Source organism: Melanerpes formicivorus, unplaced genomic scaffold, assembly GCF_026170545.1.
Source record: "Melanerpes formicivorus ecotype bairdi unplaced genomic scaffold, bMelFor1.0.p_v2 SCAF_18, whole genome shotgun sequence".
Classification (NCBI taxonomy): Eukaryota; Metazoa; Chordata; class Aves; order Piciformes; family Picidae; genus Melanerpes; species Melanerpes formicivorus.
In genome coordinates this window covers 2695483-2908196 of record NW_027142370.1, presented here as the reverse complement: position 1 = coordinate 2908196, position 212714 = coordinate 2695483, and the positions used below count along the sequence as shown (strand labels likewise).

General features: G+C 50.9%; 12 protein-coding genes and 1 long non-coding RNA gene across 20 annotated transcripts; 3 read left to right on the top strand and 10 right to left on the bottom strand.

The window, feature by feature from the left end:
• Positions 1-1130: 1130 nt before the first annotated feature.
• Positions 1131-5863, bottom strand: PCGF1 (polycomb group ring finger 1). 3 transcript variants are annotated; one of them, XM_068149335.1, is made up of 9 exons: positions 5702-5863; positions 4505-4610; positions 4149-4301; positions 2847-2918; positions 2577-2685; positions 2085-2118; positions 1837-1923; positions 1684-1764; positions 1131-1310 (listed from the first exon to the last, which is right to left on the bottom strand). In XM_068149335.1, the coding sequence occupies exons 1-9, from the start codon at positions 5795-5797 to the stop codon at positions 1263-1265; spliced, it is 786 nt and encodes a 261-aa protein (XP_068005436.1). In that variant the 5' UTR covers positions 5798-5863; the 3' UTR covers positions 1131-1262. The 3 variants fall into 3 exon arrangements, with proteins under 3 accessions (XP_068005436.1, XP_068005434.1, XP_068005435.1); XM_068149333.1 differs by having other exon boundaries at positions 2801-2918; positions 5702-5857; XM_068149334.1 differs by lacking the exon at positions 5702-5863 and adding an exon at positions 5480-5674.
• An 8957-nt stretch (positions 5864-14820) lies between these two features.
• On the top strand, positions 14821-18979 carry TLX2 (T cell leukemia homeobox 2). Its single transcript, XM_068149336.1, has 3 exons — positions 14821-15288; positions 17674-17911; positions 18715-18979. The coding sequence occupies exons 1-3, from the start codon at positions 14904-14906 to the stop codon at positions 18929-18931; spliced, it is 840 nt and encodes a 279-aa protein (XP_068005437.1). The 5' UTR covers positions 14821-14903; the 3' UTR covers positions 18932-18979.
• Positions 18980-19687: 708 nt separating this feature from the next.
• Positions 19688-21839, top strand: LOC137446583 (alpha-internexin-like). The gene is made up of 3 exons (XM_068149337.1): positions 19688-20522; positions 21271-21395; positions 21496-21839. The coding sequence occupies exons 1-3, from the start codon at positions 20130-20132 to the stop codon at positions 21545-21547; spliced, it is 570 nt and encodes a 189-aa protein (XP_068005438.1). The 5' UTR covers positions 19688-20129; the 3' UTR covers positions 21548-21839.
• An 824-nt stretch (positions 21840-22663) lies between these two features.
• On the bottom strand, positions 22664-24796 carry LOC137446579 (interleukin-12 subunit beta-like). Its single transcript, XM_068149331.1, has 6 exons — positions 24713-24796; positions 24090-24311; positions 23706-23814; positions 23452-23633; positions 23194-23342; positions 22664-22861 (listed from the first exon to the last, which is right to left on the bottom strand). The coding sequence occupies exons 1-6, from the start codon at positions 24780-24782 to the stop codon at positions 22700-22702; spliced, it is 894 nt and encodes a 297-aa protein (XP_068005432.1). The 5' UTR covers positions 24783-24796; the 3' UTR covers positions 22664-22699.
• A 1772-nt stretch (positions 24797-26568) lies between these two features.
• Positions 26569-35471, bottom strand: DQX1 (DEAQ-box RNA dependent ATPase 1). 2 transcript variants are annotated; one of them, XM_068149329.1, is made up of 12 exons: positions 35408-35471; positions 34529-34826; positions 31923-32116; positions 31233-31608; positions 30575-30808; positions 30298-30397; positions 29988-30146; positions 29609-29800; positions 29356-29481; positions 28262-28452; positions 27914-28104; positions 26569-27160 (listed from the first exon to the last, which is right to left on the bottom strand). In XM_068149329.1, exons 2-12 carry the CDS (start codon positions 34808-34810, stop codon positions 26980-26982), a joined length of 2226 nt encoding a protein of 741 aa, XP_068005430.1. In that variant the 5' UTR covers positions 34811-34826; positions 35408-35471; the 3' UTR covers positions 26569-26979. The 2 variants fall into 2 exon arrangements, with proteins under 2 accessions (XP_068005430.1, XP_068005431.1); XM_068149330.1 differs by lacking the exon at positions 35408-35471 and adding an exon at positions 35253-35305.
• An 11183-nt stretch (positions 35472-46654) lies between these two features.
• LOC137446736 (INSYN2B protein-like) lies at positions 46655-52939 on the bottom strand. Its single transcript, XM_068149691.1, has 3 exons — positions 51401-52939; positions 49023-49097; positions 46655-47067 (listed from the first exon to the last, which is right to left on the bottom strand). Exons 1-3 carry the CDS (start codon positions 52909-52911, stop codon positions 46857-46859), a joined length of 1797 nt encoding a protein of 598 aa, XP_068005792.1. The 5' UTR covers positions 52912-52939; the 3' UTR covers positions 46655-46856.
• Positions 52940-64052: 11113 nt separating this feature from the next.
• On the bottom strand, positions 64053-68868 carry SMIM20 (small integral membrane protein 20). The gene is made up of 3 exons (XM_068149328.1): positions 68703-68868; positions 65815-65871; positions 64053-64482 (listed from the first exon to the last, which is right to left on the bottom strand). Exons 1-3 carry the CDS (start codon positions 68809-68811, stop codon positions 64445-64447), a joined length of 204 nt encoding a protein of 67 aa, XP_068005429.1. The 5' UTR covers positions 68812-68868; the 3' UTR covers positions 64053-64444.
• A 673-nt stretch (positions 68869-69541) lies between these two features.
• Positions 69542-102518, top strand: SEL1L3 (SEL1L family member 3). The gene is made up of 24 exons (XM_068149327.1): positions 69542-69662; positions 72767-73334; positions 74924-75050; positions 77946-78067; positions 78880-78995; positions 79289-79344; positions 80972-81104; positions 81728-81860; positions 83267-83413; positions 84137-84348; positions 85833-86012; positions 87990-88109; positions 88765-88905; positions 90541-90603; positions 91214-91390; positions 92281-92408; positions 93699-93782; positions 94806-94896; positions 95012-95096; positions 96243-96352; positions 97187-97314; positions 99988-100090; positions 100188-100260; positions 101240-102518. Exons 1-24 carry the CDS (start codon positions 69597-69599, stop codon positions 101404-101406), a joined length of 3330 nt encoding a protein of 1109 aa, XP_068005428.1. The 5' UTR covers positions 69542-69596; the 3' UTR covers positions 101407-102518.
• Positions 99115-107881, bottom strand: LOC137446577 (uncharacterized). The gene is made up of 3 exons (XR_010988681.1): positions 107824-107881; positions 106718-106816; positions 99115-99186 (listed from the first exon to the last, which is right to left on the bottom strand). It is a non-coding gene; the product is annotated as an uncharacterized lncRNA (long non-coding RNA).
• A 3689-nt stretch (positions 107882-111570) lies between these two features.
• Positions 111571-140807, bottom strand: SLC34A2 (solute carrier family 34 member 2). 2 transcript variants are annotated; one of them, XM_068149325.1, is made up of 15 exons: positions 140734-140807; positions 139098-139265; positions 133608-133663; positions 127595-127709; positions 127358-127495; positions 126649-126777; positions 125632-125775; positions 124619-124730; positions 123061-123256; positions 122169-122264; positions 119495-119615; positions 118644-118811; positions 117159-117275; positions 116947-117071; positions 111571-115365 (listed from the first exon to the last, which is right to left on the bottom strand). In XM_068149325.1, exons 4-15 carry the CDS (start codon positions 127698-127700, stop codon positions 114790-114792), a joined length of 2028 nt encoding a protein of 675 aa, XP_068005426.1. In that variant the 5' UTR covers positions 127701-127709; positions 133608-133663; positions 139098-139265; positions 140734-140807; the 3' UTR covers positions 111571-114789. The 2 variants fall into 2 exon arrangements, with proteins under 2 accessions (XP_068005426.1, XP_068005427.1); XM_068149326.1 differs by having other exon boundaries at positions 139102-139265.
• Positions 140808-163661: 22854 nt separating this feature from the next.
• Positions 163662-183071, bottom strand: ANAPC4 (anaphase promoting complex subunit 4). The gene is made up of 28 exons (XM_068149324.1): positions 182857-183071; positions 182005-182110; positions 180732-180864; positions 178859-178933; positions 178705-178731; positions 178565-178609; positions 177655-177739; positions 177168-177278; positions 176183-176266; positions 175220-175306; positions 174507-174571; positions 174371-174413; positions 174189-174265; positions 173646-173746; positions 173515-173566; positions 173150-173205; positions 171936-171982; positions 170982-171038; positions 170769-170825; positions 170139-170232; positions 168526-168623; positions 167973-168034; positions 167845-167883; positions 167656-167757; positions 166417-166494; positions 165516-165686; positions 164781-164904; positions 163662-164171 (listed from the first exon to the last, which is right to left on the bottom strand). The coding sequence occupies exons 1-28, from the start codon at positions 182962-182964 to the stop codon at positions 163956-163958; spliced, it is 2400 nt and encodes a 799-aa protein (XP_068005425.1). The 5' UTR covers positions 182965-183071; the 3' UTR covers positions 163662-163955.
• A 579-nt stretch (positions 183072-183650) lies between these two features.
• ZCCHC4 (zinc finger CCHC-type containing 4) lies at positions 183651-193019 on the bottom strand. Of its 3 annotated transcripts, none has more exons than XM_068149322.1 (13): positions 192955-193019; positions 192485-192603; positions 191587-191669; positions 190275-190550; positions 189649-189729; positions 189291-189363; positions 188704-188854; positions 187912-188012; positions 186676-186797; positions 186085-186160; positions 185315-185366; positions 184395-184539; positions 183651-184224 (listed from the first exon to the last, which is right to left on the bottom strand). In XM_068149322.1, exons 1-13 carry the CDS (start codon positions 192998-193000, stop codon positions 184098-184100), a joined length of 1452 nt encoding a protein of 483 aa, XP_068005423.1. In that variant the 5' UTR covers positions 193001-193019; the 3' UTR covers positions 183651-184097. The 3 variants fall into 3 exon arrangements, with proteins under 3 accessions (XP_068005423.1, XP_068005422.1, XP_068005424.1); XM_068149321.1 differs by having other exon boundaries at positions 192898-193014; XM_068149323.1 differs by lacking the exon at positions 185315-185366 and having other exon boundaries at positions 184090-184224; positions 192898-193014.
• A 165-nt stretch (positions 193020-193184) lies between these two features.
• Positions 193185-212327, bottom strand: PI4K2B (phosphatidylinositol 4-kinase type 2 beta). 2 transcript variants are annotated; one of them, XM_068149319.1, is made up of 10 exons: positions 211923-212327; positions 207243-207400; positions 201953-202153; positions 200866-200997; positions 199303-199456; positions 198532-198599; positions 197926-198025; positions 196700-196833; positions 195596-195655; positions 193185-194929 (listed from the first exon to the last, which is right to left on the bottom strand). In XM_068149319.1, exons 1-10 carry the CDS (start codon positions 212215-212217, stop codon positions 194756-194758), a joined length of 1476 nt encoding a protein of 491 aa, XP_068005420.1. In that variant the 5' UTR covers positions 212218-212327; the 3' UTR covers positions 193185-194755. The 2 variants fall into 2 exon arrangements, with proteins under 2 accessions (XP_068005420.1, XP_068005421.1); XM_068149320.1 differs by having other exon boundaries at positions 212052-212326.
• Positions 212328-212714: the final 387 nt, after the last annotated feature.

The following is a 212714-nucleotide window of genomic DNA, read 5'->3' as shown; positions in this document are numbered from 1 at the left end:
CCAGGCCTGGATCGTGCTGGCAGCAATGGGGCGAGGGGAACGGGACCCAGCCCCACGCTGGGGACCCCGAGCCACCCCGCACCGGCAGCTGGGCCCCACGGCCGTCATAGCCACGACCCCGCTGCGCTCCAGCAGTGCCCCAGATGGCTGCGAGATGGTCCCTACAATAACTGGCTAATTAGGGAGGCACTGGGGAGCAGGGGGGACACCCTCCGTCACTCTGCCCCCCCCAGCTCAGGCAATCACAGGGCCTGTGACTTTATTATGGCTCATTATGCGCTAGAGATGTCGGGAGGGGGGGAGGGAGGGGAAGAGCAGGCGGGAGACACCCCCCCCCCCCCCCCCCCAAGTTGATCCTCATTGGGATTCTGGCACCGGGGCGGGGGGAGGGCGCAGAGGGGGCCGGGCCATGCGCCAGGCAGCCCTGACGGTGATTAATCTGCCAAGCACCCGCACAGCCGCGCTAGGGCTGGGGGCTGCCAGCCGCCCCTCCACACTGCGGAGGAACGGGGGGACCACCCCCTCCTCTGCACCCCACAGCCCAGCGCCCCCGGCTCCCTCCCACCAGGACACCCTTCAGCACGGCAAATCCTCCCTCCTCCAAGTTCCACAGCTCAGCCTCCCACTCCACAGCCCCACACTGCACCCCACAATCCAGTGACACCCCTCTCATTCCCCCCAAATGTTGCACCCACCCTCCAGGGCCCTCTCCAGCACCACACACCCCTCTTAGCCCTGCCCTGCACATCCCACAGTGCACCTCACAGCTCAGTTACCCCCTGCTCACCCCAAACACTGCATCTTTGGCCCAGAGCCCCCCTCCCCAGCACCACACCCTCTCCAACCCTCTCCAACCCTTCCTAGCCCAGCCCTACACTCCCCAGCACTGCCCCCCTCTACATCCCTAGTGCACCCAGTCCTGCCCCCAGGATTCCCCCCAGCACTGCACCCCACGTGCAGCCCCTGTGTGCATCTCCTCATCCCCCAAAACCCTACAGCTGCACCCCCCAGACTACAGCCCTGCTCCTGGAGATGCTTTGTGGCTGAGGGGGGGTGCTCAGCACAGCCTTCAGCCACGCACCTGGGAGTCCCCAGGAACAAGCCCAGCCCCAGCAGGAACCCACTGCAGGGATTTTCCAGAGTTTTATTCAAAAAATAAACTTGAGCAGGGCAAGGGACATTAAGTTAGGGGGAGGGGGATGAGGTGCACAGGAGCAGGGCGGTGCTCCAGGGGCTGGGGGGGCAGCACCCGCCCCCAGCCCCTACCTCCTCTTGTCCTTGATGCTGTAGTGCAGCAGGAGCGGTGCAGGCTGCGGGGCAAATAAAGGGAAGTCAGACACCCTGTACCCCTTACCCTCACCCCCTCACAGGCCCCCTCAATACCTCCCCTCCCAAGCCCTTGGGTGAGCAGAAGCAACCTTTCCCTGCAGGGGAGTCCCCCAGGCTGTGCCATGAACTTGTCCAACCCCATCTGGGCTCTGTCCCCACCCCACATGGGGACACTGAGCCAGCGGTGGGTGTCCCAGGCACTGCATCGGCAGATGGCGTGAACCAGCCTCAAACCGCCGGCTCCCCACTCCTGCAGGTACTCCTCAGTAGGAACCCCCCCTGGACAGACCCTGCTGAGCACCCCCAGCCTGGGAGGGGCCGCAGCAGGTGCCCACCCCACCGGCTGATGCCCACCTTGCCAAACCACCGTGATAGCCAGAGCTGCTTCATCGTCATGTGATCGGGGAGGGGCTCGTTGTTGAACAGGATCTGCACCTGCGGATGGGGGATGCTGAGCCGGGGGGCACAGGATGCCCACCCGGGCACACCCCCAGCCCCCACACTCACGTGCTGCAGGGGCAGCCCCAGCCGGTGGCACAGGACCCTCCGCAGGTGCCGGATCTGCGCCCGCACGGAGCACCTCACGTACTTCTGCTGCAAGGGGCAGAGCAGGGGCAGGGGTTGCAGGCACCACGGCCCTGCGGGACCAGCGCGAGGCCCCAGCTGCCCCCTGCCCACGCTGCTGGGGACCCCTCCCCGGCAACGCAGGCTGTGGGCAGAGCCAGGGGGCTGGCAGCCCACGGACCCCAACTCACCTGCAGCACGGCCTTGCTCTTGTCCTTGCTGGAGCTGCAGAGGGGAAAGAAGGGGCAGCCGGACAGCTCTGGTGTGGGGGGCTGCCCACTGAGCACCTTGCTGGGCACAGCCTGGTGCAGAGGTGCCCCCTGCCTGCCCACCACACACACACAGAGCTGGTGACAGCTAGGTGACAAAGGCTGAGGCAGCCATCGATTGGTCCCAGCCCCAGGGCTGCTGTGTATTGACTGCTGTCAGAGCCGGCAGGCATCAGTCCAGCCCCTGCTGTGACACCTACCATCACTGGCAGCTGCTGGGCACAGCTGCAGCAGCTCCGGGGGGGTGGAGTGAGAGACCCCCCAGCTCAGCTGGGTCCCCCTTCTCCCAGGAACACAGTGTTAGGAGTACAGGATGCTGCAATGCCCTGAGCAGAACTCCTGGTGCTGCCCTGGACCCCCAAGGGTTATTGGCAACGCTGGCATCCCACAGGGCTGGCAGGGCCTGGCACTCACCTCTGCTTCTCCAGGCAGAGCGAGACGTGCTCGTCGTAGCGGAAGTAGTGTGCCCGGGAGTGGTCGAAGGTGCTGTAGGGGAGCCCCATGGGGTCGCCCCCAACTGTGTCTGGGAAGATGGGAAGGCAGGAGTCAGCCCACCCCTGCCCCACCAGCACCGCTCCAGATGGCTCCTGGAGACCCTCAACCCTGGATCTGACTCCTCTCTCCCTCCAGCTGGTTACCCCCAGTCCCGCGGTGCCCCCCGCCGGCCGCCCCAGGCGTGCCCACCCTCGCTGCTGGGCTGTGTCACCCGGTCGAGGCCACGAGATTGGTAGAACTCCCGGATCCTCTTCTCTTCACCTGCAGGTGAGAAGCAGGAGCTGCTCAGGGACCCTGTCTCGTCTCACAGCTCCCCCCATCACGGCACCCAGAGCTGGTGGTCCCTGGGCTGCCCTCAGCCCACCCTATTGCTCCTACCCTTGGCTTGGCAGATGGCACAAGGCACACAGATCTCACCCTCCCCCCAAACATTTGCCTGCGCTGGGGGTCTACACCACACCCCTGCTGTGAGCCCAGGGACCCTGTCCCCACCCCTGTCTCTGTCACCTCCCATATCTTTCTTCACTTTCCCCTCCCCACTGTGGGGGTCCATGGCCCACACTGGGTGTTCACTGTGCCCCCTCCCACTCTGGCCCAGACCCTCTAGGGGTGACACTTCCACAGAGATGTCCCCAGTGCTGCCCCATCCTCAGTGACAGAGGCTACTTTGGAGCCCTCCCTGTGCACTGCTTTGCACCCACTCCCAGCACTCCCCAACAGGTCACAGTGATGTCACACAGTGCCTGGCCTCCCTGACACGGCTGGAGGCAGCCCTGGTCACACAGGTCTTGTCCCCACCAACCCAGTCAGGCTCCAGCAGCTGCTACAGACACAGTCAGCAGTGTTTTGACAGCCCTGACCCATGGACAGTCTCCCCCACCCAATAAGGAAGTGTCCCCTCAAAATGTCCAGATCTTAGAATCATGGAATTGTTTTGGTTGGAACAGACCTTTAAGATCATTAAGTCCAACCCTTAGCCCAGCACTGCCAGGGCACCACTGAATCATGGCCCTCAGCACCACATCTACACAGCTTTGTAAACCCTCCAAGGATGAGGACACTACCACTGCCCTGGGCAGCCTTGGCCAGGGCTTGACAACCCTCTAGGGGAAGAAATTGTTCCTCATGTCCAACCTAAGCCTCCCCTGGTACACTTGAGGCTGTTCCCTCTTGTCCTATCACTTGTTCCTTGGGAGAAGAGACCAACCCCCACCTGGCTCCAACCTCTTTTCAGGGAGTTGTAGAGAGCCAGAAGGTCTTCCCTCAGGCTCCTTTTCTCCAGGCTGAACAAGCCCAATTCTCTCAGCTGCTCCTCACCAGACTTGTCCTTTAGGCATGGCTGCCCTTCTTTAGGCATGCCCCAGCACCCCAATGTCCTTCTTGCAGCGAGGGGCAACTTCCTTGTGACTCTCCCAGCTCCTCCCCACATGGCTCCACAGGACACTGGTGCCACCAGGCCCTGCTCCCCCACCCCATGCTAAGGACACTCACTCTCCTGCAGGCCAGGCACCAGCTTGTAGACGATGTCCTGCATGACTCGGTCCAGCTTGAGGTTGAGCAGCGGCTGAGTCTCGTGGATCTTGGTGTTGCACATGGGGCAGTACTTGCTGGTCTGCAGGTACTTGACGATGCAGCTCTTGCAGACTGCAGCCAGAGGGAGTGGGTGTCAGGGAGGCCGGGGCGGTGACACAGCCCCACCCCCCAGCACCTCCTGCTCTCTGGGGGAAACGTTACCCCGGGCCCTTTGGGCCGAAGCCGCAGTTCCCGGGGCAGTGGGCTCTGCCATCCCCAGCCTGGTGGGACCCCCAGGACTCCAGGGCTGCCACCACCCCCCTGCTGGGACTCACATGTGTGCAGGCACTCAGTGATGGTGGTGGCGTCGATGAAGTAGCCGGCGCACAGGCAGCACACGATGTGCTCATTCAGCTCCTTCATCTTCACTTTCACTTCCTCCTGCTCAGATGCCTCACCGTCACCCACTCCCTGCCTGCCAGGCTGGCACCCTGCCGGGCACCCTGCACACCCCAGGCTCGCACCCTCTGCAGCAGCTCCTGCCCACCCCACCGTCAGCAGGAATCCCCAGGGGCAGCATAGCAGGGGGAACATAGGTCTGGGGGTAGCTCCCCACCCAACACTGATGGAGGGTTCCCCAGGGTGGTGCAAGGGGATCTGGCCTTGCCCTGTGCCCTGCCACACTCTGGGTCCCAGCTTGCCCATGGCCTCATGACGTAGTCTGGCCTCAGGGACCTCTGTGGAGCTGCCACTGTGACAGAATGAAGGGACAGGGCTGGCGATGGCCTCTCCCAACCGTGAGGGATCTGCAGGGATGGGGCTGCCTGGACCCTACAGCCCCAGAGAGCCCAGCCCAGCCTCAAAGAACTCAACACAAGTCCAGAGAGCCCAGTCCCACAGAGCCCTGCCCAGCCCTACACAGCCCCACAGAGACCAGTGCAACAGAGTGACCTCAGAGTCAGCCAACCCAGCCCTACACTGCCCAACTCAGCCCCATGGCCCTAAGCCCCAAAAAGCCCAGCAGAACCCCAGAGCCCAGCAGAACCCCAGAGCCCAGCCTCATCCCAGAGAGCCCAGCAGAACCCCAGAGCTCAGCAGAACCCCCCAGAGAGCCCAGCCTCACCCCAGAGAGCCCAGCCTCACCCCAGAGAGCCCAGCAGAACCCCAGAGCTCAGCAGAACCCCCCAGAGCCCAGCCTCACCCCAGAGAGCCCAGCCTCACCCCAGAGCCCAGCCTCACGGAGCCCTGCCCAGCCCCAGAGCCCAACTCAGCCGCACGCAGGGCACCGGACAGGGCAGGTCCTGACCCACCTGCGCCACACCCCAGTGCCTGACTCCGCCCCCGTAGCATTCGCCCCGCCCCGCTCCCTTGGCCCCGCCTCCCGCGGCGTGGGCCGGTCCCGGCACATGCGCGGAGCGTCCGCGCGACGCTTGCGCGTCCCCCCTCGCCCCCCTGGCGGCGCGCGGCGGCTTCTTCCGCCCACGCATGCGCCGCCCCGGTGCCGCCGCCCGCCGCCGCCCGCCGCCGCTCGCCTCGTTCCGGAGCGGGTCCATCTTGTAGACGGCCTGGAGCTGGTTCCGCAGCCGCATGGCGATCGCCATCGGGCCCCCCTGAGGAGGCGACGCCATCTTAGAACCTCCTCCGCCTCCACGCTCACTTCCGGGTTCGGGGCGGGGCCGCCGTTCCTGGCCGTCCGCGCCGCGACTACGGCTCCCGCCGGGCACCGCGCGCCGCGGGGAAGGATGGGAGTGGACGGGCCGGCGCGCGGCGTGGCCGCCCCCTGCTGGGCGCTGCGGGGAGCGCGGCCCCGCGAAGAGGCGCTGGCCCCGGTGCTGACCTTGGCCGCCATGCCGCGGCCTCACCCCGCCCCACAGGGAGATTCCAGAACCACGACAAGGGGTCCTCGACCTCCTCGGCCGTGACCTAGCGGTCACCGCCTGCCTCCCACGGGCCCCCCCTGGGCACAGCTGTTCCACCGCCCCCCCCCCCCCCCCCAGACTGTGCTGGCCAATAGCGGCGAGCGCTTCCTCTGACGGGCAGCGGCTGCTGCCGGTGGGAGAGGCACACGCGCTGTGCCGCGGGCCGCCACGAGAGGGCAGCGGAGCACCGCGGGGTTGCGGCGGAGCGCGGACTCTGCAGGGCCCCCCGGTGGTCCCGGACCGGCCCCTCCCTGCCACCGCCCCCTGTGGCTCCGCTGGCCCTGTGGGCCCGTCCCGCCCCTCGCAGGCCCCTCGCAGTACCCCGCTGTCCCGGTGGCACCGGTCCCAAAGCCTCGCTGTCCCCGGCAGGGCTCCCCTCTGCGAGGGCTCGGCAGGGCTGTCCGGGGGCGCTGATCCCCGTGGGCTCCGTGGGGCCGTGCCCTCGCCATGCCCCCACGCCGTGCAGGGCCGGCTGGGGCAGCGGAGGGTGCGGGGAGACACTGCGGGGGTAGCGGGGGGCTGGGGCGACACAGTGGGTCCGGGGCTGTACTGGAGACTGCGGGGCTGGTACTGGTGAGAGGGGGGCAGGGGCTGCTTTGCGGGGTGGGAGATGGAAGTGGCTGGGTGGAGGATGTAGGGGGCTCGGGGTGCAGGTCTCCGAGCTAGGGGAACGGCAGGTGGTGGGGACCGGGGTGCGAGGGCTGTGCGGGAGGCGGGAGTGGAGGCTCGGGCTGGGGTCAGCGGTGTCGGAGCTGCTGCTGGCACTGGTGGATCGAGGGGTATCAGATCGGGGGCTGCCAGGTGTCGGGGTGCTGGATAGGGGTCGAGAGGTGCCAGGGGACTGATGGTTCGGGCAGTTCCAGGGTGCTTGGGTGACAGCTTGCTGGGTGCCGGGGGGTTCTGGCGCTTTGGGGAGTGCCAGGGAGCTGGGTGCCCGGGTGCTGGCGAATCAGGGGGTGCCGAGGATTCCAGGTGCCAGGGGTGCTGAGTGCCAGGGTGCCGACGGGTCTGGGGCTACAACATCAGGGGGTGCCGAGTGCCGGGGGACTGCGTCGGGGGCTGCCGGGTGCCGGCGGGTCGAGCTCCCCGGCGCAGCGGCGGAGCCTGGAGCCACGCTAATGGAGGTGATTGGATCAGGGCTCTGGAGGGGAAGGAGCGGCCCCGCTAATGCAAAGCAGAGCCCGTTAAGGGCCGTAATGGCTCGTTATGGCCGCGGTTATTGCTCCAATCCCAGCAACAAGTGTCGTCTGGGGAGGCGGCGAGGGCAGCCGGCGGGCCAGGCTGCGGCACCCCTGGGACACCGGGTCGGGCGGGTTGGGGAGCAGGCTGCTACACCGGGACCCCCAGGCTGAGCGGGGGGTTGGGAGCGGGTGGGGAGTGCCACACCGAACCCCCGGGAAAATGCTGGGACCCCCGGACTGGGGCTGACGTCCATGCCGTATCACCCCGCTCTCCGCTTTCACCACCCTGTGCTCCCGGTGGGCTCTCATAAGCGATTAAACACCGGCAGAGCCCATATGATGCCACCTTCCCTGGCCCAGGCAAAGCCCTGTTATGGAGCTCCTTCACACGCAGCCATGCTGCCAGCCCTGCTCTGGTACCGGCACTGGCACCAGTACCACGCTGGCTACCATGGCTGGGGCTCAGCTGGGTGGAGGCAGATCTGATATGCTTCGACTTTTCCAACCTAACCTATTCTGTGATTCCATGACGGGGGGCTCCAGCCCAGCTGTGCCAGGGCTGTGACCTCTGTTCCCCTCAGTTGAGCATACAGGGCCAGGGTGCCTCCGGTGCAGCTGGGAGCAGTGGCGATGTGGCCCGTGGGTGGCCTGGCATTGTCCCTGCCACCACCAGCTTCCCTGGCAACCAGCTGGCTGCAGCCATCCTCTTGGCTTGAGTGCTCCTCCATGGAGCCAGATCCTGGTCCTAGTCCTTGTCCCAGTCCCAGTCAGCTCAGGTCCTCCTGGTTCAGGTCCCAGTCGTGGTCCTTGTCCTGGTCCTGGGGTTGCTCAGCTCATCTGAGCTCAGGTCCTCCTGGTCCTGATCCTAATACTGGTCCAAATCATCTCAGCTTGTCCTGGTCAGAGCATCTGTTTCCCAGCCCCTGTCACCTCAGTCACCTCACTGACCGCAGTGTGTCTTGGCTCCCCATGACCGACTGGATTTGTTCAGCCTGGTCCTATAAAGTACAGCGAGCACCAGTTGAGCCTCAGCGTTATCCATTGTGTCGCCGCAGTGTGTCCCCTCTGTCCCTGTCCTCTGCCGGAGGCTGAGTGCAGCGCGTGGCCGAGCCCCAGCACTCTCAGTCCTGAGTGCAGGGAAAGGAACGCACCGGGAGCTGCAGGACCCTCCCCGGTGCCGAGCCGCCCGCGGGTAGGGGCGGGCGGATCCAGCCCCCCCACCTCGGTGTGACCGCGGCATTCGACTCGCCCGCCCCCAGGCCTGTCCCCGCCGGGAAGGAGGAAGGAACGAGGCAGGGGCCGAGGTGACCCCTCGCCGGGGAGGGTCCGGCCCCGTCTGTACCTGCCCGGAGCTGTTCCTGGGAGGGGCGGCCGAGGGGTCTGCAGCAGGCGGCGGGGGTCACAGCCGGGCCAGCAGCCCTGGGGCAGGAAGGCGGCGCTCACCACCGGCACCGCACCCGGCGCTGGCACCGAGCCCGGCACCACACCCAGCACTGGCACTGCAGCGGCACCAGTACTGCACCCAGTACCGTGCCCAGCACCATTAGCGAACTTGGAAATGGCACTACACCCCCCACCCAGCACTGGCCTTGCAGGGGCACCAGCACCACACCTTACTGACTGTGTGGCCCTATCCTTGGCCTAGGGCACCAGGATGGGCTGGTCATTGTAGTGATGTCTCTGCCAGGAAGGAAGGGCCGACCCCTGGTGAAGGGGCACCAGGGCAGGGATGGGGATGTGCTGGCTAGCTCCTCCACCAGTAACCCTTGGCTGGTGCAGATTCCTACAGAATCCACGAATGATGGCAGAGGGCTTCTCATGCTGCAAGCACCCTCTTCACACCCCCCTTCATGCACAGGCCCAATGCAGGCAGCAGCAGGTCCCCCCACCTCACCACCCACAGTCCTCTGTGCTGACATCTCCTGTGTGCCCCCCACACTCACAAGAGCCTGACACCAGCAGTGCAAACCCTCGGGCTGGGTGAGGTGTGGGGTCTGCGGGGTGGCTCTGGCACTGCCTGAACTCTGGCTGGGAGTTCCTCAGCGCCAGAGCAGGATGCCCACCCATGCTCCCCGACAGTGCCGGAGCGCCCGGCAGCCCTTGTTCCTGGGGCCGTGCTCATCAGGCTGGCACACGTGAGGCCGCGCAGCTTCATCTCCCCGTGAATAATTGATGCCCGGGCGGCAGCCGGCTCTTCCCCCGGCCTCAACGCGGCTCCGGGGCCGGGCAGCCCGCGGCTTTTAGCAGAGACCTGCTCAAATATTCAGCTCCATTTCCGCTGCGCGGGGCCTGGGCGGCTCCTTCTGGTAAGCGCCTGCCGGGATGTTTTCCCGGCCGAGCCCCACGGCAGGGCCACGCGGGGCCGGGGCTGAGGTCGGACACACTCATGACTGCGGTGGGTGCAGGGCAGCAGCGTTCCGACCCCGCCAGTGCTGGGCTCCTGTCCTGGTGTCGCCTCGCCATGGCCGGAGCCGCTGTCCCAGCCCCACTCCGGCCCCACAGGCTGGGTGCTGGCCCTTCTCCAGAGCGGCAGGACCACGGCAGGTCGGTGCCAGCAGGTGCCAAGGCCGGGCAAGGCGGGCAGGGGGCCGCGGGGGGGCGGAACTGGGCGGTTATGGACTCAACTCCTGCCTAATGCACCTGATTGGATTTGCAGAATGCGATTACTTGCCCTCGGCCTTTGATAACGAGGTTCTGAGCGACGGTTTCTGTCAGCGGCACCGCGGCAGCCACAGCCGCTGGCACCTGCTGACACCCCGGCCCGCGGGGACGGGCAGCAGCGGCCCCCACAGCCCCTCATAGGACGGGACCCTACAGCAGGCCCCTGCCCAGCATGAGGAGGCAATGTGGATGGGGGTGCGGGCACCCGTACGACCACCCAGCAGAGCGCAGGAAGGAATTCCAGTTTGCCTGGCCGTGGCTTCCATACACCGACACCGGCCCCGCTGGGCCAGGGCAGAGGGGAGCATGGCACCCTGCTCTGGCACTGAGCCCAGGGAAATTAGTGCCACTCTGTCCCCTGTTTCCAGCCCAGGGGTAGATTTGCAGGGAGACCCTCACGCCGCGACCCCAGCCCGGGCTCCGAGCACCCACTGGGACAGGAGGACTGTCCGAACCTCCTGCTCCGCTATCCCCCACCTCGGGGGGCTGCAGCCCGGGGACGCCCATCGGGAAGCCACCCCATCAGCAGCTCGGGGCCAGCTTCACCCTGCAGCCACCCGCGTGTCCCCGTTGCATCCAGCTCCTCCCTGAGGACGTTGCGCAGACGCCGACGGCCACGGTGACGTCCGTCGGGGCCCCGGTAGCCGGCGGTCCGGCTGCGGCGGTGGTTTCTCGCCATGCGCGGTACTGCCCCGGCGGCCTCATTCCGTCCCCGTCTCGTCCCTCACGGTGGGTCGCGTCCGGGATCGTGCCCGCCGGCTGCCACCCGCCTCACCCCGCGCACCCCGGCCGGGTGCCGGCGCCCACCCCGGGGCGGGCGCGGGGGGCACCGGGAGTGTTTCATGCGGTTAAGAAGTGTCTGATTGAGGCAGGAGGCGCCAGCAGCTCCCCCGGGAGCCGCAAGCCAAGGACTGGAGGACCAAATGCAGGCTAAAGTAATCCAATCTGGGCTGGCTTCATCTAATTAGCCCAGAATTAACCCAGCAGCCAGAGAGGAGCTGACTGTCCCTACAGTTTGCCAGCGGGTTTGGGGGGAAGCGGGAGGAAGAAGGGGACGTCCAGCGGTAATGAGATTACTGGGGGGAGCGGGCGGGAGCGGGCGCTTGGCAGCATCTCGCCGGTGGTAACGTGGGGCCCTTCCAGGCCTTCGACACTTAATTGCCGTGCGCTGGCCGGTGCGCGGGGAGGCAGCTGCCGGTGGTGAGGGGCAAACAGCGACCCTTTTGAATGACCCCTGCCCCGGCAGCAGCACCTGAGCCCAGCAGGAGTGCCAGTGTGGAACAAGGATGCTGGCATGTCTGACATGCTGGGATGTGGCATCATGCAGCCCTGCAGCAGTGCTTGCTGCAAATGGCAGCCCCGGAGTGAGAGACTCGGTGAGAGACTGGTGACGAGGGGACTGGAGGACCCCAGGCACCTCTCAGGGTGGCTGAAGGGATGGTAAGTGCCACCCAAGAGACACCCCTTGTGGAGTGGGGCAGGGCAGACGGCGGTGTACTCACACCATTGCCTCCCAGGTCAGCAGTGACACTGATGGGACCCCCCACTGTGGAGCAGGGTGGGGGTCAGAACCTGGCGTGCCCATCTTGCTGCCTCCCAGGCTGGCTGTGCTGATGGTCAGGGGTCCTTAGGATAGTGTGAGGGATGTAGCAGTTGGATGCTGGCATGCATCTCTGGCTGCTGGCCCTTGAAGGAGCCAGTGCAGCTCCAGTAGTGGCAGGGCCCAGTGCCATGCTGGCCACAGGTAGAGCGCCGTGACTGAAGGCTGACCTGGAATTGAGCAAACACCCCTTCTTCTGCCATGTTCCAGACCTCCCTGACACCCAGGTGCCAGGTCACACTACCCCACTGCCATGGGAACATGTCCTCTGCATCCCACAGAGACAATCGGGTGCAGGGCAGGGGGCCACACACCAGGGGCTGTGGCAGTGCACATTCTGGCTGAGGAATGGGGAGTGGTTTTGACCTGGGGCACTGTGTGGTCCCAGACCCCTCAGTGTGTGGGTGTAGGTGCCTGAGGTCTTGCTGCCCACATGGTGCCAGGCTGGGGACAGAGCTACGGGGAGCTAGGGGCCAGGGTACTACCTGTCACCTGCTCCCCTCCCCCCACCCCCCCCGGACGCTATCTGTCGCCCCCACCTCAGGCTTCTTAGTGCCTTTGAGGATCCCAGGACAGGCAAGGGATCTCTAGTGGGCTGAGGGCAGACAGGGCCAGAGCCACAATGAGATGACAGCAAGAGGTCCTTAAAGAGTAGCTCCCTGCACCCACAGCCAGGGTGGCACAGTGCTCACCCGTTCCCCGGGCACCCTCAGCCTTTCCCTGATAGCCTTTGGGGTGTGAGTATTCAGTGCTGGGATCCCGCCTTGGGCGGGGGTCGGTCTGAGCACTCACTCAGCAGACTCCCGTGGGCACGGGGTGGACCGTGGGGCAGGCAGGCGCCGAGTGAGCCCGTGTCGCCCCCGGGCCCATCACCTGCCCCTCAATCCATCTCCCGGGACCGGCAGCATTCCAGCCCCTGGGCACGGCAAACATCTGCCTCTGTTCCAGGTTTAATTAACCTGATGCCGCCTCCCTCCCCCTGAACCCGGCATTTCCTCCCGGCCACCGCCACCGCGCCGGGCCCGGGCAGGCGCCGGCAGGGTTGCTAGCAGCACTGGTGTTGGTGATGGTGCTAGTGCCATGCCAGTTGCCGCGGTAGTGCTGGTGCGGCGAGAGCACCCGTGACAGCTGTGCCCCCTGGGACCACGGCAAGCCCCCCGCCATGGCAAGCCCCGATCCGGTGGCTTTTCCAGTTTGGGCAGCCACAGCCTCCCTTGTGAAGCAGGAGCACCGGGCAGGTTTTTCCTGGCACCTGCCAGGCTATGAGCAGGAAGCACTGGGAAATGTCCGGGGCTCAGCTTGGCACAGCTTGTGCTGAGGCACATGGAGACTCCCACCCTGGCACAGGACTCCAGGGAGGGGCAAGCTCCCGGCATGGCACAGTCGGCTTGGCACAGCATCAGAGTCACATCGTCACCCCATGCCGTCCAGCAACCGTGCCCCTGTACAGGTCCGGTGCCCATGACCGACTCCCCGGAGGAGCTGTGTGTGCGGGGACCGTCACTCCACACTGCAGCTGGTCCGCCCAGTGCCCCCAGTGCCTCCGGTGCGTGCAATGCCCCACGGGTGAGGCAGCTGCAGCTCCCGGTGCCGCCGTGATTTACAGGCGCAGGCCCCGGTAATGTCATTTGCCCCAGACCGGTGGCGCCAGGGTGACCGGGCGGTCGCCCCCTCCCTGCCGGCCCCTGCCCCGAAGCCGTGACCCTCTGCCCGCCCGGGAGCTGCAACCCCCAGCCCCGGTAGCCGCCGGGACCGATTTGCCGCCCCACGGGCCGGACCCATTGCGAGCAGTGCGGCTGTTGCGATAGTCGCCAGGAGGCCGTGCCCGGCCCGTGCCGACCTGTAGTGGCTGTTGCCGCCCCGGGTGGCACTGTCGCACCCCAGCCCCGATCCCTTGGTGGGGCAGCGGCCGGGCCCTCTCCCGTGAATCAGGTATGAGCGTCCCTACAAGACTGGGCTGGGCTCCGTGCTACCGGGAGCGGCGAGGAGGGACCGAGGTCCGTCACTCGGGACAGCGGTCTCAGTGGAACAGGGATCCATGTCTCAGGAACGGCAGGGACGGGGGACCAGGATCCGTGCCCCAGGAACGGCGGGATCTATCACCCGGGATCAGCGGGACAAGGGAACGAACCCTTGCACACCGGGAACAGCGGGGAGGGGAGACCGGGGTTTATCACTCAGGAACGGCGGCTTCGCAGAAAATGGGGTCGGCTCTACCGAGAATGGCGGGTCCGGGGGAAACGAGAGCCCCGGCCCGGGAACGGAAGGCCGGAGCGAATGTCTATGAATGTATGTTACATCGCTACTTCGAAACGGCGGGCTCCTGGGAACCGGGTATGTGATACCGGCAGCGGCAGGTCAAAGGAAGTAAGGTTCGTAACACCGGGAACGACGGGTGTGTCCGAGCCCCGGTAACGGTGTCCCCAGGAGCGCAGGTCCCGGCTACTGGTAACGGCGGTCAATGTCGTGGGAACGGAAGGTCGGGGAAAGCGGGGTTGGTACCACCGGGAGTGGCATATTTTCTGAGCCTCGGGAGCGGTGGCTCCGGGGCCGCGAGGTCCATTAGCTCAGCAGTTGGCGGGATCGGCGGGGTTGGGCTCGGTGCTTCCGGACAGCGGCGGCTCTGGGGAACTGCTCGCCCAGGCACGGGGCTGGTTCGTACTCCCTGTTATCGGTGCGCCCGGGAGGACGGGAGTAGGGCCCCGCCGGGCGCCCCGACGCCACCAGAGACTTCAACGGAGGGCGGAGTGCTGTCCGGTATCGCGGCGGCGGTTTCGGTGGTCCCCGCGTCGCTGCTTCGTTGCTGCGAGCCGTCCGGCGGGGAACGGGACCCGAGTGCGGCGGAGCCAGGGAGCGCCCCGGGGGCAGACGGGACTCCGCGCACTCGGAGCTCGACGGGCCCGTCTGTCCCGGGATCCGGTGCGAGTGCCTCAACAGGGCCGGGCGGTGGCGGAGCTGGGGGGGGAGGGGTGCCCGGTGTCGGGGCGTGGCCCCGGGATGCGCGAGCTCCCGCCCTCGGGGGGCGCGGGTCTGTCAATCACGGGTGGCGGCCGCCAATCAGGGAGCGGGCGGCCGGGATTTTGGCAGGTCCAGATGGAGCGGGGCAGAAAAGCATTCGCCACCGGGGCCCGCCGCGCACCCGCGCTCCCGCGCCGGGGCCGCCAGCAGACGCGGGCCATGCCCCGAGCCCGGCCACAGCCCCGGACCCTGTCCCGGCCCCTCTGGGACCACATCGGGCACCCTACACCAGCTGCCTCTGCTCCCGCCCCCGCCCGCTGCCGCCCGCCACCGCCACCGCTGCCGCCCGCAGCCGCCCCCCGCCGCCCCCTGGCCATGCCCGCGCCCCGGCAGCGGCTTTGAGCTTGTCCGGGCGATGGAGGCTGCGGTACTGGGTCGGGAGGGCGGCGGGCAGGGACCCCCGCACCACGAGCCCATCAGCTTTGGCATCGACCAAATCCTCGGCGGTGCCGAGCCCCCGGTATCGGCCCGAGCGTCGGGGGAGTCCGACTACGGACTCTACGGCGGCGGCTACGGTCCCGCTTGCTCGCTCGGTTCTTACAACCTCAACATGAGCATGAACGTGAGCGTCAACGTGACCCCCGCTCCCGCCGCACCGCCCGCCGGGGTCATCCGCGTCCCGGCGCACCGGCCTGCTCCCGCCGCTCCTCCCGCCGCGCCTCCGCCGGTGCCCGGTCTCTCGGGGCTCACCTTCCCCTGGATGGAGACGACGCGCCGCATCGCCAAGGACCGTCTCTCAGGTGAGCGAGACGGGCTTCCGATCGCTACTGACGGCTACCGACGTCTCTGGTGGCTCCGACGGTTCCTGTCGGCGCGGCGAGGCAGGAGCAAAACGGGGTCGGAGCTGGAGCGGGCCGGCCGGGGCTGGCGGAGACCGACCGCTTTTCGGCTCCCGCAGCGCGGGGTCCCCGCCCTGCTCCTCTGCGCCGGTCGCTGCCGAGCCCCGGTCCGGACTTCCACTGCCGCGGGAAGCGGCCACCGTCGCGGCCCGTGGAGAGTGGCTCGGGGCTGGCACAGGTACTGACAGCTCTGTCGCGGTCCCGCTCCGGCTCCCGGAGGCTCCGGCCGGGGGTCTGGCTGAGGTCTTGCTCCGGCCAGCAAGGAGTCCAGCCATGCTTTAGCCTCAGGTTCTGTCTGCTTCATGTCCAGTCGCATCCCCGGGCCCAAGGACACCCGTGATGGGAAGCTCCTGGGGCTGCGGGGTGCGTGCTCTGCCTAGAGCAGGGCGTGGGGTGGGGGTGGTAGCTGTGATGGGAGTGGGATGCAAAACCTAGATGGGTGTGGGGAGCCAGTGCCTCTGTCCCAGGAGACAGGGTCAGATGGGGTGCCTGTGGGGCCTGGTTGTGGGACACTGAAGGATGAGACTTGGAAACCCCATGTGCAAGGATGAGCACAGGACACGGTACCTGTGCTGTGGTAGAAGCTGGGGGTGGGTGCATGCTGGGGGGGGTGGGTGGTGATGCAGGTGTTGGGGAGGCGGTGAAGGGTTCCAGTGCTGCTGGTGGGGCCATTGGAGCAGCCAGTGCTGAGGTGAGGATGGTGGTCACTGCACCCCAGAGCAGAAGGTGCAGGGTGCTGAGGGTGGGGAATGCATGTCAGGCACAGATGAGCGCTGGGGGGCTCTGGCCTGGCTCAGCTCGGCTCAGCTCCTTTCCAAGATGGCGGCACTGCCACGTCTGCAGTGTGCAGCTCCATGTGGGGATGAGGCCGGGGGCTGCACGGAGCTGGGGGCTGAGCACCAAGCATTGCTTATGGGGGCTGCTGGGACTGTGCACGGGGACTGCCCAGGGGCAGTGGGAGCCCAGCCCCGTCACCAGCAGAGCCATGTTCACCTCCCGGCCCACCCTGGCATGCCGGCGGTGACGAAGCACCGCACCCGCGCAGGGGCGGCAGGTGACGTCCCCGTCTCCTGCCTGGCGCCAGCAGTGGGGTGGATGGGGAGGGCCCTCCCCGGCACGGGGTCTCCCAGCCGTGGCCATCACTCAGCACTGTGGCCTTGGGGTGGTCTGTAGGCTGTCAGCATCTGTTCCTAGCGAGGGGCCGCCCCGCATGGGGAGGGGGCTTGAGAGCCTCTGTCCCCCCTGGCTGTGCGGCTCCACCTGCATCAATCGCATTCGCCTCCTTTGGCAGTCAGCCTGGCCTCCCGCCTGGGCGCGGGCAGGAGGGAGGGTCTGCTGTGTGCCAGGAGTTCCTGAGGCTCTTACGGGGTCTGCCCTATGCTGCCGCCATTATGGCCTCATGGCCTAGCCATTTGCAGCCCTTCCTGCACGGTGCCAGTGGTGACGGTTCAGCCACAGGCCTGGCAGAGCGGGAGGCGAGTGGGAGCTGGGTGCTGTGCTTGGTCGAGCTCTTGCCTTCCTCCACACCCCTTCGCCTCCCTGACGCTGCTGGTGGTTCCAGCCTGCTGCTGTGTCCGGAGCTGGATGTGGCACACAGACCTTGCTGTCCCTGGCTCACAGCCTGGCTGTGCAAGGCCAGCCCCTGCCCTGGCCTCCATCCCTTGTATGCTGCCGGTGTGCCGAGTGAGATGTTGGCCACTTCCTTGAATGCTTCTGGGGTCTCATCCCCTCCCCGGGTGGGCTGGGGAGCCTGGCAGCACCAGGGAGGCTCATATGGGGCTGTGTCAGGGCTTAATGTGGGGAAGGGTTGGTTTGTGCTGCCAAAAGCCTCACTGGCACTGCACCAGCCCTTGGACTGGGTGTTCCAACCTGCCCCACCAGCCCTGGTCACTGTCCACTGGGCTGGGGGACTGATGTGGCTGTGTCTGTGGGGTGGGCATTGGCTCTTCTGCCATGCCTAGAGTTGCCTGGTGTGTCCCTGTCCCTGGACTGGGAGAGTTGGGGGACGACAATGCAGGATGTCCTACTCACCTCCTCTCTGCTAGGCATTGCTGGTGTCCCCCCCAGTGCTCCTTTTGCCCATGGCCCCTGGAGAGCTCCTCATTCTTACTGAGCCCCTGAAGCTTCCCATCCCCATCACCCCCCGGGAGTTCCCTGTCCCCACGACCCGGAGCATCTGAGCCTCCCCTCGGGCTATGCCCACTTCTACCCGTGCGGCAGCAGCGCTGGGCTGGGTGCTCTGCCCGTGACGCCCTCGGCCGCCCCTCACCCCCACTCTGCCCGCAGCGGCGCTGTCGCCCTTCACGGCGACCCGGCGCATCGGGCACCCCTACCAGAACCGCACGCCGCCCAAGCGCAAGAAGCCGCGCACGTCCTTCAGCCGGGTGCAGATCTGCGAGCTGGAGAAGCGCTTCCACCGCCAGAAGTACCTGGCCTCGGCTGAGAGAGCCACCCTGGCCAAGGCCCTCAAGATGACGGACGCCCAGGTCAAGACCTGGTTCCAGAACCGCCGCACCAAGTGGAGGTAATGGGGCCAGCCTCGCCGCAGCCTCCACTGTTCCCACACCCTGGCTCCTTTAAAGCAGCCTCCCCTCACCACAGCTCTGCCTCCTGGGAGAGGCTGGGCTGGGGTGCAATCGGGTGCCCATCCTCGTGGCATCCCTGTGCCCAGCTGTGTGAGCAACGGTGGTGCCAAGGGAGTGATGGATCTGCTGGGCTGGAGCTGTGGAGCAGTGCCACACTGGCACACAGTGATGCCAGCAGCAGGATGGGCAGCAGGCAGGGGCTACTGGGCACTGCCACATCAGCATCAAGAGAGGGATGAGGCTGTGGGACTGTGCCACGCTGGCACACAGTGGTGCTGGCAGTGGGACAGGGCTGCCAGACACTGCCAGATCAGTGCACAGTGATGCCAAGTGATGGACAGGGCTCTGTGGGGGAGAGGCTGTGGAGCATTGCGACCTCAGCACATGGGGGTGCCAAGAGAGGTGGGGTTGTGAGGCATTGCTGTACTGGCACATAGTGGTGCCAGCAGCGGGACAGGGCTGCAGGGTGCTGCCAGGCTGGAACACAGTGGTGCCAGAGGGGATGGGACTGTGGGACAGAGGCTGTGTGGCAGTGCCACCCGGGCACATGGCAGCACTGAGAGGTACAGGGTTGTGGGGCATTGATACCTTGGCATACAGCAGTGCCTTGGTAAGCAGGATGGGCTGTGGTGGGAGGATGTGGGGCCACGCTGCCCTGGCACACACAGTGGTGCCAGCAGTGTGCTGGGGTGCTCTCGGGCATGGGCAGAGGATGGGTGCTGAGGGGCCGTGTGTGGCACAGGCGGCAGACGGCGGAGGAGCGTGAGGCCGAGCGCCAGCAGGCCAACCGCCTGATGCTGCACCTGCAGCAGGAGGCTTTCCAGAAGAGCCTGAGCCAGCCGCTGCCCCAGGACCCGCTCTGCATGCACAACTCCTCCCTCTACGCCCTGCAGAACCTCCAGCCCTGGGCTGAGGACAACAAGGTCACCTCTGTCTCGGGGGTGGCCTCTGTGGTGTGAGGTCTCCATGGACGTCCTGGGAGTGGTGGAGGGAGCCCGGTGGGGTCTGATCCAGGCACCTCCAGCCTGCAGTAGGGAGGGGGCTGCTGCTTCCTGGAAGTATCTCTGTTGGCAGCCCACTCCCTACTGTGAGCTATCCCTCCTGGGCACCCCTCAGCCACCCCAAACAGCTCCAGGTGGGTGGATGAGCCCCTGAGGTTGGACCAACCCCTGCTTGGAGCAGCCTTTCGATTGAACCCCACTTGGAGAGCCCAGACTCAGGCCCCCACACTCTGTGGTTCTCTGCAAGTTCAGCCCCACTTCCCAGGGCCCCTGCTCTGGGGGCGTCTCCGCAGGGGCTCCCTGCTCAGGACCTGCTGCCCAGCCATCGGTGCCTCTCCCAGCCTAGCCAGACCCTGTTCCCTCCAGGGCAGCTGCAGCCCAGGACAGGCTGCGCAGGGTGTGGGGTGAACCCCACCATTCCCAGTGCTGGAAGCCCCCACCCATCCTTGTGGGTGGCCACGACAGTGTCTGTGCCACCCGTACACACTTGCCTTATCCTGGTTGGAGTTTGCCAGCTCCGGCCCCGGGGCTTGAAGAGGAACTTGTCCCAGTGGCCCCCTCTCAGCGTGGGACAGACTGATGAACTGGGCTCCTTTGCTGCCCTGGGCAGCCCCAGCTCCGCTGCTCCTGGCCCACCCCAGCTCTGCTGCTCCTGGCCCACCCCAGCTCTGCTGCTCCTGGCCCCTGCACCCACCAGTTTGCTGGCTCCCTATGACATGGGCCTGGACGTGCCCCCACAGTACCCTGAGATGGATTTGGGGTGCCCCCACATGCTCGAGGATTGCACCAGCCCTCCCTCTCCCCCCTGGCCTCTGCCCCCCAGAACCTGCTCATGTGTCCACACTCTGCTGGGGGCCAAATGGGACCTTGCTCTGCCATGACCCACAGCACATATGTAGGGAGGCAGAGGGCTTCAGAGAGAGGCTGATCCCCCCATTCTCCACCAAATACCTGCCCCTCTCCGTCCCTGGTGACCCTCTGAGTGTTTCCAGCTGGGGCTGGAGCATTGCTCCCTCCTTACTCTGCCAAGTGGTGCCTGGTCACCGGGATCCACCCCTGAGCCGGTTCTGGCCAGGGTGATAATGGAGAGGAGGTGGGGGCAATAGCAACGACCTTGACCCTAAGCTTGACCTTGACACCCACCCTACCTCTGTCCATGGTTCAGAGGGGGCCGATAGGGCCAAGCTCCCCCCCGCCCCCTTGCCGTTGCCATCGGGAGGAGGCGGGCAGCCGGTGCCGGTTCCCCATCGGCGGGATTGGCTGCAGTTCCGTGACGCGGCCCCGTTTTACCGGGGGAGGGGGGATGGGTGTGGTGGGATTGTGGAATCGTTGCGGTGGAGCTGCCGGGATGAGCGCGGCCGAGAGCCGGCCCCGGTGCCGGTGGAGCGGTGAGGCTGTGCTCCGGGCCCGGGCCGAAGCTGCCGGTTACCGTCGGCTGCTACGTGCCCGTGCTGCCGAGGTGGAAGCGTTGCGCGGGGCCGTGGGCGCGTTGCACCGGCAGCTGGAGGGGCTGCGGGACCGGCGGAGCGGAGAGCTCGCCAAGTACCAGGTGAGGGGCTGGGCTGGGGAGAAGGGGGGCTTGGGGGGGGGAGTTGGGAGCGGGCACATTGCTGGGGGTGGGGGGGATATTTGAGGGGTGGGGAAAGTCCAGGCACCGGTGCGGGGCCTGGACGGCCGGAGGGGTGGGGAGGAGTGGAAGGGCCGGGGAAGGGGGGAATGAAGATCCGGGGCCCGGGGAGGGGGGCGAGAGGGAGGGGGTCAGAATGGCGCTGGGGAGGAGGGTCCGTGTGAGCTTATAGGATGGGGGGGAGGGGGTGTTTGAGGTGCGACTGGGGAGGGGTGGGGTCCGGGAATCTGGATAGGTTTGAGGAGAGGTGGGTAAAAGTGGGGCTGGGAATGAGGGTTGGGATCGCTTTGGGGAAGGCTAACAGGGATGTGGGGGAGGGACGAGAGGAAGCGGGTCAGGATGGGGCTGGGGAGGGGCGGGAGTGCAGGTGGGGTTACAAGATGGGGATGAATCTGAGGATGGAGGAGAGTCCGGGTGGAGCTGGCAGCGGGGTGTGCAAGTGGGGGCTGGGACGAAGCACTGGGGTGGGTCTGGGGAGTGGAATCCTTGCGGGGCGAGGGTCTGTGCGAGGCGGGCTGAGGTCGGGGGTGAGAGGGCTCTTTTAGGGTCCGTGAGGGGCAGGGGTCGGGCCAGGGTCCGGGGGGGGCAGGGTTCGGGCCAGGGTCCGGGGGTGCGTGAGGGGCAGGGATAGGGGCGGGGGTCCCGGGTGCAGCTCACGACCCGGCGACAGGAGCGGGTGGCGGAGCTGGAAAGGGAGATCGGCGAGGCAGAGGCGGAGATGGCCCGGTGCCTGCGGGAGTACCCGGCGCTGCTGCGGCTGCGGATGGCGCTGGAGGCGGAGATCGCCGCGTACCGGTACGCGGGGGCGGGTTTGGGGGGGGACGGGGACGGAGGGTGGGGTGGGGCGCGGCGGGGCCAGCGGGCGCGGGGCTCAGCCCGGGCCTGTCCCTTGCAGGGAGATGCTAGAGAGCGAGGAGCTGCGTCTGGGCTGCCTGGCTCCACCGTGATGGGACCCCGCACCCAGGACCCCGCACCACCGCGCCTCGTGTTCCCCTGAGATCCCCTACTCTCCCCCCGAACGCCCAGGCCGTGGGATTCCCGGACACGTTGGACTTCTCCGGACTCCTGGAGCCCCGGTGCTGCTGTCCCCCCGTGCCATGGCTCCCCTCGGACTCATGGATCCCCGGACCCCCGCAGAGCAGGGCCCGTGGGCCGCCCACTCTCACCAGCCTCTCCGGAGCAGCAGCGGGGCGGGGGGCCCGTCCCACCGAAGCACCTCAATAAAGCCCCGTGGCATTACCCGGAGCCGGCCTGTTTGTGTAGCGGGGAGCAGCGACCCCCAGTCAGGTCCTGAGCCTGCGGCACTTCGGGGGCTGCGTCTCCGTAGGGACCTGGGTGCCGGGACCATGTCCCGCGGGGCTGCAAGGTCTTGGTTCCCCCGGCCTGGCTGCAGCCCCTCGGCTCCTCTCTGGGCCCCCTAGGGAGATGCCGAGTAGGGCATATAGCGAGGATCCGAGACATATGTTTGTTAGGGAAGCTGGTGCTGGCATGTGGACCCTGGGCTCCCCCATCATGACCATGCCCTGCCCCAGGACTAGGCAGGGATCCTCCACCCCTTGGTGCGGAGCAGCACATCTCTGGTGCTGCTTGTGGGAGAGCTAATAAGAACGGGGGGGGTCAGGGTGCCCATCTGCCAGAGCAGGGGGGTGGGGACCATCCAGGTACCACCGCTGATGGAGCACTGTGCACGTCTGTGTGACATTCCCATCCTCAGCCCTGTGTAAGGACTCCACTGCTGAGCCCCCTGCCAGCAGGGAGCAGGAACCCCTCGGGCAGTTGTGGCGTTGCAGGGATGTTGTGCAAGCCTGTGACCTGACATCAGGCAAGGGCCAGTCTGGGCACCTTGAGCAGAAAGTGCCCAGATGGAGCCCCTCAGAAGCCAGGGGATCCAGCACTCCCCAGCCCCCATGAGACCAACCGAGGTTTGTTGTAATAAACCCCAACCATTAACAGAGCTAAAAATCCTCTTTCAAACCATACAAGAGGTAGGCAAAGCATTGCATGGCACACCTGGGGGTGCCCCCCAGCCTCAAGCATCTCCAGAGGTGCACGGGGGTGGGGGATGGGTGCAAGGGGTCAGGGCATGTCTGTGGGTGGTGTCAGTGGGCTCGTAGCTGGCTCTGCTGGGTGGCATCAAGGTCCTGCCACGCAGTCCATGGGCTCCAGGCAGGGTTGGTGTAGGGATCCTGGCAGCTGATGCGCACCCGCTGCGTGCCCACCTGCAGCTGCGTTTCCTCCACGCCCTCCACATACTTGTCCACCTGCACAGTGGAGAGAGGCACAGCCTGGGGACCACCCTGGCACCAGGGCTGGGGACAGCTCAGATGGATGCTACTGGAGGGAAGTGAGGGAAAGCACGGGAGAAGGGCTGGGCACTGGGGACCCAGGAGTAGGAGACACCTGGGCAGCCAGGAATGACAATTAATCACCCCTGGGAGAGAAGCTGTGTCATGGGGCAGGGGCCATTGCTGAGCACCCAGCAAGTTCCTGCTCCTAATGGCACCTCTGGGCATAAGGCAGGGTGAGCACAACAGAGGGAGGATGTGGGGTGGCAGGTGCTGTGGCAAGGTGGGTACAGGGATCCTGCAGTTACCTGGGTGCCGTTGGGGAGCTCGTACTGCAGTCGGTAGAGCAGGGCAAAGTAGGACTTGGGGAGTGGCCAGGAAACTGGGGGGGCCCAGGTCAGGAGGAGCTGCTCCCCTTGCCACCACACAGTCAGGTTCTGCGGTGGGTCTGGACGCACTGTGGGCAGAGTGGGGCTCAGGACCAGGCAGGGTGCCCAGTCCTGGGGCTGAGTCCCCATCAGGGCAAGGACAGCCCCTGGCCCCCACGGCCACCAGTGTGAGCTCACCGATGTCGCGGATGAAGAAGTGGCTGGAGACGTTGAGGTAGGAGGTGTCTGAGAGCCCCTCCAGCTGCAGCTGCAGGGGCTGCAGCTCCTCAGCAAAGGGGCAGAAGGAGGGGTCCATGAAGCTGGCACCAAACTGTCCGTGGTGGCTGGATGCCAGCACCCACTCACCCACGGAGCCATCGCTGCAGGGGGAGGCAATTGTGAGGGCAGGGTGGCCACGGGGCTCTGATGGGGGAAGGTGCAGGGGGACTCACCTGTGGGTGAGGCGGGCACGGAAGACAGCAGAGTGGGGACCAGTCCAGGAGCAGCGGAAGGAGCCGTGGTAGGACTCAGTCTGGCAGGAGATGTTCATCCTCTCCTCACCTGGCAGGGCCAAGGACTGAGGGTCTGCACAGAGCTGGGAACAGTGCTCCATACCTGCATGGCATGGGCAAGGCTTCCCCACAGCTGGGCTCCCCTCAGCCCCACACAGCTCTACCTGATGCAGTCCCACCGAACATCAGCAGACCTTGAGCATCTCCTGGGCCCCATATTGCCCCCAACTCCCTGTATCCACCCCATCATCCCCTCCACCTCCTGCTCCCTCAGCCCTGGTGTCCCTTGGTCATGCCAGTCCCCTCATGCCCAGCCCCACATACGGCTGCTGCTGACCACCACGTAGGTGCTGTCCAGCAAGACGGTGCCAGCCCAGCAGCTGTAGTTGCCTGCAGCTGGCAGGTCCAAGCCGAGGATGGTGAGAGTCTGCCCCTCAGCCACGAGCTCAGCCATGGGCTCTGGGTCCCCGTTCTGAGTCCAGCTCACTTGCTGCTCCGAGGTGTTGCATTTCACCACTACGTCCCCATTCATCTGCCCCACTTGAACTGGAAATGAGAGACAGAGACTGGGCTCAGGCATGGGCTGTGGTGAGACCAGTCTGTCCTCCACCCTGCTCTGAGGGTCCCCCCTCATCCCAACATACCACACCATACCCATCCTTCCCCACCCTGCTCATTCACCCCACCTCTGTTCCCATCCTGCCACATTTCCCCACGTCTGTGCCCATCCCCACCCTGCTCCCACAGCCTACATCACTTCATGCCCACCCTCTAACCCCCAACCTACCAGAAGAGCTGCCTCAACCAGGGCTCACCGTCACCCAGTACCAGAGGGGTGCAGGTGTTCCCTACTCTCTTCAGCTGCTCTATGGGTTCTGCAATGCCCCTCTGCCCAGGGTCTCTCCTCTCCCAGGCTCCCCACAGTATCCAGAGGGGGCAGGACTCACACTTTGGGGGGAAGGTGGTCAGGGCATCCACAGAAGCAAGGCTCAGCACCAGCCCTACCAGCACCAGCATCTGGAAGGGGAAGAAAGGGCAGCCCTGTGCTGAAGCAGGGGCCAGGCATGGTGTCAGAGAAAGGGGAGCCAGGCAAGCTAGGAGGGAGCTGGCCAAGCTGGGATGGAGCTGGAAGGACCAGCAAAGGCAGAGCCCTAGGTCTTGGGGTAGCAGCAGGGTCAGGCAGGAGGCAGACAGGAATGGGGGACCCTGCCCAGGTCCAGCAGGCAATGTGTACCCTGATGCCTGGCAGTGCAGCCCCCCTGGATGTCCCCTGGCAAGCAGCAAGCCTCCCGGGGTTGCAGTGCCTGTGCCCCCACTGCACAAGCCCCCAGGATCAGCCTACCTCAGCTGTAGTCTGTGATGCTCCAGTGGGCTTGGTGAGGGCTGGGGGACGGTGACTGCATATATATTGAGCCAAGACCCCATGGGACTGCCCCAAGGTGAAACCAAACCACAGATCACAGCAGCTCTCAGAAGAGGAGAATGCTGTGCTGGGGATGTGTGGGAGGAGCCAGGACCCACTCTCAGCCCCTGGACTCGCCCAGGCTGGGGGAACCAGGGACTGCTGCCCTCCCCTGCCATGGGCATCACCAGGGTGATGCTGAGTCCCCTCCCAGGACCCACTGAACACCCAGGACAATGCCAGAGCTCCCAGGTGCTTGCTTGGAGTGGTCCTGAGCCCCCAGACTGGCTGAGTGTCCACACGTCACTAGGGCTCCCACAGCCCCATACCACTGGCTGCAGGGGCTGGGGCACAGCAAAGGGACCCCTGATGTCCAGCAGTGCCTGTGCCAGGGGTGCAGCGAGGGGCAGGCACAGTGCCTCCAAGGAGCAGGTCTCCAACGAGGGGCAGGGTGCTGAACCCAGCCAGGCATGGGCTCTCCCCCCTTACCAACCCTCCCAGGGCCATGCAGCTGCCCTGACCGCAGCATGCTGTGCCAGGGTGGGAACACAAGGGCAGCCACAGCCAACAGCATCCCCTCTGCCATCCCAGTGAGCATCAGCCCAGCCCCACTGCACAGCCCCTGTGCCCACCCCAGGAGAGGGAGGGTGGTGAGCTGCACACCCTGCTGCTCCTGCTTGTGTACATTCTGGGGTTCCTAGAAAGCAAAGGGGAAGTTTTGGATCTGAGGAGGCTGTGGGGAGGGGCCCAGCTCTCACCTTCTGCCTGACCTTCAAGATGTTTTGGTGGGAACAGGCCAGCAGAGCCTCCAGGCTCCTCCCCCAGAATGGTGGAACCCCCAGGTGTGGGCAGGCAGGGAAAGGAGGGAGATAGGGAAGGGCAGCTGCTGGAATAGAGCAGCCCCATGCCAAGGGGTCTGTCCTGGGACTCCAGGACACAAGGCAGCAGCTCAGCCCTTGGCTGTGGTGCTGAAGTGGGGAATTGCTGGAAAGCTGGAGGGGATCCCAAGGCAGGATGGGGGACCCCGAGGAGGTGGAGCATCCACATCCTGCCCTATGCTGGAGGCTGGCTGCAGCTCCCCACCCCACGCTAGCCACAGCTTCCCCAAAGCTTCTGCAGAAGAGAGGAGGCTGCGCTGGGGAAGACCCAGCAAAGGCCAGGGCTGCCCTCGGCGTGCTGGTGTGACCACGGCTGGTGGCACCCTACCCACGGCTGGGGGCGGGAGGTGAGCCACAGCAGGGATGGCTCATGTTAGAAAGCCCCGATGAGGGGACACTGGGGGTGGGCTGGAGAGCTGCCCCACAGGGCTGAGGGGAAGGGCGGGGCAGCAATCTGGGGCGGGAGGGAGCCCAACCTCCCTGGACCCCTCCTCAGCTGCAGTCACAGAAGCAAGGCTGTAAGTAAAGGTCACAAAACTTTATACATGAGGGACACACAAGTGGCTCCTCAGCCCCCACACTGCTCCCTGGGCACGGGAGGAGTGGGACACACAGGGCCAGCAGCCCCTCAGCCCCACAGCAGCCCCCCCAAGAAACACGGGGTGACAGAGTCCGAGTGGGGAGGGCCTGCACGACTCCCCAGCTCCAGGGCCAGTGCTCCTCCAACCTGGGCTCAGTCCCCTAGGGAGATAACCAGGGCTGGTCCCACGGCCGCTGGCACCGTGAGCACGGCACAGAGCTGCGGGAGTGCCAGGCTGTGCCTGCACCTCCCCAGGGAGCAGGTGAGCCCCCACAGTGGCACGGTTTCCCTGGGGCTCTCCCGTCCCTGGGGGTCACAGCCGAGTCCAGGTGTCCCCATGGCCGTGGCTCCAGCTCACTGCAGCAGGCAGACTTCCCTCTCCTCATCCTCGCTGCCAGCTGCCTCTCCCTGCGGCTCGGGCACCTCCGGCACGTCCTCGGCGGCCACCACCTTCTCTCGGAGCTCCATCAGCAGGTCCCGGCTCTCACTGGCTGGCAGGTTGCTCAGGTAGTACTGGGGTGCCAGCTCCACCAGCCTGTGGGGACAGGTAGAGGCAGCCAGCTCCAGGGGTGTTCCTGAAGCATCTCCTCGCTCGCTGGCATGGAGACAGAGCCCCAAACAGCCCAGGAGAGGAGGCTGAATCACAGACTGGTTTAGGGGAGAAGGGACCTTTAAAGGCCATCCAGTCCGACTCCACTGCAGTCAGCAGGGACATCTGCAGCCAGAGCCCCCAGACAACCTGACCTGCAAGGTTTCCAGCCGTGGGGCATCTACCACCTCTCTGGGCAACCTGGGCCAGGGTCTCACCACCCTCAGCACAGAAATTTCTGCCTTCTCTCCAGTCTTTCTTAGTGTCAAACCATCACCCCTTGTCCTGTCACAACAGGCCCTGCTAAAAGATTCTCCTCAGCTTTCTAACAAGCCACATCAAGCACTGAAAGACCACAAGAAGCATCCTGGAGCATCTTCTTCTCCAGGCTGAACAACACCAACTCTGTCAGCCTGGCCTCACAGCAGAGAGCTTCCACTCTCCCATGATTACTGTGGCCTCCTCTGCCCCTGCTCTAACAGGTCCTGTGCTGAGGACTCCATACCTGGATCCAGCCCTGCAGGTGGAGGTCTCAGCAGAGAGAAACAGAGGGGCAGAATCCCCTTCCTAGACCTGCTGGCCAAGCCACCTCCCCTTGATCTGGGCTGGACACGGCTGCCTAGGGCTCTGCAGCCCTGGAGCCAGGCACGGACACGGTCCTGGTGCAACCCACACCCTCCCAACCCGCTCAGAGCTCACATCTGGGGCTGGATCTCGGACACGATGCGGAGGCAGTTGTCCTGTGAGATGGTGAACTCGTGGTAGAGGACCCAGGGGGGCAGGCGCCGGGGGGGCTGCCGCAGGAGGTAGCAGCAGGAGGGCGGCAGGTGTGCCACGTGCTTGTGTGTCAGCATCACGTAGTTGCCAGAGCCATCGATGTCCCGGGCGACCTGCGGGGGCAGAGCGGGAGGAGGGCAGAGCGGGAGGAGGGCAGAGCGGGAGGAGGGCAGAGCGGGAGGAGGGCAGAGCGGGAGGAGGGCAGCGGCCCCGGCTAGCACAAACCCCACCCTGCGGCCCTTCCCTTGCAGCGCCCCACCCCTGGCCCACCTTGAGGAAGTAGCCGGAGATGAGGGCTCGCTGGATGTTGAGGAGGTTGGCGTCGGTGCCAAAGGCAGGGGGCGAGATGGGCAGCTCGATGCGCTGCATCACCTCCAGCAGCTCTGCCCGCACGATGCCAGCCAGCTGCAGAGCCTCGGCGCTCACCGCGTGCTTGCGGCACCAGCCCTCGTCTGCGTTGTCTGTGGGGACAGCAGGGGCTCAGCACCCTGGGCACTGGCTGCAGGAGCACAAAATGGGCAGGCTGCGGGCTGGGGGGGGCCACGGGCCGCGACACCAGGCACTGGTGGTCCCACAGACCACAGCCTCTCAACCAAGATGCTCTGTTGTGAGGACAGGCTGAGAGGGTTGGGGTTGTTCAGCCTGGAGAAGAGAAGGCTCTGGGGAGACCTTGCAGCCTTTCAGTGCTTAAAAAGGGCCTACAGGAAGGCCAGAGAGAGAGAGACCTTTTTCACAAGGGCACAGAGCAGTAGGATGAGGGGCAGGGGCTTTAAACTGAAAGAGGGGAGATTCAGCTTAGTTACAAGGAAGTTCTTCACTGTGAGGGATGGTGAGGCACTGGAACAGGTTGCCCAGAGAGGCTGCAAATCACAGAATCACTGGATTGTTTTCACTGAAAAAGACCCCTAAGATCATCAAGTCCAGCCACTAACCCAGCACTGCCAAAGCACCATGAATCCATGTCCCTCAGCACCACATCTCCATGACTTTTAAATCCCCCAGTGATGGGGACTCCATCACTGCCCTGGGCAGCCTGAGCCAGGCCTTGACAATCCTTTTGGAGAAGAAAAAACCCTTTTGTTCCTCGTGTCCCACATAAACCTGGCCCTAGCTCATACAAAGTGTTGAAGGCTGCATTGCTGGAGGTGTTCAAGGCCAGGCTGTCCCTGACCATGGCAGGGGGAATTGGAACTAGATGATCTTTAAGATCCCTTCTGACCCAAACCATTCTCTGATGGGGACCCTCACAGCCAGGCTATGATCACACATATGGCTGCAGTGCCTGCTCCTGGGAAAAGCAGGGGACACAGGAGGGAGCAGAGGACACCCATGGCATGTGCAGCTGCTGGCAGCCTGGCACTCACGCTGCTGGAAGGCATTGAAGATGTTGATGAGGGTGAAGTGATCTCCGTGTGGGTGGAGCAGGGTCCGCCGCCGCAGGGTCACAGCCTCCTCTGGGCGTGTGGATGGGGGCACAAAACAGGGGGAAACTGGGGATGGCAAAGAGACAAGGTGACCATGTGTGTCCCCTGCACCAGAACTGGTGCTGCCAGCTCTCAGGGGCTGTGCCAGGCCCCATGCCAGCAGCAGAGTGGGCTCCCACCCTCAGTGCAGTACCTGTGAGCATGGCAGCCAGGCTGACCATCTCCTCCACGCAGTCGAACTCGCAGGAGGCAATGAGGGCCTTGGCCAGCTGGGGGTCCAGGGGGAACTCTGACATGATGATCCCCACCTCTGACAGGTTCCCATCATCGTCCAGGGCAGCCAGGTAGTCCAGGTCCTCCAGTGCTTGCATCAGCGACTCTGGAGCTGTGGCAAGACATCAGCCAGCTGCCAGGACCAGGGAGCCCAGCCCACCCATCCCCTGCACCCACAAGACCCTCCAGCCCCTCTCCAGGGACAGCTTGAACTGCAGGGATGGCCACAGCCATAGCCAGCCCCCAGCTTCCCCCTGCTCTGGTCCCCTCAACGCTGTGCTTGGCCTGTCTGGCAGCACCTGGTCTGTCGAGGAAGTCGCACTGGCCCATGTCGGCGATGTCCAGGCGCTTCAGCAGCAGCACCAGGCGGCTGAGGCTGGTCTCACTGACCTGGGGCGCAGGGCTGGGGGGCAGGCGCTGCTCGTAGAAGGTCTCTGAGTAGAGCCGCAGGCAGGTACCTGCCAGAGAGGGCCTGTGAGCCGTGACTGAAGAGCCCAGGGATGGGGCAGCCAGCAGGGGTGTGGAAGCTGCCAGGGTTCCCAGTGGGGTGGGACAGGAGCCCTGTGCCGCTGGAGGGACGTGCAAGGACATCTGGGCAGAGGCTCTCACCTGGGGGGCTGCCTGCAGCTCGCTGCATGCGTGACTCAGCCTGGCTCCTGCTGATGGGCCGCAGCACCTGGGACTCAGCCCGGATGCGGGGGTTGTAGACCTGGAGACGAGGACACGAGATGAGACACTCCCAGGCCAGCCCCCGCCTCCGCCCAAGGCCTCTCTGCCCTGACACTCTCCTAGAATCATAGAATCGTTTGGGTGTGAAAAGACCTTCGAGCTCTAGTGCCACTGCCAGCTCAGCTCAGCTCCCCAGCCCAGCACTCCTGCCACTCACACTGCGCAGCTCCAGCCCCGAGTCGATGACGAAGCGCACGGTCCCCAGCGAGAAGGATGAGTCCCCAAGCCAGTGGGTGACGATCACTCGTCTCTCCCGGCTGCCCTCCTCCTCGTACACCTTCTGTGCCGTGCGGCCCACGCCAGGGTGCAGGGGCACAACCTGCAGCGGGCCCAGCCCTGGGTTCAGCGCCACAGCCTCGGTCTGGATGGCCTCACAGCACTCTGTGATCTCCTATTGGGAAGGACAGGGGCCATGATTGACTCCCAGAGCAGCCCTATCCCTGGGACAGGGCTCTGTGAAGCACCCTGCAGCTGCTTCATGCTGCCCTGGTGGGAAAGACCTCAGATCCCACACAGTGCCCCCACACAGAGGAGCCTCAGCTCCTGCAGCTTAGAATCATGGAACTGTTATGGCTGGAAGAGACCTCTGAGATCATCAAGCCCAAATGCTACCCCAGCACTGCCAGGCCACCACTAAACCACGCCCCTTGGCACCACATCTCCACAACTTTTAAACCCATCCAGGAATGGCAAACCCCAGCCCCAGCCATCCTCAGGGCTCCCTGCACAGAGCTGAGAAGGATGCCTCGAAACTTCCCCCTGCCCACAGCACAGTGAATCCTCAAGGACCCAGTCACAGGATGCCCACAGCCCACCTGCTCGCTGGCCAGGAAGACCAGGACGTGGCCAGGCTCCTGCCGCCGGTGGATGTCCAGCACGGCCTGGCAGGCAGCTGCGATGTGGCCGCGGGCTGGTGGCTCCCTGTAGAGCAGCTGGGGAGGGCTCCTGTGCTCCGGGACCCGCACCACAGGAGGGTCCCCGCAGAAGGCACGGAGCCGCTCCTCCATGGCGGGCGAGGTGACCACCACCACCTTGAGCGCGGGGCGCTGGCGCAGCACGTCCTTCAGCAGCCCCAGCAGCACGTCCGTGGGCACCGTCCGCTCCTGCGCCTCGTCCAGCACCACCACCCCGTACTGCCGCAGCAGAGGGTCCGACGTCATCTCCCGCAGCAGCATCTCATCCGAGCAGAACCTGGTGAGGACCAGCCCTGTCAGCCTGGGGCAGCCACGGGGACCCCTGGCACCGTGCATTCCATCCCTGAATCTGCCTCACTCCTTCCTCAATGGCAGGAGTCCCCATTACAGCCCTGGGTGGGGCCAAGGCATCCTGCAGCCCCCAGCACTGGCCCTGCAGCGTGCCCTCCCCACTCCTGCATCGAGGCCAGGCTGGATTAAGAGATTAGGGCGCAGCCGGGCGGCTCAGCGGGATTAGAGCGCGGTGCCACGGCGCTGCTGGCACAGGCAGCCCACAGGGCCCCCCCGTCCCATCCCCTCCCGTCCCCGTACCTGAGGATGGTCTCAGTGGTGCAGCAGTCCTCGTGGGGCACACAGTAGCCCACTTCATGACCCAGGTTGAGGTCCATCTCGTCAGCCACACGCAGGGAGAGGCTGAGGGCTGCCAGGCTGTAGGGCTGAGTGCAGGCCACCAGCCCATGGGCAAACTGCAGGGACAGGGCATACTCTGTGCACCACTGTGGGATCTGTGGGGACAAAGCCAGTGTTAGGGCCTGGGGACAGCATGGACCCTGCCAGGAGGACCGAGATGTGCCCCTCCCCATCATGGAGTGGTGCCTGGCCTTGCCCCAGAAGGGCAGAGAGACCCTCCCCATAGCAATCCCCAGAGACTGGCCGTGGGACCTCCCAGACCAGAAGCACTCGACAGCCCTGGCAGGATCTTCCCTCCCTACCTCCATCACTTCTGAGCCCCAGTGAGCTGTGACATGAGCCCCATATCCTTATCACCCTGTAGCTGCAGCCTGGCTGTGGGACACCACGACCCTTACTGTAAGGACACAGGACAACCTCCCCAGGAAAAACGGGGTTGGGGGATAAGAGCTGTGGTACCTTCACCCAAACTGCCAGCTCAGACAGCACAGTGCCCCAGGTCATCACTGCCAGGGCTTCAGAGGCACCTGGGCAATACCCTTAGTAATGTGCTTCATATTTTTTCAGCCCTGGGGTGGCTGGACTGGCTGCAGGTCTCCTCTGACAGAAGCCATCCTGCCACCAGCCCCCTGCAGGAAAGGCCGGGGCAGGTGCTGGGCAGGTCCAGCATGAGTCCACAAGCCCCAGACCTTGCAGCAGCTCCAGGTCTGAGGCAGGAGTTGGAGCATTCTTGAATGGGGCCAGAGGGCTCACCCACCACCCCAGGAAACTACACAGTGAGACACCAGGAAGGATGCACTGAGCAGCCGCTGCCCAAGTGCCTGGACAGGAGGTGTGGGATGGTCCTGGGGCCATGCGAATGACCCTTGGGCACTGGGGACTAGGAATCTGCTGTTTAACTGCTCCCACACACTGGCCCACCCTGCCTCCCAGCAGCGAGGGGACCCAGCTTGTGGATCAGCCTTTTCCACTTTGGGTGGCAGTGCTGCATCTGAAGGGTGCCGGGGCACCCAAGCACAGAGCCAGACACTGCTCATGAGCTGAGTCACATCACCTGCTCTGCTCAGGGCACAGCGGCCCCAGGGCTGGCAGGGTCAGCACACAGGGTGCCTGTGCCCGAAAGCAGCCCAGCCAAGGGAACAGATCATGCCAGTGCCCACACAAGGGCTTTATTCCCCAGCTCTGGTGCCTCATGGATCAGCTGCTGCCACGCAGAGACTCAGTGTCCAGCCTCAGAGAGGCCACAGCAGCCCCACAGCTTCCCAGTGACCCCTCCCTGGTCAAAGTCTGCCTGACGACGTCTGCGGCTGCCACACTGGGGATGCTGGCTGGGATTGGCTCCCCAGCGCAGACAGACAGGATCCTGGCACCGTGGACATGCCACCGCCCTGTGTGCCTGTGCCCAGCTCCAGGGAGGGGCTGTTTCCCACTCCCTGCACTGCCACCTGTGCCTGCCTGACACCCTGTGCTGCCGTGGCAGCTGCTCCCGGGGCGGCTGTGCCAGTGCTTCCTGGCTCGTGCCAAGGCTTTGCCCGGAGCCTCAGAACCTGTCTTGGCACATCCTGGCACACGAATGCCCAGCTCTGTACCAGGCTTACCACAGTGCCATGCTCCCAGGTCCCACATTGGAGCCAAAGCCCCACGGGGGGGCAGTCTCTGCCTCTGTCCCCACTCCAAGCTCAGACACTCCATGGGGTCAGACAGCTGCTGCCTGGGCACTGCATCTCCTCCGAGGCTTCTCTGTCCACAGCTGTTCTGGCTACTGCCTCCCTGCTCCACCACAGCTCGCCTGGGAGTGGGATCTGCATGCAGCCCCCCACGGCCTCAGGGCAGGATCCAGCTGCTGCCAACAGCTGCACTTCAAGTCTTTTGGGCAAGAATTATAGAGCTGTGCAATTGTTTGGGCTGAAAGAGGCCATTAAGATCACCCAGTCCAACCACTGCCCCAGAACTGCCAGGTCCCCACTAAACCATATCCCTCACCACATCTACTTGGCTTTTAAACATCTCCAGGAACAGGAACTCCAACACTGCCCTGTGCAGCCTGGGCCAGGCCTTTACAACCCTTCTGGTGAACAAACTGCTCCTCATGTCCAACCCAAACCTCTCCTGGTATAACTCAAAGCTGTTTCCTCTTGTCCTTCCACTTGGGAGAAGAGACCAACCCCCACTTGGCTGCAACCTGCTTTCAGGGCATTGCAGAGAGTGAGAAGGTCTGCAGACCTTCTTGGCTCCCTGGGCACATGCTGGGTCATCTTCAGCCACTGTCAACCAACAGCCCTCAGGTCCTTTTCCACCAGGCACTTTCCTCTCACTCTGCCCCAAAACAGGAACATTCCTGGGATTGTTGTGAACCTCGTTCCACTGGCCTTGGCCCATCAATCCAGCCCGGCCAGATTCTACCCCCAGAGTCCCTCTCTACCCTCCAGAAGACCACTGGCTTGGTACTGCAGCCATGTGCCAAGCTCTGCCTGACAGCAGCAGGTCTCTGCCCACCCTTCTCTCACCTGGGTGCTCTTGCCAGTGCCAGGGGCGCCTGACACTAGGACGATGCCACTGTTGCCCTCCAGGTGCTCCATGAAGCTGTACTTGGCAGTCCAGACAGGCAGCTCCCGGCGCTGCCGCAGCAGCTCATAGTAGCGGGAGGAGAAGGGCAGCCCATCGTAGGGGTTCACCTCCAGGTCGCCGTCGCTGCCCAGGGCCGGGTCATCCTCCTCCTCCTCCTCCTCTAGTGCCGAGCTGGGGCCGCTCTGCCGGGGCGGGGAGCCGGGGACCCTGCAGCCGGCCATGGTGGGGGCACCAGGGCTGCAAAGGCAGACGGGAGCTGGAGCGGGACCCGGAGAAGACCGGTGCTGACCCAACGTCACCCGCGAACCTGGAAGCAGCCCGGTGCGGTCCCGCGGGGCTAGGGGAACTCTGCGGGCATAGGGACAACAGCAGGCCGGAGGGTGCCACGGCCGGGGCGAGCAGGGACAGGCAGGGAATCGGGCTACAGTGTGGGGAACCAGGGTGATGGACGGGGCACCCAGGAGGGATCAGGCCGGGCAGAGCAGGACCGAGCCGGGTGCGGGGCCCGGGCTGGGCGCGGGACCCGGCCCGAGCACAGTGGTTGTGGGGCTGGGCAGACATCTCGGAGACTGACGGACAGCCCGGGGCCGGTCCCAGCGGGAGAACCCGAGTGGCAGAGGCTGAGCGAAGCCGGGAGGAGGGGGACACCAGGACGGGACGGACCGGATCAGACGCCTGTGCACCGGTGCTCATGGGACCGGGCAGGTCAGAGCCGAGTCCCCCGGCTCAGCCCCCCGCAAGCCGCAGCTGCAGCTGCAGCTCCGGTTCCGGTTCCGGTTCCGGTCTCGGTTCCGGCCCCGGTTCCGGTCACCGCTCACCTGCGCGCGCCGCCGCCACCTTGGGCCCTGCCTCGGGACAGCGTCAGGTGACCGCGACGCGTCACGTGGCCCTGCCTGTGGCAGCCAATCAGGGGCCAGGGGCGTTCCCCGCTCCCTCCGGTGTAGCGGGGACTGGAGTTGGGATGGGATTTACCGGCACCCGTGCTGTCCCGTCCCGCCGCCTGGTTTGTACGAGCAGCCGCCCCGGTCGCCACCCCAGAAAGTGGCACTCGCCGCGGCGCCACTCCCGGTTCCGGCCGCTGTTTGCTTCCCGGCCGGGACCGCGCTTCGCTGAGCATCCCCCGCTTCGGAGCCCCGCGCTGCCCAGCTCGCTTCAACGCCGCTGCCCCGTCGCTGCGAGTCCCGAGTGCGCAGTTCCGAGCTCGCCGGTATTCGGTACTGGCTCTGGGCGTCCTAGTGCCGGGCGTTCTGGTGCCGTGCATCGCTTACCTGTGCTGGGCATCCAGAGCCGAGCATCCCGTACTCGTGCCGGACATTCCCGTGCCGGGCATCCCGGCACCTCAGCCGGCGTGCGGCCGGTCGTACCGGCAGGTGGAGCTGCCAGACCGGCGGACGGCCTGGCCCAGCCCCTGCATCCTCTGAGCGGAGCAAGGTCGGGCTGGAGTGGGGTGAGCCCGGCGCGGGTCCCAGTGCTGGTCCCGGCTGGTTCAGGATCCCCATGTGGAGGGAAGGGTGGCAGGAGGGCCCCGTGGGACCTCATGGTTCCCAGTGCCGAAGCTGTACTCCAGATAGGGCTGTGTCAATGTTGTCCTGTGCAAGAGACAGGTGAGCCGCTATGGGGAGCACGAACAAGGCTTGACCGGCAGCCTCCTGCTGCCGGGCTGGGCCAGTCCGTGTGCCGCCACTGGGGACACTGCTTGGACAAGGGGTCCGTGCTGTGAGAACTGGCAGGGGCCCGGTCACACCAACCACTTCAGCCCACGCTGTGGTGTTCGCCCGTGGGCTGATGCCGATGTGTTCTGCCCCGTCTGACTGCGCTGCGCCGGGACGCACCGAGCCCCAGCTCCTGTCCTGGCACCTGGCACCAACCGTGGGCTCTTGAACCCCCCAGCTTTCCCCAGCAAGAGCTGCGTGATTTTCTGGGCCAGTACTGGCGTCCCCCAGGACATCGAGCTGCTCAACAACTTCCAGGCCATCTTCACGTTGAGTGCAGACCCCCGGGACCAGCGCTCCTGCTGCCTTCAGCCCTGCAGAGGTCCCCCCCGCCTCACTGCAGCGTTTTGGATGTGTCCAGCACCGTGCGGATCCACTAAACATCGTGCGTGGTCCGTGAATGCCCGCTGCAATGAACCCACCTGCTCCTCCACTTTGCCCGTTCCTCCCATGCTCCCCTGCCCTCCAGCTCCTGCCCAGACTGCAGTCCTGGCATCAGGAAGGTGGGCACCCTGGGACTGCCCCTCCCGACCTCTTTTCCCAGTGCAGGGCTGTGGGGGCTGCTGTGGTGCCCGTGTCTCCCGTGTCTCCCTCTCCACTTCATCCCTGGCTCACAGCCAGGCCGTGGGTGGTGGGAGGAGGCAGGGCAGCACCTGCTGACCCAGCGTTTTTCCAGCTGCACCAGCAGAGTTGAGCTGACCCTCAGGACGGCCAAGCGGAGCCATCGGTATGCAGATGAGCCAGGAAAAATCAATGCTAATGAGCAGCATCAGCACTTCCAGCCCCTGCGGTCCTGCTCCCCTGGCTCTCACCCACCTCCAGCCCCTGCCTGCTGTTGGCATCGGCCACGTGTCCCTGTGCTGTGGTATGACCCTGCCATGTGCCACAGCCTCATACTGCAGCCCTGCAGGAAGGTTCTTGTATCAGGGCAGCCCCGGAGGGACCCCAGCCCTCTAGAGTGCCCAGAGCTGGGGCACATGACCACCTCAGCAAGCCCTACACCATGTCAGACCCCTCTCAGGGCAGTGCTCATGATGCCCAGCTCATGTAACCCCTGCCCCCAGCCAGGACCTGGGCAGCAAAGACCAGAAGTGTGAGAGGCTTTTCTTAGTGTGCCAGATCATCTGGAGGGGACACATGGACCTCCAGGACACCTATGGCTGCAGGCTCAGCATGGGGCTTTGGTGACCCTTGGCAGTTTGGCTGAGAGCAGGATCTGCTGTGGGCACTGGGAAGAGATCCCCAGTCCTGCCCACGCCAGCATCCCCAGCACCCAGCTCTCAGCCACAGGGCTCCACGGGGCTTGCTGGCTGTGGGATGCAATGGTTTGGTGCAGCAACAGCTGCTCCTGCCTCTGTTCAGGCAGCTCCATCCCCATGTAGGGACCCCAGTCCTTGCATGCCCTGTCCCTGTGAGCTTGCCCTGTGTTCCACTCCCCATCTTGACCCACTACCCACCATGGTGTCACAGGGCCTGGTAGTGGGGTGTGAGGAGAGATCTGGCAGAGCAGGAAAGCTTTGGCTGCCTGCTCCTGTGACAGCCAGAGCCAAGTGCTGTCCCCCCAGCCACCCTTGGGTTCCCTCAGGGCTGGCCCTGCCCTACTGGGACTACAGCCAAGGGGTCCAAGGGGATGCCATGTACCCACCCCAGTGCTGGAGAGGGACTAGAGGGGCCCAGCTGTACCCCCTTGCTGTGGGGGAACTTCAGCCTGGCACTGCTAGAGGTGACAACCTGCCCTCACCCATGGCCCTGCTCTGATCCCATCAGATGGGATTGCTAGGAAATGATTGATTGCACTTGGCTAATTAGTGTGTGCCAGGACCTCAGCCACAGAGTAATTACCAGGTGAATTATGAACATGTCTGTGGCTAATTGCACTTTGAGCTGAGTGTGTCCCTGGGGAGGGACTGGATGGATCATCCTTGTGCCCTGTCTGTCCATCCTACACCAAAATCACCATCCACCCTGCACCAAACCCCTGTCCATCACACTCCATTTTCTGCTTGCCCCATTCCCTGCCAGCTCCATTCCCTCCCTGCTCCAGTTTTTGCCAGCCCCATTCTCTGCTTAACCCATTCCCTGCCTGTCCCAAGCCTCTCTCATTCCTTCAGAGGTGGCTCTCTGATAGCCACCTGTCCAGAACACATAGCCAGTGGCTCTTATGGGCATGCTTTGTCTTGTCTCTTCCCTCTCTCCCACTCCAAGGTTCCCAGCTAGCTCCAGCAGCTGCTTCTTCCCAGTGCCTAGGGCTCTCACTGCAGGTAGGCACTGACCGTGGCTCCAGGGAAAGGAATGGGATATCCTTGGCACCGCCTGACCTGACCCAACCGACTCTGGCTGCTCTACCCATTCCCTGCTGGTTCCCTGCCTGTGTGCCATGTTCTTGGGCCCCTCCTATGCTGGTGTCACCTCTCCCTGTGTTTCTCTCCCAACCAAAACCAAAGGCAAGTGATCCTCCGTGGCCTTTGTGAGGCTGATGTGAGTGGACAGCACCACACTGAGTGACAGGGAGCACGGTGTGGGTCTCTTCAAGGTACAGGGGGGCAGGTAGACCCCCTTCACAGTGGGATACCAGCTCTCCTGGTGCATGGGGCTGGGATCCCAGCACTGGTAGCATGGACTTAAAGTCCCCTGGGAGGTTTCCAGTCTCTCCCTCTTTCCTGTCCTCTTTGTCCTTGGTGGTGGGGGCGCCCAGCACGGCTCCCTGCACACGGCATCCTCATCCCCGCACTGCTCCCCTGCCGGTGACAGGTTTTGTTTGGGAGACGGGAACTTAATTGCATCTGACTGGGGAGGGAACATTCCTGGGAAGGCGTTCGCTGCACTTTACCTCATTTCACCAGCGCTTTCCTGCCTAAAACACTTCGGTTCTTCCGAGGGAGAACGTGGAGGGGGAAGTCACTGCTGGTTTGGAACGCTGCAGCCAGTTTTGGCACTGGGGTGTGAAAGACCCCCAGGAACACTCTGCTGTCTCCCCTCACCTTGGTGTCCCTGCTCTGGGCTTTGGCTGGAGGTGCAAGCTGGTCCCAGCTGCATGGGTGGGCTTAGGTCTCTTCCTCAGTGTGGTGATAGTGCTTTAGCCATTCCTCACCAGCATCAGAGCTTGAGGTGACCTTCCCTTCCCTTCCCATCCCACCCCCTGGGCTACTCTCACTTCTAATTTTTTCCTGCTGTTCTTGGTGGTGTGACAGCAGTTGCTGGAGGTTGACCCATCTTCCTTCCCAAGTCCTGCACCTTTCTGGCATGAGCAGGGCTGCCTACTACCTGCTGGCCTCAGCCAGTACTCCACATGAGCTTGGTGGAGAAGTTCCTCCTCTTCATAGAATCATGGAATCATGGAATCACAGGATGGTTTGAGTTGGAAGAGATCTGTAAAGGTCATCTAGTTCCAATCCCTCTGCAGTCAGCAGGGACATCTGCAACTAGATCAGGTCAGTCTATCAGAGCCCTGTCCAGCCTGACCTGGAATGTTTCCAGCCATGGGACAGCTACCACTTCTCTGGGCAACCTGGGCCAGGTCTCACCACTGTCAGCATAGAAATTTCTTCCTTGTAATTTAGTCTAAATCTCCCTCTTTTAGTCTTTGCTCAGGACTCTTCTACTGAGGTGAGAGGCTCTGTCCCAGCATTGCCATCACCATTCCTCCTCTTTTGCCTCTGGGGTGCCCACAGCCTGGTGACAGGGATTGAGCTATGCTCTTCTGCCCCAGCACAGTTAGATATTGTTATCATGTTCCTTCTCCCTATTCTCTTGGGGGAAACCATCCCAAGTTAAATGTCTGTGGAGCTGCACACAAGGCCCCCCGCTTCCCTGGGCACTGCCCCTCCTGCATCAGGTCACCAAGAGCTGTGCCAGTGGTGGCCACAGCAGGATCAGGCCCTGTGCATTTGCCACCTGGACACATTCTCTCTGTGAGGGGCTGTTGCTGCCCTCAATTAATCATTGTGTTCTTCAGCCTCTTCCACCCCTGAGCAAGTGACAGCCAGCAAACTCCGCTCTGGCTCTCCCCAGCTGACTCCTGCTCTTCCCAGCAAGCACCGGGGCTTCATTCTGGGAGTCAGAAGCTATTTCATCTTTTTGTCTCTGGTTGACAGAGGAATGTGAATTATGAGCTTTTAGTTCCTCAGACCTCTTGATCTCATGCTGGTTGAGCGACGTCTGAGATGAAGCCAGTTTACCCTGCGAGGGCTGAGATGTCCTCAGAAGATGAGCCATGCCTCTTCTGCGTCAGCTGCCACTGTGGCTCTGCTTGGTGCAGAGAAAAGCCAACAACAAACCATCCTGTGATCTCTAGCTGACCTTTTGCAGGAAGAATTTCTCATGCAGGGTTGCAGGCAGGGGAGGATAAAGGTTGCTGAGCCAAAAGGAAGCGCTGGTGAGCTGGTGGTGGCATGGCTGTGGTGCATCATCCTGAGGCCAGCCACAGTGTGCCAGCCTTGCAAATGAGCATGAAAGGATCATTTAGAGAGTCACCCCAGTGAGCCCTCCTAGATTACAGAACCCCAACAGGGTGGGGGTGTGAAAGGACCTCTGCTAAAGCAAGGTCACCCAGAGCAGGTTGTTCAGGACTGCAATGTCCAAGTGGGTTTGGAATCTCTCCAGAGAAGGAGACTCTGCAACCTCTCTGAGCAGCCTGCTCCAAGGCTCTGGCACCCTCATGTTCTGACAGAACCTTCTGGGTTCTGTTTTGTGTCCATTGCCCCTTGTCCTGTCACTGGGCACCACTAAAAAGAGCTATTCATCAGCACTGATTAAATCCCTCCCTCTCAGGCCGCTCTTCTGCAGGCTAAACAGCCCCAGGGCTCTCAGCCTTTCCTCCTCACAGAGATGCTCCAGGCCCCTCAATATCTCCATAGCCTCTGCTGGACTCTCCAGTAGTTCCCTGTCTTTCCTGAACTGGGCAGCCCAGAACTGGACCCAGTACTTCAGATGTGGCTTCCCTGGGGCAGAGTAGAGGGCGAGTAGAACCTTTCCCTCAAGAAGGGTTGGACCAGATGATATTTGAGTGACCCTTCTGCCCCAAACCATTCTGTTGCCCTATGGTAAGCTGTCCTTCAGCTGGCACCAGTGTCCTGGGGAGCAGTGTGGGACCCTGGGTCTGCCACCTCCATCCACCCCATGCCCTGAGCAATGTGCAAGAGGTGCCTGGATGTATGTCGGTGTCCCCAGGGGTGCTCTGTACCTTGCTCACGGTGTGGAGCTGTGTCATATTCTGGCATCCCCAGGGACCCTCTGACCTCACTTTGTCCACACTTTGGTGTCTTCACTGTCTTGCTTCTCTGTCTGCTGGCATTCCCTACATGGTCCCAAGCACTGGGTCTGCCAGTGTGCCCAGTCTATCCTTCCTTATTGCTCTCTCCATCCTCTTCCCTGTGCCAGTGTGCACATTCTGTCCTTCCTCACCACACTGGTGCATGTCTGCTCTGTCCCTCCTCATCACTTTCGCCCTTCAGCCCATCCCAGGGGCTTGTTCCTGGCCAGGCAACTGCTCCAGGCCTCTGGGGTGTTCCAGCATCAGGCTGAGGTTTCCACCTCCTTGTCAGATTTGAACATCCAGACCAAATTCCCTGGCTTATAGAACTTCTGGCGGGGAAAATTAATTATATGGAGGGTTTGCAAAGAGCCCTGTGAATTAGTTTGCATTGGAATGAAGACATCCCTGCAGACATGCCGTGTTTTTATTCATCTCCCCTTTATCTTGGCGATCTTACAGAGCAGGAACACGGACTCCTCAGATCTCCTAACTGCTTTAAACGGTGCCACGAGTTGTACACCGTCTGTAATTTGAAGGAATTAGGTTGTAATTAGAATCAGTTGCTGCAGATTGCTGCATCTGTTTGGTTATGTCTGCTGTGGCTGGAGTCGGGGGAGCAGCTCATGCAGCTTGCACCGGGACCCTGGGGTGCTGTGGTGGGGCTCGTGGTGGGGCTGGTTGGCATGGGGCAGGAGTACCACTTCCCCAGTGCCTTCAGCACCTCTGTGGCTGCTGTGTGGGGGAAAGGCTCCCCGTGTGGGCAGGAGCTGTGGAAGATGATAGGCTGTGAAGGGGCTGGGAGCTGCCACTGGCTGTGGAGATCTGTGCCCAAAATGGTCCTGCAGGAATGTGCCCCAGCCCTCCCTCTGCTGTGTCACCTCTCCAGCCATGATCCATCCCACACACCACACAAGGGCAGGTGCAGCCCCTGTGGCTTCCTGTGCCTTCTTGGGACCTCTACCGTACCCTACCATGGGAACCATGAAGCCCCTCGAATTCCTCCTGGTCCCCACACAGCTCTGTTGTCTTGGGGAGGGGACTGGGGCTTGGTGACAGTGTGGGGATGTGGTTCCTGCTTACTGCTTTGTCCTTGCTGGTTCCTTTGTTTGCTTTTTGGCTGCCATGGGGGTGGCATGGTTGTGTCCTTTACTGGCAGCTGGTATTGAGGTCCTCCAGCTGCTGGTGTATCAGTGCCAGGGTCAGAGCCCAAAGGAGAGGTGCTAAAAGCCAGAGCTGGTTTCTAGAAGAAATCTTTCCTGAGAGGTAGGTCATAGAATCATGGAATTGTTAGGGTTGGAAGGGACCTCAGGGATCATCCAGTCCCAACCCCCCTGCCATGGGCAGGGACACCTCACACTGCAGCAGGCTGCTCAGAGCCACATTCAGCCTGGCCTTAAAACCTCCAGGGATGAGGCTTCCACCACCTCCCTGGGCAACCTGTGCCAGTCTCTCACCACCCTCGTGGGGAAGAACTTCTTCCTAACACCCAATCTGAATCTACCCATTTCTAGTTTTGCTCCATCCCCCCCAATCCTATCCCTCCCTTACACCCTAAAAAGTCCCTCCCCAGCTTTCTTGTAGCCCCCTTCGGATACTGGAAGGCCACAATAAGGTCTCCCTGGAGCCTTCTCTTCTCCAGACTGAACAACTCTCTCAGTCTGTCCTCATAGCAGAGGAGCTCCAGCCCTCTGATCATCTTTGTGGCCCTTCTCTGAACACCTTCCACCATGCCCAGATCTTTCTTGTAACAGGGGCTCCAGAACTGGAGGCAGTGCTCCAGGTGGGGTCTCACCAGAGTGGAGTAGAGAGGGAGACTCCCCTCTCTTTACCTGCTGGCTCTGCTTCTCTTGCTGCAGCCCAGGCTCCGCTGGGCTCGCTGGGCTGCAAGTGCACACTGCTGGCTCCTGTTGAGCTTCTCAGCCACCAGCATGCCAGGGTTTAAAAAAGTTTTGTAACACTGGAAAAAATCCTGGAGGGATGGGAAAAATTCTGTATGAGGTGATTTTGCAGTGACCCAGCCGACCCTGCTGGCTGCAGAGCAAAGAGCCTGGCCATCGATCCCAGCTCAGCCACCGAGAGGGGGCAATCAATCCCGAGCCAGAGGGTGGAGTGTAATTAACGCTAATCAGCCCAGCTCCACGGAGCACAGGGGTTAATAGCAAAAAAAAATCACATTTGGCTGCTCCTTCATTGAAGTTCCAAATGTGGCAGACTTAAGATAACTGCCATAACAGGCGTGAGCAACAACTGGCTCGATCCGGACTCTGATGTGAAATCAGCATTGTGGAGCTTTATTAAAATCACTTTTAATCTCCTTAATACTCAGCTCAGCTCCAAAAAAAACCAACCCAAAAGTGGCTGCAAGTGGAGGTCTGTGGTGCTGGGGTGGGCATTTCTGCCGGGTCCCAGCGGATCAGCTCTTGGCTCAGACCTCTCTGAGTGTTTGCAAGTTTGCTGATTTGTGGTAGTGGCTGGTGCAGGGGTTGGGGACAGGGCTGGGAGCAGAGCTGCTGGCAGAGAGTAGCCAACAGTGACTGAGCAAAGAAATCTCTCTCCCAGGATTTCTATGCAGAGAGGTGTCAAACAGAAAGCTCTGGAGGGGCACACCATGCTGAGGTGGCCGTTGGTGGGTGCTGGGCCCAGCCTTGCTGCCTGCAGCGGGAACAGATACCCGAGGCTGGAGAAGGGCTCTCTGGAACAGGTACCTGAGCATCAGAGGGGGGCTCACAAGAAGTGCAGGAATGCCCCAGGGCTTGGTGTGTTTTGTAGGAACTAGCACTGTTTGGGTAAGCTGTAGAAGAGGAGAACTTGATTACAGGCTTTGCAAACCCAGAGGAGGAAGATGCTGGAGCATCACTTGGTGCTCCAGGCAAAGGCAGAGTGTGGTCCAGCACAGGGTGCTGGAGCTCACTGGAAACACAGTGCAGGAGGGTCACCTTGCTGCCCATGTGGCACCTGTCTGTCTGTCCTGCCACACGGCAAAACAGGGCTGACACAGGCAGCTCTCTTTCCAGGAAGCAGCCCCAAAGTACCTGTCCTCCATCCCTGGAGGTGCGTTTGGGTTAGGGTGACATCACCCCCAGTCCTTCTCTGGAGTGTGCTCATCACCAGCCACAGCCACCTCAGCCTCTGCTCCTGTCCCGTGGTGACTGCCCTGTCCTGGAGCTGACACACCAAGCCCAAGGGAAAGGCAGGAGGAGGGGGCTGGGTTTCCTGATGCCTGGAGATTTCCTCCTTATCCCCTTTTTCATCCCAGTTCCTGAGGGAATTTGGGTTGTTTAGGCCTGGAGAAAAGGAGGCTGAGAGGAGACCTTCTGGCTTTCTACAGCTCCCTGAAAGGAGCTTGGAGCCAGGTGGGGGTCAGTCCCCTTTCTATATCCTTGTGGGGTCTCCCCTCCAGCTCCTGGCTCAGCTGTCCATCCCCTGCCCCCTTGGCTGGTGCGGGCCCATGGTGACACTTCCCAACAGCAGCTCTGCTGTTCTGGGGTGGCCTTTCCTGGCCAACCTGGTGGCAAGGGCAGTGCCTGGCACGTGCCCAGGCACAAGTGGCCTCACGGCCGGGAAGTGCTGCTTCACCAGACGTGCCCCTGGCTCTGCTGCCGGGGCTGTGCTGGAGCCCAGCCCTGGAGCTCAGCACTGGAGCTCGGCACTGGAGCATGACTCACGTGTGACTCAGGCAGGAGATGCACACGAGGTTGCCTTTGGTATCATCTCCCTCCTAGCCTTTGTTCCCAGGCTGTGTGACTCAGTGCCAGAGAAAGCAGGAGTAGAAAGAGCTGCTGGGCTCTGCTGGGCTGGGTGAGGAGATGCTGGGTGCTGTGGCACGGACTCATGTGTGCTGTGGGTGAAGGGGAGGTTTCCTTTGGCTGTGCCTCACTCCCACCCACCTACCACTCCCCCTCCCGCACGCCAGCTCTGCTGGGCTCCAGAAACGGTGTCTGGCAGCTTCTCTGGTGCCATTTCTCATTTCCATGCTGCAGCTGCATCCTCTGCATTCAGCCTGGGGTCTGAGCACCTCAGCCCAGGCTGCTCCAGCAGCTCTGCTGCCAGGAAGGTCTGCTGGGTTCAGCTTTGAGCCACTCACTGCAAGAGGGACGTTGAAGTGCTGGAGCATGCCAAAAAGGGGCAGCAAAGGTGGTGAAGGGTCTAGAGCACAAGCCTTGTGAGGAGCAGCTGAGGGAACTGGGGCTGTTCAGCCTGAAGAAGAAGGCTCAGGGGAGATCTCACTCTCTACAACTCCCTGAAAGGAGGTTGGAACCAGGTGGGGGTTGGTGTTCTGAGGGACATGGTTGAGTGGTGACCTGGCAGTGCTGGGTAAAAGGGTTGGATCCCATGATCTTAAAGGTCTTTTCCAGTCAAAATGATTCTATGATTCCATGGTGGCAGAGGCTGCTCAGGGTATGGCACATCCCAGGGGGAATGTGTGGAGCACTCACTGCACCTCTCTCTGTGTACCCCTGCTGCCCACTGCTGTCACTGGCTGCTTTGAACCCCCAGCAAAGCACCTCTGAGTTTCTCCTCTCGTGGGCAGCCTGGCAGAGGCTGGCATATTTGATCTGCTAACTCTTTTGTCCCTGTAATTATCCAGTGCATCCTGCAGCCAGAGAGGCCCTGAAGTGGGGAGAGGATTTCCAGCCCCCACAGCCCTGAGCAGCCCTGGGCACAGGGAGCCTCTGTCAGGTTCAGCTCCTGCCCCTCCACCCCCCACCCCCTGAGATGCCTGCTGGCAGGTGATATGTGCCTCTCAGGACCCCCACCCAGCCAAGAGGTTTTGGGGACACGGCCAAATGGTCCCAGATTTTCCACCATCCCTGAGCAGCGCTGCAGGAGGAATTCTCAGTGCTCCTGGGTAGCCTGGTTGCTGCTGGAGGGCCAGGTGAGCAGCCCACGCAGCGATGGGCACTGCTTTCAGCCTGGAAGCACTGAGGCTGCAGCCAGCCCTCGGGGAGCCCCGAGGCAGAGGAGGGCTCAAGGCTACTCTGACTGAGGGCTTGTGGGCGCCTGGGACGGGGTGAGCAGGGGAACAGCTGCTGGCCCCCTCCTCATGTCGAACAGAAGTGCACAGGTGGGAGAGGATGTAAGAAAAATATTGTCTCCGTGGAATTTATTGAACTGTGAGCGAGTACAGCAGTCGTTGGGCTCGCCGCAGGTACCAGGGCTGCGGGTACCTCAAACGGAACGGTCCGAAGTAGAAAAGCTGGTGCTACCCAAACCCTGCCGTCGGAGGGAGGGAGAGGAGGAAGGAGACGTGGGCAGAGGGTCAGTGCTGGGACGGTGCCCCCGCGCTCCCGGCCTGCTGGCTCACAGGAACCAGAAGCATTTGCGCCTGGATTTCTTGGCGTCCAGCTTTGCCGGCAGCTTCGCCACCGGCGACGGCTCCTGCCTGGGCGATGAGACGGCTCCTGGCGCTGCCGCTGCCACCGCTGCTGGGGAGCCTGTGGCCGTGTCGCCCTCGATATGGCTCAGCACCTGCTGGAAGCGTCCCTCCTGCTGCCGGAAATCGTGCTCCACGCTGCGGAGAGCGGGCACAGGGCTCGGTGTTAGAGGGCATTGCCCACTGCAGCGCCCTGCGTGCCACGGCTCTGCACCCTGCTGCCCGCCTCCGCCTCTGTGCCCCACAACACGGTCCCGGGCTGCTCAGCTCCCTCCACATCCCCAGGGAGCTTCAGTCTCCTGTAAATCCCCAGAACACATCCCCAGGGAGGTTACTCCCTTCCCTGGTAACTGCAGGACACACCCCCAGGGAGCTCATACCCATCATAGCCCCAGGGCATCCTCAACAAGGTAAGCACGAAGGCTGTGGACCTGCTGGGTACCCTGTAGTCACTAGCCATGAGAAGCACGAGTCCCCTGATGACATTTCTGCACCACAGGACCACGAAGTGCTCTCCCAAATAGGACACAGTTTCTAGTGGTGCTGCTCTGTCCCCCCGGGCTTGCAGGGTCCCTGCCAGCCAAAGCAACAGCTGCAAAGACTTTGCCCATGACTGGGAGCTAGCACTGCTGTGGGAGGACGAGATGAGGGTCTTTTGGGTCCCAGTTAGCAATGAGACCCCAGGATCCCTTTGGATCCCACAGCAGTGGGAGAAACGTGCAGGGGCTGTGCTGCTGCCTGTCACACCCCTGGTGAGGTGAGCAGTCAGGGTGCTGTGGGTCTGGGGAGGTAAGGGGGGAGCTGTTCCCAGACCTCGGATTTCCTGCAAGTGCCAGAGCCCTTGGGTGACCCTGCAGCACTGCACAGCACACAGCCATGTGCTGTGATGCTTCCTCATGTGGAAAGCAATCCATCCCCTCACACCAGCCACGTCCCATCGGATCAGCCAGGTGCTCTGTGTGTGTGCCAGGACCACGCATCCCATTGGATCAGGGAGATGCTGTGTGTGTGACCCTGGACCACACATCCCATTGGATCAGGGAGCTGCTGCCATGTGTGCCAGGGCCATGCACACAGCACAGCTGCCCTGCACACGGGGAGCTCCTTGTGAGCCCCCATTCATCATGCCGACGCTTCCTGTCACCTCCTATCACCTCCTGTCACCTCTCCCTCTGAGGACACCGATTGTCCTCAGCTATTTCTAGGAGAATGGGTGAGCAGCAGCAGCCAGCCCTGTAGTGGAGACTGTGACTGCACAGCACAGGCACAGCTGAAGGGCTCAGGGACACTTCATGCATTGCCCTGGGACACAGGCAGCTCTGTTCCCTGCTCTGGGCCATCCCTGGGGCTGGTGCCAGGAGTTCTGTTCCAGTCTTGGCATCCTGTGCCACCCCTGTTCCCTACATCCCACCGAAGCTGCTTCCTATCTTGTGGACAGCACTGGAGCCCAGAGCAAGACCCCGATGGTTACTGGGAACTACCTCCCCAAGATGTGGCATCTTTCCCCACCTCGATGCCACGTGGAGAGGGACTCATCAGACCCAATTAGCACTGACAGCCCCTGTGAGCCACAGCAGGGGACCTGCTGGTGTAGATAAGTGGGGAGCAAGGGGGGCAGAAGCATCAGATGTTCCTGCCTGCACTGGGAGGGCAGGAGCCACCTCTCCCTGAAGATCCAGTGGGCTCTGAAGTGAGAAGGCAGCACGACAAATGGCTTCCATGCCCTCACCTACATCTGATGCTGGGGAAGCAGAGCCAAGGTCCCACGGTGCCAGCACCTGGCAAGGGGAGGAAACCCCTGTGTTGCCAGCAGCCCATTGGCAGCATCAGTGCAAAGCTGGCATAGGGACAAGCCTGGACTTGGAGTGAACAAACAGGACCACCCAGCAGCCACCAGTGAAGCTTTCCCCAGTAAGTGGCTTTTAGAGAAGATAAATGCTCTGCCATCAAGATGGAGCAGCTCTCCCTCCAGCTGCAGCCAGGATCCATGTCCATGAAAACCATCCCACCACCTCCTGGGAGCAGGAGCTGCTCCCTGCCTAGATAAAGGGACACCACGCTGGAAATGTGCCGGTGCCAGAGCTAGCTCTTACCTGTAGATGATGCAGGCACAGTCCCGGCAGGTCCCGCAGTTGGCAATGTCTTGCCCGGTCCGGTACGAGTGTCTCCTGTGGCAGAGAAGTGCTGTGAGCTTGGAGACCTGGCTTGGGGCTGTGCTGTGAGCCTGAAGACCCAGCTTAGGGCTGCCCGTGCCCCACCAGCTCCTCCTATACCCCTCAAATGCCACTTGAGCTCATACTCCAGCAGCCAGGACCTGGGACTTTCCTCCTTGGGACCCATCTCCTCTCCTCCTTGCCATTCAATCCTCTCTTTCCTGGGATCCAGCTCCTCTCCTCCTTCACATCCATCCCATCTCCTCCCTGGTCCCAGCTCCTCTCCTCCCCTATGATGCCTGCTTGATGCCAGGCCAAGAGTGGTGCCTCTGAGCTCTGCAGATTCCTCAGATGGGTGCAAACCAGAGACAGGCAAGGCAGGAGCCCCAAATCCTTTGTGCTGTGTCTGCCTCATTTCATCTCCACCCCAGAGCGATGCCCCATGCCCACAGCCACCCCTTGCTCGTCGTGGTGTACTTCCCCACACACGGTGCCACAGAGGGAGCAGGACCATGGGCAGCATGAGGTGGCAAGACAGACGGGCACAGGGAGATGCTCCAGACTAATGATCAGCCTATGCCAAACTTGGGATTTATCTCTTTTTGAAGCTTTGGCACAGAGCATCCTCCTCCTCCTGCAGAAAGGTGCACTGGACTCTGGGGAGAGCCAAAGTGCAGTCTCCTTCCCACTCTCCGTGGGAGGTCTCTGCACCCTGAGTGTTTCTGCTGCTGGTGCATGCCCAGGCCAGCTGCAGTGTGCAGGGGGCACACACCATGCTGCCAGTGCCAGCTGCTTGCCCTGCCACCTTCTGCCCAGAACTCTCTGGGGTGCCTGCTCCCCAGGACTGGCTCTGAGCTCTGGTCCCACCACACAGACTGAATGCCTCATGTCCCTGGTGTGCCTGCTGCCTGCCAGCAGCACATCACACTTGATGCCCTGTGAGCATAGGGTGTCCATGGCTGCAGCACCCCAGTGACACAGGGGATGGGCAGCCACGGGGTGCCAGGGACCAGCAGTGAACATCTTGCCTGGGCACAGTAGCAGCCTGGTACTCCCCTGAGCTTAGCCTCCACATGCCACCACTAGCCCCAGTTTCAGCTGCTGGAGGGGAGCCACCACCTCCCTAGAATATGGTCCCCAATGTCTCTCCTTGCTGAGCAGCTTCTTCTTATGTGCCTTTGGCTTTGCAGTCCCCCAAGCTCCCAGCGTGCCAGGACTGTGCCAGGGCTGTGCCAGGAAGCTGTTTGCAGACTCCTAGCACTGCTGGTGGATGCTCTCCACTGGTGCCCTGACTCCAGTCACCTTAAGAGGTGTAAGAAAAGAGCCCTGAGCAATACTTTTGGTCATCCTTGGAGCCCACCTCCACATCTCCATTCCCTCCTCAAGCAGAGCAGGTGGCAGCTTTTGGGGGACAGCTGAGAGGACATCCCCATGTCCCACATAACAGTCACATTTTCCTGCTGAAATCTTCCTCCTGCTACTTGACCTTGATCACGATTGTTCTCAGCCCTCAGAAAGTAGGTCTTTTAATGCACCAAATTCTGTCTTACAATTGGGATTATACTGTTGGCACATAAATGAGATCATGATGCCTTTTATATAGACATAAAGCACACAGATGTGTGTGTGGGGTGTGTGTGTGTGGGGATCCAATTGGGAACAACCTGTGCCTCTCCACTGGGATGAGAGCTCATCCCAGGACAGGTGTGAGGTGGTGGTGGACACCTGGACCCTGCGAGGACACATGACATAGAATCACAGAATTGTCAGGGCTGGAAGGGACCTCAGGGACCACCCAGTTCCAACCCCCACTGCAGCAGGTTGTTCAGAGCCACGTCCAGCCTGGCCTTAAAAACCTCCAGGCAGGAGGATCTCCCTGGGCAACCTGTGCCAGTGTCTCACCACCCTCATGGGGAAGAACTTCTTCCTAACATCCCATCTGAATCTCCCCACTTCTGCTTTTGTTCCATTCCCCCCAGTCCTATTCCAAGTCTCAGCTCCTGGTGACTGGTGGGCATGTCAGCTGTGCCAGCACCGGGCTGGGGACCCAGCTCTCCTTATCCCCCTGACCTGCAGCCCCTATTTCCTTTTTTCACCTTTTCCTTGGGCATGGGGAGGGCACTGCAAGCACAGTGAGGTATGGTGGGCAAGATATCATACCAAGACACAGTGCCATGGATGGCAGCTCTGAGCTTCTCAGAGGGAAACACATCTGGGAGGCAGCAGCACCCAAATCTCTGGCACAGACCCCCATCCTCCACCCATGTCCCCCTCCCCTGCTGGCTCATCAGCCCCCAGCTCCGTCCCTGCCCGCTCACCCGTCCCGCTGGGCCTCCTTCTTCTCCAGGTCCTGGATGACGTCCAGCAGCACCCGGATGGTTTGTTGGCTGGTCTCCAGCACCCCTTCCAGGGACTGCAGCTGGGATTGCAGGTCCCCCTGCTCCCCAGGCCCCCGTGGGCCCTCTCCCTGAGATGTCCGGCTGTCCTCGTCCCCTGCTGGTGGTCCCACTGGCCCCTTGGTCACCACCACCAGCTGCAGAAGGTCCTGGACATGGCGCAGTGTCTCTGACTGTTCAGCAGTGAGGCAGGTCTGCCCGTGTTGAGGGACCTCCAGTGCCTGCCCAGATGGCTGCATGCCCACACTGGAGCACTGTGGGGTTGGGTGCAGCAGCTCCCTGGGCCCATCTGGTCCTGCCCGGTTGTGCCCAGGCTCGGTGGTGTGTAGCCGGCTGCAGATGCCGTGGGGGTCCGGACGGCCGAGTGCAGCTGGTGTCTTCTCTGGTGCTGAGGTGGCAGAGCCATGCCAGTTTGGCAATGGCAGGACAGGGTTTGGCGAGGTGCAGCAGGGCCCCCCCCATGGCGAGTGGCAGAGCTGGTGCTGGGGTGGCGGGGGGTCCCGCAGGGGGTTGCCCTGAGCTGGCTGGCAGAGGCCGTGGGTGTCCGTGGGAGGGGTGCTCTGCTGGCAGCGTAGTGAGGGCTGGGCTGGTGGGTGCCCACGAAGCAAGCTCCGCTCTGAGTCGCTCCGGCCGAGCCCCCGCGGCTCCGCGGATGGCCAGGGCTGACTGCAGGGCACGGAGGCCGGGCGAGGGGGAGTCCCGCGGCTGCCTCCACGATTCCCACGGAGCTGGGTGCAGGCTGGGAGTGGCGGGCAGGGTTCGGGGGCACAGCTCTGCACCGTGGAAGTGCAGCGGGCAGCAGGGCACCCAGCCGTGCCTGGATAGGGGGGACAGGGATCCCTGGGCGGTGGTGGTGGTGGTGGGCCACGACATACTGTGGCATGCTGGGTGAGGACTGTGGCATGATCGCGCGTAGGGAGGCTGCCGGACACCCGCGGGGACACAGCCCGGCTGGCACCTGGGCACCGGGCACTCCCGGCGGCGGCAGCAGCGGCCAGTACCGTGTCGCCCGTCACATCGCAGACGCTCTTGCTGCGGGGCTGGGAGGCCGGGAAGGGCTTCTGGAGGCTGGGGGAGGTCTGGATGGCGGTGCTCATGCACGCCCTGCGGGGCATGGGCAGCGTCAGCGAGCCCGGCTGCGCCTGGGGCCAGCTGCGGCGGGAGGCACGGAGAGCCGCCGGCTCAGGGGCGTCCCTGGGGGGCGGCGAGGCACGGGGGGTGTTGGGGCCCGGGGGGGGGCTGGCCGCCCGCCCCACGCCGCCCTCCACTAGGTCCTTAAAGCGGACCTGCTGCGTGCGGTTGCGCCGGCGCTTGAGGCGGGTCTCGATGTCGGGCGAGTCGCGGTTGAGCAGCACCGAGCGCACCGTCATGGCTTTCTCCTGGCTGCCCTCGCCGCCCGCGGCCGGGCCGGGCACGGGCTCCCGGCTGACCATGGCTCAGGGTCCCGGGGCCGCTGCGGCGGGGCGCGGGGGGCCGAGCAGCGGTGGCCGGAGCCCTGAGCTGCAGCCGTCCCCGGAGCTCCCCGGGGCAGCGGGTGGCCTCATCCCGCGCCGCCACCGCCGAGAGGGGATGCTGGGCGGGAGGCGAGCGAGAGGCTCACCGGGCATGTCGCCTCGCCGCCCCGGCCCTGCAGCCCCTGCTCGCCTCCCTGCCCGCCCGCCGGAGCCGGCAGCCCATCGTCCCGCTGCCGTCAGCACTGCCAGCGGCGAGCTGCCCGCGGTGCCGGCTGCCGGCCGTGCCTCCCCATGGCTCCTGGGCTGCGGGACCTGCGGGAGCAGAGAGAGGTGGGTCAGCCTCGGTCCCACGGTCCCCCGAGGACTGAGCGTCCCCCGCGTGTGGCGGTGCCTGCGGAGCCGCTGTCCCCTGCGCGCTCCCCGCCATCAGCAAACGCGAAGAGACAGGCTTTGATCTGCGGCGCTGCCTCCTCAGCACAAAGCGAGGAGGGAAGAAAGAAACCCCTTTAGCATAAACACGTTATGAGTTCACAGCTCAAATCAAGCAGAAGCGGCCGTTAAAAATAGCTCCTGCTCGCTGGGGCTGGTGCCTTGTGTGCGGGGCGCTGGCGGCAGGAGGGCAGGCGTGGGGCAGGCACAGGGAGCTGCAGTGTGGGGGCAAGGGGTAGAGCCGGGCTGGGCAGCAGGGGCTCCTGCCTGGGATGGACAGGCACAGGGCACCACCTGGACACGGGGCACCGACTCTGTGTGGGGTGAGACAAGGTGTGGGGCACCCAACCTGTGTGGGGCATGGTTGGAATAGACATGGAACCCACCCCATCTGTGGGACAGGGTTGGACTGGGCATAGGAAACCTGTCAGGCACGATGCATGGCTGGACTGGGCACAGAGCACTTGTCATGTGTGGGGCACAGCTGGTCTGAGCACAGGGCAAGGCCACACTGGACATGGACCTGCCATGTGTGGGTCATGGCCATAGCAGACACAGGGGACCCATCATATGTGGGGTGTGGCTGGGTTGGTAATATGCAGTGCCAGGGTCAGGGCAGGAGAGATTGACATGCCAGCCCCAGATGGCAGCAGCAGAGCTTCACTTGGCAATTCGATCTCCCAGCATTCAAACTCTACAAACACCCAGAGGTACCTGTGGCATGGGCAAAGAGTGGATCAGTGTGGGTTCCCCAATGGCACAGACTCACGCCCTCACCCCTCAACAAGTCCTGCATCCCACATTCCTGTGCCCCCTGCCCCAGACCACAGCCCACTGCTCTGCCAGGGCCCCCACACCCTCTTTGGCACATTGAGGTGGGAGCTCTGCAGTCCCCCTGCTCTCACTGCAGATGAACACATGGCCCCAGCCAGCCCCCCCAGCCCCACTTATTGTCTTGCCTTGTTCCTGCTGAACCAAAGCTGCTGACTCAGCACAGTGGCCTGGAGTCACCATGTGCTGGTAGTGACCAAACTTCCCAAGTGCCAAGCATGCTGGTGCCTGGTGACTCCCCAGATGGCCCCAGCAGAGCAGGGGGCTCCTGCAGCCCTTCAGCCCCTGCCCAGGCCCCCTGTGTTCATCGGGATGCTGCTCCACACCCTACCCAGCCGCCTGGCACTTCTCTTCCTGAGCTTGGAGCTGTGCCCAGACACTGGGAGATGTTTGTAAGGCAAGACGCAACCAAGATGCAGCGAAGGGATGGGGCACCTTGTTAGTATGGGCAGCAACAGGCTGAGGAGAGAGCTGGTTTGGGGACAGAGCCAACATTGCGTGCCCTTGTGCTCGCTGCAGCCCCACGTTCACACCTGCCAGTCAGCACCTGACACGGGGCAGGGGCTGTGCCAGCACCCACGTGGCATCCCAGAGCCTACTGGGACAGATGGGGGCTGTGGGGCCCCCACCTTGAATACTGGGTTCAGTTATGAAGCACTCAATGCAAGAAGGACATTGAGGTGCTGGAGTGGGTCCAACGAATGACAATGAAGCTGAAGTGTCTAGAGCACCAGCACTGTGAAAAGCAGCTGAGGGAACTGGGGGTGTTCAAGCCTGGAGAGAAGGAGGCTGAGGGGAGACCTTCTGGCTCTCTACAGCTCCCTGAAAGGAGATTTGAGCCAGGTCAGTGCTGGCCTCTCCTACCGAGGAACAAGTGATGGGACAAGAGGAAATAGCCTCAAGTTGCACCAGAGGAACTTTAGGCTGGACACAAGGAACAATTTCTTCCTCAAAAGGGTTGTCAAGCCCTGGCCCAGGCTGCCAGGGCAGTGGCTCCTGGGTGTCCCCATCTCTGCAGGGGTTTCACAGCTGTGTAGATGTGGTGTTGAGGGACATGGTTTAGTGGAGAACTGGCAGTGTTGGGTTAAGGGTTGGATTTGATGATCTTTAAGGTCTTTCCAACCAAAACAATTCTGTGATTCCATGCTCCACTCCCCAAGGCCCTGCCACAGTCATAGAGTCATCTCTCCCTAGCTGGTACCTGGAGCTTGGTGCCCCCCCCAAACACAATTCCCACTTCAGCTTCTCTGGCTGTCCCTATGCCAGGTAAGGCAACGTGCTGGGTGGCAGAAGAGTCCAGCTGACACCTCTCCATGACGAACCAGCCTCCACAGCTGGGCTGAGCACCCCCGAAGGGCAGCCTGTGTGTGGCCAGCCTGCTCTGGAGGCTTCCTTAACGAAAGCACTAACGGACACGGGGCAGAGAGTGCCAGGAACTGTTCAGACAGCTGGGCACAGGGCAGGAGCACTTCTGGCACAGTTTGAGCACAGAGCAGGGACTTCAGCAAGCCATGGCTGACAGCAGAGCAATCCGAGGCCATCGCACTGCCTACGCAGCAGACGTGTGGCTGCCACTCAGCGGGGCCTCCGTGGAGGCACCCGAAGCACACCACTGAAGAGATCAGAGGCAAGGCACAAGGACAAAGAACAAGTCTATAAATTATACATGCACCAGCTCCACTTGGGAGAGGCTCTGAGCATGTCACAACCCAAAAGCTGGGACCCTCCCACTTGTCTCCCTGCATCTGCTCTACAGCATAGAATCACAGAATCAGAACTGTCAGGGTTGGAAGGGACCTCAAGGATCATCCAGTTCCAACCCCCCTGCCATGGGCAGGGACACCTCACACCAGGTCAGGCTGCTCATGGTCAAATGAAATCCAAGGAGACCTCACTTCAGCAAAGAGTGCCCTCAGGAGTACCCTTATCAGACAGAGCAGTGGTAAAATCCTGGTGTGGGGAGCCAGAGGGGCATGGGTGAGCTGGTACTGGCTGGGGCACACAACCAGCAGCCTCAGGCAGGCTGAGGGGAATGGGCTTGGAGCTTAAGTAATAACCACTGAAGGACGGCAGCATATACCAGCCATGCCAGTCACACAGGGCCACGGAGAACATGGCTCATCAAACTGATTTGCTGCCTGTTTTGGTGAGGTTCCAAGTTTGATCAGTGGAGGTAAAAGCCTCAACGGAGCAGCCTTGGATTTCTGTGAGGCATTTGACATTTTGACAAAGAAAGCAGAAAAACGTGAGAGCAATGTGGCACACATTAAATGGATTAAAACTGGCTAACCAGCATGTCTCAAGACATAATCATCCAGAGATCATTGCCAATTAGCTGTGCTCCTGCCCTGGTCCTGTGGAGGCACAGCCGGGCCCCGCGCAGGCGCTGCCTGTCACTGACCTCGCAGGAGAAGCTCAGCACGGAGCAAATGTGTGGATTGCACCAAAGCTGAGAGAAGGGCAAGGAAGGAAGGGACAAACAGAGAGCCACACGGGGAACAGGAAGCAGACACTGGGCAGGATGGGTCTCAGGCTCCTCTGGCTGAGCAGCAATAAACTAGGGGCTGGGAAAGTCCCAGGAGGAACTTTCTGAAAGGGTAAGGCTGGCTGGAGCTAGATCCATTCGGAAAGGATCTGCATGGGGATGGATCCTCCATCATAGCAGTTTTTTAAGGTCTGAAGGTTTTCTCCTCTAGTTCATACAGGTGTTATGAGAGCATGAATAAGGTGAGACAGCAGGTTGCATCAGAGGAGGTACAGGTAAAGTCAGATGTCACTATGCCACTCCTGTGATGCAGTAGACACCAGCACTTCAGTGGCCCCAGCTGCAATGACATCCCTTTTGCTGAGTGAGCCCAGAGCTGAGGAACTGTCAGGAACTGCCTCCCATGACCCAGCCACAGACACCAAATCAGGTGTCAGCTCCCATCCAGTCCCCAGGCTCTCCTCACTCCCCAAAAGCATCAAACACTCCTCAGAACAATGGGGATTTGTGACTCTGAATCACCAGCCCAGCTGCCATCCCCTGCCCCTTCAGATCCATGAACCTGCTGTAGTGGGACCCAAAAACCTGGTCCTGCATCACCAGCCTTTGTTTTGCCCATGCACTGTCACCTGCAGCCTGGAAAGGGCTTGTGACTCTCCCCTTGCAGAGCCAGTGGCCCCGGGGGACATTCTCCTTTGGCCAGTACTGGCTGATGGTGAGAGAGGGCACTAAATCTTCTGGTTTTGAGATTCATCTTGCATGGGCTGCAGGACTGATCTTGGAGGAACAGAGCTCTGTTTCACACTGTCCTGTCTGGAAAGTTACCTGCATCCACCAAAAATACTGCAGAGCAGAGGGAAAGCCTCTTCCTTCTCATCTCTTCCTCCTGATTCAATGGACATCGGTGTCCTGTGGGACAGACCAGCCTGGGACTGGTGAGGCTGCTGGGCAGACCCCTGCAGGACCGCAGGCATTGATGGAGAGTCGCCTGTCCCCCAGCCAGCTTTGTCCCTTTTCCCACCCATCCTCCACCTCTTCCTCCCAGTACTATCTGTGGCAGAGGGAAAACCAGAGCAGACACATAAATCTTCTCCTCAAGACGCAGGAAGCCAGGAGATTAGATTTATGAGAGAGGAAGTCATATTCTCCTGGAACTGCAGAAGAGAACAGCTAATTACCCAGCTCCACTCGCTGGGTACAACAGCTTCTCCTGGGACAAAACCTTTGCTTTTCCCAGTCTCTGGAAGGGTGAGGTGCTGCTGGTGACAGAGGATGGCACCGAGGATGAGGCATTTGCTCTCAGCAGGGAACCAGGCAAGAGCCAGGTCCACGACACATCACTCAGCAGCAGAGATTAATCCTGCCGTGGCTCCAGGAAGACTCAATGTGTCTGTACTCAGCTTGGAGCATCTGTGGGGCTCAAGGGTGGAGGACTAAGAGCATTTCTTTGGGCAGCTAGCAACCCCAAGATCTGGTTTCTTGCTGGGGGAGCGCCACCTTGACGCCAGCTCATGCCCTAACCTCATGGTTCTCTTGGAGGCTCTTCCAGAGCCAGCTGCTCAGAGGCTCACAGCCCTTCTTGTTTCCTGCAGACACTTAATCAGGGCCAGTTTAGCTCTGACTGTGCTCCTGCCAATATGGTGCTTCCGCTTGAGCAGCTCTTCTCCCTTCCCAGCGCTCAGCCTTTGTGCACTGGCAGTGAGGACACATCCAGCCACATCTTGCTGTGCTCAGCAGGCCCAGCCCCACTTATGTCCCCAAGGTCTGCTCTCCCCTGTCTCTGATGGTCCTTGCAGGCTCTCTCCAACCCACAGTGCTTCACCTCCTCCCTTCTGCACTGCGCTTGGTCTTTGGCTCTGCTCAAACCCCTCTGGGACTGCACAGAAACGCTGGGGTTGGCCCAGCTGAGGATGGTGGGCACAGTCCCCTGCAGCTCTGGCAATGTCCCAGGTGCCTGGTGCCCCATGGCATCCCCAGCCCCTGGGCTTCCAGGCAGTGCCACTGACCCTGGTTCTCCGCTGCGTCAGCTGGGGCCTGGTGCAAGTTGCATCTCACAGGAACTGGAGATCTGCTCATCTCTATTTAGGTCACTGGCTGAAGTGCTCTGCAGGAATATTAGTCACTCCTCCAGCCACAGGGCCCAGGAGAAGACTCTCATTGCCTGGCCAGAGCAGGGATCTCCTGTCACCCACCTTCCTGCAGCATCAGCACCCCTAGGGCACCCTATGGACACCTCCCAGGGCTGCCTAAGGTGCCTGGCCACCCTCGCCCCATGGCCCACGGCCAGTGCCCCGTGGAATGGGTCCTGTCAGTGAGGGAAGGAGAAACAACAGCCTCCTCCTGGCACACAGAGGTCATCAACTTCAAGCACATCACTTCTGTCTTTCAACTGCAGATACGCCAGTGCTGTCAGATGGAGACTCTCCACGGTCAGGAGACACAGTGAAGTACAAAGCCTTTGCACAAAGCTTTTGGAAGCCTGCAGAAGCCAAATTATTCCTCTGTCTCCCATGGATGCTAATACAGCTGTCACAGCAGTAGTGTCTCTGTTCTCCCTGTACCAGCTTGCTCTCCTGCCCCTCTCTGCCAGGCAGAGGAGCAGCAGTGCCAGTGGTTAAGAGAGACATGAAAAGGTAGGGTGACCTACCCAGAGGAGCACAGGCAGACTGAGGCAGACAGCCTGCTTTGGGTGAGGTCAGGAGGAGGTTGTTTCATGTCCCAAGACTTCCCTCAGCTGTTCCACAGCAGTGTCCGTGGCAGTCTGCAGCTGGGCACCACGGCTCAGCACTGTTCTCAGGGGCTACAGAAGAGATCACCACGGGGGGAAGAGAAACACCCTGCTGGATGCTTCCCTCCCAGTGAATGTGGTGTGGGCCACATCCTGTTCCTCTGAGTGCCAGAGATGTATGGCTGTATGGACATGGGAAATGCTTGATGCAGAGACCTGGCCTGGGTCTGTCAGCACCTCTGGCATGGGCTATTCCTGCAGCGACTACAGGACAAGGGAAGGAGGACAGACTCAAAGGCTTTTGGCCACAGGAGACATGGCTCATCACGAGAGCTCCCACAGCTCTGTGCTCTCCTGAGAGGAGCATCCTACCTCTTGGAGCTCAGCGCTTGGGCACCCACCAGGAGCGAGCAGAGCAGCCGGCCAGGCTGGGGAGCCCTGGCAGGCAGGGACTCTGTGCTCCTTTGCATGCCAGAAATCACAGTAAAGAGCCACAAGCTGTGCTCAAATCTCATTTCTGAAGAAAGCTAAAAAGGTTTCACCACTCAGCAGCCCACAGAGGTGGCTGCACTGCCCTGGTCACCCTGCACATGCCAGTCCAGGCTCCCAGGCTCAGCCCCAGGCACAGCTCCCCTGGCAACCCCATACCCTGCCACGGGGCAGCCCCCATCCCACCAGCATCAGCTGCAGTCCTGGCATCAGCACTGGAGGCTGCTGCGGCTGCAGCCTCCCAGCACAGAGAGGGAGAATGTGGTTTCAGAATACCAATTTCTGCCTTTAAGTGGATTTCCAAAGCCACGTAGCAGTCACAGCCCCCCCCCCCCCCCCCCCCCCCCCCTTTATCTTCATGCGCTTTAGACAACACTGGCTGCCAGGGGAACTGAGGAATTAGCAACTGTCTTTCTTTGCCGTGTGCCTTGGTTTCTGCACCCACCGAAGAGCTAGGACTATGAGGACCATCTGTGAGAGCAGCAAGAGAGCCCCTGTCCAAACGCACTGCTGGGGCTGAGGCGGTGTTGTTACTAGGGACGGGAGCAGACCCGCTCATCATTTGTGGCCTCTGGATGCTGCTGTGCTGTTAAACAGTTCCAACTCACAAAGAAGGCAACCTCAGCCTAGAGGAGCTGCTGCGGTTACAGCTGCTCCTCCAAACACACTGGAAGGGCTGAACCCTTCCCGCAGAGGGGGAGAGCTGGGAAGCGATGGCGGGTGCCAGCCTCAGCCCGGCTCTGCCCGGGAGCCACTTCCCGCGGCTCTGCAGCCGCAATCCTTGGGCAGCACCAGCAGGGAGGGAGCGCAGCCGGAGGTCCCCAGTGCCCCCTGTCACCTCAACTGTCCCAAGGGGCTCACTGCTGTCATCTCTGGGAGGTGCTGGGTGTGGAGGCCGCCAGGAGCTGCAAGCTAGTGTGGAATGCTCTGTGCCCCCGAGAGAGCTCTGTGCCTCTGAGAGCAGGCTGGCAGCCCAGTCAGCACCTGCCATCTCCAAGTGGGCATATGCTGGCAAAGCCCAGGTCCCGGTGACTACTCGTACGTGTCCACCTCGTGGTCTGAACACAGAAAGGGAGCCATGGAGACCTATTCTCCAAGCTCCCCCAAACATCCCTGTGCAGAGCTAGCTGCAGCTGTAACTGGGGTTCTGGTGTATTCCCACGGACCGGAGCAGCCCAGAGAGAGGCACCTTCCTATTTTCCAGGAAGCAGCTGGGGCTGTGCCCGGCTCTGCTCCTGCTTCAGCAGCTGCCAGAGCCCCACCGGCAGACACAAAGGCCTTGAACGCAGAGCACGGCGCTGGGAGCAACGTGGGCTGAATTCCTTCAGCGCCAGCAGCCGTTCCCTTGGCCGGCGTCACCACGGCGTGCGGTACAGAAAGTGACATCCCTGGGATCACGCGTGTGCATGTGTCAACCCCACACAGCCCCGCTGACGGACGCGTCTCCTGCCGAGGGGGAGCAGAGCTCTGCCTGCCAGCCAGGCTGGCGGCTCCTGGACCGCTGATCCCCCGCATCGCGTACCCGGAGCCGCTCGGCAAGCGGAGGTGCCGTGGGCCAGGGTGGCACAGCAGGCAGCGGGGTTGTGGCACAGGGCTCGGTCCTCGGGGGTCTTTGGCCCCTCTAACGCAGCAGCTCTCAGCACAGATTTATCTGCTTCAGCCACACGCACCACCGCCCCCAGCACGGCTGTGTGCCCCGGGGACCCTGACAGCGGTTTGCTAGCTGCAGGGTGCCAGTGGTCACCTCAGAACAGGGTGCCAAGCATCGGGTGCCCGGCATTAGGTTGCTTGGTGTGGGGTGCCACTGGCTAGCCGCCTCTGTGTCGAGCGCTCAGTGCAGGGAGCCTGGTAGGGTGAGCACTGTGGGGTGCCATCAGCCACCTCGGTGTGGCGTGCACAGCGTAGATTACTGAGTACCCAGTGTAGAGTGCCTGGCATAGAGTTCCGGGTGTGGGGTACCACCGGCCTCGTGCCTTTCGCTCTTCCCCGGGCATCTCCTGCTCGCTGTGGGGGACCGGGGAGCGCCGTGACCCGCGGCACCACAAGGCATTGGGGCTGCCGATGTCACCCGACCCCGGGCATCACGCACCGGCGGCGGGAGGCAAGGGGCACCGCAGACTTTCCCTGCTGCCCCCATCCCTATTCCTTGCCCGGATCCCGCCGGTCTCAGCGCATCCCGTCGCGGGTGTTCGAACCACCCCGGCGCCCCCAGGGTCCCCGCCCGCCGCGGTTCCTTCGTTTCGAGGCTCCCGTAATCTCCACGGTTCCCGGCCCCGGGTTCTTCCCCTCGCCCTGGCCGCACCGTCCCGGGTCCCGGTCCCCGCCCGGGTACTACCGCGGCTCTCCCGGTGCGGCGAGCGGTGGCCGCAGGGCCGCTGCCCGCAGATCCCGGCCCGGCAGCCGCCCAGCCCCGCCCTGCTCCGTTCTCCTGGCCGGTAGCGGCTCCGCTCCCCAGCCCGCCCGGTACCTGGTGCTCGACGGTGGCGCGGGTCCGGGAGCGGCAGGCGCTGAGCGGCGGGCTCGGGGCACGACGAGGCGGAGCCGCGCGGGCTCGCCGGTACCGGGGCGGAGTCGGCTGGGACAGGGCGGTACCGGGGCGGGGCCGCAGCAGAGGTGGGCGGGGTCGGGGGTGCCCGGGCGGAGCCCCGCGACGGCGTGCCGAGCCGAGCCTGCAGCCCCGGTACCGGCAGCGCTCTCCCGGGTCCTGCCCGAGCCAGCTTCCCAGGGAGGTGAGATGCCTGCACGCCCGGAGCAGCAGGTCCCCGGTCCCGCGGGCACCCAGCACGGCTTCACGAGGCCGAGCAGAGCTTCACCGACCTGGAGAAGGGCTCCGGGCAGCGGTCGCCCTGGGTGGGGCTGCAGGCGCCGTGGCCGGTCCGGTGCTTAGGGCCAGGCACAGCTCCTGTCTCCACATTACCCCGCAGCCAGAAGCAGCTCCATCGCCCGGGGAAGGACTCGTGAAGGCAGCCGCAGCCGGTGACCTGGGGTCCCTGTGGGACCTCTGTCGTGTGCAGGTACTGCTGGTTCTGCTGCCTGCCAGGTCTGTGGCTTCACTTTGATGTGTAAAGGACTAGGATCTCTTGGGCCCCATATTCCAAGGGGGATGCTGAGGCGCGGGAGTGTGCCAAAAGAAGGGCAGTGATGCTGGTGAAGGATCTAGAGCACAAATCTTCTAAGAACAGTTCAGGGAACTGGGGTTTGTAAGCCTGGAGAGGAGGCTGAGGGGAGACCTTCTGGTTCTCTACAACTCCCCGAAAGGAGGTTGTAGCACAGTGTGGGTTAGTCTCTTCTCTCAAGGAATAAGTGAGAGGACAAGAAGAAATAGCCTCAAATAGCCCCCAGGGAGGTTTAAGTTGAACATGAGGAACAATTTCTTCCCCAAAAGGATGGCCAAGCCCTGAACCAGGCTGCTAAAGGGAGTGGTGGAGTCCCCATCCCTGCAGGGGTTTCAAAGCCATGTGGGTGTGGTGCTGTGGGACATGGTTTAGTGGTGACCTGGCAGCAGCACACCTCTCATTTCACCAATCATGGAGCTGGGACAGCCTAAAGATCAAGCAGGGTCTTTGCCACTGTGCAGAGCCCAGAATCCTGGTCAGCCCATGCCATCACCAGAGCTTGTCCAGCAGCAAAGCTGTGAGCACCCAGAAGAGGACTGGAGTGAAGGACTGTTTGGCACCCTGCCTTAGCAGCAGCTCAGACATATTAACCTCCAGAAAGTAGCCAAAATGCACTTAATGCACTTACCTCCACATATTGCCTTAAATTACAAGTTACAGGTGTACACTACAGCAAGTGTGTCTGCATCCTCCACTCTGTCACAGCAGGTGTCAGAGCTGTCCCACCCCTGAGGTGGGATGTGTGGGATGGGGTGAGGAAGGGCTGGCTGCAGGGCAGGGGTTGGGTGGTGCAGGAGGAAAGGTCTGGAGGTCAGGGGAGGGAGATACCACAGCAGGTGAGGGGGGGCCCCGGGGCAGGTGGGTGAACCTGCCTGTGGCAGGTTAAACCTCCAACATCCACTTGCAAAGCAAACTTTAGAAGTCCACAGTGGTCTGAAAGGGAGCAATGTTAATGTGCAAATGTACACTCCTTGCACTGATCTCTCCAGTAGATCCTCATCAGATTTTCACAACAAACCCAGGAAAAAAAGTAATTCTCAAAGCAGGGAGGAAAGCTGCAGTGTTCTGCAGGATTTATTCTGCTCATGATTTATTCTACAGATGTTTACAGATTAACAAAGAAAACCCCACACCAAACCCAACAGTAGAATACTTTATCTTCCCTTTTCTCAAGGGAATTTGGATTTCACTTCTAAGCTCAGGAATCATTCAGCTCTCCATCAGTCTGTGCACTACACCCCAGCATCCTCTGTCAAAACGAGCATGCTTTTCTCTCTTGGGATTCCAGCCTGTAACCTTTGCTGCTTCTCATGTGCCCACAGAGCATGTCCAGAATTCTTCTCCAGCCACACCCAAAGACAGACTTCAGTGAAAGAGGAAACAGCTGAAGACTCCATCTCTAGATTTGCCTTCCAACACAACCAGCCAGCAACATCACTTTCTTCCAAAGGGATCAGACCACACTTTTAAGCCTACAAATCAGATATGAGAACAGCAGCAGTTCATAACCAGACTGTTGGGAGAAAAATAAGCCAAACACACACACACAAATTGGTCTGCTGCTCCTACCTTGTGTACAAAGCAACTCAAGAACCTAACAATTTCTGCACTGAACTCACAACTCTGCATAAGCTTGCAAAATAACTTTAGAAAGACAACCTCACCTTCATCTTAAGCTTCAGATAAGGGGGGGGGGGGGAAAATCTATCACACTCCATAGCCTCACAACCACCTAGAATTGCACCTTGCATTTGAATTTGTTTACATCTCACTTGCAGCAACTGGATCCTGTGACTTCCTGTCAGCAGCTGAATGCAGATGAAAAGGTTATACTGAGGAGAACTGTCCATCAAGTAGCTGTGTGTTGGATAAATGGGCCAGTGCAGCCCTCTCTAATGTGTGATAAAAAATAAAGGCAGGATTACCAGGCCTGTGTTTCCTAATACCCTCCCTAGTGCTCTTCAGCATTTCACCACTTTCCTGGAAAGTAGGTCCTGCACTGATGATTTAATTGGTATGTGTAGTAAGGACGTGGCATTAATCCCATCTGGTTTCCTCCTGCTGCTGATGTTAGGCTTTTCCACAGCTAGGAATACACAGCCTTCTAGCATGCTCAGATCTGAACTGTTTAATCTAGACAAGCACTCCCATGTCTTCAAACAAGAAGTGCCAGCCTTGCATAATGAACAGCCAGATCCATTACCTATGAGACAACACGCTGCCAAGGACAAGCCTGCCATACTTCAATTTCATTCCCCTCATCTGCTCTTCTATGCCTTCTACTGGCAACAGCAGGGATCAAAAAGCTATTAGCACTGCAATCCAAAATGTGTGTAGTGGATTTCTGCCCCTGCCCATGAGGCTAGAAGGTACTGACAAAGAGCTGATGAACTGTGTTCAGCTGAGTTGTGAGGCGGCGTTCCACAAACCCAGGGTGCAACTGGGCACTCTTAACAGCTAGAGCTCAGCCCATCCACGGCTCTTGCTTGCTGTGGGCTGCTTCTAAAGTGGATTTCAGGTGTGGAAACTGGCATCTGTTTACAAAAGTATGAAGGTAACAGAGTATCTGCATTTTATTTGGCCAGTTATGTCAATTTAAACCAAGTTTCATTAAACCCACGAATTTCAAGTGAAGAATTAGCCTGGGGAAAAAAAAAACCCACCCAAAATTTCCTGCTAAGTTTATTATGCATGCAACCTTGGAATATATTCTTCACTGAGTTATTTTAATCCATGGAAATATGCAGGTCATACTTCAAGAAGGGCTTGAAACCAGTCAGTGCAAACACAGGAATCAAGTATACCTGCAGGCTGAATATCCTCTTGAACAATACCAGCTCGGTTTATTCTCTGTTCTTTCTCTGGAAAACAGAACCAGAAGGACACTACTCAAAAAAAAACCCAACCCAAAACCCCAAAACCAACCAAACAAAACCAAACACCACCACCAAAAACCCAAAGAAAATACCAGACACCTTGGCTGAACCCAATAACATAACACTGAAATTTGTATTCACTCTGGGTGCTACGCAGTAGAACTGGTGAGTCTCCACCTCCACGATGTGAATGTAGGACTCCACTGAGAATCAAACAGCCAGTCTGCTTCGAGAGACTACAAACAATAAGATAATCATCTTCAAGTAATGGCTTTTGCCTTTAGCAAAAGATGCCAAAACACCTGCCATGATCCCATCACTTAAGCTGTGAGCGGTGCTTTTAAGAGCTATCACTCGTGCACTCAGCATAAAACTCTCCTCAAGGTTTGGAAGCTGGATTTAGACCAGACACCACCCCATGAGGGCGGTGAGGCTCTGAAACAGGTTGCCCAGAGAAGTTGTGAAGGTTTCAAGCCTGGAAGTGTTCAAAGGCAGGCTGGATGGAGCCTTCAGTAATTTGGTTTAGCAGGAGTAAGGAAGTAAAAGTTGTAACAAGGTTTCTGTAGGTGAACCTGCAGAAGGATCATTATTTTTTTTACTGCCCAGGGAGGTGGTGGAGTCACCGTCCCTGGAGGTGTTCAAGAGGGGATTGGACGTGGCACTTGGTGCCATGGTCTAGTCATGGGGTCTGTGTTGATAGGTTGGACTCGATGATCCTCGAGGTCATTTCCAACCTTAGTTATACTGTGATACTGTGAGATGCCCCTGCCCATGGCAGGGGGGGTTGGAACTAGATGATCTTTAAGGCCCCTTCCAACCCAAACAATTTGATGAGTCTATGACTTAGTCTTTCCAGAATCAGTGATCTCCATTTTCAGGCCCTGAAAGATCTTATCACAAGCAGACTTCATGACAGCATCTACAAACGTCCAGCTTCAGGCCCAGTGTCCCAAGATGCAGGAACACTGAGTATTCATCCACAGCTCAAGCCATGGGGCATGTGAGCTCCTCTGGAAGTTGACAGATAGTTTACTACACTTTACTCTGAAAAATCAAATCCTTTGTGCCCCAAAGGTTAAAACACTCCCACTAAAGCTCAACTGTGAAATTCCACCTTCTTGTCTAGAGTGTTAGGACAAGGAATTCTCTGTCTTCTCTCCCACTTCAGCAGTGATCATCAAGAGAAGAATACAGGAAATGATTGCAGGTGAGGTCAAAGGAGGGTTTGAGCCACCAGCAACAAAGAAAGTTTGGAGTCAGGTATTAAGTGGCAAGTTTCAGCACTTGCTAACTGTGCATCACACATCTTATCTGCTAAATGAAGAGTAAAAAAACCCCTAACCTGCTAGGGAATATTTGCTCACGTAACTCACAGGTACAGAAGAGGAAGCTGCCCACTAGTTGTGTCTTTCCCCTACTGCTGAATCACACTTCTAATGTCCTATTTTTAGAGAGTGCACCATAAGCAACAATGAGTTAAGAACAGGATTTAAAAATAGGAGCACGGGGCAGAAAAGAGTCTGTGAGAAATTTCCAGCTTCAGAAACGTAATTCCCTCAAATAATAACAGAAAAATTGCTCGCAAGTTACATTTTACTTCAGCTTCGATGCAAAGCTACAGTCTCTCTGAGATCAGTAACTGTGTCACCCTTTTCTGCTCTAAACCTCTGTGGTTGTCTCAGCAGTTTAACCACACGCATCTTCTGGCTCTCGCCAACAGCTTGCTTAACATGATAGAAGTGAAAGCAAGGGGATGAGGCTGGTTACAGCTGAACTCCTCCGCGCTTCCTTCGGCGCTGGTTAGGAGTGCCGAGTGCTCCCTCTACCTCTACCGCAGCACCGAGCGTCCGCCCGGAGCCTGCGAGGCATTGCACCCAATGCTTCAGGTACCTCCGGTTACAGAGCAAACCTCGGGCTTCAGCACTTTTCCTTTGTCTCTGGCAGGAAAGCGGAGCTTTCCTCAGCAGCCAGTTTCAGACAAAACCCTGCAGCCCGAGACCAGCTCTGGCAAATCGTGACAATTGATAAAGAATTTGTTCTCACATTTTAAGCTCAGCTTTTCAACTGCAGGTGGAAAACGTAACTCAAACTACTCCATAGAATCAGAGAACAGTTTGGGTCGAAAGGGACCTTTCACGGTCAAAAAGTTCAACATCCCTGCAGTCAGCAGGGACATTTGCAACTAGAGCAGCTTGGTCAGAGCCCCAGACGACCTGACCTGCAATGACTCTAAGGATGTGGCATCTACCACCCCTCTGGGCAACCTGGGTCAGGGTCTTGCCACCCTCATCACGAAAGATCTCTTCCTTCTACCTAGTCTGAATCTACCTTCTTTCAATTTAAAACATCACCTCTTGTCGTGCAACAGGCTCTGCTAAAAGGTCTGTTCCTATCTTTCTTATTGGTCCCCTTAAGTACTGAAAGGCCACCAGAAGGTCTCCCTACAGCCTTCTCTTCCCCAGGCTGAGCGACCTCAACTGTCAACCTGTCCTCACAGCAAAGGGGATCCAGCCCTCGCATCCTAACTTCTTTAACTGCATCCCAATCCTCCTCATCACTGCAGAGAACAGCTAAAGGATGTTCATAAGCACATGCTGGCAAACTACTTAAACCGAGAGTACTAGCAGTTGATTAGAAAAAATATATTATCTCAGGCGAGCAGAAAGCCTCTGGAGAGTTGCTGCCCCAGCGGCAGCCCCCAGCACAGCCCCAGCCCGGGCACGCCTGCCCTGCCCGCCGCCCCGCAGCCCTGCCGGGACACGATCGCGCTCACGGCCGGTCCCCGGCCGGCTTCCTCCCCCCGCCCAGGGACTCACTGTACTCCTCCGGCAGCAGCAGCGGCCGGAAGTAGATTGGGTAAAAGACCGCGGCCACCACGACCACGAAGCCACCGAAGATACCCACGGTGCGGGACAGCCCCGCCATCCCCGCCGGGCGCCGCCGCCCGGAAGCTCCCCGGGCTCCGCCTCCGGGGCGCACAGGAAGCGCAGTGGCAGCTGCGGACTTCGCCCCCTCGGTCCCGGCCCGGCAGTGCGCAGCGCCCCCCCGCGGGCCGGCGGGGCACAACGCGGTGCCGGCGCCCCCATCCTCGGTGAGGCGGAGATAGTACCGAGAACCCAGCCGCCGCGCTTTGTTGTGTTATGCCTGAGCCGGCGAGCGGTGACACTTCCCGGGCAGCCCCGGCCGCGCCACTCACGGTAGCAGGGAGGAGACCTTGCCCCGCCTTAGCCCTCGAAAGCCGCCCCGCGGCAGCACGTCGCTCGCCGGCGGGACCGGGGGGCTGCCCTGGGCGGGGGCCGCGCTGCCAGCGCAGAGCCGAGGCGTGACGGTGGGGACGAGAACGGGAGGAGCCCCCGTGGAGCCCCCGCGCCACGCTGCCGCCGGGAGGGAGGACGCGGCCCTGTGCCGGTGTCCCGCCCGGGACGCGCCGCTCCCGGGCCGCCGCCCGGTGCCTGTTGCGCTCGGGGTGAGCGGGGGACTTCGGGCTGCCTTACGGCGCGGCAGCCCCCTGAGTGTCGCCAGGTGTCGCCCGGCGCGGCTGCTCCGCTCCCCTCCGCACCTGCGGCGGCGGCGCGGGACCGGGCGCGGCTCGGCCGTGCCCTGCGAGCGGCCCCTCCTCCAGGAAGCCGGATCTGCCGCATCCTTCTCGGCGGGGCCGGCCGCGCAGTCCCGGCCGCGCTGGGCAGCGCCGCCGCAGCCTCCGCGCCAGGATGCGGCCCCCGGCTGAGCCCCACGCCGTGCCCCGCCGCTGCCCTCTGCTCCTTCTCCTTCTCACGGTGAGTGGCGGCCGGCCCCGCACCGGTCCCTGGCTGTTTTCTCCGCCGCCGGGGCGGTGGAAGATGGTGGCCGAGGCGAGGGCCCGGGCCGGGCGACGGCCCCCGAGTGAGCCCCGAGCCCCGCAGGCGGGGACTGCCCGGCACCCCGCAGCTGCACGGCGCTGCTCCGCGCTCGGCCGGGCCGGTGCGGGGCTGCGGGCTGCAGGCGGCTTGTCGGGAGGGACACAGCATTCGGTCAGGTGCCGGAGAGGGTGTCCGGGTGGTGCGCGGGGGGCCGCGGAGCCTGGGCTGTGCTCGGGGCTGGGGCCGCTTGTTGGAGCCAGCCCCGCGGTTGTCTGCCTTGGCCCGGCACCCTCTTCTGTAGCCGCCGGGAAACGGCCGGTCGGTGAAGTGCTAAGAAGCTTTCCGTCCTAGCGGGGTTAAATATCTGGGTTTGTAAGAAGGGGCAGCCTTTGACATCAGCGATAGATGCACTCATGGGTAGGGTGCACATGGAAGCAACGGCGATCCAGGGGCATCTACTGATCTCTTTCACGCTGCTAAGCACGAACTCCAGTTAGTCTTTGTGTGCCTGTGCCATATGGGTGCCATCTGGGAGCAGATCACCTTTCCTGGCATGTCCCCTTTTCACACATCTTGAAACCTAGCATGACGTGGCAGCAGGCACAGGCTGTGGTTATCTTCTGGCTGTGCAAACAGGTGCAGTTTGTGGAACTTCTGCAGGGGTGAACTTGGGGAGAGTCATGCTGGGATCTTACCCCAGCGAGAACTATTCCTGGTCATTTCTATGATGTTAGACTAAGTGACTGTCACTGTCTTGCCTGGTGTGATTGCTTCCCACAGTGATTTTTATCCCAACACCTGATGGGATGTCTTGGGCCAGCTCCTGCAGATTCAGCAGGTTTAAAGGAAAAGGTCAAGGACAAAACTTTTCCAGCATTTGTGGCTAGTTTGCTCCACCCAACAAAGCCTCTGTGTCTTTGTGTTGTTGAATTCTGCCTACACAACACTGTGTAGAAGCAGCCAAGTGGTGACAGAGCCTCAGCCATGGTCTGCAACAGTTTGTGGTCCATGATCTCTGCCATGAATGCATTGGTGTGGGGTTGCTCAGGAGTCTTTGCACCTTGCTTCTTACTGGAGAAGCTGCTATGTGCTTGTGTCTGCCTTGGTGCATGCACGTGTGTTTATGAGTGTTTGGCGTCACTGCACATCTGCCTTCCAGTCTCTTGTCAGACATGAGAAGATAGAAAGCACTAGGGTGTTCCTGTGGAATGTGTTTTTGAGTGACAAGTTCAGAAAGACTGAGGGGCACTGAAGCAATCCAGCTGGCTTGTTACCCAGCTGCTAGCAGTGATACCCAGCCTTCTCATCCAAAAGTTCCCTAGTTATGTCTTCCAATTGCTGCCTTAAAGTCAAGATCTTGGGGTAAATAATGTCCTCTGTGCACAGTTGGGTTCTGCTTGCAACCCTAGAGCTCTTCTGTGCCCTCAAGGCAGCAGAGATCCAGAGGAAAAATAGGATTTGATCACATACTTAAATCTAAAATCCTCTATAGAAGCAAGGAAGTTGTACAGATTCTGACTTCTCCTGACATTTATGCCTTCAGAGGTGTTGCTGGCTTGATGTTCTGATGTGTGGTTTTGTTTTCAGTGGAGCTCTGAAGGAGTGTCAACATACTCTTCAGAAATATAAAGCAAAGTAGTTTGTCATTGAAGGTTTGTATTTATCCCCAGATTGGATTGTGGGCAAGGTCTCGTCCTCCAGGCACGCAGCACATAGCTGTGATGGTTAGAAATGTCCTAATGACTCGGCCAAAGCTTTTAAGTGTTTTGAGAGTCGCAGTGGAAAGGCCATTAATCCAAGGGAGATGTACAAGATACATGTCAGTTCCATTTAGCAAAGCTTAGCGAAGCTAAAAGTCACCCAAAGACATTTCTCATTTCAAGCAGTCTTCACAGCCGGCTTCCATGGTCATCCTAAGTGTCAGTTTTGGATATTTCAGAGGAGCCAGGGGAGCTGGGAGAAGTGCCACACTGGTGGCTTGCTCTCTGAGCTGAGTAATCCTCAGTATCCTTGGCAGTGCATCAGGCTGGGCGCCGACTGCAGAGCAGAAAGAAAAGAAGCTGTTGGAAGCCTTGGAGACAAGAACTTGAGCATGTAGGATAATCCTGGTACACGTCCAAGCACTCACTCTCAAAGTGTATTATAAGGTGCAGAGCTGTGGAGAGCAGAAACTGGGCAAATGCTGGCTTGCTGGTCTTGCTGCCCAGGTTTGTAAGTCCATCTTCAGGATAGGACCGTTCCAGTAAGAAGCTCCTAAACATTTCATGAACGTGAATTAATTCTCAAGAAGCCATTGTGAGCTGCCTTGGTGTCATGCTGCCCTTCAGGTGCCTGCAGGAGAGGTAGGAAAAGGAGCTACCTTTTCCAGAAGATCTGGAAACATGAGGCTGTGGCAGTAGTGGCAAACAATGAGTAAATGCTGGTGCATTCTGCTGTGTACTCTTTAGAGCTGATCCGTGCAGCGTGTCAGTAGTATGACGTCTACGTCAGTATCGTGAACCGGATTCTGCTCGCAGGCAAGGCCAAAGGATACACCCTGTACATACACTTTGTTTGAAGAAGCATGTGTAACTTTGACAGCTTTGTGTAGGAGAGTTGTTACCATTGAAACCTTGATGGTAGCTCTCCAGGAATCCATGTCTAATTGCTGCCTGAGAGGCTTCTGGTATTTTGGAGTTGAAGGATGGTGGCTTAAAGGACATGAGGGAATGGATTTAAGCTTGAGGAGGGTAGATTCAGACTGGAGATCAGGCAGAAATTCTTTACAGTGAGGGTGGTGAGACACTGGAACAGGTTGTCCACTGAAGTTGTGTATGCCTCCTGCCTGGAGGTGTTCAAACCAGGCTGGATGAGGCCTTGAGCAGCCTGGGCTGGTGGGAGGTGTCCCTGCCTGTTGGAACTGGGTGATCTTTAAGGTCCCTTCTAACTCAAGCCATTCTACGGCTCTAAGCCTTCTGCTTGTGCAGGGGCAGTAATGCACATCAGTACAGCACTAATCCCCTGACCTTGGATTCTCTGGCTAACATGGGTTTTTCTTCCAGAATTTTGTGCCATCCTTTGGGAAGGAGACGATCCGGACCACGGCTGTCACTCCCCAGCATGAGCAAAACATGGATTATGTGGACTTCATTCATTTAAACGTTTTAGAAAGGAGAGTTCTTAACAACTCTGAGGTTTCAGTTCAGTATTTATGCTCTAAGCCTTGTATCATCACCTTGGAAGCAGTGGCTTCCTCTGAGTTCAGGACTGGCGTACCAGTGTACAGGAGGAGATGGGAGGATGAGAGGAACCTCTACGTTAGCAGAACTCGACAGGTACACTTGAAATTTCCAAGCATCATGGTTTACAGAGATGATTACATCATCAGAAACTCCATAATAGTGCACAGTGTGATATTGTACGCGTGGATTAGTCACAAATCAGTCGGCAGCTTTGGTGTTGAGCAGAGTGAAGATTACCAGGATGCGGTGGCCAAGAGCTACACTTTCTTAGAAGCAGTTCCACCTTTTGAACGCCCCTACAAGGACCACAAAGTCTGTCTCCAGTGGGGTGCTGACTATTTGTGGATGCTCCAGGCCAACAGGATACCTCAGTGCCCTCATGAGAGTGGTAGGTGTAATGTCACTTTTGGGTTGTTTTTTTTTCTCTGAAGAAACTAATGTGGCACAAATGACATCCTCGGTGAGCTGCAAAAAAGTGCATGCCTGGAGTGCGTGTTACACAGAATGGTTCACTTGGCAAACCTTGCAGGTGTGAGGTCCAGAGCTGTGGGGGGAGAGTTGCAAATCACTGAAGCCATCATGTCCCTTGGAGCTGGCTTGTCCTGTCCTGTGCTGTCCTGTCCTGTCCTATCCTATCCTATCCTATCCTATCCTATCCTGCCTGGAGATCTGTTAGCAGCATGGTGATCTAAGTGTATTCAAACAGCTGCATTTAAAATCCCCTGATCCCAGTGGACATCAGTCCTTCCTCTGCAGAGAAAGCTTTCTATTCAGCCTCCTCCTGTGTTATTTCCAGGTCAGTCCCACAGTTCTCACATGTAGAGCTCTCACATGGGTGGTCTGTTTTAACAAGATGGCCACACACTCAGAAAACTATTTTTAAGTCTTTATAGTGCAATAAACTTTATAGTACTTCCCCTCCTCTCCTCTCCCCCCATTATGGGCAAGCACTTTTGTTTTAAAAATAAGTATTTTCAAATGAAAACTTGTCTTGCCAACTGTATAAATCACTGAAATTCACAGCTCTGCTGTCTGGATTTCCTCCCAAGTCTGTCTCTGTAGCTGCTGACAATTCTTTTTTATCCCCACTGTACACTCAGTGCACCATCTAAAATGAAAAGAGGCTCTTGGCTCCCAAAGAGTTCTCTGCTAGAAAAAAATCCCATCCTGGTGTTAGTGTGTTGGGTGGTTTTGTCACTCTGCTGCCATGCAGGTGCTCTGAAGATGAGCAGGGAAGCATGGTGGAGATGGCATGTGATCTCTGACAGCAGTGTGAAACATCTTCTGTGTTACCTAATTGGCTTGTAAATGCAAGCAGTGTAACAAGGACTAGGAAGAAATAACCTTGCAGTTAGTTTATGGGTTTTTTTAGAACAAGTTTGTAGCAGATTGCTTGGGGGTTTGGTTTGGTTTGGTTGGTTTTTCGTTGGTTCTGGGGTTTTTCTGGGAAAGCTGGTGCTGTGCCATGACCTTGAAGAGCTTTTTGTGTTTCTTAGCAAGGGCAGCTTTATCAGATTTCTTACAGGATTATGCATCTCAGTTAGAGCAGAACTGATATCTGCACACACACTATCTATGCACACTGGTGTCTACACACAGCATCAGCTGCAGAGCTAAAAATGAAGAGCAAGTCCAAGAGCTGTGAAGTAATGCCCTGTAGACATAAGCAAAGAGAGGATGAGATTTAAGTGACTAACATCAATCATTTATTCCTTACTAAGTGGCTCTTTAAGTATCTTAGATTTAAATGACTCTGTTCTTTCCCTGCTTCTAACACCAGCTGCAAATGGACTCCACTTAGCTTTCTGTGGGTTATTCAATCCCACACTGATGAGCTTGTGCTTAAGGACTTACTGAAGGCTTCTGTTAATTTTTAATCTGTTGTGTGAGTCAAATGTTTGAGTGTATGAGTGTGAGCTAATGAAGTAGTTATCAATAGTTGTTGCCTGCCAGATTAAGAAAGATTGTGTCTTGCAGATGATGTCCAGATTCTCAACTTCATATATGCTTCCAGTGGGGACAAGACTGGAATAGTGAAGAAATTTGAACAGTTTGCAAACAGAGAACTTGAGGCAGTCAGACAACATCAGATTGATTATCCCATGTAAGTACAGGCAAATAATTTGAAACAAGTTGTGCTTGATTATCAGAGGCTATAGGATGGGCTTCAACTCTTGGGCTACACTACACACTAAAGCAGCACTGCCTTTAATTTGAGGAAAGGCTCAGAAGAAAACTAGTTAGCAATTCCTTCTGTCCTCTGATTTCAGTTTTGAGGAGGATTAAGCTGCACCTCAGAAAGATACTTAGAGTATGTGTTAGTGCAGTGCTGTGTCAGAGGTGCTGACAGCAGTTGTAACTGAACTGGTGAGGTGCAGTTAGAATCACAGAATTGTCAGGGTTGGAAGGGCTCTCGAGGATCATCCACTTCCAACCCCCCTGCCATGGACAGGGACACCTCACACTAGAGCAGGTTGCTCAGAGCTGCAAAAGCATCCAGGGATGGAGTTTTTAGGAGGGTGAGTTAGCTGTTGTGTGCTGCCATGACCACACTTCTGGTTTTTTGTTTTATTTACTGCATTACCAAGGGATCTGCATTTTGAACATTGCAGGCAAGTGCAGAGGAGGGTTTCTTGCAAGGGGAAGCAGGGTGGAGCAGCTTTTTTGCTATGAATTCACACTCTAGTTTATTTTGCAACTGTCAAGCCCTTAGTGATAGATTCCTCTGCCTAGATCAGTTTTCCAGTTTGAGCTTACACTGTTTTCCTTTCACCATCCCTGTGCAAACTCTCCCAGTTGGACAGGAGTAAAAGTGCTTAGCCCTTGCCCACTCCTCATTCCCAGTGGAATCACTCTGGGAAGATCACCTTTCTTTACTCCCCTTTCCCAAAGCTGTCACAACTTTTCTGTTGTATTTTGCCATTTTAGAGGAAAAAAAAACACAGAGAGATAAATATATCTCCCTTCCACCAGATGCTGTCATCCTGACAACATTATTACAGAAATAGGAAATGATGACAGGGGCTGGAGCTGGCCTGCTGGTTTGTGTCTGGCCTGTGACCACAGTAAGGGTGCCAAAGAAGACTTGCCAGATAGCACAGGTTGCATGAAATTTGCCAGCCCTCAAACTACAGCTCTGAAATCATATGGACAGAGCAATTTTTAGCTCCCAGGCCTCTTCAGGATGGGTAACAGCCTAATTTGCACAGCCCATTGCTTGCTGGCATGCTTGCATTCTGCTACCAGTACTGGGGTGCTCAAGCTCTGGTTGAGAATTTATCACTTGAATTTTGCAGCTCTTAACCTGCCCCACACAGTTCCAACCCTCTCTTGCTTTTGGGTGGTGTCTCCAGTGTTCAACACAAAGCATTGCCTGTGTGTTGTGGTTGTGTGGCAGCCTGAGGTAGCTCTGTTGTGAAGAGGAAGAGGGTTTTGCTCCAGCTCTCTGTGTGTGAACAGTGGCTCCCTGGTGGACCAAAAGGTCAGCAGGAGCAGATGGATCTCACTGAAGTCATTGATTTCACTTTATTCTGGGATCTCTAAAGAAGGAGGAGGTAGCTACCAGTGGACAGCCTGCAGCAAGGATAGGCTGAGACTGTGAGGGACTACTCACATGGCAGGGCATTCTGCAGCAATGGGGGATGTGAAATGAGTCAGCATTGTCCCAAACTCTGTCCCAGGAAATTTGTCCAGAAGAAGGCTGTGTGCTCAGACTGGCAATCAAGGATTAAATGGAGACTGGGGCATTTAAGTTTGCTATATTGCCTGAGATGAAAGATGATAAGAGTCATATGTAAGCACAAGCTCTATTTCTGGAAGCACAGTATTTGTCTGGAAGACATAACAATCAATATACAAATGATACTGATTTACAAACCCTTCTGCCTCACCCATGCACCATCTCTGGAGGATATGGAGTTATTAGCTGTTTAGGTGTAGGCTCTTGGGGTGAATTTCACCACTCTTGTGGCCTTTCTCTTTTTTTTTAAGCAGGGGAGCAGCTCTCAGACATATATTGGTTTAGTTTGGGAGAAGATTCAGTGTACTCTGTGCTCAGCAACTTCTTGAGAGAGAAGCAAGGCAAGCTGACTGGCTAATTTATTTCCCCCACCCCCCCTAATTACAGAAATACAAAACCCAAATGCTATCTCCTTCCAAAAGTCACTAGGAGAACTTCTTTATCAGAGGTTATAATAATCATAATGCTTTGCTGGCTTGTACATTGGAGGTGTGGCTTTCAAAGGTGCTCAGCATTGGCCTAACCGATATGGAAAGGTTAAGGAAATCACTGGGCAAGTTTCTCTTGAGGGCACTGAAGAGCAGAGAGCAACTCCATAAAATCAGATACTGTAGTATTTCACTTTGAATGCCACAGCCAGCTTTGTCTGGAAGTTTCCAAGCAGTGTCGTGGAGTCTCAGGGGTTTTCTTTTGCACTGCTCCACAGTTTGCACAAGCTCCACCTTTATTTAAGCTGTGATAGCTCTGTGGCAGCTATTCATAGCTATCAGTACTGCACAGAGCCAGAATTCATGTTCAACCACTTCTCCCAAGCACATTTTCACAGCTGGCAGTTAGCACAGAAGACACAGCTTGGTTTTTACTGCTTCCACAATCAAGATGACAAGAGCATGCATTTGGGGATTTTCTGCTGAAGCCTGTATGCAAGAGGTTGGCTCCAAGTTGTCTCAGTTGTGTTTTCAGTTCCCTCTTGATGTGGGATCTGGCAGGAGTTCTGACCCAGCATTCTGGAAGTGATTCAGATAACACTCCCCTACTCTCCTCTTGTATCCTCACCACAAAAGTGCACAATAAAAAGGAGATCACAGATCCAAGAGTCTCAAGCACTGCTGCTCTGGAGGTTTTCAGTGCAGAGGATGTTCTGTGCTGTGTTCTGAAGATTACATGTGTGAAACAGGTCTCTTAAAATGCATGATTTTCACATTGTATGAGGAGATTTCTCACCAGGAGTGGATATTTTGTCTGTTTTTGCTGATGCAGGTTCACTGTTTCGATCTGGCTGTATTTACTCCATCACTGTGAGAAGGATCTGTGTGGTATACTCTATTTTATTGATCTGAAGGAAATGTATGGTACTCCTGCTGTGTTTCTAAATGAGGAAGGTAAGGGATGTTATTGATGGCCTTCAGAAGGGGTCTGATACAGTTTTTGTAGGTCCATGCTCAGGAAAAACAACTGATCTCAAATAACAGAAAGAGACATGACTTGCAGCAAACAGCAGGAACAGCAGACAGTGGTATCTACTCAACATTCAACTGCTAGCACAGGAGAGTGCAGTCACCAAGTACAAGATGATTGTCTTCCACTACTTGAACCTGCAGAAGCTACGTTTGTGGTTTGATCTCTTAAGACCAGGACAGTCTGTTGTGATACTATGATATTAAGGTTGGCCTAGATGATCCTGAATCACAGAATCACACAGAAACATTCAGGTTGGAAAAGACCCTCAGGGTCACCAAGTCCAACCCATAACCCTACTCTACAGGGTTCTCCCCTAGCCTATATCCCCAAGCACCATATCAAAACCACCATTAAACACGTCCAGGGTTGGTGACTCAGCCACCTCCCTGGGCAGCTCATTTCAATGCCTGACCACTTTCTCTGTGAAATATTTTTTCCTACTGTCCAGTCTAAAGCTACCCAGTTGCAGCTTCTATTTGGTGTCTTTATCCTTCAGAGAGTTGGGTTTGAGTCTGGTTTCATGTGGAAGCCAGGGCATTAGCATCCACGATGTGTAACTGAAACACGGAGCACATTTCCCTGGGACGCTGCGAGCTGATGCATGGCTTGGCGAGTGCCCAAGATCTCTGTTGGTGATAGAAAGGATGAAGGAGACAGAACCACTGTGAATTATACATTAGGAAGCCCATTCTGTGATGTTGACTTCCTTCTCTTTCCCTGGTTGCTCTGTCAGGTTGTGTGCATATTCAGATGCACCTCATGAGGGGAGATGACCTTGCGGTGAAAACTAGCTTCAGCCTTCCTCTGAGGCAGTGGTTTCGACTGGATCTCTCTTTCAAGGGTGGACAGGTATGTGTGCTACTGAATCACAGGAGAGCTCTCTAATTTGCCTCTGCCTCCTGCAAACCCTCCAGCAGCTGAGGCTGAGAGGAATAGCTGTGGCTTGTCCATGCTCAAATAAGCAAAAGAATGAAAAATCTAAACCTAGAAATCGTCCAGGGGCCTTCAGATCATCCAGCTTTGGAAAATCAACTTAGTCAACAAGCTGTGGCTGTAATCTTCTGAACTATGAGTTGAAATAGCTTAATAAATGTACCTGCTAACATTTAATTTCTTATAAATAGTATTTTGTGTTCTTTCAGATAGAAGCAAGCACTGTTGGGAAGAATTTGAAAGTCCTTCATCATCAGTCTTTTATGTAAGCAGCATTTCCCCCCCTGCTGGGTAATGTAAGTGTTCAGACAGGGAAAATGGGAGCAGGAGGGCACAAGTTTGTAACAGATTCCAGATGATTTTTCAGACTGTCTGTGGTCTTTTTCCACTCTATGCTTTCAAAATCAGTTTGCCAGTTCTGGGCTCCCCAGCTCAGGAGGGACGGGGATCTACTGGAGAGCATCCAAGGGAGGGCTACAAGGATGATGAAGGGACTGGAGCACTGTTTGGTGAGGAAAGGCTAAGAGACCTGGGGTTGTTCAGTCTGGAGAGGAGAAGACTGAGAGGGGATTTAATAAATGTTTATCAATATCTGAGGGCTGGGGGTCAGGAAGGAAGGGACAGGGACAGGCTCTGCTCAGCTGCACCCTGTGGTAGGACAAAGGGCAATGGATATAAACTACAGCACAGGAGGTTTCACCTCAACACGAGGAGGAAATTCTCCACTGTGAAGGTCACAGAGCTCCCCAGAAAGGTTGTGGAGTCTCCTTCTCTGGAGACTTTCAAGACCCATGTGGATGTGTTCCTGTGGGACCTGTGCTGGATTCTATGGTCCTGCTGGGGCTGGACTCAATGATCTTTGAAGGTCCTTTCCAACCCCTAACATCCTGTGGTCCTGTGAATAATTATGCTAGTGCTAGCTAAGTTAACCTGCTGCATGATCTAGTCCTAGAGTTTGATAACTCTCACCAAAATCCAACTGGAAGGTCAGTGGCATTAGGATCAGTCTTCAAGCGATGCCTTGGCCTTACTGAAGTCGAGGGAAGTTTTGCTGTTGCTGTGAGAGGGGCAGGATTTCACTGGGGACATTGTTCCTTGCTGTGCTTAGGTAGAGAGCAAAATTTGTGACAGAAAAGAGACTTGATGGGGTGCTTGGTGCCATGGGTTAGTTGTTTAGGTGGTGTTGGATTGGTTGATGGGTTGGACATGATGATCTTGAAGGTCTCTTCCAACCTGGTCTGGTCTATTCTGTTCTGTTCTGTTCTATTCTATTCTATATGTTTGGGTTTTTTCCTCTATCCTTTATTCTTAGCAACTGACTAACACTGTTTGTAAATGGACCCTTATTTGTTCTCTTTCACTCTCATTTAAGATTGGCTCTTGTGCAAATGATTTTTTAAGCCCCCCTCACTTTGTCTGTGGAAACTGTAGATCAGTAACTTGCATGGCAGGTTTCCATGTTTTCCCTTATCTGCTCTGGGTAGCAAGCCAGAGACTGGGAATTTTTAGGTAGTAACTCCAGGAGACAGATAACTTAAAATTTTCATGTGCCAGTTGTAGAAAAGTGCATGGGAGGGTTGGACCTGAAATCTTTGAGGCTGTGTAAGGATGCATGAAACACCACAGGATACCTACAGGCCAGAAAAATAGATGAAAAAGCCCCAAACCCTGCTCATTTAATATGTTTGCAGGGAAGGGATTTGTTAAATTTACTCCAGATTTTATCACCCTAAATGGCTGAGTGGATTTGAGAGCAAACAGATGAGAGAAGAAAACGATGCTGGCAGTGAGTTTTAAGGCTGTCAGTCACAGAAATCCTGAGATACAAATAATCTTTTCTTCTCTGATAGTACCTCTCAATAGCCAACTTAGTTCTTTCTCTTGTTGTCCAGTTTCAGGGAAGATTTCTACTATGATGACACTGCTGGGTACTTTGTGCTGGGAGGCAGTGGGTATGTGAATGGCATCGAAGCGTTCTTTGGACCTGTGAGGTACTCTCGTCTCAACGTGTTGGAAACAGAACAGGTAAACAAAAGCAGCACTGGGAAGTGTTCAGATATGAGCAGTCAGCTGTGGCTGTATTTTAGGCTCTTACTAAGTGATCTCAAGCTCTTACTAAGATCTAAGAGCTTGAGCTCTTAAGGCCAGAACAGTCTGTTACGATACTATAAGCTCTAAGATCTCAAGCTCTTACTGAGCGATAAACCTGTGATGAAGCAGATGACTACCTGGCAGTGTACAACTAAAACATGACCATTTTCTGTTGAAATCTAGGAGTGTTAATTACCCTTTCAAGTGCTAAAAGAGAAGGCTTCTGCTGATTTTTAGTTTCCTAGAGTGTTTGATGATGCAGTGTGGAACACACTGGGCACATTGATGGGTTCGTTGAAATCAGGGGTAAAAGTCACATAGGCTTGGTCAGTTTTGGAAGTGCATCTATAGTTTCTTGGATGATGATGACTGTTTATAATCCTGGTCTGTAGTGGCCAGCATCAGGTTGCTTGGCACACTGACATGATGTGCCAGACAAGCTGATTGTGGTACACCATCTGTTTCCTGTTGTTATTTGCCTACAACAGCTCTTTCTAGCAAAGCAAATCAAGGACAGATACTAAGGTGCCACTTACCCATCCTTTGCCTTTTGATAGGTCTTTAACCCTCTTCATGACAAAGAGACTGTGGAACAAATTGAGCTCTACTACAAGAGATGTATGGACATTCAAGAACTGGTTTATGAGTACAGACACATTGTAAGGCAAGGGGCAAAAGTGCAAAGAAATTGTAAGTGCTGATCTTTGAGGTGTGGTTTTTAAACTGTCATCTTTGGAGAGCTGTTTTCTTCCCTTTTACCAGATAATGGCCATTAAAAGTAAACTTGAATTCAGCCATGACAAGAGAAAAAGAATTCAAAGAGTTTAGCCTGGTTACTGGTAGCTAAAAGTGTGGGTTTGTTCCTGCAAGGAATTTTTTGTGCCATGGAATAGAAACTTAAATCATGTTCTTGTCATTGTCTAGTAAGGCAGGTGCATAAAGGGACAAAGAAACACTTTCAAGCTTACATCTAAGCTGCTCAATTGCTTTTACAGAATGGGCACAGAATCACAGAATAGTGGGGGTTGGAAGGGAGCTCCAGAGGTCATCTAGTCCAACCCCTCTGCTAAAGCAGGTTTGCCTAGATCAGATTGCACAGGACCATGTCCAGGCAGGTTTGGAATGTCTCCAGAGAAGGAGGCTCCACAACCTCTCTGGGCAGCCTGCTCCAGGGCTCCAGCAGCCTCACAGCAAAGAAGTGGTTTTTTTCCTCATATTCAGATGGAACCTCTTGGGTTCCATTTTGTGCCTGTTGCCCCTTGTCCTATGACTGGGCACCACTGAAAAGAGTCTGGCTCCATCCTCTTGCTTCCAATCCTCTAATCACTTCTGCAGCCTGTTTTGTGCCTGTTGCCCCTTGTCCTATGACTGGGCACCACTGGAAAGAGTCTGGCTCCATCCTCTTGCTTCCAATCCTCTAATCACTTCTGCAGCCTGTTTTGTGCCTGTTGCCCCTTGTCCTATGACTGGGCACCACTGGAAAGAGTCTGGCTCCATCCTCTTGCTTCCAATCCTCTAATCACTTCTGCAGCCCTCTGCTGAACTCTTTCCAGTGGTTCCTTATCTCTCTTGGACTGGGGAGCCTGGAAGTGGACCTAGTACTCCAGCTGTGGCCTCACTAGGGCAGAAGAAGGGCAGAGAACCTTCCTCAACCTCTCCAGGAGACCATTTGCCTTCTTGACCGCAAGGGCACATTGCTGGCTCAATTCCACTTCATTCCCAAACAAGCCTAAAGGCACACCTGCATTTTAAACCCTTTCCTTTGCCGGAGTGGCTCTGCCACAGTTGCCTGATGTGCAGTAATTGCAAAGTTGATCTCAAAGCAACCAATTCAATGAAAGAAGAGTAACACAGCTTAAACATGCCCTGGAAACTAGCCCATGTTCCAGTAAGAATTCAATCTCCTCTGTTGTCTTCAGAGTATGGCAGAGAGTAGAAGAGATCTTAGATCTTAGTGGCCTGTGCTTAGCTGTTTGAGCTCTTACCTTGTTCATGTTTTTTTAATTTACCCTAAAAATGATCTTTTTTTAACCAAAAGACCTTTATAGAGACCAGCCAAGTCAGTTTTTATGTCTTGAATATGTTGTGTTCTCTAGGTTACTATGAAAACTATTACTTGGAGCTGATCCACAAGTATGGGGAAAAATCCCAATGTGATGCCTTCCTGTGGGGAAAAGAGGTCAGAGAAAACTACCACAGTTTGTTCAAGCTGTTACAAGAGATGGATTTCAGTGCTCCAGAGGGTAATCATCTTTTATTTCATTGTTCTTTAATAACTCTACAGTATATGTCATGTAAGCTTTGACTTCAGTTCATGTTTCATACACGCTTCTTCATGTCACCTGACTTCACAAAGGAGTGCCAGGTGGCTTAAGTGTTGTGCTGCAAGTGAAGGGTGCTTTATTCTGTAGAAGGAAATAGAGATGTCCTTACATTTGAAGTGGTTAATTACTTTTCAGGCAGTCTTTAGGGTTTTTAGGCACAAGAAAGCTGGGGAGGGACTTTTTAGGGTGTCAGGAAGTGATAGGACTGGGGGGGTGATGGGGCAGAACTAGAAAAGGGGTAGATTCAGATTGGATGTCAGGAAGAAGTTCTTCCCCATGAGGGTGGTGAGAGCCTGGCACAGGTTGCCCAGGGAGGTGGTGGAAGCCTCATCCCTGGAGGTTTTTGCAGCCAGGCTGGATGTGGCTGTGAGCAGCCTGCTGTGGTGTGAGGTGTCCCTGGCATGGGGGTTGGAATTGGATAATCCCTGAGCTCCCTTCCAACCCTAACAATTCCATGATTTTATTCCCCCTTCTTACTCAGTAGTACCTTGTATTTGTAGGAATTGTGGGTGTCTGCACTGAGCATAGCATTCAGCATGAGAAACAGCAGAATCTGTCTCAGTCCCATTGAATTAGGAAGGGGAAATCAGTAGCTGATTATTAGCTCTTGCAATAACTCTGCATCCTGTGCTTTGTTTTTAGTGTTGGAAGGTGGAGCTGATACAGTTCTAGAAGTTGGCCAGAGGATATTTGAGAAAGCTGCAAAGGGTCTGTCCAGTGCTGATGGCCTCAGCAGTGTGGACTCCTACATCCCTCTCTTGGTGGATTCCAGTTGTTGTGGATACCACAAAGCTTCCTATTTCCTTGCAGTGATTTTTGAAACAGGGCTTGGTGTGGCTGTGGATCGCACACAAGTAGGTGTATTTCATACCTTGGGTTGTGCCTGTGAAACTAAGGACCTTGAAAGGCAATTTAGAGATGAGATGAATTCATGAGCAATTGAATTAACAAAAGAAAACAACACTGAAATGGCCTCCAGATCCAGGCTGTACCTGAAGGGATTTCCCACTACAGCTACTCCTCAGAGCTTGATGGCAGTGAAGGTCTTTATGAATGGTGGGAATCTGCTCATCCAGAGCAAGGATATTGTAGTGAGACCTACACATTCTGTTAAACAATGTGGAACACACTGCTTTTCCCAGTCACTGAGGAGGCAGGATGATGTGATAAGCCTTGAGTCACCCACAGTCATTGGTAGGTGGGCATGAAAAAAGTCTCACATCAGGTAAATCTCCTAGATTGGAAAGGTTGCACAGTACAGAGAGGAAATGAGTCCCATGTGACAGTGTGCATAGATGTGGCACTGAGTGTATTTGGGTCAAAGGATCAAAGGTAACCAGAGCAGAACAATTTTCTTCTGGAGGAAAGCTGACCATGTTTCAGCTGAACTCCTCACACTTCAGGCAGGTTGCAGGTACCTGAAGTGCCTCCACTGCAAACTCAGACAAGGGGGAGGTGTTCCCATGCCACTGGAAGAGGGCTTTCAGCTGAAATTGCCTACAGTTATTTAATTGTGATGTAACAGTGTAATATCAAGTGCTCATAAAGCACAGCAGGTCTGCCTAGTGGGGTTACAGGATCCTAAATCAAAAGAACCCCTGAGAGGCCAATTTGGGACTCCAGTTTTTCAAACAGGAGAAACCTTAGACAAGAGGCTTCTTTGTACCCTGATGATGATGTGTATCTTGTGCTAATTATGGAGAGTGAGTAGTTTCTTTATTGGATCTCCTTCAAGTAGTGTAGGAACTAATGTAATCTGCAGCACCCATGGGACACCACTGTTTTTATTACTGTGCAGGTGAAAAATGATAGTAGTGCTGCAGATGCTTTTGGCAAATGTGTGGGACCTTGGCTATTTCTAGCACCAGTTAATGTGTAACTCAGGGGAGCTTGGTGCTGAAACCTTGTCAGCCACAAGTCCCATCCTTACAGCCCTGGCTGGTCCTTAGGGTAAGATTTTCAAGAGCAGCTTGGTAACTTCCATGTTTCCAGCTGAACTCGGTGTGAAAGCTCCAGCTGACATCAGTGAGACTAAGTTGAGTCACTGCTGAGTATATAAAAAGTGTCAGAGTACAATTCACACTGCAGAGAAATGGCAGTTAGCAAAGGGCTGCACACTTAGTGGGGGCAGAGTAAGTGCAATACTTGAAGAGTGTTTAGAGAGTCAAGTCTTTCTGTGACTCCTTTAGGGCTGTACAGGATTCTGTAGCTGTGTTCACATGGTACAGCTGAGTGATCAGCTACCAGTGACCACTCTGGTCCTGTAAATCACCTCTAAACTTGTGAGATGTGCCATGGATTCACTCTTGTTTATGTCTGTTGGTGTTTTTTTTGCCAGGGGCTTCTGTACAGTTTAGTTGGTGCTCAGGGGAATGAGAGACTTGCTGTGATGAATCTTGGCTATAAGCATTACCAAGGCATTAACAACTATCCTCTTGATTTGGAGCTGTCCTATGCTTATTACAGTAATATTGCACTGAAGACCTCACTGGATCAACACAACATAAAAGGGGAGCAGGTAAAGGAATTGGCAGTGTGTCTGTTTTCTGTGCAAATGACTTGTCCTGCATTAATATTAATTGTGTGGCCAGGATGCTTTTGTCTTTACTTACAAATATTAGCTCATCTGATTGATTGTCCCTGCAGGGGTGTTGGACTAACTGATCTCTAAAGGTCTTTTCCAGCCTGAACCACTCTGTGCTTCCATGATTGTTTCAAAACCCCCCACATTGTAGCTGGGTCTCATTACTCCACTTCTTAGCAAGAGGGAAACTAAATCAAAGTCGGGCTTAGATGCTCAGAATTGTCCACTTGCAGCAAAGTCACAGAATGGTCTGAGATGGAAAGGACCTCCAAGGGTCATCCAGTCCAACCCCCCTCTGCAGTCAGCAGGGAAATCCTCCACTAGATCAGGCTGCCCAGAGCTCTGCCCAGCATCACTTTGGGCTCCTTTTCTGGGGCTCCAGTACCTCACTCAGATTTTTGTTTATCAGTCCAGCTGGATGTGTTTGTTGAGCAGCTGATCTACTCTTTCAACAGGCAGACATCATGAAGTTCAGGCAAAAGCTTAATTGTCCATGCTTGCACATTATCTATAATCCAGTATTAAAGATTTGGCTGTTAAATATCTGTGGTGAGATAGAGCCAGTAGAACTGTGGAGTGAGCTGCTGAGCAGGAGGGTGACACAGCTTGATCTGTAAAGAACACTCAAGGAAGGCAGTGCTAGGATCCTGGCTTAGCTTTGTCTGTAAAGAACACTCAAGGAAGGCAGTGCTAGGATCCTGGCTTAGCTTTGTAAAGAACACTCAAGGAAGGCAGTGCTAGGATCCTGGCTTAGCTTTGTCTGTGAAGAACACTCAAGGAAGGCAGTGCTAGGATCCTGTCTTAGCTTTGTCTGTGAAGAACACTGAAGGAAGGCAGTGCTAGGATCCTGGCTTAGCTTTGTCTGTGAAGAACACTCAAGGAAGGCAGTGCTAGGATCCTGGCTTAGCTTTGTCTGTAAAGAACACTCAAGGAAGGCAGTGCTAGGATCCTGGCTTAGCTTTGTCTGTAAAGAACACTCAAGGAAGGCAGTGCTAGGATCCTGGCTTAGCTTTGTAAAGAACACTCAAGGAAGGCAGTGCTAGGATCCTGGCTTAGCTTTGTCTGTGAAGAACACTGAAGGAAGGCAGTGCTAGGATCCTGGCTTAGCTTTGTCTGTGAAGAACACTCAAGGAAGGCAGTGCTAGGATCCTGGCTTAGCTTTGTCTGTAAAGAACACTCAAGGAAGGCAGTGCTAGGATCCTGGCTTAGCTTTGTCTGTAAAGAACACTCAAGGAAGGCAGTGCTAGGATCCTGGCTTAGCTTTGTCTGTGAAGAACACTCAAGGAAGGCAGTGCTAGGATCCTGGCTTAGCTTTGTCTGTGAAGAACACTCAAGGAAGGCAGTGCTAGGATCCTGGCTTAGCTTTGTCTGTAAAGAACACTCAAGGAAGGCAGTGCTAGGATCCTGGCTTATCAGAAAGAATGGTGGGAGTAAAAAAAATAGAGAGATTTTGGTAAAAATGAGCAGACAGCCGCCTAGGGAAGTGGTGTAGGACAGCTCTTCACCAAGCTTTCCACCAGCCCACTTTTGTTTGTCTTTTAAGAGAGACTTCTATAGATACCAAGAAGCCTTTGAACCACTTCTGTGCCGTTATTAAGTGTATGGAAAACTACAAAGGTGGCAGGCAGGGTGTTGCCAGTGTACATCTTGGGCTGTCTTCCAGTGTGGAGTGGACTTCAAATTTTGCACTGTGATGAAGCACTGAATGGTTTTGTTTTACACTGGATGCAAGGATGGTTCTTAATGCAGTGCCCAGCAAAGGGGTGGTGGTGATTTAAATCCCCGGAACCCATGGCACGTTTTGTAGGCATAAAGAGAAGATGGTGGGAGAGAAATTGGTGGCAGGTAAATGAATTCATTGTGTAATCATTTTGTTTTGGGTGGTGGTTGTTCTGCTCACCTGCTCTGCAGGCTTTTGTTGAAACCATAAGGCTGATGGATGATGAACTGCTAAAAGCCCAAACGAAGGAGAACGGCGACGTCTTCATGTGGTTGAAACAGGAAGCAACAAGAGGAAATGCAGCTGCACAGGTAGAGATGAATGCACTTCCCCTTCCCTGGGCTTGCTGCACAGCCAGAGATGAATACATTTCACTTTGCTTGGTTTTATACACACATCAGGTATCTATGTCTACACATTGTGAAGGAAAGTTGTGGGAGAGAGTGAAGGGACCTGGGGGTGCTGGGGGATAGTAGGCTGAACATGAGCCAGCAGTGTGCCCAGGGGGCCAAGAAGGCCAATGGCATCCTGGCCTGGATCAGGAATGGTGTGGCAAGCAGGACAAGGAGGGTTATTCTTCCTCTGTACTCAGCACTGGTCAGGCCACACCTTGAGTCCTGTGTCCAGTTCCGGGCCCCTCAGTTTAAGAGAGATGTTGAGATGCTGGAAGGTGTCCAGAGAAGGGCAACGAGGCTGGGGAGGGGTCTGGAGCACAGCCCTGTGAGGAGAAGCTCACAGGAGAAGCTCACAGGAGGCTCAGGGGAGACCTTATTGCTGTCTACAACTCCCTGAAGGGAGGTTGTAGCCAGGAGGGGGCTGGTCTCTTCTCCCAGGCACCCAGCACCAGAACAAGAGGACACAGTCTCAAGCTGTTGAGGATGTTTAATTATTTCCTTGACATTTCCCAGATCCCTTTAAGGCCTGCAAAGGTTTCAGTGCTGGCATGCTTGTATTGCTTTCTTCCAGCAACGATTGGCTCAGATGCTCTTTTGGGGCCAGCAAGGAGTGGCCAAAAATCCTGAGGCTGCAATAGAATGGTATGCAAAGGGAGCAATAGAAACAGAAGATCCAGTGTTGATATATGATTATGCCATTGTCTTATTTAAGGTAAGTCATGTTGCACATTTTCACTTGAAAGAAGTGACTCCTGTGGCAAGGCTGTTTTGTAAGCTGCCTGCAGTGCCACACTGCAAGAGCTGCTCTTAGCTTTACTCTGGAAGTCAAGGAGCTGTGATCTTCATGTTGATTGAATATTACTTTGTAACCAGATGTGCACAGAACCTTTCAAAAGAGCAAGTTAAAAGCACTTCAGGCACTTTCTTCTTGTCCAGGTTCAGGATCAAACCTGAAACCACCTAAACTGTGGAGCCTAATTTTGCCAAATGTGTTTTTTTTCACCTCAAAAATCTGTCACCTCAAAAGCACAGCTAGGAGGCACAGGCCTTGGTGTAGAGACAGAGGTGAAAATCTGATCCTTCCTCCTTAGAAGGCCCTTGTTTAGATCTCTGGGTTGTTTGGTTTTTTTCTGGTTTTAATGATTTATTTTGAGTAGGAATTAAATAGTCTCTGCATGCAGTTACTTACTCCCTGCTAGGAGGAGTAGACAGCAGAGTAATAAACTCAGGCATATCACCCCACTTGAGTCAAGTAAGTATCAGCTAAGTGCTGGAAGCCATAAAGCATTCATTGGTGCTAGAGCTTGGGGATCTCAGGGAGATTAGTTGGAGGTATTAGATCTTCTTCTCATCCCATGTGGACAGTGGAGGGCTGTTCCCTACAAGATGTTTGCTGAAGTTTTGCTTGTGTTAATTTTGTGTGCACCTACAGTCTGGAATGATGTGGACACCCCAGGCTGATCTAGTGTGGGGTGTCCCTGCCCATGGCAGGGGGGTTGGAGCTAGATGATCCTTGTGCTCCCTTCCAACCCTGACTGATTCTATGATACTATGATACCCCCAGCATGACATCTGTGGGTTTGCTGTGGCATCTGAGAGACTCTGGCATCCTTTTTCAGCAAAGCTGAAGAATCCATGCACCTTTTGAGTGCTACCCATTCTGCCTTAGTTGCCAAAAATCAAAAGATCTGTGATATTACTTACCCAGAACATTCAGTTGGCCTGAGTGCTGAGATAGCTTTGTAAAACCTCAGTGATTCAGTCTTAAGAAAAGCTGTGAATGAAGGATGAACACAAAGCTGCTGCTTTTTGGTGTTCTTGCTGTTGTAGCTTAGATCCTCTGCTATGAGGACAGACTGAGGGAGTTGGGGTTGTTCAGCCTGGAGAAGAGAAGGCTGTGAGGAGACTTAGTTGTGGCCTCCAAGTATCTGCAGGGGGCTACAAGAAAGCTGGGGAGGGACTTTTTAAGGTGTCAGGGAGTGATAGGACTGGGGGAGATGGAGCAAAACTAGAAATGGGGAGATTCAGATTGGGTGTTAGGAGGAAATTCTTCCCCATGAGGGTGGTGAGAGCCTGGCACAGGTTGCCCAGGGAGGTGGTGGAAGCCTCAGCCCTGGAGGTTTTTGCAGCCAGGCTGGATGTGGCTGTGAGCAAACTGATCCAGTGTGAGGTGTCCCTTCCCATGTCAGGGGGGTTGGAACTGGCTGATCCTTGAGGTCCCTTCCAGCCCTGACAATTCAAAGATTCTCTCAATGCTAAAATGCATTCTGAATGTGTCTCTGTGGGTTTTCATCAGGCTGTGTTCTGTACTTGCAAACAATGATTGTTTCACTTGTCCATTTCCTAGGGCCAAGGTGTGAAAAAGAATACAAAACTTGCTTTGGAATTGATGAAGAAAGCAGCAGCCAAGGTAAAAATGTACTAAACATTTGGCTGCAAAAGTCAGTGGGGAGGTTTTTAGGTGGTTTTTACCTCATGTCACTGTTGTGGCATGGTTGCTGTTAAGCAAAATAGGAGTGAATAGCATGTTGGTGTTTATTGGTACAGAGTAATTTGAACTGCTGGCATACTTGCAGCCACCGTATGATCCACCAGCTCACACAAGGAGGTGGTGACTCATTGCCACCAGAATCAAAAATAACTGTCCCAGGAAGGTGTTTCTTTTTGCTTCATGATTATGGATACAGGTGAAAGCCAGTCACAGTTTGTTCTGGGCCACAAGTATAGATCTGAGTACAGGCACAGCTGAGACTCCACAGAATAAGAGGACCCTGGAGTCTCATTCTTCACTCTCAATATGAGGCCACAGATAGCATAGTGTGGGAAAAAAGAATCAAACAGTAAAACTTCATCTCCCTGAGTCCCAGATCAGTATAGTTTTGCCTGGAGCCTTGTGCCAGGCAGCCAGAATCCAGGCGAAGTCATGAGAGCACCCAGAGCTGAGCAGCAAGTTGGCATTGTGAAGTGACCCAAAGCAGAGTCAAATGTGTGGCCTGAGACTGCTCTTCTCCTCCCCTAAGGGCTTGCCCCAGGCAGTGAATGGATTGGGGTGGTACTACCACAATTTTAAGAGAGACTACAGAAAAGCAGCTGAGCACTGGATAATTGCTGAAGAACTGGGAAACCCAGATGCTTCCTACAACCTTGGTGTCCTTTATTTGGATGGGATCTACCCTGGAGTACCTGGTAGAAATCAAGTGAGTAAATACTTAGCAGTACCATTTCTTACACTAGGGCACAGTGTAGAAGCATTTGCTTCATTTCTGGGACTGCTGTGTTCACCCTCAGTCAGATTTTGATACCTTCTGAAACCTGGCTGTGCTCCAGGCAGTGAGCATTCCTGCTGCCAAGAGCAGCAGTGCTTGCCAACATGTGCATTTGGCAAACACATTATCCTTCCCTGAGGACAAAAATACACATTTCAGAGTGAACTGATTGTAAGAGGACACCTAAAAGTGCCCAGGTTCTTTATTCACCAAAGCCATGGAACAAGGGCAAGTACTTTGTTCTGGCTGTGGTGGGTACTCTGATGGTTAAATAATGTCTTGAAATCAAGATTTCAGGCTGTGTGCTGCTTTGCTTGACAGATTGCTGCTTCTGAGGGTAAAGCATGGAGAGTCACACAGCCCTTGTGCTTCTGTGGCTCTGGCCCTGCCTGTTCAGTTTGTGTAAAAGCAGTTCCAGAGGCTTGAGCTCTGTGGTTGTGCACCGCTGGACACCCTGAGCATTGCTGCTGCTCCCCAGCCTGGGCAGTGCCAGTGCAAGAGTGCAGTTCTGTGTTGCTTCTCCAGGACCCTGGATGAATCTCCCTGCACACCAGGCTTGTATGCTCCCGGAGGTTCCACATCAAGACACTTCTTCTCTTTCACAGCCCTTGTATTACCAGAATTTATGCTTTTAAAAACCTTTTTCCAGCCTGAAATACTAAAAAGCTGTAAGAAAGGAATTCATTTCACCCTGGCACATTAGAAGTAGTTAGACTGCCTTGCCCTCATGAGCCACTTGCTTCTTCTAACGCATTTAATGAAACAGAACTCAATAAGCATTAATAATGCAGAGCTGTTAATTGGGCCTGGTGTCTCCACAGACAGTTGCTGCTCACTATTTCTACAAAGCTGCCCAAGGAGGGCACATAGAAGGGACTTTGCGGTGCTCTCAGTACTACATCACAGGGAACATGGAAGACTTCCCCAGAGATCCAGAAAAAGCTGTAATGTAAGGAATGAAACCATTGTTCTTAAAGGAAAATGTATTTCTGGTGGGATTAGTTTGATTATTGGTGTACACTTGCAGCCCAGAAAGCCAACCAGAGCCTGGGCTGCATCATGAGAAGTGTGACCAGCAGACCAGAGGGAGGTGATGCTCCCCCTCTGCTCAGCTCTGGTGAGACCCCACCTGGAGCACTGTGTCCAGTTCTGGAGCCTCTGTTGCAAGAAAGGTCTGGAGGTGCTGGAAGGTGTCCAGAGAAGGGCCACGAGGATGAGCAGAGGACTGGAGCTGCTCTGCTATGGAGACAGACAGAGGGAGCTGGGGTAGCTCAGTCTGGAGAGGAGAAGGCTCCAAGGAGACCTTCTTGTGGCCTTCCAGTATCTGAAGGGTGTTACAGAAAAGCTGGGCAGGGACTTCTTAGGGTGTCAGGGAGTGATAGGACTGGGGGGGTGATGGGGCAGAACTAGAAAAGGGGTAGATTCAGATTGGATGTTAGAAAGAAGCTCTTCCCCATGAGGGTGGTGAGAGACTGGCACAGGTTGCCCAGGGAGGTGGTGGAAGCCTCATCCCTGGAGGTGTTTGCAGCCAGGCTGGATGTGGCTGTGAGCAACCTGCTGTAGTGTGAGGTGTCCCTGCCTATGGCAGGGGGGTTGGAACTGGCTGAGCCTTGAGCTCCCTTCCATCCCTAACGATTCTATGATTTCTAAGTCCGTAGTCTCAAGATCTTGTACTTCATGGGGCTTGCCTGCTCAGCAGAAGGTTCTTCTGCAGTTTTAATCCACATGAATATGTAGACTGTTTTAATGTCCAGTAGAGTTTGAGAGGTGCTGACTGCTTTTAATACTTTTTCTTTCAAAAGGAACTCAGGGAGATTGCATTGAACAGCTCAGAGAGGCTCTCTCTGACTAAGCCAATGATGATTTGATTTTTCAAGATAGATCGGGCTCCTGCTGGTGGTAGAACTGGTGTTTTGCATCAAGAAACAGGCAGATAATTAGTTACAGCACTTGCTGACATGTTTTTTTTCCTTAAAAAAAGAATAATTAACTTGCCAGTAACAAAAGGAACAAACATGGGGTGTGCCTGATGTGTTTGTGGAGATGAACAGACAAATTGTTCTCAGTCAGTCAACAGCTACATGGCTGATGCACCAATTGCTGTGAAATGCCATAGTTTGGCTTATGGAAGGGATTGGACGGTGATCCCACATTCTTTTGTGTCCTGAGACGTCAGTGTGAGTGGGGGTGACAGTACTGGAGCACACCTGCTCAATTTTTATTCGTTCTTTTCCGGCAGCTGGGCAAAACACATTGCGGAGAAAAACGGCTACTTGGGTCATGTCATCAGGAAAGCTCTCAATGCTTACCTGGAACTTTCCTGGTATGTCTTCAGGGTTCCCCTTTCTATTCTTCACTCCCAGGCACAAATACAGGCTGGGCAGTGACTGGCTGGAAAGCAGCCCTGAGGAGAGAGACTTGGGGGTGCTGGGGGACAAGAAGCTCAACATGAGCTCTCAGTGTGCACTTGCAGCCCGCAAAGCCAATCAGATCCTGGGCTGCAGCAGGAAAAGTGTGGCCAGCAGGTCGAGGGAGATGATCCTGCCCCTCTGCTCAGCTCTGGTGAGACCCCACCTGGAGTACTGTGTCCAGTTCTGGAGCCCCTATTACAAGAGGGATGTGGAGGTGCTGGAAGGTGTCCAGAGAAGGGCCATGAGGATGATCAGAGGGCTGGAGCACCTCTCCTGTGAGGACAGACTGAAGGAGTTGGGGCTGTTCAGTCTGGAGAAGAGAAGGCTCTGAGGTGACCTCATTGTGGCCTTCCAGTATCTGAAGGGGGCTACAGGAAGGCTGGGGAGGGACTGCTCAGGATCTCAGGTAGTGATAGGACTAGGGGGAATGGAATGAAGCTGGAGGTGGGGAGATTCAGGCTGGAGGTGAGGAGGAAGTTCTTTACCATGAGAGTGGAGAAGCCCTGGAATGGGTTGTCCAGGGAGGTGGTTGGGGCCCTGTCCCTGGAGGTGTTTAAGCCCAGGCTGGATGAGGCTCTGGCCAGCCTGATCTAGTGTGGGGTGTCCCTGCCCATGGCAGGGGGGTTGGAACTAGATGATCCTTGTGGTCCCTTTCAACCCTGAATGATACTATGATAAAGTAATTAACATCGGGTCATCGCCACAAAAAAGTCCCCAAAAAAGTCCCCCAACCAGGCAGCCAGGCAGCGTGGCTTGTCACCCCGAGCCGTGCCAGCAGGTGGCGCCGTTGCGCGGCGTTGCCGGCCCCGTTGCTCTGAGGGATTTTGATCAATTCATTTAGCGCTGGTTTGGGTTTTGTTTTTTTTCCAGCTCTTAACTTAAAACGCGTGTTCTTTTCGTCAAGTTTTTCACCGATTTCTCTTCTCTCACGTCAGGCACGAAGCTCTGCTGCATTACATTCTGGCAGCCGAGACTGGGATCGAAGTGTCGCAGTCAAATTTAGCACACATCTGTGAGGAAAGACCAGTAAGTGAAGGCAGGCACAGCTCCTTAGCCTAAAAGGAGCGTTTGTTAATAATAACATGTTCCTAATCAATTATCTGTGATATGAATGGATCCTTTTTTTTTCCCCCCTCCCCAGGACCTAGCAAGGAAATACCTAGCAACTGATTGTGTCTGGAGGTACTACAACTTCTCTGTTTCCCAAGTCAATGCTCCGTCATTTGGTATGTGCAAGCAATTCTTCCTGAGTTTTACCTTTACTTTTTTGTATTCAGACTTCCAAAACTACCTTTCTTACAACTTCTCCATGAGTGTCTGGAGAAGAGAAGACTGAGAAGGGATTTAATAAGTGTTTATAAATAGCTGGGTGTCAAGAGGGAGGGGACAGGCTCTGCGCAGTTGCACCCTGGGATAGGACAAGGGGCAGTGGATGGAAACTGCAGCATAGGAGGTTCCACCTCAGCATAAGGAGGAACTTCACTGTGAGGGTCAGAGCTCCCCAGAAAGGTTGTGGAGTCTCCTCTGGAGACTTTCAAGCCCCATCTGGATGTGTTCCTGTGGGACCTGCACTGGATTCTATGGTCCTGCTCTGGCATGGGGGCTGGACTCAATGATCTTTGAAGGTCCCTTCCAACCCCTGACATCCTGTGAATAATTATGTTAGTGCTAGCTAAGTTATCCTGCTGCATGATCTAGTCCTAGAGTTTGATAACTCTCACCAAAATCCAACTGGAAGGTCAGTGGCATTAGGATCAGTCTTCAAGCGATACCTTGGCCTTGCTGAAGTCGAGGGAAGTTTTGCTGTTGCTGTGAGAGGGGCAGGATTTCACTGGGGACATTGTTCCTTGCTGTGCTTTGGTAGAGAGCAAAATTTGTGACAGGTCCCTTCCAACCCCTAACATCCTCTGACATCCTGTGAGAGAGCAAATTAAGAGAAGAATCATCCCTGCTTGTCACAGATTTCCTTTTCGGGGGGGGGAAGTATCTTGAGTGTTGTGTTTCAACACAGCCTTTCTGAAAGTTTCCTGCTTATGGTGTAAAATGAATGAAGCAAAATTAAGGGGGGGGGAAAGCTAAGCCCTGAGAAGGGGATTAGGTATTTAGAGGCCTGAGGAATTGACTCAAGGTTTTAAGAAGAAGGAGGAAAAAAAAAAATAGTAGACTTTAGGAGCTGATGCTGTTTAGTTATCAAAGAGAAAATCCCAAAGCAAAGACAACTTTCCTGTCATCCTTGGAGTCATGAGAAACTACTAAAGGGTTCCTTATCTAATGTATTACCAGCTTTTCTGTCAGGGTACAGAGTTTATCAGCATTGGCACAGCTTACCTTGGGTTGACTTAAGGATTGCCTGTCTCTGGTTTCTTCCACAGCTTATTTGAAGATGGGTGACTTCTATTACTATGGTTACCAGAACCAGTCCAAAGACCTGGAGCTCTCCATGCGGATGTACGCGCAAGCCGCGCTGGAGGGAGACTCGCAGGTGGGGCTGCAGCTGCTGTGTGTTTGTGAGAGCAGCAGAGCTCAGAGCAGGCTCAGGATTTCTCTGAGGCTGGTTATTCTGCTTGGCTACCTCTGCACTGCTAGAATAAGTTATAATCCCTGCTAAGTCGCTGGTTACTGTTTGATGGGAACAGAAGGTAAACCTGGCACAGAGGTTCAGTCCAGGCTGTTTTGAAAGCTGGAGGGGAACAGAATAATTCAGTGCTGCCTTACCTTGGCACAGTTGATTCTGTTGTGTCCTTGGTATTTTTGCTGCTGCCAGGGGAAGAGTGTGAGAGGCTGCTGGGTTGTATTCCAGCCCTGTTCCCTGCTATTTTAGGAGTATCTGAAGGGGGCAACCAGAAGGCTGCAGAGGGACTCTTTATCCAAGCAGGCAAAACTGGGATTAAGGAAGTAAATTGTCTGGAGGAAACTTCTGCTCTCATTTTCACTCTTCAGAGCACTTTTGATCTGCAGAGTTAGGTGGAAGGGAATTAAACAGAGAGCAGGATTCCATTTGTGCTTTGAGCCTGCATTTCCCTGTTAGGGAGAAGAGGCCAGTTCGATGTGGTGGCTGTGTTTGAAGGGCGACTGGAAGGGAGAAAGCTCAGATCCTTTTGCAGGTGGTTTCTACAAGCACAGTGTCACAAGCAAGGAGTGTACTTCTTTTGCATTGTCAGTGTTCACCTGGGTACATGGTTAGGAGAGAAAGCTCTCACAATTATTCAGTGAGGATCACCTCATGGGTTTCCAGAAGACAGCTAACAGTTGTTTGGGTACCTGATGCTTACAGCAGACCTTAACTATACCTCTGAAAAGGCTTTTCTCTTGCTAGGGTTTCTTCAATTTGGCACTTGTCATAGAAGAGGGCAACTCTATACCTTCCTACATTCTGGATCACTTGGATATTGATCAGGCATTGCACTCCAGTAACACATCCCTTCTTCAGGAGCTTTATTACAGGTGAGTCTTTTTTCCTCCAGATCAGCATCTTCTGGTGTTTTTCCTTTTTCCCCCTCCTCACATGAGTACCATTTGCTCTGAGAACAGCAACTCCTCTAATTATTAACTTTGTTCACTTGCAAGATTTAAGGCAGGGTAAGGTCAACATGCTTGAAAAGCTTAAATTACCTAAACATATTTCAGTTTATGCCTGTCAAAGAGACCTGATTGTATGTGGTAACCTGATGGAGCAGGGACTGGTTTTAATGACCCAGGAGGTCTGTTCCAATTTGGTAGATGCAAGTCCCTAAATTAGGCACTGACAATTTTTATACAGATGATAAAATACAGCCCAGTTTAGTACCAGAACTTAAGTTTGTAACTGGGATACTAACAGTCCTTTCTATTTGTTCTGCCAAGACATTCCAGCCTGGCAGAGATTTTTGTGCAATGAATATGAGGTATTTGGGAAGGTGGCAGGTCTGCTGCCTGAGCTGCCCCTGCCAGCACTGTTCATGCACAAACCACCTAGAGGCCTCTGGTTCCAGTACAGAACTTAGGTTTCCTTTATCGGGGTGCAGATGTTGGAAAGCACAGTGGGGGTGGGAAACTCACACAATATTCAGTGGCTTTGTGGGATTGCCTTTCAGATACCTAAAGGAGGAGCTAATGGTGACCCAAGAATGAGTGGGTTAATCTTTGGATTTACCACAGAGTGTTGTGTGACCCCCCAAAAGAAAAGGTGGAGATGATTCCAGCATTACAACCTTGGTTGTTGGTTCACCGACTGTCCCCTTCAATTGTTCCTCACTGCAGTTAGCCTGAACTTGTACCATAAATCACCAGATTAAAAAAGGGCTTCTAGACCAGCTGGTTCAGCTGGGATTGCAAATTTCACAGTATCACAGTATCACTTAGGTTGGAAAGGACCTCGAGGATCATCGAGTCCAACCTATCAACACAGACCTCATGACTAGACCATGGCACCAAGTGCCACGTCCAATCTCCCCTTGAACGCCTCCAGGGTCAATGACTCAACCACCTCCCTGGGCAACCTGTTCCAATGATGAATGACTCTCTCGGTGAAGAACTTCCTCCTCACCTCGAGTCTAAACCTCCCCTGGCGCAGCTTGAGACTGTGTCCTCTTGTTCTGGTGCTGGTTGCCTGGGAGAAGAGGCCAACCCCTTCCTGGCTACAACCTCCCTTCAGGTAGTTGTAGAGGGCAATGAGGTCACCCCTGAGCCTCCTCTTCTCCAGGCTAGGCAACCCCAGCTCCCTCAGCCTCTCCTCACAGGGCTGTGTTCAAGGCCTCTCACCAGCCTTGTTGCCCTTCTCTGGACACGCTCAAGTGTTTTGATGTCCTTCTTAAACTGAGGAGCCCAGAACTGGACACAGGACTCAAGGTGCGGCCTAACCAAAGCAGAGTCCAGGGGCACTATGACCTCCCTGCTCCTGCTGGCCACACTATTCCTAATGCAGGCCAGGATGCTATTGGCCCTCCTGGCCACCTGGGCACACTGCTGGCTCATATTCAGGTGGCTGTCGATCAGCACCCCCAGGTCCCTCTCTGTTTGGCAGCTCTCAGCCACTCTGACCCCAGCCTGTAGCTCTGCATGGGATTGCCATAGCCAAAGTGCAGCACTCGGCACTTGGACTTGTTGAATGCCATCCCACTGGACTCTGCCCAGCTGTCCAGTCAGTCGAGGTCCCTCTGCAGAGCCTTTCTACCCTCTAACTGACTAACATCTGCCCCTAACTTTGTGTCATCTGCAAACTTGCTGATGACTGATTTGAGCCTGGATTCTGCTTTCACATCTGCTTCACAGTGAGAGGAACTCCAGAGCTGCAGGGTTTCCCATCCCTCATGGGCTTCTGTACAGAAGGACACACACCTGTAAAAAAAAAAATTATATATATATATATTTAAAATTCATCTATGAAGTGACATTTTTATGTCTGTATGTAGTTGTTTTGTATTAAAATTATATATCACAGTATCACCAAGGTTGGAAGAGACCTCAAAGATCATCGAGTCCAACCTGAATATATATAAACACACCTCCTCTGCTCCCCCCTCCTGCCTCAGCTTGGCAGAAGAGAAGCAATTGCAGATTAAAATAGATCCCAGAAAAGAATCAGTGCAGATTGAAGCAGATGCCTGTGGGTTTAGCTCTCTCCAAACTCCCCTAGCAGGTGAAGTCCTAACTGAGGGGACTCAGCTCACCTCACAAGGGAGACCTTGTAGCTAGTCAGGTAAATCACTCTTCAGGCTCTGACTGAATCATGAAGTCTCCACTGTCTCCACAAGGGCTTCAGGCACCAGCATCCTGCACAGGCAGCTACATTGGGTACATCTAATCTTAAGTCCTGCTGCTGTTGACTCTCATAGTTGGAACAGAGTGTCTTGGGTATGACCTTGTACTGTGACTGCTTGGCAAGGGTAACCTGGATGCTGAGATCTAGTATAAGGAAATAAACCCCACACTTGTAAGGTAAAATGTTATGTGCTTAACAAGGTTAATCTGTTGTTTCTGTGGAGTTTCACTTCACCATCTGGGAGATAATGCTGATGATATCTGCTTGTTTTCCTGGGTCACTGAGGTTTGCTGCAAACCCACTCGAGATTCCGAGATGACAGATGCCACAAGATTGTGGAGGAGAACTAATTAACTGTTTTAATCATCCTCTTGTAGGTGCTGGAATAACAGTAACCAGGAATCAATCAGCCCCTGCTCCTTAGCATTGCTTTATTTTTATGTGAGAGTTTTCTGGAGCACTGTTTTGCAGTCTACTCTGGTAGGTGTTGCTCCTTTGCATTCACAGTTCCTTTGGAGCTCTACCCTTGGCTTTGCACTGCTCTGATTACGTTTTTGTTTTGAATTTGCTGTCACAGATCTACTTCATGGGAACCTTTCTGTTATCCATTCTGGTTGCATTTACAGTGCAGTATTTCCAGTCTTTGCCTGGTAAGTGTCTGTCACAGGAAAAGCCAAAGAGAGAGGGGGGGGTGGATCTTTGCCTTTCAAAAAGCAAAGCAGGAATGCTAGAGTGGGCAGAGGTGCCTCTGAACAGCAACTTCTGTGAGAGACAAATCATTTTCTGGCTGTTGGAAAGGGGTGGATGGAGTGAGACACAGGTTTAAACCTGTTGATTTCTGGAGAATTTCCCATGATAAAGGACACTTAAACCCAATCCAGCCCAACCATTAACTGCAAGAAATGGATGGAAATAGGAGATCAGATCTGAGCCTTGTCCAGCCTGACCTGGATTGTTTCCAGGGATGGGGCATCTACCACTTCCCTGAGCAACCTGGATCAGGATCTCACCACCCTCAGTGTAAAAGATTTTTCCCCTTCTCTCTAGTCTGAATCTCCCTCTTTTAGTTTCAAACCATCCCTCCTTGTCCTGTCACAAGTCTGTTCCTATCTTTCCTGTAGGTCCCTGTAAGTGCAGAAAGGCTGCAGTGAAGTCTCCCTCAGAGCTTTCTCAGCTCCAGGCTGAAGGCTGGAGAAAAACAAAGCATGCTGCTTTCTGCCATCTTTTCATCATAAGATAGAGAAAAAACTACTCTCATTCTTCCTCCCCTACACCTATAAAAAAACCCCAAGCACCATTACTTATGGCAAAGACGATTTGAATTTATAACTCCTAGACAGCTTTTAAGACATTCAGTGGTGGATAATATGCTGACTGTGGCAATCAGCCTGACACCCTGCTTGCTTTTCTTACCAGCTATGATTTATATGACTTGGGAAGCACATCACATGTGTACAAAATATGCAGTTAAAGCTCCAAATATTCTTCTTCTGATAGTTCTTAACCTTTGAGTATTATTTTGGAGCTGATTTAAATATCCACATAGTGTTTCAGTATTGATAAACAGGCTTCCCAGACACAGTGGTTGGTCTTTTCTAACTGTTTCTTTTGGTGGTTTTTTTTCCCCAGCCCAGAATTCTCCTGGAACAAGATCAGAACCATTGTCAGACGAACCTTCTTCCTCAGGGAGTAGCAGTGATGATGCTACCAGACTAGCACAGCAAGATGAATCTACTCTGTCAAATGATTTAGCACAGCAAGAGTCCAACCCTCAGAATCCTCTTGTTAGGAGCTGAAGTGTAGTCTCCTAAAGGCTGCTGTCCCACTGGGAAGGAGGGATAGGAGCAACTAACAATTTAAGAACTGGTAACCAGCCTTGTGGTGGTACTAAATAGTGAGGTCCAACAGCCAAAATTGTAGGGGAATTCACTGATCTGATTTCTCCACCCCAAGGGAAAACCACCCTTATAATTTATTTAATACTCCAAACAGGTTGTGGTGAGATACTCTGCATCCCCACCCCACAGTCAGGGTGCATTTCAGCCAAGGACTGGAGGAAAACATGCAAAGCCTTGGCCACAGTGAAGAATGAGCAAACCTCTCCCCAGTTTTTTGGTGGGGAATTTTTTCCTCACCTACCTAAGACCTTATGAGTCTCTTTACTGCATTTGTGCTTGTATTGCTGGTGAAGTCCCCAGACTTTGCCCAGTGGGAAGCATGGAAATGACATAAGAGTGAAACCCAGCCACCAACGCTTGCCAGGTTCCATGGCACAGCAGCCAGGACTTTGGTACCTGCAGTGGTAACAAACCTTTTCTTTTTTACCATTTTATATTCTCCATCCTTACTCTTTGATGCAGGAAGTGCTTTGGTTTGGAAGAAAGACACCAGGAAGATTTGCAGTATGATCACAGCACAGTAGTTCTGCTGGGCAGCCTTGGACAGAGTTCCCCTGGTGGACACAGGAAAACATTTCCTGCCCTTCCAAGAGCTGCTGAGTAGGGAAAGTAGCTTCCCTGATGGATAAATACAATCATATTTAGATGTGAACAGATGACACAAAGTGAATTAATTACTTGGGTTTGGATTCTTCTATCAGTAACAGGGGCAAGGATTTATCTGATGTTCTCTTTCAGACACCTATTGGAGTGACAGTTGATGTGGTGAATGCTAGATGGGATGTGTGGAAAACCAGTATGGAGTGCAAATGCCTTCTGTCTGACTTAAAGCTGTCTGGGAGGTGGCTGTAGGAGGAGTCTGACCTTTAGGGCAGGTGTGCATGCACCTCTGCAAAATGATGTAGATCACAGACTGTAAATTGCATCAATCTATGCATTACTGGGGGTTCAATCCACTCTCCTTGCACTACATTAGCTACTCTTGTAAATAAAAATATTTTTCTAATTGAGCCTGTGTGTGGAAGGTTTGTTTGAAGCACAGAGTCACAGAACTGTCACAGGGTTGGAAGGGACCTCAAGGATTGTCCAGTTCTGACCCCCTGCCATGGGCAGGGTCGCCTCACACTGGATCAGGTTGCTTGAGGCCATTCTCTCTTGTTCTAGCACTAATTACTTGTGAGAAGCAACCAGCACCAGCCTCTCCACAGCCTCCTTCCAGGTAGCTGTAGAGAGAAATGAAGTCTCCCTTCAGCCTCCTCTTCTCCAAACTAACCCTCCCCAGCTCCTTCAGATGCTCTTCATCAGATTTATTCTCCAGGCCCTTCCCCAGCTTCATTGCTCTCCTTGCACTGGCTCCAGCACCTCCAGATCTGAGGTCCTCAAAACTGGGCACAATACTCCAGGTGTGGCCTCACCAGAGCAGAGTACAGAGCTGGGACAGGTTTAGATGGCCAACCCCAACACACTGCAGAGCCAGCTGCAGCCTTTGAAGGCCAGCAGCCAATTGCCACAACATCAGCATGATGTTAGGTACCAAATGGCACAGTTAAAGAGTCACAAAAAGCTGGACACACAGACAGCAAATCTTGCTTGTAGCAAGACGTATTTTCCTACCTGCCATGCACAGCAAAACTCAAGCCCCTTGTGAAATATTAATCCCATGGGAGTTTGTCAGTGGTGGCACAACTGCAACCCATGTGTTGAAATCACAGGGCTCTCAGGGCAGCAGAGGTTTAGCTTGTGTACACAGAGGTGAAGTGTTGGCAGGCAGGCTGCAATTTCTTCTCCACAGTAGCCCCATGTTCTCAGCTTCACTAATTAACTAATCAGAGGAAGCTTGCCAGAAACTTGATTTCACATCTGCATTTCAGAAGATAATTGCTGCAGCTTCAGGATATTTCTTGACCCCAGCAGTTCATAGTTTGGTCTTTGGTTTTTTGTTATCTTCATCAGAAGTTCTACCAAAGTATACCTGATAAAGACAGTCAAGATAAGCAACTCTTCACAATAAACTGGCAATAATTAAGGCAGAAATGATAAAGGTTGCATTATTATCCTTCACTTCTTAGGAGATCCAGGGGGCTGTTTGCTAATGTAGAGGATCAAGCAGGTCCTGGAGAGGAGAGGATGGTTGCTTAAGGAAAGCAGCTACAGAGGTTTGCTACATCCATAAGGAGAAAGAGGGTGGGGATAAAAGAGTTGTTGTAACAGCAGTCTGCAGTTTCTGCAGCCCCTGCCTAGTGGTCAGGATGACAGTGAGGAGATATTAAACCCTAAGTATAGAGCTAAAATGCTGCTTGGTTAGACACCTTTCACAGAAGCCCAGCCAGCTGAACATCAGAGGTGGTGCTCAAGGGGCTACAAGTGGTGACAGTTTTCCCTCTTTCTCCCTTGGTTCAGCACAGAATTGTCTTTAGCAAATGAATTGGAGACAAGGAAATTCAGAGCAGTTGATTTACAAACTAGGTGCCTAATTATCTCAAATCAATGCAGCTCACACCAGCTAAGTATACAAACATGTGTAAGAGCAAGTGGCAAGGGAGAGAAGTTACTACCCAGAATGTGTCAGAGCACTGCGAGGAAAGGGAGAATCAGACACCAGCTATGGACTGGGAAAGGGAGGAAGGTGAAGATAAACTTCTTGAGGAAAAAAATACTATTAAAGGTGATGCTGAGGATTTCTGAGTGGTTAATGACTTTGAGGCCAAGTGGGGCATTCAAACTGGTTATGCAAAATCTGCAGCTGTGCTTTGCATCACAGGGCAAGCACAGGACAGACCTGAGCATGAGCAGCCTTACGGAGATGGCTTCCTGAGCACTGCATCCCAGTTCAGATAGTTAAGAACACTGCATCCCAATATACAGGCAGAGCACAGGCTGGAAGGCCTGTCTTGATCCATGTTGAAAAGGCACACCTTGCAATAGGAATTGTGTTCAGTCATAAAGGGAATACATGGGAATTAGTCCCTGGCACAAGGACATAAAGTATGCCCCTGTTGGGGCTTCTTTGGTAGGACTGGGGGAAATGCAGCAAACCTAGAAATGGGCAGATTCAGACTGGATGTTAGGAAGAAGTTCTTCCCCATGAGGGTGGTGAGAGACTGGCACAGGTTGCCCAGGGCGGTGGTGGAAGCCCCAGGCTGGATCTAGTGTGAGGTGTCCCTGCCCATGGCAGGGGGCTTGCAACTGGATGATCCTTGAGGTCCCTTCCAATCCTGACAACTCTATGATTCTGTATTCCCTCTTGAGGTACTGGGAAACATAAAGCATGTGGGACACATGGACTGTCCATGAAGAGGTTTGTTTTACAGCAGATTCTTGCCTATGTAAGCTGTCCCCATTGACTAATGGACTATGACACTTGACACTGGCTGACTTTTGACCCTTCTCCTGGATGAAATGCAGCACAAAGGTACGAAAGAGGATGAAGAAGCTTTGACTGGGGAATTGCATCCACACACACTCTAGTCCTCCTACTCTCCTAAGTATATGAACTGCATTAAAAGGCTGGGATGTAGAAAGAGAACAGAGGCAAGAGGGTGAGCTGGAACAAGCCCAGGTGTAAGGAAGCTAAAGAACACCATGGGGAGTCTGATCATGGAGTAGTTTCCTGTGATGTCTTCTAAGATCCAAGAGCAATTCCTGAACAATCCACAGAATGCAGTAAATGAAGAAAGAGCAAGCTGCTGTGATATAGATGTGCTGGAAATGCATCACAGCTGGAATGTTTGTGAACAGATTTCATTCCTGTGCCAGAAGGCCAAGTCATTACTTACAGTTAAAAGAGAAGCACCAGTCAGTGCATGGCTGAATGCAAGGACTCTGTGTTAAAAGCAGCCAGATACAGGTAAGTGAGCATCACACCCCCAAAAAAGTGACTAAAGAGGAAGGAAAACAGAAAGGAAGAGATCACTTTACACAGCTGCAATATGTGCTTATGTCACAGTAAGCATTAGAGGTCTTCGCCCACACAAAACACCCACAAGAAGCCAAACCAAAACCCAAACAATCAACAATCTCCAAACCAAAGATCCCTTCCACTGGAGGTTAGACATTCTGAAGCACTGAGGTCCCAGACTTAGCTGCCCCAGGGCTGTGTGCCCACTGCCTGCAGAGACCTGGTTTGTTTGGCAAGTGCTATCACATACCCAAGCACCTTTGTGCATCTTAATAGCCCCTTGGAAGAAAACTGGCTGCAGCAGGTTGGTTTGTAACTGTGCTAACGTATTCCTTGACCTTGCTCACCTCCCCACTTCACATTTTCCAATTCCTGTTGCTCCCCTTTGTTTGACCACGTTGACCTCTCCTTAATCACTCATCAGCCTTCCAGATAGTTCCTAATACCCAGCAGTGCTATTTGCTCTTATCATTTCTGCCAGGTGAGCAGGGGAAATCACAAGTCCATTATCAGAGCCCAGCACTACTTTATGATAGTCTACCCGAGGAGAAACCCAGGTAGCTGCACAGCATTTCCTGTCTCTTCATTGTGTAAATCTATGACTCAGACCACACCACAAAAAGGGTCTTTAATTGTGCAAGTCAGCAGCCAATCTCCTTGGCTGGGGTTGTATTAGCAAAACAGTGAAGTCCAGGCCTTGCTGGGAGCAGTTAAACTCTTCCTGGGAATCTGTTTTCCTCCTGTACTGTTTAATTTTGGGGAACAGTCTTGGTCCATAAAACCCCTAATGGGTGCCTGGCTGTTGTCTAGGAGGACACTGCTCAAGTGTGCTCAGGTTAGGGCAGAAAGCACACCACCAGATAGTGGAGATGAGCAGGAGCCAGAGCCCAGGCATGTCTTTCAGGCTTTGTTTGGACAAATTGTGCAGAGGAGCTGGCAAAGGCTGTTGCACTCCATGCCACCTCCACGTAACTGCTGTAAGGTTAGACCCTCTCATTTCACCAGGCTGTTTGCCAGTGTGTGCCTTCCAGTAGCCCAAACATGCTCAGAGCTCTTCTGAAGCTTGCTGCCTGGAGATCAGGGTCAGCAGGTGTTGGTAGACCACAGGGCAGCCTTGCCAACACACACCAGTATTGACCAGAATAATCAATCAGTCTCCATTCCTGTTTTGCCCTATTCCAGGAAAGCCAAAGGGTAGTTTTCCCCTTCTGCTCTGCAGAGTTGGTTGGTGGCAATAGCACTGTCCCTGCCTCCTGTCCCCTCCCAGCTCCATCTGCTCTCCCACCCAGCTGACAACGTTTAGAGGCTCACCTCTGCTCATCAGCATTTCATTGCTCTTCCAGGCCAGTGCCAGCTGCATGTGGACATCTCTTCTGCTTTCAGTTCTAAGTCAACAAGTGCAGGCCAGTCCTGGAAAACAAGTTAACATTAAGACCTCTGCTACAGCAATAGGCCTTCCAACCTGGTTTATTCTATGTATTCTATCTTGGTGTGCAATCTCTTTAGATCAGCAGTGTCAGTAAGTGTCCTTCCTGGCACAGCATGAGCTGAGTCTGCTGGGAGTAGGCTGGACCAGTTTTGTTTAGCAGGTCATTGTTCCCACTCAACTTGGTGTCACCTGCAAGCTTACTGAGGGTGCACTCAGTCACCTTCCTGGAGGCATTCAGAGGATGTGCAAACACAGAGCTTGAGGACATAGTTTAGTAGTGGACTTGGCAGTGTGAGCTTTATGGCTAGACTTGATCTCAAAGGTCCTTTCCAACCTGAATGGTTCTGTGATTCTCTATCTTCAGCTGAAACTCTCAGCACCTTCAGCCCCTCCAAGGCTGTTGTGATTGTTCTGTGGTGAGGGCTTTGCCACATTTTATGCTTCCCTCTCCCAGAAGTGCAGCTTTCTTCAGAAAACTTAGCTGTCTGCTCTGTATTTAGTAGCACCCAAAGCAGAGAAACCTGATCCTGTCCTCCTAAAGCATGATAGCAACAATGAGGTATAAGGACATGCAGAGATCTGTTACTGTACTTCTTCCCTCCCCCCCATGGACAGGATAAACACTTAACTAGTGCTGATCCATCACATCCACCACACAGCTAGCAGAGCAAGTTCAGATTGTACCTTCACAGAAGCTGCCCCAAGGCTAGGGAATAGAGAGGAAGAAAAAAAAATACCACTGCTGTAATAAAACTCTACCCAATGGTCCTCAGTGAGCACATCATTGGTGTGCCCAAGAAAGGAATACCCTTCCCTTCCCACAGATTTCCTTTGAGCCAAGGAAATGCTTCCTTTGAACAGAAATCTCATTCTTTTCTGTTACAGTACCACAGACTCAGAACAACTAACTGGTGCAAAATGATTAAATCAATACCTCCCCGTTAAACAGCCACAGTTTTAGCCTGTGTGCCTCCAAGGCCATCCTTACCTACTCTTCCATGAGCTCTTAGCCATAAGCTGATCTTCAGACACTTCAAAAGAAGCTTCCACCTTCAGCTTGAATCTGACTGCCCATAGCAAGGTTTTATGGCTTCAGTCACTTTTCAGGTGCTTTCAATCACTTCCATTTGCTTTAAAGCCTCACCAGCTGTGCTCCAGGTGCCCTCAGTCAGCTTTTTTGGCTACTTTATCTCTCTAGAGCCATTTTCCTGATCCTTTCCAAGCTCAAAAGCTGCTTGAAGCTTTTTTTTTTGGAGGGGGAGAGGGGGGAATAACTCCCTAGTCCATCTTGAATGATGTTCAGTTCTCACCCAATAGAAGCCAGGTAACACTTTGAATGTTTATTTATTTTGTGTTTCACTTCTGCTTCATTTGCTTGTTTGCATGTGTGGAAAAAGATGTGGTTGTTAAAAACAAACCCTCAGAGCAACAACAACAACAACTATGGCTGCTTGTGCTGGCCCCCAAAGCTCCAGCTACACTGCCAACCATTGGCAGGCCCTTTAAGAGTAAGAATGGAGAAGGAATGGGTTTCAGCTTTAGGAGAATAGATTTAGACTGCTTCAGGAGAATATGAATGCTGCACCCTGTCCTATCCCCTGAGTCTTCACTTCCTTACAAATGCCTTAGCACACAGGAGGGGTCCAGTTTTGCCCTTGTGGATGCTCTGGTGGAATCTTCCTTCCAGCTCTTACCAGCTCAGGTTTTTGACCCAGAGCAGCCTCTGCAGTGTTATCTGTTGCATTCCTGTAGGAAGCTTTTTCATTGACTGAACCTCTCATTAATTACTGTTATTAAGAAATTACCCAGTGATGTGTCCTGAAAGAGATTATTAATTAAGAGTGACAATGGCTGTGTAAATGTAGCTGCCAACATTCTTCCCAGCTCTTCCCCTGCGAGGCACTGCTGCACAGCACCCTGGCACCATGTGAGAAAGCCCCCAGGCTTTACCCTGGACTGCAGAGTGCTGCAGCTCAGCCCTGTTGCCTCTTACACATGGCTGAGGCATCTGAACAGCTGTAAAAGTTGCCTCTTGGGGCCTGTTCTTCTCTGACTCACATCCAAGAGGGACTGCTAAACAGGAATTGTGGAACAAGTCAATTGTATCAACAGGAAGAGTGTTGGTGCTGCTCTTAGGCAATGTCCATCTCCATCACAGGACAAAGTTGCAGCAGTAGACCACTTAGCAAGCAGAATCTCCAGATTCTCCAGAAACCAGACCTCTCATTCCCTGGGGGACCTAGTGATGATCTTTAGTGGCTCACACAATTCACCTTTCTGGCTGGTTTCCAGTTCCTGGTTTCAGCTGTTGTTTTCCTGGCTGTGCACAGCTCAGCTTCAGAGTCCCTGGCACATGGCTGTTTTTTCATGTGGGTTGTAAAGGTACCAACAAGCAGTGCTTGCATTCAGCATATCAACACCACTCCATGTGTGTGTATGCCCCAAAAGAGATGGCCTGGCTGCCACCCTGCAGAGGAAGAGAGGTCTCCTCTATCCATCCCCAAGCAATGGCCAAGGTGAAGCCCTGTGATGGGATGTCCCAGAACACTGGGTTGCTTTCTCTGCTCAGCAGCCTCACCAGATGCTCTGACTCCACTTTGTTGAGATTGTGAATGCATGGCCAGGGGTCTCTTCCCTAACTGGAAGGTGTGGACAGGAGATGCTCCATCACATGTGTGACCATGAGGTATCTCTGCCAGCTCCATGAGCCTGGGCTTGGGATGAATCATTGGGCTCACCACACATTTTGTTTTACTCCTAAGGAAGTAAAATGGGTTCCTGAATTTCAAGCTGGTGTTGAAATTGTTGATGATGAATCCCAAGTGTTTTCTGCCTGCAGTCATTTAACCACCAGGTCCAACCTGTCACCCAGCCCTAGTATCAATTTCACCTCATCTGACCCCCAGAAGTTCTGCCCTGTTTTGGGGCTCTGTTCTTCCACCCCACTCCTGCTCTGTCTTTGATTCCTCAAGCCCCAGCATCCCAGGCTTGCAATGTGGGGGAAGGAAGGAGCAAACAAAGTATAATTTCCTGCACCTTTTTTCCCCACAATGGGTGACCATCAGCTTGGAGGTTCCTTGATGCAGCAGCACAGGGATATTTGAGGAGAGGAGAGAAAAGCTGTCCTAAAGACACAGGTCTGAAAGCAGAGATGGGATCCTGCCTGATCCACAATGAGCTGCTTGGGATTTTTCCTGCTCCCTTCCTTTTTCCCCTTTCTGCAGAGAGGTGCTTGCTCTGAGGGCAGGAAGGAAATGTCCAGCCTTGCCAAAGGTGGCAACCAGGCTGAGCAGATTTCCTCAGGACTCACTAATAAAGGGACTTACTAGTTTCGTTTCTTCCAGCATCCAATCCCATGATCTGAGCCCTCGTGCTGCCATCCGAAAGGTTCCTGTGTCACACCTGTCCTCCAGCACGGACCAGAGGATGCTCTGCCTGTAGCAGGTAAGAGTAGCCACATGCCTCCCACTCTGCTGGAGGAGTTTGAGATGGTGTTCTAGCCTAGTCTTCAAGGAAGACACAGAAATTACACTGCTAAGTACCTTTTAAAAGATCTTTTCAGGCAATATAAGCACTGGAAGCAACAAGCAAGAGCCAATACCATGTGCTTGTGCTATACAGCAACACCTGAGCTGGCCTGCTGGCAGCCACCTGAGATCCAGTGCCTGAGGCCATTGCATTAGTCAGTTACAATGAGGCTCAACGCTATCCTGGTTCACACGTGCACCAATGCTTCCTGATGTCAGTTATGGTTGCCTGTTGCCTAACCCAGAGCAGCATTTGGTCTGTAAAATGTTTGTGTCTCCTCTAATCTCTGCTTTTTGCATGTGTAAAAAAAAACCTCATCCAGCAGCTGTGGTGTGGGTTGCAAAATAGCTCCTCCTGTAATTACCCTGCTTGTTTATGCTGTGGCAATGTTCTCTTAGACATTGAGCCATGTAAAAAGATTGATACACCCCAAAAGTGTAAATGGCAATTAGGGAATTTCATCAGGTGCTGAGTAAGGAGGAATGTTTGTGACGCTTTAATGCTACCCTTGGGTCTGTTTCTCCATCTTGCTGAAATACTCAGGTCTCAGTTGTCAGGGGAAACCTGCCCAGGGCCAGCTCAGTGAAAATCAGTCTAATTACTGTCCACTGAGCAGAATGAACACTCCTCTGACTCCTGTGAATCACATGTTGCCTTTGGAGTGGGATTGGAATAAAGGGACTGAGATCCACAGAGCATTCACTGTAAAAATATCCTAAGTAGGTTTACATTCACTGTAAAAATATCCTAAGTGGGTTTACACAGCAGTGTCACACTTTGGCATGTGGCAACACCAGGATTCTGCAGGATAGCTGGAGAAGAAAAGCAGCCAAATGCCCTTGCGTGGAAGCACATCCTACAGAGGTGATGCAACTGAAGTGTGCCTGGCTCTGCCTGCTGTGCTCAGGGTTCCTCCCCTGTGCAGCCCCTGCAACAGTGAGGTTGGCTCAGTGCTACCCACTGCTTTCTGTTGAGCAGATCAGAGCCTTGAGTGTTGGTTGAAGCCAATGGCAGCACAGCTCTGCACCTCCAAATAATTTACTGTAGATCAGAGAAGAGCCTTGCTCAGTGGCATGGCCAAGCAGCTGTCCTGGGGGCCTGACCTGCTGCCATGGTACTCCCTCCCAACCCCTAGCAGCCTATGACTCTGGGATATGCATACAAACAGCTATTATGAAAAGACCTTATTTTATGCATTTTGTTTTCAATTTCTCTTTATTTTTACATCCAATGCATGAGGACAGACAAGATGAATATTCATGACCAAGCACAAAGCCATATCCTGTCCTCGAAACAGCTAGAAAGACAAGAGTGGATGAGAGTTTAAAAAACAAAACCAAAGGCATTTTAGAAACCTTCTGTTGCCAAAACTCCTCATTACAGCTCTTTTCCAGAGAGGAAGAGTTCAGTATCCTTGTGCTTGAAGCCACATTTCTCAAAGCCTTGGAGGTGGTTCTCGTCTTGGCTCTAGGAAATCTGCCTCTGCATTGCCAACGAGCCCCATGAAACCTATTGCTGGAGCCCACAGCCTCCAGGAGACACAGACACAGTTACAAACAATTGGAAAAGTTATATTACAAAATATACAGGAGGGTCCTTTTTACATTTGTGTTTTTTTATGTGGTTTTTTTGGTTTGTTTTCTTTTTAATAGCTAAGCATTGCATAGTTTTCAACTACGTCATATACAACACCACCACGAGCCTTTTGCTGTATAACTTAGGAAAAAAACCCCCAACAAACAGCATCTGTACACTCAAATAATTATAAATAAAGTGTAAATATCTCTGGGGGGAAGAGTAGGGGAGGGGGTAAAAAAAATAAGCAAACTTCCAGGGCACGTTGTGCTGTGGAGTATTTAAACAGAGCTCTGTGGAAATCTGCTTAAAACCAGGCACAACGCAGCCTGGAGCAAGGAGGGAAGAGGGTAAGGACTGAACAGATCATAGGGGACTGGAAAGATCGTAGGGGAAATGTGACAAGGAAGAAGCACAGAGTACTGATATGTCTGACTGTTCATTATTACCCTGATTCTTTTGTAAGCACTGCTTTCCTGCAGCTATTCTCACTGTGCTTGCATGGCTTTCCTTCAAGAGGCAAGTAAGGTGCATGTTGGTGAGGGAAGGAGTTGAAGTGAGATGAAGATGTTTCCTCTGTCCATGGAAGAAACTTGAGATAGCTCAGAAAAGAATTCCAGATTATTTGTTTTGCTCAGATTTGTCCCAAAGAGGCAGAGCATGGGATGTAAAGGAAGAGATTCTAAAAGCATCTGGAACTGTGAGAATAAAACAAAGAAGAATTGTTGGAAAATATCCAAATTCCACTTTAAAAATGAGATGCTGATAAAATTCTGTTTCAGCTGTGTGAAAGACAAGGAAAATAACTCTCAGAAGAACAGTTTAGCATAACTCTGCTCTCTGCCCCTGAACCCCAGGAGAGCAGAGTTATAGCCCAGCTAGAAGCTTTTGGAAACTCACTCTGATTCTGAGCATGTTGCCACCTGCTCACCACTACAGAAGCAGCTGGAACGTCACTGAGTGCAATTTGCAAACACATTTTGCACCCACAGGGTTTGCCAGGTTACATGGCAGTTTAAAAAAGAAAAGGCATTGAAAAGAATTCTCACTTCTAAAAAGGGACAAATTTACCTGAGAGCCAAATCCAACCTGCTGCATCCCAGAGCTCTGTCAGAAACAACCAGCTCTTCAGCAGTGAATGTGTTCTAGAAGCACTGAGTGGCTGTGCTAAACTAAAGGTCTCCTCAGCATTTCTATTACTGATTTAATCTACAGCTCAGCCCCATGAACTGGCCTTTAAGGACACTTGGCCCACGTGCAGCCAACCTGATTCTTGCTAACATTGGTGGTTGGATTTCAGAAGTGATTCCATACTCACTGAGATCTAAGCTGTTGAAGGCCAGCAGGAGTACTCAGTGCACCTTTGAAATGCTCCTTTCCTGACACAGGAATTGTGCCTTGAGTCAGCCCACGAAGCAGAGCAGTCTCACAAGCATTTACTGACACCTCAGCAATGGTAAGGCTGTGAGCACGAGCAGCTCCCCATCGGGGGCTACACCACCTCTAGATTGACTCCCTGGTACTGACGGCACTGCTGCAGATTTTGTGGGGGATTTGGATTGCTACACACAACTGCCAGTAGAATTCACATTGTTTCCAAGGAGGGAGGGTTTAGAGCACGAGGGGATGGTGCAGAGTGGGCGCTCCTTTCTCTCCAGTAAACGTTACCTCATGTCCCAAGGGAGCTAGAAGCTGCTCTCTGGGTAGCTCTGAAGCCAGTCTCCACCAGTACTCTGAGGAGTCATTTTGTGGCTCAGCCAAATGGATCAGTTGCAGGCAGACTTCCTAGTGTCAGCCCTACCTTGGGTGGCTGTGTCTTCCCCTGCACTGGTCACTTGTCCTCCCTCCTGCGCCATTCCTCTGACTGTGGAGTTACCTGGTGAACAGGATTGGAGAGGACCATCTAGAGAGAGGAATGACCACACAACCACATCCTGAGTCCATCAAGACCTTTGGTAACCTCCCAGTGTTACCAAACCCAGTGCTTAACCTTCAGCAATCAAAGGGATCAGCAATTACTTTTATGGCCTTTAGCTTGAGATAATAAAAGATTGTAATGCCTGTCCCCAGCGTTGCAGGAGACAGAGAGGGCTGAAAACGGGCTCAGGCACACCCTCGTGCCAGAGCAGGACTCCCAGACCTCCGGAGGGATGTCCCTTCATTTTCCTTCATATACATAGAGTAGATTTTGTACATACTGGGACAACTCCAGGTTTGGTTTAACTACAGTTTTCCATTGTGCCCACTGACAACAGGCCAGGAAATCATGAGGGACCTCTTCTCTTTTTTTTTTTTTTCTCTTTTTCCTTTTTTTCCCCTTTTTTTCTTCCCCCCACCCTTTTGTCCATCTTTTCTTCCCTCTCTTCCCTCCCTTCCCCCTCTTTATTTATTAAAAAAACAAATTAAAATCCCAGAGCTTTGTAGGTATTTAAAAATCAGCCCCTGCTGGATGAGGCCTTAGGTGAGAAAGGCTGTGCCCCAGGTGCATTGTCTGCTTGTTCACTGTGTGACTCGGTTTGGACTGATCACCACTCCGCTCATCGCCCTCTCCGTGGGACCTCAGCAGGATTTCTTTGGGTTGCTACTTAACAGCATTGGATGAAAAGTACCACACACAGCAGGTCCTCTGGCAGCAAGTCTCTCCTCAGCTTTCCAGCAGGTCAGAGAGATTTTTTTTCCCCCCCTAGGGACTCTGCCAAGCTTGTTTGACTCCATTCCTTGATGAGCAATGTATCACCGGCTGCAGGAACCTAACAAAATATTCAGTCTGTCCTCAGTGCATTGTCCAAGGTGGTTTTCAAGAGCCTGACTGTCCTGTGCTGGGTCGCTGCTCCCGTGGGTGGATCCACTACTATAAGGCCGTGTTGTTTGTGCCTGCTTTCTCAACGCCGGCTCCAGCTGGTGGCCTTCTTCCGCCTCTTTCTTCGTCGCCCATCGCCATGGTGTTTTCATAAACCTCCATAGTCTTTAGCTGCTTGTCTTTGGCACCCTCCTGCTCTGCATTGACCTTGCAGCACTTGCAGAAGCCGCAGCAGTGTTTCCCACAGAAGGAGAGGGAAGCCATGATTATATTGTCCCAGGGCTCCAGGGAGTGCAACCAGACGGGGAGGAAATCCCAATTCTGCAGCTTCTCGGGCAGAGAATCCGGTCGCCTTTTCTGCAGGATATTAATTACCACCACAGCAATGAAAAGAGCAAAGAGGGGGAGACAAACACCCAGAAGAACTGGCCAGCCTGCCAGGGACAGACCAAACACAAACAAAGGCAAAAGGAAGAAGCAGACCAGGAGGTAAAATATAGCAAACCATCTGTACTGGGCTGTTGTGTTTCCCAAGGTCTTGCTCATGCGGATTGGCAGCCGGGTAATAGGGATGGGGTAAAACAGGATAATCCCAGAGATGTTGAAGAAGAAGTGGCACAAGGCAATCTGAAAGCAAAAACAGTGGATGAGTTCATTAGCTAAAATGCCTTTAAATGCTCCTCCATGCATGATACACAACTTCCAATGGCACTAAAGGGAGTTTCCCTTCGCTCGCTCCCTACGGGTTCTCCTTGCCTTTCGTGCTGTTGCTCCGCAGGATCTTTCCTAGCACAAAGCAAAGACTCACATGTTGTAAAAGATCACTGCCTGCAGACAAGGGGCAGCATCTGGGTACAAGACAAGCCTAGAGGGGGTGGCATATCTCCCCACAGGTGGAGAAGTCTTAAAAGACAGCTTTCAACTGCGAGAAGTGGGAGTCCATCAGAAACAAAGCTGTCAAACCCAACAGCTCTCAGGACGCAGTCCTGCTGTCAGCGAGGCCTGAGAACCACCAGAGTACTGCTCGTGGCTGAGTTCTGCATCCACAAGCTTTCAGTGAGAAATGGGGAGTGCCAGTCAGATGTTGCTGCTGAGAAATCCAGGTACAGACCCGGATTTAAACAAAAAAGCAGCTGAAAGGTTAGAAGGCAGCGAGGAGACTCCTGGAACCTGACTTTGCCTGGGTCTTGTAGAAGCTTTTGGTTCACATACTTCAGCATTAGCTTTTTTTCTTGAAATAGGCATGAAGAGACACCTGCTTGTGTTGCTCAGACAGACCAGGCATAGAACACTGAGCAAAACAGTACTGTCCCTGCTCAGCTTATCTTATTTTCATTCCATAACTCTTATGAAAGTAAATATGAAAGTACAGGGGTTTATTTTTACAGCCCATTATAAAAACAGCAAGTTATCATGAAATCTGAGCTTGAGCCAGATAGTATCTTCTCATGATTACATCTGTTCTATCATGCCTGAGGACAATAAAATGACTTCTGTAATTTTCTTGATTTATTGTGGCTAGTAAAGAAACATTCATCGTACTCACAAAGGAAACTTCATTATCTTTTCACTCTTTGATGTAGAGGGTTCATTCAAATGTTATCTGCTGCCTGGAATGTTCTTTACTGGGTGTTACATGGGAGACCAAAGCCTGGCCTGCCTACTTGGCAGTCAGTTTGAGGTAACAAGGAATTCAATAAAGCCCACTTAGATTAGATGCACAATTGGAAAGCAGATGCCATTATGCAGGCTGGAACCACAGGCAGGTTGACGTCCTGCCACCCTGAGGGTTGGACAACCTGCACTTAGGTTACAAGAGTCCCTCTACACTGCATGAACAGAATTAGGGTCCTGAGAAAGGAGCTACAGATGCTAGTAACCTCACAGGGCTGGGGGTTGTCAGAGATGTGGACACTGATTTACAAACTTGAGCCCACAGTCTGAGGTCAAGGGGTCCACCCCCTCTCAGTTCTGTATCAATTCAGTCAGATCAAGCACAACTTACCAAGGCAAGGTTTTACTATCTATTGACATCTGGGATAGAAGCCTTTTGCTCCAGCACTTGCAGTGACTGAGCTGCCATTAACAACACACACAGAATCAGGCACAGCCATCCACGGCATAGCACCAGAGCCAAGTTCATCAGGCTTTTACTCAGAGAAGTTGCAGCTTCTAAAAGAAGTGAAGGAACCACTGGTTTATACTGACCTGTAATGAGTATTTTAATGTGCTCCCTGGACTTGCTAAAGCTGCAAGTATAGCTGTTGTGGTTGTGCCAATGTTGGCTCCTAAGGTGAGGGGGTAAGAGCGCTCAATGCTTATAACGCCAATGCCTAGGAGAAAAGGAGCAGGACTGAGTGGTTGCAAAACCATGGAGAAGATAAAACATGAGGCTAAGTAACACAGTATTGACAACTTACCAACAAGGGGAGTAATAGCAGATGTGAAAACAGAACTGCTTTGGACAACGAAGGTCATGCCAGCCCCTGCAAGCATAGCCAGGTATCCAGCTAGCCAGGTAAAGGGAAATGGGAAGTCTGAAAGAGCAGAGAGAGAAGATTTCTTTAGCACAACAGAATGCTCTGTGTGACAGTACCACAGCAATGAGAACCCTGTTAACCATTTGAAATGCAGAAGTATTGTTTCCATATCATCTCTTAAATGATAGTTTTGGGTCAGAGTCAGTTCTACCACTCTAATTTACCCTGTTAGCTGTATTCCCTCTCCAGCCTCCCACCAATGGCTACACTTGGAGATGGGTAATAGACTGGGCAAACATTTGTCCTGACCCAGGGTAGCATTTATGTTGTAATATAGCTAGGTGCCAGAGGTCAGCAGAAAGCCTTCTAGGTGTCTTGACTTTCAGCCTGGTTCCTGGTTTCAGCCACCAGGCACCTGCTGCCTAGATCAGGCCTGCAGAAAGCTCTGAAGGTCATCCTGAGAAAATCAGGCAATTGGCTCTAACTAGTTTCAAGCAGATCACCTCCTAAAAAATCACTGGTTAAGCCTTGCAAAGAAAAGGTCATCACACTGAGGAGAGAAACTAGGCACAATGGTCCCCTGTCAGCTGCAGATTGATGAGCGAGCCAGGAAGCCAGGAGCTTACTCAGACACAGAGGAGCATGGAGTAGATCACAAACCAGCACTGGCTGGCAGCTTATTACTTTCTACTCCTTGTTTTTGCTTTGAGCTGTGTCCTCTGCCCAGGAGAAGACAGATGGAGGCCACTTGGTTGTCTTCCCTGTTTCTGGGAACCCTCTCTTCAACCACAACCAGAGCCACGCCAGGGTTGCTTTTCTTTACTACAGGTAAAGAATCAAAGGAGGATTAAGGAAAAGCAGTAAAGTGATAAAAAAATCCCCAGGTTTGGACTCAAAGGATCCAGGCTGAAAAAGCACCTGGAGAACACAGAAGACAAAAAGTAGCACTGCCTCGTCCTGCTGAAGAGAGGGCTAGGGTGGAACAGGGCAAGCACAGGGAATTAGATCATTAATCACTAGAAACTTTTTATTTCCCCAGCTTGCATCAGTAGAAGCATGCAGACTGTGTGCCAGAGCAGGCCATCACCATCTCAGCACCCCGCGCTATCTTTGCAGGATGGGAACATTACATTTCTAACAGCTAATGATTATACATCATGAAACAGAGCCTGGACTTTGGTCCCTGTTGCTGTTAATCTGCTGCAGTTCTCAAACAAGCTGTTCACTAATAGATTTTCAAAAGAAAGAGAATAACAAGCTTGGGAGGCAAAAAAAATGGTGTGGAGGGGGTGTGTGTCTGATTTGGCTCTAACATTGTGCTTTAGACCATTCTAGCATATATCTCCTGCTCTGGCAGAGCAATAAATGCACTCAGTTGTCTCTGTCCTTCCTGAAAACAATCTTCAGGAAAACCCAGATAATTACCAGTGTTGATTGTCTTCTTGATAATGCTTGCCACTTGTCCTTTAAGCACAGAGTTTAACAGCTTAACGATCATCACCAAACAGGAGCAGAGAACAAGCAGTGACAAAGCAAGAAGGATGAGACCGATGGCAAGATCGGGCAGGTCTGCGTCTACAAAGAGATGCTTGCCTGGAAAAGAAAAGGAAAATTACTTGGCCTAGCCCCATTTTCCCTTCTGATCTCAAGCCCACCTCTGGTTTTCACACATACCCTTAGGAAAATGGAACCAAAGGACACAGAGCTTAAGGGGGTGAGGCGCAGAGTGAAAATGCTCCACAAAAGCTGTGTCTGGTGGGTGCTCTTCTATGGACATGCTTATAAAACACACAGTGGGGCAGGCAGGACCTGGGTGACTGTATGCAATGGCTAGAAATCCAACGTGTTTTGGTGTGCTCTGAGCTGGGTGGGAGTCAGCTCTTCCCAGAGGTGGCTGTGTGTCTGAGAAGGGTTGTTGAAAAGTCCTGAAGGGGGTGCATAGGGATGGAGACATCCAAGATCCCTGACAGCAAAGTAACTGTAGCTCCAAGATACCTGAACAGTGAGGGTGACATGATACTGGAGACCTCAACTGCTGATATCAGGGAGCATGGAAAGAGATCCACCTGCAGCCAGATACCAGGCTGGTGCTGATAACTCCAGCTGCGGAGCCCTAACAGAGCAGGGGCTGCTCCAGCTGCCCCCGCAGCAGCAGCTTGTGCCCATGCCCAGGCAAGGGCCTCGTGACACACCTCTGGAGTGGTCTGTTAGCACCATTAGGAAGCTCCATGCATTTGTAAAGATATTACCAAAGGAGAAGCAGTTCTGCTGCTTACATTTAGTGATAAGGATTAGTTCGGTTTCGTTCTTCATGGTCCATGTCTGGTTTCCCTCAGTCCAGCAAAGGTCAGAAGATGTGCAGTTTTCTGAGGGTGGAATTGTGACATTCTGCAGTGTCTAAAGATTGCCAGACAAAGCAGATTAGTTCTACACCTACAACCCTTCATGAAGAGCTCATGCAAAGTTCTAGGATTTTAGTACAACCAAGAACTCATCAACAAGAGGCAGGTTTGCAAGCTGGGCTGTAAGCTGGTACCACATTAACGGCAAGGCAAAATGTTTTGCATGCTCTAAATAACTGCTTGTGCTCTTAGCCAAGTCAATCAGCACAACATTTAACATCCCTCAAACCTTCCTCTGTGTAATACCCACAGTGTCAAGTCCCTCATAGTCAAGAACCTTAACTGCTGATGTAGTTCATGGAGTGAGGTCCACGGCTGGCTGCAGCAGGAGGACAGTGGCATTCCTTTACCAGCCAGTGTCACATCCTCCTTGGGCTGAAGAAACACCTCTTTGCCATCACTTTAACTGCAGTTAATGGTCTGGTGAGCACTGCACAGGGCTGTGCTCCAGGACACTACAATATGCAGCTGGATGAGCACAAGCTTCTCATGCTGTCTTTCTGTGCCTCAGTTTCCCTCTTTGTAGAAACATAAGTGCTGCTACTACTTTAAAGCTCAGCTGCCACCGAAGAGCTCATTCCAGTGCTTAGGCAGCCTTGGTATTACTGACCTGAACCTGTATTTCTATTTAGGCTGCAATAAAACCTTCCTCACCAGAGCTCCTAGCCCAGCTGTGCACATTCTGGCACCAGGTCCATAAGTCCTTGCACGGATTAGGAGTTTGCTGACTGAACTGTACTTTCCCATAAAAGCAGCTGACAGCCAAATGGACTCTGAACTACACTGCTGAGCAGGAGGGGTCTCTAAGATGTGTGTCAGTGGTTTTTTTTTTTCCCCCAGAAACAGGGAAAAAAGGATCCAATTTTCTGCTGGGCACTGCCTACAGGCACCTGCATTCACATTCCTTCCCCTCCAGCTAGTGCAGATGGGCAAAACTGGGGGTGGACCCAGTGCCCCCCACATTTCCAGGGAGTGCCTTGTCTCTAGTCTCCCCAGCTCGTCAGCTTTTCCAAACACAACACTGGGCTGTTTCTTGCCTTCCTGATTTTGGTTGCCAGACATTGGAGTTTTACAGCAGCTGCATTAGATCAAAATGCTTTTCCTTCTGCTTTGCTTTAAACATATGGGATCCTCAGGTAGTTATCTCTGCAATAGGTCTGGTTAAGCATCTTTTGCCAGAAATGAGTTTAACCCACTAGGAACATAAATCATTTATATTATCTTCTTAGACTTGATAATCTTAGAGGTCTCTTCCAGCCTTAATGATTCTATAATTCTCCCCCCCCAGGCTCAAGTCAGGCCGTGTGGTTGCTAAGTATGATTACATGCTTGGGCAGTAGTCACACAGCCAAAGAGAAAAACTGCTATCTAAGGAAATATAACTCTCAGCCTACACTTCCCATGCAGTGACTTGTCTTCTAAGAGTGAGGGAACTACAGGACTTGGGGGCTCACACCTCACCAAGAGTTTGAGTTTCCCTCTCTGGAGATATTCAAGACCTGCCTGGATGTGTTCCTGTGTGATCTGCTCTAGGTGATCCTGCTCTGGCTGGGGGTTGAACTGGATGAGCTTTTGAGGTCCCTTCCAGCCCTAACATTCTGTGATTCAGTGAAGAGTTAGGCTGTGCCTGCCTGAGCAGAGGGGCAAAGGGGTGGCCAGGTGTGGGCTGCCCACAAGTCATACTTCCTGGAGATGAAACACCCAGCTCCTCAGCAGTGTAACCTGAGCAGTTCAACATGAGCACAGCTCTGCCTCTGTCTCCCTAGATAACATCTCCCAGGCCACCCAGACCATCACTCAACAGGATCTGGGCTCCTCTCAAAACTCAAGCACTTAATTTTAACCTTTGCTGCATGTCCTTAAGGTATCTTCTGCCTCAGGACTTAAGGAATTACTTTTCTATACATACTTGCAGGTAGAATAGTTTAATTAGAGATCCAAGGGATATTTAATGCTCTAATTGTAAGTTAGCTGAACAACACAAACCAAACACTCAGCTCCACAGTGTACCAAAATACCCAGTGGTGACAAATCTAGCCAACAGACTCCTTCAAGCTGCAGAGCTGCCAGGGTGGAGAACAATGGGACAAGACCTACAGAGGCTTTCTCCAAGGGCAGTTTTCCAAGAGAGCTGCAAATAACCAGCTGCTACCAGGTCACCCTAACACATGTCAGGCTAAAGCTGGTTAGATCAATAGATAAATGGTGGGGGAAAGGTATTTTCTTTGGCCTACATTGCAGATTTTTTTCTCCTTCCAGGGAGTATCAGGGTTTGAAGGCATTTGGATGTGAAAGGGGTCAAAGACTTGGCTCCAGACCACCAGTTCTGATAAGCAAGGGCCTGCGTGGTATTGGAAGCAGCCAGGGCAAGCTCACCACCACTACCTCAACCTTCATTTAAGTGGAGCAGAAACCAAACTAAATTGTTTTCATTTTTCCCCTGCTTGAATAAAAATACCACACTAATTTAAGGCTCTGCTTTCACAATCCTCTGATAAGAAATGTCAGCTACAGATCAGCTTGGCAATGAGTTTGGCAGGATACTCACCACAGAAGTGTTTGTTTCACACCAGACCTTTACCAGGCTTTTGTTTTTTGCTGATTCATCATTAGTAGCAATTGCATTTATTACTGATTTATCAAGCTTTGAAAAGAAGAAGAAGAAAAGCATTAGTCCAGCTTGCATCAGCTCTGCTCAAATAACCCTCTGTGGAAGCTCAGCTATGTTAAGCCTGCATGACCACCTTTAATGCTAGAGTTGCTGCTTGGCAGGCAGCAGGAGATTTACTCACCAAAAAAGGTACGACCCTATGTGCACAAGCACTGTGTCTCCTTCCCCCCAGATCCTCCACCACCTCCTCTCACCCTTTCTGTTTGAACTGCCCTGAGATGACTGCCTAAATCCTTTGCTTCTGCTTTCAGCATCTCTCTGCATGGCCTCCATCCATCCCTCTAGATGTAAGTTTCACATCATTTCAGTGTCATCTCTTCAGGTCCCATCCAGATCTTCTGGATGTGCCAGGTTATGCCAGCTGGTTATATGTGACAATCTCTAGGCAACAAGCTGCCCTCCCATCCATCCCATGTGCCTGTGCTTGTCTTCATCTGCCTGCCCACTCCTAGCTAGAGCTATCATCATCAAGGTGAAATGTGTGTGGGGGGAAATAACCCAGGAAACATAGACCTGGGGCTTTATGAAGCGTGTACTAAAAGAAGAATCCATCTGCTAAGGGGCGGAGAAGTGAGTGGGAGAAGTGAGTGGGAGAAGTGAGTGGGAGAAGTGAGTGGGAGAAGTGAGTGGGAGAAGTGAGTGGGAGAAGTGAGTGGGAGAAGTGAGTGGGAGAAGTGAGTGGGAGTCTCCCCCTCCTATATTCAGACCACTTTGATGACCTGTGACTGAACCAAAAAAAGCAGCATCCTTGAAGAAGGAAAGAGCTTACCTCAATGATGAGCTTTGTAAAGGGATCAGTGATGACTTTTAGTAGCTCAGGGGCATCATCACCACTTTCAAGATGAAAGGACTCAACGATAGCATTGGTGAGATGGTAGAGGTAGCCAGTGATAACCTCAATGGGCAGCAGTGCAAACACTGCCAGCCAGTTAAAGAAATCATGGATTGTTGCACCAGCAAAGGCCCTGCAGGAGAGATTGAGAAACAGAGCTGCTTTTAATTAAACAACATGTGCACAACATCAGTCAGCTATGAAATCTCAGAAGTGAGGATGAAACATATTTCAAGATGGGAGTAATTTTATCTCTAGGGTCACAGGAGGCAGCTACTTTGCTGCAGAGTGGAAAGTTGTTCTGTGCACCATCGACTGAGTGAAGGAGCCAGCCAGGAGAGTAGGACAAGGCAAACTAGAAAAGGCCAAAGTGATGCTTAACATGAGGCTGCCAAGAGCACTTGTCTGAAGAAAGAGGTGGCTGCACAGCATAGGTTTGTTTGCCTCTCATCCATTTTTGGTACATTTTTAATGTTCAGCCATGTGTTGCTCTGGGACCTTCTCTCCCTGACTCAGGGGAGGCTCTTGGAAGCCTTCTCGCATGCTCTTGCAAACTGCTGATGGGCAGCTCCCTTCCAGCTTCTCCTCTATAGCCTGAGAAGCCACAGATCTTTCCAGAGAATAGAATAGAATAGAATAGAATAGAATAAACCAGGTTGGAAGAGACCTTCAAGATCATCGCGTCCAACCTATCATCCAACAGCACCTAATCAACTAACCCATGGCACCAAGCACCCTGTCAAGTCTCCTCCTGAGCACCTCCACTGATGGTGACTCCACCACCTCCCCAGGCAGCCCATTCCAATGGGCAATCACTCTCTCTGTGTAAAACTTCCTCCTGACCTCCAGCCTGAACTTTCCCTGGTGCAGTCTGAGACTGTGTCCTTTGGCTTTGGCTTTGGCTATGTGTATTTCATATGTCTGGCATGCCATAAATGACAAGGTGCCAACATCTCATATCCCTCCCAAGTTTACTGCCCATCTCCAGTTGGCCATGACCTCTCTCAGTGATACTGTCAAGTGGCAGTCCAAAGGTTGTCACTGTATATACCTGACAGTCACTCTATACACCTGACACTCACAACACTTCTCTACAGTTACACTTGCTTAGTGTAGACTTAAAAAACCTTAAACACTGAAAGCTTTGGAGGTTTTTAGACCAAAATACTGTAATGTTGACTTCTTGTAACCAAAGGTGGGTGGTACAGGAGGAGCAGTTGAAAATTTATCCTTGTACAGGATAAGAGTTTCAAAGGGTGGATTCCTGCAAACCCACAAAACTTTCAAAGGCTCCCAATGTGCTTTTCTTTAGCTGTATACACACACACACACACACATCCAGACTGCATTATACTTTGTCCATGGCCAGGCCTGTGACTTTCCTAGCCAGACATTCAGATTTTGGGCCATGTAGTAGTGACAGTGAATACAGGAAGCAAACCTACAAAGAAGGAAGAAGAGCAGCTTTTTCAGATCTAGTATTTGAGTACAATACCTTCTAAATTCATTTCTGTCCCCAGCTTGCATGAGTGCCACAATAGTGTTTGTAACTGAGGTGCCAATGTTTGCCCCCATTATGATAGGGATGGCTGCTTTCACAGTCAGCACTAGAAAGCAGAGAAAAGGAAGCATGGAACACAAAAAAATCAGATCAGCAGCAAGCTCTTTGCTCCAAGGAAAATTAACATCTATTAATGTCACTTGGAATCATGGAATCATAGAATGGTCCAGGCTGGAAGAGACTCCCCAAAGGTCATCTAGTCTGACCTGCCTGCAGTCAGCAGGGACATCCCCAATTAGATCAGGTCAGGAATCCTGACTTCTCTTGATGTCCCTGGGATTAGATGCTCCAATCCAGATATGTTTGCTTTAGTCAAGCCCCCTGGGACCATGGTGTTCACATAGTCCCATGATTCCTGCTGAAACTGCATCCCATGGTTCTTGCTTTCACCACACATGAGAGGACCAGAGTGAATTAAAGTATCATAGTATCAGTCAGGGTTGGAAGGGACCACAAGGATCATCTACTTCCAATCCCCCTGCCATGGGCAGGGACACCCCACACTAGAGCAGGCTGGCCAGAGCCTCATCCAGCCTGGGCTTAAACACCTCCAGGGATGGTGCCCCAAGCACCTCTTTCTCTTCTGGGAAAGTCTCTTCTTTCCCAGGCCTTTTCCTACCTCCTGCAGAATTTTGAGCAATGCCACAGGAACAAACACAATTCAGTATCTGGCTAGCAGGAGAAAAGCATGCATGCACTTCCATAAGGAATGCATTCCGTGCCATGCATTCCCATGATTCTCACTGCAGTTGTGGAGTTACTGCTAGTAGTTGTATCGTTATTGTTTAAAACTTCATTTTATATCAGCAGAACAGCTGTGAAAACCTTGTCCTGCAGTCTCTACTCTGACAGCCAAAGCTTCTAAAGCTTGAAGGGCAGGAGGGAATGTTTGCAGCCCAGACCAAGCTTTGTGGTGATCTCTAGGAGCATACTGCAAGCAGACTTACATGTGGAGGACACCATGCTGACTATAATGGATGAGGAAGTGCTGGAGCTCTGGACCATAACGGTCACCAGGACTCCAATCACCAGGCCTGCAACAGGGTTAGACAGCACTGAATCATCTTTAAAAATGTCCCCTGCTGCTTTACCTACAAAAAAAAAAAAAAGAGAAGATATTCTCAGAGTGAGGGAGGTGCAAGGTAAAGTCCTTTGGACTTATCAGTGTTTAATTAAAGATTGCTCAGCTGTTTAATCAATACTCGTATACGCCCCCTACAAAAGTGTCCAGGATGATGTAACTCAAGGATCCAAACTCAGTTCCTGAACTTTCAGCTTCTCAGTTATCAGAGAATACTTTGCATTCTCCCATTGCAATGTCTGAACTTTGCAGGGAACCACCTAAACCCACAGCCAGCAGAGGAGAGACTGTAGGACAGAAACCCACACATGCGTAGACTCAATTGGTATTCCTGCCGTGACATTTCTGGTTGCTGCATGAAGAAAAAACCATGTTAATAATCCCTAATAATTCTGCTTCTGTAGCTTTCTGGGTTGACAAAAAAAAAAAGATACCCAGGAGCTCAGGTGTCTCACTGTTAACCACCTCTGAATCCATCAGCAGAATTCAGCCCTTGGGAATGGGTTAAAGGGAAAAATACTTTTCAGTGGTTTTCTCCTTTGAAGGGTCTGGAGGACATTTCCTTGCTGGAGGCTTTGACCAAAAGCACACATTGTTTTTTGCATTTCAACTTGCTGAAATGTCTTTCACAGGGCACAGATTATATGTAAACTGTCACTGAAGTAACAGGACAATAATCCCTACATCTTTGGAACGTGAGAAACAGACTCCCTCAAAGAAATGAAGATCAGGCTTCGGCAGAGCTGCTTCCTTCTGAATCAGCATCTCAACACACAAACCTGTGGAGAGAAATCTCGAAGAGCAGTACTTGCACTTTACTCACTCAGATGAAAGTTACTGTCTCATTCATAGTCCCTTCTTGACATTTTAGACATTTTCATACCTCCCACCAGCTGGAAAGCAGAGCTCAGCACATCCAGAGAGCACACAAACATGTAGAGCAATCCCAGCAGCATGATGAACTTCCCTATCCCGTAGAGCACACGAATGATTTTTCCTTTTCTGTCCAGCTCTGCAAAACAAAGGCATTGGGCATGAGAGGTTGGCTTGATGTCATCTGGTGTTCTGTCTGGAACAGCCTAGTGGCCAAGCAGGGATCACAGAGCCCAAGACAGTGCTGTGACCCCAGAGGGTGATTAAACCCAAGAGAATGCTGTTCCTAATGCAGTGCTAACTGCAGAGGCAGGTAGATCATTCCCTGACTTTTACCATGTAGAAGCTTTTGGTGTGTAACAAAATCTTTATGCAGTCTGAGACTGACCCTTGGGCTTAGAGAGCTATCCCACTGAGTAAAGAAAGACCAGTGAGAACCTAGATATAAAATCATACCAGTTTTAGATGGGTTTCCATATCTCCCTGTGTTTCAAGGAGGGTAAGCAGCATGACTTCCAGATCATTCTTAACTGACTGAATAGAATATCCTCACTCCCTGCTGGGGGAGGCGAGGCAGAGTGCAGAGCTTACAGCTGAAAACTCCTTGACTCTGAAAAATTCAGCTCTGCAGCACATATCACATCAGGAAAATAACAGAGACAAAAAGAGAAGTAATGGACAAATAAATACAGGTAAGTTAATTACTGAGGAATGGCTACCTGACCACTTGACCCCAGTGTCCTGCAGTTCTGGCAGGGCCCATGGGTCTTCTTCTTCTGGCCTTGGCTCATCTATCAAGGCTATTGTGGAAAATGCAGGTTGAATCTCCCCTTTATTTCCATGGGAAGCCACATTGCCTGATGAAACAGAACATTGAAGCCCACTTTAGTTACTTCCCATCTTCTCCAAGGAGCCCCAGAAGTTGTGTGTCTCTGTGACAGGTCAGCAGCCATTACCTTTGTGGTTTTCTCCTTCTTTCCCAGCCATGTTCTGGTTTTGTTTGGATGAGTCCCCAATATAGTTATTGGTTTCAGGCTTTTCCACCTCGGGCCAGGGAGCCATGATCTGTGACTAACAAAGCAGTACCAATTAAAAGGCACATGCAGGCAAAATGCTCAGTTTCCACCAGGGAGAAATATGATGAAGTTTAAAAGAGAGAGCAATGGAATGGAAGCAATTTGTCCTCAAGCACAGCTTTTTGCTAATCTTTCTGAACTGTTCTTTTGTTTATGAAACTGATTCATCAGTTGTTTGTTTCAAATATTCCCATCTCATGCCTGTGGTTTATGTTCACTTTCAATTGTCATGGAGGAGAAGATTCCTCTGCTTTCCAAACCTTAGGCATTTCTTTGATTCATTTTATCCCCTTTCTGCAGTGCAAAATGTCAGAGGACTCTCTTACTTTCTTAGCCCTTCTGCATTCAGCTGGCTGCCTTTACCAGCCTGGTGACTCAGAGCACAGACCTTAGCAAAGAAAGTTCTTCCTAAACACATTGCCTAGTGTGGGAAGTGTATGCTAAACTTGGTGCCTTTATTGGCTCATTCCCATGGAAGCAGGGAGGGGAACCTGACCTGAATAAGGTGGAGGAAGACCCCAGGGTTTCATGCTCCAGGATGGTGCTTGATGAACAACTGGACTACAGCATATTAGACAGCAGTGGCCATTTGTAGGTCAACAACTGTGCCTGTAACTGCAAATGCTGCAGGTGAAGCTGAGATAGTGGCAGCAAGGTCAGGCTCACCCATCTCATGCAGGCTCTCTCTGAACCTCTTCCTTCCTGATCCCTTCTCAGCACATCTAACATGCATTGGAATATTAACAAATCATCATCATCATAATAAAAAAGGACATTGTGTGGCCAAATCCTGCCCTCACAGCTGCAAGCACATATGACAGCTCTAGCCCGGGCACAGGAGGAAGAGGCAGATGTTCCTTGAACCAAAATCTGGGAGAGTCCTTCTTATTTGTGGTCAGGCATTGGGACAGGCTGCCCAGGGAGGTGGTGGAGTCACCATCCCTGGAGGTGTTAAAAAATGTGTAGATATGACACACTGGGACAAGGTTTAATGGCCATGGTGGTGTTGGGTTGATGGTTGGACTCAATGATCTTAAAGGTCTTTTCCAACTGAAACAATTCCACAATTCCATGATTTGCTCCACCAATATCAGAAGGCAGAGGGAGGGACATGAAAAAGAGGGAAGGTGACCATGGGGAGCAAAGGCAACACATGACAATACCTCTACCTTTCCAGGCTTGTAAAGCTGTTGGTTAGCTTAGTCAGCAAGCCCAAAAACTGAGTGGAAAGGATAGGAGAAGTGAACCCTACCTAGAATAGCCTCAACTACAGAACCACCTCTTCCACCCTCTCTGCTCCATCAGCACTTTGTCAGTGCTATGGGCAAAGCTGCCCCATGGCCACCAATCTGACATTGGTGCAGCTGGCAGACTTGCCTGCAGTGCTCCTCTTGAGCAGGGCACCTGTGCCCATTCTCCAAAAGGCAGTGCCAGAGCTGCCCTCCTGCTCCTGCAAACAAGGCTCACCTACATTTAGCAGGCACTCTAAGGGAGTATAATTAGTCATTCATTTAGTCATAATCTTTTGTGTAGCTGATAGTGAAAATGTCTTCTCCCAGCCCACATCAATAAGCCCCACATCCTCCTCCTTAGCTGGGAAGGAAATGTCACAGACCAAATCATGTCTTAGTGTAACAGAGGAGGGTATTGTTCTTTGGCACTCCACAAAGAAAAGACTACCTCCCCTTCCACCTTATCAGCAAAAAATATTCTACAATCCCATTAACAAAAACTATGCCTTGGACATCTGTGGCATGAGATCAAGAGCAGCTCTCAAGACACAAAAAGAAAGATCTCAGAACAGCTGGAAGAAAAATTGGTCTCCCTTGCTTCAACAAGGGTTTCCATTTGCTTGGAGCAAACTCCAGTATTCTCACCCATGCCAGAACAACTTCCAAGCCCCACCCACGCCAGAGCACCTCTGTCTTGTCAGACGAGTTTCATTTAGACATGTTCAGCAGTTAAAGAGCTCTAAAAAAAACCCAAACCTGCTTGGCACTTCTTCAGTGAAATACAATCATGAAAGTGCATTGGAAACTCAGCTGTGAAGCTACACTGACAACATATTCCCCCCGTGGAGAGATACAGAATATGCTGGGCAGCAGCAGCCCCAGAGATGCCATCAGCACTTCTGCAGCTCTTCTGTTACGCTCAGTATGGAAATGAAGGATTCAGACTGCACCATTACTGTATGGAAACTGAGCTGATGTATTCACTGGAGAAACTGGAGCTTCAAAACTTCAGCAGGCAAACAGTCTCTGTGTCTCCTCAATAAACTGCCCTCAGCCAAGAATTCAGCAGGGCAGTTTTTCATAATAACCCTCTCTCATGTTCCTGAGGTGCTCAGGATCCCACAGGTATGTCATGTGATATTATTGGGTTTGCCTTATGGGATTAAATGCCATAGGATGAGAGGTGAGCACTTCTGTGCAGGAAGTTATTCTTACAGGTATGCATATGAAATTATTCACGAGCCCTGGGCAGCTTCAAACTTGGATGCTGGAGGTCTGTACAGCATTTGCCTTGTGCATTTGGGTTTGCAGAGCTGTTACTGGAACAGCCCATTCTGTGAGATAAATATCAAGGACTGATGAAAGCAGAACCCTCCGGATCCTTGAAGCTCTACCAAAGCTGTCAGCTTTCTCCAGATCCCAACTCTTGTTAAGAGGAACAGCTGAGAAGATAGTTTACAGCCACCTGATCCTCTATTTGGTGGAGTCCTGGCCACAGCTACTTACTGTTAATTAATCGCTGTGCTACAAGGATAATCTACATTCTACAGTTTTCCCTTCAAAGAGTTCCTCCTTGGCACAAAGATACCCAAATTAGCATCCTGAGAAAATACTCAGAAGAAAACCAAACTGGGTGCTGTGGAGGAGCAGAGCAGTGCAGCAACAAAACAAACTGCATTGCTCCTTGGCAGCCCACATAAGCCTTTGGAAAGGATGACATCAGGAGTAGAGTAAAAGCCTAAGAAAACTCGAACACAGAGGGTTACTCTTGGACACGGGAGACTTCACTATGCTGCAAAGGGACAGGTTAGAGAATGGAGAGAGGATGGGCTGGTGATGACATGCTCTGCACCAAGGAGCTACGTTCAGCTGGATGCACCGGTCCGGGTCCAAAGCAGCATAGCCACAATTGCTGGATGAGGTGCCCAGAGTGATGAGCTCTGCCCATACCTGTGCCAGCCTAGTTACCTCAGCGTTGCAGGGCCATTTCCTGCCTTAGCTGGCAGGACACTGGCCGGGCTGCTCTCACCCAGGGTGTACTCCCAGAGCTCATGTCTGGATAAGCACTGCTGCCTTGGGTGTCTCCCTGTTCCGAGCTGTGCTGAAATGGGAGCTAATTTCCTGCTGAAAGTGGCAGGTCAGAATATGCTATGCATATTGCAAAGGTCTGAAAACCAATGCCTGCAGAAGCTGTAACCCAGCCCGTTTCAGTGAGCCTCACAGCAAATCCTCTCACACCAGGGTGTGTGCTCCTTTTGTCGTGAGGATAGACTTTCCTCGCCTTCGGAAAATGCTAGCTGTGTGACATCCCCACTAGCTCCAAAAGAAACTGAATCCTCTTGCTCCTCAAGGGAAGAGAGGTGGGAACCAATGGCATTCAAACTCTGAAATAAAATGTGAGGAAGTCAAAGCCAGAGCTGGTTTTACATCCATGCTGGCTCTCTCACTGCAGTGTTTCAAAGAGTTAAAAGTCCCAGCGGAGCTATCTGAGCAGCTCTAGGTGTCATGCAGTTGCCCTGTGTGCATTCCTCAGTGACTCATTGGTCTGTAACAGCAGAGCCTCTGCTGCAAGGCTAGCCTCTCATTGCTCCTTAGTTTTAAATCAGAAAGAGTTGTAAATGTATTTATTTTTGCTGGACTTAACATACAGAATATGACCCACCACGTGGGCAGTATTGTTTGTAGCTCTCCACCCGTGACAGCTCGCTGAAAGGCCACCTTGTGCCTCAAATAAAAACTACGAGGCAGTAAGGCTTAAAGAAACCTCACCTCCAGGGGAACAGATCCAATCAAACCAAGGTGAAACAGCAGGATTTTCAAAACCAGCTGGGGATAACTACAACAACCACTGACACGACCATACCTGTGCCTACAGCTTGCTTACAGCAGCTCTAAACCAAGTTGTGGATCCAGCCAGGCTTTGCCTCTCTCTCAGCCTCTCTCCTTCACCCTCGGATTTGCCATACCAATGCATCACTTTCTTGCCATTCACCACTGTGCTATGGCTTTTATGTTAAAAGGGAATTTATCAATAGCCTCCTATCTGTCTGTGTGACTTAGTAAATATGAATATTCACCACACTTCACAGGAGTAAGCTACATAGCAATCCTTCTTATACACAGTTCAAAGAAATACTGTCTTCTCCCCCCCCCCCCCAAACATAGTTTCCAACAAAGCAGCACATTATGTAGAGACAGGAAAGGGAAGATCCTCAGCCAGCAGGAATTCATTCAGTAGCTTTACATCAGCTGCTAATTTTGCCCCAGAACCTGTTCCATGGCAGCCACAAAGCCTCAGGTGCAACAGGCAACAACTTAAAGAAACCCCAGCAATGATTCAGCCTTGCTAGGAGCAAGTCTTGTCTTTGCTCTGACACCAGCTGCTTCCTTGGGGCTTTTTCTCTGAAGAAGCTGGCAGGCTTGGCCAGGATGTAAACTTTCAGCAATGTAGCAGCAAAAGGGAAGAAAATCACACCTGAAAGCTAAAGACCAATGAGCTTTGTGCTCACTATTCGTTCCTCTGGATCCCTGAGACTCAGTACCCACAAGCTTCAATCTCACACAGAGCCAACCTAAACCAAAACTAAACAAACCAAACCAGTGAAGAACACTAATTTCTAAGCACGTGCAGGAGGAGAACGAATCCCAAACATTAGGGTTTGGGTTTGCATTCACAGCCAAGCAAAGCACCAAACACTGCCACCGAGGAGGCAGAGCCAGGAAACATCACTGAACTACCTGAAATGCCTACCAGGTGTTACAACAGAACAATTCCCTTTTTTGTTTTCTTAGAAGAAAAGGACAGCAATGAAATAATCCCACCACCAACCATGACCCCCAGCACAGCTACCCCAGCCTGAACACAAAGCCACGCAGCGAAGAACCGAGAGAGGAAAGCAGAAGTTAATGGCATTAAAAACAACTTACTGATCAAATGGAAGAGCTGCTAATAAAAGTTACTGAGAAACCAGCTGATTTCTGCCTACTGCCACATTAGTTGAGCTAACTGCATTAGGCTAATGTATTCCTTTTACTTCCGTGTGTCAAACTGGATTAGCATAGGGAAATGTTTCCATCAGGAGTACCCTGCCACAGCCATGGAGCAGCAGCCAGACCTCACACGCTATCTATGCTAACACACCGGCTGACAGTGTCTCCTTCCAATGTTTCATTAATCATATCCTAGACATTTTCCAGTATCCAATACCACTGATGGCTGTGAGGTGAAATCTCACTTCTTTCCAAGCCCAATAGCAGTTAAACCCCACGCTTTCTTCTGCTATAGGCAGGGCTGGGGGGGAGAGTTTTTGACAGCTGCTGATTATTTTTTTTCCTTCTTCTCAATCATAAAAAGTAACCAGGTTATCTGCAGGCAAAAAGCAGAACACCTTGGCTTTAGAACTGTGGTTTAGTGTTATTCTTTTAAAAGCACTTCCTTAAAATAAAAATGCAGCTGAAAGAACTTGAGAGGTGAAAATGCTAACAAGTGGGTGACACTTCATGTGCCACTCCAGTTCCCCACGTTAGCTCTCTGCTGCCATTCCTTGGGCTGCAGAAGCAGAGCTTTGGGTTTGGAGGCTAAACAACTGGGAAGAAAAGAAAAAGAAAGGAAAGAAGAAAAGGAAAGAAGAGAAAACTTGGTCTCAGTTGTTCTTACTTACCACTTCTTTATTCCCAGACAACAGAGTGAGTGGATCAACTGGGCAGCCACTGAAACCTGCAATATATATAGACAGGTGTTGAGCAAAGTTTGCTTTCATCACCACGCACTAACATTCCTATTTTACAGTCCAGAGGCACTGCCTACCTGCAGCTTAATGATCACAATCAACCCTTTTTTAGCAGCAGCGGGCAGCAACCACCACTGATAAAACCATGGGCTAGCTCACACTTATCACATGCTAAAAAATGTCCCATCAGCATTTAAGTACCAGCTGCTGATGGCTTCATGGGAGTGCTGGGGAGCAGTTTGCTCCAGCCTGAAAAAGCTGCCCTCCACCTGATTGCTCAGTAAGCTGGGGTTTGGTCTTGTTGTTGGGGTTTCTCCCCCCCCAATAATATTTTTTCCCCCAAATATTTTGCAATCTCTGCCAAAGGGGTGTGAGGAAGATGTTATTTGTCTGTTCAGGTGCCTGTTAACCTGCCTAGGAGCAGAAGTGAAGGAGTATCAGATAAAAAGCGGTGTAAGTAGGAACCACCACGTAAGAACTTCTTTGAGAACAGAGGATGGAGTTTCACTCTTATCAGTGCCCAGTGTTTACAGTTAAGGCGAGCTCATTAGCATCTTGGCTGTGGCTCTCCTTCTAAATGAGATTTAAAGATGTAAGGACATCTTTGATAATGGCATTCAGCACGCTAGTGAGGAAGAGTATACGATAACTAGATAGGTTATTCACCAGGTCCAGGAGGCTATTGCAGGTGAGAAGGAGCACTGCTGTTTGTTCTGGTGCTGAGCCTGATGGGGAGCTGGGCACTGCTGTTTGTTCTGGTGCTGAGCCTGATGGGGAGCTGGGCACTGCTGTTTGTTCTGGTGCTGAGCCTGACGGGGAGCTGGGCACTGCTGTTTGTTCTGGTGCTGAGCCTGATGGGGAGCTGGGCACCGCATTAGGCTCTGGTGATTTTATTATCTTTGATTATTATTCCTTTCCTGTTTCAACAGGCAGCTTCTACTGAGAAAATAAGTTGTAAAGCAGCAGCCTGGTCAGCAGATCTGCTTTGTCTGCATGTACACGGTCATATCTCCCAGCAGCTTAGTGACTTAGTAACTCACAAAAATAAAACTCTTGCTTTTTGCACCTTTGTGCCCTGCACAGACACCCAGCCTTTGGAGCTGTGACTCAGAACTTACTCTTCACCTGCACTGGCAACAGAAGCCTTTAATAAGAGGTGATGGTAGGAGCTTCCACAGCCCTGTAGGTAGCATCACAATGTGGCAGTGAACTACTCTGGCTGCAGCAGCTCTGCCCCCCCCACACCCCTTGCCCTGGGCATGGCTGATGTTGGAGCCCAAGGATGAAAGTATCCACCATGCCTCTCCCTTCCCAGCTGCAGTTTGCACAAAGATGGCTATGGGAAAGAAACTGATTTTTCTTCTGTGTGGAGAGCAGTCTAAAGTGGAAAGAAGCGATGGAAAATAAACCCAAGGTCCACGTTGGTGGTTCACAGGCTGTGTTTTCCTAACAGAGGAGTGGCTTTAGCACTGCACCTAACAATAGTTGGTTTTCACTGATGTAGAAAATCAGATTAAGTTTTAAACTGGGAATCTTTGTGTTTCTCTGAGCTCTGGCTTCTTCTCTTCTGATTCACTCTTTGTGAAATCCAGCTCTGACAGAGACAAGGTACAAGAAGGGCACGTTCCAGGCACCGGTTAGGGCTCAGCCAGCACACGGTGACGTCTTCCACAGCACTTTTATCCCAGTGCTGCCCATTCCATTTGCTAAGCACAAGCCTATGCACTGATGGTGCTTAGCAATGCTTCAGGAAGGCAGCATTCCTACATCAGCCTTGTTGTATTCCCTGAAAACCCTTCAGAAAATGAAAGCCTGGTTGTCACACAGGCAGGTGATGTGTCATTTCTCCTTGGAAGTTCAGGGTGGACTCTTTGCAAAGTCAGCCTGGAAGAGTCTCCATAAGGAGTTAGCCACAAGGTATGAAGGTGGGAGTCATTTGTCCCAGAAACCTTTCCCTCATTCAGGATAGGAGAAGAATCAGCTGAAATTCTTCACAGGATACCAGGACAGTCAGAGCAATAGTCCAGAGTGCTTGTCATACATCTGGCAGAGATTCAAAGGATGCTGCTGCTAAGAAGTGTAATCCAATGTTCTTTCTTCCCCCTGTAGGGTGTGGGGGGGAAGCAATCGACCTAATTGCAAAAAAATATTCTTGGGGAAGGAATAGTTAATAAAATAAAGCAAGCAAGCAGATGTGAAGGGTTCTGATTTCCTGTCACAAGGGCGCTGGGCTACCCTGCCGCTACTTGAAAGAGTACCTGTGACGGTCAGGCATTTAGCAGGAAGTGCAGGCACAAAAAATGTCTCAAACAGAGAAAGAGAAAAAAATTCCCAGCATGTGCAAATTCTGTGAGAGATTAACTCTGTCCAGTCAGTCATGTGTTGCAAGAAGCCATAACAGAGGCAAGAGTCATGTCTGAAACACAGAGACCTGTGCTAGCAGCTCCCTTACAGGTCTGCCCCCCCAAAGGGGACACTGGCTCTGGAAGTACCAACCCCACTCACCTTTAAAGACTACAGGAATAGAAATAACTCAAGGGAAGCAAAAGAAAGAGTCACCCATCCTGCAAAGCTACCAGAGCAGCCCAAGGTACAGATGTTCACTAATGTTCATATGATGAGATTTGCTCTTTTAGTAGACAGCTTCGAGAGGCAGCCTGAGCGAGCAAGCCTCTCGGCTAGCACCAAGAGAGAAGCTGTCTTTTACTTCAATTCAACAATATGGTTCTACGGTTTTCAGTGCTGCACAAATCCAAAGGATGCACAGCTAGAAGCTTTCTCTGTGTTCAAGACTCTAGCAAACAGCTCCATGGCTCTTTACTGAAGACAGTTGCTGTTGCCCCCCTCGTTTGGAAGCAGCATTTTCGATTTAAACTTGCTCAGAAACCTTTAGGGAACCTTGTTATCTGCGCTGGGAACCGAGTTAGTGTAGATTAGCCTTCCCTCCCGGCTATGTAAAACACAAAGCCCTGATCATTACAGGGAGGTTAGTGCTGATTTCAATATGAATTACAGCCAGAACAGTTACTTGGTTAAGGACCTAACCCTCCTTAGCTGAAGAACAGCTTCCTTCTTTGTAGTTACCTGGAAGGACTTAAGCCCTGGCTTTCTCAATTCTTTGAAAAGTGTTCTGCAGGTCAACATTTTAGCAAAGGAGATTTTTCATGGGGCTGCCCAGTCAGGTATGTTTTGTAAAGATTGAATTCCTGGGCGTTCAGTGGGGATCAATATTTGCAGCAGAGTCTGCCCCTGGCATTATACAGGATGCTCTGATTTTGCAGCACAATGTACCTGCCACAATTTCCCTGCTGCTTAATTGATTTCTTTTCCATTAAGAAGTGTAAATTTTTCTTTGAAGCTTCAGTTGTCTACTTCTAGCTACCCTGTGCTCTCCTGCTTTCAGTGCAATGCATCCCTAGAACTACTTATTTCTGCTATTGTTGGAAGAAGAGCTCCTAAAGCTACTTTGACAGCAATAAGAAAACACCTAACTGAATGCATAAACAACCTGGAGCCTTTCACAGGGTTCTGTATTACACTATTGTGCATTTAGAATAGAGCAGAACAGAACAGAATAGAATAGAATAGACCAGATCAGGTTGGGAGAGACCTTCAAGATCATCGTGTCCAACCCATCAACCAATCCAACCCACCTAAACACCTAACCCATGGCACCAAGCACCCCATCAAGTCTCCTCCTGAACACCTCCAATGATGGTGACTCCACCACCTCCCCAGGCAGCCCATTCCAATGGGCAATCACTCTCTCTGCATAGAACTTCTTCCTAACATCCAACCTAAACCTCCCCTGGCACAGCCTGAGACTATGTCCTCTTGTTCTGGTACTGGCTGCCTGTGCCTCATCTCACAGGAATGATGCACATGAAAAATGAATGAATGGAGTGTCAATAATTAACATCCTTCCAGAGCTGAGTAACAAATAAAGTCATAAAGAGGCAGCATCCAACAGAGTGCATTCCAGGAATGGGAGGGGGATGTGAAATAAAATGTGAAGTGGAGGAGTCACAAAGTTTTCAGACATAAAAAGGCAAAGGAATTATTTCAGGACAGGAAAGGCAGTTTTTATGTCAGAATCATCTGCCAACGATTCTAGACACATAGATGTGTCTGAAAGCAAACCCTTGGTTCTGGTCTGACAAGAACTGAGCAGCCCCTTCACTACAAAAGCAGCAGCTTCTCATTACAACTGTGCCTCCAATGTTTGTGCCAGTACAAATGCACCCCTGGCACACCAGCTAGTGAGGTTATTTTGTTCACAGCCTCCTTACCATTGAAGTCACACATTATTTCACTACCCAAACACACCATTCTCAACACTTACCAGACCCTTCTCAGCATTTACCAGATCACAAGGGGCTTCTCACCCAGAGTCTGCAGGACAGGCACAGGGGGGAGTGGGGTGAATGGGAGCTCTGCCCAGCCCTGCAGAAAGGTGACAAGTGCTTCCTACCCACTCCTGGGGCTAGACACAAGAATGGGATGGGATGGGATGGGATGGGATGGGATGGAATCGAATCGAATCGAATAGAATAGAATTAACCAGGTTGGAAAAGACCTCAGAGATCATCGAGTCCAACCTATCAGCCAACACCATCTGATCAACTAATCCATGGCACTAAGTGCCTCATCCAGTCTCTTCTTAAACACCTCCAGGGACGGGGACTCAATGATGGGCTAAAAGGCAGGGACTAAACATGTTACACGGTAGAAAACAGCACCAGCAGTAGCTTGAATTCGATTTCAGCCAGAATGCTAAAAATACAAATCCTATCACATGCTTTTGGCAACTGAAGCCCAGATAGATTCTTAAAACTCTTCTTATCGCAGGTGCTCAAAGCTTTTCTTGTTTGTGCTGAATGTTTAACTAAAAGGTTCAAGAAATGTCTGTTTAAAAAGCCTCAACCCCAAACCAAAGAGCTGCTGAGGCTTTAGGGTAAGATGTGTTAAACCACAAAAGAAATCCAATATTATTCCCCTCTTGCTAACCTTTCCTCACTCTTTTTGTAGTCTCTCCCCTTACCTTGCCCCCACCCCACACACCCCCTTCTCCTTGTTCCCGGGCACCCTCCCCACCAATCTATATTCCACATCCTACGGTTGCCTCCCACTGTGGACACATATTCATGAATGCAAATAGCATCTTCCCAACAAACAAGTAATGGGGAAGAGGAGAAGTGAAGGGAAACGTGAGAGCTCTTAAATAAATAATAATATTTACACTCTTATGTAAACCTTAATTTACAGATCTCAAAGTAGCTGTTGTTGACTCCTTTGTTATTCACAGACAGCTCAAAGGGTTTGTTTTAAAGCAATTCATTGTTTTCTTCCCACACAGTTTGTTAACCCTTGGCTGACACCGGATGTGGTGCTGCTGGTAGCAGGATGAGCAAATACAATTACCTACAGCCAGCTGAGCTGCAGTGTGCTGAGGAGAAGACTCATCTCACATTGCCACCCTGTCCACTTCTGCAGCAGCCTCCTCCAGCCCGCTGGCCTTCATATGCTGCCTGCGGAGGAGCTCAGGTACAGCAGCCACGCTGGTTTGTCCTCCAGCCAAATGACTTCTGCCTAAGAGACATGTGAGAGAGACTTAAAATGGGGTGGGGGGGGGTTGGCAAAATAAATCTCACACAAACATGCTGCTCTTTCAGGGACCCTGTATGCACTAACCCTGTGTGGAACTGGACATTGCAGATTAAGTATGAAACACATCAAGCTCTAGTTTAAAAGAATACAAATTGTTTTGTCAATGACACTGCTGCTTCTGTCGACAAAGTCTTGGCAGTAACTCCTTTTGGAGCCTTCATCCCTGAAGCAGCTTTTGGACAGCTCTAGGTGAGTGTCCTGAAGGTGAGCTGCTGCCATAAGGGGAGGGAGAAAAGGACCAAAACCCCAAACCAAAGCAACTCTTTTCTTTGAACTTACTTTCCATGCAACTCTGTAAAGATTGCTAAAGTAGAGCTGCAAAATTACCAGCAAAATTAAACCACCTGGCATTTGGTAGACCTCAAATACAGCGACTCTCCTCAACAGAGAGCTCATGACCTGCGATTACCATCTGTTATGAAAGTCCTTGAACATGTCCAGAGGAGGTGAAAAGGTTGGAAGGAATGTCCTGTGAGGAGTGACTGAGGACTCAGGGCTTTCCTAGTCTGGAGAAAAGCAGGCTGAGGGGCGACTTCATCGCTCTCTAACAGCTTCCTGAGGGAAGTGGGGAGGGAGGTGCTGAGCTCTTCTCACTGGCATGCAGCTACAGGGCAGATGGGAAGGGTTCAAAGCTGTACCGGGGGACGTTCAGGCTGGGCTTTAGGAAGCGTTCTCTTCCGCAGAGTGGCCAAACACTGGAAAAGACCTCCCAGTTAGGCGGCACCCGGGCAACGCTCTTGGTAACCTGCTTAGCTTCGTCAGCCCAGATTTGTTCAGGCAGTTGGACTAGGTGCTTGCTGTAGGACTCTTTCAAGTGAATTCTATTCGATTCTATTCCTGCCAGATTAATCAGTAAAGGATCTGAAGTCAAGCCAGGTGCAAGGACAGCCCTCTCCAGCGTGAGCACTACGGCAGTTTTCTGACTGCATCAGGCAAACTAGTTTTGCTGCATAGTTGGGAGATCTTGCAATTAGGAGACATCTCTGTGCCACACACCAGACAAACGGCCTCTGCTTTCTGGAGCCTTCGGCTGTGTTGCTTTTAGTGAAGGATAAGTTTGGTAAGAGATGAATCCCCTTGCTCTGTAGCCAGCCCTCAGAGATTAGACAAGGTAGGAGAGGGTGAACTTATCTCTTAATAGCTCTGCCAACTATGGCCACGACTACAGACCCCACACAGCCTGGCTGCTGTAGGTCTGGCTGCACTCACCACAAGCAGCTGGTGCCCAGGTAGTGTGATTTATTTACATGCAACGCACAGAGATTCTTTAAGGCTGCTGGTGACAAATGCACTGCAGAGCAGAGCAGCTCTCTGGCTCCCCAACATGCTTGCACTGCCGAGCTTGGGCTCCCAGGGGGGCGCTCAGTGTAGCCGAAGCCGCAGATCTTACCAAGAGATGTCCCTTCTGCTGTGGGCGAGGAGGACACAAGCCCCTGGATCTCTCCCTGCTCTTTGGTGTGGAAGTCTCATCCCTGCGGTGGATACCAACTCAGGGTAATATTTATACCTGGTATCTACTGTTGTGCAAAGTGCAGGGGGTGGGACTGTGGTCAAGCCATTGTTCTTTTATCAGCTGCACCAGCACTTGAGCCGTTTTGCAGGTGATCAGTGGAAGAATGAGCCTTCAGGCCCAATTCGGTGGAGGAATGGGGCTCCAGCCTGTTCTGCATTCCTCCCTACGTGTGACATGGCAGCACAGACCCCATCTCTCTACCCAGCCCGCGGCTGCTCACCACGCTGTTTTACACTCTTTGATGCTTCCAGCACAGGTGCCCCTCTTTAGGATGCATGTGGTAAGTGACTTCACTGGAATAAATGCAGCCTCCACCTCTCCACAGCGCAGCTTCTTGTCAGCTGTTGCAAGTCAAAACCCTACCACAGGTGACACACAGCTCCCACTGACTTGGACGACCTTACCTGTAGGTATGCAGGACAGCAGAGGGACCAAGGCATGCGAGCAGCAGCTGCTTTTTAATTGTTTACAGTTCATCTTTTTGCACAAAGATTTTTGGCTCTACAAGGTGTAGTTCAGGTGTAATTAAGGGAGTAGTGAAACCACCATTTGCTTTTCCTAAAGAAGACTGCAAGAGACACAATGTTAACCCGAAGAGGAATCCAAGACAGAAAACATTTCCTCGCAGCCCTCAGCCAACATGCAGTTCCCCCGCCTGCTTCCCTTAAAAGCCAGCAACTGCTGTGAGTGTTGTTGCTGCAGTTAATTACATAAGAGACTTTCGTATGGGGCAAACAAAGCAGAGCTCAAAGGTGCTGAATAAAGATCTGAACCTTTGGGCTCAGTGCTGGCAGAAAGATGCTTGGAGCAGTGAGGCAGGGGAAGGCAACCAGGAGATTTGAACACAGAATCACAGGTGATGTTCTCTGTCCTGCTCTGAAGCTGCATTCACAGAACAGGAGTTTGAACATGTCTTGGGAATGTATCAAGGATACCTGACTCCATCAGTAACTTTTATTTTCCTGTAGCAAACAGGTTCAAACTTTGGCTGATCACTCAAGTCCCAAGCAGAGCTCATCTTCTTCCTGTAAAAAGTGGATGTTGTTAGCTGTTAAAATCATTAGAAAAGATTCCTCTGCACAGCAAAAGATGAATTCACCTCTCTCTCTCTCTCTCTCTCAAAACGACTGATTGACCAACCTCTGGATACTGGCTGCTCTCTAAAGCCTCTTCAAACTTCTAACCCATACATTATGCGTCTTGCTGAGCATGAATTCCCTGCTATAACGTGACCTGCTGAGGCTGTTGCTTTTGAGCGTTGCCAAGGATCTCCATGTTGCTGTGGGAACACAACCTTAACAATCAGCTAATGCACCTTCATTCCAGCTGCTGTGAGACCAGTGAAAACGACAGCATCACAAACCTAAGGCTTCCATTACTCTTCGTGTTTCTTTATTCAAGTAAAAAGCATCAATTAGCACAGCAAGAAGACAAAATTGCTTCTTAATTGTGCTGGAAGGACCATTTTGATCTTTTTCTCTCTCTCTCTCTCTGTTTTTTTAACCTGAAGGTACCAAGTGTCATTTGGCATACATTAAGATTTCAAGAGGTGTCTCTGTTACAGCTGATGTGTAACCCGAGGCTCCCAGAGTTGTAAAACTGTAACTTTATGCTAATTTCACTAAATTATGTATAGCCCATTTACAAATACCTTGTGTGCTGTCCTTGATCCCCACACCACACCTGGACTGCTCTGCTGTTTATTTGTCAGCCTGGACTCCCCAGGCCTCATAAACTGTTACTGGTTACAGGAAATCGGATTTGACTTATCAGCTTCTCCCCTGTTAGTCTCAGCAAGGGTTTTCAGATGCTGTGTACCACAGGGCACTTTGTTTCAGCAGTATGAGAGCTTGGAAAGAGGCTGGAGAGCTTCTTTATTTGACCAAAAATATTACTGAATGAAGCACAGAGCTTGTGATATTCAGAGATAGTCAAAGCAGAGAGCTCAGAAGTATTATTATGCATTCCTTCCCCACAAACTGAAGCCCTTGACCAGATTTAATTGTTCAATGTTTGTGGTTATTCTTTTCACTGGGGCTTAGTGTTGGGAACAATGGCCAGGACCTTTTCCAGCCCAGGAGCACCAAGGACAAGAGGGCAAGCTGTGCCTGGGGTGAAAGCCTGTCCAAGGGGCATGCTGCAGCCTGCTGGGCAAACGGTGATGAGGGTAGGAAGCAGTCACCTGCCTGTGTCCTCTGTCCCACTCTGTGGTCTCTAACCTGCCCCTGCTCCTGTGAGGATGCCAAATGAGCACTGACAGCTGCACCAGGGTCTGGGGACAACCCAGCATCACCTTCTAGACATGGTGCCTGGGGAAACATGCAGTTAGTTCCTGTGAATGGAGAAGTACTGCAAGGAAGCACAAGCCCTGGAAAATGAGAAATGGGAACACAGTGGCCTGGCAAGGCTTCCAGTAGAGTTTCCAGTGTGATTCCAACAACCAAACAAGGGCACAAGGCTTGATACAACTCCCTCCTCTTTTACTCCTAAGTGTTGTCACCTGTTGCAGTTTCTTTCATGTCTGTGACACATCACACACCTGGCTGCAAAAATGAAGCACCCTTTGGTAGGAGGTCAGTACAGAGATGAAGAGATCAAACCATCCCAGCTTGGGAGGGAGACAGAGCTTGTACAACCCATGCACATGGAGCTAAGAACTTTCCCTAGGCTTGGAGCTAAGAAATGCCTTTCAGAGTGTCATCACCTCAGCTGCTGAGACACTTGTCAGCACATGAGAGCACACTGTACCGAGGAGTGTGGTGGCTGGAAACCCTTATTCCCCAAGTGCAGCTGCACACACAGCAGTGTGTCAGAGATGCCTGAGAAACAGGCAGGAGGACGCCTGCAGTCATCCCAGTAAATGACACTTCCCTACCTGACAGCAGAGACATTGTATTCAGTGTGTCATGAGGAGCAGCTGGTGGAACCTTCATCACGTGCATCCTTCATCTGATGCCAAGCCACACAGCTTTGCACCTCTGAAAGAGACCTACTCATCTCAGCCAAACACACAAGCAAACTAAGCCAGATCAGGATGGCTAAACTTGCAGTGGCAGGTGGCCTATATCCACTCTGAGATGAAAAGACCTGGAAAGAGGAAGTCTCTGACTATGAGAGAGCTACTCTGTAACCTTTGAATACAACCCCAGAAGCTGGGAAAGCTCACAGTGAAGTCCTCCCACCTCTCCTGGGAACTTGGTCATGCTTGCCAGGACATCTTGAGTCTTGCCCAATACATAAATCACTAGGTAGGAGAACCAGAATGACAGATCTCAGGGAACCTGGGGACGAGAAGGAAGCCTCTCTACCACCTTTTAGCTCCTTCAATTAACTTTGGGTTTCTAACATTTGATTCAAAGCAGCTTGTGTAATGTATTGCTTACACTTTGTGTAAGGGCAGCACAGTTAGACACAGGCTTGCATTCAACAGTAGTGTGCAGAAAGGTAATCAGGAGCTTGGGAAGGAAATAGCTAAGTCAAGCAATTCATTGCATCTCGATGGAACACAATAATACTCCCAGTGTCTCACTGGGAATATGTTGAGGGCTTTGTCATTTCACTGCTTCAAGAGTGGAGCAGATCACTCAAGTTGATTTTCTGAAGCACTGCCTAAAATCCCAAGCAGTCGGGAAAGGAAGTTAGAGTTGGAGGCAGGCATTTGGGACCTTCTGCTTCTTAGGGGATGCTGATTTGTCCAAACCTTTTTTTTTTGTGATTCATAATGATAAAACTCCTGAAAGAAAGGTTTCTTGAACCAGGAGTGGGACTGCTGCTCCAAAAAGAGGAAAGGTTTGTGGAATGTGAGCCCAGAGAGTTTAGCTCATGAGTAACTCCCAGCGAGGCTTGTCTGGGCTTCCTCCTCTAACCACATGCAAACTTCTGGACAGGGTCATTTGAATAGGAATTGCTGGGGTCAGGAGCTACTTGAGCTCGTTTTAACTTGAAAAGATTAGGAGTTGATACAGAATCAATGAATATCCTTACAAATTGCTGACAGCTGTAGTTCACTAACCTCCACACAGGGACTCCTTTCAACCTCTGGATAAGAAAACTATAAAAGCACTAAACAATACTCAGAGGCCTGGGCCAGTCTACCTTCAGGTACTGGTATGGGGCCAGCTCTTTAGGCAGCTTCTCAGTGCATGTGCTCAAGCAAAAGAATTGCAGGTTTCTCATCACACAGGCTGAGAACACACAACATTCGCCGGCGCTGCAGAAAGTCTCGGAGGCAATCTGGAAGATGCAGCAGAGAGAAAGGCACAGTAAGAATGTTTGCCACCCATAAAGAGGAGAGAAACCACTGGGAAGGGCAGGAGAGCACATGGCTGCGTGCTTGGTTTAAGATTACGATTAGAAAAGTCATCCAAACACCCTGGAAGCATGTGAAAAAGAGAGGCACCGAGACAGCTACATTTAGCCTCACCAGCTTGCCCTTGCTAGTTTGCAGTCAATCACAATCAATGGGGAGAGAATGGCCCTTCTGGGTGCTCAGAAGCTAGCAACACACCGCAGCACTCCTACAAAAGCAGCTTTCCCCCAGCCCTGCTAGCTGAAGAGGCAGTGAGCAAACATCTACCTATCTGAGTTATTTTCCTAAACTCATTTTCTGAACTAGATCATTGTGCTGTGATCTGGGCTGACTGTTGGGTTATGCCAGGGGGAAAACCTTGGTATCTTGAGCTCCCAGGAGGCAGTGATAAGCATCTTTTGTGGCTGAAGGACTTGATGGCTTTGGCTACAGCAGTGGTGAGTATTCTGCTTGGGAAGATGAGGCTTCCTGAGTGTAGGCACTGAGGTAAGGCCAGAAGACAGGAGAAAAAAGCACTATGAATATTCAGGGATGCCCCTCAAGAAGGAGAAGAAAGTGTGTCTGGGGAAATCCCAGGTGTGGTACAGGCTGGGCTGCAGTCTGAGCTTGCTGCCTGCACTTACAGAGGTCTGAGGGATATTTCCATGCCTTAGGCTTGGGGACCTCCTGCCAAACTAGCTCCAGAACCAAAACAGTGTAACAGCATCACCCAAGGAGTGCTGCAGAAGCCACTGTACCTAGTCTGGAGACAGTGGCATCCTACAGCAGCAATACCCTTCAGGTGCCCTTGTGCTGCAGCCACACTGGCTCACCCCTCTGGGAGGGTTCAGCCAGGATGATGCAGGGAGCTTTGCAAACACCAGCAGTTATCGCCAGGGTGAAGAAAGATTGGGTGTTGACTTTTGAATTACACAGTTCAGGACAGAAAAGCCATGGGATGTTTAAACAGAACAAAACACTCAAGAACTCTATGCCCAGCTTACAAGAAGGAAGCAACTAACTGTGCCCCAAACCCAATGGCATGCAAGGCATGACAAAGGGAAGGTTCCCCATTGCTCAACTGTTGATCGTATCTGCCGCAGAAACCTGGGGTTTGCCTCTGGTGACAAACAGCCTGAGAGGTGTGAGGGGGACAGGAGCCAACCTCTAGGACTGCAGGTTTGAATAAATAAATAAGCAAACCAACCAGCCAACGTTAAACAAGCAAATAAATGAACAAAAGGGCTTGGTGCACTGCATCACAAAGACCCTGCAGAACCACCCCTCTCCTTTTCTGTGGCCCTGCTAGTCACCAACCACAGGTTCTCCCCCTTTTCTAACACTCATGTTTGGGGGTGTTTGAAGAGACCTGCTTGCTTTGGGGCAGATGATCCTCGGGGTCCCTTCCATCCTGGCATTCTGTGACTGTGCTCCCGTGCTTTAGCCTCTCTCCTAGTAGCCTCACAGCCAGCAAAGCAGTGGAGCTGAAATAGAGATGCAAAGAGAAACCAGTAGAAAAGTGATGATAAATGGATTCCTCCACTTCCCAGAACAGGAGGAGAACGTGGAAATAAGCTGCCAGAATATGCAGAATTCTACATGACTGCCGCTTCTCCACGTGTTTGAGTAACCATCTGCCTCCAGCTGGCGTGACAATGAGCTACAGAGAAACACAAAGCAGCTGAGAACTTTTCTGGCCTCTCTTGAACATTCAAGATTGCTTCACTCCAGTGAAGTACCCCAGAAGACAGCTTTACGAGCCAACTGAAAGGGGGGGGGGAAAAAGCAAGTGTTCTGTTTGAAAAGCTCGTTAGGCTTGGGCTTAGCCACAACCTACCTAGCAAAGTTTTATTTGATTCCAAATAAAAATTCAAACACAAAGGCCAAACAAACGCCAGCCAAGCCTGAGGACTGAAAGACTCTCGGGGTTCCCAGATTCCCCCTTTGTTTTCTTTGGCTTTGTAGTGGTGATTATTCCTCACTATTTTTAGCACCAGTAACTGTGCTGCTCTGAATATGAACCAAACAAGCAGAGTCACATTCCTGCAACGAAAGGAAAGCCAAGCAGACATCAGAGCATGCAGTCTAGGTCTAGGCAGGCTGTGCACTGTGGAAAGAGCACATCCAAGGACAGGAGTGACACCTCCTATGAAGTGTGCAGGCACTATGCCTCGACCAGACGTGTGCAGGCATAAGCTGGCATTATAGGATCCAGCTAACTTGCCTCCTGGGCCAGTGATCAAAAGCTGTGTTTCTCCATCAGCAGTGCAGGCTCACCACCCACTGACCTCTCAGGGAAGAGATGAGACTTCTGTCCTTGCCACCCAAAAGAAAACAACATCCAGAGAGATGGCTCAGGACAAAACAGACTTTGCAAGAAATGACTTAGGGAAGGACAGCAAAGGAAGGCTAAGTTCTAGAGCTGCTGGAGACCCAAAAGTGAAGGCTTCTGCTCTGCTGACTGAGCACTGCATGCTTGGGATAGCTGAAGAACAACTCTCCTTTTGGAAAACTGAGAGAGGTGGCAGGGTACAAACCAGTGAGCACTGGCATAGCCCCATTGGAATTGTTTTGTTTCATTTACCCTTGATTGTTTATAATTTGAGGACAAATTTAAATGAGTTCAAAAGTGCAGCAAATAGACATTCACAGGAAAGAAATATAGCATTATAGAAGCATGGGGTTGTCAGGGTTGGAAGAGACCTCAAGGATCATCCAGTTCCAACCCCCCCTGCCATGGGAAGGGACACCTCACACTGCAGCAGGTTGCTCAGAGCAACCACGTCCAGCCTGGCCTTAAAAACCTCTAGGGATGAGGCTTCCACCACCTCCCTGGGTGCTACTATGCTATCACGTGGAAGAAAAGCCATGGCAAAAGATTAGAGCACAATTTCTGTCTGTTTGTTTTGTGCTGTGGTTTCTTCTTCGTCATTTACCTTGCACGTTCCTTCCATCAGAGCTTTCCCACATCAAGGAACATTTTGATGACTCTTGGTCATGTATTTGCATTGGAGATTGTGGCAGCAGTGGCTGGGAATCAGCACAAGTACGAACACACCTCTTCCACAGCTGGTAAATGTAAGTTAATCTCCAGTACATATTTACATTAGAAGTTGTGACCAACTACCTGTGACCAACTACCTGTTGGTTAACAGACTTCCCACCGAGCAAATGGCCAAGTCACACAAACCTGGCTCAAATTCAGCTCTGCTCACCATCCCTCAGCTCTAATTCCACCAGAGATGCACCAAATGACCTCATTACTCCTGCCAGCAACAGCAGATCAATACTGTGGCCATGGAGACACTGTAGTCCCTCTGCCTAGCAGTAGGTTTCTGTAAATCCTCAGATGACAAACAAGAGGTTTCTGTAAATCCTCAGGTGCCAGCCAAGCAGCTTTCTGTTACTCTATTTGCTTTTTTATTCTTTGTTTCTATAGAAAGTATTTAGCTGAACAAAACCAATAGGGAGTTCACCAACGATGAGTGTTAGGTTAGGCACAGATGCCCCAGAAGACACAAAGGGTACAAAAGGTCCCTCCCCTGTCCCCACACAGGGCGGTTGTGTGGCTGGAGACCCATGGGTGCTGCAGCTCTGCACCCACCTCACAACCCAAAGCAGGTACCTGAGCTTCACTGCCCCTGCCAAGGACTCTGCACCTCTAGACTCTGCGGTGGGAAAAGCCAAAACACTCCCCCCCAGCCAGCAGAGCAGCAGCCACTCTAATCCCTGTGAGGGGTGGGCAGCCAAGGATTTGTAAGGGGGGTCCCCACTGCCAGTGCTGCAGCCCCAGGTTTGTGCCAGGCTGTCTCCAGGTCAGGATTTCTCCAAGCCTTTGCTGTTGTGCCTGTGGTGAGTGACCCAAAGGGATCAGCCCACAGCCTGGCTCGTGCTGGGTGACGTCCACAGGCAGTGCAGTGTTTAATTTTGTGAAGCCTGTCTTACCCAAGTTTGCAATGGCCTCAGCCCAGGTGCTGCATAGCCACCTTGCTTCCACACAGCTGCTTGCACTCTTCTGCTCAGTGTGTTGTCTTCCTCTGGCTTCACAGCCAGCCTTCTGTTTTCACTTCTAATTCTCTCACAGGTCCCTGCTAAAATGGCTTTCCAAGTCCTCTGCCATTCTCCTCCACTTTCTGTGAGCATCTTCTACGTCTTTGACCTTGGCTTCTTTCTCTTCACTTTCAAAGATCCTTCCTAGCATCTCAAGTGCAAACAAACTGTGACTTCCACATCACCAAAGTGCTAGGGGTAGAAAACATCTTACACCATTAAAACCAAACAAACCCAAACAAATAAAACCAACAAAAAGCAACCAAAACTCATTGCTAAACGCCACCAAAGCTCTTGAAAATGCCACCAGTACAAAGAAATACTGAGTTGTATACATGAAGGCTTCTGAGCTGGCTCCATCTCACACAGTGACTCTGTGCTGCAGCATTGCACAGCACACCTCAGCCCGAAGGGGCAGGTGGAACCAGCATGGAGCTAGGACTGGAGAAGCCTGGTTTCCTCTCCTGCAATGGCCTCAGTGACACTGTCACACCACCCGAGCAGGGAGCAACATTTAGCCTGAACAAAGGTGTGTAGAAACAACAGATTAGGAGTGGAAACAGATTAGAGCCTGGTAAGAATCGATCATCTAATAGTGAGGAGTTGCAGTCACAGCTGGTCATCAGGGCTGGCAAGATAAGGAGCCCAAGGTTTAGAAATTAATGAATTGTCTGTGATGAGCAAGAAGGGAGACAGATCTGAGGAGGACTGGTAGGGCTGGTAAAGAGTGTGAGACAGCCAGGAAATAGGACAGCTTTGAATGAAGAGGGAGACTGGGCAGGGTAATTACACTTGAGAGGGAGGGAAAGGTTAGGAAAAGGGTGGTTAGGTGCAACAGGAACCAGCTAAACAGGGAAAATGGGAAAAAGCTGTTGGAGCACTGACAGGGGACCCCAGCAAGGAGAGTGGTATCTTGGGATGGGCAGAGGTTTGCAGGTAGAAAGTTCAAAGACCCTGGGTGGTGATTTCCATAGTGAGATCAAAGTGACATCTGGGCCTGTCTGGAAAAGAAGACTGGTAGAAGATGCCCACAGGTAGCACAGCAGTCAGATAACTGTGAGGGTGCACAAGAGACAGGGCCAGGTCAGGCTCATCTTGGAGAAGTAGGGAGAAACATGACCAGCCTGAGGAGAGGAAGGACACGAAGGAGCAACTGAGTCTGTGCCACCCAGTGCATACTTTTCTTTGGCCCCTGGCATGCAGTCTGGCACTCAAGGACCTCTTCAGCCTCTCCCCTGAACCCAAGCGTTGGCACTTTCTATTCCCAACAACAGTACGCTTGCTTTGAGAGGAAGTGCCTGCAGGAATGCAGAGTTCAGCTCCTGTTGTTCACCACCACCTGGCCCAGAAGATCTGTTACAGAAACATGAGGTTATTTGTACCTCACTTTCTGATCTGTGAGTTTGAGTGGTGGTTTTTAAGCTGAGTGTAATGCTCTTTATGATACTGCTGCTTTTTATAGCGAGGGAGAGCACAGAACTTGAAAAGTGCTGAAGAAGAACCACCACCACCATCATCTCGTGGCTCTTCTAGCATTCCCCACACTCACCTGACCGTGGCCTTCTCACAGGGGGCTATGAAGATATATATTTAGTTTGTTTCAGGTCTGCAGCTTCCAAGGTTTGTATATACAGATATATCAGCCTGAGAGTCCTTGCCCCCACGGTGCCAAACATTCTTGCAGACAAAACAAACAAAAGCTTATTCATGAAGATTTTAGGTGAGGCCAGGAGGCTGAAACCAAACTATCACAAGTGCAGAACACAACCAGTCTGATACTTAGCTGGATGCCTTCCAAGATGCTTTTTCCTCCAGTGCCTGAGAGTTCCCAGACATATCCCATCAGCTGGAGCAGGGAACACCAAGCTTTACAGCACCAAGTCAGCCAAGTTCTGAACTCATCTAAGACAACTGAGAGAAGGAGGAAAGCTGAGTCCCACTTCCTCTTCCTTCTATCAACTTTACAATTACCACTGCAACTCCAATTTTTATTTGGCACTTTCTTCTCAGTGCAAGTGGCCTTAATATTGAAAAAAGACTTCTTGACAATTAATTCTCTGACAGCTTTCAGTTTTCCTTTGCTGTGTTTTGCTTTGTGAGCAGGAAGAAACTCCCTGGATGAGATCTTTCCTCCTCTTTTTATGACTTAACTGATGTCTATGCCTTATCATCACACTGAATTACCTGAAGCTTGAACCCTGACATCATGCAGGAGATACTGTTGGACTCAGCTTCTGCTCTGTGGTCTGATCTTGTGATTGAATGGCAAAAATTCTGATATCCTAAATACATGGCTTCATCCTTGTGCTAAGCTCACAGCAGTTACAGCCTCAAAACATGGGTAAAAGGATCTGTGAATTTTCCCATCTTTAGCACAAATTCCTAATGGGGTTTCCTTTCTGTGACATCCCACACTCCAGCCAACTTCCTTCAGACTCAGGTCTTCAAGTCTAAAATAGCATCTTAAGATCTTAAGAGATCTGAGATCTTAAAGCATGGAAACAAAAACCTCCAAACAAAACCAACCAACCACAACAAAAGCCACCACCAAACCTCATTTGCTCATTCTCCTCCTTTTCCTAGAGCCCTCCTCTTCACAAACACAACTCTTCTATGTCATAGGTGAGACCTTGCCATAATCCCTACTACACACTTCAAAACCCTACTGTGTCTGGTGCCAGAGCTGCGAAATCACATCAGGTCTAAGCAGCATTGACTCAGACAAGAATCTGAATAGTTTCATGCTTGGGCTGTTTGCTTGACATGGACCAGAAATTAATTAAGGTTAGCCACTTCTGGATTCTATGGCAAAATCTAGGGAACCAAGGACAGGAGTTTATTTGGAGTCTGCTTTGTAAGTAGTAGTAACTTCTTAGGGTACACTTGCACCTACCTGTAAGGGGGCTGAATTCTGACGGCAGAGTTTCAACCATGAATTCAACACTGAACAGTGCTTAGCAGCTCTGGGGAGACATGGTCTAAGTCATGGGGTCTGTGTTGATAGGTTGGACTCGATGATCCTCGAGGTCTCTTCCAACCTTAGTTATACTGTGATACTGTGATCCTTAGAACAGCTAATTCATAAAGCTTGTGGTGCTTGGGGCTCCATAATCAGAAGGATATTGAGCTCTTGTATCAGTGTACAGGAGGGACCGAGTGTATGCACTTGCTGGAGCAGGCACAGTGAAGCACACAACACAGGCAGAAGGCACACAAGTGCTGTGCTGACTGAAGTGCTGCAGATTTTGGTTTTACCTCTATAAAATGAACTAATTTGGGTCTAAGTCCCCAGCACAGCTACATTACCTTCACACACATGCTGTGTTTCTGCTCACTTTCCTACTTCTTACTTTATCAGCATTTGCCACCTTCATGTCTGCACCTCAGGGATGCTGCAGAGCTCAAAAACTTAAGAACAGTGACAGGTTCTAAGGAAGCAGCAGGAATTTAGGATACTCACTCAAGAAACACTGTGGATTTATCTTACTCTCTGCAGCCTCCTCTGGAGAACAGTTGTCCTCCACCTCTTCCTCTGGGACCACTTAGAGAAGATGAATCAACTCATAACTTGACACACCTAATTATTACATGCTGCTAGAATTCAGGGATGCTGTCAGATAAAGAAGAGGGTGTAGCCACCGTGCAAGCATGCTTTCCTGCTCCCAAACCAAAGGTCCTCCTTTAATTAGAACCATCTGATTAATTTATGTTCAAATGAAGCTTCACAAGCAAGGGCAAATCCAGATGAGGCATCATAAATAAGCAATACAAATCTCTCCTTCATCCTATAATTAGCAGGTATTTTTCAAGACAAGCCTTAGAATGAGGCTGAGGTCCCTATCAGAAAAGGAAGGGAAAGCTTCTTTAATCACTTTGTTTTGAAACAGATTTATACAGAAGATGAGTAAATGATTCAGCACAGCAACCCCCCCCAAAATTAGAAAGCAATTAAGAGGTTGTTTTTTTCCCAAACAGCTATCAGAAAGATGGGCAATCAAATACCTTCCCCTTGAAAATGGCCTGGCAATTAGCCTCTGTGCCCTGACTTCCTGATTATGGAAAGGTTGCTCATGATTCCAAGGGAGGAATTGCTAGCAGGAAATCATCCATCCAAACCAAACCTCACATTTCACTGCAGACAGAGGTTTGGACTAGGTGAGTTCACATATGGAGTGTCAAACTCGGTGGTGTTCTGCTGCCTAGTGATGAATCTGCTGCTTAACCCTATATTAGCTACCAGTTTCTCACTTGCTCTGGCTCAGACAGTCTTCCATCCGGTGCCTGCTGCCTACCAACCCTGGCAGGAAAGGATGGCAGAACTGAGAGTGAGCCCAGCATTATTTTCCCAGTCTGCAGCAAAGAGAGGCAGCAGCTGAAGGGAACTTTACTCTTCCAGCTACAGTGGCAACAGAAGGCAAATGGAGGAGGAAGGAGGACCTGCAGCACTGTGGGATTTCTACACCAGGGAAATGGGTTGTCTGTCCTCTTTTGTACCCAACCAGTGCTTTTCTCCAAGGCAGCACTGCCCACACAGACCATAGAAACTCCTCTGGGGAGGGGGGGGGAAGGAAAGAGCAGACCCCATGCCATGGTTTAGAAGACAAAATCCTCTCTGTGCAAGAGAGAGAAAGGAGCAGAGTCTCTGTTCTTATCTCTGGGCTCCCACCAGCTCTAGCTGACCTATACTAGCACAAAGCATACTACTCTTCAAGTTCTCTCAGGCACCTTCTGAAAAAGCATCTTGAGACAGCAACCAAACTGAGGAAGAAACAAATGTAGGGAGAGTGATGTTAATGAAACATCACAACTCTGCCATTTCTTCTGAATCCACATAGAAGTAAAACCATCATCCCCTCACGGTCTGCTCGATTCAGACACACCCCACTTTCAGAGCAATAAGTTGAGTGGAGTAGAAGACTATGATGACCTTAGGAGGAGGTCATCAGGGTTTTTCAGAAGGCCAGACCAGCAGGTGTGCAGAGAGAAGTGATGTTTTGGGTGGTTTTTCCCCAGCCAATCTTTTGCTGTAACAAATTGCAGAGGCTGAAGCAGCAGCACCTTTCTTCTCTGCTTTTTTCCCCAGCTGTATCTGGAGAGTAACTTCTCCCTCTAAAGGTATCAGAACATCACAGATGTGTCCAAACTACCGCTACAACAACTCCTAGCGATAGCTTTGTGTATGCTGGAGAGTCATTTTGGGACACACTCTGAAGGAGGATTGAATCTGCATTTCTCAAGTGCCAGGAACACAGCCCCAGCGTTTCAGACTGCATGGGTGAGGACAGCACAGATTCAAATCGGGGGAATGAAGTCGTTGGCAAGCAAAGCACATTTCCCTGAAGCGCGTTCAGGATGAACTCCAAAAGGGTCAAAAGCATGGGAGCAGCTTACTGGCACTGCCTGACCTACACCCCTGTGGATCAGAAGATTCCCAAAGATGGTGATTAGGGCAGTAGAGAAAGCGCACCGAGGCCTCTGGCAGGTCATCAAGCATCCAGTACCAAGAAAAAAACATTGCTTGAAGGCTCCCAGAAATAAATGTTTACTTAAGATGAGGACAAGCAGTGATTTGATAGCAGCTTTCACAGGTAGAGAACAATGACTCCTGTAACTATTTCCCACTCATTCCATTCAAACCCAAATCCACCTAATCTCCCTTCTCATTTTCTGCCTCTGCTCTCTGTTCTTACTGCAGGCAGCATCAGTCAGGTGGCATGTGCTTAGAAACTGACTTGGAAGCAATTGTTACAAAGAGATCTCTTGGAATGTAGGGTGGTAAACACACACACCGAAGGCAGAATGACCAAGCAGAGGGGGGAAAAAACCAGCAGCAGCAAATCTGTGTAGTCAAAAGCCGTCAGGAATAAAAGTAATGTATAGAGCTGGCTTCTCAAGGCACATGTTCCCTCCAGCCAGATGCTCCCCTAGCAGCACAGGAAACCCATGGCAGGTTTCTGAGCTCAGGCTTGACAATTCCATTCCTCCTTCCCCCTCCAGTTTCATACAAAATAGTGGATCTCAGGGCTGCTTCTAAACCAGTCTTGTCTGCTCAAAGAGGAAAAGGCTTCTGCCTCTCTTCTCCAGCTGGGCTCTCACACTGTCAACTAAGGTGAGCTAAGGTGAGCTGTGGGTTTATGGCACAGTAGGCATTGCACAAAAGCTGCCCTTGAGGATAGCCTTATCACAAGATGCCAGTGATCACAAGATTCCACTATCAATGCACAGCAGCCACCTGGCCTGTGCTGCCAGCTGAGAGCTGGGTACAGAGGCACTCACCACCAGCAGCATTTAGGTAAACGCAGACGCTCCCAGCGCTCTGCCCTCTCTGTGCCCACACAGACTGCTCCACCTTTTAAAAGGAAATGAAGCATTTTTCTGGGCCATCAGGCATTTAATGGGCTGGCACAGAGCAAGACTAGGTTAAGTTACTGCACATATTACACCAAGGACAACTGCCTTGGTTTTCTTCTTTAATTAGATGCTGCAGTACAGGACTCTGTAAGCACAGCTCCGTCTGCCTGTGTCAACCTTCCGAGGTACTCACAGCTAAGCTAATGACAGAGAGCCTTGTTATTATACACCAAGGACAAGGGGTAACGGGTATAAACTACAGCACAGGAGGTTCCACCTCATCAAGAGGAGGAACTTCACTGTGAGGGTCGAAGAGCACTGGAGCAGGCTGCCCAGAGAGGTTGTGGAGTCTCCTTCTCTGGAGACTTTCAAGACCTATCTGGATGTGTTCCTGTGTGACCTGTGCTGGATCCTATGGTCCTGCTCTGGCAGAGAGGGGGTTGACTCGATGATCTTTGGAGGTCCCTTCCAACCCCTAACATTGTGTGCTGCTGTGAGCACTGGGTGAGACCAAAAAGATGTGCTCCAGTTTAATTCACATTTTCCCAGACCGGGAAGAAGCTTTGGTTAGGTTTGGTTACATATTTGGCACTGCATTGGTATTATCAGCATCTGCCTACAACTTGCTGCAAATAAACCTTTCATTATGTCCAGCCATGATTTACAGACACACTCCTCAGAAACAGAAACACTGTGTTAACTTTAAGACAAATCCTTTCTTATGTCCAGATCTGATTTACAGCTAATTTCCTTCAGCTACAAACGTGTGACGCAGATTTCCATTTGCTTTCTGCCAGATGCTTCTATTTGCAGGTTCAGGGGCACTTTACACTCCCCTAGTACACCCACTACTCCTGTGCAGCAAGCAGGGCACCTCAGCAAGTGCTGACACATCCTGGTAGATAAATAAATCCTGCAGAATTGCTGACAATTGTATCAGCAGTGAGAAGAACAGCAATGTGTTCTTATTAATGTGTGCCCCTCTTTGGGGGGAAGTCTGCCAAAGCAAATTCCTTCCTTCCTCCCTCCTGTCCTTCTTCCCTCCCTCCTGTCCTTCCTTTCCTTCCTCCCTCCTGTCCTTCCTTTCCTTCCTCCCTCCTGTCCTTCCTTTCCTCCCTCCCTCCTGTCCTTCCTTTCCTCCCTCCCTCCTGTCCTTCCTTTCCTTCCTCCCTCCTGTCCTTCCTTTCCTTCCTCCCTCCTGTCCTTCCTTTCCTTCCTCCCTCCTGTCCTTCCTTTCCTCCCTCCCTCCTGTCCTTCCTTTCCTCCCTCCCTCCTGTCCTTCCTTTCCTTCCTCCCTCCTGTCCTTCCTTTCCTTCCTCCCTCCAAAAAAATTGTCACTTTTGTATGTGGAAACAAACCATAAACCAAAGAAGTAGCTCTCTGGGCACTCTGCCTACTGGAACCAACTACCTCTGACACGAAATGTCCTTCTGCATCCATCAGGCTGGGGCTGCTCTAGAAGCCTTCACTGGCTCCCATTTCCAAGGCACAAGGTCTCATGTTATTAGCTTTGCCCAACATTGTCTCCACCTATGTCTCTCTCATTTCCTCCCACACTTAACCTCCCACTCTCTCCAAATTCCTGATGACTGACACTTTTGTATTCCTCATCCACTCTCAGCTGCAGACCTTTCTTATATCCCACCCATGCTAATTTGAAACAAGCTCTCAGCCAGGACCTATCACCCATTTTCTGTCCATCACAAGCACTCAGGAAACTCCTGTCCTGAAAAACCCACTGATGGGCACAGAGCATGGAGGACATGGAGGAAATCTTTGCTCTACCTTTGTCTGGCAGACATTTGGCAACACAAGGACTGAATGGATAAATATTTTGTTAGCTAAAGGAAAACTCTGGAATATTTTTCTGGTTTTCCTTCTCTTTTCCTCCAAGTGACAAAGCTGGGCTCAGTTTCAATAGGAGTGAAAATCTGGCATGGGTTTGATACACACCTGTGGCTCTTTTCTTTTCCCTTCACAGTCTCAAGGGAAATGGAATTCTCCTGATTAGAAAACTAGCTTTTCTCTCTGCCTTGTCTTGGTAAGAACCCTGATTCCTATTTTATGACATGATAACTTCAGACCCAGGTACTCACTACAAAATCTGAGAGGAACATGCATTTACTGCTCTCCTGAAACCAACCAGCTGATTATTCACAGTGTGGCCCAGACAACAAAGACCTCATTTACTAATTGTGACCTCTGCTAGATTCTCAGGTCCTGCTCTGGCAGGGGGCTTGGACTGGAAGATCTCCAGAGGTCCCTTCCAACCCCTGTGATTTCATTCTCCCTGCAACACTGTCAGAGCACAGTGAAGCTCATGCAGCCCAAATGCTGTGTTTCAGGGAACTCTAACACACCTTGCTGCAAGCTTCTGGGAAAGAACCAGCTCCTTCTGCTAAGGAGTTTTTCTTCTATTAGTTAAATGATTGTGACTTATGTGAAACCATGAACATTTGTGCAGAAGTTTACACTACTGAGCAAATATTAGGTAAATTCCATCCAAACAATGAAGCAATTTCCAGCAATGAGTAACACAAGTGGTGCCTCCCTTACATATTTCTTGCAGTAAATGTCCAGAAGCAATCTCATAATCAGCTACTGCAATGAGAAATGAAAGACACTGGGAGGCTCACAGCGCTTGGAACAAGAACTCTTTCACCATGATGTAGATAGTGTCTGTGTAGGAAGAGACACTTCATACTCACTTCCATTTCTCAGGGATGTTTCTCCCTTATCTGTTCTTCTCAATGCTTCCAAATTATTCCTTGCTCTGACAAAACAAAACTATTTTTAGAGGATTTCTCAACTCTGACAAATGTTTTAAAATAAGGCTTGGAAAGCCTGCTGGAATGCCAAAGCCTTCCTCCCCCAGGCTTAGCCTAGATTGCTACTACCAAATACTTCCCATTTGATGTAAAACACCTCCAACAACTGAGAAAACATCACCCTGCAAATAATGATACTTAAAGGAACCCATAGTTGTGATGGAATAGGGAGTCCTTTGAAAGAACAAATGCAATCCCCCTGCCAAGCAGCTCCTTCAGAGCCAGCTGTTAGAGAACAACACACTTGGTGCAGGAGAAAGGGGACCATGCACAGCAGACACAATTAACCTTGCTGGTGGTTTGCTGCAAGTGGCTCACTCCAGACTGGACAGTCCCACTCTAGGAGACCAAGTTCAACTCAGACTACAAATGGAGTGCAGCATGAAATGAGCTGCATGTGCTGCTGTCAGGAGGACATGCATGTTAGTATGGCTGAGGGATGTTGTGGAACAAACAGCATGTAGCATCTCGAGGGTGAGCAGCAAAACAAAAAGGGAAGGTTGGGTCTGTTCCAGAACCTGAAATCTGGAAGCCCCCAGCTGTAACACAGGGCAAGAAAGTAGTAGTTAATAAATGTTGTGGGGAAATGGAAGGTGTAAAAGTTCACTTAAATTTGTTCAGGACCTCTCCCCTAGCTGCAGCCAGCAGGGGTGGACTGATTTTCATGTTCTGCCTTGGCTCACTTTGAGACAGCCCAGTTCCAACGTGCCTGCAGGGACTGTGGCCCAGCTTCATTTGGTAGGAGACAGCTTCTGCAGCTGGAGCTCCTGATGGATTTTTGTTCCACAGAACATGTAATTGGTGCTTTTATTCAATGCACTTTGTCTCAACTAATTCTACACATTTTTCTTCTGCTTGTACACTGCTCCCCTGACTCTCACTGACTGTGAAGGCTTCAGATTTCTGCTGATGTTTACGTTAGGAATTGAATCAGATGAGGATGTTCACCATCTCCTAAGCTTTGCTTTCATGGCAGCTGAGTGTTAAGCTAGGAGGGAGGAGAGGAGGGAAGCACTCTGTTCTTGTTGGGGTATCTCCTTCAACCAGGACTTTAGAACTAAAGGCTGAGCCTGGATCAGTTTTGCTAGGCTAAGGGCAGGTTGGCACAGGACTTTGGCTAGAGCGGAGATCATGCCAGTAATGTGTCAATGTACTTGACCATGACAGATAAGTTGTTCCTTGACCCAGTACTGAGCAATCAAGCTTCAGGTCAAGGAATTTAGACTAATCTGTAAAGATAAAATATACTGGGGAGACAGGAAAGAGGGAACACATTATCTCTTCCCTCTCCTCCAGCTGCAGACTGTTTAAAATCCCTTACACTTTGGTCATCTCAATCTACCTCCCTGCAAATCAACTCAAAGCAATTCTCAGAGTGTCATTCCTCATGAGTGAGCCACCAGACCCCTCACTTTAAATCAGATCCTGCATCTGCCCAACCTTCAATAACTCCAATCTTCTCCCAAACACAGACAGCATCTCTGAGAAGATATCACCTCTGTTATTTGACACGTGGCCATTTCAAGCCCTCTGCCAACCAGAGCAATCCTTTACCTAAAAGCCCTCTCTCATGCTATTCTTTTTAAAGTATTCTGAGAGGCAGGAGAAGGGAGGAATAAACCCACAAACCCACACTGTAATTAGCCATGTATTTATGGATCACCAGCAGAAGTCCTTAAACATCAATCTCCCAGGTAGAAGCCATGTCCTCTTCTGCAGCAGCACAGCACAGCTAGCGTGGCAGACAGCCCTGCAGTTGAAGCCAACTCAAAACATGTAAGGAAGGAAGTCATCTGGGTGTGAAGTAACTGAAAAGTGAAAGCCCAGCTGTATAGGCACTTCTGACTTCAGATTAGTGACTGCTTTCATCAGGAGGCAGAGAGCAACCCTGAGAATCATCTACTAAGCAAGGAACTTCAACTTGGAAGGAAGCAGAAGTGAAAGCCTTGGTCACTTGTTACTTGTCCAGCACCGTTTGAGGAACGTCAGTGTCTTTTGAAGCTCATATGAAGCACTCAGCTCTGCTGCTTTGTGTCTTATTTAACTGCAGTCTGTATGAGGAACTCTCTGAATCCATTTATTGCCAGCCATGGTATGACTGACCCTGCATGACCACAGCATGGCCAATCTCTACCGTCAGTTCTGGTGAGAAATCAGCCCAAGATGTCTGTCTGATCTAATTGGTGCCATAATCACAGTAGGAATGCAAAAAGAAAACCCTCCCTCACCCCCCCTTTTAATTGTGTCCCAAAGCCTCCAACCATCTTTTACAGGGATATTCAACGGTGGAATTTGGCCCAGAGCAATTTGCTTTTAAGCTGCATTCAAAGCATCAAGATGATTAATAGATACCACAGAAACCCCAAAGTATCCCTTAACTCTGGATCAGCATTTCAAGTCTTCCAAAATGATCTCCTCAGATAAACTGCTAACAACCTTTACCTGCACTTTTCCCTCTCCACTTTCCCTTCATGGTTTGTTTAGACTGAGCCCATGCTTTCCATCTTTACAAGCACCTGGCTACATCCATCCATCCTCTTTGCCACTAACTCTTTTGTTATCAGATGTAACACTGCAGCAGCAAACCATAAAGCCAGCAGCCTAGGAAGGGGAGCTGATTTCCCTTTCAATCAAACCTGATTTCAGTCACTCACTCCCTCACAGCCACAGACTCAAGCACCTGGATGTGTGTCCAAGCAGCCTGTGCAAAAGCCAGGTGCCACTTTGGAAGAAGGCCCTGAAGCTGTTTCTCAGGTGGCCAGCACATACCCTGATCTCCAGACTGCAGAATCAAACACTTTCCAGTCAAGCAAACAAATGGTTGGTTTGTCCAAAGCAGAAGAGGTTCAGCTATGTTCTAAGAGAACTCCAGCAGCAGATCCAACATGCATCAGCTCTAACTCAGTTCCTGTTGCATGACAGTAAGAGTAGGGCTTTGAGAACAGTGGGTTTGATTTCCTGTATTAAGCCCCAAGGGGTTCTTTGCTTTTTTAATTAGTCAGGATAGCTGTCTCTAGGAGGAAGGGATCTTGGTGAGAATTAAGAACTAAACCCAATAGGAGTCTTAACTTTACCCACCAGGTTAAGTGTGAAAGGTCTTCTGATCTACAGGAGCAGGCAAGATTACTTAATTTGCAGAGAGCTGCCAGCAGAGCTGTAAACCTCCCAGCCAGGAGCAGCAGCCACATAATACCCCTGGGGGAAGCATGCCAGAACACCCACACTACATTTATATCCCATAATAACTTCAACCCTGGACTTTGCTAGCACTAATGGTCTCCAGACTGATTGGCTAGCAGCTCTATCACTTAGCCTAACCTGAGTGGGAGGCAATGGTACCACAGCACACCCAGGTTGTGAAGGGAAAGACCATCACCTGGTGACAGCCTGAAGTAGAAACCTAGCACCGTGGTGAGGTGTGGAGTCATGGAGATCAGGCAGAAAAGGCATGGACAAAAAGGTCTGGAAAAGGATTACAGAAGGGGAACAGCAGGAAATAAAATTATAGCTGCCTAAGACCTTTCCTAAACTAGGAATAGCACAAAGCAGGCAGACTTCACAAAATGAATGATTCTCAAGAGACCTGAAGATTAGCTTTATGGAGTGGACTGTGTGGACACTGCTGAGAACACAAAAGCTCTTTTGACTACAAAGCTACCAAGAAAGAATGAGAAGCCCCTGCAGAAAAAGCTTGAATGAGCCTTCAGTTAGCATAAAAAAAAGGCTGAGAGATCAAAGTGCCCAACGAGATCACCAGCTTCAGCACCACCAAAATCCTGAGGAAGTTTCAGGACCAGGCACTTCCTGCCACCCTTTGGAAAGCACATTCCTGACATTTCTCCTTACAGGAACCTGGTAACAAAATGAAGGGCACCAGTAATGCTTTTAGAAGCACTGACCTGAGCTGGAGGCATTCATAGTGTGTGGCTGTGAAGTATGCACAGGTACTTACCCAAGCCAGAAACAAGACCCCCACTGACTCAAGTATGCCCAAGACAGGCCTAGAAATATGCAGAGAAAAGCCACAGGGAGATTTCTGAAGGGAATGTCCCTGTTGCACAGGACACACCTGCTATTAACAGAAATGCAGAGACACTTAGGAGCAGAGCAGCTCAGATTTCCATATGCCCATGGACTAAAGCTATTCAGCAGAAAGCACAGCAAAACAATTGTTCCCAAGCACTCTGGTGTGACACTTCTGAAAAGCCAGATCTGAAGCAAAAGTTTCCAGGAAGAAGACAAGGCCAGGCTTAAGCTGAGAGGGTTCTGCTGCAGCAGCAATGTCTCATCAAGAGTAACTGAGCTATACAGAAAACCCACAGCACCTGAGGATGGACATTTCTGCCCCTCTTCTCCTAGAGCTTCTGTGTGCCTGCAACCATCAGCACCTGTTAGATGAGAACATCCAACAGCAAGCAGCTTTCAAGGAGGGTGGTAAGGAAGGGGAAAAACAAGAAGCCTCTCTCAGCTTCTTTTAACAAGGGTCTCCCTCAAAAAGTTAACACAATCCACTTCAAAAAAGGCTGTTTGAAAATGGTGTATTGCAGAACCAAGGACAGGCTGCTGTTTGATTGCTCCAAAGCCAAACGACACCTCCAGTTTGATTTCTGAATGGAGCACTTTCTGAAGCCCTTTCCACAGACTGAAGGCACAGACCAAAGGGCAGTGTGTGTTCAGAGAGCTGAGCTTTCAGTCAAGACTGACAGCCAGCAGGGAAGGAAAAAACCCATAGGTTTCTAAACACTGCTTCCAGATACTGTTGCTCAGCACTCCATCATTCCTACAGCAATACATTAATGAGCAAGCAGCTTGGCTGTGCTGAAGCTTATGCAGGGAACAGAGTGTCAAATGGGAATGAAAAAAAAAAGCAGACTCTGTTGTAACTTTTCATTACAAAATCACCAGATGGAGAAGCCAGACTGTCAGGAACAATCCCACAGGAAGGAGAGGCTGAGGCATGCAAACATTTGACAAAACACAGAGACAAACACAACTCCACACAGAGAGGAATGCTGCACTGAGGCCTACAGAGCTGCACAGGCTGAGACAGTGTGTCACTGAGGGCAGAAGTTAACACAAGCAGCTTTACAAGTATGTAAACCTGGCTGTCTAAGCAGCCTTATGCTGATCTGCAGGCTTGTTGTGGGACATGCACTCTCAGGTTGCAGCTCTGGAGGAAGTTTCTGCACCCATTACTAGAACACAAAGCCTGAGAAGAACAGAATTGGGTCCTGAGTTTTGCTGTTCCACATACAAGTTCTTTTTATCTAAACACCAGTAGTCAGGACTGCACAGGCTGGCCACAAAACCAGCTCTTGGTATTTATTCTTCTCCTCATCTGCAAAAAAACTGCAAATAGAAAAGCCCTCAAAGGAATTTTGTTCATACCAAACCATCTGCCAGAAAAACAAACAAACAAAAGGATCAAACAAACACAGTGGAGAACACAGAGTCTTTGCTGAGCAGCAGTACAGAACTCTGACACACAAGATCCTGCTGCAGCTGCCCCAGCAGGGTCAGGATACATCCATCAGCAGCATGAAGGTAGAGTCTTGGTCCTTCACCACTACAAAAGCTTAATGTCAAGGATCCAAACTCGATTCCTGTTCTTCATTCTCTTCAGGTAGCTCCTCAGCAGCTGCACCACACACATTGTCCTGGTTCTCTGCAGACTGATTCAGTTCATCAGGTTCCCCAGCTGCAGCCTGAGTTGTTTCTTCTTCCTCTTCTTCCTCAACTTCCCCATCATCCTCTACGTCCATCTCAAACACTCTCACATGACGGAGGTTTGAACTCAGCTAAGGAGACATTAAGAAGTTTCAGTTATTAAAAGAAGTCTTCAATACCACTTGAAATGTCAGCAGATAGCTTTGAAAAACATTTTGTCTTTGAAAAGCAGAGGTGCCAGGGAAATTAGCAACTTTTGTACTGTTGAGCAGGCTGAGGAGTAAAGCAAGCAGCTCTGTTAAGCTCAGTTAAGAGTTCTTCCACGTTGTGTTAGGAGAGGTGTGAGTGTGTGCTGACACACTTCTAGCACAGTGACAGAAGAGTCTAGTTGTTAAAAACATAACTTTATGGATGAGCTTAAAGGTTTTCAAAGTTGGTTTTTCACAGCCAAGCAGCATTAAGATCAGCTGCTGGTAGAGTTATAGAAAGGCACATCCCCTCTCTGAAGAAAGAAACAGTCAACTACATCAAGCTTTGGTTCACCATGTCTCTCCAACCATCCCCTGTCTTTTGGAGCTTCTGAAGTGGTCCTTTATGAAGGGAGGTGCAAATATGTAACAAAATCCACGAGTGGGAGCAATGGTACCACAGCACACCCAGGGTGTGAAGGAGATCAGCAGAAACAGCCTCAGCATGCTGCTTTCATTGTTTACAGGCTTGTTCCCAGACACTTTACTTACCACACAGGAAACCTTTCTAATGCCATTGACAGAAACATACTGAGCTTTCATATTCTCCAGCACCCTCCACTGATTCTCCAAGCAGACAGTATGTGTGGGTACCTCACCACACTGCTCATCCAGCCTGCACACAGCAAGAAGAAAAACTCAAAGCTAGGCCAGAAGACACAATTACAGTACTAAGAAAAAACCTCAGTCTATTTCTTTTATGTCTAGGTTTGATTATATCACATGCAGCAGGCAGATAAGCATTTGAGACCATCATAACACTGCTACACATATTCTGGAGCAGGGGATCCAACTGTGGAGACAAAGCATTTGCCTCAGCTGAACCTTGCAAAAGTAAAAGATTACAGCAGGTGAGGAGGGAGGGTAGAGCCTGATCTTCCCACAAGTAACAGCTACAGGAGGATGTGGGTGGCCTTCCTTCAAGCCTCTCCTCTGCAGGAGGAGGAGCTTCTGAACAAAGTCCTGGAGGCAATGTCTCCACTTACACACAAGTTTGGCCTCCATGACCTTTCCAAGATATATCACTTCAGTTTCCCTCCACTCATAGAAGACTGAGTGAAGGAACTCTCTGCCTGTTACAGTGGGCAGGATTAGTTCGAAGTCGCTTTCAGTATTCCCTGCTCTTTCTTCACTGTCTATTTTCTTTGTCACACACACACACACACAAGAAGTGTTTACAGCTCAGTATGGCTCTTTGTTTTGAGGTTGCTCAGTTTTTCAGTGTACCTTTTAGTAGAATCCCAGATGAATTCTCTGTCTTGGTCCTCATCTGCATACACTGAAGATAAAGGCAGCTGAGCCAAGACCCTCTCCTTCCCCTCTTGCTCCACACTCTCCTTCAGAACTACAGTTACAGTTTCATCATCATAGAAGTGTGCATCTAAACAACTGTAGCACCTATGGGAAAACAGAAGATTAGAAAGCATAAAGTGAATGCAGAACTGAAATACTTTCCATCTGCACAGCATTCATGTTAAAAAGTATTCAGCAGTTCAGAGGGAGCCCTACTGTAAAAGACAAAGGTCAGTCATGCAGCTAAGACACTGACAGCCAGCCACAGCCCCGGCAGGCTCCTGTACCATGCAACAAAGATTACTCTGAAGGGAAAAGAACACAAAACAACTTGCTAGCAATTCTCTTTCTTCCCATTTCATGTGAAATGTACAAAACAGTAAACACAAACACCTAAGCAACTTCAGAAACATGACTGAAGGGAGGGCAACCACACCTGGCCTCTCCACATGAAAAGGATGAGCTTAGTCTGCCAGGCCTTCTAAGATGCCTTTGATTCAGGTACATAAAGTCTCACTCTGTCATAGTTAACAAACATAAGCAAGAGCTGTTTCCAGCAGCTCTGTTTCTTGCATGTGTGGCAAAGCTGTCATTTTCAACCAGAGAAGTGCAGTTTACCTGACCTTTAGATGAAGTGCAAAACAAGATGCCCACACTCCTGCAGCTGTGATGCACCCACAGAGTACAAGCTGGTGCAGTTCTAAAAGTGGTAACTTGCAGGATAAAAGCCAAACTATGGTGCCTGAGACGTTAACCTAACATAAAACAGACACTGGAAAAGGAGGTCTTCAATTTAGCTATCTGCATTTGAGGAAGAAAATGAACATCTACTGACCTGGAGTCTGAGCTCTCGTTTATGCTGCTGCTCAAGAAGTTTCCAAACTCCACTGCCAGAATTCCATTACTGATTGACCTGGAAGACAACTTTCATTACTTCAGTGACTAACTCCACTCACAGAGAATCCATACCCTCTGACACCAGCTGTGGCAAAAGATGGTGTAAGCCTGTCTAAGCTTAGCACAGTACACGGCTAACATCTCCAATGATGAAACTCACGGATGGGAACCTTCTGATGCCTTCTGCCCCTCAGCAAAGTGTGACTAATGGAGAGAAATGGGCAAACTCTGCCTGGCCTGTGGGATACAGTTCTTGGCTGAACTCTTGGCTCAGTTGTCCTAGTCTCTGGACCATTAAGTTACCTGGTACTCAAATCTATGGAGAATGGGTTTAGACTGTTTTAGGTATCAGTGAGGGAGGAGCTAGGACAGAAAGTACACCACAAGGCTGTAATTCTACCAACAGCAGCTCTCAACTGGACACAGAAGATAGTTTCACCATGTCTGTTCTGCAGCAGTAAAACTGCTATAGAAATCACCACTCCTATCACACTTTGTTGTCTCCTCAATAGCAGAGATCATGAAAATCAAGCATTTGACAGAGAAGAGGAATTTTTGCTGTTTTCTAAGCCCAGGTCATTTCAGTGATCCCACTGCCAGAATACATCTTCAAAGGCTGTATCAGCACCACTAGGCAGTGACAAACTGCACCTGGGACAGCAGCTCCTGCAGGGACACAAACTACACACCAAAGTGATGTGCTCTGTCTACTGCACCTAGGAGCCCACCTCCAATCTTTTTTTTCCTTCAGTATTAAATTACAGGCTGCAAGGGGTTAATCAAAGAACAATATTTAGAGTAAGACAAGGAACTCTGGGAAGATGACTCCCTGTCCTTTTTCACAAGGTTGCACAAGCAGGTAGTTCTGTGAGAAGCAAAACTAAGGGACTCCCTTTTTTTTTCCCCCTCCTAAGCCTAAAACCACCTTGGGCCTTGTAATTCTAATACAACACAAACTCCTGCTGCAGTTTCCTACTGCACTTCCTAATGCCCCCTCATTTTCTCTCATGTCCAGGAAAGGTGCTACTCATGCTGCTCATTCCTGCTTTTTACAAACAGATTCAAGTTCTAATGTCTCTGGGACACAGAATCACAGAAACATTCAGGTTGGAAAGGACCCTCAGGGTCACCAAGTCCACACACATGCACAAACCACTTTTTCCCCCCTCTGTCTCACCTGGAGGCATCAGTAGGTCTCCTCAAAATGTAGATTTTGGAAATAGAGTTTTCTAATATGGTGAAGAGAACATAATGAATATTGGCTGTTTTATCATTCCACCTGTAATGCAGGGGGAGGAGATGAACATTTAGACCAAGTTTTAGCAATTGGTGACTGCCACAGAAGAGGGAGTAGAAGCATACTCACAGAAATGGTAGCTTGAATAACTGAGGAGCAGAATCTTCACTGAAAAGGAACAAAAATAACCAAAGCAGTTTACAAAATGCTGCTGTGATGTTGTGCATCTGAGCTTTAGAGATAAAGGAAGGAACTACCTTGGAGGAGTTTTGTAGAGAGACATGCAGACTGCTTGATGCACTGACTTTCCAATTACATCCTAACAAACATAAGGAAAAGAGGCCAAAAAATGCAGGCAGCTATTCATAATTATACATGGTTGTAAGAGAACAAACCCTAAAGCCCAAGCACCCTCCCAACCAAGAGGAACCTGAGTACATCACAGGAAACATTGACAGTAGAGTAAAAATGCCCAATGCAAGTACTCCTAACACTTGTTTCATGTTGCCTCACAATGTATGGCCTAATGTACAGCTAGCTAACAGTTAGCCAGTACACAGCACACACACACACACACACACCAAAAAGCTAACTAACATTAAAGCCAGAGGCCAGTAATGTGGGAATGGAAGATATGAAACAAAACCCCCTCCCTAGCCAAAGGTTTGTGGCAGAGTGGAAGCTGGGCTACATGTTTTCCCCACAAGGCAAAGAATGAAACTTCAGGCCTTAGCCAGCCAGGACTACAGGCTTCAGCTGACAGCTCCCCCCAGAAGAAAGTTACCATTTATGTGGTGTAGATGGACTTACTGCTGGCTTTTGCAGGCACTGGTCAATGACCTCTTCCATTTGCCTCTTGACAAAGTGCAGTGACTTCTCAGGGTAGTAGGGAAACAGGAGTGGACTTTCTGCAGACAGATGAAGCTGATTTTAGAAGATGCTTGTATGGCTATGAAAACACCAAGTGAAAGCAACTCAGTGGAATGAGGCCCCTTCCCTTCCCATTGAATTAGACCAGCAGAAAAAGGCAGCCATAGCAAATCCTATTACAAGACAGTTGATGCTGTGGAAGTTTTGGAGTCTATGGTTTCTGAAGTTAAACAAGAATCATTTTTCACCATCTGCTTGATATAATATTCAGTATATTCAGGATCACTAAGGTTGGAAGAGACCTCAAAGATCATCGAGTCCAACCTGTCACCACAGACCTCATGACTGGAGTAGGGAGGACACTACTGCCCACTGCAGGCTTGAACTCACAACCTTCCCATTAAGGGTCTGATGCACTACCAACTGAGCCTCACTCCTAAGTCAATCTCTCACTTTTTTTTTTCACCACTAATTAACAAAATAATCTTAGACTCTGGTGAAAGAAAACAAGTTAGGAGACTCCCTTTTTTACAGAGAGTCACATGGTAAAGGCAAGGGGTAATGGGGACAAGCTGCTGCTGGGCAGATTCAGGCTGGATGCCAGAAAAAAACAACTTTTTTTCCACCATTCAAACTATTAAACATTGGAATAAACTCCCAAGGGAGGTGGTGCACTCCCCTGCATTAGACAGGTTCAACCTCAGCTTGACAGAGTGCTGAGCCAGCTCATTTAAACTATATTCTTACCCTGAAAGGTTGGACAAGATGAGGTCCCTACGACTTTCCCCCTGGTGTGATCTACATGTAATGATTACTTTCTTGAACTGGAACCAGACATCTCCTGGGATTCCTTTCAAGCCAACCTTTCTGAGAATGGTTCACTATAAATAAGAAACTCCTCATGCTCAGAAAATAGGAACTGACTGGTAAACAGCTACATAAAACCTCTGTGAAATAACAAGGCCCATTTATTTTCACAGAATCATAGAATCAACCAGGTTGGAAAAGATCTCAGAGGTCATCAAGTCCAACCTATTAAGTATTACTGAATACTTAACACCTTCTGACAACTAAACCATGGCTCCAAGTGCCACATCCAATCCTTTTTTGAACACCTCCAGGGATGGTGACTCCACCACCTCCCTGGGCAGCACATTCCAATGCTCAATTACAGTTTCTGGGAAGAATTTTCTCCTCACCTCCAGCCTAAACTTCCCCTGGCACAGCTTGAGACTGTGTCATCTTGTTCTGGTGCTGGTTGCCTGGGAGAAGAGACCAACCCCCTCCTGGCTACAGTCCACCTTCAGGTAGCTGTAGAGAGCAATAAGGTCTCCCCTGAGCCTCCTCTTCTCCAGGCTAAGCAAGCCCAGCTCCTTCAGCCTCTCCTCACAGGGCTTGTACTCAAGACCTCTACTCAGGTGAAGACCCATGACTAGCACTACACAAATAACTCCTAAGCAGGCAAAGGCAGCTTGCCCTTCTACATGTGTTACATTCTACATCTAACTTTAATTCATTTTCAGTTGTTACTAAAGCACCTCTAGAGAAGTTACCTTTAAGATGAGTACTGGTTTTGAGGAAGTTAAACCACTGGTTTCCCTCTGTATTAGGAGGTGATACGAGGTCATCATCTTCATCTTTCAAGTACTACAAAAGAAAGAGACATTGGTTAAGACTGAATTTGAAGAGCAAGGGACATTAAAATTCACCTCCAACATTGTCCCTCATGAGTCTTAATGTTTTCCTTCTTAATTTAGCATGCCCTTGCCCTGAAACTAAATGTTCCACCCCTCCTGGAAACAGTAAGCAAAATCAGCTGTTAGGTATCTAAGATCACAGTGGTGTTTCCATAAGAAGCTGACTTTCACATCAAGTTTGAGCACCACTGTTTTGAAAGCCAGTGATGAATGGCATGAAGACAAACACCACACTGCAGCTTTACATTGCTGCTGCTGGCTGCAAAGAAGCTGCCCCCTTTGGCTGAAGATACTGTGCTGCCTGACACATGCTGGAAGATGTGTTTTCAAACATTCCTTTGCCTAATGAAGGGGCAAATCATTAAAATGTTTTCCTTTATGTTTACTGGAATGTGCAACACAGAGCAAAAAGAACAGAGAAGAGAAAATGGGCACAGCTTTAGAAGTTTCTCCACCTAAGGATTTTCTCCTTCCCTGCTCCTTTACCTGGCCAACTCTCTCCACATTGAAGTACTTCCCCTTACGGTTGTAAAGATCTGGTGCCTGAAGGAAGGATGCAAACAAAGCAATTATTTAAACTGAAAGAAGCAGTAGTGTACAAAAAGCTGACTGAATTATTTGGTCACACATCTTTTCAGATTCAACTCTTGGCAGCAAGCAGAGTCAGATGCTTGCACTTGGCAGGCTAGCAGAACTCACCTCGTTGAAGTGTTCAGTGAGGAAATCAGCAACAAATGTGATATCCTTTTGAGTCATCTAAAAGGGGAGAACAGAAAAAGGGGTGAGAAAAGGATTACAAGTACATTGCAATGAGCACAAAACACATGCTCTGCAGGCTGAGCAAGTGCAGCTCCCTCAGACTGTCCTCACAGGGAACATGCTCCAGCCTCCAACCTTCTTAGGAGCCCTCTGCTGAACTCACCCCAGCTTATTCCTGTCTCATACAGGAGGACCTCAAACTAGAGAGAGTATTCTAGATGTGATCTGATGAGTCCTGAATAAGGAGAGTGACCACTTCTCTTGACCTCCTGGCCATGCTTTTAGTACAGCCCTGGCTACTCTTGACCACCTTCACTGCCAGGGCACACTGCTGGCTCATGCCCACCAACATGCATCCACCAACATCCCCTAGCCCATCTCAGTAGAGCTGCTCCTTGCTGTGCAAGTGCAGGAGGTGAATGGTTCCACAGGACAGAACCTTGCATTTGCCTTTGCTGAACTGCAGGATGTCCCTGTCTGTCCATTCCTCCAGCCTGCCTGTTTCCCTCTGGAAGGCACCTCTGCCCTTGAGTGCTTTAACTGGTTGACCCAGTGTGATGGTGCCTGGTGCCCAAGTATTCCACCTCCTCTAGTAGGGCACTGGAAAAGGTGTTCAAATCCCATTCTGGCAGTCACTTATGCCACATTAAGAGCTGCTACACACAGAGCTCTCACATTCACACACAGTGTACTGAAGAGAGTAGCATAAAAAAGGAATCAGAAAAGGCAATTCATGCCAGACAGCCATCAGTGTGAATCTGTAAGCATCAGCTTTTCCAGACAAGTGACAGACACTCTCCTTCAAGTTTGGGAACAAATATAAACCTTCCACCTTGCACTCAAGCCAAGCAGAACACAGACACAGCACCATGCATTAGCAAATGACACTATTACCTTGTTCAGCTCTGGAAGCACATGATCTTCTGACATCCTCAACATGGCTTAGGGGGAAAAAGTGATACTCTTACTGCATTAATATGAATATGGTTTTCCTAATATTCTTAATTTACCAGGGCTATGTAATAAGACACTGCTGATAAAATAGGAAAGATTGTCAGGAGCAAGGGAGTCTGGAACAAAGAATTATGAATTGAGACTGAAATTAAGAGTCTCTCTTGCCCCAGCAGCTCACAGCACAAATCCTGCAGGATTTCCATCTTTCATTTTTAGCAATGATATTGTAGCCTGTACAAGACTCAGATAAGGTTATCACAAAAAGGGGACATAGGGATTTATTCATCTACATCCTAGGAGCAGTAAGGTGGCTATAAATGGACACACATATACACATCAATATTGTCATGCCCAGAACAATGTGTTTAAGAGAAGTTATTTTAAATCAGTGAGGCTCAAACAAACAGTTCTCTGTTTGCTTTCCACCCAGCAAGCACAGTGAACATTTAAATGATGAAAGTTCTAAGTTTATGACAGAGAACTCTCTGACAGTTCTGCTTTCTGCAGTTTTCACAGTTGAAATTATTACAGCCCTGCTACTGAGTGCTAACACTGCAGTTCTGGCGCTGTCACAGTGCCTGGCGAGACTGCTTCATTTTTAGAGTGGCTGTAAAAAGGTCAGTTGTAAACTTCTTTATAACCCCTTTATTAAATGAAGCAGGCTGAAATACAGCATTCTGCACTTCCTTCTAACATTTTACCTGCAGCTACCCAGCTTCAACTGGGAGGTGGCTATTGAGTGCATTCAGAGACTGTTTACAGCCTCTGTGTATAACCCTACAGGCCTCCACGGGAGAAAACAGCAAGTGGCAAAGTATCTAAGTATACTTCAAACCTGATGTAAGCTAAATGCAGCCCTTTAATTTCTTCAAGTCAAGACCAGCAAATCACTCATGGAGCAGACAAACTTGGAGTAACACTAGAGGTTAAGTCCAGGCAACCCCCACTGTACACAGACTGAGTTTAATGAGGAACTACCAAATTTATCATCTGTGTGTTTAATGTGGTAATTACTCCTGCCTCATCAACTGTCACCTTTTAGATGTCCAGAAGATTACTAGGATAGAAATCAACAGATGGCTGTGGCTAAGGCAGGCTCAATTACTTGCTGGCTTCCCAATGCTTACAATACAGAGCAGACACTGGATGCTTACCCACGTAGAGCCACCGGAAAAAAGCTTTGAAGTTTTTCATACTACTGTCAATAACTCTGAGCAAGAAACACAAACAATAGTGCATGAGATTTAAACATCACAAGCTGCTCCAGGCTTCAGTCTCACCTTTACTACAGAGAGGCCCACCAAGCATTGTCAACTCTTTAAAAATTCCCAAGGGAACTTGCCCCAGTAGGACTGCTCCTAAGGTATCAAGTCTGGGAGATGCTGCAAGGGAGGATAAAAGCTCACCACTACCAGAGGAGTCCTGCTCTCCCAACCTGCCCTCTTCCCAGCTATGTGCTCCCCCTTAGGTGCAAGACCCACCTGGCACATGCTGCAAACTGTCCAGACTTTGTACTTACTGAAGCAGCTCATTTGCTTTCAGGATGAAAGAACCAACAGCAGTAATAGCCTCTGCAAAGAGAGCTAACCGTCACGATTAAGCTCTTGCAAGTGCAACCAGAGTGGTCAAGTATCACACACACCACTGTACCTTCAATCCCAGATGCATCTAATCCCAGAGACTCATATTTTTGTTTCCACAAGGCCATCCCTTTCAGCTCACTCAGGTGGTACAACAGTGCCTCAGAGCCACTAGGAAGGCAAAGCAAAGAAGCACAATCTTTTAGTCACTCTTTGCATATTCACTGCATGCTACACTTTTATCACTTAATGTGCAAAGTGGAGAGCTTCATGAGGTGGTCTGGCATGTAAGGGTTCAAGCACCACTTCAGAGAACAGCAAGTGTTGTCCCAATGATTTTAAGCACCACAGGAAGCTGGTGGGAATATTTTGCATACATCCTATGAACACAGCAGGCAGTGAGGTACAGGGGCAGCTGATCTGTCATGGAGACCACTCTAAATACTTCAACAGTTCTCCACTACCCAGAAGTCAAATAGTGCATCTTGCCATGATCACAGCCTCTGCACCAGCACACCTACACACAAAGAACAACCCCCACAACATAATGCCTTTTATCAAAGCACAGAGCACGCCATGGACTCTGCAATTCATTGGGCACACTGTGACTTACCTCTGCAAATGACTTATGACCAGCTTTTGTATGCTGGAATAGGAAGACTCAATGGACTGGCCAAGTTTTTTTAAGCCCTGGTAAAATCAAAGAAGAAATACAAACATCCAACAATGTTCTGTTAAGAGACAGATTTAATAAATTCATTATTTGAGTATGCCACAAAGAATAACTGAACATACCTTTACTGTCAGCTGGTTCATTAGTAATGCCTGAAGCTCCAGGCTGAAGGGGTGAGGGAGAGAACCAAAAATGCATTGATTTTTGTATTTCAATAGCAAATGCAAATGTATACTCAGATAAAACAACAGTAACTACCTTGCTTTGCCCCACAACAACAGCTGCATAAACTCATCCTGAACAGAAGTGGTTGTATTCTTTTCCTGTCAGTCAAAATGATTGAAATAAGATTGGTGAAGAGATTAAATCCAGGCTGCCAAATAATCTCACAAACATTTCCAATAAAGCATGCTGGAAACCCCACTCATATCCTTGAGTGCTGAAACCAGACTACTGAGCTCTGGATCAGCACTCCAGTTGTATTAGGCAGTAAAAAGTCTAAGCAGTTTGCCATCACCAAGAATGTCTTTTTAAATAATTAACTAAGTCCTTTAATTAACTTCTACCCATGGGCAATAAACACAAAATCTAAGCACATCCAAGAGCATCTCAAGCATGGCTCTGCTGAAGTAGGCTCTAAGTGTGGGTGGCTGTTACTCAACATTTACAGCACAAAGAGCACAACCTTAAACAGAAAGCAACTGCTCAACAGTTGTGCAGGCTGAAAACTATCACTTCTGAGCAACTTAGAATCAGTAAAATCAGGAAGCATCACAGGACAATCTTGCTTGACTGTACTCAGCTTCATGGTCAGAGCACTTGACACACAGTAGCTTCCAGGCTGCCTCTGAACTGCAGAGATTGTCACCTGGAGGCACTCTGCATGAACACCATTAGGATATGTAGCATGTTAACAGCAACAGAACTACTGCAGGTGTTTTTCTCCAACAGAATGGTTAATCCTACAGTACCTGGACAAACTTGGTTAGCCGTGAGTCCATCTGCATCAGTATTTCTTCCCAAGCTTCACACATACAGGTCAGTGACAGCTTTATATACTGTGACACAGACACAGACATAAACCTCGTTCTGCTGTCCCCCCTTCCAAACACATGCAAGCAGTGGACATTATAATGCCACAGGAAGGTAAACTGTAGGTATTTATATAACATTTTATTGCCAAATTCACAGAACAGACCTCCAGAATCATCTAGTCCAACCCCACTGCCAAAGCAGGCCACACAGGAACGAATCCAGGCAGGTTTTAAAAGCCTCCAGAGAAGGAGACTCCACAACCTCCCCGGGCAGCCTGTTCCAGGGCTCCAGCACCCTCACAGGAAAGGAGTTTCTCCTCATGTTGAGGTGGAACTTCCTTCAGCCCAGTGTGTGATTCTGTTGCCCCTCATTCTATCACTGGGCATTGGTGAAAAGAGACTGCTTGACACCCACCCTCAATGTATTGGTAAACACTGCTCAGATCCCCTCTCAGCCTTCTCTCTTCCAAGCTAAGCAGCTCCAGATCTCTCAGCATTTCCTCATACAAGAGATGCTCTATGTCCTTAATCATCCTTGTAGCCCATTGTTGGACCCTCTCCAGTAGCTCCCCATCTCTCTTGAACTTGGAAGCCAAAACACACAATACTCCAGATGAGGCCTCTTTAAAACAGAGTAGAGGGGCAGCAGCACCTCCCTAAGCCTGCTGGTCACACTCTTAAGGCACCCCAGGAGACCATTTGCCTTCTTGCCCACAAGGGTGCATTGCTCTCTCATGGTAAACTTACTGCCCAGCAGGACTCTGAGGTCCTTCTCCAGTTTGGAGTTCTACACTTACTTAAAAGCAAATTAAGCTTCCTATTAGAAAACATTTGTTTTGCTTGCATTAAGAATGTAAGGACTGTGGTATCCAAAGGATGTGGTAGGTAGCACCACTGTACCTGCAACAGAGTTGAAATGTGAGTGAACTTCCGAGCCATCCGAGTCACCTCAGGTAAGTAACTCGACAACAGACTGGTGTCCAGCTGTAAGAAATGAAACAAGCAGCACTCAGCAGATGATTTGTCTTTCAAGAAAACTTAATTACAGAAATAAAGACAGACTGAGAGGGCCCACAGAAAAACCTGCCATTTCTCATTTCCTTAAAGCTGGTTTTAAGAGGGAAACAGACTCAATTCAAAGGGGCCATAAATCTTTGTAATACATCCATAAAAGCTCCTGAAAAGGTTCCTCGTTTTGAAGTTCTAACAGTGATAGTTTTAAGCAAGACTGTTCTGGACAGACTGGATAATCAACTGCACTGATGCTGTGCCTTTGTGTGCAGAATGAAGAAACTCTGCCTAACTGTAAACATAACATCCATTTATTCAATGAAAGCCATACTGAAAAAGAATTCCTCAGCTCATCAGTGAAAGTGCATGTCAGCAGAAATCCAGAAGCTAAATGGGGGTGAAATCACAGAACTGTCAGGGCTGGGAGGGACCTCAAGGATCAGCCAGTTCCAACCCTGCCATGGGCAGGGGGCTTTGAACTAGATGATCCTTGAGGTCCCTCCCAACCCTGACAATTCTGTGATTCTATGGAGAAGAACTTCTCCCTCATATCTCATCTAAATCTCCTCTCCTCTAGCTTGGATGCGTTCCCCCCAGTCCTATCATTACCTGACACCCTAAAGTGTCCCTCCCCAGCTTTCTTGTAGCCCCCTTCAGATACTGGAAGGCCACAAATAGGTCTCCTTGGAGCCTTCTCTTCTCCAGACTGAACAACCCCAACTCTCTCAGCCTGTCCTCAGAGCAGAGCAGCTCCAGGCTGCAAGTAATAGCTTGGTGTTTTTTCTGCAAATGGTGGGAAAGCAATAAGGCTACCAGAACAGAATTAAAAAGGCAAATTTACTTTAAAAGAACATCTCAAAATGATTTTACTTGCCTGAAAATATGTTATCTCTGCTTCACTGTCTGGGGAGTCTTGTATCTCTGTAATAACTGATAACGACTTCAGATCACTAGACAAACACAACCCATGACAGGAACCTGCCACCTGAAAGAGCCCAGTTTGGAAGTTAATGACATCTTGCCTTTCCTCTATGATTGCATTTACTGCTCTAACACATTCACACACACAGAGGCCTGTGGGCAGTGACATGGGAAAATGAAGTGGAATTTGCAGCTACTGACCAGGAGCAAACCCACTCCTTTTGCTGTGGATTAATGTTGAACTGACTTCCATTTGAAACCAGCTGTTAGAATCACCAGAGTCAGAACATGGTAACCACACCAGCCAACAACTTTTCCTGTCTTTAAAATTCAGCAAGCCAGTTTCACTTATGTGTAAGCAGAGCCACAGGTCTTTTTCCTTCATTCAGTTCAGCTGTACTTTGGTACATTATGAAGAAAAAACCATGGAAAGAACATACCCCAGTTACTGTAGCAATCTTGAACATTCCATAAGCATAAATCTCAATAAATCCTGAGCTGCCCCCAAGGACAAGAGCATTAAGCCTGCAGAAACACAAGAAGGTGTTGAAGAGCATACTGAGACAAATTCTAATTCTCAACACTGCAATTCCATCCCTTCACAAAAGAGCCTCCAAAGAATCACTGACCAAGAAGAAACATTGTGCTGCTGCCTAGGCTCCACCAAATTTGAAAGCCAACAAACAAAAAGCACTAACTTGGATTTCACTGCTAAGGCCTGCCTCTAACCCTGACAGAAAGAATATCACTTATGAAGTTATCTGAAAGAGTGAGGGGAAAAAAATTACACAGTTGAGGCACAGAAGAGGTATCAAGTTTTTGAAAGTAGTAACTGGTGATAAACTGAGATGTAAAGTTTGACATAAAGAGGATGATTCTCTGCAGTGAGACTGTAAGGAACAGAAGTGACAGGAAAGAAATGACTGGAAAAACAAGGTACAGACTTCAAACCCCCTCCCCTCAAACATGTGCCACAAGCACTCCACAAAGCCAGCCTCAGTCTGCTAAGCCACACTTCCTCCAGCATCTCCTCACGTGTTTTCCTAGTAAGAGATGTTTATTTTAAAGTAACCCTAATACAGCTGATCTCAGAACTCATTTTAAGTGTAGCTAACCCCTCTAAGTCAAGAGCCAAAGGCATAAACTGATGGTGACTCCTTTTTTTTTAATGTATTGTTCGGGCTTCATCTTTGTACATGAAAACAGAAGACATTCCCTACCTTTTCTCCAGGATCCTTAGAAACAGATTATGAACACCTCAAAAGCAAACCCACTCAGCCACTACTGTATAGCTTGAAAAAGCCACCACCAAAAAACCCCAAACCAAAACCACAACAGCCCACAACTTACCTTACATCACCCAGGAGCTTCATAATCTCATCTGATTTTTCCTCACTGAAAACACAAAGCCCATGGTTGAGGTTTGTGCATCTTGTCTCGGCACCAGAAAGCAAAACAAAACAAGATCCAGAGAGGTGACAATCCCTTACCTGAAAATTTTTGCAGTGGTACTGTAACTGAAAACAAAAGAATTGTTGTCAACAGTGAGCAGCCAGGCACCTACAGAGCACTGAACATGAATAACCAAACCAATGGCAAACCCCAGCCAACTGTACCTTCCCAAGCTTACTGTGCCGTGCTTACTTTTTGGGCAGCGCTGGTAACTTAGGCAGAAGGAGATTTGATTCATCCTCAGCATTGTAAAAGGAAGTGAGCACACTGAAAAAAAGCAGCAAGACTGATTTACCACCCAAGCTGTAAGAATGGAGTGAGGGGAAGGTGAGGTCTTTCTCACTTCAGGGTTACAACAGATTGTGTGGATTAGTTACAAATACCAGAGGGTAATCCCTTATGGAGCCTTTAATAATTTAGCAAATGCTCAAATTAATCAAAAAAGGCTGAGAAATCTTTTTTTTTTCACTGCCACCAAAGGAGAACACAAAGTTTGTATCTGCTGCCTCAGTAGCTTGACACCAAACCTCTCATCATCTGTATTGCAGTTACTACCTGAGGCTGTTTAAACCCTGTACAGCCCTGCGGTACTACCTACCTACACCGCACAAAAGCTTCACTCTGAAGGCACACAGTGAGAGGAAGAGGGAAGTGCAAGACATAAAGGGTAGTTGTAAAGGGTGGCTGTAGCCAGGAGGGGGTTGGTCTCTTCTCCCAGGCAACCAGCACCAGAACAAGAGGACACAGTCTCAAGCTGCACCAGGGAAAGTTTAGGCTGGAGGTGAGGAGAAAGTTCTTCACTGAGAGAGTTGTTAGCTGTTGGAATGTGCTGCCCAGGGAGGTGGTGGAGTCCCCATCCCTGGAGGTGTTCAAGAGGGGATTGGATGTGGCACTTGGTGCCATGGTCTGGTAGGCATGAGGTCTTGGGTGACAGGTTGGACTCGATGATCTTTGAGGTCTTTTCCAACCTTGTTGATGCTATGATTCTATAATACCACACCTCAGACATGACAGAGGGATGAGATTCCCCATCAGGAGGTAAGCCTATCCCCATCAGAAGAATGCTGGAGTGATTTAAGATGCAGTTATTTTCCAGCTGTTTTAGGATTGGTGTTTTCTGGAGGTGGTGCTGGGGACGCCCCAAAAGCCAGGCTTATACCAACTCCTGTTTTAAAAAGCTATGTTTTGTCTTGCACTGAAATAAGGTGCACATCAGAGGTTTCTGCAAGCGACCACAAAGCCTGAAGCTCACCGAGCTGCAAAAAGTACTCTGATGCCACAGAGCTCATGGCCACTTGGTCAGTCTGACATCCTGAAGCAAGCACACCCTCAGCAGCACTGCCAGTGGGGTTGGATGCAACACCAAAGGCACATCATGAGAGATAAATGCATTAAAAGGTCTTGATGCAAAAGTGAAGGGAGATTTAAATCCAATACTGATTCTAACAAAACAGATGAACATAACATCATTATAGTTTAATTAATTGCTATCAAAGTAGAATAGAATAGAATAGAATAGAATAGAATAGAATAGAATAGAATAGAATAGAATAGATCAGACCAGACCAGACCAGGTTGGAAGGGACCATTGAGATCAAGTCCAACCTATCACCCAGCACCATCTAATCAACTAAACCATGGCACCAAGCACCCCATCAAGTCTCTTCCTAAACACCTCCAGTGATGGTGACTTCACCACCTCCCTGGGCAGCACATTCCAATGGCCAATCACTCTTTCTAAGAAGACCTTCTTCCTAACATCCAGCTTAAACCTGTCCAAGTTAACACTACACTAAACAGCTCTCAAGAGGTGAGTGCTCAAGACTATGGTGAAATTTTTCTGTATAACCTAAAGAACTATGCCTAAGGTATCAGCACTAAAAATGAGCACATGAAAAGTGCTTATTCTTTAAAAAAAAAGGAAAGTTTTAGCCAAGCAGTTTAAACCCCCCCCCCAGTTTCCTAGTATTATTTGATATGACTGTTTGTAACATAGTAAGACTAAGTTATTAGTAAGGTGGCACTGCAGAGCCCATCATTTACTCCTAGGGTTTGTCAGGCTCACCTGCTTTCCTCAGTCACTTCCATCCAGTGCATGTATGCAATGGAGGAGTCCACAGAGAAGGAGTGCAAGCTCTCAGGCTTTTCTACATCACACAGAATAATCCTCTTGGTATCAGTAAGGCCAAAAGCCAAAACTAGAGAAAGGGAAGCAAAATGTATTAATGCATCTTTGCTATTTGTTATTGCCAGATTGTGCAAAACTTTGTACTTGATGCTGTAACTAGGAAACAAAAGGTTGAAAGCTAAGTACTGGATAGAACTTTCTCTTTGCCTAATTAAAACTCTTCCAAACTTTGATTCTAATAAGTAGATTTCAAGTGCAAATTTGAACTCCTATCATAATTCAGGTGATAATGTAAGCCAAAGGCCTGATTTCACAATTACTTATTGACAAGTTAAAATGAACATGCTACCAATAAGAGTCCTGATAAAGCAGAGCCTTCAGTTCCTGCCAGTTTGAGGCCAACACGACACAGCTGGCTGTCCATCAGAAAAGTTTGGGGTTTGCTACACAAAAATACAACAAAGTGACAACACAAGACTTGCTAAGCAACTTTGGCATCACCTTCCTAACTTTATTCATCCACAAAAGCACGTGGCAGGCACAAATTTCTGTGCTTGCTTTCTTGGAAGCAAAAGCCACCAGCTTTAAGTTTGTTCAACTCCTCAGATCCCATCACAAAACAATACACAGACTTTTAACCCACGTGTCGTGGAAGAGAACTGTTCCCATTCTCCCACCTCTGAGTCAAAAACTTAACTGACTTCCAGCCTAGGTTTACTAAGCTGCTAATTTCAGCATTATTTCTGCTGGTAAGGCAAAGGCTGTTTTTCTTTTTTTAATGACTATTATTTCTTCTTCTCTGATGTATTATTAGAGCAACCTGAGCCTCCAAAGTTCAGCTTACACTAAACAAGCTAAGCTCTTCAGTCAGTCCTGAGCAGACAATCTCTCTCTCTCTCCCAATAAATTTGTAGTTCACACAAAAACATTCTGCTTATTTAGGGAACTTCAAGTTGTGCTACATCTTAGAAAAGCTGCATTTTGAAACCAAATTCACCTTACAAATCTTTCTTGCAACTGCTCTCAGCAACAACCCTAAAGATCTATTACTCTGAATAAACCCACATAAAACTAAGCCACCTCCCCTCTCTCTTCAAACACAGTTTACTTGAGAATCTCCTTCACAGGCAGAAGTATCATCACCACAGCTCCCACTGGGTTTTAAAGGGATTCTTATTGCACCATTATCATCTCATATACTCGACATTACTTTTGCCATCCGGTCTCCAAGCAAGAGCAGTCACTTCTTTTCCTGTGTTTTCATTGGGAGGCAAACTCCACACCCGCTGAAAGTTTGCAAGGCGGTGAAGTAAAACCTACAAAGCAAACAGGTCGCAGAAAACATAAATAAAACCAAGCCACAAGTCTTCCATTAGCCCCAGGTTGTGAATCAGCCCACGGTTCACTTTTTTAAACCATTTTTAATAACTCCTGTGTCGTAAAGGGAGAGACTACCTGCTCCTCCAAGCAGATGATTCAGTCCTGTGTAATTTCAGAGGACAGAACACTGTTTACAGCAAAACTGAGCTCTGCTGTGCTCTGTATAAACCCACAAGCCTGTGACCAACGGGGGATAGATACCCAGACCCCTGCAGCAGTGACAGCCTGAAAGCACAACATTCTCTCTTCATGCATGATTGCATACAACACTTCCAGGAAACAAACCAGCCCCAACCGAACCAACCAAGAAATCCAACCAACTTAAAAACAGCTTTAATTTAAACACGGCATCTCCTGCGGTTTGAAATCCCACTGGTGCAGGCAGTGAGAGCATCCCCAGGGAAACTGCTTAGAAATTAGAAAGCAAAAGAGGAAGCGGCAATGAAGCACTGACCAAGCCCCCTCGCTACCCTAAATGCTTAGGAGCGCGGTGCCCCAGCTCAGAGCCGAGGCAGGGCAGGGACCGCGGGCAGGGACCGCCCGGCAGGGGCTGCGCTTTGCCGCCCGCAGCAGCGCTCGCTCCCTCCTCCAGTGCCTGCCGGCAGCCCCAGGCGCGCTCCGAACCACGGCCCCGGCCAACCCGCCCCCCGCCCCGGCGGCTCGGCAGGCCCCCGACACTCACCTCCCCCGCTCTGTTGGCCAAGGCGATGAGGTCCCTTTTGGGGGACCAGGCCATGAAGACGACCTCCTGGGGCAGCTGCTTCTCCCCGACCTGCCGGAAGGCGGGCATGGCGGCGGGGCTGCCCGGCCGGGCACCGGCGCCGCTCCGGGGGCTGGGGAGCTCCTTCCGTGCCACCGGGCACCCCTGACCCAGCACGCCGCCCCTCCGCGCCCTCCGCTCCCGGCTTCCGGAGGCGGCGCTTCCTGCCGCGGCGGCGCTGGGGCCTGGGCGGTGCTGGGGCCGTGTGCCTGCCCCTGCCTCGGCGCCCGGGGCGGCGGCTGCGGCTCTAACCCTGCCCGCTGGGAGCCCTGTGCTCCGCAGCGGGTTCGAGGGCAGTGCCCCGTGCCACGGGGCTGTGAGCAGTGCCCGCGGGGAGGAGGCGGAGGGGGCCCGGCGCTGGCTGGGGGCAGCTGCGTTCAGAGAACCGTGGACTCGCAAAAGGGTAGCACTTTCCTCTAGTACCCAACCTAAACCTACCCTGCTGCAACTCAAGGCCATTTGCTCTCATCCTGTTGTTACTAGGGCTAAGCACAAAGTGCATGCTGCTGCAGCTGCAGTGTAGCAGTGCAGAAGAGACATTCCCTCCCACCCTACAAACTGCTGCATTTCTCCTGTTTAGAACCAAGAATGCGTTGGACCTACACAGTGCAATCATTTTCACAGTACAACCCACCTCCAGCAACAGTGCCAAATCAAAAAGATTAAAGCTCAGTAGCTTAAACCCAAAACATATTACACAGTAATTTTTTTTTCTACTAAGTTTATTAAATATTTTTTTTTCAATTCTTAGGCTTCTTCCTATTTGAAATTCAAGCCCATAGTGTGAGAGGGCTGGAACAGAGAGCTTGGATTCCCATGAATTTGTGCCTTCCTGGCACCCAACTTCACTTCCTCCCTTGCCCCACATCCCCCCATACTTAAGACAAAACCACAGTATCCAGCAGTACTCCTCCCAGCAGCACTCTTCCCTTCATTTCAGACTGCATCAGACAAATTGTTAATCCTAAACACACCGAGCTGTTGCATTACCAGAAGTGCATGGCAAGTGTGTGGTTTGCTTAGCAATTTGTTCGTTAGTGCCAGTAGTGAAGGACTGCAAGTTTTAACTCAACCAGGTTTTATTTCAGATGTCAGTATTAGCACTTAGAACCAAAGGCTGGCCATGAAAAAGGAAATGAATCATTCTGTATCAGCAAGCCAAATCATGTCTTTTTTTTCTTGTTCTTTACTTTCTTCCTTGAGAACATGGTATGCTTCACAGCTGATCTCTTACAGATCCCTGTCTTTACCTTCTTTTGAGTAGTCTTCTGCCTCTGCTTTTTGTCAGCTCTGTAAAAGGAAAGGAGGAACACACAGGTTAGAATAAAATGGAGAATGTACTTTCACATTTGCTGGTATTTTAAGTAACCTCTCCATGTAAGTACATGAACTCAGGAGTACTGTCACAAAACACAGAAGGAACATTGCACACACACACATTACTGCAGTACCACACTTACTGGCAAGCTGCTCTGCTGCGGGAGAGAGTGGGACAGGTACTGCGTTTGTGACCCGCCTGGCCACAAACGAAACAGCCAGCAGCAGCCTTCTCACAAGCGTGGCTTGGAAGAGCACAGCAGTTGCAGTTGTTACAGTGAAACCAAGCTGCAAAACAAGTAACATGATTTCTGATCTTGAACAGGAGGAGCAGAATGATCGTTCTGAAACTCAGCTTTAAACACAGGCTGGATTACCTGGGGTGTTGGTTTGGTTTTAGAGATGGGTGTAAGTCACTTTCTGGTCCCTTACCACAAGGCAGCCAGGCCTTCATTAGATACACTGTGTAACTATTTCAACAGAATTGAATTACTTTGCCATTTGAATTGCTGAATTACTATAGAAGATCACTGTATGACATAGTAAGATCACTGATCTTAACAAGAGAAGCAGTCCAGATGTTGAAAAGGACTCACAAATAGTGATCTCTGTATCAGTAACAAAAATGATTGCTTCATCTATTTAAGCACAAGCTACGAACACAACTGCATGTGTGCAGGAGCCATACTTTGATCATGCTCCCTCAAACATTGTAGTAACTGCCTATTATCACCCTTTTTAAAAGTAAATTCTAATGAAAAGAGTTTACCAAAAAAAAGAAGTCAGGAAACACTTATGTGACAAATCAGAACAGTGAAGTTTCCCCAGAGCAAACAGAAATGGGATTGAATATGCCTGGACAAGAATCCATCACACACTTGAAGTTATCAGATGGCAACTCCTGTGGAATTGAGGTTTTTCCTGTGCCCTGTGCCTGCTGAATGATGACTTTTTCTTTCTTTTATGGACTATTTTCTCTTCTGGTTTGTCATCTCAGTTTCTTTGGGCTACACCTTAAACAACAAGTGCACTTCTATTTCCAAAGGCTTTTTTCTGTACTTACAGGGTTTTACACATTTTTTGCAAAGAAAGCAATGTTTCCATTGTCTTCCATCCTGCAACAGATGAACACATGCCATTGTTTGTTTCTTTTAAAGAAGTCCACCAACTGTATCTTGATACTGGACTGCTGATGTGTGGTACCAATCAGTCACAGAGACAGGACCTCCACAGGAATAACAGAAACTTAGCAACAAGAGGCCTGGGACTCTGTGACAGCTGCAGCAGAATGACTATTTTGAAATTAACTAGTCCTACAACTTTGAAATGTAACAAATGCCTGTGTCAACAGACCTCTGATGAAGGAGGACAGGGAACAGTGGATGTAAGCTGCAGCACAGGAGGTTCCACCTCAACACAAGGGGGAACTTCTTTACTGTGAGGGTCATAGAGCACTGGAACAGGCTCCCCAGAGGGGCTGCTTCTCTGGAGACTTTCAAGGCCTGTCTGGATGTGTTCCTCTGTGACCTGAGCTAGATTTCTCTGGTCCTGCTCTGGCAGGGGGGGTTGGACTTGATGATCTCTTTGGGTCTCTTCCAACCCCTGACATCCTGTGTAAGTGGTGAGCAGCAAACTCTTCTCATACTCTTTCCAACACAGATCTGGGAGAGAGAAATTAATTCCCAGCAGATTATGAATGATGTCCTTTGAAGTTAACAGTCAGTCCACAAAATGGAACTGTTTGGAGTTCTCCAAGGAAATCAGTATCAGAATAGGTGTTTCTTGTTTGACTACTGCTAAAATTGTCATCCAGAAAAAAGCCAAGAGACTTACTTTTGATGTACATGAATTGCATATCTCACAGTGCTGGTTACCAGAGCTAACATACCGCTGACAGACAGAGCAAAACCTGGGGAAAAAAACAAATTACAAACGTACTGCTTCACTGTTTGCTGACACAGCAAGGGAAATTGGGTTTATACAAGCTCAACAATGTAAGGATTGCAAAACCACTTTGCTAAACTAATGTTTTTGAGGCATAAAATCCCCACTTAGCCTCATAATGCTTTAGAGTACTCCCAAAGAGTAAAATTCGGGTGAACTGAAATCATTAACACAATCAGCAGTAAGCCAAGCCCAATTCACTCCTTTGCTCTTGATGCTTCCCTTAGTGTTTGTTTTATTAACTGCCTCAGCCAAGCTGATTGTCAGGCACACATTTCCTATAGACACAAGCTGGAAAATGTAATCTGCCTTTTAGGTGCCCAGGCCTCCTAAACAGACCTCACAAAACATGCGACCTTGGAACGAGGAGAGGTACTCCTGAGCCTGGCATCCAGGAGTTTGGCATGACAATACTCCTCATGTGCTTTAGAAACATTATGCCCTGACCAAGAACAGACAGACTCTTTCAACACATCTTACCTATAACCCTCTTCTGCAGGAAGCACAATGATCCTTGGGGTGAGGTTGGTGAAGATACGGACGGGAGACTGTCTGCGCCCTGTCTTGCCATGTTTATAAAGTGCATGATTGTCATAGTCTACCTAGAACAAGAACATCAGGCAAGAGATGTCTTAAACTGAATGCTAAGCACAGGCAGAACTATTTGCATATGTATTATAGGTGGCCTTATGAAAATTTCTCTATAGACTAACCCCTAATTAGATTACAAATTCTGCAGCAAGCGTTTTGTCTCCTTTATTTTTAAGCTTGTGCAAGCATAGCATGAGGCCAGACTCAAGAAGCTCAGTTTCCAATGTGCCTCTCAGACCTTACTTTGCTGATGCCTTTGTGCTGTTTTGCATGGGATATGCAAAGATAAGATTGCAGTTGCTCAACAAAAGAGCAACCCACTAAGAACAAAAAGGAACTACACCATTTGGTCTGCCTGGAAGACAGCTGATGTACATCTTCAGCTATCTCAGTGTCAGTACCAAGGTGAAAAATCCAACCAGCTCAGCTTTTTCCAACACTGCCTCCAGAGACTTTTTTGACACAAAAATTCTCATCTCTGAACACTAGGAGGAATGCAGAGCACAGCCCAGCATGAGCTTACAACTGTCTTCCACAAATTTCCACTCTACAAGATACAAATATTTTGTTTTCATGTCAAACTTCATGCAGAGCTGTTAAATGGGAAAATAAAACTTCAACATTATGAATACCCCTGACTGAGCTCTCCAAACTCACTGATGTACACATTCACAGACAACTTACAGAGCAGATACAATGCTGATGCCAAATTGCTGCTTCAGCACTGACAGTTTAATTGATTAGGGCATTCCAAATTACTGCTTCATCACTGACAGCTTAATTGATTATGTCATACCAAACATTTCTGTTGTAATCTTAAATCCTGCTCTGGTCCCAGCAGTTTTGGAGATGAAAGACTTTCACTTTTTTATTGACCAGAAATGGGCATTACCCACCAAGCTACTGACATTTCAGCAGGAGGGAAAAGGGAAACATCCACCACTGCAATATGCACCTGTTAAAAGGAGTGCAAAGTCCATCACACTGAAAACCCAGCAGAAGCGAGTTAGTGGACAGATGAAGATACAAAATAAATGGTGGGAGTGTGACAAGCTGCTCTCATTCATAGTCCTGTTCACACTGCACACAACTGAAATCCAGCAGGCTCACTGGGTTCAGCCATACCTGGTAATCCATCATAGTGAAGCTTGGGAAAGATTCAAGAATACGAGACTCAAAGAAGTATGGAAATATCCAGAACATGGGCATCTCTTGGCTGGTAGGATCTAGGCAGGAAAAGGTTTAGATGTGCATTAAACAAGGTACATGAAGCATGGAAAATGTACAGTAAACAGTTCTGAATACATCAAGATATGTATGGCATGCTGGGCAGAACAACTAATTAATTCCTTTAAGCAACAAAGTTTGGGCATATTTATGCAGAGCTGTAAGCTCCACTTAGCTGACAACTCTGGTCACCCACCTAGGCTGGCAAGAGGTGCTACTGGTCTGGTAGTTTATTCCACCATGAGGGTGGTGAGAGCCTGGCACAGGTTGCCCAGGGAGGTGGTGGAAGCCTCATCCCTGGAGGTTTTTAAGGCCAGGCTGGATGTGGCTCTGAGTAGCCTGCTCTAGTGTGAGGTGCCCCTGCCCATGGCAGGGGGGGTGGAACTGGGTGAGCCTTGAGGTCCCTTCCAACCCTGACAATTCTGTGATTCTTCTCTACCTTTAAAGTCCTTTTTAATGGCAAGTGGATTTATTAAAAACAAAATAAAAACAAGTTTTAAAGAGAGACTTAGAGAATTGGGCTTTATTAAACTATCAGGAGAGTAGTTAGATGCACTGTAGTTTGTCTTCAGAAGTCATAACATGAGTGTGTCCCCATTCACCTACGCACCAAAAGTCACAGACACTTAAATAGGTGCTTTTCCTCACAGTGATGCTGCAGCCCAACACCCATCTGGCTGCAATAGATACCTTCTTTTTCTGTGTCCTTCCACATGGCCATCAGTCTTTTAAAGCTCAAAGCCAGGGCTTCCACTAAGCCTCCAAAGGGGGGATCAGTTACCATGATGATCCCTTCACCATTCTCTTGGTGCAAGAATTTCCTGCAAGTTTCACGTGCAGCCTGGAAGAACCAGAGGTTAATTTCCAGAAACAAGGAGTCAAGAACTACAATAATCTTGTCTTTGAAATAAAAGGAGTATTTACTGGGCTTGTAAAGGCTGGGACTAAAACAATTAATCCTGCTGTAGCAGCACCTGCAAGCTAATGAAGGCTTGCAGGTAATAACTCACACCAAACTGTCATTTTAATCCAAGCAGCAGTTAAAGTATGGAAGGAACATTAGCTAGCAAGACTTTAACAGGCCATTTTATCTCTGAATCAAGTGGGACAGAATTGCTGATGAGGCACTGTTATGCTTTATTCTTATTTCCAGTGCCACTGACCACTTTTATCTCATGGTAGCTGTTTTCTATGAGACTAACCACGACCTTCTTACAACATCCTGCATCAACAACATGTGCTTCTTTACAATGTACTCAAGAAACAGTTGGCCTTACCTCTCCAGCAAAAAAATGATGATTAAACATGTTGTAGTGACAGAATTCATCCTCTGTGTAAAACTGTGAATACCTGTAAAATAAGTTTGTGTATGTAAACAACTTCTTGCCTGCCCCAAGGGGCATTTACACTGAAAGCAAGGCCTTAAGACATTTATTTGGGTTCTGATTACTTGAGAACACAAACCAACACTGGGAATTATCATTACTTTTCTCAAACTGGGTATCACTTGTGTTATGTGTGCAGGAAGAGAGATGCAGAGTCAGGGAAGGGAAAACCAGCACCCATTTATCTTTGAAAGCAGTAAGCACACAAATCTCTGTACACACAGAGAGACAAACATTTGTTAAAACCTACCTGAAATCAATATCTAGCAGAAGGCTTCTAACCCTGAAATCTTCTTCTTTTGATGCTTTTGACTGGATCATTTCATGCAGCCTGAGGTATAATTGGAGCAAAGAAATTTAACACATGATCACTGGCTTCAGAAAATTATCTTGGCAAGACAAGAATGCCTGGCACTTTACTAAACCTAAAACCAAACAGATAGAGAGAATGGAGTCATCTGGATTTGGATGGTTTCATTGGGTTAATGTTTAAAGCTAGAAACATGCTTAAAAGGGGAAGTAAACAAACAAAAATTAAACAAACAAAACCCCAAACAAACTAACAACAGAAACAACACACAAACACACACAACAGAAAAATAGAGCAAGAAACAAAGCAGGACACTCAGAGCAAGTGTGCTATCTGCAGTACAGCTGCAGTCTTCTCCTGTATCATTTAAGCTCAAAGCAAGACCTCAGTAGATGCTTGGATAATCTCAACCAATTAAAGCACAGTGAATTTCTCATTATGAGAGCATCTCTGGTTTCTTAAACATTAGTAAACTGCACAGTTTTGAGACAGAAATATGATTTGGAAGTGTAATAATTCTACACTGGAAGTGTAACCATTCTCACTGGAAGTGTAACCACTCTCACCTGGGGGTCCCAACAGAGAGCACTCGGCTGAATCCTAAATCAATAATAAGGTCCAAGAGGAACTGGCAACTTCTGTCTGCAAACAAGTACTGTGCATTTGTCTTTTTGTTCTCCAGGGGATATAAAAGTTGACTGGGACTTTGCAACTGGGCAGTGGAGATATCACAAAGGAGCTGGTGATCCGAGTGTTTCTCCCATTCAGCTGGCAGTAGCAATTGCTGGCACTCCTGGCAAAACCTCCTCTTTGCTAATGGCAACAGAACAAAATTCTTGTACCTGTAGACACAAACAACAAAAGGGAACAAACTCTGAAGAGGCTTCTGTAAAAGATGTGAAGGGCAGCTATAAAGGGGGTTTCATTTTTCTGAGTTCAGACATTTACACAGGCAAAGTAATTTAAGCTGCTCTTTGGAAAACTCCACTACCTACCTGTGAATGAGGCAGTATTTATGAACAAAAATACTCAGAGCACACTTTGAGAAGCATGTAGTAAACTGGTTAAATATGTTTGGAATCCCTGTAAAGCAACTACATTGCAGGGTAAAGACCCCATGTCCCTACCAGCAAGGAGCCCTGTGTGTTCATACACAAACTCAGGTGCCTCTGCTTTTCACAGCGTCAACAAGCCGGTTACTTTTGGCACACTACAGTCAGTGCTGCTACTGACCTGCTGTTAGCACATTATGAACACTAATGTAACAGCTATACATACTGCAAAAGAGAAAGATACAGCTCCTGCTTTGAAAACACCATGCTCTAATTATGTATTTCATGCTCTTTTCCCAGTTCTTATTTTACATAGAACAGAATAGAATAGAATTAACCAGGCTGGAAAAGACTTTTGATATCATCAAGGCCAGCATATCACCCAACACCATCTAATCTCTTCCTAAGCACCTCCAGTGATGGTGACTCCACCACCTCCCCAGGCAGCACATTACAATGGCCAATCTCTCTTTCTGGGAAGAACTTCCTAACATCCAGCCTAAACCTCCCCTGGCACAGCTTGGGACTGTGTTCTCTTCTTCTGTGACAGGTTGCCTGGGAGAAGAGACCAACCCCCATCTGGCTACAACTTCCCTTCAGGTAGTTGTAGAGAGAAGTTAGATCTCTGAACCTCCTCTCTCCAGGCTAAGCAACCCCAGCTCCCTCAGCCTCTCCTCATAGGGCTTGTGCTCCAGACCTCTCACCGCCTTTGTATCCCTCTGGCACGTTTTCACACTTCAAAGGATCCTGAAATGTTATCTCTACATTCACAGTACCTAAACCTGTGTGACTTGATTCTCACTGGAGACAATGTACATGACAGTACCTTTCCACATTCTGCCTGTGTGTCCGAGAAGGCTGATGGGTTCTGTTATACTCCTCACGTGCTGCAAGCCTAGCTTCTGACACCTGCAAAATCCATGGGTATGGCAAGTCAGGGAACAAACAGACATCACTCAATATCCTATGTTAAATCTCAACATTAGACAAAAAAAGCTTCATTAAAGGTCACATGCTTTAGTCACTTGGCATACAAAAAACATTCTTTGTTGTTTCAGCAGAGCAAGTGAGACTGCAGCACAGAGGCATGCTGCAAAGCAACAAGAGTCTCACTGCGAATGTGAAGAGTGCAAAACCCAAACACTTCGTTCTTCCACTATGTGTTACACTCAGAAAAACTCAAAACATGGTTCTGATGAAGGCAAAGAGGTGTATCACAGTATGACTAAGGTTGGAAGAGACCTCAAGGATCACTGAGTCCAACCTATAAGCACAGACCCCATGACTAACAGTAGCACAGTATAACTAAGGTTTGGAAGAGACCCTTCCCTCTGAAGACCTCTATGTGACCCTCAACAGCTGGTAACAGCTGGCATGTGGCCCGAGGCTTTTGTGTGGTTATTTAGTAAGCTTTTCTCTGAGTCTTCTGCTTTGCTCCCACAGAACCCATCAATGGTTTCACAGTTTGTTAACAGAGTTTCAAGACATGTGTGCAAAACCGTATGGAACTGATTTGTTTAAAGGGAGAAGAGAGCAGAACACATACAACTTGCCTTGAAAGTTATACTTGCAATGTTCTCCTGGCAGAAATGAGGAGCTCCACTAAACATAAAAGTTTAGCAAACAGCTGCTGCCACTGACTTCAAGGACAAAATAGATCTGTCTGAGCAACAGAGAAAATAACCTTTGACTCTTAACATCAGTCTTAAGCAGTGCTCTCTTACCTTCTCATCTTCCCACTGGAAAAAGTTACAATCTTTTCTATCCCTACAAGCTGAACAGGCATAAAATCTTCTTCCTTCCTCTGCTCGCTGGCCGGTCTTCACAAACAGAAGAGCAGGACCTAAGGACCAAAGGTAATTCCTGAGGACACACGGAACCCCAACGCCTCTGCTGGCATGCCTCCACCCCAAGTGCACCCCAAGTGGAACAGTGCACTCACAACCCCTGCTGTAAAACACAGTGCCTCGCTGCGGGGCCGAGGAAACAGCTGAGGACCAACACCAGAGACGTTCAGAGAGCTGTCAAACGCTGACCCACCGCGCACCGCGGCCATCGCGCTCAGCTCCACCCTCAGAACCCCGGCCAGCCTCGCACTCCCACCCCACTCACGCAGCCTCCTCGCCGCCCGGCTCACCGTGCGGGCAGCTGGGAGCGCTGGGCGCCAGGCCGAGCAGGGTTAGCCCACCCGTACCCGAACCGCACAAGGCCTCAGCGTCAGGCGCTCCGCTGGCCGCCATGACACCGCCGCCTTCCCGGCAGCTCTCACGGCCGGAGCGAGGCAGGAGCGGCACAGCGGCGCCCTCCAGCGGAGCGGCGGCCCCAGGGCTAAGGCAGCAGCTTTTGGTCCAGGGATGGAGCGGAGCAGAGCAGAAGCAGGGGTGGCGACTGCTGAACAAAGGAGACCGCCGAGCCTAAACCCCGTGCGATTTAGACAATGACGTTTATTTGCTTCAGGAGGCAGGTCTGGTACATGAACAGCATCTTTCGTTTTGTAATAAACTGTCTGGATAAAAACAATCATGGAAAGTCTAGAAATGTGGTCATCTCAAGCTCATTTTGAACTCCACCATACAGTGACTTTTTACATTTAAGGCTTAAACGTTTCAGTTAATCATGTGAAGTGCTGACATGCTACATTGATATTTACATCCACCCAAAATTTATATAAAATACAAGCATTTTATTATTTTTGAGTTCAACAGTATTGCTTAGAATTACAAAATACAGCAATGTCTGAAATACTGAAGGTTTCACAAAAGCAGCAGCTCTTCTCCCAGTTCCAGTCTTCACTCTCCAGAAAATGACAAAAAACCAAAAAATATTTACTGTGTTACAGAAGCCACAGATCTAGAAACATGAACATCAAGTAACTTAAACAGAAATCCCAAGGGCAACTGGCAGAGGAGTGTGACACTGCCGAGGGCACGGTAAGGAGTCTCTGTGCTCTGTGCATTACAGTCTTGCTTTTTTCCAGCTTAAAAAAAATTAATTAAATAATTAAGGGTGTGTTTAGCTAGAAATTTAGAAGGCAGACTGGCTTTGTGAGGAACACATTTGTGCTTCTGTCATTAATAGTGCAGAACCACTGTGGTGACTACCGATGAGCACATCTGGCAACACAAACAACCTCTTAATAACCTGGTACAGCTCTTTCGCTGTGATGCATCCAGAAAGAAGTACCACAATTTTCCATCCATGTGCTTAAACACACAAGTTCTACAAGCTACAGGTGAAGTTGCAACCTCTGAAATGTACACTCAGTTCATTTTGTCACAGTAGGAACTGTGTGTACTCGCCCTGGTTGAATTTTGATGAACTGTTTTTGGTCCCCATGTGCAAAACAACCCACAAAACCCCAGTGGACCAATTTTTTTGGCCCCCTCTCCTTTTCTTTCACATGTTTGTCAAGGACAGATTGATTATTTTATTGGTTGGTTGGGTTTTTTTTTGTTTATAGTGCATGACTTTTCAAGTAACCAGCATATGGAAAAAAAATAAATCTATAAAGAGCTTAAAATAGCAGGAAGAAATTCCAAGGAAAAGCATTTTCCACAATCAAAGAGTACATTCTGCACTTCTTTTTCTCCAGAGACCATATAAAAGGAAAGTGATAGTGTGGAGGTTCTCACATTTATGTTAAACCAAAAAAAAAAAACCCAAAAGGAATTCCTGTTGTATTCCAAAGGAGGTTTTCAGCATATGCAAAGCGTGTCTCTTCCCTTATTCATAGTATTATTACTCAGAATACATTACTTTAGCCTATAAAAATACAGTATGGATAAGTTCTTCTCGTTCCCTGACATAAGGATTTACAATTTTGACACCAAAAAAATTGTAAACTTTCATTACATTCAAAACGGATTTCTGAAGTCTTCAGAATTTCAGTTCTGAGGTGGTGGCAGTCAGCTCTCAGCACACAGCAGAACTATTGTAGCTGAAGAGCCTTTCCACAGAAGTGAGGAGAAACTTACTCTTCCCACGTGTTTTTGTTGCTACCAGGAGGAAAAGAAAGGCTTCCTGCTATGGAAGGTCTGTGTGAACGCATTGCTCAGGTGAACAATTCGGCCCTGACTTCCAGTGCTGCTTCGCTCCACGATCACACGTGGCATCTCCACAAGCTGAATGGGGCTCTTCTCATCCTTTAATGCCTGAGTGAGGTTGAGTATCTAAAAAAAGCAGAAGCAAGGCAAGGTGAGGGCACACAAATCAACTGTGGTTAACAGGCTGATAAATTTAGATGCCACTCTTAATTCTGCAAATGAGTGCGCTGTCAAATGGAGCACTTTAAAAAGACATTTGACTGCAAATGGAAGGATGGGATTTATTTGGTAACATCATGACATCCTACTGCTGGCTGACTACACTTCTTTAATGTTGCATGCAGCCTTCTCTGCACTTTTGGAAAGTGCTAGAAACCAAAATCTAAGAGCATCTGAATACACTCCCATTTATTTTAACAACATAATCAGATTGGCACCAAAATTTCCATCCCAGATTAGGACTCTTCTCCAATCCTTCATTTCTCTTTTTTAAGGACATACAGAATGTATTTATGTATACAGAATGTATTTTTTTAAGGATACAGAGAATGAAGGGCTTCCCTACCCCCAACAAAACCAAAGCACATTGAAGAAAATCTCCTATAAACCCCTTTTTTAAACACCAGTATATATATGCATATAGATGAGCCAGCACCAAGTAAGGACAAACTGCAGCAAGAAGTTTAACCTTCTTAGACACAAATCCAACAGATTTCTTTCATTTCAACAGGAATGAGGTTTTACTGCCCTAAAGCTCAGTTGAGAAGTAACAAAACAAAAAAGCAGTCTTACCTGCCCTCTCATAACAGACATTTGGTTTTCAAAAGTAGCCTTGTCAAATCCTTTGTCAGTCTTTAACAAAGACAGCAAAGAGTTATTATAGGAAATGACCTATTTTTAGCTGTACATGTAGCACAACTTCAGCAGTTTCACAACACAAACAGTCAAGTTTACCAATGTTATGATAATTACAGGAGCTCTGTGGAGTCATAGCATGACCCACAAAAAGGTCTCTCTGTTGCAGGAAGTTAACATGTGAAAAAGAAGGATGTTGCACATCATGAAAGTGAAATACATCAGTGAGTACCACTTTAGGGACTTGGTAGGTAGGCTGAATACCATCCTGTCAGGTCACACTGCTCTCTCTCATCTCTGCTCTGCCAAAAGAATACGTCCCTCCTTCAGAGTGAAGAGCTTCAGCTTCCACTGGGTGGAACAGAGAAGCCAGAGTCACTCTGACTTTGAGTCAAAGATGCAACATTGTGAATGTTTCAGAATCTACTTTTGACACTACAGCTGCATTTTCATTGTAAGTTGGACACTTCCATTTCTTTCCAGCCTCACCACTTGGATTATTTCACTTGACCAAGTGATCCAATTGCTTATGTAACTTTGCAGAGGACACATCTTTACCTGTCAATATTGTGGCACAGTTTCAGTACCTTTAAAATAACCTTGATTTACTTTAAACATGGTAAAGCTTTCAGCATCAGCTCCACATGCAAAATCAAGTCCATGAAAAGCATGCAGGTCCTTTAAGTCACATTAAATAGATGATTTCCTCTGGTTGCTACAGTTTTCAAGTGGCTCCACACCACACAGGTATGTTAAATGGAGTTTTTGCACAGATTTGTGCTATAACTGTTAATTAACTTTAATTGAGTCTATGAAACTCAGTATATAAAAGGTAATTATGCTTTCAGATGAGCTGATTACTATCAATTAGCCACATTAGTGACAGTTTCCTCTTAATTATATACACATTTTCTCCTACACCACTGTTAAAGCCACAATAGCAAAGCATCATGACATACAGAAGATACATTTATAAGAGAAAAATCCCTGCAGGTATCAGCTATTTCAGTGATGCTCAGTTCAAAGCAGCACTCAACTCACCTTAAACAGTTCATAAAGATCTTCACAAAGATCCTGGACGAAGTTCATATCAGAAACGCGAGGAAGAACTAGGTCCCTGGTCTCCTGAGAGAAAGGAACTTTTGCTTGAGGAAGCCAAGCCCAGTGGAAGGGATCTAGTGCAAAGAAACAGCATAATTAATCACAGAATCAGCACAATTAATCACAGACTGGAATAGACCTCTGAGATCATCAAGTCCAGCCTATGACCTAACACCTCTACATCAACCAGACCATATCACTAAATGCCACATCCAGCCTTTCCTTAAACACCTCCAGGGACAGCAACCACCAGCTCCCTGGGCAGTCCATTCCAGTGTCTGACTTCCATGAGGAAGGGCTTCCTACCATCCAACCTAAACCTTCCCTGGTGCAAGCTTCAGGCCATGCCCTCTCTTCTTGTCACAAGTTGCCTGGGAGAGGAGGCTGACCCCCACCTTACCACAACTTCCCTGCAGGTAGTTGTAGAGTGTGATCAAGCTATAGAGACTACACAGAGCTCTGGGTGTGGTAATTTACAAGCCTTGACAGCTACACTTGCCCACACTTGAGTGCTATAATTACTTGATTGGCTAATAATTCACAGAAGTAATTGTAAGCCCTGCTGGGCACTTCCCCCTAAACTACAGGTAGTCAGAGATGTGGTCAGAAGCAGTCAAACCTTAACAGCATTAGTAGTTTTCAGTCTGATCAAAAACACTGAAGTACAAAGCAAGCTAAAGGTGAGAACAAGTAAAGATAACATGTAACTTGTCCACTTGCTCAGCTAGAGCAGAGGTTGGCTTTGAAACAAGTTTAGTCATTGGAGAGAACTTGCATGTCCATATCACTCAGCAATCAGGTTTTTCAAGAGAACACAGGAGAAACATGCTGCTAAAGCTTTCCAACTCCACCAGCAGTCAGCTTACATACAGGAGTATGTTTATGAATATCTGTGGATTCATAGTGTTTAAAGGTTGATACTTTGACATATGAACAAAAAAATGTGAAGCTAAAACATATGAACAAGGGCTGAATCACACATGCCACTGCAGAATGGCATTTGCTGCTAACTTTCTGAAGTTAGCCTTATTTAAAGCTATTCTGAAGTGCCTTATTTAAAGAGTCCATAGATAACTACAGTGATGATTTCTTACTACAACCATCCAAAAAGAGTTATTTGGGAATTTATCTCCAAAAGGAAGGTGACTGAAGAATGCAGTACTTACATGCCCTCCACTCATCAGGATGCTTAAAAGGAAATGCTAAACCATTGTCAATTGCAGCAATTTTAATAGTAGATTCTTTAGTTATGGTCCATTGGCTGTCCTGTGGAAGGAGTATTTTAAAAGTAAGTTACACTTCTGTGCTTACAGCAACAGTGAAATGCATTAAAATTACTAAATAACATACTCCCTAGCTTCACTGCTTACAGACAACTTAAAGAAAGATAAAGGAGTACCCAAATAATCTCCAGCATATGTAATGCTTACTCTACCCCACCACAAAGAAGTCCTTCCCCTAAATACAAGGGAAGTAGAGCACACAAGCAGCTGCAGAAACGTGCTTGAGCAGCAGTGGGCACTTTGATTATTATTATAGGCCAGGATAGTGGAGAAAAACAAACCAGTAAAAATTATTTCTAGCACTGTTCTGTCCAGATCAGTTTAATCCAAAGAGTTTACCCATTCATTTTGCCTAGACCAATTTGCAGTTATCACTTCTCTTGAGACTATGCACCAGGGTTAAAGCCACGTGCTTCAAGCCCTGCAAGACCAAGTTATGAAACTAAACAACTGAAAAAAAATCTAAGTTTCAGGGCTCAATTTTCTTACCTTATCTGACAAATCAACTCCTTCATCTGCTTTTTCATATCTGACTAACCAGTTGTCATTACCTCTGTCTGGAAACAGGAAAATGCATGTCACCATATGTTATTTATAGAGAAATCATCTCCTAAAGTGATGCACAATGACTAAGAGTGTAAATGGGGAAGCTGCCAAAGGAGTCAGGCAAAACTGTCCAAAAAGCTTTTTCTATCACATGTGTTTGAGCCTTACTGAAATGTACAAAGCAACTGATTAATTGGAAAGAACAAAACCGTACCAAGTGGTTCTCAGGTACATATTACTGCTTCAGCTTCCTTGACTGGCTGAATATGGAGCAAAACATCAAACAAACTAACATTTTCTGAAGAAACCTTTGCTGCAGTGCACATTTTTCCCAAGGGGAAAAAACCAAACCAAAACAACAAAACCCCAAACAGGTCAGCACCAAAATGACAGAATTTAAGACTGTTTTATTTTTCAGGCTTGTTTGAATCCAAAGTAAATTTGTTTGAAGTTTAAAAAGAACCATTCTGGACCTTCAATTGTGAGAAAAGCATCCAAAATGCATTAGAAGTATCACACAGTATCACTAAGGTTGGAAGAGACCTCAAAGACCATCAAGTCCAACCTGTCACCACAGGCCTCATGACTAGACCATGGCACCAAGTGCCACATCCAATCCCCTCTCGAACACCTCCAGGAGCAGCTTTCAGCCAGCACTGCTTACCCTTTCTGCTTTACAAAACCAGACAGACACCAAGGCACACTAACAAATACCTGTATTTCTGATGACATAATCCAAGATAACCAATCTCTCAAACTGCATCTGAAATTCTTTCCTTGTGTTCTCAGGCAAAGGATCAGTTTCAAACTTCCTGAGCCAGTAGTCAGCTTCCTTATATCCTTCAACAAACAACTGGAAGGAGCCAACCTGAAATAGGAAGAAACTGCCTTTGGAAAATGTATCTGGGTAGGTCACATCAGCTAATCTTAACAGAAAACATGATCATATACTTTCAGAGCTCAGAACACAGGAAGCACAACACACACAAAACCCAACCAGGAAAAAACCACCTTTCAAGTGGCTTTGCTTTCATTTCTAAAGTCTGCAAGGAAAAAACAAACAAACAAGCAGGACTCAAATCACCACTTTTTTTTTGGGGGGGGGTAGGGTTTGTTCTTTCCCCTGGGTGGGTGAGGAAGGTTGCTTGTTTGGGTTTTTGTTGTTATTTGTTTGGGGGTTTTCTGTTTGCTTGGGGTTTTGTTTATTTGGGTTTAAATATTTAAGCACTCACTGCATTTAGCATAACAAAACAGAGCCAGACAGCTCACTATAAATGAACACTGAGTACCAGGAGCAATATGTGAAAGAAATTCAAATAAATAAGATATAGTCTTTTTCCTGTGGATTACTGAACCAAGTGTTTTCAATGAAGCTCAACAAAAATCATAGGAGGAAACCCTTCCCCTCTCAAACACTTGTATTGATTGATGGAAACAGCAGCATTAACCATTTCTTTTCCAAGACAGACCTTTTTTTAACATGAAAATGACTTCCCAAAGAGTCCAAGGAAGGAAATTATTGATGGCATAGGCTCCACATGTGTGGGCTGAGGAAAAGTCTTCAAAATTAAAATTCAAATAGTATTTGAGAAGTGAAATGCAGACAGAGGCACATGTGCAGGGACGTGGGTAAACACGGAGCACGTGGAATAACCATGCTGAGAGAAGCTTGCATAACACAGGTCACAGGGACTGGAACTGCTGGGAACCAACACAAGTGGATTACCCAAGCTGGAGAGAACCTGTGTTTTAAATTAGGAGTAGAACACTGTAGTGGAAATTTGGGGAATACAATAAGGCTCACTAGGTAAGAAAGGCGTGAGTTTGTAGTCAGTGGAGCATTGCATACAAGAGGAGAAGGAGGTAGGATGAACACAGCAATAGAACACTGAAAAGAATAACACAGTAGAAAACAAAACAAAGCAAATTTAGGCAAAAAGAAAGAACAGATATCTTAGGCTCACACTGCAAGGGAGAAACAGACAATATGGGAACACGACACTGAAGGACAAGAAAAAAGAACCATGAGCAATACACAACACTTTGCTGTGTTGCTCCCTCAGCGTGAAGCAAACCTGTAGCAAGATGATAGCTAAAATGAAGCCATGATGGAACAGAGTGGGTAAGTTTTGTGTAGAAACAAACAGCCATGTTCATCAAACCTCAGTCATCAAGAGATAGCAACAAGGTCTTTCTTCTACTGTGGAAGTTCCCTACCCTTTTAACCCCCAGCTTTGTGGAAGCATGAGGAAATGCACAGGCTCTTTCCCACCTTACCTTCGGAGGTAGTCCGATTCGATTGAATTTTTTAGCAACTTTTGGCACTTTCTCTAAAGCATATTTTTTTCCTCTGGACTTTGCACGATCTATTGCACTGTAATTAAAGGTCTCACTGACAAGCCAGACAACCTTGAAACATGAAAGTTAAAACACACAGGTCAGAAGTCATTATTACTTCGATCACAAATGTGCAGCAAACGTTACGCCTGGTTGCTAACAAAACCCAACCCCAAAGGGAAGGATCAGGCATTGCCAACAGAAAATACTTTCTCATGCCAAACTTGGCTATTTCATGTATCTCAAACCAAAAGGGGAGCCTTGAGACGCTGCTCTTCTGCAATTTTAAAAAGTGGCAGAAAATGTTGGAAGCTGAAGCAGTCTGAAGAAGATTCAGGTCAGATCTCAAACTCATCCTTCAAAACCCCAGTCACACTCTCCACACCAAACCACTGTGCCTGGGGACTTGCAACAATTTATGCCTTAGGGATAATCACAGAATCAATAAGTATCACAGGATCACCAAGGTTGGAAGAGACCTCAAAGATCATTGAGTCCAACCTGTCACCACAGACCTCATGACTAAACCATGGCACCAAGTGCCACGTCCAATTCCCTCTTGAACCCTTCCAGGGATGGTGACTCCACCACCTCCCTGGGCAGCACATTCCAAAGGCTAATGACTCTCTCAGTGAAGAACTTTCTCCTCAACTCAAGCCTAAACTTCCCCTGGAACAGCTTGAGACTGCATCCTCTTGTTCTGGTGCTGGTTGCTAGAGAGAACACACCAACTCCCTCCTGGCTACAACCACCCTTCAGGTAGCTGTAGAGAGCAATGAGGTCTCCCCTGAACCTCCTCTTCTCCAGGCTAAGCAACCCCAGCTCCCTCAGCCTCTCCTTGCAGGGCTGTGCTCAAGGCCTCTCACCAGCCTCGTTGCCCTTCTCTGGACACGACCTCAAATCTCATCAAGTCTAACCTGTCACCCAAGACCATGCAGGATATAAAAGGATGTCTCCACAAACACAGTCCAGAGAACCACAAATCTCTCACTACATATATATATTTTGTACATATTTTAACTTTTACCTTAGTTTTAGGTACAACTCCTAGCCCCAGCTTGTCATCCACAAGATAGGCACCAGCTTCAGAGAGGTATCCCTGATTTGGAACGAGGCAGCCTCTGCCAAAGCAGCAAGGACAACAGATTTTGTGAAAATATTTGGTCCACTTTGGATTCAGATGTCCATAAGGCTCTTCAGATTTTGGTTTGAACACTCCAATAATTTTCTAGGATGAAAAAAAAAAGAAGATAATAATAAAAATTCAAGTCTGACTACTTTGAGCTGTGAGAGCTTAAAATTCTTTTGAAAAGCAGCTATTTGAAAATATCTTTGGTGTTCTGCATTGGCTTTTGGAGATGCTCTTTTTGATGAAACAAACCAAAATGGCATTCCACATACATTTATATTTAAATGCCTGTCTAGAATAGAATAGAATAAACCAGGTTGGAAGAGACCTTCAAGATCATCGTGTCCAACCCATCATCCATTCAAAATAAGTTCCTGGTAAAATGAAAACAAGCTAACATCTACTAGTTTAAGGACTGAATGTTAGAATATATTCTATTTTAGGAGATATTCTTCTTTTAAAAGGATGTCAAAAATAAATACCCAACCAACAAATACCAAAAAACCATTTTCAGCCCATCAGTTAACTCCCTGACAGAGAGAATGGCTCCAGGAAAGTGACAAACACACTGAATGCAAATAATCAAGTGTTACTTTTTCCTGTTATATTTGGTTTATTCATTCCTTTGAATGGATCAAAACATTCTGCACAGTGCAAATTCAAGGAGAGGTGCTGTTTACCACTGCTGGAGATTTCTCAGCTCAAAGCTGACAATGGTGCACACTATCTACCACCATCTATGTTTAAAATTGTTCAGACACTATGCTGCAAGAAATCTGTTAAACTGGAGAAAAATGGGAAAAAAAAACCCCAATGAGAATAAGCACAAAAAATGTGACTAATGGAAGTCTGTGTAAACAGGGATTGTTTAGCCTAAGAGAAAATGGAGCACAATGAACTATGTAATAGGTTGCTACAGAGAGAAGAGGAACAACCCATTTACTGTTAATGAGCCAAGAAATGATAGGCTTAAATCTCAGTTGCAAAGGAAAAAACCCAACCCTTTTGAACCATAAGAACAGCTCAAGACTGGAACAGAGTGCCAGGAGTCTGCAAGCCAGGATGCCACTACCGACAGGTCAGCTAGGTGTCCATCAGGAATCACGCTGGAACGATCCTGCTCCACAACACAGGCATTAAATAGATGGTTTCTCAAGGTGCCTCCTACATGTGATTCTATATTTGTTAATCTCAAACCACAGGATTATTACCACACTGAAATATATATAGCCTTCCAATTGTTTGTGATAAAGTTGAGCTACAGCAGAGTCACTACACGGACTTTATGCACTAGGCTCAAGTGAAACACAGTGGAAATGCAGTGCCTTCATCCCTTCTCACAAGACCATGTTAAGTAAATTAAATCATTATCTATTTAAGAACTGTTTAAGAAGCATTTTCATATTAGTATCTTCCTGAATCCTTTCCAAATAGTACCTCAATAAGATAGACAGTGCATGCTGTTGCACTAGCACTCACTCCTTAGGTCATGAGGATCATTGATAAAGAGGACAAGCGCCAGTACTGAACCCTGGGGGACAACACTAGTGACTGGGTGCCAGCCAGATTTAGCTCCATTCACCACCACTCTTTGGGCCAGGCTATCCAGCCAGTTTTTAATCCAGTGCAGAGTGCACTTATCCAAGCCTCGTGCCATGGGTTTCTAAAGGAGACTATCACTATTTGCATTCACCCTGTAGAATAAGTTTACTATCAACAGGGGCAGGAAAACAAACTGATGAAAATTCTCTTGTTTTCAGTATGCTATCACCTCTGATACTAAGGCTGCACACAAACTCCTGAGCAAGCTCTACATTGACACAATTCAACTCAGACCTTCACAAAAGGCTACAACAAATCTTGTATGCAACAGGAAAGGCTGGGATATTCTCTGAATACTTGACTTGTTTGAGCTTTTGGGGTTTTTTTGGTGGTTGTTGGGTTTTTTGGTTTGTTTTATAAATCACACTTTAGAAACGGAATTTATTGGCATACTAGTTCAAGCAAAATTCTAGTGTTAGGTTTAGAATTGTTAGAAAGAGTTAGTATTTTCCCCTGCTGAATCACAGGTATCTATCTACCTGCTCAAAACCAACCTAGCAGCTTTTCACTTCCCAGAACCACAGTGGTATGTTTGGTAGTATATGGCAAGCCATTAATTATCACTCTGTGGATAATACTTTCTCCAAACAGCTGGTTTTAAAACAGGGCTTAGCTCATTCCCTGACTTGCCTGGACACCTTTATGCTGTAGTATCAAATCTAGACCTGGTTTTCAAGGTTTTGCTGCAGTAAAAGTCTTGCTGCATGGGCAAAGCCACTGCTGTTGAGGGCCATAGCAGACCCAGAAAGCTCAATGCACAGCCAGCCTATCAAGGCAGTCTTAGTTTTGCAAGTCACAGTTAATTTCTAGACTGATTTCACTGGCATTTTTCAATTAGCCAGAAGCCAAACTATCAAAAACGTGTTGTAGAACAGTTTGTAACAGACAGTATCTTTTACTTCATCAGTATAGAAATATTCAACACTTCAGCTGTGCTACTTAAGAACTGAACTGCTTTGCTGCAGTACCCAGCTATGCCAATAAAGGCAAAAAGTTAATTATTTTAATTAGGCAGTCTGAGTTATTTTAGCAATAGAGCCAAAGCAGCGATTAGGATGACCTAATGGAAACAGACTGTTTGACCTGCAACCTCCTATTAGTGTGGATAAACATTTCAGTAAGAAGGCTTAGCACATCTTTAATGAGCTCTTTCCCAGCACAAGGAAGAGCAGATTACTCAAGAAGAATAGGAGAAAGCAAGTCACAAAACTGGTCTGGAGCAGAATGATGCAACACTCCACCAACCAGTATGTGAAAGCCATTCTCCAACTGGGAGTGCAAAATGAAGTTTTGTCAGACCTTTAACTGGGAAAGCAAATCAGACAAGCTCTGAATTCAGCACAGAGAATGAAAGCAAAATTGAAAGTCAGCTATGAATTCAGTGCCATTTTCTCACAGCCCCATGTCAGCAAACACTTTTATCAGGAGTTTTTTCCAGCTCATACACAAGAAGTGGGGAGAGGGGAAGGAGCTTTTTCAGTTTTCATTTCTCCTAAATGCTTACATTCAAACCAACGACCTGGAATTTAGCTAGAAACAAAAACACTGCCTCATGGCAAGATAGAAGACGACTGGGGGCACAGTGAGACTCACTAGACCCAGGCCACAGTGACTCTCTCAAGCCTTTGCCAGACACCCCAAAAAAAAGCAAAATCAGGCTGAAGAGGCTTCAAACAGACTTGCACACAGGGAAATCCAGAAAAAGTATGGGTTTTTTTTCCTCCCCTAGAAAGTTAGTTAATAGAGAAGCTACTAAGAAGAAAAGATCTTGACCTCACAGAATAAAGAAAAACTCCCCAAAACCCACTTGAGCAGTGTCCTGTTTCAGCTAAACCAGAACCACTGAATTGGATCTGTTTTAGCTTAAACCAAGACAAGCAGTTTTAAAGGATTTTTAGCACAACACCTCTGTAGAATATTCCTTAGATACATCATGCACTGACTTTTTCAAAGAGTTCTGATGTAAGCCAGTATTTGGTTGGTGACTCAGACTTGTTCCTGTTTCATGTTAAATAAGACAGAACCCTAATTTAAAATACCTCTTTTAAAGCACTATAAAGTTTGAGAATGTATCTAAAAGCATACAATCTGAAAACCTACAGGGAACTAAAGTACTGAAGCAGGGATGTATAGATGCCTGCTGGCTTTGAACAGGTTGCCATGTTAACAGCACTGAACACCACAGCAAGAATCCCACAAAGTGACTGGGAAGTATTTTTCTTTTCTCTCCCATTTTCAGAAAGAGAGAGACTACTCCACACTCCTTCCCAACCTATTTTGGCTCCCCTCTGCTGGAATGAAGAGGGTCACTACTAACAGATGCTCCTGGAACACAGGAGTATGAACTGCCATGTGCAGGTCCCAGATGATTTTGAAGGGGTAATTCTGCCACGTTCCATCTTAGAAATAATTCAAATAAACATTTGAATTGATTAAGTCAGGCAACTATTCTAAAAATTACTCAAAGCCTAAAGCTACCACCACAAAAGTGGCATTGAAACAAAGTAAACACCTATGAAAATTAACTGGGAAAACGTTCTGTGATGGCAAATAACATGAATAAAAGCTAAATCAAACATGTCATGTTCCCTAAACAAATGGGAAATGACCATTTATGGGATGCAGGGAAGAACAACAATCCTGAACACGTTGTGAAAACCCAAGCACCTGAAGTGTTACAACTTCCTTGTCCAACACACTCAGAATTAATGAACACCTGCATCTACCTAAGGCCAGAAGACTGCTGAGTAAGCTTAAAATAAATCAGATGTAACAAATGAACAAAGGTGTGGGGGTTGGGAGCCTTATTTTTGCAAACAGGCTGGCAAACAAAAGCTGCTGCTTTAAAGCAAACAGTGTGAAGGGATGCCTAGAACGTTTTCTCTGAGCCCTAACCAGGGGTTACTTTTTGACTAAATGATGCTAACCAGGTGTTACTTTTCAAGCAAGATATTCAGGTAGCTCTTAGCTCTCCTGAGGTTACTTTGAAACAGAGCTCTGGGGATCACTATTGGAGGTACCATTTACCACTATGGGAGGAGACACCCAAACTTCAAGTTAAGATTCAGCAGATAAGTACAAGTAAAAAGGTAGATTTGTTTGTATCACTCTTCTTGCCCATTTAACACTCAGAGGACAGAGACATGACCTAAAGAGCTATCTAAGAAGAGATAACAACACAGGCAGCTTGGCTAAAGAAACCTGAACCAACACTCAAATCAGAAGCTCAGCTTTGTGAAATATCAAGTAAAAGACACAAAGGACAAAATGTTAGATTCTGCACAAAGGAATTCCTGAGTTGTTTTCAGATGTTAGAGAGACCTTTTTTCCCATTTCTTTGGTGCAGATCATTTAAAGCACTGTAAAAGTGTAACAGAGAAATAATGGTTATGTTGGCCTAGCTCATGCTGCAAGACATAATTAGAAATCTAAATATCACTTGTGTTGAATATTCCAACATAGATTTGGGCACACCATAAATTATTAAACAACTCATTTAAATGAATTTCCATTTAAATAGGATTTTTACATTTCCATTTTAAATTCATTGCTGATAGTGTCTCTGCTTTTGCAGTAATAAGCTCACCCCTTTGGGATCCTTGGCAAAATAACTCCCACTGGATCCTTGAGAGATTCTTTCTGGAAAAACTCCACACTCTATAGCTTGCTCTGCTCTCAGAATAATCTCTGCAAATTCTGGATCATCTGAAAATATATTCATCTCAGCAGTGTGTCCTATATGGCCTGAAAAACAAGAAAACAAGCAATCTTCAGTGGCATTTTTACTACAAATTAACAGCAACACAAACAAACACACACTGAAAAGCCTTCCCTGCTAATGCTCATTCAACAGCAGGCTGAAAAACCTGGGCCATTAAACCAGTGCAAACTTCCCACTGCTTTACCTTTTGTTTAATCAGCCAAACCTGTAACAAGGGTGACCTTAGTGCTCTCTACAACTACCTGAAGGGAAGCTGTAGACAAGCAGAGGTTGGTCTCTTCTCCCAGGCAGCCAGCACCAGAACAAGAGGACACAGTTTCAGGCTGCACCAGGGGAGGTTTAGATTGGATGTTAGGAAGAAGTTCTACACAGAGAGAGTGATTGCCCATTGGAATGGGCTGCCTGGGGAGGTGGTGGAGTCACCATCACTGGAGGTGCTCAGGAGGAGACTTGATGGGGTGCTTGGTGCCATGGGTTAGTTGTCTAGGTGGGTTGGATTGGTTGATGGGTTGGACACGATGATCTTGAAGGTCTCTTCCAACCTGGTTCATTATTATTATTAACTACTTTGAGAGCAGCACTGCAAAGTGTTTATACTTTTCAAGGATATTCTTTTTTTAAAGGGAAAAAGAAAATCATCTTCAAGATTGTAACAACAAAAATCAAAGTGCTAAAGATTTTACACAACATTGTTATTAATATTTGTGTCCTTTTTACAGGGAAAGCTACCTGAAAGTAAACTACCCATGGCTCACTGTGGGAATGGTATCACCCCAATCACTTCATGAACACATTAGCCAGGCTGTTATCTCAGACACAATCAGGTTACTCACAAAATGATCCATTCATCACAAGTGGCACCAATATCCCAGGGGAGTCCTGCATGCCATCACCATTGCACCATTAAAATACTATCAGCTGCTTGTAGAATTTCTTTACATACCTACCAAGGCATTTTTGCACAGTCTGTGACTCTATGTAAACACTTTGGAAGATAACCAGACTAGAAGTTGCCAGGATTTAATACTTCTACTTCTTTAAACTTTTCCAAGCAATTTCTCTGTGAGTTTTGGAACTGTAGATTTTGGTACCTTACTTTTAGGACTAAGGATTCATGCACATTATGAGTATCTTTTAGAAGGTCTGTGCATTAGGGCTCCTTTCTGCCATTAGACTGATGTACCTGTCTCTTAGTTAAACATTCAGAGGCAAAAGTTGCCTTATTCCCATCTCAGCACTTGAAGAAATATAAGATAGAACAGAGCAAGAAGGGGAACAAGAACTGACACAGAATCCATTCAGAAGAGAAACTCCCAAACTGCTGGTGGTGGATAGTCAAATGAAAAACTAAAGAATAAAAGTTACTCTTGATGCTTTGGACATCTTTCAGTAGCACAGGTCATTCTTTTCTAGAGCATTACCTCCTGCTTGCATGAAACACTTGCCAATAACAACATGGCTTCAAAACAAGAACTAAAGAGCACAGACCTAGGAAAACCTTAGTGAAAGTTTCAGTAGGAAGAGAAAACAACAGCACAATACCTAAGGCTGTGAATCTGCAATGCTGGAAGATGAGGATGTGCTGAAGATACCAAATGATATAATCCACAATCTCATCCTGTCACTACAAAGCCCCTTTAAAAAGTCTCTTCCCAGCTTTCTTGTAGTCCCCTTCAGGTATGGGAAGGCTGTTATAAGGGCTTCCCAGAACCTTCTTTTCTCCAGGCTGAACATTCCCAACTCTCTCAGCCTGTCCCCATAGTGGAGGCACTCCAGCCCTCTGATCATGTTTGTGGCCCTCCTCTGGACCTGTTCCAGTGGTTCAATGTCCCTCTTATGCTGGGGGCACCAGAACTGGAAACACTATACCAGGTGGAGTCTCACAAGCGCAGGGTAGATTGGAGAATCACCTCCCTCATCCTGCTGGTCACACTTCTTTTGATACAGCCCAGGACAGGGCTGCCTTCTGGGCTGCAAGCACACATTGGCAGCTCAGGTTGAGTTTTTCATCATCTGACACACATTGGCAGCTCAGGTTGAGTTTTTCATCATTTGGCACTCCCAAGTCCTTCACCTCAATACCACTCTTGAGCCACTCCTTGCCCAGTCTATGTTTGTGCTTGGGATTGCTCTGACCCAGGTATAAGACCTTGCACTTGTTGAACTTCATGAGATTAGCAGGGGCCCACCTCTCAAGCCTGTCCAAGTCTCTCTGGATGGCATCCCTTGCCTTCAGCATGTCAAGCGGACCACACAGCTTGGTGACATCTGCAAACTTGCTGAGGGTGCCTCAATCCCACTGTCCATATTGCTGACAAAGATGTTAAACAGCACTGGTTCCACTACTGACCCCACTGTCACTGGTCTCCAATTGGACATTGAGCCATTGATTGCAACTGAGTGTGGCCAACCAGCCAATTCCTTAATGCACTGTGACCAGGATCTCATGTAGAACAGTGTCAAACATTTTGCACAAGTCCAGGTAGATGACATCATTCGCTCTTCCCTTATCCACTGATGCTGTAACTCCATCACAGAAAGCCACCAAGTTCATCAGACATGATTTGCCCTGTGGTGAAGTCATGTTGGTTAACACAAATCACCTCTTCATTTGTCTTAGCAAAGCCTTCAGGAGGATCTGCTTCTTGATCTTGCCAGGCACAGAGGTGAAACTAACTGGCATATAGTTCCCAGGGTCTTCCTTTTTCCCCTGTTTTAAGATGAGGGTTGCTTCCCCTTTTCCAGTCTTTTACCAGATTGCCATGACCTGAGTGGTTTGGCAACTTCATCTGACAGTTCTCTCAGGAGCTGCGGAGGGATCTTATTGGCCCCCATGGACTTGTGCACTTTTGTGTTCTTTACATGGTCACAACTTTAACTATTAAAGGTGGACACTATTTTAACATGATTAAAGGCAGTTCCTTTTACCAGTCCATCTTCATCTATACAGTCTCCTACATAATTCCATCATGCAAACATTTTTTGATGCATTACCATCTGCTTCATAATTGTTCCACCTGACCCATGAAACAATCCTGTACTTTCAAGTGTTAGACAAACAGACAAGGTAAGGAAGGAAGAAGAGAGGAGGTGATGTGTTCAACACCATTCTGAGATTTCCCTACATATTCCTGCAGCAGATGCCAAGCAGTGCTTTGCATTCACCACCCTAATTGCCCTAGTGGTGCAAGACCCACAGCTCTAATCTCTGCTTTGAAGCATCACTGCTATGTTTTGCTAGAAGCACTGTCAGCAACACATCTTAAACTTTGTGGGAACAAGGCAGAACTCTAATATTTTAACAGCCTGCTCACATACAGGTTAGGTCTACTCTTGGGATCACTGGCTAATGGATGAGAATTTCTTTTTCCTTATGGTTAATCACAGTACCCTTGCAAAAGCTCTCTGTGGCTAGTAAAAAGTTACTAACATAACTTGCTTTGCTCAAAACAGTAGAATTCTTGCTTGGATTTTAAAGAAACATGCTGCTGTTGAAATATGAACAATTTTCACCAGTCTCTGGCAAGAAATTCTATGGCATTATTACAATAACATTGTTAGTGATAAAAGTCCACAGATCTCTGACAGCAGACTTTTCCTAGAGGTACATCTACTTACAAAGTTGCACACAGTTGGAAAGCCTGAAGGCTTAATGAAAAAAAGAGAGGCATAAATACTGTGTAGTTTTTCATCTTGCCCATGTATTTAGAATGAGATAATGGCCATGCTTATGCTGCTTTTTAAACTAAGAACTCAGCTCTTGCATTTCCAGGTTTTCCTAGCACTTTTATTTCTCTCTTCAAGGCTGGATTTCAAAACATGGGAAGCAGATACGTTTTTATAAACACCAAAAATGGGACAGCAGAGTCCACATCTGAAACTCTTAATGCATGTGATGGCACAGAGCAGCAAACAAATGACTGGACTAAAGCTCAGAGTAAAGGATGAAAAGGTGGGGGTTGCAAGCAAGTAACTGATGGAGTAGGCAAAACAAACAGAGAACTCGAGAGATGCGACCAGGTGCTCAGGAAGTCCCACCACAGAAGTCGGTAAAATACGCAGAGCTAGAGTTTCAAGAGACGTGATGAAAACAAACAAAGCAAAGCCCAACAAAATAGAAGACAAGTGAGCAACGAGAAGTTAACAGTGAGGACGCTCAGGAAGACGCAAATGAGTTTCTGCAGCGCTGCACGCAAAACATTCAAATCTTGAGCTATTCGCAGCGCTTTCCCTTCAGAGTCCACCTGCCGATAAAGGGCAACGCACCTCTGCCCCTCGCCGATGCTCTGCCCACGCTCGTAACAAGCTCCCTGTGAATCAGGGGCAGCTCGGGAGGCACCGGGCACGCCACATAGAGCGCACTTTGGTCTCTTCAGGTACTTCTGTCGCCTCGCTGGCAGGACAGGGCAGAGCGTACCTCTGCCCGAGGAGACACGCAGGCTGCCATCGCGGGCAGAGCCAACCTACCCCGAGCCGCGCACCCCCCGCAGCTCCCCTCCGCGTCCAGCCCAGCCCAGCGGAGCAGCCGGCGGCCCCGGGCCGTACCTGCAGGGGCGCGGGGCTCCTTGTCCCAGGCGGCGCACCCTCGCCGGCCGCGGCCGGTACCCGACGCCCTTAGGAGAGGCTCGTCCTCTCCATCCCCCTCGGGCCCCGAATCCTCTGAGTCCTCCTCACCCTCCTCTTCCTCCTCCTCGAGCCCCGGCTCCCCACACAGCCTCACAGCCCCGCCAGGGGCAGCTTTTAGACGTTGCGGCTCCCGCCAGGGCGGCCCTGTCTGAGGCGCCGGCTCCTCGAAAACTAGTAGCTGCTCATCAGGTTCCTCAGCACCCGGCTCCGCCATGGGCGGCCGCGGCCGGGGGCTGAGCACGGTAGGAGGCGCCTCCGGACGAGCTCAGGCCCCTCCGCCGCAGCCCATAGCACTGACTACCGCCCGCCGCCACCGCGGCTCCTGTCACGGCCCTGCGCATGCGCGGCACCGGCGCCCCACCCGCCGCCGCTACCTGCTTAAAGGGGCCGCGGCGGCGCCGGCCGTCCCCGCGCTGAGCAAACAGCTCCAGCAGTCACGGTGTTGAGTGGCACTCGGCCTGGGAGTAGCTGCGGACTCCAAAATGTTCTGCCGGCCAGCCACCGGGCATGGGGCTAGCAGAGCAGGGTGCAGAGAACTGCTGCCACAGGGCACGGCTGTGCTCGGGGAACGGCAGGGTTTGGACATTTGATGTTCCCGCGGTGGGTCAGTCTGGGAAAGGAGATCTGCTGGGGTGGCCTCAGACGCTGTGTGCAGCTGCTGTGATTTACACAGCCTAACAGTGGCAGGATCTGCTCGGCGTTCACCTGGGA

What these genes read in the sequence shown, in the direction of transcription:
- SEL1L3 (XM_068149327.1), top strand. Translation starts at nt 69,597, where the DNA reads ATGCGGCCCCCGGCTGAGCCCCACGCCGTGCCCCGCCGCTGCCCTCTG. An exon ending in GAGGAAATGCAGCTGCACAG is followed by an intron (nt 88,110 to 88,764) that starts GTAGAGATGAAT and finishes GCTTTCTTCCAG; the next exon opens with CAACGATTGGCTCAGATGCT. An exon ending in GCTTACCTGGAACTTTCCTG is followed by an intron (nt 93,783 to 94,805) that starts GTATGTCTTCAG and finishes CTCTCACGTCAG; the next exon opens with GCACGAAGCTCTGCTGCATT.
- LOC137446579 (XM_068149331.1), bottom strand. Translation starts at nt 24,782, where the DNA reads ATGCTGGTGCTGGTAGGGCTGGTGCTGAGCCTTGCTTCTGTGGATGCC. An exon ending in CGTGGTGGTCAGCAGCAGCC is followed by an intron (nt 23,815 to 24,089) that starts GTATGTGGGGCT and finishes TGGCCCTGCCAG; the next exon opens with GTGAGGAGAGGATGAACATC. An exon ending in CGTGCCCGCCTCACCCACAG is followed by an intron (nt 23,634 to 23,705) that starts GTGAGTCCCCCT and finishes CTCCCCCTGCAG; the next exon opens with CGATGGCTCCGTGGGTGAGT.
- ZCCHC4 (XM_068149321.1), bottom strand. Translation starts at nt 193,000, where the DNA reads ATGGCGGCCAGCGGAGCGCCTGACGCTGAGGCCTTGTGCGGTTCGGGT. An exon ending in GCAATTCATGTACATCAAAA is followed by an intron (nt 185,367 to 186,084) that starts GTAAGTCTCTTG and finishes CATCTGTTGCAG; the next exon opens with GATGGAAGACAATGGAAACA. An exon ending in CGCAGCAGAGCAGCTTGCCA is followed by an intron (nt 184,225 to 184,394) that starts GTAAGTGTGGTA and finishes TTCCTTTTACAG; the next exon opens with AGCTGACAAAAAGCAGAGGC.
- LOC137446583 (XM_068149337.1), top strand. Translation starts at nt 20,130, where the DNA reads ATGGTTCAGAGGGGGCCGATAGGGCCAAGCTCCCCCCCGCCCCCTTGC. An exon ending in GAGAGCTCGCCAAGTACCAG is followed by an intron (nt 20,523 to 21,270) that starts GTGAGGGGCTGG and finishes ACCCGGCGACAG; the next exon opens with GAGCGGGTGGCGGAGCTGGA. An exon ending in GCGGAGATCGCCGCGTACCG is followed by an intron (nt 21,396 to 21,495) that starts GTACGCGGGGGC and finishes TGTCCCTTGCAG; the next exon opens with GGAGATGCTAGAGAGCGAGG.
- TLX2 (XM_068149336.1), top strand. Translation starts at nt 14,904, where the DNA reads ATGGAGGCTGCGGTACTGGGTCGGGAGGGCGGCGGGCAGGGACCCCCG. An exon ending in CGCCAAGGACCGTCTCTCAG is followed by an intron (nt 15,289 to 17,673) that starts GTGAGCGAGACG and finishes CTCTGCCCGCAG; the next exon opens with CGGCGCTGTCGCCCTTCACG. An exon ending in AACCGCCGCACCAAGTGGAG is followed by an intron (nt 17,912 to 18,714) that starts GTAATGGGGCCA and finishes TGTGTGGCACAG; the next exon opens with GCGGCAGACGGCGGAGGAGC.
- LOC137446736 (XM_068149691.1), bottom strand. Translation starts at nt 52,911, where the DNA reads ATGGTCAGCCGGGAGCCCGTGCCCGGCCCGGCCGCGGGCGGCGAGGGC. An exon ending in AAGGAGGCCCAGCGGGACGG is followed by an intron (nt 49,098 to 51,400) that starts GTGAGCGGGCAG and finishes TCTCTGCCACAG; the next exon opens with GAGACACTCGTACCGGACCG. An exon ending in TGTGCCTGCATCATCTACAG is followed by an intron (nt 47,068 to 49,022) that starts GTAAGAGCTAGC and finishes CGCTCTCCGCAG; the next exon opens with CGTGGAGCACGATTTCCGGC.
- PI4K2B (XM_068149319.1), bottom strand. Translation starts at nt 212,217, where the DNA reads ATGGCGGAGCCGGGTGCTGAGGAACCTGATGAGCAGCTACTAGTTTTC. An exon ending in GGAGCCCCGCGCCCCTGCAG is followed by an intron (nt 207,401 to 211,922) that starts GTACGGCCCGGG and finishes CTTGTTTTTCAG; the next exon opens with GCCATATAGGACACACTGCT. An exon ending in GAATCGGACTACCTCCGAAG is followed by an intron (nt 199,457 to 200,865) that starts GTAAGGTGGGAA and finishes TTCCTATTTCAG; the next exon opens with GTTGGCTCCTTCCAGTTGTT.
- PCGF1 (XM_068149333.1), bottom strand. Translation starts at nt 5,797, where the DNA reads ATGGCGTCGCCTCCTCAGGGGGGCCCGATGGCGATCGCCATGCGGCTG. An exon ending in AGAGCAAGGCCGTGCTGCAG is followed by an intron (nt 1,924 to 2,084) that starts GTGAGTTGGGGT and finishes TGCCCCTTGCAG; the next exon opens with CAGAAGTACGTGAGGTGCTC. An exon ending in TATCACGGTGGTTTGGCAAG is followed by an intron (nt 1,311 to 1,683) that starts GTGGGCATCAGC and finishes TTTGCCCCGCAG; the next exon opens with CCTGCACCGCTCCTGCTGCA.
- SMIM20 (XM_068149328.1), bottom strand. Translation starts at nt 68,811, where the DNA reads ATGGCGGGGCTGTCCCGCACCGTGGGTATCTTCGGTGGCTTCGTGGTC. An exon ending in GCTGCTGCCGGAGGAGTACA is followed by an intron (nt 65,872 to 68,702) that starts GTGAGTCCCTGG and finishes TCTGTTTTCCAG; the next exon opens with AGAAAGAACAGAGAATAAAC. An exon ending in AGAGGATATTCAGCCTGCAG is followed by an intron (nt 64,483 to 65,814) that starts GTATACTTGATT and finishes TCTGATTTGTAG; the next exon opens with GCTTAAAAGTGTGGTCTGAT.
- DQX1 (XM_068149329.1), bottom strand. Translation starts at nt 34,810, where the DNA reads ATGGCCGGCTGCAGGGTCCCCGGCTCCCCGCCCCGGCAGAGCGGCCCC. An exon ending in AGCTGCAGGCAGCCCCCCAG is followed by an intron (nt 30,147 to 30,297) that starts GTGAGAGCCTCT and finishes CCTCTCTGGCAG; the next exon opens with GTACCTGCCTGCGGCTCTAC. An exon ending in CTTCAATGCCTTCCAGCAGC is followed by an intron (nt 28,453 to 29,355) that starts GTGAGTGCCAGG and finishes CTGTCCCCACAG; the next exon opens with ACAACGCAGACGAGGGCTGG.
- ANAPC4 (XM_068149324.1), bottom strand. Translation starts at nt 182,964, where the DNA reads ATGCCCGCCTTCCGGCAGGTCGGGGAGAAGCAGCTGCCCCAGGAGGTC. An exon ending in TTGGAGACCGGATGGCAAAA is followed by an intron (nt 180,865 to 182,004) that starts GTAATGTCGAGT and finishes CCCTTTCTCTAG; the next exon opens with TTTTGGCTTTTGGCCTTACT. An exon ending in ATCTGGGATTCTACTAAAAG is followed by an intron (nt 164,905 to 165,515) that starts GTACACTGAAAA and finishes TGCTGTGTGCAG; the next exon opens with GCTGGATGAGCAGTGTGGTG.
- SLC34A2 (XM_068149325.1), bottom strand. Translation starts at nt 127,700, where the DNA reads ATGGCTCCCTGGCCCGAGGTGGAAAAGCCTGAAACCAATAACTATATT. An exon ending in ACTAATCCTTATCACTAAAT is followed by an intron (nt 118,812 to 119,494) that starts GTAAGCAGCAGA and finishes TTTCTTTTCCAG; the next exon opens with GCAAGCATCTCTTTGTAGAC. An exon ending in CATTAAAATACTCATTACAG is followed by an intron (nt 115,366 to 116,946) that starts GTCAGTATAAAC and finishes TTTTGCTTTCAG; the next exon opens with ATTGCCTTGTGCCACTTCTT.